Raw genomic sequence first — 288358 nt, 5'->3', positions numbered from 1 at the left:
AAGGCTGCCTCTCACTCACCTCACTCAGAACAATGAAGGAATCTACACAACTATATCAGCTAATCTGCCTGTGGCCTGTTGGGCCAGCTGACCAGCATGTAGACCTCAGTAGCCAGATAATCCATGAACTTTGACAGCTGGTGTTCCACATACCACCACAGCTGGAACCAATACATTTCCACAGTGAGAATGCAGCTCTCAGCATCCATCATAGACCTCAGAAATAGCTCAATTTTGCAGGACTAAAAGAAGGTACACAACCCCAATACTGTTTCATCAGGAGGGAGGGAGAGAAATAGAGCCTGGACTCATCATTCTAGCAACTTGGTATACTACCCTACAAAAAAGAGATAGATTCATCTTAGGACTTAGTATGGGTCTTCAGGTGAACAGACGGTATGAAAACCAAAGAAGTCTCTTTCAGGAGAAAGATAGAGAAATGAAGCTTTTTCCAATACCTAGATGTATTAGTCTGTTCTCATGCTGCAAATAATGACATACTCATGAATGAGTAATTTATAAAGGAAAGAGGTTTAATTGACTCACAGTTCCACATAATGGGGAGGCCTCACAATCATGGTGGAAGGTGAATGAGGTACAAAGTCACATCTTACATGATAGAGAGCTTGTCTATAAAACCATAAGATCTTATGAGACTTATTCACTATCATGATAACAGCACAGGAAAGACCCATCCCCATGATTCAATTACCTCCCATCAGATTCCTCCCACAACACATGGAGATTATTACAATTCAAGATGAGATTTTGGTAGGGAAACAGAACCAAACCATATCCCCAGGCATTGCAGGACACTGCCCTAGAGAAAAGGAGGAAGCACCCAGGACAGTTCTAGGATGAATAAAACTCACATAATCCTAAATCTTTTCCCTCAGAAGAGAATGAAAGAAGTAGAACAGATGCATCCAATAAAAGGTTTGAGAAGCCCCCCAGAATCCTCAGCTTGAATGATTAATGAAGGCCTTTTATGATAAAGCTAGTCTAAAAACTGAAAAGTATAATAAACAGCAACATAAAAGCATATTTAAGTATAGGTCTCACTGGTAATGGTAAGTATATAGACAAAGGCAGAATTAGATAGTACTGTAATGGTGATGCATAAATAACTTTTAACCCTAATATAAGTGATAAAACATAAAAATATTAAGACTAATTATAGTTGCTGAGTGTGGTGGCATGTGCCTATAATTCCAGCTACTAAAGAGGCTGAGGCAGGAGGATCATTTGAGCCCAAGAGTTTGAGACCAGCCTGGAAATATAGTGAGACCCTGATATAAAAGAAAAAAAGGAAGGAAGAAAGAAATGAAAAAATTCCAGTCAAAAATATTTGTTAATAAATACAGAATATAAAAAGAAGTAAATTTAGACATTAATAACATAAAAAGTATATCATATTTACATATAATTGAAGTTAAATTGTTGTCAGTTTTTAAAAGATTTATAACTACAAGATATTTTAAGGAAAACTTAAGGTAACATCAAAGGAAAAAAACCTGTAATAGAAACCAAAAGGATAAACAAAAAAACCCCAAATATATTATTACAAAAATTATTAAATCACAAATGAGTACAGTGAGAGACAAGAGAAGAACAAAAGAGCCACAAAAAGACACAAAACAATTTAAAAATAGCAATGGTATGTCTTTACCTATCAATAATTAATTAAATAGAGTGGTTAGAGTTACTAATCAAAAGATAAAGAGTGGCCAAGTGAACAAAAAAACAAGATGCAACTACATGTTTTCTATAACTCACTTTGTATTTAATGACACATATGTCTAAAATAAAAGGATGAAACAAGATATTCTATGCCAATGGCAAACAAAAGAGAGCAGGTAGCTATACATATATCAGAGAAAATAGACTAAGTGAGAAACTGTCAGAAGAGACAAAGTAGTGATAATATAAAGATATAGTCAAGGAAGAAGATATAAAAAGTATAAATGTATATGCATCCACCATTGCAATACATAAATATATAAAGCAAAATGGGTAGATGTGAAGAGAGATGTACAAAGCAACACAATAATAGTACACACTTTAATATGCACTTTTCACATGGCTAGATCATCCAGAGAAATAATAATCTAGGAAACAGCATACTTCACCCATACTATAGAGAAAATGTACTTAAGACATATGCATCCACCCAAACCCAGAAAAATACACATTCTTTTCAAGTACACATGGAATATTCCCCAAGATACATTACATAGATCACAAAACAGGTCTTAGAAAATTTAAGAAGATTGAAATCATACTACATGTCCTTTCAAACTACATACAATGAAACAAGAGATCAATAGCAGAAGAGTGGACTTGGTGGATCACGCCTGTAATCCCAGCACTTTGGGAGGCCAAGGCAAGTGAATTGCCTGAGGTCAGGAGTTTGAGGCCAGCCTGTCCTTTTACATGGTAAAACCCTGTCTCTACTACAAATACAAAAATTAGTTGGGGCATTGTGGCTTGTGCCTGTAGTCTCAGATACTCAGGAGGCTGAGGTGGGAGAATTGCTTGAACCCAGGAGGTGGAGGTTTAAGTGAGCCAAGATTGTGCCACTGCATTCTAACCTGACTGACAGAGTGAGACTCTGTCTCAAAAAAAAAAAAATCAATAACAGAAAAGTAGAAAATTCATTAATATGTAAAAATTAAATAACACATTCTTTAAACAACTGTTATATCAAAGAAGGAATTGAAAGAGAAATTAGAAAATATGTTAAGACAAACAAAAATGAAAATGCAACATACCAAAACTTATGGGATGCAGCAAAGCAGTTCTAAGAGGGAAGTTTATAAAAATAAACACCTACATTAGACAAAGAAGAAAGGTCTCAAATAAACTACATCTCAAGGAATTAGAAAAAAAAAACAAACTAAAACTAAAAATAGCAGAAGGAAGAAAATAAATATTGGAGAATAAATAAATAAAATAGACAATAGAGAAACAATAGACAAATATTGAGAAAACTAAGAGTAGGTGTTTTGAAATGATAACCAAATCAACAAACCTTTAGCTAGACTAATAAGAAAAAGAGAGAAAAAATCTCAAAAAAATAAACCGAGAAATGAAGGAGAAGACATTACAACTGGTATGATGGAAATTAACAAGATAATAAGAGACAATTATGAACAATAATACCCAACAAATTGGCCAACCTAGAAAGAAAATAGACAACTTCTGATATGAGTATTTCTGCCAAGATGATTGAAAAGCAACAACTCCGGTCTGCAGTTCCCAGCGAGAGCATGCCAGAAGATGAGTAATCTCCACATTCCAATTGAGGTACAAAGTTCATCTCACTGGGACTGGTTAGACAAGGGGAACAGTCCAAGGTGGGCAACCCAAAGCAGGGTGGAGCACTGCCTCACCCGGGAGGCTCAGGGGGCTGGAGAACTCCTGCTTCTAGCCTTAGGAAGTCATTAGGGACTTTTCCAGACAATCCTGCACTCAGGCTCAGATACTGTGCTTTTCCATGATCTACACAACCTGCAGGCCAGGAGATTCCCTCTGGCACCAAGAACATCAGCACCACGGGGTTTCTAACACAAAACTGGGCACCCATTTTAGTCAAGTGGCACCTGGAACACCGAGACAGAACCACCCATTCCCCAGAAAAGGGGGCCAAAACCAGGGAACCAAGCAAGCTGACTCGGTAGGTCCCACCCCTACGAAAACCAGCAAGCTAGGACCCTCTTGCTTGAAATTCTCACAGCCAGCACAGCCGTCTGAGCTCTACCTGGGACGTTGGAGCTTGTTGTGGGGAGGGTCGCACACCATTGCTGAGGATCCAGTAGGTGGCTTCAACATTGTCTGTGTAAATAAAGCTGCCAGGAAGTTCACACAGCAGTTGGGAAAAGCCCAGCATGGCTGCTTAGCAAGACCTCTGCAGGCAGACTGTCAAGTAGATTCCCTTCTTGATGGGCAAGGCATCTCAGAGAAAAAAGACAGCAGCCCCTCAGGGACTTACAAAGCCCCCACCTTCCTGGGACAGAACACCTGGGAAAAGGGGCAGTTGTGGGTTCTGTTTCAGCACACTTAAACGCCCCTGCCCAGCAGCCCTGAAGGGAGCAATGGATCCCCCAGAACAGTGCTTGAGGTCTACTAAGGGACGGGCTGCCTTCTCAAGTGGCTCTCTGACCCCTCATGTGTCCTTACTGGGAGACAGGTCATACAGAAGAGCTGTGGCTGACATCTGGCAGGTACCCTTTTGGGACAAAGCTACCAGAGGAAGGAACAGGCAGCAATCTTTGCTATTTGGCAGCCCCTGTGGGTGATCCTCAGGCAAGCACGGTCTAGAGTGGACCTCCAGAAGACCTGCAGCAGAGGGTCCTGACTATTAGAAGGAAAAAAACAGAAAGAAATAGCTTCAACATCAACAGAAAGGATGTCCAATCAGAAACCTCATAAAAAAATTACCAACTTCAAAGACCAAAGGTAGATAAATCCACAAAGATGGGAAGGAAACAGTGCAAAAAAAACTGAAATCACCAAAAGCCAGAATGCCTCTTCTTCTCCAAGGTATCACAACCCCTCACCAGCAAGGGAACAAAACTGGATGGAGACTGAGTGTGACAAATTGACAGAAGCAGGCTTCAGAAGGTGGGTAATAACAAACTTCTCTGAGCTAAAGGAGCATATTCTAATCCAATGCAAGGAAGCTAAAAACCTTGAAAAAAGGTCAGATGAAATGCTAATGAGAATAACCAGCATGGAGAAGAACATAAACGACATGATGGAGCTGAAAAACACAGCATGAGAATTTCTCAAAGCATACACAAGTTTCAATAGCCAAATAAATCAAGCAGAAGAAAGGATATCTGAGATTGAAGATCAACTCAGTGAAATAAAGTGAGAAGGCAAGTTAGAGAAAAAAGAGTGAAAAGAAATGAACAAAGCTTGCAAGAAATATGGGATTGTGTGAAAAGACCAAATCTACACTTGATCAACGTACCTGAAAGTGATGGGGAGAACAAAACTCAGTTGGAAAACACTCTTCAGGATATTATCCAGGAGAACTTCCCCAACCTTGCAAGGCAGGCCAACATTCAAATATAGGAAATACAGAGAACACCACAAAGATATTCCTTGAGAAGAGCAATCCCAAGGCACATAATCATCAGATTCACCAGGGTTGAAATGTAGGAAAAAATGCTAAGGTCAACCAGAGAGAAAGGTCAGGTCACCCATAAAGGGAAGCCCATCAGACCTGTACTGGATCTCTTGGCAGAAATCCTACAAGCCAGAAGAGAGTCGGGGACCAACATTCAACATCCTAAAAAAAAGAATTTTCAACCTTAAATTTCATATCTAGCCACACTAAGCTTCATAAGCTAAGGAGAAGTAAAATATTTTATGGACAAGCAACTGCTAATAGATTTTCTCACCAACAGGACTGCCCTACAAGAGCTCCTGAAGAAAGCATTAAGCATGGAAATGAACAGCCAATACCAGCCACTGCAAAAACATACTGAACTGTAAAAACCATTGACACTATTAAGAAACTACATCAACTAATGGGCAAAACAAACACTGGTATCAAAATGGCAGGATCGAATTCACAAATAACAATATTAACCTTACATGCAAATGGGCTAAATGCCCCAGTCAAAAGACACAGACTGGCAACTTGGATTAAAAGGCAAGATTCATCAGTGTGCTGTATTCAGGAAACCTATATCTTGTGCAAAGACACACATAGACTCAAAATAAAGGGATGGAGGAAGATTGGAGAGCAAAAGCAAATGAAGAGCAAAAAAAAAAAAAAAAAAAGCAAAGTTGCAATCCTAGTCTCTTATAAAACAGACTTTAAACCAGCAAAGGTCAAAAAGGACAAAGAAGGGCATTACATGATGGTAAAGGGATCAATGCAACAAGGAGAGCTAACTATCCTAAATATATATGCACCCAATACAGGAGCACCCAGATACATAAAGCAACTTCTTAATGACCTATAGACTTAGACTCCTAAACGATAATAGTGGGAGACTTTAACACCCCACAATCAATACTAGACAGATCAATGAGACAGAAAATTAACAAGGATATCCAGGACATGAACTCAGATCTGGACTGAGTGAACTAAATAGACATCTACAGAACTCTCCACCTCAAATCCACAGAATGTACCTTCTTCTCAGCACCACATCACACTTATTCTAAAATTGACCACATAACTGGAAGTAAAACACTCCTCAGAAAATGCAAAAGAATGGAAATCATAACAAACAGTATCTCAGATCACAGTGCAATCAAATTACAACTCAGGATTAAAAAACTCACTCAAAACTGCAAAACTACATGGAAACTAAACAATCTGCTCCTGAATGACTACTAGATAAATAATAAAATGAAGGCAGAAGTAAAGATGTTCTTAGAAACCAATGAGAATGAACACAACATACCAGAATCTCTGGGACACATTTAAAGCAGTGTCTAGAGGGAAATGTATGCAATAAATGCCCACATGAGAAGTGAGGAAAGATATAAAATTGACACCCTAATGTCACAATTAAAAGAACTACAGGAGCAAGATCAAACAAATTCAAAAGCTAGCAGAAGTCAAGAAATAACTAAGATCAAAGCAGAACTGAAGGAGATAGAGACAGAAAAAGCCTTCAAAAAATTAATAAATCCAGGAGGTGGTTTTTTGAAAAGATCAACAAAATAGACTGCTAGCCAGACTAATAAAAAAGGAAAGAGAGAAGATTCAAAGAGATGCAACAAAAGATGATAAAGGGGATATCCCCACCAATTCCACAGAAATACAAACTACCATCAGAGATTACTAAAAACATCTCTATGCAAATAAACCAGTAAATCTGGACGAAATGGATAAATTTCTGGACACTTACATCCTCCCAAGACTAAACCAGGAAGAAATTGAATTCCTGAGTAGTCCAATAATGAGGTCTGAAATTGAGGCAGTAATTAACAGCCTACCAACCAAAAAAAAGTCCAGTACCAGATGGGTTCACAGCCTAATTCTAACAGAAGTACAAAGAGGAGCTGGAACTCTTCCTTCTGAAACTATCCCAAACAATACCAAAAAAAAAAGAGAGAGAATCCTTCCTATCTCATTTTATGAGACTGTCATCATCCTGATACCAAAACCTGGCAGAGGCACAACTAAAAAAGAAAATTTGAGGTCAATATCCATGATGAATATTGATGCAAAAATCTTTAATAAAATACTGGCAAACTGGATGCAACATCACATCAAAAAGCTTATTTATCACAATCAAATAAGCTTCATCTCGGGTATGCAAGGCTGGTTTAACATCTGCAAATCTATAAACATAATCCATCACATAAACAGAACCAAAGAAAAAAAAACACATGATTATCTCAATAGATCCAGAGAAGGTCTTCAACAAAATTCAATAGCCCTTTATGCTAAAAACTCTCAATAAACTAGGTATTGATCTATCATATCTCAAAATAATAAGAGCTAGTTATGACAAACCCACAGCTAATATACTGAATGGGCAAAAACTGGAAGCATTCCCTTTGAAAACTGGCACAACACAAGGATGCCCTTTCTCACCACTCCTATTCAACATAGTATTGGAAGTTCTGACCAGGGCCATCAGGCAAAAAAAATAAAGAGTATTCAAATAGGAAGAGAAGATGTCAAATTATCCTGTTTGGAGATAACATGATTGTATATTTACAAAACCCCATCATCTCAGCCCAAAATCTCCTTAAGCTGATAAGCAACTTCAGCAAAGTCTCAGGGTACAAAATCAATGTGCAAAAATTGCAAGCATTCCTATACCCCAATAATAAGCAAATAGAGAGTCAAATCATGAGTGAACTCCTATTCACAGTTGCTACAAACAGATTAAAATATGTAGGAATACAACTAACAAGGGATGTGAAGGACCTTTTCTAAGACAACTACAAGCCACTGCTCAAAGAAGTAAGAGAGGACACAAACAGATGGAAAAACATTCCATGCTCATGGTTAGGAAGAATCAATATCTTGAAAATGGCCATACTGCCCAAAGTAATTTACAGATTCAATGCTATCCCCAACATGCTACCAGTGACTTTCTTCACAGAACTGGAAAAATCCACATTAAACTTCATATGGAACCAAAAAAAAAAAGCCTTCATAACCAAGACAATGCTACTTGACTTCAAACTATATTACAAGACTACTGTAATCAAAGCAGCATGATACTGATATCAAAACAGAGATATAGACCAATGAAACAGAACAGAGGCCTTAGAAAGAATGCCACACAACTACAATCTGACAAAAACAAGCAATGGGGAAAGGATTCCCTATTTAATAAATGGTGTTGGGAAAACTGGCTAGCCATATGCAGAAAGCTTAAACTGGATCCCTTCCTTACACCTTATACAAAAATTAACTCCAGATGGATTAAATATTTAAACATGAGGCCTAACACCATAATAATTCTAGAAGAAAACATAGGCAATACCATTAAGGACATAGGCCTGGGCAAGGACTTCAGGACTAAAACACTAAAAGCAATGGCAACAAAAGCCAAAATAGACAAATGGGATCTAATTAAACTTAAGAGGTTCTGCACAGCAAAATAAACTATCAATAAAGTGAACTGGTAACCAACTGAATGGGAAAAAAAAATTGCAATCGGTCTGTCTGAAAAACAACTAATATCCAGAATTTACAAAAAAACTAAAACAGATTTACAAGCAAAAACAAACAGCCCCATCAAAAAGTGGGCAAAGGATATGAACGACACTTTTCAAAACAAGACATTTATGCAGCCAACAAACATGAAAAAAAGCTCATCAACGCTGGTCATTAGAGAAACACAAATCAAAACCACAATGAGATACCATCTCATGCCAGTTAGAATGGCCATGATTAAAAAATCAGGAAACAACAGATGCCAGACAGGATGTGGAAAAATAGGAATACTTTTACACTGTTGGTTGGAGTGTAAATTAGTTCAACTATTGTGGAAGACAGTGTGGCGATTCCTCAAGGATCTAGAAATATAAATACCAGTTGATCCAGCAATCCCATTACTGGGTATATACCCACAGGATTATAAATCATTCTATTATAAAGACACATGCACATGTATGTTTATTGTGGCACTGTTCACAATAGCAAAGACTTGGAACCAACCCAAATGCCCATCAATGATAGACTGGATAAAGAAAATGTGGCATATATACACTATGAAATACTATGCAGCTATAAAAAAGGATGAGTTCATGTCCTTTGCAGGGACGTGATTGAAACTGGAAACCATTATTCTCAGCAAACTGACACAAGAACAGAAAACCAAACACCACATGTTCTCACTCATAAGTGGGTGTTGAACAATGAGAACACAGAGACACAGGGAGGGGAACATCACACACTGGGGCTTGTGGCAGGGCTGGGGGTATAGAGGAGAAATAGCAGAGGGTGGGGGGATTGGGGAGGGATAGCATTAGGAGAAATACCTAATGTAGATGATGTTGCAATGGATGCAGCAAACAACCACCATAGCACATGTAGACCTGCACGATCTGCACATGTACCCCAGAACTGAAAGTATAATTTAAAAAAGAAAAATTATATATAACTTCTTAGAAACATACAACCTTCTAAGACTGAATCAAAAAGTAGTTTAAAGCCTGAAAAGACCAATAACAAATCCTTATTTAAACTAGTAATCAAAAACTTTTTGACAAACAAAAGCCCAGGACCAAATGGCTCCATAAATGAATTCTACGAAGTATTTAAATGAGAATTAATACCAATTCTTTTTAACATCTTTCAAAACATAGAACAAAAAGGACTTCCAAAATAATTTTAGAAAGCCAGTATTTCCCTGATACTAAAACCAGACAAAGACAACACAAGAGGAGAACACTGCAGGCCCATATCCCAGATTAATATAGAAGCAAAAATTCTCAACAAAATGTTAGAAAATCAAATTAATCAATATGTTAAAAGGAAAATACATCATGATCAAGTGGAATTTCTAATAATCTTGGGATGGAAGGATGATTCAACATATGCAAATCAATCACTATGACACACATTAATAGAATGAAGGATAAAAATCATATGATCATCACAATAGATGCAGAAAAAGCATTTGACAAAATCTAACATGGTTTCATGATAAAAAATAAATCTTTCAAAAAAAGTAGGTATAGAAGGAGTCTACCTTAACAAAGTAGAGGCCATATATGACAAACCCATAACTAAAATCGTACTTACCAGTGAAAGTTGAAAGCTTCTTCTCTAAGATCAAGAATAAGATAAAGATGCCCCCTCTGAGTATTTCTGTTCAATATGCTACTGGTCAGGCTAATCAGGCAAGAGAAAGAAATAAAAGCCATCCAGATTGGAAAGAAAGAAATTAAATTTCCCTATTTGCAGACAACATGATCTTATACACAGAAAATTTTAAAGACTCCACCAGAAAATTATTAGAAATAATAAATAAAGTTAGTAATGCTGCAGGATACAAAATCAATACACAAAACTCAATTGTGTTCTATATATTAACAACAAACTATTTGAATGTAAAATTAAGAAAGCAAAACAATTTAGAATAGCATCAAAAAGAATAAAATATCTAAGAATAAACATAATCAAAGGAGTGAAAGCCACAAGACAGGAAACATTGAAAAAATTAAAGAAGGCAAATATAAATGAAAATATATCCTATGTTCATGAATTAGAAGGCTTAATATTGTTAAATGTTCATACTACACAAAATGATCCACAGAGTCAATGTAAATATGCCAAAATCTCAATGGCATATTTTATAAACATAGAAAAACCAATCATAACATTTATATAAAAACACAAAAAGTCCTCATGTAGCCAAAGCTATTTAGAGTAAGAAGAAAAAACTGGAGACTTAACACTTCCTGATTTTAAAATATAGTACAAAGCTATACTAATCAAAACACTATGGTATTGGCATAGAAACAGACATATATACCAATAAAACAGGATAAGGAGACCAGAAATAAACCCACACATGTATAGTCAACTGATCTTTGACATGGAAGCTGAGAATACACAATGGGGAAAGGAGAGTCTCTTCAATAAATTATATTGGGAAAACTGAATATCCACATGCAAAAAGGATTAAGTTGGACTCTTATCTTACATCATAGCCACCCCCCTCAAAAAAAAAAAAAAAACTTACAATGGATTAAAGCCTTAAACATAAAATCTGAAACTGTAAAACTCCTTGAAAAAAACATAGAGAAAAATCTTGACATTGGCCTTGGTATTGCCTTCTTGGATGTGACATCAAAAGCACAAAAGTAAAAATATACCAGTGGGATTACATCAAGCCAAAAATCTGTTGCACAGAAAAGGAAATAATAACCCTAAAATAAAAACAATCTATAGAATGGAAAGAATATTTTGACAACCATATATTTGATAAAGGGTTAATATCCAAAATACATGAAGAACTCTTACAACATATTAGCAGAAACCAACCAAGCAAATAACCTAATTAAAAATGGGCAAAGAAACTGAATAGACATTTCTCCAACGAAGATAAATAAATGGCTAATGGTGATGCTCACTATCAGAAATAATCAGGGAAATATAAATCAAAACCACAATGAGATATCACAATATCACTGCAAAAAGCTATTTTTTTAAGATGATAAATGATGGCAACAGATATAGAGAAAGGAGTCTCTTGTGTATTGTTGGTTGGAATATATATTACTAGAGCCATTATGAAAACAACATGTAGCTTCTTCCAAATATCAAAAATAGAACTACCCATTTCTTGGTAATTATTGAAAAGAATTATATAGTAATCCCATTTCTTGGTAATTATTGAAAAGAATTAATATATCCTGAAGGGTGTTTTCCAACCTGGTTCTATTCTCCCCATCACTTTCAGGTACACCAATCAAACATAGGTTTGGTCTTTACACATGGTCCTATATTTCTCGGAGGCTTTGTTCATTCCTTTTCATTCTTTTTTCCCTAATCATGTTTTCACACTTTATTTCATTAAGTTGATCTTCAATCTCTGATATCCTTTCTTCTACTTGATAAATTCAGCTATTGATACTTGTGTATCCTTCATGAAGTTCTCGTGCCGTGCTTTTCAGCTCCATCAGGTCATTTATGTTCTACTCTAAACTGGTTACTCTAGTTAGCAATTTCTCTAACATTTTTTTAAGGTTCTTAGCTTCCTTGCTTTGGGTTAGAACATGCTCCTTTAGTTCAGAGGAGTTTGTTATTACCCACCTTCTGAAGCATACTTCTGTCAATTCATCAAATGCATTCTCTGTCCAATTTTGTTTTCTTGCTGATAAGGAGTTGTGATCCTTTGGAGAAGAGGCATTCTGCTTTTTTGAAATTTTCAGATTTTTTGTGCCGGTTTTTTTCTCATCTTCGTAGATTTATCTACCTTTGATCTGTGATGTTGGTGACCTTCAGATGGGGTTTTTGAATGGTCATCCTTTTTGTTGATGTTGATGCTACTATTTCTTTCTGTTATTTAGTTTTTCTTCTAACAGTCAGTCCCTCTGCTGGAGTTTGCTGGAGGTCCACCCCAGAACCTCTTTGCCTGGGTATCACCAGTGGAGGCTTCAGAACAGCAAAGATTGCTGCCTGTTTCTTCCTCTGGAAGCTTCATCCCAGAGAGGCACCTGCCAAATTCCAGCCAGGGCTATCCTTTATGAGGTGTGTGTTGACCCCTGCTGAGAGTCTCCCAATCAGGAAGCATGAGGGTCAGGGACCCACTTGAGGAGGCAGTCTGTGCCTTAGCAGTGTATGAGTGCAGTGCTGGAAGATCCACAGCTCTCATCAGACATGGCAGGCAGGAATGTTTAAATCTGCTGAACATGGGCCCACAGCCACCCCTTCCCCAACGTGCTATGTCCCAGGGAGATGGGAATTTGATATATAAGCCCTTGACTGGGGCTGCTGCCTTCAACTCGAAGATATCCTACCCAGAGAGCAGGAATCTAGAGAGGCAGTCTGGCTACACCAGCTTTGCCAAGGTGTGGTGGGTTCTGACTAGTTCAGACTTCCCAGTGAAAGAACATCCCCAACCTAGCAACACAGGCTGACATTCAAATTCAGAAAATAAAGAGAACACCACAAAGGTATTCCTTGAGAAGAGCAACCCCAAGACACATAATCATCAGATTCACCAAGGTTGAAATGAAGGAAAAAATGTTAAGGGCAACCAGAGAGAAAGGTTGGGTCACCTACAAAGGGAAGCCCATCAGACTAACTGTGGATCTCTCTGCAGAAACCCTACAATCCAGAAGAGAGTGGGGGCCAATATTCAATAATCTTAGAAAAAACATCCAACCCAGAATTTTATATTCAACAAAACTAAGCTTCAAAAACAAAGGAGAAATAAAATACTTTACAGACAAACAAATGCTGAGATATTTTTTGTCATCACCAGACCTGCCTTATAAGACCTCCTAATGGAAACACTAAATATGGAAAAGAAAAGACAAATTTTAAAGTACACCAACACTTTGAAGAAACTGCATCAACTAATGGGCAAAATAACCAGCTAGCATCATAATGACAGGATGAAATTCACACATAACAATATTACCTTTAAATGTAAATTAGCCAAATGCCTGAATTAAAAGACACAGAGAGGAAAACTGACAAAGAGTACGAACTCATCAGTGTGCTGTATTCAGGAGACCCATCTCATGTTCAAAGATAAACATAGACTCAAAATAAAGGAATGTAGGAAGATATATCAAGCAAATGGAAAGCAAAAGAAAGCAGGGGTTGCAATCATAGGTTCTGATAAAACAGGCTTTAAGCCAACAATGATAAAAAAAAAATACAAAGTGCATTACATAATAGTAAAGCAATCAATGTAACAAGATGAGCTAACTATTCTAAATATATATCCATCCAATACAGAAGCACCCAGATTCATAAAGCAACTCCTTAGAAACCTACAAAAAGACTTAGACTCCCACACAATAAGAGTGGGAGATTTTAAAACCCCACTATCAATATTAGACAGATTAATGAGACAGAAAATTAACAAGAATATTCAGGACTTTAACTCAGCTCTGGACCAAATGGATGTAATAGACATCTACAGAAGTCTCTACCCAAAATCAACAGAATATACATTCTTCTCAGCACTACATCACACATATTCTAAAACTGATCACATAATTGGAAGTAAAACACCCTTCAGCAAGTGCAAAAGAAAGAAATCATAACAAACAGTCTCTCAGACCACAGTGTAATCAAATTAGAACTCAGAATAAAGAAACTCACTCAAAACCACACAACTACATGGAAACTGCACAACCTGCTTCTGAGTTACTACTGGGTAAATAAAGAAATTAAGGCAGAAATAAGATCTTTGAAACCAATGAAAACAAAGACACAATGTACCAGAATCGCTGGGACACAGCTATAACAGTGTTTAGAGGGAAATTTGTAGCACTAAATACCCACAGCAGAAAGAGAGAAAAACCTAAAGTAGACACCCTAACATCACAATTAAAAGAACTAGAGAAACAAGAGCAAGCAAATTCAAATGCTAGCAGAACACAAGAAATAACTAAGATCAGAGAAGAACTGAAGGAGATTGAGACAGGAAAAACACTTCAAAAATCAATAAATCCAGGAGATGCTTTTTTAAAAAGATTGACAAAATAGACTGCTAGTCAGATAGATAAGAAAAGAGGAAAGAATCAAATAGACACAATAAAAAATGATAAAGAGGAGATCACAACTGATCACACAGGAATACAAACTACCATCAGAGAATACTATAACACCTCTACCCAAATAAACTAGAACATCTAAAAGAAATGGATAAAATCCTGGACACATACACCCTCTCAAGACTAAACCAAGAAGAATCAAATCCCTACCAGTAAGTTTCAGAATTGAGGCAGTAATTAATAGCCTACCAACCAAAAAAAGCCCAGGACCAGACAGATTCACAGCTGAATTCTACCAGAGGTACAAGGAGGAAATGGTAGCATTCCTTCTGAAACTATTCCAAACAATAGAAAAAGAGGGACTTCTCCCTAACTCATTTTATGAGGCCAGCATCATCCTGATTTCAAAACCTTACAGAGACACACCAAAAAAAAATTTCAGACCAATAACCCTGATGAACATTGATACAAAAATCTTCAATAAAATACTGGCAAACAAAATCCAGCAGCACACCAAAAACTTATCCACCACAATCAAGTTGGCTTCATCACTGAGATGCAAGTCTGGCTCAATATATGCAAATTAATAAAAGTAATTCATCAAATGAACAAAACGAATGACAAAAACCACCTGATTATCTCAATAGGTGCAGAAAAGGCCTTGGACAAAATTAAACACCCCTTCATGCTAAAAACTCTCAAGAAACTAGGTAGTGATAGAACATATCTCAAAATAATAAGAGCTATTTATGACAAACCTATAGCCAATATCATCCTGAATGGGCAAAAACTGGAAGTGTTCCTTTTGAAAACTGGCACAAAACAAGGATGCCCTCTCTCACCACTCCTATTCAACATAACATTGGAAGTTCTGACCAGGGCGATCAGGCAAAAGGAAGAAATAAGTGGCATTCAAGTAGAAAGAAAGGAAGTCAAATGATTTCTGTTTGCAGATAACATGATTGTATATTTTGAAAACCCCATCATCTCAGCACAAAATCTCCTTAAGCTGATAAGCAACTTCAGCAAAGTCTCAGGATAAAAAAATCAATGTGCAAAAATTACAAACATTCCTGTATACCAATAACAGAGAGCCAAATCATAAATGAACTCCAACTCACAATTGCTAAAAAGCAACTCACAAAATTGCTAAAATAATAAAATACCTAGAAATATCACTTACAAGAGAGGTGAAGGACCTCTTTAAGGGGAACTACAAACCACTGATCATGGAAATAAAAGAGGACACAAACAAATGGGAAAACATTCCATGCTCATAGATAGAAAGAATCAATATAATAAAAATGGCCATACTGTCCAAAGTAATTTGTAGATTCAATGCTATCCCCATTAATCTACCATTGACTTTCTTCACAGAATTAGAAAAAAACTACTTTAAATTTCATATGGGATTTTAAAAGAGCCTACATAGCCAAAACAATACTAAGCAAAAAGAACAAAGCTGGAGGCATTACGCTAACTTACTTCAAACTATACTACAAGTCAACAGTAACCAAAGAAGCATGGTACTGGTACCAAAACAGAGCAGTGGAACAGAACAGAGGCCTCAGAAAGAATGTCACACATCTGATCTTTGACAAACCTGACAAAAACAAGCAATGGGAAAAAGATTCCCTATTTAATAAATGGTGTTGGGAAAACTGGCTAGCCAAATGCAGAAAACAGAAATTGGACCACTTCCTTATACCTTATACAAAAATTAACTCAAGATGGATTAAAGACTTAAATGTAAAGCCTAAAACTATAAAAACCCTAGGAGAAAACCTAGGCAATACCATTCAGGATATAGGCATTGGCAAAGAATTCATAAGTAAAACACCAAGAGCAATGGCAACAAAAGTCAAAATTGACAAATGGGATCTAACTAAACTAGAGAGCTTCTGCACAGCAAAATAAACTATCATTAGAGTGAACAGGCAACCTACAAAATGGGAGAAAATTGTTGCAATCTATCCATCTGACAAAGGCCCAATATCTAGAATCTACAAGAACTTAAACAAATTTACAAGAAAAAAACAACCCCACCAAAAAGTGGGCAAAGGATATGAACAGAAACTACTCAAAAGAAGACATTTATCCAGCCAAGAAACATACGAAAAAAACTCATCATTACTGATCATTAGAGAAATGCAAATCAAAACCACAATGAGATACAGTCTCACACCAGTTAGAATGGTGATCATTTAAAGTCAGGAAACAACAGATGCTGGAGAGGATGTAGAGAAATAGGAATGCCTTTACACTGTTGGTGAGAGTGTAAATTAGTTCAAACATTGTGGAAGGCAGTGTGGCGATTCCTCAAGGATCTAGAACCAGAAATACCATTTGACCCAGTAATTCCATTACTGGGTACATACACAAAAGATTATAAATTATTCTACTATGAAGACACATGCACATGTATGTTTATTGTGGCACTGTTCACAATAGCAAAGACTTGAAACCAACCCAAATCCCATCAATGATAGACTGGATAAAGAATGTGTGGCACAGGCACATCATGGAATACTATACAGCCTTAAAAAAGGATGAGTTCAGGTAGGGGGGTATCCCAAGATGGCTGAATTAAAGGAAGCGCCTGAAAGCAGCTCCCAGTGAGAGAGATGCAGAAGCTGAGTAGTCTCCACAATTCCAAATGAGATACCAGGTTCAGCTTGTGGATCTGGTTGGACAGTGGGTATAAACCAAATAGGACAAGTTGAGGCAAAGTGGGGCACTGCCCCACCCAGGAGATGCATGCAACAGACTGGAGGACCAGAGGATCTCCCCATCTGGGACTTCAGTTCAGATACAGTGCTCCACCCAAGCCCTCTACAACCCCCAGAACAGGAGATCTTTGCCGGGCTGAAAAGCCTCAGCGAGCTGCCTGAACAGGGCAGAACAGCAACTTCAGCTGGCATAGATCTAGGCAGAAGCACTGGCTGATGTGAAAGCCGGAAAGCCAGCTGGACGGAGCCACCCACTCCCCAGAAGGAAGAGGAACTGAAAACAGGGAAACAGTCCATATGGCAGGATGAGTCCCCCCACACAAAGCTGAGCAAGCTAAAAAACTATCACTCCAGAGTTTCCCACCCATAACATCAGTTAGAGAGTGACCAGGAATGATCAAGCTTGGCTGGGGGAAGGGAAGCTGCCACTGCAGAAGCCAGTCTAATTTTCCTGAGTAAATAAAAGATGCAGCAGCTCCACTGAATCCATGGCAGCCCAGCAGTGCCTCTGCAGGCAGACAAAGGAAAGGCCACCTCCCCAAGCAGCTACCTGACAAAGCTGGATGGAGAACAAATTTGATCAATTGACAGAAGCAGGCTTCAGAAGGTGGATAATAACAAACTTCTCTGAGTTAAAGGAACATGTTCTATCCCAATGCAAAGAAACTAAAAACCTTGAAAAAAGGGTAGAAAAAATGCTAACTAGAATAGCTAGCTTAGAGAAGAACATAAACGACTTGATGGAGCTGCAAAACACAGCACAAAACTTTGAGAAGCATACACAAGTTTCAATAGCTGAATTGAACAAGCAGAAGAAAGGATATCAGAGACTGAAGATCAGCTGAATGAAATAAAATGAGAAGGCAAGAAAAGAGAACAAAGAGTGAACAGAAATGAACAAAGACTTCAAGAAATATGGGATTATGTGAAAAGACCTAATCTACACTTGATCAGTGTCCCAGAGATGATGGGGAGAATGAATCCAAGCTGGAAAACACTCTTCTGGATATTATCCAGGAGAATTTCCCCAACCTAGCAAGGCAGGCCAACATTCAAATGCAGGAAATACAGAGAACATCACAATGATACTCCTCTAGAAGGGCAACCCCAAGGCACATAATTATCAGATTCACCAGGGTTGAAATGAAGAAAAAAATACTAAGGGCAGCCAGAGAGAAAGCTTGGGTCACCCACAAAGGGAAGCACATCAGACTCACAGCGGATCTCTCAACAGAAACCCTACAAGCCAGAAGAGAGTGGGGGCCAATATTCAACATCCTTTAAGAAAAGAACTTTCAACCCAGAATTTCGTATCCAGCCAAACTAAACTTCATAAGAGATGGAGAAATAAAATCCTTTATGGACAAGCAATTGCCGAGAGATTTTGTCACTATGAGACCTGCCCTACAAGAGCTCCTGAAGGAAGCACTAAACACAGAAAGGAAAACCCAGTATCAGCCACTGCAAAAAAGAACCAAATGGTAAAGACCAATGACACAATGAAGAAATTACACCAAACAAAGGGCAAAACAATCAACCAGTAATAAAATGGCAGGATCAAATTCACACATAACAATATTAACATTAAATGTAAATGGACTAAGTGCCCCAATCAAAAGACACAGACTGGCAAATTGGATTAAAAAGCCAAGAACCACTGATGTGCTGTATTCAGGAGACCCATCTCCCGTGGGTCAAAGACAGACATAGACTCAAAATGAAGAGATGGAAGAAGATTTACAAAGCAAATGGAGAGCAAAAAAAAAAAAGCAGGATTGGCAATCCTAGTCTCTGATAAAATGGAATTTAAACCAACAAAAATCAAAAGAGACAAAGAAGGGTATTACATAATGTTAAAAAGATCAGTTCAACAAGAAGAGCTAACTATTCTAAATATATATGCACCCAATATGGGAGCACCAAGATACACAAAGCAAGTCCTTAATGACCTACAAAGAGACTTAGACTCCCTCACAATAATAGTGGGAGACTTTAACACTCCACTGTTAATATTAGACAGAACAACGAGACAGAAAATCAATAAGGAAATCCAGGACTTGCATGCAGATCTGGACCAAGCAAACTTAATTGACATTTACAGAACTCTCAACCCCAAACTCACAGAATATACATTCTTCTTAGCACCACATCACACTTACTCTAAAATCTACCACATAATTGGAAGTAAATCACTACTCAGCAAATGCAAAAGAATGGAAATCATAACAAAGTCTCTCAGACCACAGTGCAATCAAATTAGAACTCAGGATTAAGAAACTAACTCAAAACTGCACAGCTTCATGGAAAATGAACAACTGGCTCCTGAATGTCAACTGGATAAACAATGAAATGAAGGCAGAAATAAAGATGTTCTTCAAAACCAACGAGAATGAAGACACAACATACCAGAATCTTTGGGACACATTTAAAGCAGTTTCTAGAGGGAAATTCATAGCAATAAATGCCCACCTGAAGAGCAAGAAAAGGTCTAAAATAGACACCCTATCATCAAAATTGTAAGAGTTAGAGGATCAAGAGCAAAAAATCTCAAAATCTAGCAGAAGACAAGAAATAACTAATCAGAGCAGAACTGAAGGAGATAGAGATGCAAAAAAATCCTTCAAAAAAATAAATAAATCCAGGAGCTTGTATTTGAAAAGATCAGCAAAATAGATAGACTGCTAGCCAGGCTAATAAAAAAGAAAAGAGAGAAGAATCAAATAAATGCAATAAAAAACAATAAAGGAGACATCACCACTGATTCCACAGAAATACAAACTACCATCAGAGATTACTACAAACAACTCTATGCACACAAACCAGTAAATCTGGAAGAAATGGACAAATTCCTGGACACTTGCACTCTCCCAAGACTAAACCAGGAAGAAATTGAAACCCTGAATAGACCAATAACAAAGGCTGAAGTTAAGACAGCAATTAACAGCCTACCAACTAAAAACAGCACAGGTCCAGATGAGTTTACAGCAAAATTCTACCAGAAGTACAAAGAGGAGCTGGTACCATTCCTTCTGAAATTATTCCAAACAATACAAAAGAGGGAATCCTTCCCAACTCATTCCATGAGACCAACATCATTCTAATACCAAAACTGGACAGAGATGCAACAAAAAAAGAAAACTTCAGGCCAATACCCATGAATAACATCAACGCAAAAATCATCAATAAAATACTGGCAAACAGACTGCAACAGCAAAACAAAAAGCTTATTCATCATGGTCAGATAGGCTTCATCCCAGGGACGCAAGGCTGGTTCAACATATGCAAGTCTATAAATGTAATCCAGCACATAAACAGAACCAAAGACAAAAACCACGTGATTATCTCAATAGATGCAGAGAAGGCCTTCAACAAAATTCAACAGCCCTCTATGCTAAAAACCCTCAATAAACTAGGTATCAATGGAATGTATCACAAAATAATAAAATCTATTTACGACATACCCACAGCCAATATCATATTGAACAGGCAAAAACTGGAAGCATTCCCTTTGAAATCTGGCACTAGACAAGGATGCCCTCTCTCACCACTCCTATTCAATATAGTATTGGAAGTTCTAGCCAGAGCAACAGGCAAGAAAAAGAAATAAAGGGTATCCAGTTAGGTAAGGTGGAAGTCAAATTGTCTCTATTTGCAGATGACATGATTGTGTATTTAGAAGACCCCATCATCTCAGCCCAAAATCTCCTGAAACTGATAAGCAACTTCAGCAAAGTTTCAGGATACAAAATCAATGTGCAGAAATCACAAGCATTTCTATACACCAATAACAGACAAACAGAGAGCCAAATCAAAAGTGAACTCCCATTCACAATTGCTACAAAGAGAATAAACAGATGGAAAAAAACATTCCATGCTCATGGTTGGAAAGAATCAACATCATAAAAATGGCCATACTGCCCAAAGTAATTTATAGATTCAATGCTACCCCCATCAAGCTACCAATGACCTTCTTCACAGAACTGGAAAAAACCACTTCAAACTTCATATGGAACCAAAAGAGAGTCTGCATGGCCCAAACAATCCTAAGCAAAAAGAACAAAGTTGGAGGTATGATGCTGCCTGACTTCAAACTATACTACAAGGCCACAGTAATCAAAACAGCATGGTACTGGTACCAAAACAGAGACATAGACCAATGGAACAGAACAGAGGCCTCAGAAGCAGCACCACACATCTGATATTTGACAAACCTGAGAAAAACAAGCAATGGGGAACCATTCAGGACATAGGCATAGGCAAGGACTTCATGGCTAAAACACCAAAAGCATGGCAACAAAAGCCAAAATAGACAAATGGGATCTAATTAAACTCCAGAACTTCTGCACAGCAAAAGAAACAATCATTAGAGTGAACCAGCAACCGAGTGGGAAAAAATTTTTGCAATCTACCCATCTGACAAAGGGCTAATCCAGAACCTACAAAGAACTTAAACAGATTTACAAGAAAAAAATAAACCCATTCAAAAGTGAGTGAAGAACATGAACAGACATTTTACAAAAGAAGACATATATGAGGCCAACAAACATATGAAAAAATGCTCATCATCACTGGTCATTAGAGAAATGCAAATCAAAACTACATTGAGATACCATCTCACGCCAGTTAGAATGGCAATTATTAAAAAATCTGGAGACAACAGATGCTGGAGAGGATGTTGAGAAATAGGAACACTTTTACACTGTTGGTGGGAGTGCAAATTAGTGCAACCATTGTGGAAGACAGTGTGGCAATTCCTCAAGGACCTAGAAATAGAAATCCCATTTGACCCAGCAATCCCATTACTGGGCATATACCCAAAATTATAAATTGTTCTACTATAAAGACACATGCACACATATGTTCATTGTGGCACTGTTTCCAATAGCAAAGACCTGGAACCAACACAAATGTACATCAATGATAGACTGGATAAAGAAAATGTGTCACATATACACCATGGAACACTACGCAATCATAAAAAAAGATGAGGTCCTGTCCTTTGTAGGGACATGGATGAATCTGGAAACCATCATTCTCAGGAAACTGACACAAGAACAGAAAACCAAACACCACATGTTACTACTCCTAGGTGAGTGTTAAACAATTAGAACATGAGGACACAGGGAGGGGAGCATCACATACTTTGGTCAGTTGGGGGAGGCTAGGGGAGGGACAGCGGGGGATGGGTTGCATGGGGAGGGATAACAAGGTGAGAAATACCAGATATAGGTGATGGGGAGATGAAGGCAGCAAACCACATTGCCATGTATGTACCTATGCAACAATCCTGCATAATCTGCACATGTACCCCAGAACCTAAAGTACAATTAAAAAAAAAAAAAGGATGAGTTTATGTCCTTTGCAGGTATATGGGTGAAGCTGGAAACCATCATTGTCAGTGAACTAACACAGGAACAGAAAACCAAACACTGCATGTTCTCACTCATAAGTGGAAGGTGAACAATGAGAACACATGGACACAGGGAGGGGAACATCACACACCCAGGTCTGTCCAGATGTGGGGGGCTAGTGGGGAGAGAACATTAGGAGAAATACCTAATATAGATGACAGGTTGATGGGTACAGCAAACCACCATGGCACATGTGTACCTGTGTAACAAACCTGCAAGTTCTGCACATGTATCCCACAACTTAAAATATAATTTAAAAAAAAGAATAAGAAAGGAATTGAAATCAGGATCTTGGAGAGACATCGGCACTTCCATGTTCATTGTAGCATTGTTCACAACAGCCAAGACACAGATACAAAATAAATGTCCATCAGTGGAATATTATTCAGTCTTTGAAAGGAAAATTCTGCCATTTGCAACAATACAGATGAGCCTTGAGGACATTATGCTAAGTGAAGTAAATCAGACACAAAAGGACACACACTACACAGTTTCATTGATACAGGGAATATAAAAGAGTCAAACTCATAGAAGCAGTGAGTTAAATAGTGTTTTTCAGGGGCTGGAGCAGAGGAAAATAGAGATGTTGCTCAAAGGATACAAAGTTTTAGTTTTGCAAGATGAGTAAATTATTTAGATCTATTGTATAGTAAAGGCCCTATAGTTAACAATACTGTATTACACACTTTGAAATTTGCTAAGAAAGTAGATTTTATGTTAAGCATTGTTATCACAAAATAGTAATAAATAAAGATGGTGAAAGGAAACTTTGGAGGTGATACATATGTTTATGGTATTGATTTTAGTGATAGTTTTATAGATGTATACTGGTTTCTAGACACATAAAGTTGTATGCATTACACACATATAGATATTTGTATGGCAATCACACTTTGTTAAAGTGTTATTTAAAAAAGAATCTAAGGTGACGTAAAGTCTAAGAAACAAAAACTGAGAAATTTGTCATTAGAACACTGATGTTCTATGTTAATTTCTTCAGGCAGAAGGAAAATGGCACCAAATCCAAAACATGAGCTTACACATAAGAATAGAGCACTAAACATATTAAACATATGATAAATGTAAAAGACTTTCTTATTTTGTTTTATTATTATACTTTAAGTTCTGGGGTACATGTGCAGAACGTGCAAGTTTGTTACATAGGTATACATGTGCCTTGGTGGTTTGCTGCATCCATCCCCCCGTCATCTACATTAGGTATTTCTCCTAATGCTATATCTCGCCAAACCCCCCACCCCCTGCTATCCCTCTCCTATTCCTCCCTACCCCACAACATGCCCCAGTGTGTGATGTTCCCCTCCCTGTCTCCATGTGTTCTCATTGTTCAACACCCACTTATGAGTGAGAAAATGTGGTGTTTGGTTTTCTGTTCTTGTGTCAGTTTGCTGAAAATGATGGTTTCCAGCTTCATCCATGTCCCTGCAAAGGACATAAATTCATCCTTTTTAAGGATGGTTGATTATTTGAAGTACATTATGGGGGTTTTGACATGTTTAAAAGTCTAAAATTTAACAAAAACAGCCCAAAAAGCAGGAGAGAAAAAGCGTATAATATACTGTTTTAAGATTCATATATTACAAATAAAGCAGTATAATATTATTTCAGAGTAGATTGTCATAAATGAAAGTTAGATGTTATGAACTCTAGTACAACAATAAAAAAACAAAATGAAGCCGTATAGCTAATAAGTCAATAACAGACACAAAATAAAATACTAAGAACTACCAAATGAATTGAAAAAGACAGAAAAATAGGGGAAATAAAGAACAAATGGGACCATCAACAAATAGTAGATTCAAACTCAAGCATACCAGTGTATACATATGGTATAAATGGTTTAAACACACTAACTAAAGGCAGGATTGTTATACTGAACCAAAAGTCAAGATCTAACTATATGCAATCTATAAGAAACCATTTTAAATACATGTATACTTTGAAAATATTGTGAATTTGGTTCTAGACCACCACGATGAAGTTAATATCACAATAAAGTGAGTCACATAATTATTTTGGTTGTGTACGTAAAAGTTATATTTGTACTCACACCTGTAATCATGGTGACTTGAGAAGCTGAGGCAGGAGGATTGCTTGAGGCCAAGAGTTTGAGACAAACCTGGGCAACACGGTGAGACTCTATCTCTAAAAAGCATTTTAAAAACAGTTAGGATTGGTTCATGCTACTGCACTTTAGCCTTGGTAATAGAGTGAGACTCTGACTCTTAAAAAAAAAAAAGTTATATTTACACTGTACTATAGTCTATTATAGTATATATAGCATGCAATTATATTAAATATATTTTATACAATTATATATTAAATCTACTATAGTATATATAGCATACAGTTGTATTATGTCTCAGACAATGTTCACGTCTTAGTTTAAAATACTTTATTGTTAAAAAAAAATGCTAATGACACTCTGAGCCTTCAGCAAGTTATAATCTTTTTGCTGGGAGAGAGTTGCCTAGATATTGATAGGTGGTTAAGGCAGCAGTTACTGAAGATTGGGTTGACTGTGGCAATTTCTTAAAGTAAAACAGCAATGGGAGTTTGCTGCATTTATTGACTCTTTCTTTTATGAAAGGTTTCTCTATAGCATGTGATGCTGTTTGATGGCATTTTACCACAACGGAACTTTTAAAATTTGAGTCAGTCCTCTCAAACCCTGCTGCTGCTTTATCAACTAAGTTTATACAATATTCTAAATCCTTTGTTGTCATTCAACAATGTTCACAGCATCTTTACCAGGAGTCAATGCCATCTCAAGAAACCAATTTCTTTGCTTATCTGTAAGAGGCAACTCCTCATCTGTTGAAGTTTTATCATGAAATTAGGGTAATTCAGTAACATCTTCAGGCTCCACTTTTAATTCTAGTTCTCCTACTAAATCATTAAGAACTGCAAGAGCTCAGACTGCAGACTCAAGGGCCTACGAAGGGATTGACAAGTATAGAAGAAGATAGATATGTTACCTTCCCTAGAATGTTACTTGAGTATCTTTCTACTTATCAGTGTTTATACTTGTGAAGTTCTTGCTTGGAAACTTCCACTGTCTTTATTAACTAGGTTATGTTCTAAAGGCAAATAGGAAGGTATAAGGTAGGTAAAGATTATTTGAATAATCACCAAAAGACATGAGAGAGAGACATAAGAGAATAGGAAAACAGAAAGATGAATTAGAAAGACATGCATATAAATGAAAAAAAAAGAAAGAAAGAAAGACATGCATGTGACTTTTTCATGGCACTAGTCTTTGCTATTGTACAGTCCTCTTCATAAGTACTTGGCTGCCTAGATATTGGGGAACAAAAGCTGACAACAAGATCCTAGGTAAGGGTTTTGCTAAACAGAGCAATGATGGAGCAGAGAAAACTGTGGTCAGAGAGCAGGGATGTTAGAATCTACAACTTTAGAGCTCCCTCTCTTCCAGATGTTGACAAGGTCCAAGGGAGAGTGTGGAGGAAAGCTGATGAGATGAAGTCAGAGGCAAAGACCCTTGGAGATGAGGAGGTTAAAGTTTGGAGTTTGCAAGTGGAATGCATCACTTACTGGGTGTAGTGTTTAGATGAGTGTAATTGCCAAAAACTTGAATTTACATAGATTATATAAGCTAAAAATTACAGCAAAACTATGAAGTAAGTACTTTTATTCCAAGTTTCCAGTGAAGATGGAAATTTATAAAGTTTGAGTAACTTGCATAAAGTTACACAAATGTTATCAGTAACAAAAACAAACATTTTGTAGCAATTTACTGTATGCTAGGTATTGTTCTAGGAGTTTTACATTGTAAGGGCTCATAAAATTATTATTATTATCACCATGTCAGAGAAAAGCACAGAGAGTTTCAGTAACTTGCCTAAGGTCACATGGCTAATTACTAACAAGAACAAGGACTTAAAGCAAGTATCAGAAATAGGCTACAAATAAAAGTTGGTATAAGTCAAAACCCATGTTTTAGCTACTCAGAAATAGCATCTATTTATTATATTATTTTGGGTACATTTTATTCAACAAACTATTAAAATTGCTTCCAAGAATACTAATAAAGATTTTAATCAGTACAAGATTAAACTTTAGGCATAATTAAATGGATAAAATGAAACTAAAATTCAATTTATAAAAAATAATGCAACAGAACATTTCAGACTAACAGAGGAAGAGAGAAGAAAAAGCAGAAATAGGAAGGAAAATGAGATATCAGATGTCATTGGAAAGATCTCTGTTATTTTTTCCTACCCATGAAGTATAAACAAATTTTCCTACTGAATTAAAGGTAAAATTTGGGTTCCTCATAAGTATGGTTGCATTTTTCTTTGACTCACAATTGACATGCAATAAGACTATGTGTAGTTATTTCCATTACTATACACTTGAACTTCCAGGAAAGAGGGGACATGCAATCAGCCATCATTTTTTCCCACAAGTCTGCATATACTCACCTATAAGAACTATCATCTGGATACCAGCCTCTTCTATCTTCCTTTCTCCTCAATGGTTACCACCTCCTCCTTCACAACTAAGTATAAAGATAAAAGTCAAAGTTAAATCTGGAAACTATACAAGAAGTGCTAAGCATAAGAAAGCTGGAGTGACAAAGGAGACTTCAGAACAAGAAATTCTACCAGTGATAAAAGGGAAATTTTATAATCTTCAAATAGTTTGTTAACCAGGAGGATATAGTAATCCTAAATGTGTACATACTTAATAACAGAACTTCAAAACATAGGAAACAAAAACTGAAATCTGAAAGAGAAATAGACAAGTGCACGTTTGTACTTAGTTATTTTACCATTTCTCTCTTAGTAACTGATGAAACAAGGAGACAGAATAATAGTCAGAATACAGATGAATACAGATGATTTAAATGGCACCATTAACCAACTTCACTTAACTAAAATAAATATAACTCTATACCCAACAAATATTTGGAAATTAACAACATAGTTCTGTATAACCCATAGATTCAAAAAGAAATGAGACAAATTATAAAATATTTGAACTAAATGAAAATATAAACATATATTAATGAATGTATACAGCTGAAGCAGTACACGAAGTTAAATCTATAGATTTGAATTCCTACACTTAAAAAAAAGAGAGAGAAAATTGGGTTGACTGTGGCAATTTCTTAAAGTAAAACAGCAATGGGAGTTTGCTGCATTTATTGACTCTTTCTTTTATGAAAGGTTTCTCTATAGCATGTGATGCTGTTTGATGGCATTTTACCACAACGGAACTTTTAAAATCTAAAATCAGTTATTCAAGTTTCAGTCTAAAGAAGCAAGAAAAGACACAGCAAATGAAAACCAAAATAACTAGAAAGAAAAAAACAATAAAGATAAGAATGCAAATAAGACAAAATAGAAAACAGCAAATAATACACAAAATCAGTGCAACCAAGAGCTGATTCTTTGAAAATCATCAATAAAATTACTAAATCTTTAGCTAGACTGATCAAGAAATAAAGAAAAGACAAAAATTTTCAGTATCAAGAGAGAAAGGGAGCATTATTAAAGATCATACAAACATTAAAATAATAGAATGTTATAAAGTCATATTGGTAAATTCAACAACCAAGATGAAATAGGTTTCTTAAAAGACACACTTTTCCAAAATTTACTCAAGAAGAAACAGATAACCCTAATAGTTTTTAAATATTTATATATATATTTTCTTTTTTTTTTAACCACTAGACAATATGGGATATATGGGATATATATATATGGTTTACACAGCAATTCTTTTTTTTTAGATTCGCTTCATCTATGGCCCTGAAAAGGACATAAACTCATACTTTCTTATATATACATGCACTGTGGAATCAGTGGTGATATCCCCTTTATCATTTTTTTATTGTGTCTATTTGATTCTTCTCTCTTTTCTTTTTTATTAGTCTGGCTAGAGATCTATATATTTTGTTAATCTTTTCAAAAAACCACCTCCTGGATTCATTGATTTTTTTGAAGGGTTTTTCATGTCTCTATTTCCTCCAGTTCTATTCTAATCTTAGCTATTTCTTGTCTTCTGCTAGCTTTTGCATTTATTTGCTCTTGCTTCAATTGTGATGCAAGTTCTTTTAATCGTGATGCTTGGGTGTTGATTTCAGATCTTTCCCACTTTCTGATGTGGGCATTTACTGCTATAAGTTTCCCTCTTAACACTGCTTTAGGTGTGTCCCAGAGATTCTGGTACGTTGTGTCTTTGTTCTCTTTGGTTTCAAATAACTTATTTATTTCTGCCTTCATTTGGTTATTTACCCAGTAATCATTCAGGAGTAGGTTGTTCAGTTTCCATGTAGTTGTGTAGTTTTTAGTGAGTTTCTTAATCTTGAACTGTGGATCATAACAAACAGTCTGAGAGACTATTTGTTATGATTTCCATTATTTTGCATTTGTTTGAGGAATGCTTTACTTGTAATTACGTGGTTGATTTTAGAATAAGTGCTATGTGGTGCTGAGAAGAATGTATATTCTGTTGATTTGGGGTGGAGAATTCTGTAGATGTCTGTGAGGTCTACTTGGTCCAGAGCTGAGTTCAAGTCCTGAATATCCTTGTTAATTTTCTGTCTCATTTATCTGTCTAATTTGGGGTGTTAAAGTCTCCCACCATTATTTTTTGGGAATCTAAGTCTCTTTGTAGGTCTCTAAGAATTTATTTTATGTATCTGGTTTTTCCTGTATTGGATGCATATATATTTAAGATATTTAGCTCTTCTTGTTGCATTGAGTTGATCCCTTTACCATTATGTAATGCTCTTCTTTGTCTTTTTTGATCTTTGTTGGTTTAAAGTCTGTTTTTCTTTTAAATTTAATTTTTTAAATTTATTTTATTTATTATTGCATTTTAGGTTTTGGGGTACATGTGAAGAACATGCCAGATTGTTGCATAGGTACACACATGGTAGTGTGATTTGCTGCCTTCCTCCTCATCACCTATATCTGGCATTTCTCCCCATGCTATCCCTCCCCAACTCCCCACGCCCCATTGGCCCTCCCCTATTTCCCCCTGACAGACCCCAGTGTGTGATGCTCCCCTCCCTGTATCCATGTGTTCTCATTATTCAACACCTACCTATGAGTGAGAACATGTGGTGTTTGATTTTCTGTTCTTGTGTCAGTTTGCTGAGAATAATAGTTTCCAGGTTCATCCATGTCCCAACAAAAGACACAAACTCATCATTTTTTATGGCTGCATAGTATTCCATCATGTATATGTGCCACATTTTCCCTGTCCAGTCTATCATAAATAGGCATTTGGGTTGGTTCCAAGTCTTTGCTATTGTAAACAGTGCTGCAATGAACATTTGTGTGCATGTGTCCTTATAATAGAACGATTTATAAACATTTGGATATATGCCCAGTAATGGGATTGCTGGGTCAAATGGGATTTCTATTTCTAGGTCCCTGAGGAATCGCCACACTGTCTTCCACAATGGTTGAACTAATTTACACTCCCACCAACAGTATAAAAGTGTTCCTATTTCTCCACATCCTCTCCAACATCTGTTGTCTCCAGATTTTTTAATGATTGCCATTCTAACTGATGTGAGATGGTTGCATTTCTCTAATGACCAGTGATGATAAGCATTTTTTCATATGTCTGTTGGCCTCATGTATGTCTTCTTTTGTAAAGTGTCTGTTCATATCCTTCACTCACTTTTGAATGGGCTTGTTTGTTTTCTTTCTTGTAAATCTGTTTTAGTTCTTTGTAGATTCTGGATATCAGCCCTTTGTCAGATGGGTAGATGGCAAAAATTTTTTCTCATTCTCTTGGTTGCCAATTCACTCTAATGACTTGTTTCTTTTGCTGTGCAGAAGCTGTGGAGTTTGATTTGGTCCCATTTGTCTATTTTGGCTTTTGTTGCCAATGCTTTTGGTGTTTTGGTCATGAAGTCCTTGCCTATGCCCGTGTCCTGAATGGTTTTGCCGAGATTTTCTTCTAGGGTTTTTCTAGTGTTAGGTCTTATGTTTAAGTCTTTAATCTATCTGGAGTTAATTTTAGTGTAAGGTGTCAGGAAGGGGGTCCAGTTTCTGCTTTCTGCACATGGCTAGCGAGTTTTCCCAACACCATTTATTAAACAGGGAATCCTTTCTCCATTGCTTGTTTTTGTCAGATTTGTCAAAGATCAGATGGTTGTAGATGTGTGGCGTTGCCTCCAAGGCCTCTGTTCTGTTCGATTGGTCTATATCTCTGTTTTGGTACCAGTACCATGCTGTTTTGATTACTGGAGCCTTTTAGTATAGTTTGAAGTCTGGTAGTGTGATGCCTCTAGCTTTGTTCATTTTGCTTAGAATTAACTTGGCTATGCGGGCTCTCTTTTGGTTCCATATGAAGTTTAAGGTGTTTTTTTCCAGTTCTGTGAAGAAGGTCATTGGTAGCTTGATGGGGATAACGTTGAATCTGTAAATGACTTTGGGCAGTTTGGCCATTTTCACAACATTGATTCTTCCTAACCATAAGCATGGAATGTTTCTCCATCTGTTTGTGTCCTCTCTTATTTCCTTGAGCGGTGGTTTGTAGTTCTCCTTGAAGAGGTCCTTTATGTTCCTTGTCAGTTGTATTCCTAGGTATTTTATACTCTTTGTAGCAATTGTGAATGGCAGTTTGGTCTTGATTTGGCTCTCTTTAAGTCTGTTATTGGTGTATAGGAATGCCTGTGATTTCTGCATGTTGATTTTGTATCCTGAGACTTTGCTGAAGTTGCTTATCAGTTTCAGGAGATTTTGGACTGAGACAATGGGGTCTTCTAAATATACAATCATGTCATCCGTAAGTAGAGACAGTTTGACTTCCTCTTTTCCTATTTGAATACGCTTTATTTCTTTTTCTTGCCTGACTGCTCTGGCTAGAACTTCCAAGTCTAGTGCCAGATTTCAAAGGGAATGCTTCCAGTTTTTGCCTGTTCAGTATGATATTGGCTGTTGGTTTGTCGTAAATAACTTTTATTATTTTGAGATACGGTCCATCAATACCTAGTTTATTGAGGGTTTTTAGCACAAAGGGCTGTTGAATTTTGTCAAAGGCCTTCTCTGCATCTATTGAGATAATCACGTGGTTTTTGTCTTTGGTTCTGTTTATGTGGTGAATTGCGTTTATAGACTTGCATATGTTGAATCAGCCTTGCATCCTCAGGATGAAGCCTACTTGATCATGGTGGATAAGCTTTTTGATGTGCTGTTGCAATTGGTTTGCCAGTATTTTATTGAAGATTTTTGCATCTGTGTTCATCGTGGATATTGGCCTGAAGTTTTCCTTTCTTGCTGAGTCTCTGCCAGGTTTTGGTATCAGGATGATGTTGCTCTCATAAATGATTTGGGAAGGATTCCCTCTTTTTGGATTATTTGGAATAGTTTCAGATGGAATGGTACCAGCTCCTCTTTGTATGTCTAATAGAATTTGGTTGTGAACCCATCTGGACCTGGGCTTTTTTTGGGTGGTGGGCTCTTAATTGCTGCCTCCACTTCTGCCCTTGTTATTGGTCTATTCAGGGTTTCGACTTCTTCCTGGTTTAGGTATGGGAGGAAGCAAGCGTTCAGGAATTTATCCATTTCTTCCAGGTTTACTAGTTTATGTGCATAGAGTTGTTTGTAATAATCTCTGGTGATGGTTTCTATTTCTGTGGAATCTGCAGTGATTTCCCATTTATCATTTTTTATTTCATCTATTTGATTCTTCTCTCTTTCTTTTTTATTAATCTGGCTAGTGGTGTGTCTATTTTGTTGACCTTTTCAAAAAACCAGCTCCTGGATTTATTGATTTTTGAAGGGTTTTTTGTGTGTGTGTGTCTCTATCTCCTTCAGTTCTCCTCTGATCTTAGTTATTTCTTGTCTTCTGCTAGCGTTTGAGTTTTTTTGATCTTGCTCCTCTAACTCTTTCAATTTTGACAACAGGTTGTCGATTTTAGATCTTTCCTTGTTTCTCATGTGGGCATTTATTGCTGTATATTTTCGTCTAGACACTGCTTTAAATATGTCCCAGAGATTCTGGTACATTGTGTCTTCATTTTCATTGGCTTCAAAGAACATCTTTATTTCTGCCTTCATTTCATTGTTTATCCAGTCAACATTCAAGAGCTAGTTGTTCAGTTTCCATGAAGCTGCGTGGTTCTGAGTTAGTTTCTCAATTCTGAGTTCTAACTTGATTGCACTGTGGTCTGAGAGACTGTTTGTTATGATTTCTGTTATTTTGCATTTGCTGAGGAGTGATTTACTTCCAATTATGTGATCAATTTAAAGTAGGTGTGATGTGGTGCTTAGAAGAATGTATATTCTGTGGATTTGGGGTGGAGAGTTCTGTAAATGTCTATTAGATTTGCTTGATCCAGGTCTGAGTTCAAGTCCTGGATATCCTTGCTAATTTTCTGTCTCATTGATCTGTCTAATATTGACAATGGGGTGTTAAAGTCTCCCACTATTATTGTGTGGGAGTCTAAGTCTCTTTGTAAATCATTAAGAAGTTGCTTTATATATCTGGGTGCTCCTGTATTGGGTGCATAAATATTTAGGATTGTTAGCTCTTCTTGTTGCATTGATCCTTTTGCCATTATGTAATGTCCTTCTTTGTCTCTTTTGATCTTTGTTGGTTTAAAGTCTATTTAATTAGAAATGAAAAATGCAACTCTTGCTTTTTTTTTTCCCCCTCTCCATTTGCTTGGTAAATCTTCCTCTATCCCTTTATTTTGAGCCTTTGTGTATCCTTGCATGTGAGATGGGTTTCCTGGATACAGCACACCAATGGGTTTTGGCTTTTTATCCAATTTGCCAGTCTGTGTCTTTTGATTGGGGCATGTACCTCATTTACATTTAAGGTTAATATTGTTATGTGTGAGTTTGATCCTGCCATTTTGATGCTAGCTGGCTGTTTTGCCCATTAGTTGATGCAGTTTCTTCATTGTGTCAATGCTCTTTGCCATTTGGTATGTTTTTAGAGTGGCTGGTACTGGTTGTTCCTTTCTATGTTTAGTGCTTCTTTCAGAAGTTCTTGTAAAGCAGGCCTGGTGGTGATGAAATCTCTGAGTAATTGCTTGTTCGTAAAGGATTTTATTTCTCCGTCACTTGTGAAGCTTAGTTTGGCTGGATATGAAATTCTGGGTTGAAAGTTCTTTTCTTTAAGGATGTTGAATATTGGCCCCCACTCTCTTCTGGCTTGTAGGGTTTCTGCCGAGAGATCTTCTGTGAATCTGATGGGCTTCCCTTTGTGGGTAACCTGACCTTTCTCTCTGGCTGCCCTTAGTATTTTCTCCTTCATTTCAACCCTGGTGAATCTGACGATTATGTGCCTTGGGGTTGCTCTTCTTGAGGAATATCTTTGTGGTGTTCTCTGTATTTCCTGGACTTGAATATTGGTCTGCCTTGCTAGGTTGAGGAAGTTTTCCTGGATAATATTCTGAAGAGTATTTTCCAGCTTGGATTCATTCTCTCTGTCACATGCAGGTACACCTATCAAACGTAGGTTAGGTCTTTTCACATAGTCCCATATTTCTTGGAGACTTTGTTCATTCCTTTTTACCCTTTTTTCTCTAATCTTGCCTTCTCATTTTATTTCATTGAGTTGATCTTTGACCTCTGATATCCTTTCTTCTCCTTGGTCAATTCGGCTGCTGAAACTTGTGTATGCTTCACGAAGTTCTTGTGTTGTGTTTTTCTTCTCCATCAATTCACTTATATTCCTCTCTAAGCTGTTTATTCTCATTAGCATTTCGTCAAACCTTTTTTCAAGGGTCTTAGTTTCTTTGCATTGGGTTAGAACATGTTCTTTTAGCTCAGAGAAGTTTCTTATTACCCACCTTCTGAAGCCTGTTTCTGTCAATTCATCACACTCATTCTCCATCCAGCCTTGTTCCCTTGCTGGTGAGGAGTTGTGATCCCTTGTTGGAGGAGAGGCGTTCTGATTTTGGGTGTTTTCATCATTTTGCACTGGTTTCTTCACATCTTTGTGGATTTATCCACCTGTAGTCTTTGTAGTTGTTGACTTTCAGATTGGGTCTCTGAGTGGATGTCCGGTTTGTTGATGATGAAGTTATTTCTTTCTGTTTCTTAGTTTTTCTTCTAACATTCAGGCCCCTCTACTGTAGGACTGCTGAGGTCCACTCCAGGCCCTGCTTGCCCGGGGATCACCTGTGGTGGCTGCAGAACAGTAAACATTGCTGCCAGTTTCTTCTTCTTCTATCTTTGTCCCAGAAGGATACCCGCCAGATGTCAATGTGAGCTCTCCTTTATGAGGTGACTCTTTGGATATACGGGGGTCAGGAAGCTGTTTGAGGAGACGATCTGTCCTTTATAGGAACTCAAGTACTGAGCTGTGAGCTCCATTGTTCATTCAGAGCTGCTGGGCAGGTATATTTAAGTCTGCTGCAGCAGAACTCATAAATGCCTTTTTTTTTTCTTTCTTTTTTTTTTCCCAGATGCTCTGTCCCAGGGAGTTAGGGTTTTATTTATAAGTTTCTGTCATGCTGCTGCTTTTTTCAGGGCTGCCCTGGCCAGTGGGGAGGCAGCCTAGTCACAGTCTGCTTGCAGAGGCTTTACTGTGCTGCTGTGGGCTCCACCCAGCTGCTGTGTGAACTTCCCTGCAGTCCTGTTTATACGGGTATAGTTAGAACTGCCTTGGCAATGGTGGCCCACCTCTGTAATGGTGGACTCTCTCTGTAATGGTGGGCTGCCTCAGCAATGGTGGGCTGCCTCAGCAATGGCGGACTACCTCCATAGTGGTGGACTGCCTCGGTAATGGTGGACGCCCCTCCTCCACAGAGCTGGACCATCCTGGGTTCAGCTGTGCTTGCTGTGAAACTCTCAAACCAGAGCATTTCAGATTGCTGTTTTTTTTTTGTGGGGGTGGGACCAGCCAAGCCTGATCACCTAGCTCCCTGCCTCAGACCCCCCCTTTTTTTATTTCAGTTGAATGTGCGACTCACTCTGTCTCAAGGTGTTCTAGTCACCTGTTGAAAAGGTGTCGGGATCTGTGTGATTTCCCGTGCAGCGACCCACTGTGCTGGCTGAACGAGCTGTGCTGAGATTCGTGGCACTTTTTTGCCCAGAAATCTCCTGGCCTGGCTCCCTGTTTCAGTCCCCTTTATTATCAGTTGAATGCATGACTCTGTATCCTGGGAGCTCCAATCACCAGCTAAAATGGTGCCTGGACCCGTGTATTTTGTGCGGAGACCTGCCGTGCCAGCCAAAACAGCTGCACTGGTGACCTGTGGGGCTCTTCCACCTGGGAATCTCCTGGTCTGTGGGCAATAAGAATCTGTCTGGAAATGCGGGATCCACTCACCCTCCATGCTTTGACTGGGAGCTGCAATCCTGAGCTGCTCCTAATTGGCCATCTTGGATCTGTCTCCTAAAGTCTGTTTAATTGAAAACTAGGATTACAATGCTTCATCTTTTTATGCTTTCTACTTGCTTGGTAAATATTCCTCTATCCCTTTATTTTGAGCCTATGTGTGTCTTTGCACATGCGATGGGTTTCCTGAATACAGCACACCAATGGGTCTTGACTCTTTATCCAATTTGCCAGTGTGTGTCTTTTAATTGGGGCATTTAGCCCATATACATTTAAGATTAATATTGTTATGTGCAAATTTTATCCTATCATCATGATGCTACCTGGTTATTTTGGACGTTAGTTGTTGCAGTTTCTTCATAGTGTCATTGGTCTTTATATTTTGGTGTGTTTTTGCAGTGGCTGGTACCAGCTTTTCCTTCCCATATTTAGTGCTTACTTCAGGAGCCCTTGTAAGACAGACCAGGTGGTAAAAAAATCCCTCAGCATTTGCTTGTCTAGAAAGGATTTTATTTCTCCTTTGCTTATGAAGCTTAGTTTGGCTGGATATAAAATTCTAGGTTGAAAATTTTTTTCTTTAAGAATGTTAAATATTGGCCCCCACTCTATTCTGGTTTGTAGGGTTTCTATAGAGAGATCCACTGTTAATCTGATGGGCTTCCCTTTGTAGGTAACCTGACCTTTCTCACTAGTTACCCATAACATTTTTTTCTTCTTTTCAACCTTGAATCATCTTATGATTATGTGTCTTGAGGTTGCTTTTCCAAGGAATATCTTAGTGGTGTTCTCTGCATTTCCTGAATTTGAATATTGGTCTGTCTGGCTAGATTGAGGAAGTTCTCCTGGATAATATACTGAAGCATGTTTTCTAACTTGGTTCCATTCTTTTTTTTATTGCATTTTAGATTTTGGGGTACATGTGAAGAACATGCAAGATTGTTGCATAGGTACACACATGGCAATGTGATTTGCTGCCTTCCTCCCCATTACCTATATCTGGCATTTCTCCCCATGCTATATCTCCCCAACTTCCCACCCCCCACTGTCCCTCCCCTATTTTCCCCTGACAGACCCCAGTGTGTGATGCTCCCCTCCTTGTTTCCATGTGTTCTCATTGTTGAACACCCACCTATGAGTATTATGCAGCCATTCTTTCCATTACTTTCAGGTACACCAATCAAATGTAGGTCTGCTCTTTTCACATAGTCCCATGTTTCTTGGAGGCTTTGCTCATTCCTTTTAATTCTTATTTCTCCGATATTGTCTTCACACCTATTTCAGTAAGTTGATCTTCAATCTCTGATATCATTTCTTCTGCTTGACTGATTCAGCTATTGATACTTGTGTATGCTTCACAAAGTTCTCATGCTGTGTTTTTCATCTCCATCAGATCATTTATATTCTTCTCTAAACTGGTTATTACAGTTAGCAGTTCCTGTAACCTTTTATCAAGGTTCTCAACTTCCTTGCATTGGGCTAGAACATGCTCCTTTAGCTCAGAGGAGTTTGTTATTACCCACCTTGTGAAGCCTACATCTCTCAATTCATCAAACTTATTCTGCATCCAGTTTTGTGCCCTTTCTGGAGAAGAGTAGCTGTCATTTGGAGGAGAAGCATTCTGGTTTTTGGAATTTCCAGCATTTTTGTGCTTTTTTTTTCTTACCTTCATGAATTTATCTACCTTTGATAATTGAGGCTGATGACATTTGGATGGGGTTTTTGTGTCTGGGTTCTTTTTGTTTATGTCGATTTTGTTGCTATCTATTTGTTAGCTTTTCTTCTAACAGTCAGGTCCCTCTTCTGCAGGTCTGCTGCAGTTTGCTGTAGGTCCACTCCAGACCCTATTTGCCTGGGTATGACCAGTGGAGGCTGCAGAACAGCAAACATTGCTTCCTGCTCCTTTCTCTGGAAACTTCATCCCAGTGGGGCACCAGCCTGATGCCAGTCAGAGCTCTCCTGTATGAGGTGTCTGTTGACCCTTGCTGGGAGGTTTCTCCCAGTCAGGAGGCATGGGGGTCAGGGACCCACTTGAGGAGGCAGTCTTTCCCTTAGCAGAGCTCAAGAATCCTCCTTGTCATGATCCACTGCCCTCTTCAGACCCAGTAGGCATGAACATTTAAGTCTGCTAAACCTGTGCCGACAGCTGCCCCTTCTCCCAGGTGCTCTGTTCCTGGAAGATGGGAGTTTATCTATAAGCCTCTGACTGGGGCTGCTGCCTGTCTTTCAGAGATGCTCTGCCCAGTCAGAAGGAATCTAGAGCTAGCCTCCTTAGCACTGTCAGAGGAAAACTGCCTACTCAAGCCTTAGTAATGGTGGACACCCCTCCCCATACCAAGCTCAAGCATCCCAGGTCAACTTCAGACTGCTGTGCTGTCAGTGAGAATTTAAAGCCCTTAGTTCTTAGCTTGCTGAGCTTCATGGAACCCACTGGGGATCCAGGCACCACTGGGCTACAAAAGAAAATTCCTGCAGCTAGTTCAGTGTCTGCCCAAACAGCCACCCAGTTTTGTGCTTGAAACCTAGGGCCCAGGTGGTGCAGGCACATGAGGAAATCTCCTGGTCTGCAGATTGCAAAAACCATGTGTAAAGTGTAGTATTTGGGCCAGATAGCACAGTCTCTCACAATTTCCCTTGGTTTTGGGAGGGTGCTTCCCAGCTCCTTGTACTTCTAAGGTGAGGTGACACCCCGCCCTGCTTCTGCTCACCCTCCGTGGGCTGCAGCCACTGCCTAACCAATCCCAAAGAGATGAAGTAGGTACCTCAATTGGAAATACAGAAATCAACCACCTTCTGCATTGGTCTCTCTAAGAGCTGCAGACCAGAGCTATTCCTATTTAGCCATCTTGCCCATCTTCTAATAGTTTTTTATTAAAGAATCTAAGTTCCTACTTTAAAACTTTCCACAAAAATAAAATAAGCTCCAAGCCTATATTGCTTAACTGGTGAATTCCATCAAACATTTGGGGAAAAATAATGCCAATCCTACACAAACTAAGAAAACAGAAAAGGAGGAAATACTTTCTAACCAATATGATAAGCCATCATTGAGTGAAACCCAAATCAGATACAGACATTCCAGGAAAAGATAATGACACACAAATATCTCCCATAAAAATAATTCCCCTAAAACCATGAATAAAATAATAACTAAAATAAGTTAGAAAATATATAAAAATAATTGCATATTATGACTAAATTGGTTTTATTTTAGGAACACGAGGTTGGTTAAAATTAGAAAGCCAATCAGTATAATTTATATTTAAATAATAAAATAGATCATACGATCATCTCAATAAATGCAGAAAAAGCATTTGACAAAATTCAACACCAATTCATGATTTTAAAAAATCTCTCAGAGAACTAGGATTTAAAAAAGAATCCTCAACCTGATAAGGAGCACCTACAAAGCACATATCAACAACTTTATCCTCAACAGTGAAAGACTGAAGGTTGTTCCCTTAATAGGAGCAAGACAAGAGTCCTCTTCCTTTTAATGTTGTATTGCAGGTCCTAACTAATACAAGAAAAAGAAATAAAAGACATATTTATTGTAAGTAAAAACTGCTTTTATTTGCAAAGGCTTTTTTTTTTTTTAGGTAGGAAGTTCTAAAGAGTTAACAAAATAAAATACCAGAATTAGTAAACACATTTAATAAGTTGCAGAATATATTAGGCCAATACACAAAATTCAATTATTTCTATGAGTTGCAATGAACAGTTAAAAATTAAAACGTGAAAAACAAAAATACCATTAATAATAGCATATAAAAACCTGAAATACTCGGGAATAAATTTAACAAAGTACATGCAAGAACTATACACCAAAATCTGTTGAGATAAATAAGTCACTTAATAATACATTTTTAAATTCATTTTTTGTTAATACTAAATGTTATTAATTCAACAATTCTATCCAAATTGATCTATAGTTAATTTTTCCAATATGATATTCATTAGCCATATGAGGCTATTAAACACTTGATATGTGGTTAGTCTGAATTAAGGTGTGCTATAAGTGTAAAAACACACCAGATTTTGATGACTTAGTACAAAAAAAATGTAAAATATCATATCAATGTTTTTATATTGATTACAGGTTGATAATGTTTTCATATATTGGGACAAATAAAATAATTAACAATTTCATAGTTTTTTTTAATCTTTTTAACGTGTCTACCAGAAATATTTAAATTACCTATGCTTACATATTTTGACTTGCATTACATTTCCATTAATCAACATTTATCTATAAGTTTAATGCAATTCCAATCAAAACTCCCACAGGCCTTTCACTAAATCTTGACAAACTATAAAATTTATGTGAAAATGAAAAGAACCAAAAATAGCCAAAAGAATTTTTTAAAAGAACAACGTTGAAGGACTTATACTCCTTTATTTTAAGATTCGTTATAATGCTACAGTAATCAAGACAGTGTGATATATGGCAAAGAGATCAATGGAACAGAATGGAGAATCCAGAAGTTGGCCCACAGACATAGCTTCAATTAACTTTTAACAAGATATGATAGTAATTCAATAAAGAAAAGATACACTTTTCAATAAATACTGTTATAACAACTAGATAGCCACATGGAAAACAAGTGAACCATTACCTTTGTCTCATGCCATACACAAAGGTTAATTTGAAAGAATTCAGAGATCTGTTAAAGTAGAAGAGAAGCCATTTATTTAGGGCTGAGGTCCTGCACTAGATCCCAAAAGAACAGACAAAACCAAAATGGTATCACTCCTATTAGGTGCCACATAATAAAACTGAACTTTAAAATGAGCCAGTATTCAAACAACCAGGAACTTCATGGCAACCAATCAGAATGGGCCTGGTTTACCTAAGCTGGCACAATAAGGAAACCTCTGTTTTAACCCTATAAGAAAAGCAATTTTGAAAAAAAAAATCTGCTTTTTGTTCCTTATTTCTGCATTCGGTTCCTTATTCTTTACTTTCTTCAGCCCTTTTCTGCCTAGGAAGCCTAATTAGTAAATCACTGATAGAGGTCCCTTTTCCTCCGTCCTGTTCTTAACTTTCCCATGAAAATATTTCTTCTCATTTTGAGATTTTGGTTCATCTCCCAATATAATAACAATGTTAAAATAGGTTTTAGAGATGCAAAAATTTAGGAAACAATTTGAACACAATGTCATAAACCTAAGAAGTTGAAGGCTCATGAATCATTGTAGAATAATTTTGTTATAAAGAAGAAAGGAAAAAATTCCCTTCAGAGTTCTAAGTTATTGATGGATATCTATAAAGGAATAAATAGTTGCTTCTTTTGTTTGTTTGTCTTGTTTTTGTTTGTTTGTTTGAGAGGTAGTCTCTCTCTATTGCCCAACCTGGAGTACACTGGTGCAATCTCGCCTCATTGCAACCTCTGCCTCCCAGGTTTAAGTGATTCTCCTGCCTCAGCCTTCCAAGTAGCTGGGATTACAGGCACTGACCACCATGTTGAGATGAGGTTTCACCATGTTGCCCAGGCTGGTCTTGGACTTTTGACCTCAGGTGATCTGCCTACCTTGGCCTCCCAAAGTGCTGGGATTATGGGCATGTGCCACCATGCCCAGCCTGAAAAGTTGCTTTTATCAGATAGTCTGATAAATAATTTCCTGGCTGCCAAGTGCTATAGCCTACATACCAGATGGAAGATCTTTGTGAAAAAATAAAAAATATATCTCTAAGAAAAATTATTATAGTGATTTTTTTCCACAAGGGAAAATAAAGTTATAGAACCGCAAGTCATACATACATGAATCACAGCTTGTGAGTTTTGTAACATTTTATCAACTATAAAAGAAGTCTAGTGAAGCTAAAAATGTGCATTTTTGGTTACTCTTTGATGCTCTCCTCAAACTATTATTTGTCAGTAGCCAAACAAAACTATTTATGCCAACTGAAGGTGAGAAACTTCAACTTATCAACAGAGAAATATTTTATTGCTTATGTTTTCCACTTTGAAACAAACTGATATGGCTTCAAAGAAGAAATTCATTCATGCTAAGAGTGTGATAGAAGGAATTATCCTTAGGAGTAACCTTCCTTCTTGGCATAGGCATAAAGAATAAAATTTTCAAAATGCATTCTTTTGCATTGCAAGCTAGCAGTTCACATTTTAATACATTTAACAAATAAAGAATAGTCCAAAATCTTAAAACTATCCTCATAGATAAATACAAAAACAAAAATATGCATGTCCTTGTCATTTTTATTTGCTTATAGGTCTGCAACTTTCACAAGTCCAATTTGAACTGTAACCATAGTTTTGCCTAAATCACAATGTGTCTTTTGGGGAGTTCCTTCATTTCTCTGTATCTTACATGTATGTGTATGTCTGATAAGATAAAGGAATTGAAGTAGACAATAGCTAAAGATCTTCTTAAAAACATATAGATAAGTATAAGTTCATGTCCTTTGCAGGGACATGGATGAAGCAGGAAACTATCATTCTCGTTAAACTAACACAGGAACAGAAAATGAAACACCACATATTCTCACTCATAACTGGGAGTTGAACAATGAGAACACATGGAAACAGGGAAGGGAACGTCACACACTGGGGCCTGTTGGGGTGGGGGACTAGGGGAGAAATTGCATTAGGAGAAATGCCTCATGTAGATAATGGGTTAATGGGTGCAGCAAACAACCATGGCACATGTATACCTATGTAACAAACCTGCACGTTATGCACATGTATCCTAGAATTTAAAGTATAATTTAAAAAATTTTAAAAATAAATAAAAATTTTAAAATAATATAAATATAAATAGAAAAGTGATTCAAATAAAAAAATATAGATAATAAAGTAAAGGTCAAATACTTTCTAATTCCATATTCAAGCTTGTGAATGTTCTGTACATTGTCAATTATTCCAATTTAGGATAAATCTCATTATGTTCACCCTAACGAAAGACACTTTTATTATTATTTTTTCTTTTCTTCTACCCTCTCCTTTTTGAGATAGCATTGATAGGTTCTTGTCTCTATAGTGGAAACCACTATTCTTTCTCCCTGATCTTTGATGAGAATTCCAATACCCTGTTTTACTCAAAAGAAAATAACATAAACCTTCCTGAGGGAGCTTTATTCCATTCACCAGGCTGTTCACCTACTTCTTTGTATTTGTAATGTTTTAGTTCTGATTCCTGTTCAAGATGACTGACTAGTAATATAAGATACCTGCCCTCTCTGGAATGAAAAACCAAAACTATGAACACATAATCAAACTTCAAATAGAACATCTAGGAGATAACACTGGAGTCCAACAGAGAAATCATGGGAAGCACCTGAAGCAGAGAAGAAGAAGGAAATAAGTAGCCAGCTTAACTGAAATTGGCTGGAAGCTGGTTGGCAGGTTTTTGGGGTGCAGGGTCAGCTCACTCTCCAGTGGGCTACAGGCTCTTGGTCTCTCGCTGTCCCAAGAATGGGAGAGGAAACCATGGCAGGTGTGGTACACTCGTAAGGCAAATACCACACCCCAAAAAGTGTTGACAGAAAGTGATTTATTTAGGCAGAGAAACAGAAAAATAAGACATAAAAAGATGAGAGAGAAAAAGTCTTCCATGAAGAGTGTGGAAGGGAACCAAGTAAGGAATCAAAAGGGGTGTGGAAGAAGGGGAGGAATTTTTACCTGGGAGGAATTCCCACCTTCTCCAAGTCCCCTGGTCAATGAAAGGAGCTCCTTTAAACTTCCGCTGAAGTGATTACTTTTGCTTTTTCCCCTGTGCCCCTGAAAATTAAAACAGAAACCATTAAATCTTCTGGATGGAGATGCATGGGAGGGGGGCATGACGCTGGGAAGTTCTTGCCCTTAAAACTATGCTCCCTTGTGGACCCAGGAAGAGAACACATTCCCTCATTCCCCCCTCTGAACAGGAAAGTTCAACTTCTGTTGGTATACGGGCATCAATTGCTCTTTAACTGCTTCCTGCTGAAATGGGGCATAGAAGGCACCCTGCCGTTGAGGTTTCCTCCACAGAGGAGTCTTTCAGGGGTGCACGTTGATCCTGAGGTTCACGATAGAGCTCAGGAGCCAAGGACATTCAAGTTTCAGTGGCAGGATTATTTGTGACCTTATGGTTCTAGAAGAAATGAATGTGACAAGGTGGTTAAAGATGAAAAGCCCAGAGGCCAACAAATATAGAATGGTTATAAACGAACCTAGGAGAAAATATAGTCAGGTCAATTAAACAAGCTTTACAATACGGTGTGGTTTTTTTGAAGGCCTTTAGCCATGTGTTTGATTGATTCCTGAGTCTTTATGTTTAAAACAAAACTGGTTTACAAAGTAGCAGCATTTTCCTAGAAAAAGACAGCTTGCCTTCCCACTATGAAAAGAATAATCGGAGTTTGAGAGTTATTTTGGTCAGGCCAACTTCTCCTCCTACTACCTGTAGGGGGCAGAGTTGGGGCATCCCAGCAGCATGAGATGCCCTGGACATTTTGGCCCTCCCTTGCTCCTGCTGGGGTACAGGAGCTGAGGAGCCCTGGTTGGCATTAGTGGAGGTAGTTGCCATAGGGACTCCCACATATGGAGGTAGTCCTGACAGAGAAAGAGAGAGAGAGAGAAAGTAGAATGAGAGCTTGGAGGAAAAAAACTGCGCTTTTATTTAAACCTGACTGGCTGCACCATTTCAACCCACTGGGCTGTGCCCCCACAGCTTGGTGCTGCCACTCTGGTGTTCTTAAAGAGACAGACAGAATGGGGCCAGTTTTACTTATGGTTTGAAGTCTTTTTCTCCTGGCTGTACCCCACTCCTGGCTGGCTGGCCAGTAATGTTGGTAGGTTTTTGGGGTGCAGGGGAGTACTGAACTCGCTCCCCGGTGGGCTACAGGCTCTTGGTCTCTCGCTTTCCCAAGAATGGGAGAGGGGACCATGGTGGGCATGGTACACTCATAAAGTAAATACCGGACCCCAAAAAGTGTTTGCAGAAAGTGATTTATTTAGGCAGAGAAACAGAAAAAGATGAGAGGGAAAAAGTCTTCCATGAAGAGTGTGGAAGGGAACCCAAGTATGGAATCCAAAGATGTGTGGAAGAAGGGGACTTTTAACTGGGAGGAATTCCCACCTTCTCCAAGTCCCCTGAGCAATGAAAGGAGTTCCTTTAAACTTCTGCTGGAGTGATTGACTTTTGATTTTTTCCCCATGCCTGTGAAAATTAAAACAGAAATCGTTAAATTTTCTGGATGGAGAGGCATGGGAAGGGGGCATGGCACTGGGAAGTTCTTGCCCTTAAAACTATGTTCCCTTGTGGACTCGGAAAGAGAACACATTCCTTCAAGCTGTAGGGCACTTGATATTGTGAGGAAAGGGTAAATAAGAGAACTTCAGAGATTCACATCCCCACCACAGACTGCTGCAATCCAAACCACAGGAGGGCTCCTCCACCCACACAAACTCTGACATAGCACAGATAGTGCTTTGGAGACCCCATGATGGCATTGCACCAGACAGGGAACTCATGCTGAGTTCCCTAGGTCTCACCCCTAAGACCTAAGTAGCTACAGCAGGGTGCCACTGTGAGAACACAGCCATGACAGGTCTACATCCTGCCTTGGGAACCACAGTCCCCATATATATCTCAGATCCTAGAAGACCCTGATCACATTCCAGCATTCACTCAGAGAATTACAGTGGCAAAACACTGACTGAGCCCAAAGGTGCTACAGGGTCCCCAGCACTCCAACCCATACTTTCCAGGGAAGGGATGATATAGCATACAAAAAGTCTGCCCCTGGGACAAAAGAAACTAAAGTGTGTGCTTTCCAGAGCCTGAGAGTTCCCTGTCTGGAGTGTGAGAACCAACCCTGACTATAACAGCAGCACAAACTCTATGCTCAGCCTCACATGCAGAGAGTGAGATCCCCTACTCTCTGGAGTGTAGGTGGAAGGGCCTCTGTGCTTAGGCTTGCACATAGAGAGCAGGACCCCTCCTCGCCTCTGCATACCACTCAGGTGAAGCTATTGTTGCTGCCACCAGAGGCTGCGGCAGGCAAGCCAGAAGGCTGGTTTATGAGTGACAACCGCACTTCCACTGGTGGCATAGTCTCCATGTTTGGGCTTTCATGAAAAGCTTGGGGTCCTGTGTCCCTCCCCGACTCTGCACAGTGCTGCATTGCTACTTGACAGCTGTGTGTCTGGGGCTATAGGTGGCAACTCCACATCTCAGCCACCCTCAACACCAGTACACATTGCTTATAACCCAAAGAATCATCCTGCTAATGCTACTGCCACCACCCATAACATGTTAATTGCCCAAGGATCCAAGAATGTGCTTACTTGCCTATCTCACCACTGCCACTACCAGCATAATAGCAAACCACACGAAGGTCTAATAATTGGTCCTGCTAACATCAATTCCAATGTATAACACCGTGGGGTTCATCAGTAGACATGCTAAGCCCACTACTGAACCACTAGTGCCTAAAGACTTCCCACCTGGCATCCTTGTTCCTAAGAAAACTTTACCATAGCCTCCACTGATAACCACACCCTAAACCATTGAGAAAATAACAAATACCACTGATACCAAAGAAATTATACAGAGACTACACTACCATATGCAGTCAAAATAAAACTAAAAAGTCCAACTCCACTGATGCATCTTCAGAAAAAAATTTCCCCTATGAAAGCAAATTTTAAAAATTGGAAGAAGCTACTATTATGCCATACATGCAGATATCAATGTAAGGACATGCAAAACATAAAAAAAGATAGTAAATATAACACCTCCAAAAATAATAATAATTTCCCAGCCACAGACTCCATGAGAAAAAAAAAATTTTCATGAGATCCCAGAAAAAGAATTTAAGAACATGACACTAAATAAGCTCAATGAGATACAAGAGAATTCTCAAAAACAATACAAATAAATCATAAAGATAAGGATACGAGTGACAATGTTACCAAAAAGATAGATGTCATAACACAGAACCAAACAGAAATTCTGGACCCGAAGAACTCCTTGAATGAAATACAAAATATACACAAAAGCTTCAATAATAGTGTAGATCAAGCAAAGAAAGGATCTCAGAACTTGAAGACATGTCTTTTGAAATAATTCAGTCAGATAAAAAATTTTTTAAAGAATAAAAAATAATGAAGAAAGCCTTAATGATATATGGGACACTATAAAGTAAATGTATTAATTATTCTTATCCCTAAAGACAAAAAGAGAAAAAAGTTTCAAAAACCAATTTAGTGAAATAGACTAGTCATGGTGGCTCACGCCTGTAATCTCAGCAGTTTGGAAGGTCAAGGTGGGTGGATTGCTTGAGATCAGGAGTTTGAGACCAGCCTGGCCAACATAGCAAAACCCTGTCTCTATAAAAAATACACACCCAAAAAAAATAGCCAGGAATGGTGGTGCATGCCTGCAATCTCAGGTATTCAGGAGGCTGAGGCATAAGAATTGCTTGAGCCTGCGAGGTGGAGGTTTCAGTGAGCCATGATTGAACCACTGCACTCCAGCCTGGGTGACAGAGCAGGACTCCCTCTCAAAAAACAGAAAAATAATATAATAGATGAAAGTTTCTCAAGCCTAGCAAGATTATTAAACATCCAGATATAAGAGACCCAACAATCCCCAAACGGATACAATGCAAAAAGGATTATTATAGTCAAACTATCTAAAGCACATGACAAAGAGAAAATTATTTTTAAAAAAGCAAGATTAAAGTTACAAGAACCTACAAAGAAATCCGCATCAAACAAAAAGAAGACTTCTCAACAGAATTATTACAGGCCAGGAAAGTATGGGATGATATATTCAGACTGCTGAAAGAAAAAAAAAAAAAAAAAAAAACCTCTCGTCCAAGAATGCTATTTACAAGAATTTTACTAAGTGAAACATGAATCTATTGCATCCTTGGAAATTCAAAGATAATACTTATTTTCTCAAGGTAAAACTTTACCGGAATCTATTTGATCTCCATACTAGAAGAATAATCCTTCATAAATAAAGAAGAAATAAAGTCTTTCCTGAACAAACAATAAGATAGTTCATTACCTGCAGACCAGCCTCACAAGAAATATTCAAAGGAATTCTAAACCTAGAAGCAAAAGGATGATGGTTGCCATCATGAAAACATACAAAAATACAAAACTCATTGGTAAAGCAAGTGCATAAATGAAGAAAAGAAAAGATTGAAATGTTACTGCTACAATAAACAGCAAACTATAAGGACAATCAATAAGAAAAACAAAATAAGAACAAAGAATCCACAAAACAAACAGAAAACAATTAATATGTCAGGAACAAAACTTATATATCTATAATAACCTTAAATGCAAATGAATTAAATTATCCATTTAAAAGATACAGACTGGCTGAATGAATTTTTTTTAAAAAAAGATCCAATTATATGCTGCACACAAGAAACTCACTCTACCTGTAAAGACTTATAAAGACTGAAAGTTAAAAAGGAGACATTATAACTTATATTACAGAAATATAAAAGATTATCAGAGACTATTATGAACAACTATACACTAACGAACTGGAAAACCTAGAGAAAATGGATAAATTTCTGGAAATTTACAACCTACCAAGCAAGATTAAAGCAGGAAAGTAGAAAACCTGAACAGACAACAATGAGTAACAAGATTGAATCAGTAATAAAAAGTCCCCCAATGAAGAAAACACTGGGACTGGATGGATTTACTACTACATTTTACTAAGTGTCTAAAGAACTCATACCAATTTTCCTGAAACTATTCGAAAAATATGAAGAAGAGAGAATTTCTCTAACTCATTCAACCAGACCAGTATTGTCCTCATATCAAATACAGATGAAAACACAACAAAAAAGAAAACTACAGGCCAAATTCCCTGAGAAGCGTTAAGTGAAAAATGCAAAACGGCAAATAGAATCCAACAGCATATCAAAAATCCAACACCATGATCAAGTGGGATTTATCCCAGGGGTGCAAGGATACTTCAACATACCCAAATCAATAAATGCGATATGTCATATCAACAGAATGAAGAGCAAAAATTATATAAACATATCAATAGAAAAAAATCATTTGACAAAATTCAACATAACTTCATGATAAAAACTCTCAACATAGAAGGACCATTGCTCAAAATAATAAAGGCCATATATGCTGAACCCACAGCTAACATCATACTGAATGGAGACACAATGAAAGAAGAGAATGCCCACTTTTGCTTTTTCTATTTAACATAATACTGGAATCCTAACAAGAGAATTCAGGTGAGAAAAAAGAAGGCACTCAAATTGGGGGGGAAAAAAGAAAGTCAAATTGTTCCTCTTTGCAGATGACATGATCTTATATTTAGAAAAATTTTTAAACTCCACCAACAAAACTCTTAGAATAGATAAACAAATTCAGTAATGTTGCAGCATACAAAATCAACATCCAAAAACCATTAGCATATATATACACCAATAATGAAATTGCCAAAAAATAAATCAAAAAGATAATCCCATTTAGAATGGCCACAAAAAATAAATAAATAAAATAACTAGGAATACATTTAAAGAAGCAAAAGATCTGTACAAGGAAAACTAAAACACTGGTGAAAGAAATTTAAGAAGACACCAAAATGGAAAGACTTCCCATGCTCATGGACTGGAAGACATGATATCCTTAAGATGACGATACTGCCCAAAACAATCTACAGATTAAATGCAATCCCTATCAAAATATCAATGTCATTTTTTACTGAAATAGAACAAATAAACAATCTTAAAATGTGTATGGAACCAAAAAAGAGTCTGAGTAGTCAAAATAACTGCAAAAGGAACAGGGCTAAAGGCATCACACTATCTGACTTCAAAACATATTACAAGGCGATGGTAACAAAAACAGCACAATATTGGTATAAAAACAGACACACAGACCAATAGAACAGAATACAGAAATAAATCCACATATTTACAGTCAACTGATCATTGACAAAGTTGCCAAGAGCATACACTGGGAAAAGGACACCCTATTCAATAAATGGTGTTGAAAGAAGTAAATAATCATGTGCAGAAGAATGAAATTGAATCCCTATCTCTCACTGTATACAAAAATTAACTCAAGATGGATTAAAAACTTACACATAAGACCCAAAACTATAAAATTACTAGGAGAAAACATGGGGAAAATTGTTCAAGACATTGGCCTAAGCAAAGATTTTATGGCTAAGGCCTCAAAAGCATGGGCAATAAAAACAAAAATAAACATATGGGACTATATTAAACTAAAAAGCTTCTGCACAACAAAAGAAATAATCAACAGAGTAAATGAGAGGAAGAAATATCATTAGGAGAAATCCCTAATGTAGAAGATGGGGTGATGAATGAAGCAAACCACCATGGCATGTATATACCTATGTAAACCAACATGCCATGGTGGTTTGCTTCATCCATTCACCCCGTCATCTACATTAGGGATTTCTCCTAATGCTATTTCTTCATCTTAAATGGAAGAAAATTTTTGCAAATTACTCATCTGACAGGGGACTAATATTTGGAATATATAAGGAACTCGAACAACTCAGAAGTAGAAAATGAACAAATGATTTCATGTAAATATGGGCAAAGGACATGAATAGACATTTTTTAGGAGAAGATATACAAATGACAAATAGGTGTATGAAAAAATTCTCAACATCATTAATCATCAGGGAAATGCAACCAAAACCACAATGAGATATTATCTGACCCCAGTTTGAATGGTTATTATAAAAAAGAAAAAAATTAACAGATCTAGCAAGGATGCAGAGAAAGGGGAGCTCTTATACACTGTTGTTAGGAACGTAAATTAGTACAACCACTATAAATAATTGCATGGAGATTTCTTAAAAATTAAAAATAGTACTACCATACAATCCCACTATTGGGTAGCAAAGAAAATGTGATGTATACACACAATTGAATGCTATTTAGCTATAAAAAAGACTGAAATCCGCGGTGGCTCAAGCCTGTAATCCCAGCACTTTGGGAGGCCGAGGCGGGTGGATCACGAGGTCAAGAGATCGAGACCATCCTGGTCAACATGGTGAAACCCCGTCTCTACTAATACAAAAAATTAGCTGGGCATGGTGGCGCGTGCCTGTAATCCCAGCTACTCAGGAGGCTGAGGCAGGAGAATTGCCTGAACCCAGGAGGCGGAGGTTGCGGTGAGCCGAGATCGCGCCATTGCACTCCAGCCTGGGTAACGAGTGAAACTCCGTCTCAAAAAAAAAAAAAAAAAAAAAAAAAAAGACTGAAATCCTGTCATGTACAGCAACATGGGTGGAAATTGAGGTCATTATATTTAGTGAAATATGCCAGGCACAGAAAGACAAATACCACATGTTCACATTTATATGTGGGAGCTAAACATATTGATCTCATTGGCATAGAGAATAAAGAGATAGATGCTAGACACTGTGAAGTGGGTGGGTGTAAGGGTGATAAAGAGGTTGATGATGGGTATAAACATACAGTTAGATAGAAAAAATAAGTTCTTATGTTTGAGAACAGACTAGGGTGACTATACTTAGCAACCATATTACATATATTTAAGTAACTAGAAGAAAGGACTTGAAATGACACCAACTCATAAAATATAAAGACTCTTCATCAAAGATCAGTTGACTATAAGTATTAGGGTTTATTTCTGGGTTCTCTGTTCTGTTCCATTGGTCTATGTGCCTATTTTTATACCAGTACTATTCTGTTTTGGTGACTATATGGTTTGAAATCAAGTAATATGCCTTCAGATTTGTTCTTTTTGCTCAGTCTTGCTTTGGCTATGCAGACTCATTGTGGTCCCATATGAATTTTGAATTGTTTTTTCTAGTTCTGTGAAGAATGTGGTGGTATTTCAATAAGAACCATTGAATTTGTGGATTGCTTTTGGCAGTAAGGTCATTTTCACAATATTGATTCTACCCATCCATGAGCATGAGGTGTATTTCCATTTGTTTCTGTCATCTATGATTTCTTTCAGAAGTGTTCTGTAGTTTTCCTTGTAGGGGTCTTTCACCTCTTTGGTTAAGGATATTCTTAAGATTTTTTTGTTTGTTTTCAGCTATTGTAAAGAAGTTGAGATCTTGATATGATTCTCAGCTTGGTTGCTGTTGATGTATAGGAGATATACTGATTTATGTACATTAATTTTGTATCCAGAAACTTTGCTGAATTCTTTTTATTATTATTTATTTATTATACTTTAAGTTCTGGGGTACCTGTGCAGAACGTGCAGGATTGTAACATAGGCATACACATGCCATGATGTTTTGCTTCTCCATCACCCCATCATCTACATTAGGGATTTCTCCTAATGCTATCCCTCACCTATCCCCAAAGCCCCTGCTATCCCTACCCTAGCCCATCAACCCCCGAGAGGCCTAGGTGTGGGATGTTCCCCTCCCTGTGTCCATGTCTTCTCATTGTTTAACACCCACTTATGACTGAGTACATGAGGTGTTTGGTTTTCTGTTCTTGTGTCAGTTTGCTGCGAATGATAGTTTCTAGATTCATCCATGTCCCTGCAAAGGATATGAACTCATTCCACGTTGTCTATGTGCCACATTTTCTTTATCCAGTCTATCATTGATGGGCATTTGGGTTGATTCCAAGTCTTTGCTATAGGGATCAGTACCACAATAAGCATACGTGTGCATGTGTTCTTATAATAGAATGATTTATAATCCTTTGGGTATATACCCAGTAATGGGATTGCTGGGTCAAATGATATTTCTATTTCTAGATCCTTGAGAAATTGCCACACTGTATTCCATAATAGTTGAACAAAGTTACACTTCCACCAACAGAGTAAAAGCGTTCCTATTTCTCCACATCCTCTCCAGCATCTGCTATCTCCTGATTGTTTAATAATTGCCATTCTAACTGGTGTAAGATGGTATCTCAATATGGTTTTGATTTGCATTTCTCTAATGACCAGGGTTGATGAGCTTTTTTTCATGTTTGTTGGCTGCATAAATGTCTTCTTTTGAGAAGTGTTTGTTCATATCCTTTGCCCACTTTTTGATGAAGTTGTTTGTATTTTGCTTGTAAATTAGTTTCAGTTCCTTGTAGATTCTGGATATTAGCCCTTTGTCAGATGGGAAGATTGCAAAAATGTTTTCCCTTTCTGTTGGTTGATGGTTCACGCTAATGATACTTTCCTTTGCTGTGCAAAAGCTCTTTAGTTTAGTTAGATCTCATTTGTCTATTTTGGCTTCGGTTGCCATTGCCTTTGGTGTTTTAGTCATGAAATCCTTGCCCATGCCTATGTCCTGAATGGTACTGCCTAGGTTTTTTTCTAGGATTTTTATGGTGTTAGGTCTTATGTTTACATCTTTAATCCATCTGGATTAATTTTTGTATAAGGTGTAAGGAAGAGATCCAGATTCAGCTTTCTGCATATGGCTAGCCAGTTTTTCCAACACCATTTATTAAACAGGGAATCCTTTCCCCATTGCTTGTTTTTGTCAGGTCTATCAAAGATCAGATAGTTATGGATGTGTGGTGTTATTTCTGAGGCCTCTGTTCTGTTCGATTGGTCTATATCTCTGTTTTAGTACCAGTACCAAGCTGTTTTGATTACTGTAGCCTTGTAGTATATTTTGAAGTCAGGTAGCATGATGCCTCCAACTTTGTTCTTTTTGCTTAGGATTGTCTTAACTATGTGGGCTCATTTTTGGTTCCATATTAAGTTTAAGGTGGTTTTCCCAACTCTGTGAAGAAAGTCAATGGTAGCTTGATAGGGATAGCATTAAATCTGTAAATTATTTTGGGCAATATGGCCATTTTCACAATATTGATTCTTTCTAACCATTAGCATGGAATGTTTTTCCATCTGTTTTTGTCCACTCTTATTTCCTTGAGTAGTGGTTTGTAGTTCTCCTTGAAGAGGTCCTTCACCTCCCTTGTTAGTTGTATTCCTAGGTATTTTATTCTCTTGGTAGCGATTGTAAATAGGAGTTCACTCTTGATTTGGTTCTCTGTCTGTTACTGGTGTTATAGGAATGCTTATAATTTTGCACATTTATTTTGTATCCTGAGACTTTGCCCAAGTTGCTTATCAGCTTAAGGAGATTTGGGGCTGAGATGATGGGATTCTAAATATACAATCATGGTGTCTGCAAATAGAGACAATTTGACTTTCTCTTTTCCTAATTGAATACTCTTTATTTCTTTTTCGTGCCTGATTGCCATGGCCAGAACTTCCAGTACTATGTTGAATAGCAGTGGTGAGAAAGGGCATCCTTGTGTTGTGCCAGTTTTCAAAAGGAATGCTTCCAGTTTTTACCCATTCAATATGATATTGGCTGTGGGCTTGTCATAAATAGCTCTTATTATTTTGAGATATGTTCCATCGATACCTAGTTTATTGAGAGTTTTTAGTATAAAGGGCTGTTGAATTTTGTCAAAGGCCATTTCTGCATCTATTGAGATAATCATGTGGTTTTTGTCTTTGGTTCTGTTTATACAATGGATTACATTTATATATTTGCGTATGTTGAACCAGCCTTGTACCCCAGGGATGAGGCCCACTTGATCGTGAGGGATAAGCCTTTTAATGTGTGCTGGATTGGTTTGCCAGTAATTTTAGTGAGGATTTTTGCATCAATGTTCATCATGAATATTGGCCTGAATTTTTTTTTTTTTTTTAGTTTTCTCTCTGCCAGGTTTTGGTATCTGGGTGATGTTGATCTCATAAAAGGAGTTAGGGAGGGTTCCGTCTTTTTGTATTGTTTGGAATAGTTTCAGAAGGAATGATAACAGCTCCTCTTTGTACCTATGGTAGAATTAGGCTGTGAACCTGTCTGGCCTTGGACTTTTTTTTATTAGTAGGCTATTAATTGCTGCCTCAATTTCAGACCATGGTATTGGGCTATTCAGAGATTCAACATCTTCCTGGTTTCATCTTGGGAGTGTATAAGTGTCCAGGAATTTATTCATTTCTTCTAGATTTACTGGATTATTTGCATAGAAGTGTTTGTAGTAATCTCTGATAGTAGTTGGTATTTCTGTGGAATCAGTGGTGATATCCCCTTTATAATTTTTTATTGCATCTACCTGATTCTTCTCTTTTCTTCTTTATTAGTCTGGCTAGTGGTCTATCTATTTTGTTGATTTTCTCAAAAAAACCAGCTTCTTTTGAAAAGTGTATGTTCATATCTTTCACCCACTTTTTGATGGGGTTGTTTGTTTTTTCTCTTGTATATGTTTTATAGTTCTCTGTAGATTCTGGATATTAGCCCTTTGTCAGATGGGTAGCTTATAAAAATTTTTTCCCATTCTGTTGGTTGCCAGTTCACTCTAATGATTGTTTCATTTGCTGTGCAGAAACTATTAAGTTTAATTAGATCCCATTTGTCTATTTTGGCTTTTGTTGCCATTGCTTTTGGCGTTTTAGTCATGAAATCCTTGCCTATGCCTATGTCCTAAATGGTATTGCCTAGGTTTTCTTCTAGGGTTTTTATGGTGTTAGGTCTTATATTTAAATATTTAAAATGCTCATCATCGCTGGTCATTAGAGAAATGAAAATCAAAACCATATTGAGAGACCATCTCACACCAGTTAGAATGGCAATCATTAAAAAATCAGGAGACAGCAGATCCTGGAGAGGATGTGGAGAAATAGGAACATTTTTACATTGTTGGTGGGAGTGTAAATTAGTTCAACCATTGTGGAAGACAGTGTGTCAATTCCTCAAGGATCTAAAAATAGAAATATCATTTGACCCAGCAATCCCATTACTGGGTATATATCCAAATGATTATAAATCATTCTATTATAAGGACATATGCACATGTATGCTTATTGTGGGACTGCTCCCAATAGCAAAGACTTGGAACCAACTCAAATGCCCATCAATGATAGATTGGATAAAGAAAATGTGGCACATAGACAACATGGAATGCTATGCAGCCATAAAAAAGGAAGAGTTCATGTCCTCTGCAGGGACATGGATGAAGCTGGAAACCATCATTCTCAGCAAACTGATACAAGAACAGAAAACCAAACACCACATGTTCTCACTCATAAGTGGGTGTTGAACAATGAGATGACATGCACACATGGAGCAAAACATCACACACTGGGGTCTATTGGAGGATGGGAGCTAGGGGAGGGATAGCAGGGGGTAGGGAGATTGGGGGGAGATAACACTAGGAGAAATACCTAATGTAGGTGACAGGGGGATGGAGGCAGCAAACCACCATAGCATGTGTATACTTATGTAACAATCCTGCACGTTCTGCACATGTACCACAGAAGTTAAAGTAAAATAAAAATAAATAAATAAATAAACCAGCTCCTGGGTTATTGAGTTTTTGAAGGGTTTTTTTTGTGTGTCTCTGTCTCCTTCAGTTTTGCTCTGATCTTAGCTATTTCTTGCCTTTTGCTAGCTTTTTAATTTGTTTCATCTTGCTCCTCTAGTTCTTTTAATCATGACATGTTTATTTTATATCTTTCCTAATTTCTCTTGTGGGCATTTAGTGCTATAAATTTCCCTCCAGACACTGCTTTAAATGTGTCCCAGAGATTCTGGTATGTTGTGTCTTTGTTCTCATTGGTTTTGAAGAACATCTTGTTTTCTGCCTTCTTTTCATTATTTATCCAGTAGTAATTCAAGAGCAGGTTGTTCAGTTTTCACGTAGTTGTGCAGTTTTCACGTAGTTGTGCAGTTTTGAGTAAGTTTCTTAATCCTCAGTTTCAATTTGATTGCACTGTGGTCTGAGAGGCTGTTTATTATTATTTCCATTCTTTTGCATTTGCTGAGGAGTATTTTATTTCCAATAATATGGTCAATTTTAGAATAAGTGCAATGTGGTGCTGAGAAGAATGTGTATTCTGTGGCTTTGGGTGGAGAGTTTTGTAGATGTCTATTAGGTCCGCTCGGTCCAGATCTGAGTTCAAGTTCTGCATACCCTTGTTAATTTTCTGTCTCATCGATCTGTCTAATATTGAAAGTGGGGTGTTAAAGTCTCCCACTATTATGGTTAGGAGTCTAAGTCTCTTTGTAGCTCATTAAGAACTTACTTTATGTATCTGGTGCTCCCGTATTGGATGCATACATATTTAGGATAGTTAGCTCTTATTTTTGCATTGATCCCTTTGCCATTATGTAATGCCCTTGTTTGTCTCATTTGATCTTTGTTGGTTTAAAGTCTGTTTTATCAGAGACTAGGATTGTAACCCCTGCTTTTTTTTTTTTTTTTTTTGCTCTCTACTTGCTTTGTAAATCTTCCTCCATCCCTTTATTTTGAGCCTATGTGAGTCTTTGCACATGAGATGGGTCTCCTGAATACAGCACACTGTTGGTTCTTGACTCTACCTAATTTTTCAGTCAGTATCTTTTGACTGGGGCATTTATCCCATTTATATTTAAGGTTAATATTGTTATGTGTGAATTTGATCCTGTCATTTTGATGCTAGTTGGTTGTTTTGCCTATTAGATGATGCAGTCTCTTCATAGCATCAATACTCTTTACAATTTGTATGTTTTTGCAGTGGCTGGTACTTGTTGTTCCTTTTGCATGTTCAGTGCTTCCTTCAGGAGCTCTTGTAAGGCAGGCCTGGTGGTGACAAAATCTCTCAGCAGTTGTTTGTCCATAAAAGATTTTATTTCTCCTTTGCTTATGAAGCTTAGTTTGGCTGGATATGAAATTCTGGGTTGCAAATTCTTTTCTTTACAGATATTAAATATTGGCCCCAACTGTCTTTTGGCTTGTAGGGTTTCTGCCAAGAGATCTGCTGTGAGTCTGATGGGCTTCTCTTTGTGAGTAACCCAATCTTTCTCTCTGGCTGCCCTTAGCATTTTTTCTTTCATTTCAACCTTGGTGAATCTGACAATTATGTGCCTTGGGGTTACTCTTCTTGAGGAATATCTTTGTGGTGTTCTCTGTATTTCCTGTATTTGAATGTTGGCCTGCCTTGTTAGGTTGGGGAAGTTCTCCTGGATAATATCCTGAAGAGTGTTTTCCAACTGAGTTTCATTCTCTCTGTCACTTTCCAGTACACTGATCAAATGTAGATTTGGTCTTTTCCCATAATCCCATATTTCTTGAAGGCTTTGCTTATTTCTTTTCACTCTTTTCTCTCTAACTTGCCTTCTCACTTGATTTCATTGACTTGATCTTCAATCTGTGATATTCTTTCTTCTGATTGATTGATTTGGCTATTGAAACTTGTGTATGCTTCATGAAGTTCTCGTGCTATGTTTTTCAGCTCCATCAAGTCATTTATGTTCTCCATACTGGTATTCTAGGTAGCATTTCCTGTAACCTTTTTACAAGGTTCTTAGCTTCCTTGAATTGGGTTAGAACATGCTTCTTTAGCTTAGAGAAATTTGTTATTACCTACCTTCTGAAGCCTGCTTCTATCAATTCATCTAACTCATTCTTCATCCAGTTTTGTTCCCTTGCTGGTGAGGAGTTTTGATGCCTTGGAGGAGAGGAGGCATCTTGGTTTTTGGAGATTTCAGCCTTTTTGTGCTAGTTTCTTCCAATCTTCGTGGATTTATCTACCTTTGGTCTTTAAAGTTTGTGACTTTTGGATGGGGTCTCTGAGTGGACATCCTTTCTGTTGATGTTGAAACTATTTCTTTGTTTGTTAGTTTTCCTTCTAACAGTCAGGCCCCTCGGCTGCAGGTCTGCTGGAGTTTGCTGGAGGTTCACTCCAGATCCTGCTTACCTAGGAATCACCCACAGGGACTGCAGAACAGCAAAGATAGCTGCTTGCTCCTTCTTCTGGTAGCTTTGTCCCATAAGGGTACCCTCCAGATGCCAGCCAGAGCTCTCCTATATGAGGTGTCTCCCAGTCAGGATGCACAGGGGTCGGGGAGCCACTTGAGGAGGCAGTCTGTCCTGTATCAGAGCTCAGGCACTAAGCTGGGAGATCCATTCCTCCCTTCAGAGTTGCCAGGCAGGGATTTTAAGTCTGCTGAAGCTGAATCCACAACTGCCCCTTTTCCCAAGTGCTCTGTCCCAGGAAGGTTGGGGCTTTATTTATAAGTCCCTGATGGGCTGCTGCCTTTTTAAGAGATTCCCTGCCCAGCAAGAAGGGATTCTAGTGACAGTCTGCCTGCAGAGGCCTTGCAGAGCTGCCGTGGGCTCTGCCCAGCTGCTATGTAAACATCCTGGTGACTTTGTTTATACTGGCGAGGTTAAAACCACCTACTCGAGCCTCACCAATGGCAGACATCCCTACCCCCACGGAACTCGAATGTCCCAGGTCAAGCTCAGACTGCTGTGCTGGCTCTGAGATTTTCAAGCAAGTGGATCTTAGTTTGCTGGATTTCATGGGGGTGGGGCCTGCTAAGCCAGATCACTTGGATCCCTGGCTTCAGCCCCCTTTTTCAGGGGAATGAGCAGTTCTGTCTTGCTGGCATTCCAGGCATCTCTGGGGTATGAGAAAAAAAAAAAAAACTGCAGTTAAAATGGCCACCCAGTTTTGTGCTGGAAACCCAGTGCTCTGGTCTTGTAGGCACCAGAGGGAATCTCTTAGTCTGCAGGTTGTGAAGACAGTGGAAAAAGCGCGGTATCTGAGTCAGAATGCCAGAGTATCGGGAAAAGTCCCTAATGGCTTCCCTTATCTAGGAGAGGGAGTTCTCCAGCCCCTTGTGCTTCTTGGGTGAGGTGATACCCCACCCTGCTTCAGCTTGACCTCCTTGGGCTGCACCCACTGTCTAACCAGTCCCAATGAGATGAACCTGGTACCTCAGTTGGAAAAGTGAAAATCACTCACCTTCTGCATTGCTCTCACTGGGAACTGCAAACCAGAGCATTCCTATTTGGCCATCTTGTTGGAAATCCCCTTGCTGAATTCTTTCATTAGTTCTAAACACTTTTCAGAGGAGTCTTTAGGGTTTTCTAGGTATGCAATCATATCATCATCAAACAGATACAGTTTGACTTTCTCTTTACCAATTTGGATGCCCTTTATTTCTTTCTCTTGTCTAATTGCTCTGCTAGGATTTCCAGTACTATGCTGAAGATAAGTGGTGAAGAAAAGTTGAAGATAATTGGTGAGAGTGGGCATCCTTGTCTTCTTCCAGTTCTCAGTTGAATGCTTTCAACTTATTGCCATTCAATATTATGTTGGCTATGGGTTTGTCATACATGGCTTTTATTACATTAAGGTATGTCCCGTTTATGCCAATTTCACTGAGCGATTTAATCATAAAGGGATGCTTGATTTTTTTCTGCATCTATTGTGATCATCATGTGATTTTTGCTTTTAATTCTGTCTATGTGGTGCATCACATTTATTGACTTGTGTATGTTAACCCATCCCTAAATCCCTAATATGAAACCCACTTGATCATGGTGGATTATCTCTTTGAAATGTTGTTGGATTTGGTTAGCTAATATTTTATTAAGGATTTTCACAGCTGTATTCATCAGAGATATTGGTCCGTAGTTTTCTTTTATGGTTATATTCTTTCCTGGTTTGGGTATTAGGGTGATATTGGCTTCAATAGAATGATTTGGGGAGAATTCTCTCTTTCTCTATCTTGTGGAATAGTGTCAAAACTTAAAGTAGGAAAAGGGCACCCTATTCAACAAGTGGTGCCTGGATAACTGGCAAGCTCCATGTAGGAGAATGAAACTGGATTCTCGTCTCTCACCTTCTGTAAAAATCAACTCAAAAGAGATTAAGGACTTAAATCTAAGACCTGAAACTATAAAAATTCTAGAAGGTAACGTCGGAAAAACCCTTCTAGATATTGGCTTAGGCAAGGATTTCATGACTGAGAACCAAAAGCAAATTTAATAAAAACAAAGATAGACTCCTGGGACTTAATTAAATTAAAGAACTTTTGCACAGCAAAAGGAACAGACAGCAGAGTAAACAGCCCACGGAGTGGGAGAAAATTTTCACAATCTATACATCTCATCTAGGACTAATATCCAGAATCTACAACAAACTTAAGCAAATTACCAAGAAAAAAACAAACAATCCCATCCAAAGTGGGCTAAGGGCATGAACAGAAAATTCTCTTAAAAAGATATACAGATAGCCAAGAAACATATATAAAAATGCTCAACATCACTAATGATCAGGAAAATGCAAATCAAAACCCCAATGTGATACCACCTTATTCCTACAACAATCGCCATTATCAAAAATTTAAAAAGCAAATAGATGTTGGCATGGATGCAGTGAACAGAGAACACTTCCTTACTGCTGGTGGGAATGTAAACTAGTACAACCACAATGGAAAATAGTGTGAAGATTCCTTAAGGAACTAAAAGTAGAACTATCATTTGATCCAGCAATTCCACTACTGGGTATTTACCTAGAGGAAAAGAAATCATTACACAAAAAATACACTTGCACATGCATGTTTATAGCAGCACAATTCTCAGTTGCAAAAATGTGGAACCAACCCAAATGCCCATCAATCAACAAGTGGAGAAATAAATGACACAATAGACTTAGGGAACTCAGGGAAAAGTGTGGAAAGGGGGTGAGGGATAAAAGACTACAAATTGGGCTCAGTATTTACTGCCTGGGTGATGGGTGCATGAAAATCTTACAAATCACCACTAAAGGACTTACTTGTGTAACTAAATGCCACCTGTTCTCTAAAAACCTATAGAAATAGAAAAGGTAAAAAAATGATAAAAATTCAAGGTGATGAATACACTAAATACCTGACTTGATCATTACACCTTCTCTGCATGTAAAAACACGCACATATACCCAATAAATATATAAATTATTATATCTCAGTTAAATAGAAAATACATTTTAATAAAATTTTAGTTCCAAATGGAATATTTAGCAACACATACAAAAGCATAGTGGTGACTTTATTCTAACATTGATAGGACAATTGATAATCAATGTGGAAGAAAAATGGAACTAAGTCCCTACCTCATACCATACCTAAAAGTCCATTACTGAAGAAATAAAAAATGTAAATGTAAAGATGTAAGGAATAAACCATAAAGTTTTTAGATTATATATATATATATATTATATATTAAGCTAGGGAAAGTTTTTTTAAACAATCTATGAAAAATAATTATGAAAGAAAAGACTGCTAAGTTCAACTATATTACAACTAAGAATTTCTATACATTAAAAAACAGAGAAAGTAAAAGGGTACTACAAACTGTGAGAAGATATTTGCAAGAAATATAGGCAAAAAATGAATTTTATCTCAATACAGAAAAAGCTCTCACAAAAAAAAGGAACAAAAAAGCAGTAGAAAAGTAAGCTAAAAAATAGAAAGAAAAGCATTTTGTAGATGAGAAATATGAATGGCTCATAAACATAAGAAAAGAAACTTATTAGCAATTATTAGTTGTCAGGAAAATGTAAATTAGAAACACAATTTGATACCATTTGGCACCTACTGCATTGGCATAAATTTACAAGCCTGTATTGTAATTTACAATACCATGTATTGGCCACAATACAAATTATTGAAGAATCTGAGATGCTATTGTTGGCAACATAAACTGGCATCACCACTTTGGAAAGCAATGTGTGAATAATGAATCTGTAAATAATCACATTCCCTACAATCCAGCAATTCCAGACCTGGGTATAGTGCATCTCTGATACATATGTGAAAGAGATATGTGGAAGAAGAGCAGCATAGTTAATAACAACAACAAAGAAAGTCCTGGAAACAAGCTAAATTCCATCAACAGTAAGTGAATAGTCATGTATACATATACTCACCTAGTGGAATACTATACAATAGTGAAATGAATGAATTATACCTAGCTGCTTCAGTATGAATGACTCTTAAACACATAATGTTGAGAGAAAAAGCAAGTGCATAAAACTATACAAAAAGAAATGCTATTTTATAAAGCTCAAAAAGGTAATGCATTGCTTAAGTATATATTCATCTGTGATTAATTATTAAAAAGTAACTGATAAATGAAATTTAGAATAGTTTTTACTTTCTTGGAGTGAAGGAAGAGAACAGAAGAGAAAAGGTGAACACAATTGGTTGCAAAGGCATTTATTTATAAGGCTCTATTTCGACACTGAATGGTGTTTTCATTGTTAATATTTGTTTATATGTATCAAACACTTTGTAACTAAACATTTAAAGTTGTATGTATTTTTTGGGCTGAATTACATGTCCTCCCCAAATTTATATGTTGAAGTTTTATGAATATATTTTGGAGAAAGTGCTGTTTAAGAGATAATTAAGTCAAATGAGCTTACTAGGGTAGGACCTATCCAAGATGACTGACGTCTTTGTAAGGAGAGGAAACTAAAACACAGATATACACAGAAGAAAGACCATGGAAAAACACGGGAAAAAATGCCATCTACAAACCAAGAAGGGCCTCAGAAAAAAATAACCCTGCCAACACTCTGATCTCAGACTTCTGGCCTCCAGAACTGTGAGAAAGTAAATTTCTCTTTAAGCCACCAAGTCTGAGATATTTTGTTATGGCAGCCCTAAAAAATTCATACAATGTGATTCCATAAAACAGGATAAATTGTATGTTTTACTCTATTTTTTAAGTTATTCACAAACAATTCATTTTTGTTAACTAGGACGGTAACTACAAATGACATCATTTATATCATTTATGATGTTATTTCCATTAGGAAATACAAGACTAGGTTTTAAAAATTGACTTATAAATTAATATTTTGATTATAGTTCATTCACATACACAAGGCACAGACATTCTCATCTCAACTTTCTATTGAGGAGCCTGATATAAACTCTTCAGTCACTCTGTTACTCAACCTTGATTTCTAATAAATCACAATCCTTTTTAAGAATGGTGAAATGCAGTTCCTTCACAAAGCAGAGATAAGGACTTGGGTTCAATTGCTTTATTGAGAGGTGATTCCCAGAAGCAGGAGTGAGGGAGGGAAGAGTGAAACAGGGAAAATGAGAAAGCCAATAAAAGATGTGTAATGGAGCTACTTTGTGTTTCAGACAACCAGGGCTCCACAGAGCTGGGAGTCTGTATCCATCAACTTCTGTCCTCCACTAGTTAAGAATGTCTCCCAGAAGCATTAACTGCCCCCACAATTCCATATTACCTTGCTTCTGACTGAATGATCCTTTGCTTGCAAAAAAAAATTATATATATATATATAAAAGCAGAACTCCTGATAGGCACTTGAACTGGGGCTGCAGTACTATGCATAAAAACTGTGCACCACAGCTTGTAGCTCGAGTCAGAGGCAGGCTGAGGGGAAGTAAAATGGGGCAGAAAAGGTATCTGTAACCAAGATGTATTTCACCAATCTGAAAATAGAGTCCGTTTTCTTCATAGTGGCAAGAAGTGCCTTAGCCTATTGCCTATTAGCATATTGCAGGGAAAATGACTTTATTGGGAAAGCGAAAAAAGAAAAAAAAAAAAGAATCCCAAATATTCTAGGGCCAATGATATCATCAAGGAAGACAAATTAAAAAGAAATCAACCCCTATCTGGTTGCTGGCCAGGCTTGATGCAATAAAAGTGTCAAAAGGTTACATGTTATGAATTACATATAGTCAAGTCATGGACTAATGAGAATAAAACCAATTGAATACTTATCAAATTGGGGGGAAGGGATGGAGGAAGTTTAAGGTAACTTTATAAGTAATATAGAAATCACAAATCGAAGTATCTATATATCTGAAACAGATGTAATAAAACATTAGATATAAAATATAAAGTCAAAATCTGTTTTTTAATTAATAACAAATTGTGATCATATTATTTTAACTTCTCTTTTCCATATGATTTAAATAAATTTTCTTTTTCTGGCCAAAACAATGACACTAATGTCAATATATACAAAAATAATAAATGAATTAATGAATCTGACTCCCTGTCATAGTGCAAAACTTGAGAAACAGGTACATGCTTGTAATTTGCAGATAGAATTTATTTTACTGGGGGCTATGATCAAAAGAGACTCCTTAAACACAGTTTGAACTGCTGCTGGGAAACTACATAGAATCACCTTAATCAATGTTGTAAAACTTTTATCTATTCAGAATATAATCAGTGAAAAAAAAATGCAAAGTCATATGTCACTACTTCCCATTCAATTATTTCCTATAAGACCAGGCACTGTGGCTCATGCCTGTAATCCCAGCACAGGCATGGGAGGCTGAAGCTGGCAGATCACTTGAGTTCAGGAATTTGAGACCAGCCTGGGCAACATGATGAAACTCTGTCTCTATAAAGTACAATAATTAGCCAGGCATGGTTCAGTAGTCCTAGTCTCAGGCGGGAGGATCGATTGAGCCCGGGAGGTTGAGGCTACAGTGAGTCGTGATTTCACCACTGCACTCCAGCCTGGGATGACAGAATGAAACTGTCTCAAAAAAAAAAAAAAGAAAATTTCTGTAATCCCTCAAGTGCCTTGCTTTTGTTAGTTACGTTTTCAACCTAAATGCCTTCCCTTATTTTTTTTTTTCCAGCTAAATAATTCCCATTCATCAAGAAAGAGCCCAAATCTATTTTCTCAGGGAAGCTGTTTTGTCTCCTTTGCTGATTCCACCACCCCCAATCCTGGGAAACAAATCTCCCTTGCCTCAGGTCTCTCAAAATTCTGGAGCTTCCATTTTAGCTATTTATGATCTTCTTCACCCCCACTAAATTATAAAATCTTAAATGCAGAATTCACATCCAATTCATCTTTGAATTCATACTGCATCTAAGGAGTAATTTGCATGAAGTGGGAGTTCTAAAAATATTTATTGGCTCAATAAATTAAATAAATCATAAATTATTTGTTGCTGTTTTCTTCTATATCTTACAAGCCACTTGAATCTCTATACATATAGAAATCTAGCTCTTCCATTAGTCTGGTCCATTTTATAACAGATATTTTTTACATTAATTCACAAATTACTTATTGTTAATCATTGGCAACTTGAACTTGTTCAAGTGTATCTAATAAGAATAGATTCTCGGAAACTTCTAGTTGGACCAATGATGGGATTAATAAATGATAAGGGACAGAATTTTCAAATGAAACACTTGTCTCAGTTTTTTTTGAAAATAGAAAGCTTATAAATGAGTTTGTGAGCACACATAATACTTCCTTATTTATTCTGGATATCTTTGTAATTATGGTATCTTCATCCATGGAGATTATTGAAAATTTAGTTATGATTCTTGCTAGTCAATCTTTCTGAAAATGATTTCTAAATAGTACAGGAAATTGGGAGAGAAAGAAATTTGCTTGACTCAGCCAGCTGGCAAAAATAAACCACTCATAGTCTTCTTTCTCTATTTCTTCTCTGTAATGGCATTCAGAGAAGGCAAGTATCACTCTGTAATCAAGGAGACTGGAATGAAACCTCTTTTTGAAAAATATATGCTTTTCTCAGTTTAGTCACTCTGAATCCACACAGCATATGTTTACACTCCAAAAATAGTGGTTATAAAGAAACGCTGCAAAGAGCTGGTTTCTGTAAGATGTTCCTTATTCTATTATGCTAATACAACCTGGAATACTAAATCTGCAAAGAAGTTTTTCCAAGAACATTTTATGATATGAACAGAATAAGCTAAGTTTGCCACTGGTTTCTATTCTCTATAATCATATTATCATCAATTTAATTATGGTAAATAAGAAATTTTGGAAAGGTTTTTATGAACATTTAAGCATTTTTTGTCAGGAGGATTTAATGTTGAATCTAGAAAACATTGCCAAGCTATAAACTTTTCCAGACATTTCAAAAGATAGATTTTGTCTATGAAAACCAGTATTTCTAAAGGGTCAGTATCTTGACCTATGGAACTGACTCTCAAATGTCTTGGTGATATTTTATGTTCTAGACCAATATGGTAGCCACAAGCCATACATGGCTATTGAGCACTTGAAATATGGCTAACCCAAACTGAGATATGCTTAAATATAAAATACAGTCAGATGTTAAAAGACTGAGTGTGAAAAAAGTAAAACATCCCTATACTAATTTCCATATTCATTTAAATAATAGAAATGAAAATAATATTTTATATATATTTGTTTTCCTTTTTCCTTTTATAAAAGATATTCAAAAATTTGAAATTACATATGTGACTTATATTTGTGACTCACATATTTCTATTGGACAGCATTCCTCTATACCTTTACCTAGTTTTGCTCAAATTAGAAATTTTTTTCAGAAATATACAACTATTTATTTTTAGTGCTCTGGATTTTACTAACTGTGAGTAAGTCAGGAAATTTAGAAAAACAATGAACAATGACTGATTTTTTTTTTTTATCAAAGATGGGTCAGTGTTTCAGAGGTACTAGTTTGACAACTGATCTTTTATCATAGTTGCTTTCAGATATTAGAGAATATTTTTACTTAATCTGCATTCAGTACTCAGATACCAAAATTATGCCTGGTCGTATAATATAAAAAACACATAAATGTTATGAAATGCTGATCAGCAACTATGGAGAGCCACATTTAGCACACCATTTCTCATTTAACAAATAATGACTAATAATCACATCAAAGCATTAATACTGTAATGTCAAGATAACACTAAAATAAGTGAAGAATTCGGAACAGAATAATTTAAAGTCTTCAAAATAAGATCACTATAAAAAAACTAGAATGAAGTTATTAAATTAGGGTGATATTTTTACCTTCTTATCATATAATGAAATCTACAAGTTGTTTTTTAGTGACTGGTGTGGAAGAGATAATTTTTAAATGTTAAAAATATAATGGGAATTTTTAAATAAGTTTTTAAAACCTGGCATTTGCAAGTCATTTTCCTGCTTTGTCTTTGTGAGAACTAACTATTTCCCAGTGTCATCTAATGAAAAGTACAAAAGCAATGGCACACCATTAGGAAGCAGATCGTTTTGGAGGTGCCTATCGACATACAAAAGTATACTGCATCTTCATCAAATTTCCAAATTCTTTTTAGACAGTGCTTGTTTGCTGTAATTTCATCTACTAGAAATGATTCAGAATCAGATACTTAGCATTCAGATCCTCTATCTGTGTTATTTAAACCAGAGGAAAAGGGCTACAAACAGTGATAAGTAGTGTGACCCCCTTGCATGGCCATTGTTGCTAGGGAAACCACTTCCTTCTAATCCTTGTGTTCAGCTTGTCCATCCCACTATCTGGCATCATTGCCCCTCAAGAAGGGCAACATCACAGCATGGCATAAGAACAGGAAACAAAAAAGACAAAAACCAGTACATTATCCTGCTGCACACAACATTTCTCAGAAAATCTGCATGGCAATGACTTCTGGGAAATAAAAAGCAGAGCCAGTCCCTAAAACTGCTATATGTACATGTGCTAGTGGCTACAAGGTACTGCATTCACACATACAAGTATGCAAAAACACCAATTTCCAAGTCGCACTTATGATTGCAGAAAAGAATATAATGTGTCAAGCCTGGACAGGACAGGGCTTGGGAGATCAGCATCCTGGAACATGCTGGGTCAGTAATGGAGCCCTGTGATCTTTCTGAGAGGAAAAGTTAACTGGCTGGCAGCATGATCAGTGAAGCAACTTGGTAGCTTCTGAGAACCAGTCCAAGGAGAACTGAGACTTTGTAGGTCCTGGAAACAGTATGGGGTGTAAAACAGTCCAACTAGCCAAATACAAGCATAATTATGACTGAATAAAAAGAAGGCTGGCCAGTTCTGGTTAAAAAAAAAGAAAGCAGCCCACAGACAAAGGCAACTGTTCTCATAAATCCAATATTGGCTTCCTCCTGGATATCTTAACAACCTACTCACAGACCCAAACTGGCTCTACAAAACAAACAAATGAAACTTTGGAAAATGATAATACACAGTAACTAATTTGAATTAATTAAAATCACAGTTCTACCGGCATCTGTGTATAAGACATCAAATAGTTCTTCTACTGTTTTTTGTCTTACTCTGCTTTTCTAGCATTTATTATGTGTGTACTGTAAATGTTTGTTAAATTGAATTGAATATACAAGATCTAGTATGCCAAAGGGTAAACAATGTCTACCAAATTCTGAAGTCAGTTGGTGATATAAAAAAGCTGCAGTCATAGCAGATAATTATGCAAATAGCTATAAGACTGTAAAAAATAAAATATTACACTGATCTAAAGAACCATAACTCAAAAAGTGCTTACTATGAATCAGATGTACTAATGGGTACGACTTGGTATAAGACCATATTCAAAGACTATTCAGGGACAGTCAGTTTCCTTTATTCTTTAATAAACCAGACCACATGAGACTTAACTCCTTTATAATGTATATATATTTGTGTCTTCTTCTTGAATATAATAGAGAGTGTTCTCTGAATTTTTTGCCACTATAAAAAGTGCCTCCTCAGATAACAATCCAAATTTTAAAAGTTGTTTTTCTCAGACTCTCAAGAGTGTCATTCTGTGCGATCATATAACACAATCACCATAATGCTGCCCCCAAATTAAATGGCAACTTATCTACATGAAAACAGAAGCAAGTTGTCTCCAGTTCTATATCACTCAGAACCAAATTCACCCATGAGTTTCTTGACTGCTTTTACAGGCAGTGTCACAAAACAGGAATATGCCTGCTCTCCTCTTGCAATCATATCCAAATTGTCACCTGAAACTCTCTTTTTACATATTTACATCATCAGTTTTGGGACTCTTGGATATACCCAAGATCTGTAAAAGAGAAATCCAAATTCATTCTTAGGATTATGTAGAAAAAAATGGTAAATTGTTTTGCTCATATTAATTTTAATTCCCTTTTTTCTAGATAGACACTATCTTCCAAGTGATCCAAGACTAAATATGGGATTTCCTTCCCTAAAATTTGAGAAGCTGGTTGCAAATGCAATGAATATCTAATCCCCATGCAGTGTAGGAGCTACTTAGTAGGTTATGCCAATAGAGGGAAAGAATATGAGGCAGGTAATATTCAAAACTGGTGACTTGTGGCTGCACTCCCAAAATGCAGTTTTAGCACTTCAGCACCAAAGACAGAGTCAACAAGACAAGTTGCTTTTTTCCAAAGTTGTCTGCTTTAATTTTACTCCGCAATTTAATGTAATGGCACAGCCCTTTGTGGTGTTGTCTCCCTTATACTCATAATATTCCTAACATGAGTATGAAGTCTCATTTTATTATTAGGCATGAAATATAGATACAATTTAATAACTTAGTTCTGATAACCATCATGAAATATCAACTCTGTTTGACCAATCAAGGCATTTATGTGTTCCAAGGGATTGAATTAACTTGCAGTTTGTTTGATTGGTTCAGATGTGAGTCACTGATACACAGACAATAGTACTATTTGAGAAGACTGCATATATAGTGGAGTAATATTTGATATGTTTACATATCAAATGGGATTAGAATATCCACCGTGTGGAATTTATACCCTTTCCTGCACCATCTTCGTGCCCCATCCCCATCCCCCTATGTGACTGAATTTGGGAATGTCCCATTTAACATCTCTTGTTCCCTGCTCTCTAAGAGAGAGACAGCGGACAGCACGGGTGTCTAAACTCATTCAAGCAAGTCTTGAGAGAACCACTAAAAGCCAAAGATAAACTCCCATTCACTGGAGGCTGAGCTTGGTGAGGAGGTGGTGAAGTATCTGACAAGCTCCATGCAGGAAAGTGCAGTATGGTGGAGAGTGGATTCCAAAAGCACAAAAGACTAGAGAAGAGGAAGCATATGTGAGAAAAGACTGGATCAACATTTGGGGTGTTCTTCTTGAAATGCCATACAAATACAAAACTACATCCTCTGGATATTCATTTTATAAGAATTATAAGAATAGTAAATATCAGGTAAATATGAAATATATGATGTTCAGGCCATAAATTTCTTTAGATAAAATTCTTTACACTGTTTTCTCTAAAATAAAAAGGCTAGAGAAAATTACAAAACAATTTTATAACTTGGAAGAATCTGTAGCAATATTATGTTTATGTGCCACAGTCAAGTGTACCTTATCCCTTGATAGGGAGGCACCCATTCAGTGTGCATAAGAGCATCTTTGCACACTCAAGCCACACTTGGATAGCAGCCAAGGTTAGCTAACATGAGAGCTTCCTCCAGGCTTCCCTTGCCTTTTACACTTTTTTTTCTCTTCAAGTAGCCCAAAGCCACATTTTAAAAAGTGACCTTCAACAAGCTGAGTCATTTCTTCAGTACATGGGTACATTCAAAAGCTTTGGAGGATTTACCTGTAATAAGTAGTCCTAGCAAATATATGGACTTATGAAGCCTTTGAAGTCTCTAAAATCTTCCTTTAAATAGCCTCAATTGAAGGTTCGGGCTAGATGATTTACAGATACTCTTGCAAGGCAAAAACTCCTATGATTTGGGATCCAGCAGAACTAGCTGGTTATTACAGCTTAGTGCTGTTAATATGGCTTTCCCATCTTTAAGGATATTTTTGGATCCAAAACAGGCTGCTTGAATTGTTCAGCTATTAACTACTAATTAATGTCCAGTATTCACTGGGCTAACAACATTAAATACTATTAGAAAACATTGCACAGTATTGCAAAGTGGAAGGTATTTTCTTATGACTCTAGATTGTCAGCTAGCACACTCAGGGCTTGTATTTTTCCTTCAAAAAATTCCTGCACTTGACATAAAACTCATACCCTCCACATCTATTTATTTTATAAGCAAGTTTGAAAATAATATAAAAACATGTTCTTAATATTTAATTTTTCAGTTAGAGATGTAAAATGTCACAGAAATTTTATCTGGTTGGTGGATAGATCCAATTTCTAATCACGTTTTCACTAAGTACCTTTTTTTGATGTTTTTCAAGGATTTTTTATACTTTCAAAATAATAATTGCATACTTAATCATGTATGGCACCTGGGGCATGATTTTTGAAGGAATTAAATTTTAAGTCACCATCACAAATAATAAATATATAAATAGAGAATAATGATCAACCAAAGTGAAGAAATTTATAGAAAATCAATATACTAAAATCAATTAGTTTGACACCAATTCCTGAATGGTAAAATTGACTGTTTGACAAACTTTACCAAAAAAAATTATAAAGGATATTCTAAAATATATTCTTAAAACATTCTTTTAGAATACATATATTTTACCTTTCAACTTTCAGATACTAGGGGTATAGGTGCAGGTTTGTTACATGGGAATATTGCATGATGCGGAGGTTTCAGATATGGTTTCTGTCACCCAGGTAGTGAGCATAGTATCCAATAGTTTGTTTTTTGACCCATGCCCCTTCCTTCTCTCCCCTCTCTAGTAGTCTGCAGTGTCTATTTTTTCCCGTATTTATGTCCATGTGTGCTCAATGTTTACCTCCCACTTATAAGTGAGAACATGCAATATTTGGTTTTCTGTACCTTCATTAATTTACTTAGGATTATGGCCTCCAACTGCATTCAGGTTGCTGAAAAGGACATGATTTCATTCTTTTTTTGGGGGTGCATAGCATTCCATGGCATATACATATCACATTTTCTTCATCCAATAAATCTTTGATGGGTACCTGAGTTGATTCATGTCTTTGCTATTGTGAATAGTGCAGTGATGAACATACGAGTGCATCTGTCTTTTTGGTAGAATTATTTATTTTCCTTTGTGTATATACCCAGTAGGAGTAGGATTGCTGGATCAAATGGTAGCTCTGTTTTAAGTTCTTTGAGAAATCTCCAGACTGCTTTCCATAGTGGCTAAACTAATTTACATTCACACCAACAGTGTGTAAGCATTCCTTTTTCTCTTTTTTTGCTAAGTCTCTAAAAGCAATTGCAACAACAACAACAAAAATATAGACAAGTGGGACCTAATTAAGTTGAAGAGCTTCTGCACAGCAAAAGAAACTATCAACAAAGTAAACAGGCAACCTACAAAATGGAAGAAGATATTTACAAACTATGCATCCAACAAAGACTCCCCAGAATCTGTAGGGAACTTAAATAAATCAACAAGCAAAAGACAAGTAACCACATTTTTAAAAATGGGCAAAGGACATGAACAGACACTTCTCACAGGGAGACATACAAGTGGCCAAAAAACACACGAAAAAATTCCTAACATCACTAATCATCACAGAAATGCAAATCAAAACCATAATGAGATGCCATCTCATACCAGTCAGAATGGCTATTATTAAAAAGTCAAAAGAAATAGAATATATTTAATAAAAATAAGTCTTTTAAATATATCTACTGAATATAATATGTTATTTTCCAACATGTATTGAGGACTTAAAATATGTTAAGCACTATTATATGTGTTTTATATTAGTTATTTACTCTTCACACAATCCTATGAGGTATATTTTATTATTACCCCCATTTACATAGAAGGAAACTGAAGCACAGTCATGCTGAATAACTTGTCCAAGTTTACACAACCAGTAAGCTGCAGAATTTGGACCACTGTATCATGCTGCTTCATCAAATGACACATTGAAATTATATTAATATATTTAAGAATATAATAAATATATCAAAATAAAGAGATTAAACCATGTTATTACTCAGCTTTCAAATGTTTGCCTATTTTTTAAAATACTAAGAAGGATATATACATTAGATAAATAGATAAAATTTAGGGAAATCATATTCACATTTACTAAATGTATTTAAGAATATTCACTAAAATATACCATCACTTAGGATTTATTGTATTCATTAGAAAGAAGTCACCAAATCCAAGAAGGAGCAGAATTAACCTTCACCTATTGAAGGGAGAAGCAAATAATTTTTTGATATTTTTTTTTTTAATTTGAGATGGAGTCTCGCTCTGTTGCCCAGGCTGGAGTGCAGTGGCATAATCTTGGCTCACTGCAACATCTGCCTCCCAGGTTCAAGTGATTCTTCTACCTCAGCCTCCCATGTAGCTGGGACTACAGGTGCATGCTGCCACACTTGGCTAAGTTTTGTATTTTCAGTAGAGACAGGGTTTGACCATATTGGCCAAACTGGTCTCAAACTCCTGACCTTGTGATCCACCCACCTCAGCCTCTCAAAGTGCTGGGATTACAGAAGTGAGCCACAGAGCCTAGCCTTGTTTAAAATATATTTATTTATTTTATGTATTTAAATTATGTGATTTAAATTAAAATATTTAATTTATTTAAATTATGTATTTAAAATACATAATTTAAAATCACCATATGAGAAAATTTTAATCAAGAGAAAATCTCAAATATAGAAGATTTTCTGTGAGGATTTCATAAGGTAAAATTTAGTAATATAATAGGTTAGATGTCTTATGAACACTTTATTGAGATTAAGGGTTTTGTTTTTAAATTTTTTTAAAAAAGAGATAAATATCTGATTCACTATCTGCTTTAAATTTTTCTAATGCTGACATTTCTGAAGCCCCAGTCAAAGACCTGCACTATTTAAGGCAAAGAGCTCCTATTTCTACAATATATACAAAGATACAAAATCTACTCCTTAATTACATTGTATATGTGATTCACTGATAGCCTCTCAGGCCAATTCGATGAGGAAGTAGTGGTGCTTACACTCTGAGTCATGTCTCTGTATCAGGGTCCTCAGGTTTTATGAGATTATTTAAATCCTAATTTTATTTTGAAGTGTCTATAGAACATTCAGTTTACCTGTCCCCTCTAAATTCTCTTAAATCTATTATTAAATTAGTCATTAGGGCCCCACATAGAATTGCATTAATCAATGTGGAGGAAAATTTAAGAATCATAATTACATATCTCTTTCCAGTATTGTAAAGATGATTGTGCTGCCCATTACATTATGTGGTATGTTCTTCATTAAGACCTGTATATCTTTCTTAATCTCAGTATCAGAAAAACTAGTTTCTCTTAAACAATTTATTTATTTTTGTCTTATGGACACTGCAAACCATATTTTCCTTATTGCATTGGCAATTAGAAGTTTAGAGCCATGTTTGCACCTACTTCTAAGTCAGTATATAAAATTTTGTGACATGATTTTGGAAGCAACTTACTCCTGCTATATCATTTTCCCCCTACATTCATTTTTTGTCCAGGTTTCTTCATCAGCTTTTAAATGTTTGTTATTATTATACAGGACACAGTTGTAGAGGCCGATTCAATTACACCCTAGAACAATTTGGAAAATAAACATATAGATGTACCAGTCAAACCTCTTGTCATTAGAACACATAAAACATAGTTTTCATCTAACTTTACCACTTTTCATCTAAATACAACCATTCTTTAATAAATCCTACTTTAAATATCTCACACTGAATTTTCTGCTAGAGTATCTCATCCACATGCATATCTTCAGTTTGCATCTGTACTAGATGTGACAACCAGGAAGCAGGAAGGCATGCCATTCACATCTCCCTTCAAGAAAGGACTTGTCATTCAGCAGTAAAGAGGACTGTTAGGTGACATCACCACTGCAGTTCTTTCTGGATTCACCACAATGTTTCAGCAAAGACTATGCTTTCTTGGCAAACACCCAGCCAATGACTAAGTACAGTGGCTGTACCAGGGCCTCCCTACTCTGTCCAATGAGAGATTTCTTTAATGGCCAGTCTTTGGTCTGAGGATCACAATTGAGTTGGCCAGGACTCTGTCATATTTATATTGCAGTTTAAGGCTCTTGCTGCCCATTTCTGCTCCTTTCCTGTTAGATGTCAGTTTAGCACCATGGTCTAAAAGCATCCCATGCACAATCATGTTTTCTTCTTTATCTTTCTCATAGGTATTATTAACCGACTGCACACCTAACCAATAAACTTCTTGCACCTGTAACGTTAAATCAGCATCTTATTCTGTGATCTCAAAATGACACAACAGATAATACATAAATGTATATTTCCTTGTTCTAGACCTATAAATATATAAATATATTTAAAGTCATCTCCTGAGTGTCTCAGAGATACCTTAGCTGGGACCTAGCCAAACAGAACCCATGTTCTTCTCATTTTTTTTCTGTTCTGCTGTTCCCTGTCAGTTGATAGTTCCAGCATCCATTTGATTACACAAGTCAGAAACCCAAGAGTTATCGTTGCTATTTCTTCTTGCTCACTTCACATATCCAATTTATCACCAATTCATCTAAATATATTCCTCTTTCTATTATCTCTCCAGGTCCACCAGAATAGTTTTTGTCTAGAATATGATCATCCTTTGATTTTATTCTATGCTAGCCTCCAAAGATCCATATCCACTGTAACCGCCATCCAATACATTTTCTCCATATTACCTCCAGAATTATTTTCAAAAGACAAATCTAATCATGTCTCCACCTGGTTTAAAATACCTCCGTTGTTTCCCATTGCTCTTAACAATAAAGATAAAACTCTTTAACACAGCCTACAAGTCCCTGTAGTCAAATTCCAGACTCATTTCCTATTCCCCTGACCCTGCCATATTGTAATTCCACTGTGGCAAGAACTGTGCTGATTTCATTGACCTTTTTTGTCTCCACTGACTGCTTGAGCACCTGCTATGTGCCAGGTGCTCAATAGATAGTCTTTTAATACACAATTAAATGACTGAGTGAGTAAATGAATTGATCGAGTGAATCTATTCACGATCCACTGAACACACACAATTTTCTATTGTAACTGTTTATTTCAATGTTGCCTATCTAAATCTCTATCCTATAATTCTCAGCTCAAATGTCACTTCCACCAAGAGTGCTTCCTTGACTTACCTAGCTGATAATGGTTATAGTACCCTACTATAAACTGCTATATTCTTACTACATACTATGCTTAGTATTTAATCATCTGATTAAAAGCTCTAAGATTTAATATAACTAACATATGCAATTAAACTCTACATTCCTTGAAGGAAAATGTTGAGTTTATTGTTTTATGTATTCTCCACCTGACCTAACACACACTTATGTGTATAAGTTTGTGTGCTTTAGTTGATTGGATGATTTGATTGATGGATCTGGCGACATCTGGATGATTTTGCCTGCCACTACAGCAACACTGTTGTGACATTAGAAAGAGTAGATGAAGCTAATAAAAATGTGATGGCCCAGTAAAAATGTTGGTAAGGCAATTTATTTCTTGAACCTAACTTTACGTATCAACAATACGAGACCCATTTGGCCTATAAATTTTTGTTAGTTTTCTAAACTCAGATATTATAAAATCTGCTTTGTAGCTACAAAATGTGTAGTAGCTGTCAGCATTTAAGAATTGACAAAGCTTTATATTACAGAATTTTTTTTAATATTAATATGTGTACTATTGGGATAGAAAAGTTTGTTTAAGACAGTTAAATTTTAGAGACAATCTGTCTTATAATTTTTGTTATGAATATTTTAATGTATATTAAAAAATAAAGTATACTACCACATTGTGGTATTACTCACAATATTTCAAACATTTTATTATTATAGCATCTGTTATGGTGACCAGTGATCAGTGACCTGTGATGTCACTATTGTAATTGTTTTTTTTTCAACTGCATTAATTATTATTTTTATTTATTTCTGAGTATTTTACTACCCCAAAACTTAGTGACATAAGACAACAACCATTCACTTGCTCAGGACACCAGTGATTGGCAACATAGGAAGGGCTCAGAGGGCATGGCTCATCTCTGCTCCTTGTGGGATGTCAGCTGGACTCATTCATGCTATTGTGGGTCAGTTGCCAGGTCATCTGGTTGGTCCTGGATGACCTTCACTGATGGCAAGGCACTGTCAGCCAGGGTATGTCAATACCATTCACATTCTATCTCCAGCAGGCTACCATGGACTCTCTAATTTATTTTTTCTTCATTTTTTAAATTCTACCTTAAGTTCTGGGGTACATGTGCAGAATGTGCAGGTTTGTTACATAGGTATACACATGCCATGGTGGTTTGCTGCATCCATCACCCTGTAATCTATATTAGGTATTTCTCCTAAAGCTATCCCTCCCCAATCTCCCCACCCCCTGCTATCCTTCCCCTAGGCCCCATCCCCCAACAGGCCCCAGTGTGTGACATTCCCCTCCCTGTGTCCATGTGTTCTCATTGCTCAAGACCTGCTTATGAGTGAGAACATGCGGTGTTTGGTTTCCCTTTCTTGCATCAGTTGCTGAGAATGATGGTTTGTGGCTTTATCCATGTCCCTGCAAAGGACATGAACTCATCCTTTTTATGGCTGCATAGTATTCCATGGTGTATATGTGCCACATTTTCTTTATCTAGTCTATCACTGATGGGCATTTGGGTTAGTTCCAAGTCTTCGCTATTGTGAACAGTGCTGCAATAAACATACATGTGCATGTGTCCTTCTAATAGAATGATTTATAATCCTTTGGGTATATACCCAGTAATGGGATTGTTGGGCCCATCAGACTCACAGTGGACCTCTTTGCAGAAACCCTACAAGCCAGAATAGAGTGGGGGCCAATATTCAACATCCTTAAAGAAAAGAATTTTCAACCCACAATTTCATATCCAGCCAAACTAAGCTTCATAAGCCAGAAGAAACAAAATCCTTTATGGACAAACAAATGCTGAGAGATTTTGTCACCACCATGAGTGCCTTACAAGAGCTCCTGAAGGAAGCACTAAACATGGAAAGGAACAACCAGTAACAGCCACTGCCTGCAAAAACATACCAACTTTTAAAGACCATTGACTCTATGAAGAAACTGCATCAACTAATGGGCAAAACAACCAGCTAGCATCAAAATGCCAGGATCAAATTCACAAATAACAATATAACCTTATATGTAAATGGGATAAATGCCCCAATTAAAAGATACAGACTGGCAAATTGGATAAAGAGTCAAGATCTATTGGTGTGCTATATTCAGGAAACCCACCTCAAATGCAAAGACACGATAGGCTCAAAATAAAGGGATGAAGGAAGGTTTACCAAGCAAATGAGAAGCAAAAAGAAAAGCAGGGGTTGCAATCCTAGTCTCTTATAAAACAGACTTTAAACCAACAAAGATCAAAAGAGACAAAGAAGCGCATTACATAATGATCAAGGGATCAATGCAACAAGAAGAGATAACTATCCTAAATACATATGCACCCAATACAGGACCACCCAGATACATAAAGCAAGTTCTAAATGACCTACAAAGAGACTAACACACAATAATAGTGGAAGACTTTAACACCTCACTGTCAATATTAGATCAACAAAACAAAAAATCAACAAGGATATCCAGGACTTGAACTCAGATCTGGACCAAGCGGACCTGATAGACATCTACAGAACTCTCCACCTCGAATACACAGAATATACATTCTTTTCAGCACTACATCACACATATTCTAAAGTTGACCACATAATTGGAAGTAAAACACTCCTCAGCAAATGCAAAAGAACAGAAATCATAAAAACAGTCTCTCAGACCACAGTGCTATCAAATTAAAACTCAGGATTATGAAACTCACTCAAATCCACACAACTACATGGAGACTGAATAACCTGCTCTAGAATGACTACTGGATAAATAATGAAATGAAGGCAGAAATCAAGATGTTCTTTGAAACCAATGAGAATGAAGACACAATGTACCAGAATCTCTGGGACACATTTAAACCAGTGTCTAGAGGGAAATTTATAGCACTAAATGCCCACAAGGGAAATGAGGAAATATATAAAATCGACACATCATGATTAAAAGAGCTAGACGAGCAAGATCAAACAAATTCAAAAGTCAGCAGAAGACAAAAAATAACTAAGATCAGAGCAGAACTGAAGAAGATAGAGACAGTAAAAGCCCTTCAAAAAAATCTATGAATCCAGAAACTGTTTTTTTGAAAAGATGGTCAAATTAGATAGACCACTAGCGACACTAATAAAGAAGAAAAGAGAGAAGAATCAAATAGATGCAATAAAAAATGATAAAGGGGATATCACCACTAATCCCACAGAAATACAAACTACCATCAAATAATGCTATAAATACCTCTATGCAAATAAACCAGTAAATCTAGAAGAAATGGATAAATTCCTGGACACTTAAGCCCTCCTAAGACTAAATCAGGAAGAAGTCGAATATCTAAATAGACCAATATCAAGGTCTGAAATTAAGGCAGGAATTAATAGCCTACCAACCAAAAAAGTCCAGGACTAGACAGGTCCACAGACTAATTCTACCAGTGGTACAAAGGGAGGCTGGTACCATTCCTTCTGAAATTATTCCAAACAATAGAAAAAGAGGGAATCCTCCCTAACTCATTTTATGAAACCAACATCACCCTGATACCAAAACCTGGCAGAGACACAACTAAAAAAGAAAATATCAGGCCAATATCCATGACGAACATTGATGCGAAAATCCTCAGTAAAATACTGGCAGACCAAATCCAACAGCACATCAAAAAGCTTATCCATCACAATCAAGTAGGCTTCATCCCTGGGATGCAAGGCTGGTTCAACATATGCAAATCTATAAATGTAATCCATTACATAAACAGAACCAAAAACAAAAACCACATGATTATCTCAATAGATGCAGAGAAGGCCTTCAACAAAATTCAACAGCCCTTTGTGCTAAAAACCATCAATAAACTAGGTCTCGATGGAATATACATCAAAATAATAAGAGCTATTTATGACAAACCCACAGCCAATATCATACTGAATGGGCCAAAACTGGAAGCATTCCCATTGAAAACTAGCACAAGATAAGGATGCCCTCTCTCACGACTCCTATTCAACATAGTATTGGAAGTTCTGGCCAGGGCAATCAGGCAAGAAAAAGAAATAAAGCGTATTCAACTAGGAAAAGAGGAAGTCAAATTGTCTCTATTTGCAGATGGCATGTTTGTATATTTAGAAGACCTCATTGTCTCAGCTCAATATCTCCTTAAGCTGATAAGCAACTTCAGCAAAGTCTCAGGATACAAAAATCAATGTGCTAAAATCACAAGCATTCCTATACACCAATAACAGATAAACAGAGAGCCAAATCATGAGTGAACTCTTATTCACAATTGCTACAAACAGAATAAAATACTTAGGAATACAACTAAAAAGGGATGTGAAGGACCTCTTCAAGGAGAACTACAAAGCACTTCTCAGGGAAATAAGAGAGGACACAAACAGATGGAAGAACATTCCATGCTCATGGTTAGGAAGAATCAATATCATGAAAATGGCCATACTGCCCAAAGTAATTTATAGATTCAGTGCTAGCCCCATAAAGCTACCATTTACTTTCTTAACAAAATTGGGGAAAAAAATCTTAAATTTCACGTGGAACCAAAAAAGAGCTCACATAGCTAAGACAATCCTAAGCAAAAATTTTTGCAATCTACTCATCTGCCACAGGGTTAATATCCAGAATCTACAAAGAACTTAAACAAATTTACAAGAAGAAAATAAACGACCCCATCAAAAAGTGGACAAAGGATATGAATAGACACTTCTCAAAATGAGACATTTATGCAGCCAACAAACATGAAAAAAAAAACCATCATCACTGGTCATTAGAGAAATGCAAATCAAAACCACATTGAGTTACCATCTCACACCAAGAAAATCAGGAGACAACAGATGCTGGAAAGGATATGGAGAAATAGGAAGGCTTTTACACTGTTGGTGGGAGTGTAAATTAGTTCAACCACTGTGGAAAACAGTGTGGAGATTCCTCAAGGATCTAGAACTAAAAATACCATTTGACCCAGATATCACTATTGTAATTGTTTTGGAGCACCACAAACCACACCCAGAGAAGACAGCAAACTTAATCGGTATGTTTGTGTTCTGACTGCTCTACTAACAGCTATTCCCCATCTCTCTCCCTCTTCTCAGGCCTCCCTATTCCCTCAGACACAGCAATATTGAAGTTAGGCCAGCTAATAACCATAAAATAGCATCTAAGTGGTCAAGTAAAATGAAGAGTCACAGGTCTCTCACTTTACATCAAAAACTAGAAATAATTAAGTTTAGTGAGGAAGGTACGGTAAAAGCTGAAATGGGTAGAGAACTTGGCCTCTTGTGCTAAACAGTTATTCAAGTTGTGACTGCAAAGGGAGAGATCTTGAAGAAAACTAAAAGTGCTACTCTAGTGAATACACAAATGATTTTTTTTAAAAAGTGAAACTTATTGCAAATATGGAGAAAGTTTGGGTGGTCTGAATAAGTAAAACCACCCATAACAGCCCCTATGCGAAAGCCTAATCCGGAGCAAGGCCCTAACTCTCTTCAATTCAATGAAGACTTAGAGAGGTGAGGAAGCTGCAGAAGAAAAGTTGGAAACTAGCAGAGGTCGGTTCATAAGATTTAAGGAAAGACGCTGTCTTCATAACATAAAAGTGCAAGATAAAGCAGCAGGTGCTGATGCCACCTGCAGCAAGTTAGTCAGATGATCTAGCTAAGATTATTCATGAAGGTGGCTACACTAAACAACAGAGTTTTACTATAGATGAAACAGCTTTCTATTGAAAGAAGATACCATCTAGGACTTGCCTAGTTAGAGAGGTGAAGTAAATGCTTGACTTCAAAGGTCAGACAGACTCTCTTGTTAGGGGTAAATGCAACTGGTGACTTTAAGTTGAAGTCAGTGCTCACTTGACATTCTGAAAATCGTAGGGCCCTTAAGAATGATGCTAAATCTATTCTGCCTGTGCCCTATAAATGGAACAAGAAAGCCTGGATGACAGCACATCTGTTTACACCGTGGTTTACTGAACACTTTAAGCTTCCTGTTGAGATGCACTGTTCAGAAAAAATATATATTTCTTTCAAAATATTACTGCTCTTTGACAATGTGCTCAATAGCTCTGATGGAGACATACCAGAAGATGAATGCTGTCTTCATGTCTGCTAACACAACATCAATTTTGCAGCCAATGGATCAAGTAGTAATTTCAAATTTTAAGTCTTGTTGTTTAGGAAATACACTTTGACAGACTATATCTGTCATAGACAGTGATTTTTTTGATGGATCTGGGCAGAGTGAGTTGAAAACTTTCTGGAAAATATTCACCATTCTAGATGCCATCAAGAACATTCATGGTTCGTGGGTGGAGGCCAAAATATCTACATTAACAGGAATTTGGAAGAAGTTGATTCCAACTCTCATGAATGACTTTGAAAGATTCAAGACTTGAGTGAAGGATGTAACTGCAGATCGGCGAAAATAACAAAAGAACTAGAATTAGAAATGGAGCCTGAAGATACAGAATTGCTACAATTTCATGATAAATTTGAACAAACGAGAAGTTGGTTCTTATGCATGCACAAAGAAAGTGGTTTCGTGTGATAGAATCTATTCTTGGTGAAGAGCCCGGGAACATTGCTGTAATGACAACAAAGAATTTAGAATATTGCATAAACTTAGTTGATAAAGCAGCAGCAGAGTTTTAAATGATTGACTCCAATTTTTCAAAAAACACCCTATTGTGAGTAAAATGATATTAAACATCTTATACTACAGAGAAAACTTTTGTGAAAAAAAAAGAGTCATTCAATACGGTAAAATTTATTGTTGCTTTATTCTCAGAAATTGCCACAGCCACCCCAACTTTCAGCAACCACCTCTGTGATCAGTCAGCAGCTGTCAACATTGAGGCAAGATCTTCTGCTAACAATAAGATTTTGACTCATGATGTTCATTAGCACTTTTTAGAAAAAAGGTATTTTAATTGTTATTTACTTTTTAGATATAATGCTACTGCACACTTAATAAACTACAATATAGTTATAAACAAAACTTGTATTTGCTGGGAAACCAAAAAAAATCATGTGATTTGCTTCATTGTGGTGATCTGGAACCAAACTCACAATATCTCCGAGGTATCCCTGTAATATGTGATATCAGATATGGCCAAACCTATGACTGAAGTTTAAGAAGCATTGTTTTTAAGGACTGAAATATTATTCTAGCTCTTAATTGTAAACTAGGTTCTTACCACTATTTAATAATTGTGTCTGCTAGCTTTCATTCAGTTGTCAGATATCAATAGAATACTGCCTATGTGTAAAGCACTAGGTTTAGAGCTAGAAAAATAAAATTTCTTCCCTCAAGGAGCTCACAACACCAAGGGGAAGGCAATATGGAATAAATAAATAAACCTGGTAGAAATTCCCCAATAGAGGCAAATCTATTGAAAGGTTACTTATGAAGGAAAAAAAAATTAGGAATGATCAGCTCTGTTTGCTGAAGGTGATGTGAACAAAAGGGGTCAATACAAGGGCTGTATTTGGGAGGCTGAGTAGAAGTTTATCAGTAAAAAAGTGTGGTCACATAATTTCAGGTGAAGAAAACAGTCTTTGTCAATGCAGAGAGGCTAATATGACAGGAAGTAATTCCAAATGTCTGGAGCATAGAATGCTGCATAGTGGAGACTGGAAACTGAGGCAAAGGAAGTAGAGGCCTTGTATGCCATGTCAAGGTGATAAAGGACCAATATATAAGAGAAGCACATTTCTATTTTAAAATAAATACTGTGTCAGGAATTTTGTTCCTTATGAATTTCAAGGCAAGAAGTCTCAAAAGTACTTTTTCTAACAAAGGTAATTTTAGGAATAAATGTTTTCAAAAATTTCCAAAAGTGAGATTTGGAGAAGACACACAAACTGAGGTGAGGTGAACAGAGACTTAACAAACCATGAAAGCATTTTCTCTAAGATCAAGAATAAAACACAGATGCCCACTTTTGCCACTTCTATTCAACATAGTACTGGAAATCCTTGACAGAGCAATGAGGTAAGAGAAAGAAATGAAAGGCACCCAAAGTGGAAGGAGGACATTAAATTGTCCCTATTTTCAGACAACCTAATCTTAACCATAGAAAATTCTAAAGATGCTACCAGAATACTGTTAAAACAAATTTTCAAAATTCAGTAAAGTTGCAGGATTCAAAATCAACATGTAAAAATCAGTAGTATTTCTAGCGATAGTTCATCACTAATGATGAACTATCAGAAAAAGAAATCAAGGAAACAATCCTAATCACAATAGCAAAAAGAAATAATAATAATTAGAAATGAAATTAAGCAAGGAGATGAAAGTCCTATACAATAAAAACATAAAACATTGATGAAAGAAATTGAAGACACAAATAAATGAAAAGTTATCCCATATTCATGGAAGAAAACAATTAATATTGTTTAAATGTCCATATTGAGCAAAGCAATCTACAGATTCAATGCAAGTTCTATCAAACTTTTGATGACATTTTTCACAGAAATAGAAAAATCCTAAACATTTTTCTGTTTCTACAGGGAACCACAAAAGACCCTGTATAGCCAAAGCAATTTTGAGCAAAGGTAACAAAGCTGGAGGCATCATACCATGTGACTTCAAAATATACTACAAAGCTACTGTAGTCAGAACAGCATGACATTGGCATTAAAAATAGACACCTGGACCAATGGAACAGAATGGAGCCCAGAAATGTATCAACACATTTGCAAACAACTGATTTTCAACAAAGGTGCCAAAAATGCACAATGAGGAAAGAACAGTCTTTTCAGTATATAGTGCTGAGAATACTGTATATCCACATGAAAAACTAAAATTAGACCCCAAACTCACATACAAGGATTCACTCATTATGGACTAAAGGCTTAAGCATAAGACCTGAAACTGTAAAACTACTGGGAGAAAATTCTTCAGGACATTGTTTTGGGCAATAATTTTTTTGGAGATAGCCCCAAAGCACAGCAACAAATGCAAAAAAGACAAATGGGACTACATCACAGTAAAAAGCATCTGCACAGCAAATGAAGCAATCAACAGAGGGAAGAAACAAATCTACAGACTGGGGGCAAATATTTGCAAACCATACATCGGATAAGGGATTAATATCCAAACTATATGATGAACTACTACAACTCAATAGCAAAATAAATAAATAACCTGATTTTTTAATGGGCAAAGGTCCTGAATAAATATTTCTTGAAAGAAGATATATAAGTATCCAAGAGATACATGAAAAAAATGCTCAACATTACCAATCACCCAGAGAAATAGATATTCAAATCCAATGAGATATCACGTCACACCTGTTAGAATGTCTATTATCAAAAAGATGAAAAATAATAAAGATGGTGAGGACATGAAGTGGGAACCCTTCTACAGACTTGATGGAAATGCAAATTAGTACAGTTGTTATGGAAAGCAGTATGGAGTTTCCTCCAAAAATTAAAAATAGAACTACCATATGATCCAGCAATGCCACTACTGGGTATATATCCAAAGGATATGGAATCAATATTTTGAAGAGGTATCTGTAGTCACATGTTTATTGCAGCATTATTTACAGTAGCCAAGATATAAAAGCCACCCAAGTGTCCATGAACAGATGAGTAGATAAAGAAAATATAGTATATATAGCACAGTAGAATACTACTCAGACTTAAAAAAAGAAGAAAATCCTGCCATTTGGGACAACATTGATGGACTTGGAGGACATTATGTTATGTGAAATAAGATAGGCACAGAAAGACAAATACCACATGATCTCACTTATAGATAGGATCTAAAAATGTCAAATTCATAGAAATAAAGAAGAAAATGGTATTTATCAGGGGCTGAGGATGAGGGAGAAGGATGGTGTTGGGGAAATGTTGGTCAAAAGACAAAATTTCGGTAGGTAGAAGGAATATGTTCAAGAGATTTATTGTAAAACATAGTGACTATAGTTAATAACTATTACATTCTTGAAAATTGTTAAGAGAATAGATTTTAAATGTTCTCATTATAAAAAGTTATAAGCATGTGAGGTAATGCTTATGTTAATTAGCTCTACTGAGCTATTCCGCAATATATACACATTTCAGAATATCATGTTGTATGTAATAAACATGTACAATTTTTGCCCATTAAAAATAGAGAGTGAATTAAATCAGTAAACATAAAAGTACTTTCTAAATGATATTTCCAATTTGATATTAATAACATGATATTAATTATGGCATTCCATTTAAATCAAATTAAAGATGATAAATTTTTATTTAAAAAAAAAGAAAAGAAAAAAGACAAGGCACACAAATACGTGTGAATCTTTGACTGGATCCTGATTTTAAAAAAGCAGCTATGCAGGATGTAATTGGAGTAAGTGGAGAATTTTGATAAAAGATATGTATTATCTGTGCATTATATAATTATGTTATTGTTAAATTAAATTTCCTTAGTTGGATTTTTTTATTATTATTATTTTTGAGACAGTCTGGCGCTATCTCCTAAGCTAGAGTGACGTGGCATAATCCCTGCTCACTGTGACTCACTGAAACTCACTGCAATCTACACTTTCCCGGTTCAAGTGATTCTGGTGTCTCCCACCTCCTGCATGGCTGGGACTCCAGACGTGAGCTACCACGCCTGGCTAATTTTTGTATTTTTAAAGTAGTGATGGAGTTTCATCATGTTTGCAGGCCAGTCTTAGACTCCTGACCACAATTGATCCGCTCGCCTTGGCCTTTCAAAGTGAACCACTGCCCCCAGCTTGTTTCATATTCATATGGAAAAAATGTCTTTGCTCTTAGGAGTTACATGCAGAAATATTTGAGTATAAAATTTTATAATTTGAGAGTAAGTTATTCTCAAATGTTTCAGAATAAAAAATATATTAGTACTTATGTAAACAGAGAGGTAGAGCAAGTTATGTGAGAGTTGATTTACTATTTCTATAGATATTCTGTAGGCTTGATATTGTTGCAAAAAAACAAGTTGGAAAGTAACTGATCCCTGAATTCCACCCCTAAAATTTCTGATTTAATTAGTTGGAGGAGTAGCCTAAGCATGGGATTTTTTTTTTTTTTTTTTTTTTTTTTTTCTGAAGCTCCCTAGACTTTGCTTAGGTTGAAATCTCCAATAGTTCAAAATCATGTTTCACAACTATTTGGGGTGTAGAGGAATCACAGCTCCTTCAGCACAGCAATTCTTGAGCTTTGACTATAGGAAAACATCTACACAGGTGCTTAACATGTATTAACTGGCTACATTTTAATAGCATAGGGTATAGGCTTGGATACTTGATTTTAGACTTTTATTTCTTTTTACAAGATATATCTGTGAGTGATTTACTTTGTACCAGCAACCCAGACTATTTCAACCCATAAATGAGGCCAGACCATTTAAAATAACATCTGCCTGGAATATGTAAACTACTAGAGCAGAGAGTTAAAATTTGAGAACTTTATGTGAAAAACAGTCAAAATTATATGCAGTCATGATATATATCACTGAAGGGCAAGAGTTTTCCACACACAAATAAATATATTAATGCAAGAAAAGAGATGATAAAATATGTATGCAGTTATCCCAAACACTGAGAGAATGACAAGAAATATAAATTTCTAAAATCAATAGCTTAGTAAAAAATAAAAATTCAACTTTACATCTGACCTTCATCCAGAATAAAAGACTAAAGGTGAAAATCTCAAATTTAGTTATATTTTATGTAATATTTTTTAAGTTTAACAGATGATATAATATCAAAGGAACTTTGTATCTCTATGGCCAAGTATAAAATTTAGATTTCATTTGGTCCTGATTTCAGGGATTTGTGCTAGTTGCTATAGGATAATTAGACATCATCTGAAGCTATAATTATATCTAACTTTTGCCCTAACATTTGCTAGCCAGTCAATGTCCTTGCTCTTTCCATGTTTTTGCATGTCAAAAATTAAATAAATTAAGCAGTAATATTTCTTAAACTGCTTACAGGGAAAAAAGTAATTTTTCCCTGTAAAAGGGAAAGTTACAAGAAGAATGAAAAATAAATACTCTTCAATATAACAGATTCATATATAATCTCTAGGCTTTGATAGTCTTAACCCACCCATTACTTCTTTATCAATAATTAAATCAATCATTAAACAAAAGTTTATCCTTTAAGAAAGTGCATATAATTGGTCTAACTCTTTGCTACATTTGTGTTAGGTGAGGTCTAGTTGCACAGCCAAAATTCTATGTCAAGTTTAGTAGTTACTTTATACTCTTAGGCACACAGAGTCTTTATTTTCTAATCCTAAAAAAAAAAAAAACAAATTTTATTTGACCATTACTTCAAACAGTAGCTCCATATGTACATTAAGCAAAGAAATTCAGTTCTGTAATTGTTTACTAGAAAAATAAAATCTATCCCCTCCCCCTTACCTCTTCATTACCATCAGCCAAGATCAGAAAAGAGAATGGTGCATTATTTAAGAGTAATAATGTACACACTTTGATTTGGTCACATACAGCTACGAAAGCAGGCATATGAAACACCTGAACTGGTTATTTACTTTATACCCAGTAGCTTTATGAGATGCAATTTGGAAATGAGGAAGTAAATGAAAAAATTAACACCACCAGAACAAACTTTGGATAATAGTGGCCTGGAAAATTATAGGGAAGAAAATTGTTTCCCTTCTTCCTTATAGATTTAGTCTTTTCTGTCCCTGAACATTATTTGCCCAGAAGAGGGATGCGTGTGTGTTTGTGTGTGGGGGTGTGTGTGTGTGAGATAGAGAGAGAGTGTGTGTGTGGGGGGGGTGAGATAGAGAGAGAGAGGTGTGTGTGTGTGTGTGTGTGTGTGTGTGTGTGTGTGTGTGTAATCCAACAGCTACCCACTGAACACTAAGATTAAGGATGCCTATCTGCAACTCACGCCACTGGAGAGACTTTTAGAGATGAGGCTTGTCAAGGCCACACCCATTCTAGACCTTTCTATCACCCTTGGAGTGTGAATGCCAAATCTGCACTGTCCTTCTTGAGCCCCCATGAAATTATTCCAACTCATACTTGGGAGAATATGCTTCTGTAAGGAAGGGAAATAGATTCTAGAATAAGACTCATTTGTGGATAAGAAATAAAGTTTCTAACAGTAGATAAAGAAACTGATAAGGAGAAACTTATAAATCTGAGGATAGAATAAGGTTAGAAACTGGGACACCTTCCTAAGAGGCCTTGCAGGAAAGGTAAAAATTTGGGAACACTTTCCCTTTGGATCATGGGAAAGCCATATCACTGTCATTTACAATTCTTTCTCCATTGATTTTTGTTTTCTTCAATCTTTTAATAAATTCAGATATAACTTAGTAACTGTGGTAGTTGTGATGTAGAAGTAAGGAAGGAGCAGGGCCATAAAGACAAATTGGACCTGTAGCACTTTTACCACACACTGCTCTGCAGAGGACTTTGGCAAGCAGCACCATTTCTCTGAGAGGCCTTGAAGCTCATGATGTGATTTATTTTTTTAAAAAAAGTTTTTTATAAAAGGGTTTTACATCTACTTTTTTGTACCATAGGCTATTATTGCCTGCCACATCTCTTTTTCCTATGTATTACATTAGATATTGTAAAAAAGTATTTTTGAAATCTCACTTATATCATCAAAAAAGAAAGGAAAAAATGAACCAGAAAGGACTGGTGTAAAATGTTGGTTTCTGTTCCCAGAACTCATTGAACTTACTTCTCCCTCAACCTTCTATAGATGAACATGGGCTGTCATAAAATCATGGTTAGAACCTTAGAGATTTTGATGATAAAAGTCTACTTGAAACAGGTTTCAAGTAATTTCAAGAAGAATATTAAGTGATTTTCATTTGGGAAATGTTGGTTAAAAAAAAAAAAAAAACATGTTGATGTGGGTACAAATGAACTCAGTGTGGGTACAAGAGTTGACCACATCACACAAGTAGTAAACAGCAAAGTAAGAGTCTGTCTAGTTTCGTCTAACTCCAGAACTCTTGCTGTTCCCCACTGCACTGCACCAACCCCTAACTTTATAATGTCGGCCTGCACGCCTAAGCAATCATTATGAACATCTCAGTTCCCTGGGATCTTGTAAAATGACAGGAAGCCCTGCTGGAACCCAAGCGGCAGGTTATGACAGCATCGCTTCTTTTGAAAATATGGAAAACTGTTCTGCTTATCAGTTACCAACCATATAAGGATACTAATCTGTTTTGTTCTTTATGCAGAATTAAGAAAGGGACATGGCGGTATAAAATCTGGCATGCAGCAAGATTCTTCTGCCTGCAGCCCTGAGAAGCCGTGAAATATAGGTAGTTAAAAGGTGACTGGCAGGAGGATCCAATCCATTGTGTTCTCTGCATTGACACATATATCATAATGTTGGGTAACAGTACAACTCTGAATGCAGAATATAGATTTCTTGTCATATATCATGTAAGAGATGTACTTAATATTCACTATTGAATATTAAAACTACATTCCCTTGAAGCAATAGGGGCATCAAGAAAGAAAGAAAAATGACATGTTATCTTTTTTGACATGATGAACATCAAAAAAATCTCAGAATAAATACGATCTTAATCAAGATAGATGTGCCTGGGGAAAGAACATGGTAGTTGTTGAAAACACAAGACCATCAGATGAGTCCGGCAAGCCCGGTTCTGTTAATGGCTGTGACATCAAATATATAACCTTTGACAACCTTAGGTCCCTCAACTTAGTTTCCTCATCTGTTAAAGCCAACTATTTATATGGCCTGTATTCACCTATTAGCTTATTTTGAGGAGCAAATAAAATAATGGGCATGATCACAACAAACTAAATACAAGTTTGTGGATTAGTTTGATAGGATAATACATCTATTATGGGCAAATTTTACTTATCAACCACAGAATTATTTTAATTAGCAACTACAGATTAGTTGAGTCATCCACATAAAATTAGAAAATACATGTATACATATTTCAACAGGAGTGTGAGAAACACTGGAGCATTATTTGTTGAGTGCAGTTTCTGGTGCTGATTCAATTGTCACCTCAATGACATAGAATGTCTTTTGTTTTCCCAGGTTAAATATAGTATTTTGGGGAATTATTGACATTTTTAAAAAAACATTTTCAATTAATATTAAATTCTGAGTAGTGCAATGTTTTGAAAGAGAAAAGAGAGCAAAGAATAAACAAATGAAATTGATTTTCAAGTTTAAAAGTTTAAAAACATAAAAAGTTGGAATTGAAATATTAAAGTGGTGGTGTCGGATGTTGGATAGGCACAATGTCTTAGTCTGTTTGAACTGCTATAACAGAATACCATACACTGGGTATTTTACAAACAACAGAAACTTATTACTTACAGTTCTGGAAGGCAAACAGTTAAAAATCAAGACATCAGCAGATTCAGCGTCTGGTGAGGGACCATTCCCTCATAGATGGCATCCTCTAGCTGTGTCTTCACATGGTGGATGAGGGAAGGAACAAGCCTCATAGGGTCTCTTTTATGAGGACAGTAGCCTTTTATCTGGATGCTGAGGAGCCCTCATGACCTAATTGCCTCCCGAAAGGCCCTACCTCCTGATACTGTCACATTGGAGATTAAGTTTCAGTCTTTGAATTTTCAGAGGACAAACGCATTCAGACTGTGAGCATATTTCCAGTTCTAGAAGGATCTCACACTTTGGAGTGGTTTTCTCTACATTTTCTATAGCTTCCTCTATGCTTGGTAGTGGCTATACCAGCAGTACCATCCAAGCAGGGTTCTCCAAGCTCAGATCATAAAACAAGGTATTTATTCTCCATTTCCCCACTAAGATATTTTTCCAACCCTCTTTCCAGGACATGGATTCTACCAAATGCCCATGGGGCCCTAGGGCTTATGCTGATGGGGTTGTCCTGAGAACGCTGCCTGGCCTCTAATCCAGGAGAGCAGACCAAAGAGTGGTAACTCCCAATAGTCAGCACAGCATTTCTTTCTGTGGGGCCACACAAGACTGAGTTTTCAGAATGGAACCAACAAGCAGCAGATGTTGGCTGACTCTCTTAACAATGTAAGACAAGTTTAGGACTCAGGGCTACAAAGAATCTACTCTGAAACTTAAGCTTGATCTGTGTGTGTGGTCTAGAATGTGGGCTCATACTCATCTCTGTTCTGACCACAGTACCACCTTTGATCTAGCACTGAAGAGTATTTTTTACTCTATGTACCTTTGGCCATCCCTGTGGCAGATACCTACCCCTTCTTCAGAGTCCATGCCCCATGTCTGGCAGTTCTCTGGGGTTTAGTCATATTACCTACTCTAAGGTCTTTGGATCTGTATCTACTGTGGCTGTTGATCACTGTGGTAATGTCATGCTTTTGTAAGATGGACTTCTTCACGCAAATCGGACCAATCGTTTCCTATCTCACTCCGCTTTTCCCCAAACTCATCTATTCTCTCCTCTGGTAGAGAGAGTCAACTTTAAGAAGATCATATTTTACGTATGCAGTGATTATAGCCTAAACAGTTCAAGAGAAAACATGGTTGGAAGTCATGTTGTTCTACATTTATGCATTAAAATTCAAAACAGTAAATTTAACATGAGTGGAGAATGAATTGTTTTTACATGTTTCTGCATAGCCTGGGTAAAGTTTACATTTCTGTTCATCATTGACAAAGCATAGTAACAACATTTAAGAGCCTTTGTGGGCCAGTAATCATGGAAGGCACTATGGATGATGCAAAGTCATGAGCAATCATGTATCCAGAATTAAATACATGGTATTAGGGAACAGCAGAGGCAAGATCTGTATTTTTCAATATGAGTAGGTTCCAGCAAGCCATGACCTTATGAGTAATATCAATGTTGATGCCTCTTTCTTTGAGTAAGAGATACAAAATTAGCCAGGAATGGTACATTTTACAATAAAGAAGAGAGGGTTCCTGTACTTGAGCAAGAAAAAATGATCCCTGGATACTATTAGAAAATGTCATTTGAGAAATAGGAACACTTTTACACCATTGATGGGACTGTAAATTCGTTCAACCATTGTGGAAGACAGTGTGGCAATTCCTCAAAGATCTAGAAATAGAAATTCCATTTGATCCAGCAATCCCATTACTGGGTAGATACCCAAAGGATTATAAATCATTCTATTATGAAGACACATGCACACATATGTTCACTGCGGCACTGTTTACAATAGCAAAGACCTGGAACCAACCCAAATGCCCATCAACGATAGACTGGACAAAGAAAATGTGGCACATATACACCCTGGAATATTATGCAGCCATAAAAAAGGATGAGTTCATGTCCTTTGGAGGGGCATGGATGAATCTGGAAACCATCATTCTCAGCAAACTGACACAAGTACAGAAAACCAAACACTGCATGTTCTCACTCATAGGCAGGTGTTGAACAATGAGAACACATGGGCATAGGGAGGGGAACATCACACACTGGGGTCTGTTGGGGGCTGGGGGTCTAGGGGAGGGACAGCATGGGGTGGGGAGGTTGGGGAGGGATAACATTGGGAGAAATGCCTGATGTAGGTGGTGGGGGCATGGAGGCAGCAAACCACCGTGGCATGTGTGTACCTATGCAATAATCCTGCAAGATCTGTACATGTACCCCAGAACTTAAAGTACAATTAAAAAAAGAAAATGTCATTTGCAATGGGCCTGATTAGGCTTCCACATTTTTGTTCTGTGGAACAGATTACAAGCACTATCCATTCCCTGTTACTGATCAGGGCACATAGGCACTAAATAGGTCAAAGTGATCACATTAAGACTCCAGGTTTGTTGTAGGGAGGGGTCTGAATGATTTGCTACCTGCTACAACATTTTGTAGCTTGCTCAGAAAGTCCTGGACCGTTGGGACCTCTACTTTAATGCAACTCACTGCATGTACAGGTGTCATCTTAGCCAATTTCACCAAGCCCTGATACTTGGCAAGGAGAACCAATGCAAATATGCTGATGCTCATGGTTTTTGCTGAACTGTGAGCAATTAAGTCCTTTGTCTCTGACCCAGGAGTCTCCTTTTTTTGCCAGTATCCTTGACAGAGTAACAAACTAACTTGTTAGATTGCATTAGGGTAAACTCTCAGAACCTTCACAGTTGTTGGCAGATACTACAAAGAATCTTTTCTCAACTCATTACTCTAAATCACCATGAATGTATCACTATAACCCACATGGGCCTGTCAAATTCATACTTATAATCAAATTAACCACATAGACAAAAGCCTGACAAAAAAAAATTTTCCGTAGACTCTGCAAACCTTATGGATGGCCCTAGATAGGTTCCCATTATTTGAATGGCTACTTACATTGTAAAGTAGAAAATGTACCCAAGTTGGCTTTTTGTTTTGTGAAACTGAGAGACCAGAAATAATCTATTAATCAAAGCATGTTTGTACACATAATTAAGAAAGATAATAATTTTAAAATAGCTAACTTTTTATTAAATTAACATATGGCAGTCAGTGATCAAATATATGAGGACTCCAATCTCTCTCCCCAACTGCAAGACCCATTGCAGTGGTTCCTATACCTATGACTGTGAGTTCCCCTTGAATAAAGTCTGGTTTTCCATCTTTAAGAAAAATTTTAAAAAGTTGAGCACAGCAGTGTGGACCTATATTCCTGGCTACTTGGGAGAGGAGCTCTTGAGCCCACGAATTTGAGTGTCCAACCTGGTGTGATGTCTCAAAAAAACAAAAAAAACCACTTCTCGATCCTTTGGCTGAGATCAAGTATGAATGATTGATATATATTATCTCATTTAATCCTAAAATTCTATTATCCCCTATTTTTCCAACCAATTAACAACATGCTTGAAGTTTAATCCTTAGTTAATATAGTAAAGCATTCTACTTAAAGGTATGGATGAATGTAAGCTTAAGATAAGGAGTGTGTTAAAAAAAGAAGGTGAGTGTATTTGCAGGTATTTTTAAAGGACACTGGATCAGCTCATAGATAGAAAATGAATGACCAAGACCAGGAATAACAAAAACCAGGGTTCTTGAGGACCTCGGGAATTAGAACTAGAGACGTTAATATGCTGTTTCCTGTCTTCTTTTCTTTGGTTCCCTTTTGTCTTTTATTCCTCTGTCTGCTTAGAACTCCCATTCCAAGACTGAACTACTACCACTGGTGAATGCTGGATTAGTATCTTCACATCTTTACCATCTGAGATAGAAGGGCTCATTCCTCTACCTTAAGCTTAAATTCATAAGAAAGAGACTGACTGGCCTGACATAAGTCTGGTACCCACTCCTTGGACTAATCACTGTGGGTACAATGTACTATGATTAGCAATCTTTACTAAATGTAGGCTGTTAATCCCAGAAGAAGGGAAAGATGCTGGGTAAACCAAGCAAAGGATGGTTTACCAAAATAATAGTTTAAACAATTATGAGTTCATCTTTATTTTAAAATTATGAACAAACCACTTCAATATCATTCATTTATTTTTTGATATAAGGAGAGTTCTTATTCAAGTCCACAACTTGAATGCCATCTAGGGAGCCAGAACCCACACAGCTAAGTGATTCCTACTATTTATGAACATGACACTGAAGTTTTTTTGAAAAAAAAGATGTTCTATGTAGCCAAGAAATGTACTATAAACACATTGTAGTTATCAAGGATCATCAACCTTAAAATATTCCTAGCACCAAAAACGGATTCCCTGATATGGTCAATACAGGCAATAGGGCTTATTATTTATGTTTAATGAAGAATTATATTAACCCTATTCAATGTCATAGAAATACTAGTTAATTAATTCAGTAACATGTTTGAAATTATATTAGAAAATCCAAACCACTGTTTAGCGTTGTACATAAATTTCATCCATTTTCTAATCATGAATTTTGACGTCAAAAGTGTTGTTAATGTGAGCTCTTTGCAATGACTAACACTTTCAAAAACATTTATTTTTATACTTGAAAACTTTAGCAACCTATTTAATTAGAGGACATTTGATAAGATGGATTCTAAGACAATCTGAGTATAAATGATAGAATAGTATGATTTTTATGACTATACCCATTTCTAGTACTGGCACCTTTCCATTAAGGCAACATCAATACATGACTGTTCAGTATATAGACCACTGGAACAGAGCAGAGGCAACACATCTACAACCATCTGATCTTTGACAAACCTGACAAAAACAAGCAATGAGGAAATGATTCCCTATTTAATAAATGGTGTTGGGAAAACTGGATAGCCATATGCAGAAAACAGAAACTGGACCCTTTTCTTACACCTTATACAAAAATTAACTTAAGATGGATTACAGACTTAAATGTAAGATCTAAAACCATAAAAACCCTAGAAGAAAACCTAGGTAATACCATTTAGGACATAGGCATTGGCAAAGACTTCATGACTAAAACACCAAAAGCAATGACAGCAAAAGCCAAAATTGACAAATGGGTTCTAATTAAACTAAAGAGCTTCTGAACAGCAAAAGAAACCATCATCAGAGTGAACAGGCAACCTACAGAATGAGAAAATTTTTGCAATCTATCCATCTAACAAAGAGCTAATATCCAGAATCTACAAGGAACTTAAACAAATTTACAAGAAAAGAAATAAACAACCCCATCAAAAAGTGGGTGAAGAATATGAACAGACATTTCTCAAAAGAAGACATTTATGCGGCCAAGAAACATATGAAGAAAAGCTCATCATCACTGGTCATTACAGAAATGCAAATCAAAACCACAATGAGATACTATCTCACACCAGTTAGAATAGAAATAATTAAAATGTCAGGAAACAACAGATGCTAGGGGGATGGGAGAAATAGGAACACTTTTACACTATTAGTGTGAGTGTAAATTAGTTCAACCATTGTGGAAGACAGTATGGCAATTCCTCAAGGATCTAGAATCAGAAATACTATTTGACCCAGCAATCTCATTACTGGATATATACCCAAAGGACTGTGAATTGTTCTACTATAAGGACACATGAACTCGTATGTTTATTGCAGTACTATTCACAATAGCAAAGACTTGTGGCCATCAATGATAGACTGGATAAAGAAAATTGACACATAGACACTATGGAATACTATGCAAACATAAACAAGGATGAGTTCATGTTTTTTGCAGGGACATGAATGAAGCTGGAAACCATCATTCTCAGCAAACTAACACAGGAACAGAGAACCAAACACCACATGTTCTCACTCGTAAGTGGAAGTTGAACAATGAGAACACATGGACACAGGGAGGGGAACATTACACACTGGGGCCTGTTGTGGGGGTGGGGCTTAGGGGAGGGATAGCATTAGGAGAAATACCTAATGTAGATGACAAGTTGATGGGTGCAGCAAACCACCATGGCACCTGTATATCTATGTAACAAACCTGCATGTTCTGCACATGTATCCCAGACCTTAAAGTATAACAATAAAAAAAGGATTTCAAATTTGTTTTTAAAAGATGTGTCTGTTCAAAAGGAGTAGCTTTGACATGCTAAGTGACTCACTTGGATATAAGAAAGGTACATGCCACAGTGAAAAATCAGGTTGAAGGTATGATTACAGGAACATTCTAAAGTTGTTTGATATATGAGTACTGGCAACTAACTCTACTTCTCCTGGGGAGGGGGTGGGAAACCGTATTGAGATAGATACTGATGGTCTGAAAATAAAGACCAAGATATCTTACTACCTGCTGTCAGCATTACGTCATCCAGCAGGCACATCTGAGGAGACATTTTAGGTCTGAAGGGCTCCTCCCTACTTTTTCTGAAATGAGGGCCACATGACATTCCTGAACCCTCACCACCTTTGCCTTCATGGCCAAAATATAATACAATTACATATCATATTTTATCACTGTGTTGGCATAAAGATGATTATATTACTATTTTATATTAAAACATTTTCTTTTACGTGAAAGTTTTTTTTTCCTTCTAACTTAAAGGACATTATTAAAACATGATCGTGGACCCCTAAAAGCATGGTGGTCCCTAGGCACTGCACCTACTGTGCCTAATGGAGGAGGCCCTGACTAAAATCACACCACTTACTGTTCCATAATATCCGGTCTTGAAAATGCAGTTCAATTAGGGTTTTGGCAGTTGAGAACTATTATAAAGCCAAAGATTCTAAATGACTAGCCAGTGGATACTAGGATCCACTAGTTTAAAAAGAATATCTGCACCATCACCCACGTGCAAGCAGTCCATTTTCCGTTAACTTAAACAGAAATGTTAGAGTTGAGAATTTTAGATTGAAAAGAAGTACAATGTAAGGCCAGGTACAGTGGCTCAGCCTGTAATCCCAGCACTTTGGGAGGCTGAGGAGGGCGAATCACGAGGTCAGGAGATCGAGACAAACCTGGCCAGCATGATGAAACCCCGGCTCTACTAAAATACAAAAAATTAACCGGGTGTGGTGGCGCACGCCTGTAGTCCCAGCTACTCGGGAGACTGAGGCAGAGGAATCGTTTGAATCTGGGAGGCGGAGGTTGCAGTGAGCTAAGATCACGCCACTGCACTTCAGCCGGGCCCCAGAGCGAGACTCCGTCTCAAAAAAAAAAAAAAAAAAAAAAGAGGGGAGGGGAGGGGATGTAAAAGCAACTGTTTCTAAGGAAGTTTCTGATAATGTTACCTTTGAATTCAATAAGTTTCAGAAAAGTGTCTTCTTTAGAATATATTTAACATTTGTTAGTTGAACTGGTGTCACATTCTGTACTCTAAGCCACCTAAAGATAAACACTTGAGGGTTGTTTGACAAAAATAAACATCCCTGTCCTAAATAAGAGGAAGATGTTTTACAGTATTCATCTAGTCATTCAATTAATATTAATTAGTGCCTAGTGTATTAGTTGCTAGAGATGTGAGACCATTCTGGAAGTGTGAAAAAGCCTGGTAAGTTTAGAAGCCTGAAAGCAACTCTGTAGGCCGTAACTCTGCACCTGTTGTGGGGTGGAAGATGGTGGTGATGCCAGAAAAGCAATCCTCAGATGTTGACGGGGACTGTTTGCCTTGTTAATGAGGTTGGTTTTATCCTAAAGTTAATGAGGAGCCAATGAACAATTTTAACTGGAAGAGTGGTGTGATTGATTAGATTTATAACTGAAACGATGTCTGCAGTGGTAGTGTGCACTGGTTTTCAACCTTGTTTTCAGATAGAATCACACACGGAAACTTTAAACATGTGCCATTGTCCAGACCCACCCTGCAGATTGCTGCTCAATTAGCCTGAGGTAGGGCCCTCTGCATGAGGGTTTGTGAAAATTGCCCAGGAGTTACCAATGTGCAGCTAAGATTAGCAAATCACTGCTATAAAAGACAGACTGGAAAAGAATAAGACTGCACTCTGCTACAGTGAGTGATGATAAGGAACTAAACTGAGAGAACCAGAGAAAACTACATGCAGGAAGAAGAAATGTGGTTGGTTGGATTCATCATGAGTTATTACAAAACGATGAGGATAATAAAATTGGTGTCTCCAGGATCTAGCCACATGGCTCCACCATGTGGATAAACTGTGATGTACCAAGTTGGCTCATTGCTTTTTTCCTTCCGATCTTTGTTTTTGTTAACATGACAATATTAGTTTAGAAATAAATTTAAAAACAACAAAATTAATCTGCTGATGAGCAGAAAAATATATATTCACACCTGAAAATATTTAGAATTCCAATATCTTATTCAAACCTAATATAATACTTAAATGTGAAATTCCCTTATAACATTTCCTCGCATACAGCATTTATTTTAAAAAGATATTTATTTTCATTTATTAAGCACAAAAGGTATTAAGTAGTAAAATTATTATATTTATTTTGGGGTAAAGGATATAAAGAGTATTGCTTTAAGAACTCCAAAGTTGGCTGGGTGCAGTGGCTCATGCCTGTAATCCTAACACTTTGGGAGGCCGAGGTGGGTGGATTACCTGAGGTCAGGAGTTTAAGATTAGCCTGACCAACATGGTGAAACTCCCTCTCTACTAAAAAAAAAAAAAAAACACACACACACACACAAATTAGCCAGGCGTGGTGGTGGCGGGTGCCTGTAATCCCAGCTACTCAGGAGGCTGAGGCAGGAGAATTGCTTGTACCCGGGAGACACAAGTTGCAGTGAACTGAGATCATGCCATTGCACTTCGGCCTGGGTGACAAGAGTGAAACTCCATCTCAAAAAAAAAAGAACTCAAAAGTTCATAAAATGCCAAACATTTGTAACTGCCTTTTATATTTATATATGAGATTCCTTGAAAGCAGCTTTATATTCATACTACTTTTATTCTTGGAATATACTGAAATAGTTCAAGTAGAAATTTTAAATTGATTAGAAGAAGAGCAAAGTAAATTGGCTAATTGTTATGACAGCAGAAGTTTCTCATCTTATTTAAATTACTCACATAATTCTCTTCAAAAGCTGGACTGTGTAATTTTTAATGGCAAAATAAAACATTTTCATAGTCTGTAAACTTTCTTACATGATTGGCTATTACAATTTATCAATATCTCTTCAAGCAAACTCTGAAAATGAAATTATTAAACTAGTGAAATTAACATTGCATTTCTAATTCTCCAACCTCCAGACAATTTGCACAATAAGCAGTTTTTCAGTTCGTAATTAAGGTGTACTTTTCATCTCAAGGCTCGAGACAAGTTTAAATTTCAGTTCTATAGCCTGATTTGATATATTAATCCAAAGACTTGTATTTTACTTCAATACTGTCTTTTGTTCAGAAAGAAACACAATTCTTACCACTGAAATTTATCAAAATTATTAAAGAGAAAAAATGAATTCTAAAAATGTATCGGTGGCTAAGAGTATCACTTCACGTGCTGTGATGATGTACTGTTGATTTAACTCTATCCTTTCTAGATGTGGAACAGCAATTAATTTAGCAAATATCTTGAGAATACCTTCTATACGTAAGAAACTATGCAAGCATAATAGGTAATAGACGTCTAAAAACAGAATATCCAAAGTTTAAATCTTTTGAAGGAGTTAAAATAGGCACATATTAAAAAGTCAAACAACTAGGCAACGCAGAATACATTGAAAGCCTAAAAGTGTGAAACAAAGTAAGTGGAATAAGGAAGAAGAGTTTACAATAAGATGACATAGTTTGGAGAATAAATAGAAGTAACAGGATTTAAGTTCAATGGACCTAAAGAGAAGCTGCATAGGCAGGAGTTTAAGGCATTATAGTTAGGGACTATGACAAGAGCAAAAATTGAGAAATAGAATGTACAATTTTCAGTCTAGCAGCACTGGCCTCACCCAGGAGCATGACAGTAATGGAAAATTTTGGCTATGACGTACTGAATCTGAATCAACAATTTAACAAGATCCCCAGTTGATTTGTACATCTATTAAAAGGTTAAAAGCACTCTTTTAGAGCATTAGTGAGCAAAGTTTTTATGTGAGGAGTCAGATAGCAAATATTTTGGGTTTTGCAAGCCAAATGGTCTCTGTTTTAACTCCTCAGCTCTGCTGTTGTAACCTGAAAACAGTCAAAGATGACAGTATGGAAAAGAACAAGTATGGCTTTGTTTAAATAAAACTCCCTAAAGTGATGGTTTTCATGTTCACTTGACTGGAATGCATGGTGCAAGGTGTTTGGTTGGACGTTGTTCTGGGTGTGTCAGTAAGGACCTTTATAAATGAGATTAACATTTGAATCAGTAGACTAAGTGAAGCAGGCTGCCCTCCACAATGAGTGGGCCTCAGTCAATCCATTGGAGGCCTGAATAGCACAAAAGGTGGAGTAAGGGAGAAGTCACTGTCTGTCAGACTGCTTTCTTCTCCTGCACTTCAGCTGAAATGTTCACCATTGGTTCTCATGGTCTTTAGCCTCACACTGGAACTGTTACCACTAACTCTCTTCGGTCTCCACCTTGTAGAATGCCATGGACTATCAATGCTCCTGTGTTTATATTTACTATAAGGAATTGGCTCACATAATTATGAAGGCTGAGAAGTCTCATGATTTAGATCTGCATTCTACAAGGTAAAGACCCAGGAGAGTTAGTGGTATAGTTCCAGTATGAGGCTAAGGACCAGGAGAACTATTGATGTGGGTTTCAGCTAAAGTGCAGGAGAAGAAAGCAGTCTGACAGACAGTGAATTCTCCCTTACTCCACCTTTTGTGCTATTCAGGTCTCCAGTGGATTGACTGAGGCCCACTCACATTGTGGAGGGCAGCCTGCTTCACTTAGTCTACTGATTCAAATGTTAATCTCATCTATAAAGGTCCTTACTGACACACCCAAAACAATGTCCAACCAAATACCTTGCACCATGTGAACTAGTAGCAGAGATACACAAAATATCTGCACTGAACACTCTTAATCAACCACTTACAAGTAGCAACAAGCTGGGTGACTGTATATATAGTACTTTCAAGCTTTTTTGGAAAACTAATCAATACAATAAGATTGGCTGGTTGTTCCAATGTTGTTGGACAAAGTGGTGAAGGAAAAGAATGGCTCAGGGACTCAAATTCACAGCTTGAGTACTACATAAATGACCTGAAAATTTCTATATGTGTCCTAGAGGAGACCCTTATCTCCTAAAGCCAAAGGGCTAAGTTGAAAATCAAACGCAGAATACCATCTCCAGACTAAATTACCATTCAAGTTATTATAAATTCCCAGCCTTGCCAAATGTCTACTGTTAAGGTGTGTGCATTGATTGGGAAAGAGTAAGGTCCTGTTAGTTGGGATGAGGATGGTGGGAAGACCTTGACAACGTTGGAGACATTGTGTCCCTAAATTCTGATCCTCTTTACTAGTGGAAGAGACCTCCCCACCCCTACAAAGTGTGGTCTCCCCACCCCCAGTGAAACAGCCTCTCCATTCCCCAGTGTTAGCAGCCTCCCCACTATCAGTGGCATCAGCCTGTTTAATCCAGTCTGAGGAGATTAACCCTGCATTACCTGAGGAAAGTTTAATGGCCTTCCACAAGACAGTTGCCATGCAAGATAATGCTGACTGTCCTTAAGACACACTCTCTTTGTTGCTAGACCTATAACGAGAATCAAGTCCCAGCAGGCTCCTAAAAATGAGGTAAAAAGTGTGACTCATGAGAGGGTGCACTTCACTTCAATGGAACTGCTTGAGTTCTCTAATTATACAGACAGAAGTCCAGGAAACAATGTGTGGGAATGAACACTAAGAATGTGGAATAAAGGAGCATAAAGTTAGATCAGGCTGAATTTATTGATATGGACTCGGTAAGCATAGCCTGCATTTAATGTCACAGCTCAGAGAGCTAGAAAGGGCACTATGAATTTGTTCAGTTAGTTGGCTGAAATAGGTTCTAAAAGGTGGCCCACAGTAAGTGAATTGAAAATGTCAGACTTGCTTTGGAATAATGTAGAGGAAGACATACAAACCCTTAGGGAGATTGAAATGTTAGAGTGGATTTGTCATGTAAGACCTATCCACCCACATTGGAAGGATCCAAAAAACAAACTTTCACCAGTATTGTGAAATCAATATGTGAGGGGGAACCTGGCATCACTGAAGAGCTCTTTGATGGCTCTTCTCTATAAGCAAGACCTTAGAGTAGGAACTGCAGAAACTTATCTTGAGTATGGATTTGCATGCAATGCTTCTGCCAAAACTGTAATCCTGGACTTACAAAATGCCTTATCCACTGGTGTAGTATTCCACACAGCACTGCTTCTGATTAAGGAACTTACTTCACAGCAAAGGAAGTATGGTAAGGGATCCTTGCTCACGGAATGTATAGGCCTTATTGTGTTCCCCACTATCCTGAAACAATTGGCTTGATAGAACAGTGGAATGGCCGTTGGAGAACTTAGTTACAGCAACCAGCTAGGTGGTAATATTTTGCAGTGCTGAGGCTACACATTCTCTGAATCAATATCTAATATGTAGATAGAGCTGTTTCTTCCATAGAAAGACTCATGGTTCCATGAATAAGGGGCAGAAATGGGAAAGAATTTACTCACCATTACTCCTAGTGATCCACTAATAAAATTTTTGCTTCCTGTTCCCATGACCTTTATGCTCTATTGGCCTAAAAGTCTTAGTTCCTGAGGGAGAAACGCTTCCACTAGGAGACACAACAATGAAAACTGTGCTCACTTCAGAAGCACATATACTGAAATTGGAACATTACAGAGAAGATTAGCATGGCCCCTGCGCTAGGATGACATGAAAACTCATGAAGTGTTCCCTTGAAAAATAAATTAATAAAACTGCTGCCCAGCCACTTTGAACTCCTTGTGCCTCTGAATCAACAAGCAAAGATGAGAATTGCTGTGCTGTCTGCCGTGATTGATCAGAACTAGCAAGGGGAAATGGGACTGCTACTGAGCAATGGACGTAAGGTTGAGTATGTCTGAAATGCAGTAAAACCTGTAGGATGCCCCTCTGTACTACATGTCCAGTAAATTAAGGTCAATGTAAAATTACGACCCAATCCAGGCAAAACTCATAATGCCCTAGACCTGTTAGGAATGAAGGCTTGGGTTACTTGACCAGGTAAAGAACCAGCTGAGGAGGGGCTTGCTAAAGGCAAACAAAGGAAGAAACAAAAAACAGGATAGTGAAAGAAGGTGTTTGTAAATATCAGCTACAACCATGTAACTAGTGACATAAATGAAGACTGTTATGAGTATTCCCCTTTATTTTGTTGTGAAATGTTCATGTGTGTATAGTAAATATCTTTTTCTCCCTCTCTTATTCCCTTATTAACATATTATGTATTGATTTATTAGCAAAATATTTAAGTATTGTTCATAGTATTTTTTTTTACATCATAGTATTTTTTAAGTTACAGGATGTCAAGGAGAAAAGTAAACATGAAGAACTTTACCTCCTTTTCTAGGGAATGGGTAATGCATATTCAGTTGTATGTGAGATAGTTGTACTATGTGAAGTGAACTTATGAGCTTATTGTGTTTATTTGGAGATTAAATATGATTTAAGGAGATGTGTATGAATGCCAAGCTGAGAAGGGATAGATTTTGTTTACCAAGTTGACTGGGACAGTGGGGTGCCCAGATATTTGGTTGAACACTGTTCTGGGTGTGTCGGTGAAGAGTTTATAAATGAAATTAACATTTGAACCAGTAAGGAAGGTGAAGCAGTTTAACCTCCCCAATGTTTTTGGGCCATAATCAATGTATTGGAAGTCTACATGAAACAAAAGATAAGGAAGAATTTTCTCTTGGTGCCTGTTTTTGTGATGGTGCATTGATCTTCTCTTGCACTTCAACCAGAACTTAAACAATCAGCTCTCTTGGGTCTCCAGCTTGCAGTCAGCAGATCATGGGACTTCTCAGCCTCCATAATTGTGTGAACCAACTCCAATATCCAAAATATTATGTATTATACATACATATATATATGTATACACACAGGTACACACATACCTCCTATTGGCCTATTGGTTCTGTTTCTCTGGAGAATTCTAATTCAATCATAGACACTAAAATTTGAATTTTGTATAATTTTCATGAGTCATGAAATACTACTATTCTTTTGATTTTTTTCAACCACTTAGAAATGTAAAGACCACTCTTGGCTTGCAGACCATATAAAAATAGACTGAGTAAATTCAGTCTGTGAGCAAAATTCCCATTTTGCTGCCCCGTCAATAGAGCAACGACAACAACCACAATGTATCCTTGCAATTGTCTTTATCATCTAAAGTCCAGATGTTAAAACATCAGAAGAATAACAAAGCAGTTGATAATTTTTATTACTCTACAACAAAAGGGTATTTCAATTCAACTATGAGATAATAAATTTTTCCTTCACCTTTTATTTATCCAGTGAGAATGTTATTAGTCGTTTTTTTCAAATGGATATTACATTTCACCATGGTCATGTTGTCTGTATAAGGCCAACAAATGATTAAACATCCTCACTTTTTTCTCTTAAAAGGTAACAAGGAATAAAAGTATGGTTTTCTTCAACCTAATAGAAAAGGTGAAGATTCTTGACGATAAGGACACCATCATTCTCCCCATTACCCAGGCTATAAAAATCAGCTGGAGTAGCAGTTCTCAAACTGTGGTGGTTCATGTTCCCAGTATTATGTGGAAACTAGTTAGAAATGCAAATGCTTGGGCCTGCCCAGGACTGGCTGAATTAGAAATTCAGCAATCTGTGTTTTAACAAGCTTTCCATGAATATGATGAACACTAAAGCCTGAAAATCACTAAACTCAAGATAACACTTATGGATCAGATTCAGCTGGGTGCAGTGGTTCACACCTGTAATTCAAGCATTTTGGGAGGCTGAGGCAGGCGGATCACAAGGTCAGGAGTTTGAGACCAGCCTGAACAACATAGTGAAACCCTGTCTCTACTAAAAATACAAAAATTAGCCGGGCATGATGGCTTATGCCTGTAATCCCAACTACTCAGGAGGCTGAGGCAGGAGAATCACTTGAACTTGGGAGGCAGAGGTTGCAGTGAGCCGAGATCACATGACACTGCACTCCAGCCTGGGCAACTGACCGAGACTTCATATGAAAAAAAAGGATCCAGATTCTTGAGGCTCCATTCCAGACTCACTGAATTGGAATCACTGGTTTGTTTTTTAACATGCTCCAGGTGATTGATATGTTGATCCATATTTGAAAGTCACTACTTTAGAGTTGCTGTTCCTCTTTCTTCCCATCACCTTATCCGTCCTGTAGGACTTTGCCAAGGACTGTTAATTTTACATTTGCAAAACTTTCAAACAAGATTTTTATAAACCAAAATTCCTAGGCCCTGCTTCATAATTTCACACAAAAATATATGGTATGGATCAGTTACATCTCATAGAGCATATGTTGTATGATATACACGATATACCACATATTTCTCTATTTGGAGATACAGAGAGGAATTCCCCTTTATAATCCTGAATCTCGTGTAGCTAGTTCAAGAATAGGCATTTGGGTATCACTTACAGAATTAATCACCTATTCTATTTCAATTTATTTTAATGAGGGCTTTATAAAGTCTTCACTATCAAAATAGTCACAAATAATTTCCAGACTAAAGTAATGCAACTCTGATCATTTTATTCCCCCATTAAAAAATTTTGGCATTCAAAGCCCTCTTATTCTCCAATCAATCAAGCTTTTCTACTTCCCATTCTTTTGACATACCCTGTACATTGTGCCTCTTTGCTTTTACTCAAGCAGATCCTATCCACCCACAGCGCCCTCTCCCTCAACATCAGTAAAAATTCACAAAAATGTTATATTTTCCAATTAGCCTATGCCATGTGTCAATGAAGTAATAACTAACAATTTAGAACATTTTATAGAAGCCAACCAGTCTGCTATATCTTCATATGTATTAACTAATCAAATCCTCACAACCACCTTATGAGGTAGCTACAACTATTTACTTCACTGTGTAAGAGATGAAACTTAGGGTAGATAGGTTGAAGTGAGTTTCTCAAGAATGCTTTATTAATGACACTTGTGAAGAATGGTGAGATAGACCTTTTCAAAGCCAGCTATGGAGATAGGTTTTGGGACTACGGCAATAAGGTCTGGCAATGGGGGAGTGAGATTGGACTCAACTCTAACTCCTATAAGGACAAGTGAGAATTTATAACCAAGAAGCAGGGTGGGGAGCAATGGATGAAAAATTACTAAGAGGAAACATCAAGGATAAAGGATTTCTAGCTAAACTGACCTGATAGGATTGTTGCTGAAGGCAGGCCATGGTGATAAGATACTGAGGGTGGTCTGATGCCAAGGGTGGGAGATATTCATTAAAGTGATGTGGCAGGATTCTTGCTCCAACTGGATTCTATAGGTGGTTCCCAACTTACAATGATTTGATTTTATGATGATGTGAAAGCCATACGTATTCAATGGAAACGTACTTCCTATTTTGAATTTTGCTCTTTTCTCAAGCTAGTGATTTTATAATACAAGACCCTCTCCTGGTGCTGGGCAGTGACAGTGAGCTGATGCTCTCAGTCAACCATGCAACCACAAGGAGCATGCTTAAGGTAGGCTGGGCTAAGCTATGATGTTCAATAGGTTAGGTATATTAAGTGCACTTTCCACTTGGAATATTTTCAACTTATGATTGTTTTTTTGCATCGTAACTTCATCCTAGGTAGAGGAGCATCTGTACTAGAGGAAACCCCAAGATCAGGCCTTGTCAAACAGAGGACTCAGAGAAAAGCCTGACTAAAGTTTTGGTCAAAGAAGAGAGTGCATGTCAGCCCTATTCAAGGTTACTGTCATTGAGAGGGGATTGTATACATACATGTCATAATTCTACTATAGTCTCAGGACCCTGGGATAGGAACTGTGAGATAATCATTCTTGTGTCCCCATCACCATGTCACTACCACCTAACAATTAGTACTATGCCTTGTGTATAGTGGTGATTTAGTAAGTATCTGATGATTTGAGGATAGCTTTATAGGATTTTCTCCTTAGTATGTTGTCATGTCTTCTTTATGCCTTAATTTGTAATAGTCTTAAAGAAAAAGAAAAAGCATTTCAGTTTTGAGGGGGTCACATATATCAACGATATTTTAAAAATGCTATTTCTTCTTTTTATTTCTTTCCCTTTAGTAGTACTCTGTTTTCTAGAAACTAGGTATTTACTTCAGGTGACTCCTTTTCTTCTCCTAGTTGTAACTTGACAACTGAGAATAAAACTAAGAAAGGATTTTGAAGCCAGTGCAATAACTACGAATTTGTTAATTGTGTATTAACCAAATACAACTGCAAAAGGTTATTAAATACTCATTGCAACGCTGTATTTTAAATGTCAGAAATCCATGTCAGTAGCTGAAGGCATACAGTTTTATATCAGATTTTAAAGTAAGAAAGATATCGTGTGTTTTTGTGAGCATAGATGTGGTTTAGTCTCTACTATCCCTTTTTTTCTTTGTGGCCCTGCAATCAGAAATGTGAATATGAGTATGCTGATATGTTTGGGAAATGAGAACTATAAACGAATCTGACCATTTTCTAAGATGTTTTGTATTAGACTGCAAAATTATTCCAATTGCAAACATATTTACTGGTCACTCCCACAACCTTTTAATTTCCCTTTTCTTCCTTTTCTCCTAAGATCAGACAGTGTGACCTGTTTATTTTTGTTTTTCCCTAAACATTAAGATCACTATGTAGAGCCCAAAGAGAAAGGAACTCCTAATACCCTCATGAGAAATTTTGGAATAACATGTGGATAAATACAGGGCATTTCTGTGGTAGTCAAACAGATGACACCTGTTTGGCATCACCTGATCTCTGATTGGCAACCCTTAGTTTACAGTAATGCCTGCAAGTCAAAATATTTAGAATTTATCTACAAGTACTCATCATAGCACAGTTTAACAACTGCAGCACAATAAAAGAGATTATATTTACTTTCAAAAGTCATTGAAATGTTTTTTGTTAACATTTCACTTCTCAGTAGTGTCTAATGAGTATCTTTGTAGTGAGTAGTATCTGAGTAGTGTCTAATGACAATATCTTTGTCAACAAGCTGTGAATTTCCCTATTACTATTCTAGGAAGAATAGGTTCTGTCTGGTTAGTTGATTTGTTTTTGTCTGAAACATCTTCATTTAGTAGTAGGGAAATTGTGATTTAAAACTAATGGAGTTGGGAGGCCGAGGCAGGTGGATCACTTGAGGCCAGGAGTTCTAGACAAGCCTGGCCAACATGGTGAGACCCCCCTCTCTACTAATAATACAAAAATTAGCTGGGCATGGTGGCATGCATCTGTAGTCCCAGCTACTCAGGAGGCTGAGGCTGGAGAATGGCTTGAACGTGGGAGGCAGAGGTTGCAGTGAGCGGAGATTGTGCCAGTGCACTCCAGCCTGGGCAACAGAGCATGACGCTGTCTCAGAAAAGAAAAAAAGAAATGAATGGAGGTGTGGGTGGCCATGTATTGATAATTTCTGAAATATGTTTCACTGTATTCTTCATATTTGAAATTTTCCATAACTAAAATAAGTAAAAATCATAGAAGTGAAAAGAAACACTTGCTACTTTTTAGTTGAAACTATAAATGGAAATAGGTAAAGGCACAGGTTCTGCATTCCAGTATGCCTCCTGTGTTAGCAACAGCCAAGAAACACTGCTGTGCAACAGGCTGAGTAGCAGACAGTCACTCAGGCTGACTAATACAGCACCCAGCTGCTTACTTTAATAAGAAAAATCAGACGTGAGCCTTAATGTTAGGGCATCAGCAACAATTGCATTCTGTAGACAGTTAATTTAGACATAACCCAATTCCTACTACATCTGAAAAATAAGATCAATGTCAATTTTCATAGATTAAAATTTGTTCGAGGTTTAAAAAAAGTTACACCAGCAATGCCAGGTTTTTCGTATATTTTTCCAAAATGATATTCAGAATTTTTACGCATATCCCTGTGGAAATCATAGTCTGCCAACTCTCTTAAATGCCTATTTTTATTTTCCTTTACATAATACTAAGGAGTTGTCAAATATCTTTCAGAAAAACAAAATGAAAAGGATTTATATGATATATATAACTGTCATGAGTCTAAGACTTTGTATAGACATTTACTTATTTAGATCACTTATTTTCCTATGTTTTGTACCATTATTTTTTTTCTTTTAAATTATTCTTTCCCCAATATGCAACATTTTAGGTTGTTCACAATTCATTGTAATCAATTTGCCATGCCCTTCAATCTTCTCTTTCTCTCATTTCTTAGCCAATTTACGAGTCCAGATTAGCCACATATGTTGAGTGTGTGGATCTCCAAAAGTATAAACTACAAATGGCATAAGTTTGAGGAATTCAAATAACTGTCCAAACTCTACCCTCAACTGCACTCAACAAAAATGTAAAAGAAAAGACTCCTTTTCTTTAGGCTCTAAAAACATTTTCATAGAAAGCAGACTTAAAGTCGTCCTGCCACTTCTTTTTACCTGTGTGGGCTTTTCAAGACCTAAATTCTCCAGGTCTCATCATCTTTCATTTTTTTTTTTTTAAGAAAAACTATTTGCCCTAGGGAAATCCATTTTTTGGACTGGATATATAATAAATACATCGGAGAATAAGGCATTCCTAAATGTGACAAACCAGAATCAATGTGTATTTTGAATCTCACCTGCAAATTTGAAAGTCCTATTAATTTAAAAAATTGTAACTATCTTAATATTCATGATAGCTTATTGTAAGTCTCCCTAGAGGTAATGAAAATGGGAATCTCAAGAAAACTGAAACTACCATACATCTTGGCTTCAGAGACGAAAATGGGGGAGAGGATTAGCTAATTGAGAAGGTTAAGGAAAAAAAAGTACAGAGAAAGAGTAGACAAGGTCACAAAAGTGGCAGAACCGTAAGGGCCAATACACATCCACTGCTTCAAGTTTTTCAGCCATGCTCCATTCTCCGAGATTTTTGGTAGTGCTTCAAGAGCACTGCTCTCCAAAGTCTTCCTGACAAGCTCTAGGAATGCTTCTGCCTGAAGATCTTACCTATTTTTCTGGGCCCCATGATCTCCCTACGTGATTGATCAACCTACTATTTCAACTCTTTCAAGCCTTTGCACAAATGTCAACTTCAGTGAGGCCTCTATTTAAAAACTGACACCCTACCAAGTCCTTTCCTCATTTCTGATTACCCCCTGTGAATTTACAACAGCCTACTTCACAACCCTAGCTTGTGTCCCTTTTGAACACTCTTCGCCAGGCACTTCTCCTTTAAATCTTGAGTGGAAGGGGCGGAGCTATGTCCCAGGCTCACTAAGAGGAGCATTCCGTAGGCTCCGCCCACTACATCTCAGTGGGCGTCCCAAAGAACCCTAGATATGGTCTCTTCCTAGTTCGTTTCGGAAATACGACTGCGTACGAGCTCGCCACGTAATCGTGACGTTAGCGCGCCCGCGCCGGCTGGCCGGACGCCCAAGGCTTCCGCGAGGTTTTCGTTGGGTGTACGGTTGCTTTACGCCACGGCGTAGCTGCGTTTGGGTTCTCTTCTGCAGGCTTTCTGCACCTGGTCACGATTCACAATGTACCACAATAGTAGCCAGAAGCGGCACTGGACTTTCTCCGGTGAAGAGCAGCTGGCAAGATTGCGGGCCGACGCCAACCGCAAATTCAGATGCAAAGCAGTGGCCAACGGGAAGGTGAGGTTCCCAACGGTTGCGCGTTTGCCCTGGTCTCTAAATTCTGAGCAGCTGCGGGAGCTCTTCTGGCTCCCAGGACAATCTCATTCCCTCATTTCTCTGCCTCCACGGCGCAGAATGCGCTTATCTATTAAAATAGGCGAGCACCTTGCCAGTTCCGTCGGTACAAAGACGAACAACGCCGTCCCCGTAGTCGAATGGCAGACGAGTGTTTGTAACGTGGCGAAGGAGAGACTAAGTAGTGTGCTAAGGTAGTGCCTGGCAAGAGCCGTTCACTTGTCAAACGGTGATGTCGGGGAACAGCTAATGCGGAGAAAATGGGGAAAGGACATTCCAGGCAGTCAGAGCTACCGTGCAGAGTGGGAGGGAGGTCAGAAATTACAGGACTGGTGCGTGGACGTGTTTGTGGTCGTACATGGCCGAGGTTGAGTGCCTGTGCAGGAATTGCTCGGGAGGGTAGGAAGAAAACTTGTAAGTGGAAGTGAGGCGTTTAAAATTTCTACTGAAAGGATAAGGAAGCTTTGAAATACTTAAAATGGGAAACTAACCTTACCAGATTTCCGTTCTAGAAACATCGCTCTAGCAACCTCGTGGTGAATGGGTTGGATGAGGGAGGGAGACAGGAGACCGAGTACAAACCAATTGACTAAAGATGGTTTGGACTATGGCCCGCTAGCCAAGTCCCTTCTGTTACAGCTCTCGGACTGGTATAATCTTTCCTACGAGCTCCACTCCAGCAAGTGTTCAGTGCCTCCAAATTATTGATACGGAGTAATTTCGCTTTCTCCTTTTAATTCACATCTGTTTCGAATCACTGATTTTATCACCAGAGTTAGTTTCGTAAGGGCTGCCTTAAAAAAATAATCACCACAAACTGGGTAGCTTAAAATAACAGAAATTTATTGAAACATTTGCCTTTTTTTTTTTTTTTTTTTTTTACCCTCGACTTGTGTGACATAATGACTTACCGAGAAACGGATGTTGGAAACTTTCCAATCATTTTTTATTTAAGTGTATCTACTTTTTAATTTATAAATAATGACATCACAACTGTGAGCATATGCACATAGTCTATCGTGATTGTTTATACCTTAATGAAGCAGAGGTCTAGCTGACATTCCGAAAAGTTGCTAAATGATGGTACAGTTTTAGTTTATTAAATATTTTCCTAAAGCTATTTTGTGTAATGATAGGGGAATCTATAAAGAGAAAATGAGGCGTGATATATTTCCCTTCGTTGGAGATACAAACTAAATTTAATCTGGATAGAGAAAAATTGTTTTAGTTGTTTAATTCACTGAACTTGTGTTGTAATTGTTGACCTAAAGGTTCTTCCAAATGATCCAGTCTTTCTTGAGCCTCATGAGGAAATGACACTCTGCAAATACTATGAGAAAAGGTTACTGGAATTCTGTTCAGTGTTTAAGCCAGCAATGCCAAGGTCTGTTGTGGTAAGTTACGGTAGTGATGAAATATAATGTCCTTTAGTTGGCTTGTGAAATCTGACCTCTTCTAAATTTGTAGCTAAGTTCCCGGTCCATTCTAGTTTTAAAAATCACCTTTGTTACATTTAATTAGTTTTTGACACATTATATATTTTTCAGTACAGGCCTTAAATCATGAATTGCTGTATCATCTCTTCCAAAGTATTTCAAGTCTCATTTTGTAGTTAAAAAAAAAAAATTGAGGTCAGGTAATGTTATAAATAAAGAAAATTAATTTACTTTCCTCTAAGTTTTCAACTAGTGAGCCTTAGAACCAGAACTAGAACATAGACTACTGCTTTTCCAACTCTGTGACACCCGGTAGATGTTTGAAATAATGCATTCATTCATCATTTGTAATCATATGCTCCAGCTGAAACTGATACCATAAGATTTTTTTAAGGTTTGATTAGTAGAAGCTAGAGTTTTATCTTTGGTTAAAAAGATTGTCTTATTGTTTCAGATGTATGATTCTGAGGACCTGTGGGGTTTTTTTGTTTGTTTCTTTTTTGCTGAGGTGCACAGCAGTGAGGAGAAACAGATAGCTGAGATTAAAAAGCTGAAAGATAAAAAACTGGAATGGGAGGGTGTTTAAAATGTTTTTATGTTATTTTATCAGGTTTGTTGTGAAGACTAAATGGTAAAAGTCTATCTTAAGTAAAAGTCTGTTAAGTTTTAAAGTTACACAATGTGATTAGCTTATGACCCAGTAGAGAATAACCTTCTAGGAAATTATCTCCATTTTTATTGTTGAAAAAAAATTGAAGTATGTTGAAAATATTAAGTCATAGAATTTATTTTTTTTTCATATGAGATATCAAAGATTCAGAGTTTTAGGTATACTCAATTAGTTTCTATCTTCAGATTTGGCTTATTCTTACAAAAGAATTGTAAAATGAGGCAGTAAATTTAAGTGATTTTATCAAATGAAGAAACCTTTAATGAACTTCTTTATGGAATTTATCTTTAAATAACATTTATGATTGGTGGATAATTTTTTGTTTTAAATAATGACAAAACTAAACTTTTAAGATGTTTAAAAGGAAATATTTTTTTCTATCATAAAATAGGTAAGTGGTTATTTTATTGGTTCCAGCCAAGTGATATAATGATTAAAAGTATAGGCAGGTCTTAACTTGCTATGACCTAATAAGGTCATTCCTGTTCCTTATTAGCTGTGTGACCTAGATAAGTCAGTTAACCTTATTGATACTCAGTTTCCTTCTCTGTAGAGATAGTAATACTTCGCTAAGCTGTTGTAGGGATTAAAATATGATGATAGTTGAGAGTCTGGCACATGGGATGCATTTAGTAAATAGTAGTGCTGCTTCTGCTGTTCAGTTAGCAGCAGTGATCACAAATCATGGAGTGGACATATGGTTATGTAAAAAATATGGAGTGACTTTACAGAGAAGGCTTATTATATCGAATGACTTTAGAGAGAAGGCTTATTACCTTACCCATATATTTTTGTTAATATTTTTATAAGATTGGTTAATCTATGAACATTTGTATTTTTCTCCTTGAATTTATCTAATTCAGGGCATTTTTGATACTCCGAATTCTGAAACACACACACCTATTTTTAAATCCAGTGACCATAGGAAGGATTAGCTAGAGTAGTCTGGGGATGGACAACCAAAGGATAGGAAAGGGTCTTTTGGCTATGGCATTTCTGTAGTAATTCATCGCAATTTATTTTGATTAAAGAAGAATTAATGAGTATTAGCATTTTTATGGGTAATCTCTACAAAGAAACCTTTCCATAAGTAAATTCTGTTTCACAAAATTTAACATGTAACATTTGTGAATACTGATTTTTTTTTTTAACCCTTAGGGTACAGCTTGTATGTATTTCAAGCGTTTTTATCTTAATAATTCAGTAATGGAATATCACCCCAGGATAATAATGTGAGTATGTCTGTCTAATTTATTGTTTTCATTTAAGAAGACCTTTATACTCTTTGAGTGTTTGTGGAAGGAGGGAGTTGTGCGAGAGAACTGACTTCCTAATCTAGATCATTTAGACTTGAATTTTTTTTTTTTTTTAATTCAGAACTTAAGATCTCTGTTTACCTATACTTCGGTAATACTGATGGCATCTGAACTTCAAATTGTCCAGGTTCAAATTTTGTTTTTCTCAATTAGGTACTTCTCTAATATCTCTCCCTGTTAGATGCCTAAGTTCTTCCAGTTGTTCAGACTGAGAATCATTTGTAGTGGCCCCTCTCCTTCCACATGCAGTCAGTGTTTGGATCCTATAGCTTCATATTCATTTCAGTTGAACAAAGATCTCTTGTTTCTGCTCTCTGCTGAGCACTGTGTCTATCATTAAAGATGAAATTAGTATGAGACTCATCAAAGAGCTTGTTCTCAATGACAATGTACCTGTTTTCTCTTTTCGATTCCCATTTCCTCCAGTCAAGATTAGGCCCTTGATCTCACTTCCAACCTTGATTTTTGCAGTAGCTTTCTTAACTAGTTTCTTATACCGAACAGCATGAAGTGGCCAGGTAAATTTCACACATTTGTCCCTGAAATGATAATTTCTTATTCAGATGCCCTCAGAGACTTCCACAGATGGGCTTCCACAAAGTTCCTTAAACCTACTTTTCTTCCCATGCTCATATGGTATATATGTGGGTACTGCTTTATTTTTAACTCTTCATCTACATGATACAAAGTACTCTTATTCCTCAGTTAATTTGTTTTTCCAGATATTTAAGTTGTCCTGCATGACACTGTCATTGAGTGAATGATAGTTGAATGCCATGGCGATATTAGTTGGTTTGACCTGATTTTATAGTTTGCCTTGTGTCTCCTAATGGATGAAAGTGTGAACAAGAGCTATCTTTAAAAAAAAGTATTCTTGCAGTGTCTGCCAGTCACTTTTGAATATCAGACAATTATAGAATATACTTTTAGAAATAAATTAGATATTTCTCAAAGTATATGCATGTTCTTCCACCCCCCACCCCCACACCTCCTTATTTTTCCTCTAGGCTCACTTGTGCATTTTTGGCCTGCAAAGTAGATGAATTCAACGTATCTAGTCCTCAGTTTGTTGGAAACCTTCGGGAGAGTCCTCTTGGACAGGAGAAGGCACTTGAACAGATACTGGAATATGAACTACTACTTATACAGCAACTTAATTTCCACCTTATTGTCCACAATCCTTACAGACCATTTGAAGGCTTCCTCATTGACTTAAAGGTAAACTTGATGTAAAATAAACTAACATTACATCTCCTTTCCTCTTCTTTAACCAAGAGAATCCAAAATTTTAAAACCCTTAATTGTTATAGCATGGATACAACCTGTGGATCTGACCTGGTCATCGAGGGCAGTTGTTTGCAAACTTCTGTGGGCATGAACAGTCATCTGGAGAAATTGTTAACTCAGATTGTTGGGTGGGACTTACAGAGTTTTTATTTAAGTGATCTGCAGTTCTGCTCCAGGGACTTAATGAAGACCATGGAGAATTTAGAACAGTGCCTATAAAGGTTTGAGATAACTCTTCTGACTTTGAATTATATTGTCATTCATATCGGCATGATTTAAAGAACCATAAAAAATTCTTAACCTTAAAGTAGAAGATTGCTAAGTGACTTCTATTTTTAGAGGTTTGTGAACTTGAGTCACTAGGCATCAATGATATAGGTAAACAAACATTGTGCAACTTTTAGATTGTTTTGTTTGGCTCTGAAAGAGAAATTGGATAAGTTGAATCAAACAGAAATCAGAAACTGGTTTATTCATATTAGTTCAGTGGCTCAATTTGGGTACTATGTGCCAGACGTTGTGCTTGAGGATGTAACCAGAAACGAGAGGAACAGTCTTAACTTTTGGGAACCTTACAATCTAAAGGTTTTAGATAATCATATCCAGTGTGCTAAGTGATACAGAAGGGAAGATATATTTTAGAAGGAGATAACAGATTAAGGGGTAAGGAAAATATTCTGAGAATGTATCATTTAAAATAAAATTCAGAGTAGGAATAGGTGAGAGGAGAACATCTCAATCAGAGACTTCCCTGGTCAAAAGCTCAAATTCAAGAAACCATTCTGTGCTAAAGAACCTGGACAGAGCCTAATAATGCAGGGGGAAGGGTATCACAGACAGCAACTACCAGAGTGGAAGGCAGAGTCTAGAATGTGGAGACAATGATACAGATTTCCAGTACAGCAAAGAGAAGCCAGTGAAAGGTTTAAATTTAGAGTGGCATAATTAGATTTTCAGCTTTAAAAGATCATGTTGGGAACCTTATGCATCAGGCTGCATCAGGTATTTATTGCACATCTGTTGTGTCAGGCATACGTGGAAAAAGGATTTGAATAAATTAAGGGAATAATGGGGTACTGTTAAAGGAGTCCAGGCAAAAGATGGTGGTGAGCTTCACTCATACGAAGTTTGTGAACTCTGGGCTTGAGATACAGGATGAATATCCCTTATCTGTAAAACTCGGGACCAAAAGTATTTGGGATTTCTCTCTCTCTCTCTCACACACACACACACACACACATTTGTTTATTTTATTACACTTTAGGTTCTGGGGTGCATGTGCAGAACATGCAGGATTGTTGCATAGGTACATACATGGCAATGTGGTTTGCTGTCTCCATCCTCCCAGTCACCTGTATCTGGCATTTCTCCCCATGTTATCCCTCCCCATCCTCCCTACCCCGCTCTGTCCCTTTCTTATTCCCCCTACAACAGACCCTATTGTGTGATACTCCCCTCCCTGTGTCCATGTGTTCTCATTGTTCAACACCCGCCTATGAGTTAGAACATGCGGTGTTTGATTTTCTGTTCTTGTGTCAGTTTGCTGAGAATGATGGTTTCCAGATTCATCCATGTCCCTACAAAGGACATGAACTCATCATTTTTTATGGCTGCATAGTATTCCATGATATATATGTGCCACATTTTCCTTGTCCAGTCTATCATCAGTGGGCATTTGGGTTGGTTCCAGGTCTTTGCTATTGTAAACAGTGCTGCAGTGAACATATGTGTGCATGTGTGTTTATAATAGAACAATTTATAATCCTTTGGATATATACCCAGTAATGGCATTGCTGGGTCAAATGGATTTTCCATTTCTAGGTCCTTGAGGAATCACCACACTGTCTTCCACAGTAGTTGAACTAATTTACACTCCCACCAACAATGTAAAAGTGTTCCTATTTCTCCACATCCTCTCCAGCATATGTTGTCCCCAGATATTTTGATGATCACCATTCTAACTGACATGACTTGGTATCTCAGTGTGGTTTTGATTTGCATTTCTCTAGTCACCAGTGATGATGAGCATTTTTTCATATGTTTGTTGGCATATGTCTTTTGAAAAGTGTCTGTTCATGTCCTTCACCCACTTGTGAATGGGTTTTGTTTTTTTTTTTCCTATAAATCTGTTTTAATTCTTTGTAGATTCTGGATATTAGCCCTTTGTCAGATGGGTAGATTGCAAAAAATTTTTCCAATTCTGTTGGTTGCCGGTTCACTCTAATGGTTCTTTGGCTGTACAGAAGCTCTGGACTTGAATTAGATCCCATTTGTCTATTTTGGCTTTTGTTGCCAATGCTTTTGGTGTTTTAGTCATGAAGTCCTTGCCTGTGCCTATGTCCTGAATGGTATTGCATAGGCTTTCTTCTAAGGTTTTTATGGTGTTAGGTCTTATGTTTAAGTCTTTAATCCATCTGGAGTTAATTTTAGTGTAAAGTGTCAGGAAGGGGTCCAGTTTCTGCTTTCTGCACATGGCTAGCCAGTTTTCCCAACACCATTTATTAAACAGGGAATCCTTTCCCCATTGCTTGTTTTTGTCATGTTTGTCAAAGATCAGGTGGTTGTAGCTGTGTGGCGCTGCCTTTGCTGTTCTGTTCCATTGGTCTATATCTCTGTTTGTGGTACCAATACCATGCTGTTTTGATTACTGTAGCCTTGTGGTATATTTTGAAGTCAGGTAGCATGATGTCTCCAGCTTTGTTTTTTTTGCTTACGTTGGTATTTCGGCTCTCTTTTGGTTCCATAAGAAGTTTAAGGTGGTTTTTTTTCCAGTTCTGTGAAGAGGGTTACAGGTAGCTTGATGGGGATTGTGTTGAATCTGTAAATTACTTTGGGCAGTAAGGCCATTTTCACGATAATGATTCTTCCTAACCATGAGCATGGAATGTTTTTCCATCTGTTTCACTGTTTTAATGAAATCTCTTATTTCATTGACCAGTGGTTTGTAGTTCTCCTTGGAAAGGTCCTTTACATCCTTTGTTAGCTGTATTCCTAGGTATTTTATTCTCTTTGTAGCAACTGTGAATGGGAGTTTGCTCATGATTTGGCTCTCTGTTAAATCTGTTATTGGTGTATAGGAATGCTTATGGTTTCTGCACATTTGGTATCCTGAGACTTTGCTGAAGTTGCTTATCAGTTTAAGGAGATTTTGGGCTGAGATGATTGGGTCTTCTAAATATGCAATCATGTTATCTGCAAATAGAGACAATTTGACTTCCTCCTTTCCCAATTGAATGCTGTTTATTTCTTTTTCATGCCTGATTGCTCTGGCTAGAACTTCCAATACTATATTGAATAGGAGTGGTGAGAGAGGGCATCCTTGTCTAGTGCCAGATTTCAAAGGGAATGCTTCTGGTTTTTGCCCATTCAGTATGATATTAGCTGTGGGTTTATTATAAATAGCTTTTATTATTTTGAGATATGTTCTGTTGCTACGTATTTTATTGAGAGTTTTTAGCATGAAGGGCTGTTGAATTTTGTTGAAGGCCTTCTCTGCATATATTGAGATGATCATGTGGTTTTTGTCTTTGGTTCTGTTTATGCGGTGGATTACGTTTATAGACTTGCGTATGTTGAACCAGCCTTGCATCCCTGGGATAAAGCCTACTTGATCGTGATGGATAAGCTTTTTGATGTGCTGTTGCAGTCGATTTGCCAGTATTTTATTGAAGATTTTTGCATCCGTGTTCATCATGGATATTGGCCTGAAGTTGTCTTTTCTTGTTGAGTCTCTGCCAGGTTTTGGTATCGGGATGACGTTGGTCTCATAAAATGATTTGGGAAGGATTCCCTCCTTTTGGATTGTTTGGAATAGTTTCAGAAGGAGTGGTACCAGCTCCTCTTTGTATGTCTGGTAGAATTCGGCTGTGAACCCATCTGGACCTGGGCTTTTTTTAGGTGGTAGGCTATTCATTGCTTCCTCAACTTTAGCCCTTGTTATTGGTCTATTCAGGGTTTCAACTTCTCCCTGATTTAGGCTTGGGAGGATACAAGTGTCCAGGAATTTATCCATTTCTTCCAGGTTTACTGGTTTATGTGTATAGAGTTGTTTGTAATAATCTCTGATGGTAGTTTGTATTTCTGTGGAATCTGTGGTGATATCCCCTTTATCGTTTCTTATTGCATCTATTTGATTCATCTCTCTTTTTATTAATCTGGCTAGCGGTCTATTTTGTTGATCTTTCCAAAAAACCAGCTCTTGGATTTATTGATTTTTTTTGAAGGGTTTTTTTGTGTCTCTATTGCCTTCAGTTCTGCTCTGATCTTAGTTATTTCTTGTCTTCTGCTAGCTTTTGAGTTTTTTTGATCTTGCTCCCCTAGCCCTTTCAATTTTGATGATAGGGTGTCGATTTCAGATCTTTCCTTGCTTCTTATGTGGACATTTATTGCTATAAATTTCCCTCTAGACACTGCTTTAAATGTGTCCCAGAGATTCTGGTTTGTTGTGTCTTCGTTCTCATTGGTTTCAAAGAACATATTTATTTCTGCCTTCATTTCTTTGTTTATCCAGTCAACATTCAAGAGCCAGTTGTTCAGTTTCCATGAAGTTATGCGGTTCTGAGTTAGTTTCTTAATCCTCAGTTCTAACTTGATTGCACTGTGGTCTGAGAGACTGTTATGATTTCTATTCTTTTACATTTGCTGAGGAGTGATTTACTTACAATTATGTCATCAACTTTAGAGTAGGTGCGATGGGGTGCTGAGAAGAATGTATATTCTGTGGATTTGGGGTAGAGATTTCTGTAGATGTCTTATTAGGTTTGCTTGGTCCGGATCTGAGTTCAAGTCCTGGATATCTTTGTTAATTTTCTGTCATGTTGATCTGTCTAATATTGACAGTGGAGTGTTAAAGTCTCCCATTATTATTGTATGAGAGTCTAAGTCTCTTTGTAGGTCATTAAAAACTTTCTTTATGTATCTGAGTGCTCCTGTATTGGGTGCATATGTATTTAGGATAGTTAGCGCTTCTTGTTGTATTGATCCTTTTACCGTTGTGTAATGCCCTTCTTTGTCTCTTTTGATCTTTGTTGTGTTAAAGTCTATTTTATCAGAGACTAGGATTACAACTCCTGCTTTTTTTTGCTCTTCATTTGCTGGTAAATCTTCCTACATCCCTTTATTTTGAGCCTGTGTGTATCCTTGCACTTGAGATGGGTTTCCTGGATAGAACACATCAATGGGTTTTGACTTTTTATCCAGTTTGCCAGTCTGTGTCTTTTTATTGGGGCATTTAGCCGGTTTACATTTAAGGTTAATATTGTTATGTGTGAATTTGATCCTGCCATTTTGATGCTAGCTGGATGTTTTGTCTGTTAATTGATGCAGTTTCTTCATTGTGTCAATGGTCTTTACCATTTGGTATGTTTTTGGAGTGGCTAGTACTGGTTGTTCCTTTCTATGTTTAGTGCTTCTTTCAGGAGCTCTTGTAAGGAAGGCCTGGTGGTGACAAAATCTCGTAGCAATTGCTTGTTTGTAAAAGATTTTATTTCTCTTTCGCTTATGAAGCTTAGTTTGGCTGGATATGAAATTCTAGGTTGAAAGTTCTTTTCTTCAAGGAATTTGAATATTGGCCCCCACTCTCTTCTGCCTTGTAAGGTTTCTGCGGAGAAATCCTCTGTGAGTCTGATGGGCTTCCCTTTGTGGGTAACCTGACCTTCCTCTCTGGCTGCCCTTAGCATTTTTTCCTTCATTTCAACCCTGGTGAATTTGATGATTATATGCCTTGGGTTTGCTCTTCTTGAGGAATATCTTTGTGGTATTCTCTGTATTTCTTGTACCTGAATGGTGGCCTGCCTTGCTAGGTTGGGGAAGTTCTCCTGGATAATATCCTGAAGAGTGTTTTCCTTGGATTCGTTGTCTCTGTCACATTCAGATACACCTATCAAAGGTAGATTAGGTCTTTTCACATAATCTCATATTTCTTGGAGGCTTTGTTCATTTGTTTTCACTCTTTTTTCTCTAATCTTGCCTTCTCATTTTATTTCATTGAGTTGATCTTCAATCTCTGATATCCTTTCTTCTGCTTGGTCAATTCAGCTATTGAAATTTGTGTATGCTTTGTGAAGTTCTCCTGTTGTGTTTTTTAGCTCCGTTAAATGATTTATATTCTTCTCTAAGCTGTTTATTCTCATTAGCATTTTGTCAAACCTTTTTTCAAGGTTCTTAATTTCTTTTTATTGGGTTAGAACATGTTCTTTAGCTCAGAGAAGTTTGTTATCACCCACCTTCTGAAGCCTGTTTCTGTCAATTCATCAGACTTATTCTCCATCCAGCTTTCTTCCCTTCCTTGTGAGGATTGTGATCCCTTGGGGGAGGATAAGTATTCTGATTTTGGGTGTTTCATCCTTTTTGCGCTGGTTTCTTCCCGTCTTCGTGGATTTACCTACCTATGGTCTTTGTAGTTGGTGACTTTGGGATGGCATCTCTGAGTGGACGTCCTTTTTTTGATGTTGAAGTTATTTCTTTCTGTTCTTTTAGTTTTCCTTCTAACAGACCCCTCTGCTGTAGGACTGCTAGAGGTCCACTCCAGACCCTGCTTGCCTGGGGATCACTTGCAGCAGCTGCAGAACAGTAAGGGTTGCTGCCAGTTTCTTCTTCTGTTATCTTTGTCACCGAAGGATACCCGCCAAATGTCAGCCTGAGCTATCCTTTATGAGGTGTCTCTTTGGATATACAGGGATCGGGGAGCTGCTTGAGGAGACAGTCTGTCCCTTATAGGAACTCAAGTGCTGAGCTGTGAGCTTTGTTGGTTCATTCAGAGCTGCTGAGCAGGTACGTTCAAGTCTGCTGCAGCAGAACTCATAAACGCCTTTTTTCCCAGGTGCTCTGTCCTGGGAAGGTGGGGCTTTATTGATAAGTTCTTGAGGTGCTGCTGCCTTTTTACAGAGATGCCTTGCCTAGCAAGGAGGTAGCCAATCACAGTCTGCCAGCAGAGGCGTTGCTGAGCTTTAATGGGCTCTGCCCAGCTGCTGTGTGAACTTCCTTACGGTTTTGTTTACAGAGGTATAGTTAGAACTGCCTTGGTAATGGCGGTCTGCCTCAGTAATGGCGGACTGCCTGGTAGTGGTGGACTGCCTGGGTAATGGTGGATGCCCTTCTCCCTCCAGGGAGCTGGACCATCCTGGGTCCAACTGCCCTTGCCGTGACCTCTCAATCCAAAGTGTTTCAGATTGCTGGTCTTTGTCGGGGTGGGACCCTGCTGAGCCAGATCACCTGGCTCCCTGTTTCAGCCCCCTTTTTTTCAGTTGAATGGACGGCTCTGTCTCCCAGGCATTCCAGGTGCCAGTTGAAACGGCCACCCAGATTTGTGTGAGTTTTTGTGCAGAGATCTGCTGTGCCAACTGAAACAGCCGTGCTGGAAACTCATGGCGTTTTTCAGCCTGGGAATCTCCTGGTCTGTGGGCAGTAATAACTCATTTGGAAATGCGGTGATCACTCACCCTCTGTGTCATTCTCGCTGGGAACTGCACTCTAGAGCTGTTCCTGTTCGGCTGTCTTAGATCCTCCCCAACATGAGTTCCGCCTGGCTAATTTTTTTGTAGAGATGGGCTTCTGCCATGTTGCCCAGGCTGGTCTCACTTTTTTTTTGTTGTTTTTTTGGCAATATTTGCGTTGTGCTTACTGGTTGAGCATTACAAATCCAAAATCTGAAATGCTCCAGTGAGAATTTCCTGAGTGCCAGTACTCAGAAACTTTCAGATTTTGGATCATTTCAGATTTTGAATCTTTTGGATTTGTGATGCTCAGCCTGTAGTTAGGTAAAATCAATAAAGCTTGAGGATTGAGTGTTTATAGAGATGAGGACAGAGGAAGAACCCCCAGGTTTCTGGCTGGGTGAGAGTTTTTTGGTTGTACTTTGTTTTATGGAAAAGACTGATGCAAATTTAAATACTGATGCAAAGAGCTAGTAGTGAAAGAAAGATGAAATATAAAATAGTCTCTTTGGAGTAAGGTGGAAGGGGGGTTGGCATGGGATTTAGAAGCAAGGTAGAAGAACTGGGCTTAGAGGGAATAATGGCTCTTTCTTTTAATAGTGGAAAAGGGGAAATTAAGGGTTAGGATACTGTTATGCCTCAGGATTTGGTGTTGGCAGGAAATAGCACCTTTCTTTGGTAAGAGATAGTTTTCTGAGAGTGATAGAGTTTCTGAGAATTATCAAGGAGATAATTTAAGACAGATGGAAAATATTTATGTAGTCACTGAAAAATGGGAGAGTAAATTTACTGTGGAAATACTGTGGTTGCTCGGCAGTGTTTAAGAGCCTTGCTGAGGTCAATGAACATGAGTTTATAATAACATTACCAGACCTCTGGTTGTATGGTTTTTTCTGGCAGTACTCAGAAATCTTTATGTAGTTGCAAAGTGAAGGTTTGTTGGATTCAACCACTGTTAAATTTCTGGTTTTGCCTGAAATGTGTTGGCAGCATATTGGGGCAGGGAATTCGGGAGAGAAATGAGGACCGGAGGACACTGCTAAGTGGGAGCTAGTAGAGGGATAAGTAACCAAAGGTTCTGAGGAGGGAGAACAGCTGTGAAGTAAATGAATCAATATATTTTAAAAGGAGGCATTGTGGTCAGAGTAGTGTGTCTGAATTTGTCATATCACAGGTGAGGCATTTTTGCACAGTTGCCTCGAGTATTTTGTTTCAGAGTGTAGAAAAGCTTTCTTAGTGCTTTAAGTGTTGAATATTGATATCTGAGGGCTTAGGATTTATGGTTTATTTCATAGGGTATAAAGAACTGTCAGGAAATATGAGGTCTTCCATAGCTGTTGGGCATATTCTAAAACTTTTTCTGTGAGAATTTGAAGTCTAATGTGTTCTAATCAAATCGAGATTCATTTTTATTTACTTCTTCCGGAAAGTAAATTTTAAGTAGAAGGAATTTATATAAAAATAAGGTTTGTTCCCAAATGTTGCCTTACATTTGAATCACATGGGTTGTTTGAGAGACATATTTACCTGGGAATATGTATTTCTTGGCTCTACTTTAGACTCAATGGAATCTTTAAGAGTTTCCCTTTCCTCCCCTTTCTATTCAAGTGGAAAATGACCAAGAGAAGAGATTAATATAAATTGAGGACAATGTCAATAACTTCGGATATGTTATTTTAAAGCACATATTTCTTAATATGAGTCGTGTAATTTTAAACTCTTGTTACTCCATTTAAACCCTCAGAAATGGTAACATTTGCAAACTTTTTTTCTAGACCCGATATCCCATGTTGGAGAATCCAGAGATTTTGAGGAAAACAGCTGATGACTTTCTTAATAGAATTGCATTGACGGATGCTTACCTTTTATACACACCTTCCCAAATTGCCCTGACTGCCATTTTATCTAGTGCCTCCAGGGCTGGAATTACTATGGAAAGGTATTAATTAGTGTTTTGACTTAGATCAAATTCAGTCACTGGGTTTATTTATTCATGGAGTCATTTGTGACTAGTCTGTAATATCCATTGTGGCTGGGATGGTTGGTGAAAAGAAGAAATGAAATTGCCTTATGGTAATCTTTAAATATTACGAAAAATATTGTTGAACTCAGAGGATACATTTAGGATTAAAGTAGAAGTAAACCAGGTGATCTTTGACAGACTGATAAAGATATCAGTATATGACAAATTTAGAAGTTCCTCTGAACTGGTGAGCAACTTGAGTGCAACAAATGTGTCTGCCTTATCTTCTATAAAGCATGTATGACACATGGAATTAAATACTGTTCACTAACTGTAACACAAACTAGCAGTCAGACTTTTTTAGTTTCTATATTGTTTCTCAATTTAAGACCTTTGAAGTTCTGCTTGATTTTATTCCTAGAAATAGCTGAGGAAGAAAGATGATAAAATTTCCTAAAGTTAATTAAAACTATTTTACGTAACTACAATCCCTTATCCATAATTTCAGAATCCATTGATAAGGTGGCAGCAAATATGAACTGACTGTATTTAGTTTTTATTTCACTTAATAGGAATATTTATGTTTCGTTGCAGAAATCTTAATATTCCTGATTATAGGATGCTATCCCAGACATCACTTGGGTGTTTCACATTTCATAATACATACACCAGATAACTTTTCTAAGACATGAATAATTATTAATGAGAATTTCACGACACATCTGCATCTACGATAAGGGATGTAGGTTTATATTTTATGATACGCCTCTTCTCTGCAAACACAACTCACCAACTATCTATAAATGTATACATTTAATCCCAAAGTGATTTCTGTTTACTAAGCAAATATTCACTGAATGCCTCAATGTACTACTATGCACTGTACTACACTTTAGGAATATGAAAATGAGTAAGATAAATCTCTAAGTTAGGAAAGATAGTCATGTAAATTATTGATGTATATGGAGTTAAGATGTGGACTTCCATTCATTTTGGGGGGAGTTGGTTATTTTTTTGAGACAGTGTCTCATTCTGTCACCAGGCTGGAGTGCAATGGCACAGTCATAGCTCACTGCAGCCTTAACCTTCCAGGCTTAAGCGATCCTCCTGCCTCAGCTTTCTAAGCAGCTGGGACGACAGGAACACACCACTACACTACACCCCGCCTAAACTTTTTGTTTGTAGAGTTGGGGTTTCCCTATGTTGCCCAGGCTCATCCCAGTCACTCTAGACTCAAGTATTCCTTCTGCCTAGGCCTCCCAAAGTGCTGGAATTACAGGTGCACACCACCAACCTGGCCTGCAGACTTCATTCCGTAAGGGAACAAAGGCCTTCTTTTCCACAGTTCAGATAACCAAAAGTTTGATTAATCTTGAAGCATTGTATATAGTGCATAAATAAATTCTTCAGTGATGAGATTTTAATTATGTAGAGTGGGATGAAGCATCCTTAAGTCCAGATGAGTTTATTGTATCTTAGAAGTTTAGTTCATTATAATTCCAGATAGGTAAAATTGAAATTGTGATACCTTTGGCTCCCTGCAAAATTAATAGGCTTTTGTAACATTCCGATGACTAGACATCCGCGTTTTTTTTGTTGTTTTTTTTTCCCGCCCTTTAGGGAAATGCTTTCCAATCATTTTAAACTTACTGATACGGGCAAACTTTTGGCATATGTGGAAATTGAGTTTACATTTATTGCTGATTTCAAAAGGGAGAGCCCTCATGCTGTTGTCATAGTCTGGATAATGCCTCAGATTATTAATCATAGGATTATTACTGTTATTTCTGGGTTTTCTTCTCTTTCTTGTAGATTTAGAGCTTTATTTCTCATCTGCTACTTTGACCCTTTAGGTATTCTTACTTGCCTGTGGATTTTACTAAAACATCACAATATTAAAATTCAGATTTGAAATTGAGATTAAGAGTTGCTAGGCCGGGCACGGTGGCTCATGCCTGTAATCCCAGCACTTTGGAAGGCTGAGGTGGGCGGATCAGCTGAGGTGGGGAGTTCGAGACCAGCCTGACCAACACGGGGAAACCACGTCTCTACTAAAAAAACAAAGTTAGCCCGGCATGATGACGTATGCCTGTAATCCCAGCTACTCTGGAGACTGAGGCAGGAGAATTGCTTGAGCCTGGGAGGCGGAGGTTGCAGTGAGCTGGGATCGTGCCATTGCATTCCAGCTTGGGTAACAAAAGCGAAACTCCATCTCAAAAAAAAAAAGTTGCTAGCTTCACAGAGATAAAGAGTCAGCTCTTAGCACCAAACCTATGACCTTTATGCATAAGAAATCAAAAGAAAATGAAGATTAAAAATTAAGGAAGATGACAAAAATGGGAGGAATTTTAAGTAGAAAGGTAAAGGAAAAAACTAATTTAGTTATTTTGAATTACTAGTAACTGGAAATGGATTAGTTGTCAGGGGATTTCCTGATTTTCAGATCCAAAATTTATTTCCACAATAGATGATGATGATGTAATAACAAAGTTATCAGCCGGGCGCGGTGGCTCACGCCTGTAATCCCAGCACTTTGGGAGGCCGAGGCGGTTGGATCACGAGGTCAAGAGATCGAGACCATCCTGGCCAACATGGTGAAACCCCGTTTCTACTAAAAATACAAACAATTAGCTCAGCATGGTGGCGCGTGCCTGTAATCCCAGCTACTCGGGAGACTGAGGCAGGAGAATTGCCTGAACCCAGGAGGCGTAAGTTGCAGTGAGCCAAGATCACGCCATTGCACTCCAGCCTGGGTGACGAGAGTGAAACTCCATCTCCAAAAAATAAAAATAAAAATAAATAACAAAGTTATCAAAACTTGATAACAAAATGAAAATAATCTGGATAAAGACAGCAACAAGAGTTCTTAAAGTATTGCTTTCTATTTTTGTAACTATTACATCCAAGAGAAAAATAATTTTTTTGCATTCCTGTTTGAAAAACTACTTAACACTTTGAGAATCTGTTCATTTGGGCTTTTATCAATTATTGGTCAAGTTCAGGTATGTAAAACCTCAGAGTAATTGAAAATTTAAATATAGAAATTATGTTTTTATACTGTCAGTGGCCCTGAGAAAAACAAGTAATTGAGTTTTATATCACATTGATAGAGAAGTTTAACACCTTTGATTTGGACTTGATGCAAATAAGACGTAATAGATTTATAAAGCATTAGGTGATAGTCTTGTTGGTTTGAATGTCTGTTACTCCCAAGAAGTACAACTATAGGTAAAATGGCTTTCGTATTAAGGGGACAGAAAATCCTTACCAGTGCCAAATTCCAGTTTTGCTGCTTCCTAGCTTTATTACTTTGGGCAGGTTACAAGATCATGACTTGCTCATCCCTGTAACTGAGATTCCTCTTCTGTAAAATAAGGTTAGACTCATAGGATTTTTATATTAAAAGATACAAATTTTATAAGTATTGACTATTACTGCTGCTTTCATACTATTTTCCTTCTGAAAGTTTATACCTGAATATCACTAAACTTAAATGAATAGTAAACATCTTTTAATGTAATTGGTAATAAATCCTTAAAACATAAGAGTTACAGATTATATGTTCAGAAATTTAAACATTTTAAAATTGCCATTGATAAGATGGAGGAAAATAATTTATGATGTCATGCTTTTGCAATGTGCTGTATGTTTTCAATAGGTTAAATTTTCTTTCTTTTCTTTACCAGTTATTTATCAGAGAGTCTGATGCTGAGAGAGAACAGAACTTGCCTGTCACAGTTACTAGATATAATGAAAAGTAAGTAAAACAGAACACTCTACAAAATGTTCTTCCATTACAAAGTTCCTTTCTAAATAAATATCTTGGTGTTTAACTAGAAATATAACTTAGATTTTTGTTTAGATTTATTTTCATTGAGTTACTATATTATGGAAGCATGAAAGATACACTGGTCTAGAACAAATAGAAGGTACATGGAAGGAAGTAGTGTTCATGTATATAGAACTTATGCAAAGACTGAAAATATCGGATTTAGAAAGGGTTTAGAGATTGACAACAGGATCCTTTTAAAGAATAAAGAAACATACTAGTCACTAAAAAAGATGTAATGGGAACTAACTTAAGGATAATGTTTAAATTTGGATCTTCTATTTTGTAGCTAAATCATTTTTTTAAAATGAAAGTTAGAGGGAGATTTGACACACTCAGAAAAGGCACTGCTAAGACAACAGAGAAAGATTTAAAGATGTTCACCTTGAAAATTAGAGTGATGTGGCTGCAAGCCAAATGAAGCTGGCAGCCACCGGAAGCTGGAACAGGCAAGGAATGGATTCATCCCTGGAGCCACCAGAGAGTATGGCCCTTCCAGCACCTTAATTTTGACCCATTGAAACAGATTTCAGACTTCTGGGCTCTAGAACTATGAGACAATACATTTCTGTTGTTTTAAGCCAACAAGTTTGTGATAATTTTAATAGCAACTTCGGGAAACTAATATAGCCCTGTATAACCAAGAATTATCCAACCCAAAAAGTCATTAGTGCTAATGTTGAGAAATTCTGTCCTAAGGGTTGAGTAGAATCTCATCTTATTGACTGAATTAGCCAGCATTCTCTATTCTTCATTCTTGCCCACGGCACACTTGTTCATGGCTGCTAAGCTACTCTTTGGGGTTAGAGCTCAATCATGTTTGTTCCCAAACCTTGTTGTCTAAATTGTTTTTAATTAGATTTGTAATTTAATTAAATATTAAATAAACCAGTATAAGATTGAAGATCTTGATCTTGGATGACAGTAAATGGGTATACATTTTATATATTTTGTGTTTTAAAAGTTAAGATGCTTAAGGGCATCTGTATCATTTCTTGATTCTCTGCTTGAAGTGATCTTGAGAGCTTTCTTTGAGAATGATGGGTTTGTGATTTATGAATTATAAACTGTAGCTCTTTAGTTATACCACTAGGGGGTTCACTTTCAAAGCTCATTGTGATTTGACTATAGATAATAGGAGCATAGAATTTAGTAGGTAAAGGGAGTCTTATTCCACTTTACTTATTTCATAGCTTAGTTTTATTACTGATTTCTTCTCAATACCTTTATTTTGCTCCACTTATTTTAAATGAAATAAAAATAACTCTTCATAAAATACTTATAGGTTTAACGCTACTAAGATATTTGTAATGTTTGGAACAGATAGTGTCTTACGGGTGTTGAGTCACAAGTATTCAGTTGAAAATACTGCTTTGTTTGCATTATGAAATAGGTCAGTATAGTCATTGAATCACATGGCTGGCAAATAATAATAATAAGCCCATTGGCTCTCTCCTCATTCCCCTAATACATTTTGAAATTTGTGTTCTTTGGTTTATTATAGTTGAATAAAAAGATCAGCTAGAGGATGCTTTTGCAATTATGAAGTTACTGATATAGTAGTTTGCTTTTAACCTAAAGTGGACATTTTTGTATAGGGTCTGTTTTTTGTTAAAGCAAAGGATTATTAACAAATTTTTACTAAGCATCCTCCCTTTATTGCATGTTGTATAATAACAGTTTCCTTTGTAAATAGGAAGTATACTCTTAGTCCACTATCTGTGGAAGAGAATATTATGAAAATGGTTGGTGATAGAGAACAAAGCATGTTCACTAAATCATTTAGGGATTTTTTTTTTTTTTTAAGTCTTAAACTGAACAAGAAGTGACCCCAGTAGGATTTGCAAAAAATTAACACTAGATTATACAGTGCGCTTTATGCTGTACATGGTATGGGCTAAACAACAGAGAGCCATAATTACTTGAATTAAACATATGGTACTTATAGGATTTTAAAGTAGAATGATGCAAATCTTGAGAATAACCACCATGTCATTTGAAGAGTGTTTTGTTGAAAAGTAACAAGCTCCCTTACTATGAAAAGGTTTGCTTATTCAGTTTAAATTCTTTTTTGTATCCACATAGGCATGAGAAACTTAGTAAAAAAGTATGAACCACCCAGATCTGAAGAAGTTGCTGTTCTGAAACAGAAGTTGGAGCGATGTCATTCTGCTGAGCTTGCACTTAATGTAATCTCGTAAGTTGATGTGACAGTGTTGATCAGTAGACATAACTTTTATCCAGTCCAGCAGGTTTGTAAATCATTTTATTGGTGTTTGCTCATTTGAGGAAAGCTGACTGATCCATTAAATCAGATTTTCTTTGTTGAATGGACATTTCTAATGAGATTAAACTTAAGACCTTAATAGTTCAGCATTCACTGTGCAGTTCTGATCCTGCTGTGACTTGTGTTCTTTGGCTTGCAGGCCCTGTCCTGTTCTGTTACTTCTCATGGGATCTCAGGGGTCAGGGTCTTAAGGAATCCTTTAACCTTTTCCTGTCATTTTAATCTTTGGTCTCTGCAGTTGTGATATCTGGTCTGAGGAACAAATGTCCTTTCCAGACTTCTGTTAGCTAGAGTAGGGAAACTTGGCATACATACTTTATTTCAGTGACAAACTTTATATTGAAGATAAAGCCAATAGGAAAATAGGCTGTTTAATCTCTTCTTGTAGCCATAAGAACACTTTTAATGTCTCTTAATTGATTTGTAAGCTGAATATGGAAATCACCATACAATTGGCAATTTATGCTTTGCAAATTGAAAGATCCACTGAAATTTTTAGGTGTTTAAGAAGTTGGGAATTTGGGCAGGTACTAGGAATAATGAAACTGACATTTTCTATTTCCTGTGGGATGCATTCTGCTGTTTATAAAGTTATACCCTGTATGTTAAAATTTAATGGGAGTTATCTGTGGCATCTTATAGTTAGGATGTATTTTGGATCTTATTTCTATAATTGGTGAATATGTGCTGCTGGATACATATGAAAAGCCAGAACAGCATTCTTAGGTCCTTATGTCAAGTACACATGACTTAAATTCCTATACAGTTGTAGTGGGGTAATACCTAGAGACTTAGGAAGTATGCAGAATAGCATGATTTAGCATAGAACTTGAAATTGGTGGGTTTCATTCACTTCCAGGTTTCAGTGGTAACAGGAATTTTTCAGATTGGTTATAGAGAAGAAATGTTGGCTTTAATTAATGAAAGTATTGCAGCACTGCTTATGTTCTTTTTGCATTGATTTTGAAATGGGATTAGACCAGGGGTTGGCAAACTATGACCTACCAGGCCTATCCAGCCCACTGGCTGTTTTTAGAATACAGTTTTGTTGGAATATAGCATACCGATTCATTTATTTATCACCTATGGCCGTTTTCTTGATATAGTAGAAAAGTTGGTTGTGACAGAAACTGATAATAGGACCTGCAAGGCCTAAAATATTTACTGTCTCTTTAAATAAAAAGTTTATCCATCCCTGGATTAGACCACTGAACTATGAATCCTACCCTTTCTAGCCAAGTAACTGAATGGACCATAATCCAAAATTCCTAATTGCCATAGCTTATTCCAGATTGCCATCTGCTTTGTACTGTGCCAAGCAAATTCTGAATATCTATGAGTATTTGAGGAGTGCTTCTCAAACTGTGAAGGACTTTAAAAAAAAACTTCACTAGATGTATACTTTTGAAAATTCAATAAAAAATGTATTACTGGAAAAGTGAAGACACAAAAACATAAGTTTTTTTGTGTCAAGTTTTATTAGATTCAGGTCATAAAATGATTATATCAAATTGCTATTAAAAATTTCTAAACACACGATTCCTATACTTAACTTACTACAAACTGGAAATAGTCATGGACCAGCCCTGGTCCATGGACCAGTTGTGCTACTTTAGGACTATTTGTTTTCCTTGATTTTCAAAATTATTTTATCTCTGTTTTTCATGACTCAAAAACTGTATTGTCATTGTCAGTCAATACAGGTGAAACCCAAGTTCCCTTTGATCAAAATCCATATCTGTCTTGACCTCAGAAGTAACTTAGTAGTTGTTTACCTTTGCCAGCCCTTTCTCTGCATTTATATCCATATGTGTGTATGAAATAAGTCGGATTTTTTCTCCTTTGCATTAATTTTCATATTATACAAAGTGTAATTATCAATGTTTTACTTTTGCCAGTCTGGCTAAAAAAGTCTCACATTGTCATTTTAATTTGCATTTTCTTGATTACTATGGGGCACTGAAGTTTCCATGTTTAACAGTCACTTATTTCTTCTGTATTGCTTATTTATAGCCCTTGCCCAATTGTCTGGCATTACTTTTGTGATTTGTAGTGCTTTATAGATTCTGTATACAGTTATCCTTCAGTATCCATGGGGGATTGGTTTCAGGACCTTCTGCTGATAACCAAAATTCATAGATGCCCTAATACAAAATGGCCTATTTGCATATAACCTATACACATCCTCCCATAAACTTTAAATCATCTCTAAATTATTTCTAATACCTAAATACAATGTAAATGCTATGTAAATAGTTGTTATACTGTATTCTTTAGGGAATAATGACAAAAAGTCTGTACATGTTCAGTACAGATAGAATTTTTTTTTGTATTTTCAATCCGCAGTTGGTTGAGTCCACTGATGTGGAACCCACAGGATACAAAAGGCTGATTGTACTTATTTACATATGATATATTCTATTGTTTTTCACAACCTTTTTTCCAAATATTAGTTTTTGCCTCAGCTCCCATCCTCTACTTTTTTGAGACAAAGTCTGTCTCTGTCATCCAGGTTGAGTGCAGTGGCTTGATCTTGACTCACTGCAACCTCTACCTCCTGGGCCCAAGTGATCTTCCCACCTCAGTCTCCCAAGCAGCTGGGACAGGTGCTCAACCACATTCGGTTAATTTTTTTATTTTTTGTAGAGAGGAGGTTTCGCCACATTGCTCAGGCTGGTCTCAAACTCCTGGGCTCAGTGATCTGCTGGCCTTGGCCTAAAGAGCTGGGATTACAGTGGTGAGCCACTGTGCCCAGCAGGTCCCAGTTCATTTTTTATTTCATGTTTTTCCTAGTTACCTGAAATACTTTTTATCACACATTAAATTCCTACTTCTGCATAGTCATTATTTTGCTTATCTAGTCTGATCATTGATCTGTTAATATCTCACTTTAATAATTACCATAGCTTTTATAATGTGCTTTGAAGATAGCACCTGGTTCTTCTTTACATTCTCTGCTATTTTTTCACACACTCTTTCCTAGGTCAGTGTTAGACTTGACAGATTCCATGAAAAGTTTTATTGGGGCTTTAATTAGAATTGCATTAAATGGCTGGGCACGGTGGCTTATGCCTGTAATCCCCGCACTTTAGGAGGCTGAGGAGGGTGGATCGCCTTAGGTCAGGAGTTTGAGATGATCAGCCTGGCCAACATGGTGAAACCTCGTCTCTATTAAAAATAAAAAAATTAGCTGGGCATGGTGGCAGGCACCTGTAATCCCAGCTACTCATGAGGCTGAGGCAGCTGGGAGGCAGAGGTTGCAGTGATCCAAGATCGTGCCATTGCATTCCAGCCTGGGTGACAGTGAGACTTTGTCTTAGAAAACAAAAAAAGAAATGCATTAAACATTGATTTTAAAAGTATCATTTCCCGTATCCATAATTCTTCATCTTTTTCCATTTATCCAGGCCTTGTTTTTCAGTAGATACGTGACATTGCATATAGCCTTGCTAGTTTATTTTATATTTTTTAGTTTCTGTGGCTGGTATTGGATTGCTTATTGATAGTTGCTTAATTATAGGAAGAAGAGGAAAGGCTATGAAGATGATGATTATGTCTCAAAGAAATCCAAACATGAGGAGGTATGTTTTACCCCAAAGATGAACTCTAAGTCATTTTTGTTATGCATTCTGGTGTGTCTATACTGTTCAGATTTATTATCCAAGAGTAAAAACACTATAGAAGTGAAAGAATTACAGAGTTGTGAGTTTTTCCATTTTATGCATACTTCCTTATGTATACAGTGCTATTGTCCATTATTAAAGGGATTTTTCTCTCTTCTGTCTTTACTTGAAGAATCCTTCCTGTGTTCATAGAAAGCAAAAGGGATACTACACATACATACTACAGTTTTGCTTTATTTCTTATTCTCCAAGGATTTTACCCTTACCCCCTTTTTAAAAAAAATTTGCACCTGTCATGTCAGATAAGTGAATAATCAGAGGCAGAAGGTCACAGCTGTAACCTTTATTCCTCATTGGAGGAGTCTGGTGAGACCATGCCAACACTACTAACAGTGAAGTATTACAAAATTTCCTGGTTTATCTTTCGTAATCCACATACGTAAAAGGAAGAGAATATTTTCCTAATGGGAGGTAAAAGGTAAACAATACTGGTTATGCTTCAGTGTTATCCTTACCACATTTTTTTTCCTTCTTAGGAAGAATGGACTGATGACGACCTGGTAGAATCTCTCTAACCATTTGAAGTTCAGTTGTCAATGCTAACTAATCAAGAGAAGTAGGAAGCATATCAAACGTTTAACTTTATTTAAAAAGTATAATGTGAAAACATAAAATATATTAACCTATTTGTTTTTTCCCCCCTTTCACAGTAACTTCTTTATGTAAAATAAAACATCTTCAAAAGAGCTAGAATAGCACCTGTTTTGGATATTCTTATTCCATCATGACTCATATCAAATTAAAGCTGCAACTTATTTGCCTAATCATTTTTTTAAGCAAAATATGATAGATAAACCTATGCTTTTTATAAAAAAGGCACCACAAAAACAAAATTCAGTAGCCAACTTTAAAAGTGTTGTAAGGAATGTGGTTTGCCCTCTAGAAACATTTACAAACGGTTTTTTGAATGCCATCCTGATATATTTAGCTGTTTTTGCCTTACTATTAAACTGCCGAAGGTATTTTCAACTGTTACATGGTACTGAAAGCTAGTCATCATCTGGGTAATGAATATTATTTATTTTCCTTCGTTACCCGAAAACATTTCCAAATGGGTTTTTTTTAAATCAAATATATGATTTTGAATAGCTGTCAGCATAAAACTCTTAGGCTGGTATAGATAAAAGTAGGTAGCAGCAAATTGTATATTCAGTTGTGGTTTTTAAATAATTTTGTTTTGAGGTAGGGCCTTGCTGTGTTATCCAGGCTGTCTCAAACTCCTAGGCTCTGGCAATCCTCTGCCTCAGTTTCCTGAGTAACTGAGCCAACAGGCACACACTACCATGGCCTTATAAGTAACCTATTACATCACCTATAAGTGAGTCTGTGTAAGTAGATTATAACAACAGTTACTAGGAATTTTGCAGATTAAATATGTTCAAGAAATTTAATTCAAATTGAAATGAGCTGATATAAAAATATAAAAGCACAGACTATGACAGCAAATAATTACTTAGATGATATGAATCATGGCTGCCTCTATTTCAATATGTGACCTTGGTAAGTTATTAAACCTCTGTGTGCCAGTTTCCCACACCTAAATATAGGGAAGACAATAATGCCTACTCCTTATAGGATTAATTAGAATAGTACTTGCATACACTAAGTATTCAGTAAGTCTTAGCTATTATAGTTGGAACCAAACAAACAGCGGACGTCGGTATATCAAGCCAGATTTTTTTCCAAGAAAACTGGCTTGAAGAAATTCTGAGAAATTTGTGTCCTGAATCTAATTAAATTGCACGAATATACACACCTCCTCAGTCTCAGTACATCCCAGGCTGTACTTTACTTTCCAGAAGGGTAGGTACCATTATAATTACATCTTTATATTTTAAGGCAGTACTTACTATATGCATATTCATCTCTCTCTCTAACAATCCTTTATATTGTAGGTTTGAGTTTTGTGAGGTTTTTTTCCCTTCTCATTCTGGAGTGAAATGAATAAAATTCATGACGGTGAGATTTTGCAAAAGCAGAGTGGAAGAAGCCAAAAGTTATAAATCCTCCATTGTAGTCCTAGTTAAGTACATTGCTGCTAGGCTGTAGACAGAATTGCAAGATGTTCACAATTTGTCTCATTTTCCCTTTCAGATCGCCAAACTTTGGCATCAGAGCAAGGTTCACACTTACTACTGAAAATTTTCCCACCCAACCCCATTAAAAAAGTTAAAGTTTGAGAGATTTTATTTCAACACTGACAAGCTAGTTACTACCTACAAAGGTAAGTAACAAGTTTCCATTTCAACTTGAGAGACAAATTACATTAAAATATAAGAAGCGCAGGGTAAGTAAGGTTTGTGATTTTAAATAAAAGGGAGAAGAATTTCAGGCTGAAGAATGACAGCTTAGTATGGCTAAAGATTGAGGGGCGATTAGTGGAAACCAAAATGCACAGCAAAAATATCTTGACTAGTTCATATCCTCCCTGTCAGCTATCATGTAACCAAGGAGACCACCTGGGATACTATGTTGGTCCAAGTTCAGCTGAAATACAGAAGGGATGGAAAAGAGTAAAGGAGAATAATTTGATAAAGAGCCAAGAAGGGAGAGAATGGAATGAATTGAGTTGATGTCAAGGAAAAGGAGCACAGGACTTGAGATTTTTGGTATCAGTGTTGAACTGTGATTGAAGTCACATAAGGTTAGCAGCTCCCATAGAAATAATTGACTTTTGTAGCTTGAAACTATTAAGCAGACACCTTTTAAACTCTGAAAATTTTTTCCCTGTATCTTATACATTGGAGGAATAGCATAAAATGTTGCTCTTGGAATCTAGGCCTTTCCTTACTGTGGGAACACCACCTTGGGTTCCTGTCTCACCCACGATTACCAATGTCATACTGCCACATATGTTAGATATGTCTTATCTCCCCTGCACAATTATGAGAGGGAAGGAATTGTTGAATAATATAGAATACTTTTCAAAAGATGCCATTAGCGAAAGTACTGCTCTGAAGCTTCAGCTTCTCCCTGGGCCTTGCTCTGGTGCTAAGGTTTAAACTGCCCCTGAAGGAGGAAGAAAATAAACATATTAAATGCTTAGCTCTATTTAGACAAAAGTAATCAATTATGCAAGATATCCCTTGGTTTTATTTTAACTTAGCCTTTGTGAATACTTCATGAAAATGCACATACAGAAGTAAATAAAACTATACAGTTGAACTAAATATCCAGCAGATACAACAAGTAGTCAAAAGTTCAAAGATGGATAAGTTAAGCAGCTGATGAGGTTGTCTGCATAATCAAAGGGGTAGCACAAATAATGAACAAATACGTTTAACAAAAGCATTCTAGTTAACATAAAAGAAACTGGTAGTTTATAAAATGGTTGAATGGGTGACATGCATTGATCAATACAATAAACCAATAATATTTACTGAATTTAAACTATTTACTGTTGTAAACATTTAACAAAGCATTATGAGATCTAAATACAGTCTTTGACAATTTCAAAATAAGTAGTATGTTTAAAAAATAAAGCTGATGAGCAATAGATCATTCTATATATTTTCTTTCAACAGTTCCAGCAAGAGAAATAGCACAATATTTTTTAAACATATACAGCAAAGATTGTTCCTGTTATAATGACAAACTCTGGAAACTGTAAATACAGATAATCATTGAACAGTCAAATGGTCGTATTTCCTAATCAGGAAGTAGTTACAGTGAGAACAGTCTGCAATCCAGTTATACACATAAGAGAATGCTTTTTTTGTCAGTTGATTTCATAGTTCTTCCTCCAAGAGACAGGAAAACTTTGGCAACTGGGTGTACTGAAAATATATTTTCCAAGTTCAAGATACAGTCATAGCATTTCATTTTGTGAAAGGTGATCTGTACACCAAGGCTCAGAGGTTGTTAAAGATTGATTCCATGTGGAAAAAGTGCAAATAGCCTGCACAGATAGCATACAAGGTTGCTGGCACAGTTACTCAACAGCAGAATCTTAGATTTTGTTTGCATAGCTCACACATCACTGGAATGTGGAAAAGTGTGCTATTTTTTGGCAAGAGCAAAGGAGACATTATACTGATGTGAATTACCATACTGGGCATGCCGAATCCATGCAGAACACTGGGGCGAAGGCTGCTACCTGACATCATTGGTTTTTGTATACTGGTGTTGTTTTTGTTGAAGCAGTTCTGTTATAGCCAGAAGCTTTTTCAAGACGTGCTAGACAGAAGGAAAAATGGTATGAAAATAAATGAAAGCTCAGTCAGCAATTGCAGGATGGGAACCTAGATTTGAAAAAAGCCATATCAAAGCAAAGGGATTCATAAGATATTATCACAATTCCACTCAAAAAGTTTCTATTATTCAGTGATTGGCTGAGCATTTCTTGTCATAACTAAGAATTTTTATACCCTAAAGTGAACAGAAATTCATTTGTGCTTGGCATACTGCTATTTTTTAGGCCAGAACTATCTTATTTTGCCAGAAGCAGTTTACCTCTTTTTAAAAGTCTTCTATTTTTTATTTAATATCTAAGGCAAGTCATTTAATTATTTTCTAAAGCTAGAGGGGAGGAACAGGACTTGAGCATTCTAGTATCTCAGGTTGAACAGAACTCAGTCACCAAACTCAATGCTTTAATCGCTTTAGCCAGTGCAGTGACAGCATTCACTATCTCCTGAAACTACATTAGAAACTAGTCAAAACTCCCTGTGCTCACTTTTTCAGTGGCCCTTATGTCAACTGAAGACATTCAAAATGTAATTCATTTTGTTCTAATATCTTAATTGACCTGGTTTTAAATCCCTTGAAATTCTAGTCCCTGTTTGAATACATCCTAATCTGTATCTGGTTGGTGCAGATGGCAGATAGAAGTCTATGTAGTCTACTGCATCTGAATCCCTATAAATTCCTGTAAGAGTTAGTTAGAAGTGCAGCTTTCAAGGCCACACTTCAGAATCTCTGGATGTGAAATCTGACAAACATCCCAAATAACAGTAATTTGTTTCACAATTTGAGAATCACTTTGGTCATGCACTCTATCTGTATGTGACAGAAGACAGAAACTGGAAAAAAAAAAAAAAATCAATACTGACTTACTGGCAATTTTCACATATGCCACCAAAGTATATTAACACTGTTTTCCCATACAATCAACATTCAGACTCAAGAGCAAAATCTGATGTTTTTCAGTTTTAAATGTACATCATTTTAGTTTGGGCCTGTTATTTCTGTCTGCCGAGATCTTTTGTTATATAATTCAGAGTCTCAAAAATTTAATATAACAAGATAAAAATGTTAACCAGAATTCAGCTGTTTATTACCTCTCAGAGTGTTAACCCTTGAAATACCACTGATAATGAAGGCTGGTAAACACTTACCTGCTGTGCACCACGCTCATTACTGAGTGTTCGAAGTTCATCTGAATGAGCCACACAAATCTCATGCAGTGCTGCTAAATCACGGGACAGGTCAGTTCTAGGATGCTCTGTAGTGTCTGGAAGTTCAGGTACATTCTTCAAGGGAATCATAAAATTGCATTTAGAATGTAACTACAATTTTTTTTTTTTTTTTTTTTTTTTTTTGAGATGGTGGAGTTTCGCTCTTGTTGCCCAGGCTGGAGTGCAATGGCATCATCTTGGTTCACTGCAACCTCCGCCTGCCAGGTTCAAGCAATTCTCCTGCCTCAGCCTTCCGAGTAGCTGGGATTACAAGAACCTATCACCATGCCAGGCTAATTTTTTGTTAGGAATACAAATCTTTATAGTTTCATGTGAAAATATTCTAATTGGGTATTTTAGATAATTTTTTTAAATTCTCAAATTTCTCAAAATTCTAAAGATTCTTACTGAAATATTCAGCATTGATTATGGTAAAATATAAACTCTGTAACCTTTGTATTCACATGAAAGCCAGATTTTATTTTCTTCCATAGCATGGCAGGATATGGTACAATATTATTGCTATTCAAAAAATAATGGTGGAGGATGTGGCTTCATAACAATTTATATCTGAAATCTAGAACATATGCCAAACAGTATAGGTTAACTGCTAATCTGTATTAAATTCAACCTCTTAAAATTCCTAGACTAAATTTCGTTATTAAGCTCCTGTAGTTTGTCCAAATTGATCTGTATATAAGTAGGAGCTGCACTATGAAAATGCAATGAGAATATGTAAGGTTTGCAATTATCTGTGGACTGTGCTCAGAATGCTTGCTAATATGTGGGAATAATCAGTGTTAATTATGATACTTTTAGATAAGGTTCATAAAGTAACTGAGTCACTAGAATTAAAGTTTATAGTATAGGTTGAATGTCACTTAACCCAAAATGCTTGGGACTAGAAGTGTTTAGGATTTTGGAATATTTATTTGCAGTATACTTGCCAGCTGAGCATCCCCAATCCAAAAATCCAAAATTGGAAATTTTCCAAGTAGCCTTTCCTGTTGGCGCTCAAAAAGTTTTGGCTTTTTCAGCATTTCAGATTTCGAATTAGGGATACTCAACCTGTAGTTTATTATCAACACTAAATGCCAATGTTATTTAAGCCTTGGAGTAACATTTAGCAAGGGCTTGGGTTACCAGTAAAATGGGGACAATATTTGCCTTACATTATTAAAAACTGCAAAACAATATTTTCTATAGGATAAACACAATTATGCAGAATACATTCATATAGTGACTCAAGTAAAGGATTATAGAGATGACAGACACCAAGTTTGCCTTCACATAGCTGACTCTAGTAGAAAGGCCTTTAGAAAAGTAACCATAGCAACACAGAGTTATGTATCACAGGTATGCAGGGGATACTTAGGTAAAACAAAAGTTATTTTATTCATGTTTGGGGTTCAGCAAAAGCTTCCTAAAGGAGATAATAATTGAGGTGGGTCATCAAAAGTGAATTTGGTTTATACGGGTGGTGAAGAAATAACAGTAGTATTATATTTGGATTCTAAGCAGTATGAAATCCTAGATTGTGTGGCATAATTTCTCACACAGCTCCTTTTAAACACTACAGAAAAATGTTTTCCAATGATTGACCACCCAATATCCCAGTTCACATACAGAAGAATGAACTTTTAAAAATTTTTATCAATGTCACAATAAATACAGAGCTATGCCATAATTTTTCATATACTCGTTTTTATACCTGAGGTTGCAAACTAGTGACCCACATGCATTCTTGATTTGTTTGCCACAGTGGTATGGTTGTGGTGGTCTTTTTAACTGAATCTGAATGCATTAAGATGGAACATGGACACCTCAGTCTCCAATCCTGGCACTCCCTAATGCCATGCCATATACCTGGCTCTATTCATGTGTACATGTACCTTCCTGGTTTCTCTTTATATGAACTGAATTACTAATAAGTTTAGTTTAGTTTAAAATTGACTCAGTACCTGAAAATCTGTACAATCATGAAAATTTAACTTAAGAAATGCAGGGTTCTAGAAATTACAAAATATCCTCATTCATAATTTTGTAATCACAGTTTATTAACAAGGCCCAAATGAGGCATTGGTATTCACACTGAATGAAGCATAACACCAAATCCATGTCTTTAATTCTAGAAAAGAACACTCTTCAGTCTATTTATTTAACCTGGTCAGAACTGTGTCATTGTCTTGCTTCAAGCCCCACACAGTAGCAGCAAAGTAGGAGTCAATAGAATGTCATGGCAATCAGATATGATAGCTTTAAAAGGATATGAAAGGCAAGACAGACCCTAAAAAATGATGGAACTAGTCCACAAGCCAACAGTAATGTATGCTTTGGTGTAAACTATTTAGTGTAAGAATGAAAGGTTTTAATTACAAACAAAAATGCACTTTTTTGTTTAGGAAGGCAGACAAAAATTTGCAGGCTTTTTGTCTTTTTAGTTCTGGATAGAAAAATCTTTCTGAAGGTTGCTGCTTAAGTGGGTTAACTCAGCTATACTAACTATAAATCTTAAAGTACCTAAAAATTATATACATACCCCAAGTTCATCTAAAAACATGATCATACGATGTTTGTTGCTTTTGATGAATGGATTGACACCTTCCATGTAGGGCTCCTGAAAAATAAAATGCCTCTATTATATGCACCAGAAACAAACATCACTGTTTCATCTATTAGGTTGGTGCAAAAGTAATTGCAGTTAATAGCAATTCACAAGGATTAAATCATATAATGACAGTATTTTCCTTCTAATATATAAGCAAATGGCTATACTGAGGAGCATGGGGTATTTTTAATGAAAGAACAAGGAATTCTGGACCCAAACACAAATCATAACATATAGCCTGGCAGGCACCAATTGCTTATATATAAATTCATTCAAACATGGCCCCAAATCAGAGGTTAGAATCCAGCAGAGATTACAGGGAATTAAAATAAAATTAAAGACTGCAATAGAAAAATATCTTATTTGTAACCTGCTTCAAGATTCAGATAAATTCAAAAGCTAGGCCATATATGTTAACTGCTCATCATACTAAAATCCTACTTAAAAGTATGCTATAAATGCGGAAAAGGTTAAGATTAACACACTCTTTAAGTCAGTAGGAAATTCAATGAGATAAGAACCTCAATAGGCAATTCCAAAGATAGAGACATGAAAGTCTAAAAGAATGAAACACAAAATAATATGTCTATCAAATTGGCAAAAAAGAAAAAAGCATACAACCCACTGAGTTTTGGCAAGGCTGCAAGGAGCAACAAAAGTATCTTAAATTGCTGACAGGAAATCTTGCAATACATAGCAAAAGCCTAAACCATGTATTTAACTTTAGTAATTTTACTCCAAAGTTCAGCTAATGATTGAACAAGTATGAAAAGAAATGTATGCAAGGATATGTTACAGCATAACAGGGACAAACTGGAAGCCATCTAAATATCCAATATTAAGAACAATGAAAATTATGTATTTCCACCTATGGCAAGATGTCTGTCACCTATTAGGTGACAAAAGCAGAAAGCATATGATCCCAACTGAGTATCAGTCATTATCCTTAGATAGTACAATTATGTGTGGGTGTTTAAAAAGAAAACAAACTCATCTGAGTTTTACTATTTACAGTGAATGTTTATTGGGAAATAAAATTATGCTCACTGATAATTTTTATGTTTAAAAGTGAGAATTTGAGTACAGTGCACCTTGAAAAAATTTGTTTTCTGTAATGGCTGACATGGTGTTTTTTAAAAGTCCCACTATTAAAATATAAAATTTAAACAAGATGCTTTAAAAACAAACACCAACAAAAATTATCTCATTGCTAAATATTTCACTGTTAAAGATTTACTTAAGCTGTATTTTGTGGTTTTATGTCAAACTTGCATTCATAAACTACATTTTAAAATATCAAAATGTTTTTACCTTAGCTCCAAATTCCACAAGATTTGCTAAATTCTGCACAGATTTAGCCACCAATGTCAGTGTTCTTGCAGCAATAGGAGATGGGGAATCTATAAGAGAATTGGGCACAGCTAATGACACCAACTCCAACGGCACTTCCAGCTAAACCATTATCAATTTAGCACTTTAACATTACTTTACTGTTAAAATACTACCTATTCTTCAAGTCAGAACTCAGAAAAATGTATGGTCTATATAATCAAAAGAACTTGAGTTAAAAGAGAAAAAGTGAATATGCTTATCAGTACCTCTAGGCTTGTGAAAAGGGTACTACAAACTCAGCAATTCCCAATGGTTGATACTATTTCAGAGGACCTCAAAGCTTTACCTTTATCACTGGAAAAGACTGTCACTCCTCACATCCTTTGTGACAGTTCACAAAGCTAATTTCAGCCTACTCAGGTTAGGAATTTGCAATCTGAGCAATTCCCTCCTCCCAACATTATTTGCAGTCCAAATAATTCACTTAAAGCTCAAGAACCAAGATAAAGTCTAGGACCTCTGCTTTGAGGAGAAAAACATGATCAAGTCAGGAAGCATTTCCCTGTAGAATACAGATAGTGGGATGTAAATGAAAAATATTGGTGTCCATTACATATAAGCTCTGAAACTTAAGGTAATTATTTAACAGTGAAATCTCATAGGTAATCTACATGACTGCCTAGTTTTAGATAGTGTTCTCTGAGGCCAACATCAGAAAAATCTCTCCAAAAGAATTTCAAACCCTTAATCTTAATAGATTTATAGATTTATCCACTTTAGTAACAATAAAAGATAATTACAGAGATGTGATGGCTATAAAAGTAAAACTTAAGACATTCCAAAACACTTTTAGTACAATTTCAAGCTTCAGATTATTAAGGTAAAAGTGATTCAGGGTCCTACTGTTCATAATGGTTCATTACTATATTCAAAGTCACAAATATCCCTGTTATCCTTTCTTTGAAAGAAGCTTGTAACACCTGAAAGTTATCTCAATATGGATATAAGGATAATAAGCAAAGCTGGATCAGGTTTACCAGAGTTTAAAATGGCCAATTAACACTATATAACTGGTGATCTAAAAAATCTCTAATGAGAGGAACCAGGACTGCTTTCTTCATAAGTACTCAAAGAATACTATTCCAACTGTAGATACAATTTATTTTGATTTTGAAGATCCAGCTGGCAGCAGTCTAGCAATGGGCTAAGCAAAGCTCTTCCCAACTTGAAAAAGCCAACTTGCAAACTATAAGAAGTCATCTATTATAAAGGTTTGAGACACAGTATGGGCAGAAAAAAGGTGGAATGTGTAATCATGCCGTCTCAGACCAGATATTAGATGAAAGAAAAGATAAGAAACGAGAAAAGCTGAAGAAGCACAAGGAAGGAAGGGTGCTTTGGAACACTTTATATATGCCAAGATTTAGAATTGGATAATCCAAAAAAAAAAAAAAACCACATTTAATTTCTTTTAAGAGTATTCTTACTAACATACTAATTTTTTTACTTTCAAAATTTATCAAAAGCTGATTACCTGAGATGATATTGAACATCCGTGGATTCAGGATGGCAGGACAGATAAGTCGAAGAAAAACAAAACCACTAAATGGGAGGGAAATTTTTTTGTTTTTTTAGAAAACACCTATATAATGTGTTACTTTAAAACAATATATATAAACAGAATTTTTAGCATTCATAGAACTATAAACTTCACTCTAAACCAATATAAGAAAGCCCAGGCACAGTAAGTTTTAGGAAATAGTAAGCTAAAGCATCATATTTTAAGAATATACCTATTACATATCTGATTCTTGAATGTATTATTCACTTTCTCAATGTAGAATTTTAGATTAAGCAGAACAGCCTAAGTTGGTTGCACTGATTTTGTTGATGAGTCATATAAAAATAAGAATCCACTGCTCTAGAGAAAAGGTAACTTATTGATAAGTGAAAATGTATACAATAGGAGGCTTGAAAAGGTTTTTTTTTTTTTGCTTTTTACTTTCTTTTCTTTGAGACAGGGTCTTGTTCTGTCACCCAGGCTGGAATGCAGTGGCCCACAATCAAAGCTCACTGCAAACTTGAACCCCTGGGCTCAAATAATTCTCTTGCTTCAGTCTTCAGAGTAATTAGGACTATAGGTAGGGTACACATCACTATACCTGGATTTTTTTTTTTTTTTTTTAATTATTTTTGTAGAGACCAGAGTCTCACTACGGTACCCAGGACAATTTCAAATTCCTAGCCTGCAACAATCCTCCTGTCTTGGTCTCCCAAAGTGTTGAGATTACAGGCTTGAGCCACCATGTCTAGCCTGAAAAGCTTTTTAAGGCAAGACATAAGGAATAATAAAGTTTAAAAAGTTGTCTAATTACAAAATAATAGCAACAGCAAAAATTATACTCATAGCTGTCATATGTGATTTTATCTGCTCATCTTACTTTGGGACAATGTCAGTGTAAAAATGAAGCTTTTGTACATAACTCATTTTCTGCCTCCTTCAGTCACAGGTAAGGAGGATATGTTGTCATGTAGATAAATTCTAATTTCCTTTTAAGAGGAATACACACTAATAACCTCTTACTTGCCCCATGTAAAGACAAGCATTATTCCTAACATAATGAATTATGCAATTCCTTTTACAGATTGACAGACACAATCTACATAAAGACAAGCATTATTCCCAAAATGAGTTACGCAACTCCTTCTAGAGATTAGTAAGACACAATCTCTGTTCTCTTAGAGTGGATTACCTAATATCTCAGCATTTACCTTTGAACATGTGCCTGTTTGCTAATTTTTGGACTCTTAGAAGTAAATATGTTACCTCTCAACAGCATTTATAGAAATGGCAATACATTGGCCGGCACGGTAGTTCACGCCTATAATCCCAACACTTTGGGAGGCCAAGGTGGGCCTATCACTTGAAGCTAGGAATTCAAGACCAGCCTGGCCAACATGCTCTAACCCCATCTCTATTAAAAAATACAAAAATAGCCAGGTGTGGTGCTGCATGCCTGTAATCCCAGCTATTTGGGTGGCTGAAGCACAATAATCACTTGAACCTGGGAGGCAGAGGTTGCAGTTAGCCAAAATCACACCACTGCACTCCAGCCTGGGCAACAGTAAGACCCTGTCTCAAAAAAAAAAAAGAAACTAATATATAACAGTAACAATTAAGTCTTTAAATTTGGACTTCTCGAATTACAAAGACTCTTATGTAAACTTTACTTGAAAATACTGTGATACTTATACATAGTAGGTCTATGAGCCTGAAACCAACCTTGCCAAAAATGCCCCTAAAACGCCCTATTGCATCACACAGTTCACAATTTCTTGCTGTGTTTGCTTAACAATTATGCTTGTTTGAAGCTTACAGATTTATAGAACAGTTTTAATTGACACATCACCCCTAACTGCTGGAATATTATACTCGTAATTCTTTTCTTTTCCTCCCAATCACCACTAATGCCAAGAAAAGCAGAATCTGTAGTTCTTAAATATTATGTCACATCATAACCAAGAGAAATTTTATCTGCCCCCCTCCCCCACCAAAAAAAAAAAAAAAGAGAGAGAGAAATAGAAGCCCCTTGACAAAATTTAGGTTGGAGGCAGGATTAACACACATTTTCAAAATGAATTGTGTAATAATGGTGGTAATGGTTGCCTAATTTTTTAAAAATATAACATGACATGGCAGTGTATATTCTAAATAACAAATTATAAGAAGAATGCTATATTCCATGACACTTTTGCATTAAACTTCCATTTGCCTGGAACTGGTTGGAGTATGCTTAACAAAAGGAAAAGCCTACAATAAGAGTTAAGGATATCAGATTGGGTCTTAGTTACCTTTAGTTCTGCTTACCCACTAACTTTCTATATAACCTTAGTCCAGCAACTTAACCTCTCCAGACAGATCTGCTGCTTCATTGGAAAAATATGTTAGAATAATGATAATGAAGTAACCTTACAAACTCCCAAATTCCAGGATTTGCCAAAGCAATTCTTCCTATAGAATGATGATAATGAAGTCCTTTTATATAAGCTCCCAAATTCAATGATTTGCAGAAACAGTTCTTCCTAATTATGGTACAATGAACAGACTGAAACACAGCTTCAAAACTGCATGTTCTGGTTACAGATTAGCTCAGAGTCACAGATTGAAACAAACCAATTAATATCTAAATGGGTCAATTACTGCTCTTCTCTCTTAGTGCCAATCTGTGTGAATGTGTATATATGAAGAATACTATATGAAGTTAGCTATAGATTTTGTTATATAGCTTTTAACCTCATCCTGTAAGGGTTTAAAAATCCCCAATACTTCAATACTTACTTGACTGTAAATCAATGTTCATGTTTTTAGAAAATGCAGATGGTAGCTAAATCTCATAGTAACTTGAAGTTTACTTTAATTTTTTACAATTATCCACCTATCAGTATGTGATGTAACGAATGAATTGATGAGCCTTACCTAACAACTCTTGTTCTCATGGTGGTATTTGTAGGCCACTTATGCTGAACAGATTTTTGTAAACACCCATAAATATATCTCAGTGTCCTGCCAAAATAACACAACCATCTCAGCACAGAAAGCAAGTGAAAATACTGATCTCATAGCAGCCAAAAGCTTAATTTACCCAAATATACCACAGTTTAATACAACTGACCATTTCCCCCAAAAAAGTATTTTGCCAGTAGTAATGAGACATTTAGCAAGAGGTAAGGAAAACTTTATCCAGTAAGTTTATCATCATCAGTTTATTCAATCAACTTCTTGACATTTGCTTTCAGATACAGAGAAGTAACCAGCTGCAAATTCTGAGGAGAAATATTTAGACTTAAGTTAATTTCTACCTGAACAAGTGAGTTCACTAATACGAGAGGCTTAAAAGCATATTAACAGAGTGATTAGCCTATCAAATATAGACAAATGGATAGACAAGATACCTTACAATCTCAAATGTGAAACTATAAACCTCTATTCACTCCCCAAGCTAATATACAAACCAGACATATTGGCTTGTACAAAAACAGTGGTTTAATTTTAATGTAAATATTTCACTCTGGGATCTTTAAGGCAGTTCTTTTCTTTAAATGCAATTTATCTTATAAAGATTAGCCATGACTTTTTCAGAATATAATAACAGGACAACAGAAAAGCTTTCACATGCATTAGAAATATAAATTTTTCAAGACATACACAATTTCTTGTCAAATGAAAATTTCACCACTTACGGTGGAAGTATTTCTGAAGCCATGAATATTTTCTCCACAAGCTCTGAAAGTATGTTCAATAGGTGTGCTAAATTAGCGTTCACATCTTCATTTTTTTCTAACTTTGATGGACTTAACTAAGAGAAGGAATAAATCAATATAAATGCATCTTGGCAATGACAAATGCAAATGAATTGAGGTAAACAAGTATTTGTAGTTTTCAAGGTTGTCTTTTTCAGTATCTCACTGTGTATTCATCTTTTTTCTTTGTATAAATGGGAGTTTTTAAGTAGTTTGCTCTATGGAACTCCTTCTGGTAGGTTTGTTACCATTTATTCCCAGTTACCCAACTGAAAAGCAAACAGTAATTAGTCAATTATGTTTATTTGGGGGGGAAAAAGCCAATTAAAAGCCTTTTCTGAATGAGACTTATTTAATGGCTAATAAAAATATCAAATGTCTTAGGCAGAATCACAAACCTTTCTCAGAACTTTTCCTGTAACACTTCTGATCTAGTGTCAGCAGAGTAGATTTATCTATGGAAGTCCAAATTCTGTAGCCTATCTCTAAAGTCTGGAGACTCCTTACCTATTTGCTGCATTTCTATGTCATCCTTATGTTAGGCTAACTATGGCATTACTCCAGATTTCCAACACTAAATCACTAATTTCTTCCCTTCAAGTTATTAGTACGAATTGACATCTTTGTGCAGGATTAACATTTGCTAGGTCCCAGTGTCCACTGTGAGAAACAATTCCTTATTTTATTGATTTTTATGTCAAATCTAAAATATGTATTCCTTTATAGTCGCTTTACCATTAAAATGAAAGAATATACATGTGAGATTCTGCTTACTATCTTAATAGTTTATTATGAATTTGTACTTAAGCTTTAATAATCCTAAAAGGTGTTTTTTACTTGCTTTTGTTGAGGTTATCTCAATTCTCCTCTCGCAAAAAATCCTTCAAGGACAAAACCAGATGTTATGAAGTGCTACACAGGTTATATGATAAGTCATTAGCAAAGCCTTCAGTTTATGTATGCACACTTTCTGTAAGTAGTATATAGTTTGTCATTAGTACAGTAGAAGAAATGACCAAGTATTTTCAAAGTTCATTTTGCAGAACATTTTTATAAATGTATTACAAAAGGGTATAACTGCTATGAGGAATAATTTTAGAAATTTAACATTTTCCTTAAAATGTAATGAACTACAAATTATTACCTATTAAATTATTACCTATTTGTAAAAATACTTAAAACATTAAACTCTTACCTCACAAGACTGCTTGCTTTCCATTATCTTTAAAATAGAGTCTTTCAAAGCATGATGAACAAACTGTGTAGCAGTGGCTTTCATATACTGCTCCATCAAGGTGCTTGCGAGTGTTGTGGCTCGAAATAGGGTAGTGGCTTCATCTACACAAATATTAGAAGATTATTTGTTGAGGACTCAATATGACCGAATTGGAAATTAAGTGAATTCATTTTACCTCAACAGGAATAGCCTTTTAAATATACTTTATGCATGCAACATTGAAGTACTAATTACAATGACATCCTATACTTCTACAACTTAACTCCGTAAGACTTTCAGATGTATTACCTCATATCATAAACAGGAGAAGGGATTAACACTGCATGTTTATATGGAAAAATGAAGACTCAGAATGGTTATATGACTTGTCTAAGATAAATTAGACAGCTAGTGACAAAATTAGGACCATAAATCAGCTGTGCTGTCCAATGACCCCATGCTTTGAAATTTGGGGATTTATTTAGAATTACGAATATAACACAAAATCCCAATATAGATTAATTTATTAGCCTAAAACATATCTGATGAGTTTCAGTAAAATTTTAATAAAATACAAATGCTATCAGAAAAGATAAACTCAATGTAAAATAAGGACCACCATTTTATCTATTCCTTGACAAATTATACACCTTTATAATTTTTATAATGAGGAGGAAATAGTTCTAAACTTTACTATTTATTTGGGGAATCTAGAAGCAAGAACTGTTACTGAATCAAAGTGCTTGGTCAGAGGGGCAGGGAGAGGGTAATTATTTTGACGTATTTGTAAGTCATTAAAAACACTGTGTGTCCATCAGCTTGGGAACTACCTATCTATAAAAGCTAGAAATAAAATGCAGGTGACACCCAACTTCTGTGCAATGAAGTAAAAAGTAAGAGAATATAGTTAAGTATGCCAGACTTTTCTTGATAGTCAAGCACTATGAGCCATTGATGTGGACACAGATACCACTTTCTTGGGGCTTCTAGTACTTATCTGCCAAAACCTCCATTAGAAATATTAGCTCCCCAAAGTAACCGACATAATCAGAACATCCAACTGCAATTTTTAATAAGTGAAAACAGATTAACTTGATTTGCAATGTAATTTAACAATTTAGTATATTCAGATAGAGTCCATATATGCGTGATATAAAATCTAAACCCAATTTCTTAAAGTATCACACTAACATAGCCATACTATACCTTCCATGCTTATTTCTCTGTCATTTAGTGTGCATAACAACAACGATTCAAGCTTTTCATGAAGAAAAATCCTCAGTAGGATGCTGGCCAGTAGTGTTCGGTCTTGTCCACATACATGTGATAAAGCATAGACTACATGAAGTTCCTTTTGCAGTATAAGCTAAAATGACATTTTAAAAGATGGTTTAAAGTACACAGCGTTAAGCATTCTTTCTTTCATAAGTTCTTATAATTAAAATGGTGCCCCATTGAATACATTTACTTAAAATAGAATGAATTCATAGTCTACCTATTTCTAGCCTAATCAAAATCACACTATAATACAAGGTTTTTAATCTTCTCTGGCGTCACTGTGCCACTAAGCTATGAATTACTATGTCTAGCTTAATGGATCTTTTAATAAATGTTTATGTTAATTCTAACAAAAATAATTAGACAAATAATACCTCTTTAAATTCACTGTACTCTTCTTCTGGCATGATTTTTTCCATAGAGTATCGTGCTCGAACACGCAGGGACCCTGGTTCAATACCTTTTAATGGTATATGGGAGCTGAGCAGAAACCATTCATCTGTGGCATGCCCTTTCTGTAATCGGCTCAACTGGCAACGCATAAATACTTGGGAAGAAAAACAAGCAATTATTGTCTAAAAAGATAACACGATAATTAGTCATGCAAATAAATTTTCCTAGTGTTCAGTCTTTTCAATGGTGTTAAATGCTTTTCATTAAAGGAGTTTTCGGTAACATCACAAATTCAGTATTTAACTGCTTCATTCATTTACTGAATGTCTACCATGCACTAAACTCTGATAGGTGGGGGAAGTATAGAGAGGATTCAGATGTGGTCTTTGAGTTGCACAGAGGTCAGTTTATTCAAGATAGCAAGAAATCAGTCATGTTTCAGCATTGATAAGTGCTGTTAACTTATCAATGCTGGTGAATGCTATTGGAGTACAGAGAAATCATATCTAATGCAGCCTGTGGAGGTGAAAACTCCATTTTAAACAGGTAACCCTTAGGCTGCCAAGATCTGGAGGTGTATCTAAGAAGAAAAGTAGTGAAAAAAGAGCACTTTAAATATAAGGCATGGCCTTCCTTCTGTGTCATTACTATGGGGTTTGGATTTTATTGTAAAAGGGAAAACTAAAATTAGTACACAAAAAATTACAGAATAAACATTTTAGAGAGAAATATTCAGGCTTTGATCTGTCTGTTAATACATATCACTTCCTTCACTAAGCCTGAGTTTTAAGAAGGCATTAACCTAATTCACCCTGATGTGATTGGTAAATCCCACTGCCAACTGTTTTAGTAGCAGGATGGAAAGAGTTGTGCTGCTAAGAACAGGTACTGAGAGCCTTTGACTACCAGAAGTGAATAAATGACATATTCAAGGTTAAGGGTAATTTTTAAATAGAATTCTTTTTTACTTATATGCTAATGTAATCCCAGCACTTTGGGAGGCCAAGGTGGGTGGATCACCTGATGTCAGGAGTTCGAGACTGGCCTGCCCAACATGGTGAAACCCCATCTCTACTAAAAGTACAAAAATTAGCTGGGCATGGTAGCAGGTGCCTGTGATCCCAGCTACTCAGGAGACTGAGGCAGGAGAATCACTTGAACGTGGGAGGCAAGAGGTTGCAGTGAGCCAAGTTCCTGCCACTGCACTCCAACCTGGGTGACAAGAGTGAGACTCCATCTCAAAAGAAAAAAGAAAACAGGAAAAATCTAAAAACTAGAAAGAAAGGATGAGGATAAGCCCTTCAAAAAGACCACTGTAATCATTTTCTTATTCTTCCTATTCATTAGAGAAAGGAGGGTGGCTAGATATATTAAAGTACTTAACTGTACAGTTGAATCAGGTTGGTGTTTTTCTTTATTAGGTATATTCTTTCTCAATAATCAATACTTTAAGAAGTACAGAAAGAAACTATCTCAAGTTAAACTACTTGCATATGTTTTATTTTTTAATTTTTAAGACTATTTCATTGTGAATTTTAAAAGTATATAAAACATGCTTTTTCTACTTTAGAAGGAGTTTCTGTATCAACTTACAGATATCAGGATCTTTGCTTTTCTTTGTTTTATTACTAAGAGTTATTTCAAATCTATTGATGTCAGGAGGAAGATCACTAAAGGAACAAGGAGAAAAAGAATTAAGAAAATGTTTTAACATCAAACTACTTTATTCCTTTAGTTCTAGTATCAAATAAGCCCCCTATTTCAGCTTAAAAAAAGAAGTGAGTGCTACTTTTACTTCACAACATATTTTTTTCACAACGTATTTTATTATTTGGTATACAGGAGACAAGCAAATTATATACTTTACCTACCATCTTTAACCTCCTAAATAATTCATTCAAATAAGTACTGGAAACCCTAGTAAACATTTTCATTTTTTGACTTGCTAATTCATGTTAATAACTAGGTGGAAAAACCAAGGGCACAGCACTTCACAAATAAAGGTGAACATATAAAACAAAAAAATAGATATATACACATATATGTGTGTGTGTGTGTATGCTGTTAAAACACCTGGATGTGGTACCTTGTTCTGATGGTTTAGATACAGAGACCAAAAAAAATGGAAAGAAATGAAATATGGTAAAAGAAAACGATTAATGATAAAATAAGACTTACTCAAAGACAAACTCTTCTGACCATACTGGGTTTTGCCCTTCCCTTGCATGAGTTTTTGCTACTTGGACACTATTCAGGTAGATGTTACAATATGGATTAGTGAAATGTTTTACTGGGAGTTTATGGGCTTCTTCAATATGTAAAACAAGGCTGCTGACCTAAAAAAAAAAAAAAAAAAAAAATTATTACCCCAGATTTCTAGAATTGCACTAAGTTTCAAAAGCAATTACTCATAAGATAAAAAGCCAAATATAGTGACTTATTTTTTTTTCCAGAAAATATGAGCTTTGGTTTTATTTTTCCTTTTTATATGACATACTTAAAACATTAAAACATTTAAAATAATTCTTCCCACCTAAGAAGATAAAAACGATGCAATTTTATTTTACAAGTTATTTCTACCAGTATCTTCTTGGAGAAATACACCTTTTCTACCATAAAACAATGATACAGAGAAAATGAAGTCGAGAGGAAAATTCTTTATTCATGTAAATAAACAACTGTCACTACTCAAATCAAAATCCCATGTTATATAATGCTTATCTAGAAGATTTTATTTCTATAAAATAGAGTTCCACAGCTAAAACTTTTTAAAACACTGACTCTGCCTTCTTATTTTACAGGAAAGGATACAAATGTAAAAAAAACTAAGTCATTTGTCGGTTTGGATGCCAGAATTTAGATCTCCCTTCTACTGTCAGGTCCTCTTTCTCTGCTGCAGTCAAATGCTCTACCACTGAGCTATACCCCCACTAGGTTCTCTCTCTTGCCATTTACTGCTTCTGTGGCCTTTGACAAATCAGTCCCTATAAGCCTCATTTTTCTAATATGTAAGTAGAAAGTCTACACTACAGATTTTCATAAGGATTACAAACTAGTCGTCCCTCAATATCTGCGAGACTGATCCCAAGACCCTCCCCTTCTCTGTCCTGGCAGATAACAAAGCTCAAGGATGCTCAAGTCCCTTATAGAAAATAATATAGTACCTACATAAAATCTATGCACACCCTCCTATATGCTTTAAATCATCTCTAGATTACTTGTAATACCTAATACAATGTGAATGCTATGTACATCGTTGTGATACTGTATTTTTGTTGTATTTTTTTCCTGAATATTTTTGACCCACAGTTGGTAGATTCCACTGATGCAGAACCCATGAATAGGGAGGACCAACTGTATATGTAAATCACTGAATCTCACTGCCCACTGATACATAAAATGTGCTTGAGAGATGTTAGCTATGATTATATTATACCTGCAAATGTCAATTTAATGGCTCAAGTTTCATACAAAATACAACTTGCTCTTATTTGCGAAAATCCAATCTGATTTTTTATAGCTTACAAATGTTACAGTGTTATGAACACATGGTGATTGTGTGTATACTTAAATTTCCTTGGGGAACAGCCAGACTTTGGGTTACAGGGACTATTTAGTCACCTAAATATCAATCATTATCCACTCCCAGTAGAACAGTATATTAATCACTCAGCTTATCAGATAGTCACATGAAGAAAACAGAAGACACTTTGGTCAGTAAATAAGTATTGTACCAAACTTTCTTTAAAAACCTCAAGAATGTCAAAATTTGCCTAACTTCTTCCAATTATATAAGGATTACTATAAAGAAAAAAGCCAAGAAATGGAGGTTATAAAGTCACCCTTATAGAGGCAAAAAAGAGAAAGCCTACTCTTCACAAATGAAAATAATAGGCATGTTATGGTTTCAAATAAGATTAAATATTTCCTAAGAGTTAAGCAGTACGTTTCAAAAGCTGTTCTTCAGAATGAAAATTCCAAGAAAGTTTATTGGGATTAGTACTATAAATCTGATGATCTTTTCAATGTTCTACTTTTGTGAAAGAAGCCAAAATAATTTTTTGAAGGAAAATTAAATGCCCAACAGAACAGTTTCTGTTGTGGTGGTATAGTATTGTTATTTTAAGTGGAAGAATAAATAATCTTTCTTATGTTTTTAACAGTTGGCACTACTGACTAAGAACATTCTCTTTCATAAAGGTAATGTTTTTCCTGCTACTGAAGCAAGTGGCAGCTTAACATAAGATATGATGCCCAAAACAGTTCACATAAAAATAAAACATAAAGGGCAAAGTGTTAAAGCAAAATGTGACAATTACAAATCAAAGAAAATTAAGCTTCACCTGACGAAGGCGTTTATTGGATGTCCCTGGACTACTTTTCCGTAAACTGCAAAATGCCTGCAGAGCTTTCATCCAATCCTACAAAGAAGAACACCATTTCAAAGAAATATACACTAGTTTATTTGGTTTCCAAATAATCAATTAGGTTTTTTTTTTTAAAATTCAACAATTATTTCCTTCTCTAGACTGCCATTTCTATTCTCAGACTATATTGCACTTTATTTATGCCCCAATAAAACAATAACCAAAACAATTATAATTCTGTATAAATCTTTGTTTGAATGTATGTATTAAATGCACCATGAGTGGTCCATTAATTAGCCAAAAAATCAAATTTACATTAAAGAAATTGTTTCTCTCAAATAGATACTACCTTGGGGAAATTAACTGTCTATGTTTAATGAAGCTGTTAACACTTGAGGCAAGCTTAGGTGGAATTTAACTTGATACATTTTGTGAGAAGGGGAGAGGGCTGATTTGCAAAACCAACTGATACTGTGATGACTGATTCGATGACAAGCATGCTAATCTATACTTTAGACCATGATACAGGTAGAAATGTATAAGAGGACTTGAGTTATTTTTAAGCTTCTCAAATATAACATTAGATTTAAAAAATCATTTCAGCCTAATAATCAAATCAAATTGCAGCCATGTTTTTTAAATGTTTATCTAGTGCTTTGGGAGAAAGTAAAGAACTGCTTAGGTTTATTAAAAATAAATCTAAATATTTACTTTGGTTTTTACATGTTTCTGGAAAGCTGTATACTATTGCTTTATTCAATTATGTTTTTAGTTGGTTGGCTATTTCAATGAAGCTGAACTTTGTCAATGTTTAGAAAATGTCTTTATATTAGAGCAAATTAAAACCAAATCAGTTACCATAGCTTTTTGAAATAGAAGAGAATAACCAGAGACCCCCACAGCTCACCTCACCAAATTAAAAACTGGAAATACCATTTATGGAAATATAGAAAGATTATGTACAAATACATTTTTTTAAATGTTATAAGGCTTGTAAAACATGCTAAAATGTCATTATGGTATGTGACATATTTTTATTCAGAAAGAGGGACCATGATAAAATAACTAGAAAATAGGATACTGAAGTTTAAATTTCTATTCCTAACTCAATTTCTAACATTTAAAAAAAACCATCTAAGTTACCAAAATGTTTTGAGCCCTACCTTTCTCATTTAAAGATTAGAGATACATAGCCATAAAAATTTTATGTGCATTATATGTGAAATGAGTATTTAAATAGTTTATAAATATGTAAATATGTGAAATGAGTATTTATATAGTTTATAAAGATGTGAAATATGACATTTAATATGAGCCACAAAACACAGTGGCTCATTCAAGTTTATGAGTCTCATGCTAGGATCCAGTTTTAAGAGCATGTTCCTCATATCTAGGGTTGGCAAATTATATTTCCAACAAAGCCACTTTCACTTCTTAACCACCTTTAAGTTCCTTCGAGTATCAGCAGAAATTTAGCCATATTTGTATAAAATACAACCATATACTCCAGTAATATTAGGATTCAAAGAAAGCAAAAAAAAAAAAAAAAAAAATTAAGAGACAGTGTCTCAGTCTGTTGCTTAGGCTGGATTCCAGTGTCTTGATCTTACTCACTGTAATTCAAACTCCTGTGCTCATGTCATCTTCCTGCCTATAAGCCAAAACACGCAGCTTATTTTTAACTTTTGTTGTAGAGCTGGGGTCTCCCTTTGTTGGAAAATATTTTTTATTAAAGAGTTTATTAAATATTATTTCTTCACAGAATTACTTAAAACAATAGAAGCTATAAGAAGGACATTGCACATGGATTAATAGCTAGTGCTAAAGTAGACTTTATATCTAGACTTGGCTTGAAGAACATATAGAAAGGAAGATTCCTAAAAAGATCTTTCCTTGTGTTGACTGAACTTTTATTTTCAGACATAGAGTACAACCAGTGAAGAATAATTAATGCTTGTTAGCAAAACTAACTGGCTTATCTTCACATTGTACTGAGATTATCTATAACCTTTATGTAGAGTATTTTAAATGAGCATTCTCAGTTGGCCTCAGTATCATGGAGTATTTAAAGGTCAATTTAAAATGGAGTTTTCTTTCCTAATAACCTTTCACTGTGTTTGTTTCTGCATTTCTGTAAAAAATTTTTTACATATGAAACTTCTCATTCCTTAAGAGATGATTAGATTTCAGGCATTCTTTCTATCACTTTATCTTGAATGCAGTCGTTTTCTATTCCAGTTAATAAGAAAACATGGGCTAACATAAAAGTTTACAGTAGTTTAAGAAACAGTAATCTTACCTCTGCTTGTTCTGGAGTTTCTCCTGCAAAGTAAAAGATGTAATGTTCTTCACTAAAGTGCTGAACTACTATCTGAAAACAGTTTGGCCTTTAAAATAAAAACAAAAATTATTAGGAAACTTAATAGAAAATAGCAAAATATTTATACCAACTTTAAAAAACTCACAATTCACATAAAATTTTAATTCTTAATTTAAAGAAATAATTCTCCACTGTACCAGATTACCAAAAAAGGGTCAGCTGTATATATTTTAGAAAATTTTATGTCAGCACTATTAAAGTGTTATCAGTCTTTCAAAGTGTAAAGAACTTTCAAGTAATTGTAAAAGACATTAGAAATATAGTTACCCAAAAATTGAAGCTGAATTGATAGAACTGCACACAGCTAATCTGAAAAGCTTTATATGCACTGGAAAAAGACTAGAAATGTTCTTAGACCAAAAATATTCTAAGTAATTATCTCTAAGGAGATTGTAGGTGATTCTATGTTTTCAAATTTTTCTAAACTGATGATTTTTCTTCACCTGTTAAAATGGAAACATCTCCTGATACATAATGCTTGTTCTAGAGTTTAAATGAACAGTTGTGTATAACAAATGTTCTTGTCTTCCTTTAGTATTATAAATCATTTGATATGTAAGTGCAATATTAGATAACAATTTATATCTCTTTTGGAAATGTCTTTCTAACTAGACTTGAAAATGTTAATAAAATGTTTATTAGGGGCCTGCATGTTTTTAGAACTCAATAAATTGCTTTAAACAAAGATTTTATCTCACACTGTTAGAAGGCCATAGCAAAATACACAGAGCACAGGCTTAATACTATCTTCTCATGCTTTGAGAATGTCCTAAAAGTAATCATGGAAAATAGGAATTGGAAACTTCCAATTCTAAAAAGTTGCCTGTATCGGACTAACCGTCCTGGCTGGATAAAATTTAAAACATTATACAAAACAAAACAAAAAAAACTATTGGAAAACACTGGAGAACAACCAGAGTAGCTATCTGAGGAGTCAAGATCATGCTATAATGAACCTGACATTCTCCACAGCTTTTCTGTTCAAGGCATTTGCCAGTTCCTAAGCTGGAAAAAACTAACCACAAATCAAGTAGTTTGACAGTGCTGGGAGAAAACAAAATGGTTTTCAGGCTTTCTATTAGGACCCCTAAAGGGTTATGCCTTCATGATAAGGGTAAACCAGAAATAGGATAGTCTTCACCAGATGTACTATCACTACATCATCCGTCAGAACGATCCTTTCTGGACACAGTAACATTATCCGTAGCTTCCACAGGTTTTCATGTACAATGTCTACCATTTAATCAAAATAAGTAGACACTACAGGCATCAGGATTAAATGGCTAAAAGCTAAGACAAAAATAACAGAAATACATACAAATTATACAGATATTGAAGACAGATAAGACTTTCAAGTAATTATAATTAAAATGTTTAAGAAAATAGGTAACAAGAAGTTTGCCAGAAACTGGGTCTTTTAAAAAATGGAAATTCTAAATTGAAAAATGTAAGAAAATGAAGTCCTGAAAAAGTGGATTTCACTGCGGAATGGTAGATTAGTGAACTAAAAGATCAGAAGAAAATACAGTTTGGTACAGAGGAAAAAGTGATGAAAAACATAGAAAACAGAATGGGGAAAACTGCAACTTTTTTAACAGGAATCCAAGAAGAAAAAAGACTGTGGCAGAACAACTGTTTAAATTAGATATTAACAGTTTAAATAGATACTAACCAAGGGTTTTCTAAAACTGACAAAGAACATCAGGTCTCAGGTTGAAGAAGCACTACAAACATAAGGATAATTTTCTTTTTTTTTTCTTTTTAAATTTACAGTAGGTAAATTTTGGTTTTACTGCTGAAAATGTAAGGAAAAATCGCAAAACATCCAAAGAAAGTTGAGTGAGATACACTGCCTCTAAGAGAAAAGACAAAGGTATATTACCTCTAAAACAGAAACAATTTGAAAGACAACGAAAATGTTGGAAGGCAGAAAACTATCTTTAAAATGGCAAAAGAAAATGACTGCCAATCTTAAATTTAATATCCAGCAAAACAGTTTCATAAAAAAATTAAAGCTATCAATACCACAATAAGATCCAGCTATGAAAAATGGTGTAAAAATTAATTACCACATGGATATTCACTAGAATAACTTTGTATCACTAAGACATCTTTCTACTTGTGCTTCTGAAATGGTTAATATTTAAAGTAATGCAGTATTAAAAGTTAGAAGTTTAATACAAGGAAGTAGAGGACTTGGAGATCTCTTAATATTGAAAATAATCTGGAAAAATTACACAGCTGTGTAACTAGAGCCATGCAAGAAAAAAGCAGTGCCATTCAACATTCATTCAGCATCAGGCTGAGCAAGTACACTAATCACCTACTACAGAAGGCTGATATTAATTTTCATATTAGACTTCATCTAAATGCCAAAAGTCAACATATCAGGTTCTAGGTATACACAAAGCAGGAAATGTTCCATGCTGGCATTAATATAATAACATAAAGTATTAACATTCATCTACAATTTCCCCTACTGTCCTCTGGTATTTGTATCCTATTATGATTCATTCTTTATCAACCTATTTTTTACTTGTCCTATTATATGGTAGAGATGTCTTCTCATTTTCTTGAAATATACTTTGTTAATGCTGTTTGCCTTGGCATTCAATCTTTCTCACCGTTTCTCTTACTATTTCACAGAAAGGCACATATTAAAAAAAATAGCTAATTGTAAACTAGCATACTTTGAAAAAAATATTTTTGTTTTGTTTTGTTTTGTTAGAGACAGGGTCTCACTCTGCTGTGGGTGTAGTGGTACACAGTCAGCCCTCTGCAAACATTTACCTCCTGGGATCAGACAATCCTCATACTTCACCCTCCTGAGTAGCTGGGACCACAGGTGCGCACTACCACACCTGGCTAATTTTTTAAAGAGATGAGTTTCACCATGTAGGCCCAGACTGGTCTCCAACTCCTGGAGATCGCTCAAGCGATCAGCTTACCTTGGGCTCCCAAAGTGCTAGGATTACAGGTGTGAGCCACCGTGCCCAGCCTTAAAAAAAAAATCTGTTTTCTAAATGAGAGACTTTAGTTTTTATGAACATAACTTTTTCATACTAAGTTTCAGACTTAGTATCATTAAATATAACTCATAACGAAGGCTTTTTTTTTTTTTTAAATATCTTCAAGTTCTTTTAAGTCACCTTCAACAAGAAACTGCACAAGCAGCAAGCTACAACCTTATATCAAGTGGTAAATGTATATTTATTGCTTTTCCCCCTACCATATAGAAACTCCTTTCTTGTTAGTAACCAGAATAGGAATCATTCAGAATCTTTAACTTGTGCTTCAAGGATCTGATCCTTCATTAACTCTAACAGTTCTTTCTCTTTTACTGTCAAGTATAATGTGGATCTTTCTTTTGATTGTGCCAACAGATTTCCAATGTAACTGCATCTGTTCATATAAAGTTTATTCAAATAATGCTAAACCTTTTTGTCCGATCTTACAGATATTGCTATATTAATCTTAATACTTTAAGATTTGTATCATTCCAGTTGTAAGTATCACTAGTGAATCATTTTTAACCTTGCTTTTCCAAGGCTCAATTTCTGCCTGAAATCCATATGTTTTGACATATATACATATAATTTGAGGAAGTTCACTCATTCTTCAGTAAATCTGCAAAATGAGAATCATTCACCAAAAAAGTTTTCTCCTGTAATCATAAACTTTTATCAAAATACTTCTTTTGGACAGCTAACATGTTCCATCCTCCAACAGTAGGTATTTTGATTCCATTTCTCACATAAGACTGAAAACAGATGCAGCTGAAGCAGCTCAGATTTTATTAGAGCCTCCATTTCATAATATTTAATATGGAATTCAGGTCTACAAACATAAGACCATCTTCATATAAATCTTTAAATGTTCCTATCATGATGCCTCATCATCAATCATAAACTTTACTAGCATTTCCATAGGACCTTCTTTGTTTCAAATGTGTTTCTTTTCTGGCCTAGTGAGTTAAATCTTTATCTTATGAGTCTAATTACTTTCCAGTGTTAGTCACCAAATTGCCCTTTATGGTGGGAAAATAAGTATCTGTAAATTGAAGCTAATTTATAAAGTAGTAACAATGAAAAATACATCAAATTCATTATGTTATTTTCAAGAACCTCCTTATATATTTTACAATGATAATTAAAACAATTTTAACTTCTGTTAATAGAAAAAAATGTAAGAAACAAAATGAGACAGTTTCTGCTTGAACACAAAAAGTAGCTTCAAAATGATTAACAAGAAACTGTGAGTAAAGTAATATTCAGAGTACCTGGATGACTGAACAAGAAGGAAGTACTGAAGTATAGCCACTATAAAAAACTCTCTCCAAATGTTATGCACCATTCTTTTGCCCCAATAAAATACTGAATTAGAACAGTTTTTATAGGATAATAGGATTTCAAGTGTTATAATTTTTGAAATATAAAACATTTGTTAAATATTTGTACTACAATAGGATTTTACAACCACTAGTATCTCAAGGGACACCTATACTGATTAATGGAACACTGATTGGGAAGCTCTCCTCAACTATCCAAATAAATTTAAACTCATCCTCCAAGAATCAAGAACCACCTATTTCATATTACTGATCTCAACAGAGTTGTTCCAAAAATACCATCCTCCTTTTACTGTTTTAACTGTTTTCATGATAATAAACTACATTTAGTAGGGAATAATGTTGTCTCCTCAACATCCATTTCACACACACATATGAAAAGTATAGCAGCCTCACTATTTGGGTGCCATCATTTCCAGCCACAGATCTGGGCACAAAAGGGCCTCCTCATTCTATCAGGATAATCCCATTCCTTTTACCTCAGGTAACCCAGAACTAAAATTTGGTTCAGAGGTGGCTCAACAGCATATTTTCAAGATTTTTAATAATTAAGGGAGTGAATGCTTACAGCCCTTTCTCTGGTGCTGTTTGCCACCTTGCTACCACGTAGGGAACTGGCTTGAGGAAGAATTCAACCCACAAAAAGGGTGCAGAGTAGAAGTAAAGAGAAAAGGAGCCAGAGGCCTGATCCAACCACATTTGAAGGCTAAGATTCTCGGGTTGTTGAAGGAGGGGGAAAAAATCTCAAGAAATCCTATCTCACCCAACCTTTGTGTTTTTTTGGAACAATTCTTTATGAGGTATTAGAGAGTATTCAGGGGGAAAAAAAGGAGGGTATCTTTGTAAAATGAATGTATGAAGTAATTCATACTATTTTAGAGATCCACAATATAAACACTAAGGCTACAAAAAGCCGTGCTGTAAGTAAAACTATTTGTTCAATCGGCATTTCCCAAACCTGTTTGATCATTTTTAAAAACTGTCAAAATCACATATAACACAATGTGATCTCCTAAACACACTCTGAAAAAAGAAATGACAAGGCTATATATTTTAGATATTTCTCTTGAAGAGAAATATTTCAACAGGATAAAACATACCGAAATGCCATCCTACAGCTGAAAAACAAGCTGTTGAAACATTTGTTTAACTGCCTTTTGTCTTATTAATCATAACAGTGAGTAATAAAAGTGGTAAATACATCTAAGAAGACTGGGATGGATTACTGATAATACTAATGGTGAAAGGTAAAGAAAGGGCCCTGTTCTTGAGCAAAAATCCAGATGTAATCAACAGCTGGATTTGTCTTGTGATGTTTAGGATTCAGCTTATACATTTATATTCATTTGTTAAAAACCAAGAAAATCAATGTAAGAAGAATTTTTTTTATTTCAAATACATTTTTCCTATCAAAACAATTTTAATATTATTTTTTCATGTTAACTTTCTTAAGAACTTGCTTACAGAGTTAATAGCGGAATTGAGTGCACCTAGTACTACTGGGTGCACTGAGGTAAAAGTATGTGAAAACAACAGAGGAAAGGTGACAAAGACTCTAAATCACTCAAAAGATTGCTGGTGGGGGCAGAAAGAAAACATATACTACAGGAAATGTCATTCCAAAGATTTCTATGCAGTACAATGGAGTAGACTTTATGCATACGTTCGTCTAAAATTAAGCAAAGAAGGCAAAAATTACCTAGAAAGTAAATCTGCTTTTAGAAGATGATTTTAGGGCTCTCAAAATTGGTTTGCTTAGTTTATACCCACTGTTTTATTGTTAAGACAATTCCAAAAGAAAACCATCTTACCTGTCAAAGAGACTATCATGAACAACATAGACAGAACAGACACTGAGATCTATTAATCCTTTTGGTTTTGTAGCTCGTTTTTCACTTTCAAAATAAATAAGTTGGGCATCACTACCCTCTAAGATAAAATACAAATTTTTCCAACGTTTTCCTTTGCCTGTTTTTTTAAAAAAAACAAACAAAACATTGTTTTAGCCAAACAATTGTGAAATCCTATATATTAGTGTTACTGAAAATAATTAAATATGAATCAATTTTTATTCCAAAGCTTATGTAATATGCCAATTCTTACATAATGAGAAAACGCCTGTAACGAACATGTACAAAAATACCTTTTGTTATATTACTTGTTTTAATTAATCACAGAGTAAATGGTGAGAATACCTTAACTATATCTTCAGAGATTTCAACATGATGAAATCATCAGAATTCTTGTTTTGGAGTAATTATTTTCCAGTTTTAAGAAAAAATTCTTCCACTAAAAGACACCCCTACCCACAATTCCCCAACATGCCTTTATGTCAAATTGAGGAAAATCTGTAAAATATCAATACTATGATGGGCCATGTGCCATAAGAAATTCCTCAAAGATAAAGGAAAAAAAAAAAAAAAAAAACCATGGGCGGAAGAAACAAAGATTCTGGTTGAAACTGTAGACCTTTACTATACCTACACTCTAATTTTGAAGGATGCTTATATGTAGACTGTAAACAAGTGTCACATTACTAATAACTCATGTCAAAACAACTTATTGACTATGTATTACAATAATTTGAAGCTCCATATTTACAATGTCTCTATCAAATGGGTTAATGATAAAATTCTGAAATTACTTACCCTTTTTCAGAAGATAACCTTTCTTAACAATATTTTTATAAAAGGCATCCTTTGTTTTACGACGGATGGTATTATAGATTTCCTTGCCATCCACTGTGTCATTGAGTACTTGTTCTTGATCCTGAATTTTAAAAAACATTAAAATTATTTTATACATTCTTGATGGAAATGAGGTAAAAATCTATTAAATTACCAATTAAAAGCCAAAGTGCTTAAAATACTAAAATCTAGATGTACATAACACATAAACAGTCTTTTGCTTTCCAAAGAAATTATCAGAAAGGTTTACTTATTTTTTCCCAAGAGCACAGACAACTTGCACAGAAAGGTTTCCTTGTCATTCCCAAGAACAAGTTGTCTTTTTCTATGTACAACTAATAAACTATTTTCAAATAGTCAGTTATATTTTACAGCAAACAGTGTCTTAAAAACATAAATTTGTCCCAGCACAACTAAATTAGGACCCAATATAATCGTAAAGCAAAATCACGTTTGCTTATGCGCAATTATGTCTGTAGAAATGCTAGGTGAATACAGACAACAGTACCCAGGTGAACTAAGAAATAAGAATGTACAAAACATACACACCTCAAATACCTAACAGTTCCCTCAATTTACTAAGTGTGTCACATGCTACACCCATCCATCCATAGCTGGTGTTATAACCCTGATTTCAGATAATCCTCCTCTGCCATTCTGCAACATTCCCATGCTTCAACTCTACCAATGGCCATTTCCACATGTAAACTTCAGGCCTTTTTTCAAGGTAAAGTGCCATATTTATTGTAGTATGTACATATTTGTTAATCATTTTGCATGTATAAAACTAAGCAACATATTAGGTTCTTACTTTCTTAATGTATCACTGATGAAATTTGTGTTGCACCCCTAACCTCACTTTTCCCAACAGCCCTGTGATTTTTATTGCCTGATTTTGCATAATGCCATTTTTAGGATTGCATGTTACATTTTGGCAGAACTGACATAAATTGCTAAATCCCCTGAAAAAAGAATTATATCAGGAAGCCTTTATTAATGATCCTTCCAGAATAAACGAATCTTCAATTTTACTATCAAGGTGAATTGGACTCAGTTTTAGTTTTTCTATTTCTTTTTGGCGTAGTTCTTACTATTTTGCAAGCATTAATATTTTATGACTTAGTCCATCTTACAAACTTCATGGTTCCATTCAATCCTCTTATAAATCTAAGATATACTGTGGGATTTTCATAATTCTCTCTCTCCTATATTTGAAACATTATGCTGTTTCATCATCCTAGAAACTATTCATCATTACTTAGAATTATTCCCAAGTAAGCTAAAAAAAAAAATCCTAAAATAATAGAAAACAGAAGAATGAATTGCCTACAACAGGGCTGACATACCATGGCATCCATGCTAAATCCAATCCACCACCTGTTTCTTAAAGTTTTACTGGAACACAGCCATGCTCATTCCCTAACATCCTGTCTGTGGTTGCTTCCAAATAGGCAGACTTTAGTAGACAAACTAAATGAACTACAAAACCCTAAATATTTACCATCTGACCCTTTACAGAAAACTTCTGCCGACGTCTGGCCTAGAGGATGATGTGACAATGAAATAAATTATCTCTATTGCATCACTCTGGGCTTTTTTGTCCTTTTTTATTTATTTTAACTGTATTGTAATGTATTGCAGCATCTTTTGAAAAAGTATAAAAGGCCATCTTTGCTGTCTTTTTAGCTTTGATTAAACATATTTAAAATATTCAGAACTCTTTATTTTCTGCTCATAAATGGTAAAGAGAAAAAACTGACACAGGAAGATGTTTGACAATTAGAAAAATATTAAGATGAATGCAAAGAAACAGCAGCACTCTATCATGATGGCAGAATTGATTTTGATAAACAAATCTCAGACTGTGATTTTTCAGTGATGATATACTTGAATTTCCTCAAACTCAAGAAACACTGAGTGAACCATATTATTTCTAAGGGAAAAAAGGAAATATGATGTTCTCATCTGATCAGTTATTAAACAGGAAGAATGTCACCATGCAATATTTTGTGATAATTATCCTGTTTTGCTAAAAAGAAATGAGAGACTATTGTTTAAATTTCTATGTACATCAAAATTTACTTAACATGATTTGTGAATAGACAAACATTAAAGGCCATTTGTATAAAACATTACTGAAAGTAAACATGTAACAGAAATTTTTAAATTCACTGGATTGATCACTCTCCAACATCAGTGTTAACTGGTGTTTTAAAATCTAAACAAAAATATTTTACAAGTATGGAGCAAAGGACACTGTACTCTCCAACAAAATTAAGAGCCATCAAAGTTTTCAAAAGTACTGCATTTTGCTCGCACCTGTAATTCCAGCACTTTGGGAGGCTAAGGCGGGCCAATCACCTGAGGTTAGGAGTTCAAGACCAGCCTGGCCAAAGGCTGAAACCCCTTCTCTACTAAAAATACAAAATTAGTCAGGCGTGGTGGACACGCCTGTAATCCCAGCTACATGGGAGGCTGAGGTAGGAGAATCACTTGAACTTGGGAGATGTAGGTTGCAGTGAGCGGAGATCACGCCATTGCACTCCAGCCTGGGCAAAAAAAAGTGAAACTGCATCTCAAAAAAAAAAAAAAAACCAAAAACTGCATTTTGATAATACAAAAACAAGAAAGAGACATAAGCTAGACTTCAGTAGTGATGTATTTAAAATCTGGAATTGATACTTCATTTGATAGATACAATGCAAGAAGAACCAAAGTAATTACAAGTACAACATATCAAACATGTATCTGATTCTAAATCTGGAATCAGAATTTACAAGATAGCTGTGTTCCAGGTCTGTGCACGAAGGGTAAAGAACTGTTAGTTGCCTTGAAAAGATTGTGCATTTCAGGTATGTAAGCCTTTCTAACCATGAAAACATGAAACAAAAATTTGGGTATGCTACATTTGAATTCTTAATACATTTTCCAATGTTTTCATTTCAACAGTGATCACAGGATCTTCACAGGAGTAGATTCCATCTCAAGAGACCACTTTCTTTTCTCATCCATAACAAGCAACTCCTCTTTTGCTCCAGTTTCATCACAAAAGTCTCAGTCACATCTTCACGCTCTATTTCCAAATCTAGTTCTCTTGCTGTTTCTACCATATCTGCAGTTACTTCCTCCTCAAAGTCATCTTGTAGTCTTGAGCCCCTCAAAGTTACCATAAGGGTTGGAATCAGGTTCTTCCAAACTTCTGTTGTTATTGTAGCCTATGCCCATGAATCACAAATGTTCTTAATGGCATCTGGAACAATGAATCCTTTCCAAGGGGTTTTCAATTTACCTTGCCCAGATCCGTAAGAGGAATCACTAATTTTGGCAACTATAACAATATGAAATTATTTCTTAACTAAGGATTTGAAAGTCAAAATTATTCCTTGATCCATGGGCTATAGAATAAAAGTTGTTAGCTGGCATGAAAACAACAATCTCCTTGTACATCTCTATCAGAGCTCTTGAGTAAAGAGCTGCATTGTCAGTGATCAGTAATATTTTGAAAGAAATATTTTGTTCTGAGCAGGTTTCAACAGTGGCCTTAAAATATTCAGTAAACCATGCTGTAAACAGATGGGCTATCATGCAGGCTTTATAGTTCCATTGACAGAGCACAGGCACAGTAGATTTGGCATAATTCTGGTGCTCCTAGATTTTTCAGAATTGTCAATTGGCTTCAACCTAAAGTCACCAGCTGCATTAGCCCCTCCCAAGAGAGTCAGCCAGAGCTTTGAGGCTTCAAAGCTAAGCATTAACTCTAGCCATGAAAGAAGGATGGTTTCTTTACACTGAAAGTCTATTGTTTAGCCACCTTCATCAGTTACCTTCTGGATAGCTTGCTAGTTACCTTCTGAAAAACTAGCTAGATGTTTTGGGTAACTTGCTACGGTTTCTACATCAGCACTTTTTGCTTCACTTTACACTTTTATGTTATGGAGATAGCATCTTTCCTTAAATCTTATGAACCAACCTCTGCTAGCTTCCAATTTTTCTTCTGCAGCTTCCTCACCTCTATCACCCTTCAAAGAACAGATGAGAGTTAGGGCCTTGCTTTGGATAGGCTTTGGCTTAACGGAATGTTATCTCTGGTTTAGTCTTCAATCCAGACCACTCAAATTTTCTCCGTATCAGCCATACGTCTGTTTCACTTTATTATCATTAATGTGTTCAATGGAGTAGCACTTTTAATTTCCTTCAAAAACTCTTCCTTTCATTCACAACTTGGCTGTTTGGTGCAAGAGAGACCTAGCTTTCAGCCTATCTTGGCTTTCACCATGCCTCTCTCACTAAGCTTAATCATTTCTAGCTTCTGACTTAATGTGACAGACACGTGACTTTTTCTTTCACTTGACCATTTACAGGCCATTGTAGGGTATTAATTGGCCCAATTTCAATAGTGTTGTGTCTCAAGGAATAGGAAGGCCCAAGGAGAGGAAGAGAAACAGAACCAGCCAGTCAATGGAGTAGTCAGAACATACACCACACTTAAATCCATTAAGCTTGCAGTCTTCTTCAGATGCAGTTCATGGCACCCCAAAACAATTGCAATAGTAACATTAAAGATCACTGATCACAGATCAACATATAATAGTGAAAAAGTCTGAAACACTGTAAGAATTACCAAAATGTGACACTAAGACACAAATGAGCACATGCTTTGGAAAAACAGTAGCAATAGATGTCCTTGTTGCCACAAACCTTCAATTTGTAAAAGACTCACTATCTTTGAAGCATAATAAGACAATGCACAATAAAACAAGGTGTGCCTGTATATTAAAATGTGACAAGATTATGATGATTCTTGAATTTGTATTTGGCTTCAGAGTAATGATTCCTTACCAGCAGCCCCTCCCATAACTGCAATAAGTAGAAGGTATAGCCATCTGAAATGAACTTGTTAAGAGGAGGAAACATCAAGAAACGAGGCACACTACAAATCACTGTACAACTGCAGCTGGGTACCCAAAACCCTTAGCAATCTTTTATGTCGCTAGAATATCAGTGCCTCCATTTTCCACTTAGGAAAATTATTAATCCCTCTTTTGAAGCACCTTTTTCTAACCCCTGTTACACCATTTCCCTACCATACACTTCAGAAAGTGCAATGAGGAAGAAACAGGCTAATCACCATAAGCAACTAATATTTAATAGGCTCTCTTGCTCATGGCCAATCTTTCCTTTTATATCTACATTCTATTCATTTTTGTCTTCTCTAGGACCTTGTCCACAAGATACTGCCACCACCCATCTCCCTATACATCATCATTCTCCTCTTTATTACTATATAGTTTTTACTCAGAGTATACAGACATTCTCAAATTCTCTCACCATAAAACTACAGGCAAATAAAGAAAAAGTGTAAACCAGTTTTTGCCCTAATCCTCTTCTATCATTTTTTATTTCCTTTTAGTACTCCCCAGTCTTTAATAAGCATGGCTGTGGTTTATCCCTGCTGTCTCTACTTTTGCCTCCAACAAACTCACTCCTGGACCTAGTGCAACTTGCCTTTCCCCACAACTGGTTCTATTCTCAAAAAGACACTAGGATGTTCCTGATTACCTAAATCAACATAGATAAAAACTGAAAGATTCTCTTACAGTTCACTTTATAAAAAATCTAAATAATCTGCAGTTTTAAATTGTATCCAAACTTAATTGTACAAATGTGTGCAAAAGCATACCACCAAAATGCATTTTAAAATAAAATGTTAATTACTGCAATAAGAAATGCAACACTGACCTGCATTGGTACAGGTTCCTTAAGATAATACCCTTCAACAATCTGTTCTTTTCGATAGTGATCTATGATGTCCCCAATGCTGTTAAAATAAAAATTTCTAATATTAATCTGTCTCATAAAAATGCAAAATCCTTAAAAATATGTGTAAACTTTCTACCAAAGATTATCTAATAAACAAATTTTTTTCAAAGCACATAACACAAATACATTAATAGAATAAATGTGTAATATTCATATTATTTTAGAAAAACTAGAATGTTCTCAATATAGGTTTACAGGCCAGAATACACAGAACAAATTCTGATTTTCCATACACATCAAGAGGGCAGCCAAGTCAACAATGCCATACTCAAAGAGTCACCATAAATGAGGAAGTAACTGAAAGTCTACCTTTTTTTTTCACTCCCAAGAGTACTTCTGAGATACTAAGAATGAAGAATTCACAGAAACATGGCATTTATTTTAGGGCAAGTTCAGGTAAATTAAGAATTTTTATTATCACGACATTTACATATTCTGATTTCAGATCAGAAACAGGTCATAAAACACACAAAAAGGCAAAAATAGAATTAAAAAACGAGTTAATCTTACATGTGGGATTATCACTATAGAGAGAAAAGCTTATTGATTATTTTGATTAAAAGTGCTACAAATTGTTCTAAATACTAGGAAAATATTTTTAAAGCAAAATTGAAAATAAAATGACAATGTATTTTAATATAAATTTTAGTGAACCACATAATTTTTTAAATATAAACTTATTCCTCTATAGTCAGTAAGATCATTCTATTGTCCTGAATATGGAAATCTTGGAATTTTAAACTTTCCTTTAATACACTGGACAAATGGGAACTTTTGAGCCACCTAGGAAACACTTCTCCAGACAGATTTTAATTTTCGTAATGCACTTAGCACATAAAACCATGTGCACTCTTCTTGAAGCATCGATAAATGTTAATAATACTCAAGGTCTGGCCAAAATCCATCCTCTTCCTTCTCACCACCTACTGAATTCTCATCTACTGATTCCCATGCACATTTATATATCCCCTGAATTTATCACTGTCTGCATATTATACTATCTCTTCTAATAAACCTGAGCACTAATAATGAAGAAATCGTATCTTTTTCTTTAATGTATTTACACAGGATTTGTACAGTGTATTTCACAAAGTAGGTAAGTCTATAAATGTCTGCTGAATTAAATGTGCTATTAAATGCCTTTTTGGCTTTTTTAAAACTCTCAATATAGGAACATTAAAGTTATGTCTTAACAGTTTCTAAATCAAAGATGTAACTACTGCCTCTCTTTCTCAAAGGTCTCATATGTATAGCTGATGGAGAGATGGGACAGCAGAGTATGGCTGTATTTTTTCCTAGGAATTATTTCTGACATTGTTACTAATGTTAATGCTGAAATGAAATATATATTTCCAAAACAATTACAAAATCCTTCATTTTCATGGCACCTGATTAACATAATTTGAGGTTTTCTTTAAAAAGTTTACTGTTAAAACTAGAAACAGTAAGATGAATTTGTAAACAAATTCAGAGGGAATAAAAATTCTAAAAATCAAAGTTCTTGGGGAATGGTCAAGGCCACTAAATTAATATACATTTAACTTTTTTAAAAAATCCTCATTTTAAAAACAGACTAATAATATTGCAATAATTTGGACAGAAATCACTTAAAATACTTCTTTTTTCATGTTCCATAATGGTATTTAGCAACAAAAAGCAACTACCTTTTCGTGTTTTACCTAGTGCCTCCACTATGCATCAAGAATTTCCAATTTTGTGTGATGTATCTTAAGGAAGCTTTAGTCAGTGATAAAAAAAACTTCGAAAAAATTCTATGTAAATTATTTTATCTTTAAAAACGATCTCAATATGGACATTTATTCAGTTAAGAAGAAAATATGTTTTCAATGTATTATTTTGTATGTTCTAAGTCTCTAGAAAACTGGAAATAGGAAAAATTACATTCTTAAAGAGTTCAAATTGCAGCTAGCTGTATTTTCAGTGAGGACATCTAGAACTCAGATTGTCATGCAGAAAGTAGTCAAGCAACTTGTATATGAGGTAGGCAAAAGGGTCCAGCTGCCTAGACTCCCATCTTACATTTGATGTCTTGTAACAGTCAACTGAGCTTCCAGCAAGCAACCAGAAGAACTTGTTTTATTTTTTTGTTTTTTCAGATAAAACAGCTACAGACTCTCTCTTCATTCAAATGTCTAGTTTGATAAATTCTAATTCGGATAGAGAGATTGCTACTGTGGTATTGAGGGCTTAAACTAGGCAAATGGGTTTTAGAACAAGATTATGCCAGCCTCTGAAAAAGGAAAACAATGTTACTCTAGAGTTATTAATTATAGGAAAACCTTTACATTCACAAATGAACCTTATTTTCTATTTGACAGAAAAATGTCTGACATTCTATCATATGGTTTCCTCTATTAACTTATTTTCCTAATCAAGTAATAATTCATTCTGAGTTTTGGGACAATTAGTTTACTTTGAAAGTGAGAAGTAAAAACCAACAATCACATACAAGAAATGTCAACTTGAGAACAACTCAATTACATAATAATCTGTATAGTAAGTCTCAGGTAACTTGAGAAACTTTTTTTTTGTACTAACATATCTCACTAATAAAATAATAATATAAGAAATGTCAACTTGAGAACAACTCAATTATATGATAATCTGTATAATAAGTCTCAGGTAACTTTAGAAACTTTTTTTTTCATACTAAAGTATCCCACTAATAAAATAATAATATTTTCTTTTTCTTAGATATTTTGCTCCTCCTACAAGATTATATATGGATTTAGCAAATTTTTTGCAAACAGCTTATGTCTAATTTTTAACATCGCAAAAATTACTTTAGAAGGAAACAAAGTATAAGTTACTAATTTGTATTCATATTTGACACTGTCTAAAGAATTACTGGGCATGACTACTATGCAATTATATTGAAGGTCTTATAATTTTTAGAAGTTAGAAACTTTTATATAATTTTGAATCTTTTATTATCAAGATTTCAACTATTTTTGCCAAAAGTAAAAGGTAACTAAAAAATTATGATTTACCTGTTATAATACCGGCCTCCCATCATAAACTGATTGTTTGGTGTTGGACATATTTTAAATCGCTGAATATTTTCACTGGTCCGAAAATAAAGTGAATAATCACCAGGAGTATTATCTGAGGGCCTCACAAGAAAACTGCAGACTTGACCAACTGTAAAAATTAATCTGTTAGTTTTGTTACCTAATTATCAAATAAAAAAGAAGTTAAGTAGTATTATTACAAAGTCCATTCAAAGTCATAAACATATGTAAATTTTCACCAGAACATGTTTTTTTAACAAATTTTCTGGTTTATGATTCACAACTATCTATTTTGTCTATCTGCTCTCTCTGATGTGTCTTACCAGCTTTAATACATAAAAGTCGCAGAAATTTTGCAGCATAACTTCTGGTCAGTAATGTCTACACCTGTCATAATTTGGAAAGGTAACCTAAGCAAAATTAGGGAATATGAGCTAAAACTGCTAAATTCTGTTTGTAAATCCTCTTGATAAGATTCTAAAAAGTAAAGACTAATTTTGCTTAAGAATACTCTGTGCTTAACTAATGTTTTCAATTAATCATTAAACAATAATGACTGTGCCAGGCACAGTGGTACATGCATATAATCCCAGCTACTCAGAAAAATAACTTGAGCCCAGGAGGTCAATACCAGCCAGGGCAACACAGCAAGATTCTATCCTATATTTAGTAAGAATAAACAATGACAGGATGGTTAAACCAACAATACAAGTCAATTTTAACTTTGTATTTATAAGCACAAGAGTTTTGGAAAATGTTAAAATTAATACATATTAAATAGGCTCAATCATATAATTCCACAAGTGTACAAAGATAAATATAAGAATCTCTTTTAAAAAATTAAAAAATGACTGTAATAAAATAGTACCAAAAGCTTTCTATAAAGGTAGATTCAAAACAACTGAAATATGTATATGAATTATCAAAATCAAGACACATACACCATATTTTATTCAACAGGTATGCTCCTGCAAGGAATTATAGAAGCAAATTATCATATATTAAATATGTCATATTAATTTTAGAGAACTGTTGATATCTTTGATTGGCAGTGACTCCTAATACTAAGACACTCTATCTTTTCTCTTTATTTAAATATCTAATTCATTTATAAATTAGATATATAAAGTCCTTTTTCTGTTATCACATGATCAAAACTAAACAATCAATACGGTAAGTTTAATTCAAATTGATACAATGAAATAAATGCAATTAATCAAATCTCATTTTTAATACATTTTTATTACGTTGTATATACATACTATATTTAATTTCAACAAAATGTAGTAAAACTAGGAACTATCAAATATAAACTACAATTTTCATTACCAGTACAAAAATGGCAACAATTTTTAATCCTGCTTAATAACAAACTGTTATAGGTCTTTTTTTTCTTTTTTCCATATAAGTCCGAATGATATTGAAAAGATCAGGACTTGATTGTTTTTAGGAAAGCACAATAAATGCATAAAATATAATTTTTTGGGTAAATTACTAATAGTTCCAATCATCCAATCAAGGCACTTATTATCAACTAACTTCCTGTTCAGTAAAATGAAAAAATAAATCTCCTAAAACTGAATCATTAAGACTTAACACATAAGTAAACATAAAAGTTACAAAAACTGACTGCATAATATAGGCTAAAATGAAAGTGTTTCGAAGTTGATAAAACAAATCTTAGTGACAAGAATCCAAGATACTCTCTAAATGTCTTCTAGAATATGATAGGAATTTCATGCAAAATTGTGCATTTAAGTGCTTCTTTGTACTCCTCAGGAGAGAAAATCACACCAGATTCTCAAAATAGCACATAACATAACACAAAGAAAATGCAAACTAATGTAAGGAAATTAAGCTTAGCTCCTTTTCAACCTTGTATGCATAAAACAAGAGTAAGTACCTCAAGTACTTGGTGGTACAAGTTCCAGAAAAGAAACTTATATTCAAAATTCAATAAATTCACTAAACTACATATTTTCGGTTCCACACTGAAATAGCTGTTAGAATGTCATTTTAGTTTAAAATTTCTTCTCTATTATTATCATATAGTATCATCATCTTTTTTTTTTAACTTTTTTGAACCTAATTAACCTACATCTTCACAATAAAATTGAGTACTTCAAAAACTATCTCAAATCTTTCAAAAGAGTAAAGTATTAATTTAAAATGCAATGCTTTTAGGCTGGGAGTTGTGGCTCACGCCTGTAATCCCAGCACTTTAGGAGGCCGAGGCAGGTGGATCAAAAGGTCAAGAGATCAAGACCATCCTGGTCAACATGGTGAAACTCTGTCTCTACTGAAAATACAAACATTAGCTGGGGTGTGGTGGCACGCACCTGTACTCCCAGCTGCTCTGGAGGCTGAGGCAGGAGAACTGCATGAACCCGTGAAGGGGAGGTTGCAATCAGTAAGATCACACCACTACACTCCAGCCTAGTGACAGAGTGAGACTCTATCTCAAAAAATAAATAATTAAAATAAAATAAAATGCTCTATGGATTAAAACAATTCAGATTACATCTTTAATAATTAGTGTTATCACCATAAGAATTTATTTCACCAAATACAGAAACTACTGAATAGTCAACATTTTTCAAGAAATAAAACTTTTAAATTACATACTAAAGCTTAAATGCGTCTGAAATCTTTATAAGATGTGGTCTGCTGAAGAAATGCTTGGTATTTAAATTAATTCAGCCTTAAATATTTAGTAAAAATAAACAATGACAGGATGGTTAAACCCACAATACAAGTAAATTTTTACTTTGTATTTATAAGCACAAGAGTTTTGGGAAATGTTAAAATTAATACATATTAAATAAGGCTCAATCATATAATTCCACAAGTATACAAAGATAAATATAAGAATGTCTGCTGTAGCTGAACAGCAAAAGAATAAAATACAATATCCTTCTATTAAAGACTAGTTAATTATGGTATTTATATATTGAAAAGTTTAAGGCCATAAAAAAAGAGTAATGAAAATTTTTATCTGCAGATACAGAATCATCTCCCTATATATATCTAACATGAAGAAATTGTGCTGCATACTCCCGTGTGTGTATATGTAGGAGTGAGAGAGATTCACAGAGACACAGAAAACTTCTAGAAACATATGGGAAAAAACTGTCATCTAGTGTTACTTCTGAGGAAGTGGACAGGAGCCTGAGGTAAAAGAAAAACACTTTACTAAATTTTATACTACATGTACGTTTAAAATATAAACAAAAACACCAGCTTCTTAGCACTGGACACAAAATTATAACATACATAAACACTAACTGAATGCTAAATGCAAAACACATAATAAATGTTTTGTTCACCTTTTTATTCTCTTTAAATAGACATTAGAAAAGCAAGTAAATACAAAGGTACCTGTCATTAGTAAATTGTAAGCTTCTTGTTTGGAAATCTTCCCATGGAACCATCTTAAAAAGAGAATAAATTAGATACATAAAGTCCTTTTTTTGTTATATGATCAAAACTAAACAATCAATACAATAAGTTTAATTCAAATTGATATAATGAAATAAATGCAATTAAATAATGTCATTTTTAATAAATTTTTATTACATTGTATATACATACTATATTTAATTTCAATAAAATGTAGTAAAATTAGGAACTATCAAATATAAACTAAAATTTTCATACCTATACAAAAATGGCAACAATTTTTAATCCTGATTAATAACAAACTGTTATAGGTCTTTTTTTTCTTTTTGTGGGGAGAGGGGAAGGAGTAGTACAGATAGCGCCTACTCCAGAATTTCCTGAAAAACTTAATGAATTTTTTTCTATTTCTGAATTTTCCTATAACATATGATAAATTCTCTCTTCAAATAAATTCAAGATGTTGACTCTTACTTTGCTAAAAACCAGAATATAAGACTGGGTGGTAAGAACAAGTGGATACCAACACCAAGAACTGAAAGAAAAGAAGGACTTAGTGTTCCTAACTCTATTTGAGCTAACAGCCTATCAAACTAGGTTGCTAAGTATTTTATAGTCTGTGTTCTTAAATTAAGCCTTTCCAAATTTTATAAATGGCATCATAGTCAAAATATAGAGCATATAATAACATAAGTATTTAAATTTAACCTTCAAATAAAATGATGTATCTGATTTAAAAAGTAATTACTAGTTATCAAAGTACATAAAATCACCTCTTATTTACCTAAAGACCTATTATCTATCTTGCTGATTAACACATCTTAATGCCAGGCTGACAATTCCCGATCACCTTTCTACTACTTTACTATATCTTATTAGGGTCTACAATTACTCTAAATAATAGATTAAAGAGCAAGCTGGAAAGTAAAAATAGGATTGAAATATATAAGTGCTCTAAAGTCCGGTGTTACAGGTTCAGATGTTGTTCATGTTGTTTTAAATGATCCATACTATTATTACTGGCGAAGAATGAAAATATAATTGAATTTTTTAATTTTCATATGAATAAAAAGGTAAACTTTTCTTTAATAACATTCCAAGCATAAACTCACTAATTCAGATCTCCTGATGCTCCCTGTGCAAATTTTGAGGAATATAAAGCAAGTGTACAACAACTAAAATAGTCCAGACTGCATGTAGTGAGGATCTACACTGCATTCGAGCATAGGCTAAATGACCCCTTACTAAAAATGTTAGAGCAGGATTTTTATATTCTGGAGGAGAGTCAACTAGATGACCTCACCTCCAAGGGTAATCCTCTACTTCCACAGTTTGAAAAAAAATTCAAAAAGAGAATGGTAAAAAAATGATAAGGTTTACAGATGAAAAAGATTATTGAGCAGAAGCACACAGTCGGAAGTTAAAGTGGCAATATCACTTTCTAAAAATAGTTTCATTCTTCAGACATTTATTCCAGTATAAAATTTATATATTTCAACCACATGGTTTGCAACAATGATAAAAAGATGAGTCCCTGATCTTATGAAGTTCCCACTCCTAGGCCAGGCATGGTGGCTCACACCTGTAATCCCAGTACTTTTGGAGGCCAAGTCAGGAAGAGCTGTTGAGCCCAAGAGTCCGAGACCAGCCTGGACAACATAGTGAGACCCTGTCTAACTACAGAAACAATGTAGAAAACATAAGCACAGTGATAGGTATTGCCAAAGGTATTATGGGAATAACAGAGAAGGGTACCAATTCTGTTGAGTGTGTAGGGAAGAAAATAAAGGACGATTTCCTAGGAGGAAGTGATAAATGAGCTAAGTATGAATGGAAGAATTCTGGTCTAGGAAGCAGTTTGAGCAAAGGTATAAAGAAGAAAAATCGCCAGGAACAATGGCTCACACCTGTAATCCTAACACTTTGGAAGGCTGAGGTTGGAGGATCACTTGAAGCCAGAGTTTGAGACCAACCTGGGCAGTATAGTAAGACCCCCTCTCTACAAAAAAAAATTTACATTTGCCAAGTGTGGTGGTGCACATTTGTAGTCTCAGCTACTTGGGAGGCTCAGGCAAGAAGATCACTTGAGCCCAGGAATTTGAGGCTGCAGTGAACCATGATAGCACCACTGCACTCTAGCTTGAGCAGTGGCAAGAACCTATCTCTAAAACAATAAAGAAAAAAGTAGTATGTATTTGAAGACCTACAAGATGGAGATTAGAAAACTAGAGATGATAAGTGATAGTAGTAGTAAAGGATGAAACAGCCATATAACAGATCATTTTTTAGGCTCTACTAAGGTAAAAGTGGAGAATCAGCGTAAGATTCAATTTTTTAATTTTTATTTTTTCTGTTTTAATGGTTAATGTATACAACTATTATATTGTATATTTTTATGGGGTACCAGTGATGTTTTGATACAAGCATATAATGTGTGATGATCAATTTAGGGTAACTGGGGTATCCAACACCTCAAGCACATATAATAATTTGTGTTAGGCACATTCCAATTCCTATCTTTTATTTTTAAATATTCAGTAAATTATTTGGTAGCACCTTATTGTGCTACCAAATACTAGATCATATTCATTCTATCTAGGTATAGTTTTGTGCTCATTAATCAGCCCTACTGTATCCCCCCTTCCCACCCTTTGGTAACCACCATTCTACTATCTACATGAGTTCAATTTTCTAATATTTTGCTCCCATATGAGTGAGAACACATGGTATTTGTCTTTCTGTACCTGGCTTATTTCACTTAACATGGTATTCTCCAGTTCCATTCATGTTGTTGTGAATGACAGGATTTCATTCTTGTTTATGGCTGAATAGTATTCCATTGTGTGTATGTAACTATATTTTCTTTATCCATTCATCCGCTGATGAACACTTAGGTTGATTAAACATCTCGGCTATTCTGAATGGTGCTGAAATGTAGGAGTGCAGCTTTCTCTTTGATATACTGATTTCTTTTCAATTTTTTGAGGAACTTCCATGCTGTACTCTATAGTAACTACACTCATTTACACTCTCACCAACAGGGTACAAGGGTTCCCTTTTCTCCACATCCTCGCCAGCATTCATTATAATATCTTTTGGATAAAAGCCATTATAACTGGGGTGAGATGAAATGTCATTGTAGTTTTGATTTGCATTTATCTGAAGATCAATAATGAATGGTGAGCATTTTTTCATGTATCTGCTGCCAATTAAGGATTTTAGGTGAAAATGTGATACCATCTAGGTAAATTATTCTAGCTACTGGAAAAAAGGATTTGATAAGGCTAAAGAGTCAAGGGAGATCCACTTGGAGGTTACTGCTATATCGAATCCTGGCAAGAGATTTAAAAAGGCCTGAACTAGAATATAGTTATTTAAGATTTGAGAAGGCGGTAAACATTCAAGAAATATTTTAGGAGACAAAACCATCCAGACTCGGTGCCTATATCATGGAAACAAAGACCTGGAAAGAAACCCAAAGTTATACCATCTATTTAATCTCAAAGGGTACTTATAGATGTTACTGAGGACACTTTAAAGAATTTAAAGTACTGCCTCATTGCCATAGTCATGTATTAAGAAATTAAAGGAAACAAACACACACATAAAATAAACCAACAATGCAAATTTTAGTTATGCTAAATACCAAATAAGAAATTACATAAAGTTAAGAAAAATGGAAGAATGACAATGCTATCAGATAAAAAAACTTCCAAGTGAAAGTGGGATTTATGTTTTATGAGAAATGTACGCAGCTTTAAGTGTTTACTGGCATTTAACCTACATTTTTAAATTAAAAATTCCATTTCTATAATCTAAAATAAAAATAAAAATCTAGATTTATGGTCTTTTGAAAATCAGGAGGCTCTCACAACACTAGACTCACATCCCTACACATATCAACTAGAGTGATTACCTTACAATCACTTTTTTTTTTAACACAGTAATTTTTAACACAAAAATTACCTTTTTTTTTTAACACAATAATTTATTTATTGAGAGCTTCCTCTCCGCCCTTGCAGTCTCTAGGTCACTTTTTCCGCTTGTAGATTTTGTGCACAAGCCCCAGAAAGATAGCTGGGGGCAGGGGGGGCTGCGTACTGTTCAATGAGACCCATAATGTGGTTGTAACTGTCTTCCTTATACTCTTTCTAGTTTTCTACCTCCCAGTTTTCTCTAATACCATTAATGAATGTCAGTTGTCATTTGTTACCACACTTTCAGTGCTGTTTTTTGATAGTAGGAACATAGTTCCATGTACCTTGATCTCTATCAAAGAGGGAAAATAAGAAAGATCAAGATTATTGTGTCTAAAGAAAACTGGGAATATATATACCTGACCTACTTCACTTGCTTACATTGTCTATCTGATCCTCAAAGCTATAATCAAAATTTGCAACTCCTAGCCAGGCACAGTGGCTCACACCTGTAATTCCAGCACTTTGGGAAGCCTAGGCTGGTAGATTACTTGAGGTCAGGAATTCAAGACAAGTCTGGCCAACATGGCAAAAACCCATCTCTACTAAAAGTACAAGCATCAGCCTGGCGTGATGGCGTGTGCCTATAGTCCCAGCTACTCAGAAGGCTGAAGCGGAGAATCGTTTGAACCCGGGAGGCAGGGGTTGCAATGAGCAGAGATCATGCCACTGCATTCCAGCCTGGGTGACAGAGCAAGGCTCCATGTCAAAAAATAATAATAATAAAAATAACAAAAAAGAAGAGGGGAAGACTTGAAACTAATACAAACAGCAAGGTACAGTCTCACTAATGGAGTCTATTTTGTAGCTACGAGAAATAATAAAAATGAACTCAGAAAATAGCTTACATATTTCACTTACAGAAGGGTGAAGCATTAAATAAGGTGACTGCAAATGGAGTAGTCAGTTTAATGTTTTTATATTCTAATGGTTAGAAAACAGAAAAACCAAACACTTGAGGCAAGCCTCAAGTTCCATACATAAATGCTGAACGGTAAGAAAAAAATGTTGTACTACTGAAAAGATATTGCAAGATGAATAATCTATTAAAATGTGAGTAAGACAGAATTGGGATTAATGATTCATATCTTTATAAGAAAACTTACATATACATAAAATCAGTCTGAAGATTATGAAAAAAAGACCTTGCAGAATCCTACTAAAATTGTGAAGAACTGTTATGGGGGGCGGCGGGGAGGGATAAAAGATGTGGCTATAAAACAAGAAATACTATTAATAACCAGTAAATACTATGAATAATTTTAAATTGTGCTAAACTGTGACATTCACAATGTTATAAATGTAATGTTTATTGAAAGTCTTTAAGTGTGGTGATAAAGAGAGTTCTATTTAGTTGTATCACTAGATCCTTAATATTTAGAAATCAGTTCCATAAGCCAAATTAAAAAGACGTTTAAGTCAGTCTAAAAACTTAAAAAAAAAATTTTTGCCAAAGTTTTCCAATTAGTAAATTTACAATATAGATATATTTATTTTTTTCGTTGTAGTAATTAACACAAACTCACATTTTTCCTTCATGTGGATCTTCTTCCCGGCCCTAAAGGGAAGACATTAAGACAGTATTTTATATAATTAACTATTAATCTACTTCTATTAAAAATCATATCTTCAACCCATACTGCCCTTCATATTTGTGTGTATACAAGAAAAGATGTTTCTGTTCAAGAAATATCTTTTCATACCTCTCTTAATCTTTTCTTGTTGCCATTACCCTAACTCAGGCCCTCTTACCCATTTTTCTTAAATTAGTACAACAGCCCAACTAATATAATTACCTCTATGTCCTACTCCACCACTCTAACTTGGATACATCAGTTTCAACAGCAGCTTTGCCCTATGTTAAGAAAAACCAAACAAAAAACAAACACCTCTCTACTGCCTATAAATTTCTCATTCTTCAACTGAAGTCCTTTACCACAGGACTCAAGTCCACATTTTCTGTCTCATACTACCAATTCTTTTTAGGTATCTATGCCATGGTCACACATAACTTCCTATTTGCCAATCTCCTACCACTGTAGCTTTTTCTTTTTTTCTCAGAATGTACTTTTCACTTTTTGCTTTCTACCTGTTAGATAAAAACCTACCCCATCTAGGAAGGAACCATCTCAAATGCTACCTCTTCAGCGAGACATTTTGAGCCCCTAAAAAGTGAATACCAACTTTGAATATAAAAGATATCCCTCTTTTATCATGTTTTGAACTTTATTTTATTCTATATTCCTCTGATTTAAGATACTACAGTGTTACTCGTTCCACTATTATGGAGAAAAATGGTCTAACTACATGTGGATTTATTTTTCACAATTTGGTCCTCACTCATTAAATACCTAATCAAACTAAAATCAAACACTCACTGAATGCTACTATATCCAAGGCAGTAGGGAAAAAAAAAAAACTATAAAAATGAATAACATTACCATTGTATCACTAAAAGGGTTACTCTCTTATAGAAGAAGTGTACATAATAAATTAATTTTAGACAGTGTAACAGAAGGAAACAATTTTGCCTAAGAGATTTGAAAAAGGCATAAATCCTCTGTGAAACAAGGCATGAACTGAACTGATAAAGATGAATCAAATTTTACAAGGCATTCTAACAGGGCAGGAATGTCAAGGAAGAGGGAAAACTGTAAGCATAGAGACATTCATTTACTTAACAAACATCTACTGAATGCCTACTAATGCCAGCCACTATTCTAGGCAATGGGAATACATCAGTCAATCAGAGACAAAAGGCCCTCCCCTCACAGAGCATACATTCTAGAGTTAATATATAAAAGCATAAATGTGTTTGGGGAATACTAATTAGAATTTTAGAAGGAGAAATTCTTTAAATCTAACCACTAACTGAATGCCTGAAACATCTTCACAATCTAAAAATGTCCAAATGGTTTTTCAATCTACAAGGAATTCACTATCCTCTAATAAAGCCCGTTGTGAAAGTTATTCTACATATTGGAGTAAAAATTATTATTATTATTATATATATATATTTTTTTTTGAGACGGAGTTTCGCTCTTGTTACCCAGGCTGGAGTGCAATGGGGTGATCTTGGCTCACCACAACCTCTGCCTCCTGGGTTCAGGCAATTCTCCTGCCTCAGCCTCCTGAGTAGCTGGGATTACAGGCGTGCGCCACCACGCCCAGCTAATTTTTGTATTTTTAGTAGAGACAGGGTTTCACTATGTTGACCAGGATGGTCTCGATCTCTTGACCTCGTGATCCACCCGCCTCGGCCTCCCAAAGTGCTGGGATTACAGGCATGAGCCACCGCGCCCGGCCCTGGAGTAAAAATTATTTATAACTGACTTGTAATTATTCCACTATTTATTTATAATATTACTATATTCATTTTTAGCAACCACATCACATTATTCACTCATACGAGGTTGCTAACTTTTTTCTTCATCCCTGTATTGACTGATGTTAGGTCATGTCTCCTTATTCTGGTTTGGGTTGTTACTATTTTTCTGTATACACTGAATAATTTTCACTTACTCTTATTAAAGTTTATCTTGTTAAATTTGATCCAGAATTCCAAGAGCTCAAGAAAAGTTCAACTACAGTGCAATTTATTTAAGTAATCAGGAAGGGGAAGATGGTGGTATGGGAGGGAGAGGGAAACCCAAACTACAAGTTTTACTAACAAATTTTACAGGAAAACTAACATAGTAAGATGCTTCAGTATGAATACTGTTTGCCTATATGGAATAAATATCTCTTTTATTGTAGAATACAGAATAATAATCTAGAAATTAGGAGTCTTAATCCTAGCTCTTTCACTAAACAACTATATGACTATGAGTATAGAATGTATCACACCATTTCCTCAACTTTTTCCACCTCTACACAGTATGCTTTACTTCTATATATCAAGATCCAGTTGCCAGAAGAGACAGGTAAGAGTATAGGAAAAGAAATATATTCTCCACTGCAGTCTTCCGGGAGCAATAATCAGCGCAGACATTTCAGCATATTATCAGGTCTGATGGCATAATTTAAAAACAGTAGCTTTGAGGGCTGTAAGAGACAACAGAAAGCCACTCCATCCCACTAGACAAATCAGAAAGGAAAGGGAGAATTCCAAAGTTATAATGTTTGATATATTTAATACTGAGTATTGTCTCTGAAGTATAAAAGCTATTCAAATGCTGACCTGTTATTAAAAATGCACATGGTAATAGATACCATAAGATAACGTATTATATGATGGCAACAAAAATAAGAATGGTATCCAAACTGTAGAACCATGGAATAACATATGCATAATATAAATGAATTCTTCCAAGTTTATTGGAAAATTATACATATATTTGAAAGATAAAGAATCTGAAACCAAATTTGTGCAACCAGTTGAGATTCCACGATCAGACCGATATAACTTCACTTATGAGGAAGAACAAGAGGGCAAAAAAAGGGACAAAAATAAGCACAAATGAGCCAGGTACAGTGGCTCACACCTGTTATCCCAGCACTTTGGGAGATCAAGGCGGGTGGATCACTTGAGGTCAGACGTCTGAGACCAGCCTGGCCAACATGGTAAAACCCTATCTCTATTTTAAAAAATTAAAAAATTAGCTGAGCGTGGTGGCGCATGTCTCTAATCCCAGCTACTTGGGTGGCTGAGGCACGAAAATCGCCTGAACCTGGGAGGTGGAGGTTGCAGTGAGTCGAGATTATGCCACTGCACTCCAGCCTGAGCAACAGACCAAGACTCTGTCTCAAAAAAAGCACAAATGTTAATATATTTTTAATTCATAGAAACTCATAAAAGCTTTCTGAATATTGGCAGATATGTAGTATAACAAGCTAGCTTATGTGCCACACTAACAAACAGCACTTATAATAAATAGATTTTAATGAAAAACTCCTTGTACTTAGCAATTAAGTTCTTTTATAAAAGAAATGTATTCATAGCTACTTTCTCTGATTATGGGAAAGATCCAAATTTTATCAAATAATTAGAATTTAGAATTGAGAAGAAAAGAACAAAACTTACCACCTCTTCTACTAGATCTTCAACAATAAGGCCTTGTTCATCTGTTCTTAGATTTGTAACCCACATCCATCCATCTTCTAATTCATTATGAACAATGAACATATCTCCTTTTAGGAAACTGAAAATAGCAATTTTTAAATTATTAAAAATTTTAAATACATAAATTCGAACAGTCATACACCACAAAACAGGATAGTAATATATCAAAAAATACAAGGAATTAGCGTCAAATACCCTAAATTTGTATCCTATTTCTGGCATTATCTACACGTAAATCTCTGAAGATAATAAATAATCTGAATCTTAATTTCCTCATGAGTAAAATGGGTTTGATAATAGTATCTGTACTATCTCTAACACTGAATTATTGTTAGACTCAAATTACAACTTCTGTTAACAGAAACTAATTATACATATATTAAAGGTTTTGGGGTGTAAGAAAACTGAATTGAAAAATTTATGTTTCAATGTTATTACTCTTTCAGATGTAGGTTATATATAAAATCAAAAACAAGGATGATATTCAAACTGTATAAATGAATTCTTCCAAGTTTACTGGAAATTTATGTATGTATTTGAAAAAATAAAGAATCTGAAACCAAACATGTACAGCCAGTTGAGATTCCATGATCAGACTGATATGACTTCATTTATGACAAAGAACAAGAAGGCAAAAAATACATGCTTTGAAAGAATGCTTCTGAACACAAAGTTTCAAGATTTGTTGGATGCTACCATTAATCCTGTATCTGTAACTGTATCTATCATATTTTTCAACAATTTTCCTTTCAGTCTTTCACAAACCAAAGTCTATTAAGTAAATTTAAGTTAATCTATTCTCCTATCCTTGAAAGCTTTAACTGTTTTCTCTATGCTATCTCAAGCTTCACTGTTTCTTGGACAATGTTTCGAAAAACAGAACTTATATACAACATTTAACTCAGTATTTGAATAATCATAGAATATTATATTCTATCTTGATTCTACAGTCCTTCTTAATGATGGGCAATATTTCACTAGCTGAATGGCAGCAGACATTATCACTTAACCAATTAAATTATTCCTTTCTAGAACCACTTAAATAAGCACAGTAAGGAAAATCATTGAATGTGTAAACGGAGCGTGAACATGAACTGGTAAATTTCATTTCTTAGTTGAAAGTAGTCATAAAGTTTCAATGTTGTTGCTATACCAACTTTTCATGGTGCAAAACTAAAAAAAAAATTTAAATAAGTTTGTTAGTAGTAATACAACATAACCATAACTCATTCCGTATTATTTTGTGTTTTCCCCCTCAAAACAAACTAAAGTGATTTATTAAATCATGAATTCTTAAGTTATTTTATTTTGAAATTCACAGGTATGCACAAATTTTTTAAAAGACTCATAAACCCAAATTTCTATCATCTAATTATTGTTTAAATTCCCATCTTCTTGTTTTTTGGTCTCTCAGGACCTCTTACACTCTTAAAAATTGATATCATAAGTGCCTTTTATTTATATGGATATCTACAGATATTTACCATATTCAAATTTAAAACAAATTTTAAAAATATTAACTAATTCCTTTAAAAAAAAAACTCATTAAAAATATGAAAAATATTTATAACTTGTACAAATTTAGTGAGAATATCACTGTTCTATAATTTTGCAAATCTCTTAATGCCTGGCTCAACTGAAAACTGCTGAAGTCCCATATCTACTTCTGTATTAAATTTGCTGCTATATGACTTTTTGCTCAAAGCATATTAAGAAAATCTGGCTTCACCTAAGAATATAGTGTAAAAGGGATATTTTAATAACCTTTTCAGATAATTATAGATATTCTATGAAATCAAACCAAAAACTCAGCGAGTGGTACTTTCTTGAAGGTTAGTTGTAATATGGAATCCAAAACTATTCATCAGTGAACTTTCTGTATGCATTCCAATAACATCTACTAGTCTATCTTGCACTTTGAATTAATCTTTTACTCATGCATAACATCATACATTGATCATTTAGAAAATATTAGTTCACTGAACTATGTCTATCTTCTAGTTATTAACACATTATATACACTATCAAAACCTCTTATTCTTGGCCAGGCACAGTGGCTCACGCCTGCAATCCCAGCACTTTGGAGAGGCAAGTCACCCAAGGTCAGGAGTTCAAGACCACCCTGGCCAACATGGTGAAACCCCACCTCTACTAAAAATACCAACATTAGTCAGGTGTGGTAGCAGGCACCCACAGTTCCAGCTACTCAGGAGGCTGAGGCAGGAGAATCGTTTGAATCTGGGTGGCAGTGGTTGCAATGAGTCAAGATCATGCCATTGCACTCCAGCCTGGGTGACAAGAGTGAAATTCTATCTTAAAAAAAAAAAAAAAAGGAAAAGAAAAAAATTCATTCTTTATTATCACCACCTATCTCATCAGAAAAGTCATTATCTCAGAAATTGTAAAATTCTTGATGGCCAATACAGAAAAGTCTAAAATTCTCATTTTTACTCAAAAGTCAAATTTTGTTATTGACAACAAATACTAACAGTTATTTTCCTTGAAATAATAGTCTCACTTTGTTCTTTTTCAAAAAATGTCAAACATTTTAAGTGAAATGGTGTGCACAAAAGTAACAGCTAAGCCAAGCGCAATGGCTCAACCCTGTAATCCCAGTACTTTGGGAAGCCAAGGCAGGCAGATCGCTCAAGGTCAGGAGATCGAAGACTGGCCTGGCCAACATGGCAAAACCCCGTCTCTACTAAGATACAAAAATTAGCTGGACCTGGTGCCACATGCCTATAATTCCAGCTGCTCAAAAGACTGAGGCTTGAGAATCCCTTGAACCCAGGAGGTGGAGGTTGCAGTGAACCAAGATTGTGCCACTGCACTCCAGCCTAGGTGACAGAGCAAGACTCTGTCTCTAGTTCAGTTATCTCACATTGCTTTTCCTCATGACACTGATCTTTGGTACACAGCAGAAGTGTTTTATACATACTTCCCATTTCATCATACAGATTAAAGTTGTATGGTCACAGGTTGAAATTTAATAAATATTTTTTACTCCCTCATCAATAACACTCTTACATGAAGCTATCTTTAACTCCAAGTGTGTAACAGTGAAGAATACTGTAAACTTTTGTGCCACAGTCTTGATTTCTACTAAGACACCGCAGTTTTACCACCCATTGCTTTTGTACCATCACTGTAAAATTCACAATGAAAAAGGCAAATGATGTCTTAGTATGGTTATGAAAATAATCTGATCTCATGGGTTGTGATGGTTAATTTTATGTGTCAAGTTGGCTAGGCTGCAGAGTTCCCAGATTAAATATTATATTTCTGGGTTTGTCTGTGAGGGTGTTTCTTAATGAGATCAGCATTTGAATCAGAGGACAGTATCCTGCCATCCCCAATGTGAGTAGGCATCATCCAGTTGACTAAGGGTCTAAAGAGAACAAAAAGTAGAGGATGGAGAAATTCATCCCTTGTTTTCTTCCTCACTAGTTGAGCTAGGACATTTCATCTCATCTTCTCGTGCACTCAAACTAGGATTTACACCATAGGCTCCCCGGTTCTCAGGTCTTTAGATGTAGATTGAATTATACCACTGGCCTTCTTGGGTTTCCAGATTGCAGACAGCCAACTGTGGGTCTTTTCTGCCTCTATCTATCACTGGGTTAACCAATTCCCAATAATAAATCTCCTCTAGAGAACGCTGACTAATACATGAACCTTTGAAATGGGTCTCAAAGATCCCATGGAACATACTTTGAGTTACATGGAACATACTTTGAGAACTGCTGTCCTAAATGATTCCACAAAAAAATTAAAAATTACCTAAATTTCTAAATTTATATTTCATCACTGTTCTTCTTTAATATACGCATTTTCTCCTTTGTCTTTTATAGGGCTTTCCAGTTTAGATTACAAATAAAAGTGTGTCAATAAAAATTAAATGAGAGAATAGTAAGAAACAGTTTCCACTAGAAAGTTAAATAGCTTATAGAAAGACACAGATAATTTGATTACCAAATTACATAATAAATTATATAGAAATTTTAAAAAACTAACATGTTGTATAATTCTATAACATTCCAAAGGTTTAAAATTATTCACCCACTACATAAAACAGAAGCTTATTTATAGCTGGGGCATGAATGTCTCATGGTAACAAAAACTTAAATAGGATATAGATTAAAAAAGAACTCTCCTTTGTGAGACAATGTAATAAAACCTAATTATTTCTCCTATTATATTCACTCCTATCAGGGTGGATCAGATCCATCCTGATCCAAAGCCACAGTCTGAAAAAATAAGCCAACCCAAAGGTCCAGGAGCAATAGACCCAGTATTAAAAGCTCTTTCACCTTGGTATATGCCATTTCTTCAAATTGCAAAACCTTCCTAGTCCAAGAGTAAAAAATCTTCCAAGTCTAGCTCTTTAAAATGCCTATACATGAGAATAGATTATAAAATACCTTATTTCATCAGTGTCTGGTACTTTTGTGTAAGGCAGAATAGCTCGTACACGTCTTCTATCTTCTACTGGCTAGAAACCATTAAAAAAAAAAAAAGGGTTTTAAAAAGACAGTCTTTTTATCTGAAAGTCAAAAGAAGCATATCCACACAGTTAAAGTCAAAAAAAATTCACATCAGAAATTCCATGAGATCAAATAAATTTTTACTTGGACTATAAACACCCAGTGCCTAGCAAGACTTTTTTGTTGTTTTTGTTTTTATGAAAATTATATTTTAAATATAAGCAATATGCTTTTATCAGGTAATATGAATGATCATTTCATTTTAAATATACTATATGAAACATGTAAGTTAACCTTTCTCTGATGATACAGAAGGCATTTCAGAATCCTGCAGCAAAGTCAGGTTGAGTACTATGAAATCAGTAATTTGTCTTTATACATTCAGAAATATTTGTTAAGCTATCACCATACAGTATTTTTTTTAATCTGATTTCTTAAATACAAAATTACTGAAAAGTATTTTCTTTTTCAAAGAAGTTGTCCATTTTGTTCTGAAATTATAACCCGAATTAAAATTTAATACAACAAATACTTCTTGAATTATAATAAACATCATAAGAAACTGAAAAACAGCTAAAATCATTATTAGAGTGAAAACTTGAATTATAATAAACATCATAAGAAACTGAACAACAGCTAAAATCATTATTATAGTGAAAACTTGAATTTATTAAACATCATAAGAAACTGAACAACAGCTAAAATCATTATTATAGTGAAAAAATAAACTTTTGAAAACTTGCCTCTGGTGGTGCAACTGGATAAAGCAATTTTTCTCCTTTAAGCAAACAAGAAACATGACTGTAATAACCTATTAGATCCGACAGTGAAGAAAAACGTCTTCCACCAATGTAGTAATCACCGCACATAGCAATAATCCTATTGGAACAGGAAAAAATAACAGGATAAAAAAATCTTTACAGCCAATTTTAAAGACCAAGTTTCATAAAGAAATTATAAATCCATAATTGCCATACTCTTTTTCCTTGTAACTACATCCTTATACTAAAATACCATTAATATCTTTATCACTGCAAATTACTTGGGGCTATTTCTCTTGCATATATATACATGCATTTGATATGAAATACATATCAGGCTTATAAACCTCAATTACAGAATTCCATCAAATATTTGAAAATTCACCCTCAGATACCTCTTCTCACTTTCCATATTTAGGGCCAAATTAACAATTTTACTAAGTTTTCTCTGGCTAAAAGTAGCTCACAGATCTGTTGAAATATTTACACAAAGTACAATAATAATTTTACATACTACATGTGGTATCATGGTACTACTAAAGCTTACTTTAAAAAAACCAAGGGTACACAAACATTTTATCATTTAACACTATATGCATTAGATGATTTTTTTCAATTTCTTCTATAAAAGTGAAACAAAATAATATACATATATTTATATATACAGAATATTTGCACTTGAAAATTTACATGACTGTTTCACTGAAGTACATGTCTACAAAGAGTTTCAGAATAATGAAGCTAAAATAAAGGACACAAGCTGAGTTTTAAACAGGGTCTCCCATACTTTTTGTTATTCTATAGTCTAAAAGTATGTAATTCCTTTCCTTTAGCCTTACCAAAGTTTATTTGTAATTCTTTATGCTTTAAAAGCTATAAATATATTTGAGAATCAGCACCATAATGCCCAAAAATATTGTTTTTAAACAAAAAATGTGACCATTCAAAAGAATCTCTCTAAATCACTGATTAAATCTTTGACTGAAAACAAGCATCCTTTTCTATTATTTGTTACTGAGTCATTCACCTTTATTACACAGGTATATTTATAAATATTATATAAAAATAACTACACCATGTGGCTTCATAATAGGAATAAAGACTTACCTAAAATGGTTGACAACATTCATCTGGCTAAGAAATGAAAGTACAAAGGACCCTGGCCTCCGATCACTCTCTCTTATAAGATAACTGCCAGATTTTCCTGCCTGCCTGAGGCGTTCTTCTGCTATCGTTCTATCAAGTTTTCCATGATACCACCTAGGGGAAAAGAGAGAAGATATTACAATATAAATTGCAACTGTAAAGTTTCTATTGGTACTTGAAAAACATATCACTAGGGGTTTTAAATGCCTACATGTAACTTAAACATTTATATTTTACTCTGAACCAATTATTCTAATTTTAACTCAATTCTATTTAACCTCAGTCTCTCAAAAAATACTCATTTACTTGGTCTTTAATTTGTTCTATAAGTTCAGTCCTAGTCATCTCTTACATAATTTTTTCCATTTCTACCCATCTTCCTACCTCCAGGATTGCCTGCTATTCAAAATATAAAACTACGGCAACCAAATCCTTACTTAGAAAAATAAAAGATGGACAAATGGAAATGATTAATTTACCACTTCTATCTTATACTAAGGAACCAAGACTTCACCAGGCACATGGAACCTATAAGAATATAAAATGTTTTATTCTATTTTAGTGTTTGTGCCCTGAGACAGGAAAACAGAATTACACTGTCTAAAGGTTGCTATTCTAATTTCCTATTTGAACATGAAGCTGATTAATCCCTTTGGCTCTAAGATAATCTACTCCATGACTATACATGTGCATTCAACTTTCCAAACTTATTTAACAAACATGTGGAAGAATAAATAGCACCTTTGTCCCTTCACCCTTCTTGCTCTCAATTTAACTGTACTCTACCTACATACTATCAAATGATCTGCTTAAGAAACTGGCTATAACTCTAGCATCATCCATGATACCAAGTATGCCTATAAAAGCCTCATGGACTGATATAAACAGAAATATACTTAGAAATATACTAGAAGTATCAAACAGGCATGCTAACAAATCTCCAAAGTAATTGTTATAAAATATTTTTATATTTTTGATAGTTTAGCCAAACTCATCCTTAGATACTTACAGCCTAATTTGAAACATTCAGAGGAAAACAAACATTCATATTACATTGATATATTCAATTATGTAACATAATACAGTATTTCAGCTTTACCAAAGTTTATTTGTAATCTTATATTTAAAATAATGTAGTACGTATAATATTATATAATATATGAGCCAATGATAAACGCATTATGGTACTATGACTATTTTTGTAAGACCGTTGTAATAAAAGCTCGTTATTCTTGACTCCATAATTTTTAAAAATAAAATAAAATAAAAATAAAATAAAATAAAATACAGTGACTCATGCCTGTAATCCCAGCACTTTGGGAGGCTGAGGCGGGTGGATCACAAGGTCAAGAGATTGAGACCATTCTGGCCAACATGGTGAAACCCCATCTCTACTAAAAATACAAAAATTAGCTGGGAGTGGTGGCACATGCCTACAGTGCCAGGTACTCAGGAGGCTGAGGCAGGAGAATCGCTTCAACCTGGGAGGCAGAGGTTGCAGTGAGCTGAGATCGTGCCACTGTACACCAGCCTGGTGACAGAGTGAGACTCTTTCTAGAAATAAAAATAAAACAAAAACACAGAAACTTAAAACTTCTTTAAAGAATTACTTTTAGTTTCCTTCTAAAACCAACCTATGTATTTAGAGCCCTATGCATAAGACTAAAAATAATGAAAAAACTTATTTATAAAACATAATTGTAAACTCTCAGTATTAGAACAATCAATATTGCATTCCTCTAAAATCCTAATCTTAGTGTAGCCATTATCTTTGAGACAAATGACAATTAAATTTAATTTTCAAGAACTCAGGGATTTTTTTAATCTGAAATGAAAAGTTTACACTGGAGATCATAAAGGTCCTCTGAAGAACTATAATTTAACTACATAAGAAAATAAAATTTTGAAATTTCAGGCTATAAGGTTTAGTATAAAAATATATGGGATATCCTTAGGATATTTTTAGAATATGAAACTAGTACATTCCCCATTACTTAAAGCAGCGGAACTATCCCAGAGAACAGATTTATATATCCAACAAAGATAAAATTAAGGACAATTTTAAGCAAATCTCTGTTTTTGTGTACTTGTTATTTGTAAAATTTCTGTTGTGTCTTAGGCACTATCAAGATGAAAAGGTTTTATTTAATCTCCTTCATCTTTTGAATTCACCAGGAAATGATACACAGAGATCCATGAGGCATTACAAAATTACTACTTTATATTAGATATCTGACTTAGGATTTTAACTGATATACGTTTATTTGTGGTTTTTAGTTGTTTTTGTTTTGTATTTTTAAGATGGGGGTCTCACTCTGTTGTCCAGGCTGGAATGCACTGATATGATCTCAGCTGACTGCAACCTCCACCTTCCAGACACAAGCCATCCTCCCACCACAGCCTCTCAAGTAGCTGAGACTGCAGACACATGCTACCATGCTCAGCTAATTTTTTTTTTTTTTTTTTTTTTGTAGAGAACAGGGTTTTGCCATGTTGCCCAGGCTGGTCTCAAACCCCTTGACTCAAGTGATATGCCCACCTCAGCCTTCCAAAGTGCTGGGATTACAGGTGTAATCTACCACACTGAGTCAGTTTTTCACATCTATGTACTTTCCCTAATATCTGAGCATTAAAATGGGTAGGTCAGTTCTGGAGAAAGACATTAATCTAAATAAGTAACTGTTGCCTACACGATAGTAATTTTCTTTCATGTCAAAAGGTCATAGGCTTCAAAAACATAAAGCAAAACGCATCAATTCTTGATTAGGACTATAAACTATAATTAAATTATCCAGCCATCAGCTTGTAAACATTTATGTAGTTGATTTGATCCTTAAAAAATGTTAAACCATTTCAACTGTAACAAACTTCTGGCCCAGCCAGAAATTCTGATATGTGAAAACAGTGTAGGCTGATAGAACTCAAAGAAGGATGGTTATGCTGACACTCCCTGAGCTTGTTCAAAAGAGACAAAGCATACTAACAGAAGACCAAGACTTACCAGAAACCTCCAATCTATGGCGATGCCACCCTAAACATACCCAGTCTCATCAGAAACATCTCCAGTTATGGCCAAGTGTTTACATTTTGTATGTTGTTACCATCACTTGTAAATTAGGGAAATTAATTTCGATCTTAACCTCAGAATAAAATTAAATACTTGTCCTAAATTCCTATAAAGAAAAACACAAAAATGAAAAATACTACATAGGCTTTATAGTAGAATGGTTAAGAGAAAAGTCTCTAGAGTCACTGTTTTTGAATCCCAGCTCTACCAACCTAGCTGTGCAAATGTAGGCAGATTACTTTATCTCTGAGCTTCAGTTTCCTCATCTATAAAAGGAATACAATAGTGTCTACCTCACAGAATGTTGGCTTAATATTATTAAATGAGCTAACATGTATAAAGTTGCTTAGAAGAGTACCTAATGGATAGCAAGAACTCAGTAAATATTTGCTTGATTATTATCAAACCATCACAGAGGAGTAGAGGATACTCAAAGGCTATGGGACTTCTTCAAGAAAACTATTCAATTTTATGACTGTTGCATAATGGGTGATCAATCTGTGAATGATCTTAGTCTCAATTACCTATTTTCCAGTCTTGTTTACTTTCCATTCAATTTGGGGACGAGAAAAGGAGAACCCAATCATTCTTTTTCTACTAAGGCATTAATTTTAGGAAGAAATTTTCTCAAAACTCTTTTTGAACATTATAGATTATTCAGATTAATCAGGGCTGCAGATGCCATAGTATTAATAAACTAGAAATTCTTACATTTCACCTGGCAACTCTAGAAGGAAACTCTCAAAGAGCCCCCATTCTTTTCCCAATGTGCATATATTTTGGAGGTTGTGGTACAGTATAAAGGACAGTATGTACTTGAGATACTGTGACTTAAAACTGCTTAATATAACACATTAATAATAAAGCATTTAATGTTCTCCTATTTAAAAAGTAAATTTCCCTGTCTCTTCTTCTTTGCCTCTCTAAGGAAGATGGGAAAAGGAACAGCAGCAGGAAATTCAAGAAATACATATATGTCTTCATAGCTAGCTTTGTAAATTTTTGTTGAGAAATCTTACAGATATGGAACCCCTTGATTTCATTTTTTTTTAGAACTACAAATCAATTTATATACAATATCATACATCTAAGATAAAATCACATGTTAAATAAGTGAACAAAAAAAAGTTACAGAAATCACTCTATTTTAAATTTGGAATTACATGAATATTTTTTATAAATATGTGCTGTGGCTAGGCACGGTGGCTCACGCCTTTATATCCCAGCACTTTGGGAGGCTAAGGCAGGGACTGCTTGAACCCACGAGTTCATGACCAGCCTGGGCAACATGGCAAAATCCTGCCTCCACAAAAAACACCAAAATTAGCCAGGCATGGTGGCACATGCCTATGGTCCCAGCTACTGAAGATGCTAAGATGGGAGGATGGCTTGAGCCCAGGAAGTCAAGGCTGCAGTGAGCTGAGATCATGCCACTGCACTCCAGACTGCGCAACAGAGCAAGACCCTGTCTCAAGGGGAAAAAAAAATAAGCTGCATATTGCTGAACACCTTTGAGGAGCCTTAGAGGAGTCTTTGTGTTTTTTAGTCTGTTTCACTTCATCAGAGAAAAAAAAATACGGAAATCTGTGCTATGAAAAAATATCCTACTGTGAACACAGACAAGCATTTCACTGAAACTGTACAATTATTTACAACTAACTTGATAATCCCAAATGAAAACTGTCTACTACACAAAAGAAAACCATTAAAACAGTGCTAACATAAATAGACTTCCTTTTAGAAAAAGAAAACTAAATTGAATTTACCAGCAGATCACTTTTAGTTTCCACTGTGTTCTTCCTTTTGGTTATATCACTGACAGGCACCAAAGTTGTCAGAGAGAAACATACGTGCAGAAACCCAATTGCCAAAAAATAATTTTGTCATCTCAATCACTTGAGACTCTGTGTGCCTGATCATATTACAAACTTCTGAAGTTATTCTATAAGAAGTCTCAAAATGCTAATGAGACTTTCCTACACATGCTTGTGTCTTCTAAAACTAAATTGGTGATTTCAGGTTGGTATCAATTTGCTAAAACATAAAAATCGTCTAAAGTTCCCATATTTATTTGTAATAAATACAATTCTTACTGTCTGTGATGGTTTGGCTGTGTCTCCACCCAAATCTCAACTTGAATTGTAGTTCCCATAATCCCCACATGTTGTGGGAGGGGATCTGGTGGGAGGTAACTGAATTATAGAGGCAGTTACCCCCATGCTACTGTTCTTGTGAAAGTGAGTGAGTTCTTATGAGATCTGAGGGTTTTATAAGGGGCTTTTCCCCCTTTTCCTCAGTACTTCTCCTTGATGACACCATGTGAAGAAGGGCATGTTTGCTTCCCCTTCTGCCATGATTTTAGGTTTACTGAGGCCTTCCCAGTCCTGCAGAACTGTGAATCAATTAAACCTTTCTCCTTGATAAATGACCCCATCTCAGATTTGTCTTTTTAGCATCATGAGAATGGACTAATACAGTCTGAGTCAAAGGTTAAAAAATAAAAGCAACTGATTTCTTAAAGTTAAGAGGAAACAAAGAAAACAAAGAAAATTCACCGAATACTAAGTGACTTTACTTGGCCTTTTTTTCAAATCACTATGATAAGAGACTAACATTGGGTCACTGGTAAATTCATTTGAACAACCACTAGGCTAAGCAAAACAGGTGTAGTACTCCTTAGACCAACTATGCACCACTTCAACCTGGGAAAGAGGGGAAGAGAGCAAGTTTATATTAGCTATTCTTGGGTATATTTGTATACACCCAGATATCTAGCGTGTCTATGTATGTGTGTGTGCACATGCATGCGTGTATGTATTTATCTCAAATCAAGTTAGTTCAAAGTAAGGGCAGAAATGTTTCCTTTTTCAACACGTAACGTATTTACGGACCGCAAAAGAGTGTTTTAGTTTTGAGAGTATTTCTAAAGAAACAGCACTGTCATACATTCTGTCCATCCAAAATTAACTAAAAGACTAACATACCAAAGGTAAGAATACAAAAGTTTACACTGAAATGCAATCAACCATGACTGTGTAGTTTTTACTACCTTTAACTCCCATCAGCCTAGGGAACAGAAAACAAAGAGAAGAAAAGCCACACACCTCTCCAAGAAATGTTATGCGTTAATCAAATGTTGAAAGAGAGAAGGAAAAGGGAGGGAAGGCTAGCACAATACCTACTAGCAGGCGGCTAATATCAGTTCCTACAGCACATTTCCAATCTCCTGTATCTGTGTACTTTAAATCCTCAAAACAATCTCAATTCTTATAGTTGGATTTTTCTTACATCTTCAACAATTACAATAGCATACCATTCTGAACATGAAGACAAGAAATCACTATATCCTAAGGTTAAAAGTAAACTTTAGTCTAACATTGTTTCTTATTTAGTTCATCTCCAACAAACCATGTGCCAAGCATTGTGCTACATGGTAGAAATATAAAAGTAAATACCACAGAACACTATGACATTAAAATTTAGGATCTAGTGGAGAAGACAGACAAATCAAGCAACTGTAATCTGGTATAGTAAATACTAAGATACACAGGGACACAAAAAAAATACCTGTTTTAGTCTTAGAATTTTAGTATACATTTCCTGAAAGAACTAACTGATGGCTAAACTGAAACCTAAAAGATGAATGGCAACTGATTTGGAAAAAGTGAGGGACTGAGAAAGAAGGTGAGAAAAATGTTACAGGCAAATGGAAAAAGCACAGGCAAAAAAAAAAAAAAAAAAAGTTGACTTATCAAAAGATATGTAACCATAAGAATACCTTAAACATTCTTTACAATATGCTTTACAAATCTAATTCCCACCAAATAAAATGTAAAGAATATAAGCTTAAATTTAGACATGTTAACTTACTTGCTGAATATAGACATATTACCTTATGAAATTTCTTTCAGTTCCCCAAACCAAAATATGCCTCAGAGAACATTTTAAAAGTTCAAAATATTCTCAGATCTGTCCTTTCATCCAGTCTCAGCAATAACTCTATGAGCACAAGGCAGGGGAACGGGCATTATCCACTCTGTCCCTCAAAAGTTCTCCACAATATGCTCATTATTCTCCTGCATGTACGCTTACATCCTAAATAAGTTACAATTTTTCATTCAACAAAGATTTTTGTTAAGCTCCTATTATGTGTTAGGTAATATTTTAGGCATTAGGTTTCTCCCTTTGTGCTTTCTCAAGGTGTTTCTCCTATGTAACTTTTTAAAAAAAAATAAGGGTGAAATATTACACAATTTACTCAAAGGTCATCCTAAAACGAAGGCATTTTCTACACGCTTTTCCTCAGGATTTTACGTTTCTATATTTATTCGTATTCATGGAAGTATCTATCAGTTATTAATCGGCTCAAATTATAACCTCTATTGAGACTGATCCCCAAATTTCCCTCTCTAAATCTAACTTCCATCCTAAACTCTAGGCTTAAATTAAAAAAGCCCTTCCAAGAATCTTCACCTTAGGTGAAGATATCAAAATCTTAAAAAATTAGCAAATACCTCTACACACACACACACACACACACACACACACACACTCTCACACTCACTCCTCTTTATTGTTAACGACACCAACATCCTTCGTAGTGTCCAGACCTGAAACTTCAAAAGCAACTTTGATTCCTTCTTGCAGTGTTACTTTATGTGTTTGTGTTTATTATCTGTATTTTAAAAAATAGGCTTTCATCCACAGTTCCTGGCTTATAACTCCCATTGTCTTAGTCTGTCTTCACATTGCTATAAAGGAATACATGAAACTGGATAATTTATAAAGAAAAGTGGTTTATTTTGGCTCATAATTCTACAGGACTATAGAGAAAGCATGGTGCTGGAATCTGCATTTAGTGAGGCCTCAGGAAGCTTTTACTCATGGCAGAAGGCAAAGGGAGAGCTAGCACATCACGTGACCAGAGAGAGTAAGAGAAGAGAGGAGGAGCCAGTCTCCTTTAAACCAGTGGTCCCCAACCTCTGGCACCAGGGACTGATTTAGTGGAAGACAATTTTTCCACAGAGAGGGATCAGCGGAGATGATTTCAGGATGAAACTGTTTCACCTCAGATTATCAGGCATTCGATTCTCATAAGGAGTGCACAACCTACTCTTACGTGAGGAGTTCAAAATAGGGTTTGCACTCTTGTGAGAATCTAATACTGCTCCTAACAGAAGGTGGAGCTCAGGCAGTAATGCTCACTTGCCTGCGGCTCACCTCCTGCTGTGTAGTCCAGTTCCTAACAGGCCATAGACAAGTATCAATCCATGGAGTAGGGGTTGGGCACCGCATATTTAAACAGCCAGCTCTCACCTGAACTCATTACCACAGGAAGGGCAGTAAACCATTCATGAGGGATCCACCTCCATGATCCAAATACCTCCCACCAGGCCCCACTCCCAACTCTAGAGTTCTCATTAAACATGAGATTTGGAGGGAACACACATTCAAACCACATCACCCTTGTTACAGTCTTTTATTGTAACGTTCAGTGTGTTAGGCCTCAGGAAATAACAACCTTCTCCTGCCCTTCTTTCACCTGCACCAAGGCAGGACTCTAATTTTCCTCCACTTTTCCAATAGTGGGTTTAAGGCTCTCATTTCAGAGAATGTCCTGTAGGGATCTTCCTATTAGGGAAAGTGCTGATGTCATAAAAATTCCATAAAAAAACTAAAGGACTGGCTTCACAGCTGAACATGTGAAGGTGAACAGGAAGGTGAACAAGAATTCACTCATTTGCTGGGAGGGTGGCACACCTAGCTCCACGGAGACAAAAGCATTTGGGACCCTCCTGTATTTGGGACCCTTCCAGACCTTGCCCTACGGCATCCAGACCTTGCCATCTGGCTGTTTACTTGTATCCTTTAACAGATCTTTCATAATAAACCAGTAAATGTGTTTCCCTGAGTTATGTGAGTAGCTCTAGTAAATTAATCGAACCCAAAGAGGAGGTTGTAGGAACCCCAACTTGAAGCCACTTGGTAGAAGTTCTAGAGATCCAGACTTACAATCAGTGGGAAGGAGGGCCCAGTCCCCAAGACTGGGCCACCAAGACTGGGCCCTCAGCCGTTGGGATCGGACACTATCTCTGGATAGTGCTAGAAATGAATTGGAGGCCAATCAGCTGATGTTCACTGTAAAACTGACTGCTTATTTGCCAGGGAGAAATACCGTGTATTTAGACACAGACGACTTCTGTGTTGATTATGGTGTGTAAATGCAGAGGAAAAACAATTTGAGAGTTTTTCCTAAACACTTCTTATCTTCCCAGCCATAAAGCTACTGCCAACTTGCACACCACACCTCCAGTATCATTGAAATTATTCTCCCGTTTTCCATTCCTGTATTCATTACCACCCTCTCCATATCATACTGCTCCAACTCTTCCTACAACTAGGGAAAGATTCATCTCCCTAACAGGTTCTTTCTTCCTAAACCACAGGCTTAATCATTTCACCCTAATAGCTCATAAGTCTGCAAATGACAATTCAATAACAAATAAAGCACAGATTATTCACCATGGCATTCAAAGGCCACAATGAAAGGCTCCAGCCTCCCTTCGAGCCAAATCAGACTATGTGTAACTCTATAAATACTACCTTCTTTCCCATGTCTTCTCACAATACATTCATCATTCAATTTCTCCTTTCAAAACACTATTGAATCACAGAGGCAAATTTCCCCTTGCTATTCTCCTGATAGTAAATTCCCACAAGATCTGATGCTTTAAAAGTGTGTGGCACTTCCCCCTTGGCACTCTCTCTCCTGTTACCATGTGAAGATGTTATTGCTTCCCCTTTGCCTTCTGACATGATTGTAAGTTTTCTGAGGCCTCTCCAGTCATGCCTCCTGTATAGCCTACAGAACTGTGAGTCAATTAAACCTCTTTTCTTCGTAAATTACCCAATCTCAAGTAGTTCTTTGTAGCAGTGTGAGAATAGGGTAATACAGAAAATCAGTACCAGAGAAGTGTGGCACTGGTATAAAGATACCTCAAAATGTGGAAGCAACTTTGGAACTGGGTAATAGGCAGAAGCTGAAACAGTTTGGAGGCATCAGAAGATAAGAACATGTGGGAAAGTTTTGAACTTCCTAGAGACTTGCTGAATGGTTGTAACCAAAATGCTGATAGTGATATTGGTAGTGAAATCCAGGCTGATGTGGTCTCAGATGGAGACGAGGAACTTATTGGGAACCGCAGTAAAGGTCACTCTTGCTATGCTTTAAAAGAGACTGGCAGCTTTGTGCCTCTGCCCTAGAGATGTGTGTAACTTTGAACTTGAGAGAGATGATTTAGGGTATCTGGCAGAAACAATTTCTAAGCAGCAAAGCATTCAAGATGTGACCTGGATTTTTTCTAAAAGTGTATGCTCATATGCATGAAGAAAGAGTGTGAAATTGGAACTTATGTTTATAAGGGAAGCAGAACATAAAAGTTTGGAAATTTTGCATCTTGACCATGTGATAGAAAAGACAAACCCATTTTCTGGGGAGAAATTCAAACCAGCTGCAGAAATTTACATAAGTGACAAGAAGCCAATGCAAATAGCCAAGACAGTGGGGAGAATGTCTCCCAGGGCATGTCAGAGATCTTCACAGCAGCCCCTCCAGTACAGGCCTGGAGGTCTAAGAGGGAAAAATGGTTTCATGGACCAGTCCCAAGGCCCCACTACTAAGTGCAGCCTTGGGACTTGGTGCCCTGTGTCCCAGCCACTCCAGCTCCAGCTGTGGCTGTGGCTAAAAGGGGCCAATATACAACTCGGGACAGGGCTTCCGAGGGTGCTAGCTACAAGCCTTGGTGGATTCCATGTGGTGTTGGGTCTATAAGTACACAGAAGGCAAGAGTTGAGGTTTGGGAGCCTCCACCTTGATTTCAGAGATGTATGGAAATGCCTGGATATCTAGGCAGAAGTCTGCTGTCGGGGCAGAGCATTCATGTAGAACCTCTACTAGGGAAGTGCAGAGGGGGAAAAATGTGGGATTGGAGCCCCCATAGAGGGTCCCCATAAGGGCACTCCTAATGGAGCTGTGAGAAGAGGGCTATCATCCTCTAGACCCCAGAAGGGTAGATCCACTGACAGCTTGCACTGTGTGCCTGTGAAAGTCACAGGCACTCAATGCCAGCCCATGAAAGCAGCTGTGGGGGCTGTATCCTGCAGATCCATGGGGCAGAGTTGCCATAGGCCTTAGGAGGCAACCCCTTGCATCAGCATGCCCTGGATGTGAGACATGGAATCAAAGGAGTTTATGTTGGAGTTTTAAGATTTCCTTACTTTCCGGCTGGGTTTTGGACTTGCATGGGGCCTACAGTCCCTTTGTTTTGGCTATTTCTCTCATCTGGAACAGCAGCATTTACCCAATGTCTGCACTCTCATTGTATCTTGGAAGAAACTAACTTGCTTTTAATTTTACATGCTCATAAGTAGAAGGGACTTGCCTTGTCTCAGATGAGACTCTGGACTTTTGAGTTAATGCTGGAATGAGTTAAGACTTTGGGGGACTGTTGGGAAGGAATGATTGTGACTTGACATGTGAGAAGAATATGAGATTTGGGAGAGGCTGGGGCGAATGATATGGTGTGGCTCTGTGCCCCCACCCAAATCTCAGGTTGAATTGTATAATTCCCTGTGTTGGGGAGGGGACCTTGTAGGAGGTGATTGGCTCATGGGAGCAAATTTCCCCTTGCTGCTCTCATGATAGTGAGTGAGTTCTCACGAGATCTGATGGTTTAAAAATGTGTGGCACATTCCCCTTCATATGCTGTCTCTCCTGTTACCATGTGAAGATGTGCTTACTTCCCCTCTGCCTTCTGCCATAACTGTAAGATTCCTGAGGCCTCCCCAGACAAGCTTCCTGTACAGCCTGCAGAAGTGAGTCAACTAAACATCATTTCTTTATAAACTACCCAGTCTCAGGTAGTTATTTAGAGCAGGGTAAACACAAACTAATACAGCCTCCTTTGAACTCCTCTGCATTAGACATCAATCTTCCTCTTTCTCATTGTACTTTTTTCCATGTTCCCTATTCTAGGCCATAAACTCCTCCTCTAACAGGCCAAAGTTTGCTGATTTTTATATCCCCTATAGCATTCTTAGTACAGTGCTTTGCATACAGTAGGAGTCCACAAATGTCTGTGGGGTTATAATAAAAGCTCAGGTAGAACTGTTCTCTGGATTTCTATATATGAAAGCACCCTTCAAAATGCCAAGAAAACATATTAGCCCAGGAATGAATCTCAACCTTATATCCTTACTCTTAATCTAATGGTAATAACATTACTCTAAACATCCTTTTGAAAACTGTTTCATTACAACTATCTATTATAAAGGGGGGATATCTGACAAACAATGCTCTAAAATAAATGAGAAAAAATGAGTTTAAGAGTATGAGAAAAACAGCTGGGCACAGTGGCTCAAGACTATAATCCTAGAACTTTGAAAGGCTGAGGCAGGCAGACTGAGCTCAGGACTTCAAGACCACCCTGGACAACATGGCAAAACCCTGTCTCTACAAAATATACAAAAATTAGCTGGGTGTGATGGTGTGCACCTATAATCCCAGTTACTCAGGAGGCTGAGGCATGAGAATTACTTGAACCCAGGTGGCAGAGGTTGCAGTGAGCTGAGATCATGCCACTTTAATCCAGCCTAGGCGACAAAGCAAGACTGTCTGAAAAAGAAAAAAAAAAGAGCATGAGAAAAACAGTCTTACTAGGGAAGAAGGTCATCTTTTCCTTAAAAAACAGAAGAGACAGAAGAAGATAGGTGAAAACACAATATCTACAATTGTGGAATGGTAAAAGAACAAATACACAGTTGCCTCACAGTAAAAAGTAGAGAAAATTATTTTAAGATTAAACATCTGGGATGGAAAAGGCTTTCAGATATATAGTCTAATTCCTTAAGGTCATAAATAAAGTGATGAGTGAACTTGAAAATATGTAATTTTTATTCTCTCTATAAGGTAGTAATCAAGGCCATCTAATGAGGAAGAAGATAGGCCTTAAGCAGTGTGGTAAAAATGCCAAAGGCGGCAGCTAAGGGGAAACATTAAAAGTCTGGAATGCATGAACAAAAGGACTGCAGTAAGACCACCGTGTAATAAAAAGCACAGATGAAGTTAGCACAAATCTGTGGTATCTGCCAGGCACAGTGGCTCACACCTGCAATCCCCACACTTTGGGAGGTCAAGGCAGGCTGATCACATAAGACCAGAGTTCGAGATCAGCCTGGCCAACATGGTGAAACTCTGACTACTAAAAATACAAAAATTATCCAGATGTAGTGGCACACACCTGTAATCCCAGCTACTTGGGAGTCTGAGGCATGAGAACTGCTTGAACCTGGGAGGTGGAGGTTGCAGTAAGCTGAGATTGTGCCACTGCACTCTGGACTGGGCAACAGAACCAGAATCTGTCTCAAAAAAAAAAAATTTTTTTAAAGTGGTATCCAAGTAGCACACTCAGGTGACTTTTCCCATAAACTCAGATTCTTTAATTTCAAAGCTCCTTTTCTCACATAGAGAAGAAATCAGTGACACTACAGGTTACCAGAAAACAGCTTTGTATCTATAACTGTGACAGGCTTTGACAGTTTACATGCAGGAAGTTCCCCAAAACAGGGGTGCTGAGGCACAAGGTATTAAAAACAGATACAGGAAGGACCATGCAACTTCCTTACTCCCACTCTCCATGTTCTCAATTCTTAGTCTCTGTGGGACAGGTCTAGAAATCTCAAAGAAAGATATTTAGATAGTGGCAATCCTGACACATAAAACAAAATGCCATGAAATTTGAGGGAGAGAGGTAGAACATTTAGGGATGTGAAAAATGAAGAACGAGCCTTTGAAGTATTTTTGTGATTATCAATTTAACTGTTTATCCACTGATTATCTGAGAATCGGAATAAAATATCTATTACTGTCTTCTAAAAAGCTAATTTTTTTTCCGTAGCTATTTTTCACATTTGTCTTTTTTTTTTTTTTTGAGATGAAGTCTCGCTCTGTTGCTGGCTAGAGTGCAATGGCACCATCTAGGCTCACTGCAACCTCCACCTCACAGGGTCAAGCGATTCTCCTGCCTTAGCCTCCTGAGTAGCTGGGACTACAGGTGCATGCCACCATGCCAGCTAATTTTTGTACTTTTAGTAGAGATGGGGTTTCACCATGTTGGCCAGGCTGGTCTCGATATCTTGACCTCATGATCCGCACACCTTGGCCTCCCAAAGTGCTGGGATTACAGGCGTGAGCCACCGCACCCAGCCTTTTCACATTTCTTAAAGTACATTCTGAAACCAACTGGCCCTTAATAAGATAACTATAGTAACCATGCAAAGAAGGAATTATCTTCCAGGTACCATAGCCAGAACATCTTAGCGGGCACATCTGTTACAGCTAACAGAAGCCAAGGCACAAATTAATCATTCATCATATTTGCTTTAAATTTATACTAGCAATTTGTCTTTTCAAACAAACAGATCTGGTCTCAGGGCATTCTAGCAAAAAAAAGTTAAACATTAATAGTTCTGAAAATTATTCAAAAATATCAGTTTATAATGTATTACTTGGTATACAGATTTTAACATAGTGTTAAAATATCAATACATTATAAACTGATTTTTTTTAAATTTTGATAAAATTTTATAATTTTTTAAATTTTTGATGAAATTACAAATAAACTTTTTAAAATTTTGATGAAATTACAAATAAACTTAATTAAAAGTTACTGAAGAAACCATAGAAAAAATTTTATTGCAATTCCAAACGACTTTCAATAATTTAAAAAAAGGATCAGCCTATATATCCATTTTTTAAAATTAGACGTTTTTTACCTGCAGTGTACTTTATATCAACATTGCTTTTGAGGTAAGACAACCATAATTCCTAAGAAGTGTTTAATTTGGTTGATCACTAATATGCAAAAATAATGGAAGCACACTATTAATCTCAAGGTGCTGCTTATCTAACAGTACATAAAATAATCTTGATAGCAGTTGTTCAACTCTCTCCCATATTAAACATTCTAACATGAAATTATTAAATAGTATTCTGTATTTACTCTAGGTTGAGAGGTTCTCTAAAAAACCCAAAAGATAGCACACTTCTTTAAAAACACAAAATTTTTTAAAAAGGAAGTTGCTATGATTTGAATGTGGCCCCAAATTTCCTGTGTTAGAAACTTAATCCCCAAATTCATACAATGATGGTATTTGGTGGCAGGGTCTTTGTGAGGTAATCAGAATTAAATAAGGTCATGGGTTGGGGGTGGGCCATGATGGGATTGGTGGTTTTTGTAAGTAGGGAAGGAGAAACCTGAGGTGGCATCCTCCTGCCCTCTCACCATGTGACTCCCTCCACTATATTATGATGTAGCTAGCTAGAAGGCCCTCACTAGATGCCGAACCCCCAGTCTTAGACTTCCCAGCATCCAAAACTGTAAGAAATAGTTTTTAAAAATACATTACCAGTTTCAGATATTCTGCTGCAGTAACCAATAATGGACTAAGATACAAGTTTTTGCCTGCTAGCCAATAATAAAAGCTGTGATGTAATTCTGTACTTCTTTATGAACACAGTGAATATGACAATCAGAATAATATATCCACTTTAATATAAAGCTCTTTATACTTTATATAATTTGGAAACCACATTCTGTCTCGCTCCCAAATATAATGCCCTCAAAAGGGTGTAATATTCAAAAAGGTTTTATTTAGGATCTCTGAAACAAACTTAAAGATGGGAGTGTCACTTATATAATCTAGCTCCCATATCTGTCATACTCATCCAGTGTCACAATAAAGAGTATTTAACAATGTAAATAATTCCTAACTCTCCCATTACCCTTAAAGACAGAATTGCATTTCCACCATCTACTGGATCTTTCAATCTGGATATCACAACTAAAACTCAACACTTCTTTTTAAAAACAACCATCATCATTCCTCCCACAGCCTCTCTCTTTTACCTCTTCTCCCTCTCCTCTTTCTCATCTTTACTTGTCATTAACGTCAATCCAGAGACTCAAGCTATGAGCTGAACCATCTATTGCTGGTTTTTTTAAAGACCAAAAAATTAAATACAATCCAACCTAATAAAAACTTCTCATGAGTATCTCTGACCTATTTCTCTACCCTGTTTCCCTCATATCCAATCAGTCAAAAAGCTCAACAATTACACCTTCTTACTGCTCTCTTCTTCCATCCTGTCATTTCCTTTCCTACTCATCATGTTCTCTATTCCTGCAACAGATCTTTCAATTTTACTGGTCTTCTTACTGTATATCTATAATATTACATATTATAGATGTACTATTATATATAATATTATCTCCAGAAACACCTATGCCCGAAACACAAATCAAAACTGAAAAGGTCTCATTAATTATAGAATTAAATCTAAACTACTGGCACAGCATTCAGTAATCTTTATGACTTGGCCAGTCTCCACTGGACTACCTGCCATTTCTTAAACAAATCAAACATGGACTTTCAGACCCTTACGCCTTTGATCGTACTATTCCTTTAATTTGAAATGTTCTTACTGCCATCCCTTTGCCTACAGAAATCTGTCTCATTCTTCAGTGTCTAGCTTAAGTGCCATCTCCTTGATCCCTTGGTCATAATTAATCTTCTATCATGCTGTCAGCTGATTTGTTACACTTTTTTTTTTTTTGGCATTTTATCTTATCTGTAATACAATCAGTCATTTTCATATCTGTTTTCTCCACTAAATTTAAAAGTGCTTGTGGATACTAGGGACATTTAAGTCATCATCACAATTCTCTAGTCTAGCACATGGCATAATGCCTTGAACACAGTAGGCAATGGCAGGTGGGAGATGAGGAAAACAAATCTGTCAAAAGCCCTGCCTACGCGCAAATTCTAAAGTCATAATCCCTTACTGGAGTCTACTTATCTAGCCAAACCGGAGAATGACTTTCACTCTCCCATTCAAGCTATTTCTCAGCTGCACCGTCCTCCCCCACTGTGGCAGTTATCTATCACTCTTCTCTTCAAGAAATACCTATGCCTCCAGGGAGAACCAAAATTCAACCACCTGAAAGTTATCAGCTAAAGACCACCTGCGCCCAAAGTGATGTTTTAAACCTAAAATCACCCAGTATAAAATGTCATTTGATCACATCTAAAACTGAGATAGAAATGTCAGTTCCCTCACTTAAACACCCTAACTTTCTCTAATCTGAACTCCCATAATATCTGCAGTCTATACAACTTGTTGACACTCAAAGATGATTTGTAAAATGCCTGTTCAGCATCCACCCATTCACGGAAAACACTTAGAGCCTCTCTGTGGGAACTCCTTCTCCCTCAGTTCCAACAAGGAAACTATCATTTTCCTTCAAAATAATCTGGCCTACTCATAGTTGATCATTCCATGATAAGCACTCTGAACCAAGTTTTTCAAATATTTTTTTCACTCTCACACTAACAAATCTTTTTTCTCTGATAACAAAAGATTTATGATGCAAGGTCAAAGAAAGAGTTCTTGTTTATTTGTTTGCTAGATTTTCCAATGTTCTGAAGAGCCTGTGTTTAATAAGAAAGAATGAAGCTGAGAGGGCCAAACAGATGAAGAGATGGAAATGAAGATTCATGGTAGCATTCAAATCCCTGGTTCCAGATACCCCTGAGATTCCAGTTGCAAACTATATTTCCCTTAGTTTAGTTATTCATCTCATCCTTTGATAACCTCTAGACCAGACACAGGAGACCCAGTGAAAAGGTCTCTAGGCCCCTTCACAGGTTTAAAAAATTACTGGCCCCTAAAGAACGTCTGTTTTTATAGGTTATAGCTGTCAGTATTTACTGTATTAGAAATTATAACCGAGAAAATTTTAAATGTTTACAAATTAATTTTAGAAATAACACATAATGGAGTAACTGTTAATGCAGAAAACATATTCTTCATGTAAAATATATTCTCCAAAAAAATGTATCAGAAGAGTAGCACCAACTTACATTTTTGTACAAATTTTTAGTATCTAACTTAATAGAAGTCAGTTAGATTTCCTTATCTGTTTCTGCATTCAATATGTTGCTCTATATTGCTTTGGTTCATAATATATGAAGAATATTACTTAATACAGTCACTTGTAAGTTAGATGAAATGTATAATCTCACCACATCTATAAACATCTGTACTCTATTCCATTAAAATCCACTAGTCTATCATTTGCTTATCATGAGTTGCAACATGCAGTGGTCATCTGAAAAATATTACTTCACTGAGCTATGCAGATCTTCCAGATATTAACACATTTCATTACAATATCAAAACATTACATTCCTTATATATCACCAATATGCAGTAAAGGATTAATAACTCAGTAGGTCTAGGTTGTCCACACCTTCGATATTCCAAAGAAAAGGGATGGCCCTTGCCCACCTTCTGGGAGTTAACCTCCAAGCCATTGAAATACCCTGCTTAATAAACATATCCTTTGTTTACTGAAAACCTTGAGCCACACCATTCAGATTATACTAACAATGTAATTTATGGTAGGGGCCTTGGTCCATGTAATAGCAGTCTGAACTCTGGAGTCAAAACAGTTGGAGTTACTAAAGTCAGCAATGTGGGCACTTTAGGCTTTAAAAATCCCTGGACATCAAGACTCTGGTGAGTTCTCCTGGTTGGTAATATTTGACATGTGTTATCACATACTGTTACTGGGAAGATCAAGCACTGTCCCTATGACTCCCCTGGGAGAGAGCAACTGGAAGCTTGCATCTAGTCTATGCTGGACTCTGCCCTATGCAACTCTTTTGATTGCTGATTTTAAACTGTAACCTTTTGCTATAATAAAACTATTACTGTCAGTATAACAGTTTTGCCATGTTCTGTTAGTCCTTCTAGCAAGTCACTGAACCTGAGACTGGTCTCAGAGACTTCTGACAACCATCAGTCTCATCCGAAAATTCATTAAGTATTTGGGAAGCCCTCAAAGTCACAGTTGCAAACACAAGGCCTCCAAAATTCTAATTTTTGCTTGAAAATTTAAATATTGCCTGAAAGCACCAAATACTGCCAGTTTTTGTTTCCTTGAAGTGACAGGCTCACTTAGTTCTTTTTCAAGAAAATGTCTGCCATGTACTGAAGTCTAAATAACCATAGTTTGTCAGTTATTCTTCAAAGTAAAACTAATGTGCCATAAAAGAAGTGGCTAGTTCAGCTATCAACTCAATAATTGCATAACTACTTTTTCTAAAGACACTGCACTTCAGGATATGGTATGATGTGTTCTATCAACTCACAAAATGCTAAAAGGACATATATTCAATGATTGTAGCTTAATAAAATTAATAATTTTTACTGTTCTATTAAAGACATTCTTAACTGGAACTGGTTTTTTTCCTGCAGCTATGTGGCAGCAAAGAATACAGTAATTACTAGTATAGTTTGATGCATAAATTACTTGATAATGAATTATTTGGTACATTAATGCAATTACTACATTAATTTATACTAAGGCATCAGAAGTTTTTGCTTTATACCATAGTACAAATGTCAAAAAACTGAAAATGGTAAATAATGCATTAATATTATGAAAATTATTTGACTTTACAGACCTCTTGAAAGGGCGTCAGGAAACCCCATGGTCTGGAACTCTACTGAAGGCTAGAACAAACTATCAATAGCAGGAAAGCCATTCCAACAACTTTCTTGAACAATCTTAACTAAGTCTGTCAGTGCCTACATGAAAGACAAGATCATCACCAATACTGTAACCAAAATTTTAACTCCTTCCTACTTCTTTATTCAAAGCCTACTTAGCCTCCATTAGTTGTAAATTTTTGGTGGCCATTGTTTTTAAATAAGATCAACTCTGTCATAAAAAAATAACTCTGGAAATAAGTTATTTCTAAATAATGTATTAATACAACTCTATATTCTATTGATATATTTCAAATTTAACTTTCTAGCTTTGCATCTTTCCTTTGGTTACAAACATTTTGATGATAAATTCCAGTCTCTCTTGATTAGTAATTTTTCTTTAGATGAATCATGAATTTAAGGAATTCTTTTTTAATATTCCTTATTTTCTTCTTGATAGTTTGCCATGATCCTCATCTTTAACACAATTTCAGAAATTATTTAGGCATATCTTACATATAACTTAAAGTTATTCACAAAGAAATTAACCTCAAAGGCCAGGCGCAGTGGCTCATGCCTGTAATCCCAGCACTTGGGAGGCCAAGGAGGGCAGATCACCTGAGGTCGCGAGTTCAAGACCAGCCTGACCAACATGGTGCAACCCCCATCTCTACTGAAAATACAAAATTAGCCGGGCATGGTGGCACATGCCTGTAATCCCAGCTACTCAGGAGGCTGAGGCAGGAGAACTGCTTGAACCCAGGAGGTGGAGGTTGCAGTGAGGACAAGAGGGAAACTCCATATTTCAAAAAAAAAAGAAAAAAGAAAAGAAAAGAAAAAAAGAAATGAACCTCAAAGCAGTCAATTATTACCTAAATTACCTTCAAAAGCAACAAGCTGCTTGACAGAAGTCTTTCCTGTAGTCAAAACATTACCTCTCCTTCCTCTTTTTCCTGGTAAAGCCCTAACTTCAAGTCACCCAACAAGTAGAAGCTTTCAACTAGCACATACACATAAATCCTAGAAAAGCATCTTATCACATATAAAAATTTAATGTATAATAGAAGGCATATCACAAAAAATATTCAACAAATATTGCTGCAACATTCAGTTCAATGCTTGGAAAGTAATCAACTTAGAATCCCAAACCATGCCAAATCAAATGTCAAACAAGTTAAAGTATTATTTTTTTTAAATACTATAAAAACTATAGGTGTATGTATAACATACTGATATATATGATAATGTTTGCTTAAAAGCCAAAACAAAAACCAAAGTCAAAGAAATATACAAAGACTGAGATTTGACAGTACAAACCATGGGTGAAAGCAGGCAAAATACAAGATGTGCATGTGTTCACATAACACAAGAAAGAATCGTCACTGTGGCTGTTTTCAATATCATAAGATTAGGTAAAACTTATTTAATCACTAGAAATAAGAGTAAATAAAGTATGTACATCCAAGAGAAAACTATGTGGCTACTTAAAAGAGTAAAGCAGTTTAAATATTCACGAGTACACAAACACACTGTGCATATTACCACATACTTATCTTCAAATCTTTGCATAAAAATCTCACTCAATGAGTCCTAATCTTGACCACCCTATTTAAAATGGCAACTTGTTCTCTGGTATTGCCAGTGCCCTATTATCCTACCTGATTACTTTTTCCTTTTTGCAGTAGCATTTACTGTCTTCTATACTATTTATGTACGTACTTATATTTATTACATGTCTCCTCCCAGCAAAATATAACCTACAGAGCAACAGTTATCTTAATCTGTTTATTCATTTATCCTAAGCATCTAAAATAAAATAGTGCCTGGGATAAGACAGGTTCTGGAAATTTCATCTATTAAATAGATCAATATACACAGAAGTAGTAAACAGTTGACCCTAAAAAGTCTAACTGGAAAACAGAGCCAGTGGCAGAAAGAGATCTTTTTAATTAAAGAGTACCTTTATTTATATGTTGTATTTTTTCCCTGTATGAAAATATACATTGCCTATTAGAAAACTTAACAATCTATGCATTGCTTAAAGACAGGGATACATTCTAAGAATGTGTCTTTAGGCAATTTCATCATTGTACAGACATCATAAAGTACATGTACACAAATCTGGAGCATGCAAAAGTTTTGTGATTAAGGTGATCTAACTGCATTCTATCTGCTTAACAGAAGAGATGCTAAGCCATCCTCCATAGCAAATGATCATTCAGATAACCTATAATATAAAATTGTCAAATGCAATGTCTGACGTTTAACTAAAATGTAATACATGCCAAGAGATAGTATGCAAGAAAACAAAGTAAGACAGATTCTGGAAATTTCATCCATTAAATAAATCAATATACACAGAAGTAAAAGTAAATAAAGGAAACAAAGATATATAAAACTTTGGAAAAAAGATTAAAAGTTGGTTCTTGGAGAGAAAAAGTTAACATTTTGTTAAGACTGATCAAAGAAGAAAAAGTCACAAATTATCCATTTTGGAGCCACAGGGGAATACAATTTAAAATTACAAAGAAGGCTAAAACAGTTATTCAAGAAAACATAGGAAAAGACAAAAATAAAGATGGAATTTAACCATGAAATTTGAATATTTAAAAAGTAATCAAATTTATAAAATTAAGAGCTAAATATAATATTAACAGCAGATTGGGCATATTTTTAAGAAGATAATAATTTGAAAAGTTTCATAGAAAATACCTCACTACAGCATAAAAAGAAAACAAGGACAGAAAATACAGAAAAGTGTTATCTGTCAAACAGTAATGCAGAAAAAAAGAAAGTACAGAAAAGAATATAGAATATAAATGGACCCAGCAATCCCATTACTGGGTATATACTCAAAGGATTACAAATCATTCTATTATAAGACACATGCACACGTGTGTTCATTGAGGCATTGTTTACAATAGCAAAGACTTGGAACTAACACAAATGCCCATCAATGATAGACTGGATGAAGAAAATGTGGCACATATACACTATGGAATACTATGCAGCCATAAAAAGGATGAGTTCATGTCCTTTGCGGGGACATGGATGGAAGTGGAAACCATCATTCTCAGTAAACTGATACAAGAACAGAGAACCAAATACCACATGTTCTCACTCATAAGTGGGTGTTGAACAATGAGAGAACATGGACATAGGTTGGGGAACATCACACACTGGGCCTGTTGGGGGTTGGGGTGGTTAGAGGAGGGATAGCGGGGGGCGGGGGGGGCCTAGGGGAGGGAGAGCAGCTGGTCGGAGGATTGGGGAGGGATTAACATTAGAAGAAATACCTAATGTAGATAACGGGGGATGGAAGCAGCAAACCTCCATGGTATGTGTATACCTATGTTAACAGTCCTGCACGATCTGTACATGTACCCCAGAACTTACAGTATAATATAAAAAATAAAATTTAAAAAAAGAAAACGTTTTCATTAATATGCATAACGTATTACCCCCCAAAAACAAACAGGAATGGGACATCGTTTTTTAAAAGTGGCTAACTGGCTGAGCAAGGTGGCTCACACCTGTCATCTGAACACTTCAGGAGGCTGCCAAGGGAGGATACTTGAAACCGGAGTTCAAGACCAGCCTGGGCAACAAAGCAAGACTGCCATCTCTACAAAAAAGGTTTTCTAAAACAAATAAGCTGTGCACAGTGGTGCACACCTACAGTCCCCAGTTACTCAGGAGACTGAGGCAAGAAGACTGCTTGAGCCTAGGAGTTCAAGGATGCAGTAAGTTATGATCATACCTATTGCAATCCAGCCTGGTTGACAGAGTGAGACCCTGTCTCAAAAAAAGGGGAGGTGGTGGGAGGGTAAATATACATGTACAGTACCAAAAAGGAGGCAATGGAGAATAGAACAAAAGCAAAATATGAAGAAAAATGGTCAAGAATTTTCCAAACTCAATGAAAAATATTAAGGGCAAAGATTCAAGGATTTCTATATACCCCAGCAAGAATTTTTTTTTAAAGGCCACATATAGGCATATTGTAGTAAAGATGCTAAAAATCAAAGGCAAAACTGAATTATTTTTTCAACTTTTATTCTAAGTTTAGGGGTACATGTGCAGGATTGTTACATAGGTAAATGTGTGTCATAGGAGTCTGTCATACAGATTATTTCAACATCCAGATATTAAGCCTAGTACCCATTAGTTATTTTTTCTGATCCTCTCCTTCCTCCCACCCTTCACCCTCAGTTAGGCCCTAGTGTTATTCCCCTCTATGTGTCCATGTGTTCTCATCATTTGGCTCCCACTTATAAGTGAGAACACGCAGTATTTGATTTTCTGTTCCTGTAGTTTGCTGAGGATAATGGCTTCCAGCTCCATCAATGACCCTGCAAAAGGGCATAATCTTGTTCTTTGTAATGGCTGCATAGTATTCCATGGTATATGTACTACATTTTCTTTAACCAGTCTCCTACTGATGGGCATTTAGGCTGATTCCACGTCTTTGCTATCATAAATAGTGCTGCAATGAACATACATGTCTTTATAATAGAGTGATTTATATTCTTTTGGTTATATACCCAGTAATGGGATTGCTGGGTTGAATGGTATTTCTGTCTTTAAGGCCTTTGAGGAATTGCCACACAGTTTTCCACAACCATTGAGCTAATTTACACTCCCACCAACAGTGTATAAGCATTCGTTTTTCTCCACAACCTCACCAGCATCTGTGATTTTCTGAACTTTTAATAACAGCCATGCTGACTGGTGTGAGATGGTATCTGATTGTGGCTTTGGTTTTCATTTCTCTAATGATCAGTGGTATTGAGCTTTGTTTCATCTGATTGTTGTCCACATGTATGTCTTCTTTTGAAACATGTCTCTTTATGTCCTTTGCCCACATTTTAATGGATTCTTTTCCTTGTAAATTTGAGTTAATTTTTGTTTATGGTGTAAGGAAGGGATCTAGTTTCAATCTTCTGCATATGGGTAGCCAGTTATCCCAACACCATTTATTGAATGGTCCTTTCCCCGTTGCTTGTTTCTGTCAAGTTTGTCAAAAATCAGATAGTTGTAGGTGTGTGATCTTATTTCTAGGTTCTCTAACCTGTTTCATTGGTCTGTGTGTCTGTTCTTGTACCAGTACCATGCTATTTTGATTACAGGTACCCTGTGATATACTTTGAAGTTGGGTAACATGATGCCCACAGTTTTGTTCTTTGGCAAGACTAAATCTTAAAAGCAGTCAAATCAGAAAGACATTATCTTTAAAAAAACAGCAATAACATTTTTTGCTAACTTTGCAACAAAAATACTGGAAAGCAGAGAGAATGGAATATCTTCAAATTTCTGAAAGAAAACAACTGTGAATCTAGAATCTAATGCACAGAGATGATATTCTTCAAAAACAAAAACAAGTACGTTTTCAGATAAAGTATATTTGACAACTGACGTTTACCAAAAAGAAGTACCAAAAGAAGTTCCATAGGCCAAAAAAAGAGATTAAAAAGTTCCTATCCTACAGAAAACAATGGAAATGCAGCATAAAGAGCATCATAAAGAGTAAATATATGGGGAAACAAACACTGTCAAGCAATAATATCTGAGTATTAAAAACATATACAATAGGCTGGCCACAGCTCCTGCCTGTAATCCCAGCATTTTGGGAGGCCACTTGAGGTCAGGAGTTTTAAGACCAGCCTCCTCGACATGGTGAAACCCCACCTCTACTAAAAATACAAAAATTAGCTGGGTGTGGTGGCACAATCTCAGCCACCTGGAAGGCTGAGGCAGGAGAATTGCATGAACCCAGGAGGCAGAGTTTGCAGTGAGCTGAGATCGTGCCACTGCACTCCAGCCTGGGCAACAGAGCAAAACTTCATGTCAAATAAAAAAAAAGAAAAAGTGTATAATAAACATGCAAAGCAATAATGTAAAAACCAGAAAGATAAGTGAAGTTCAGATGCTCTAAGTTCCTAGCATTGTTAGGGAAGTAGTAAAAGTAAATATTTTCAGTAGACTGTAATAAGCCAATGATACATATTGTGATCTTAAGGACAACCATTAAAAGACTAAGATGTCAGGCTATATAAAACAATAAAACCCACTTATATCTTTAAGAACAAAGAAAGGTTGAAAGTAAAAGAAGACAAAAAGTTTTACCATAATAGCACTAATCAAAAGAAAACGGATGTCAGATAAACTAGATTTTAAGACAAATATCAGCCAGGCATGGTGGCTCAAGCCTCTAATCCCAGCAGTTTGGGAGGCCGAACCGGATGGACCACCTGAGGTAAGGAGTTCGACATCAGCCATGGTCAACATGGTGAAACCCTGACTCTACTAAAAATACAAAAGTTAGCCGGGTGTGGTGGTGGGCACCTGTAATCCTGGCTACTCAGGAGGCAGAGACAAGAGAATCACTCGAACCTAGAAGATGAAGTTTGCAGTGAGCCAGGATTGTGCCACTGCAGTGTAGCCTGGGTGACAACAGCAAAACTTCATCTCAAAAAGAAAAAAAAAAAAAAAGACAAAAAGTATCAAAGATAAGAGACATTTCATAATACAAGAACCAATTCATTAGAAAAATATAAAGCAAAAATAAAACTATACACAGTTCTATACAGATAAATCCCCTAAAATAGATAAATCCACAATAGAAGGATGGGAAACTACATTATTTCTCTCAATAGTTTATTTTAAAAGGAGATAAAAGAAAAAATCAGTGAACATATAAAAGATATAACCAAGATTCATAAATATAACTGACCTATGAAGAAAACTGCATCTAATAAAAGTGTATCTGTATGCACGTATTCCTTTCAAGTGAACATAGAAGATTCATCCAAAACCATATGCTGAATCAAAAAGCAAGCCTCATTTCAAAGGACAGACATCATTCAGAGTATGTTCTCTCAAGAGAACTAATTACGTGGCCAGACGCAGTGGCTCACGCCTGTAATCCCAGCACTTTGGGAGGCCGAGGAAGGCGGAACATAAGGTCAGGGGTTCGAGACTAGGCTGGCCAACATGGTGAAACTCCTGTCACTACTAAAAATAAAAAATTAGCTGGGCATCATGGTGGGCACCTGTAGTCCCAGCTACTTGGGAGGCTGAGGCAAGAGAATTGCTTGAACCCGAGAGGCAGAAGTTGCAGTGAGCCAAGATCACACCACTGCACTCCAGCCTGGCAAGAGAGTAAGACTCCATCTCAAAAAAAAAAAAAAAGAAATTACTAACCCCTAAAAAACTGTAAAATTGTCATCTATTTGGAAATATGTCTTCACAATATGCTTGTGAAGAAATCAAATACAGATAGGTCATATAATAAATTGTGACATGTAGCTGAAGTTATGCTTAGAGGGAAATCTGTAACCTTAAATGATTATATTAAAAAGAAGACTGAGAAGAATTATTTAAGTATCTACTCAAGAAATTAGAAAAGACAAAAAGGTAAACCTGAAAAGACAGAAAGAAAATAGGACAGAATTAGTGAAATCAAAAGCAAAGGTACAACATGAGACTTCAACAAATGAAAAATTGGTTCTTGGTAAGATTAACAAAATTGGTAGACTAGAGGAAGACTGAACAAATGAAAAAGGTCACAAAGTATCAATTTCTGTAGTGAAAAAGAGACAGGTCTTACTGAAGGACAATCAGTCATGCTATGATATATTAAGAATTAATGCAAGGATAGACAAATAGACCAATGGGACAGAGTGAGATGTAACAAACTCACACATCTATTGCCATTGATTCATGACCATGGTAAGCCTTTTTAAAAAGTATGAGCTTTTCACTTGATGGAAATGGGTCAACTAGATACCCACATTTTTTTAAAATGAATCTTGACCTCTTCCTTGCTCCATTCACAAAAATCAATTCATATGTATATTACATCTAAAAGAAAAAGATAAAATAATAAAGCTTCTAGAAAAAAATGCAGGCAAATATATTCATCTCCTTGGAGCAGGCAAAGATTTCTCAAACATGACTCAAAAAACCTCAACCTGTATATGATTCAATTTTATTATATAAAACTGAAAACATCAGCAATAATCTGGGATGTAAGAAGTAGAATTCTGTTTATTCAGTAAGAGGTAGTTGCGTATTAAGCAGAAAGCAGGCACAAAAAGACATCTAGGATGTTGGTAACATTCTACAGTTCTTTATGTATGGATTACATAGGTACATCCACTTGTTAAAATTCATTGTGCTGAACACTTAGAACACTATGCTTTATGTGTGTTACACTTCAACCACGAAGAGAAAAACTGATAAAATTAATTTCTGGTCAAAAAAAGAAAGTACAAAATTGAAGATTTCTCTAAGATATATACTCATCAAAGGACTCACAGCCAAGACAGAGAATAACCAGAAATACAAAAAAAAAAGACAAACCAATAGAAAACTGGACAAAAGACTTGAACAGCCACTTGAACAGAGGTTATAGAAATGACCAATAAACATGTGAAAAGATAACACACTTCCATTAGTTATCACATCAAGAAAATAAAAACTAAAACCACAAGAGCCATTACACCACCAACCCACCGAAATCACTACAATGAAAAAAAGGGTAAACAATACTAAGTGTTCACAAGAATGTAGAGCAACTAGAATTCTCACACACAGCTACTCAGAATTTAAATGGGTACAAACGCTTTGCGAAACTACTCAGCAATACCTAAGTTTATTATATGAACATCCTATGACCCTGCAATTCTAATTATAGGTGTATAACATAAATATCTATATATGTTCATCAAAAGTCATAATCAGAAAATTCATAGTAATGCTATTTGTAATAGTCAAACTAGACACAACCTAAATGTCATATCCATCACTAATAGAAAACAATAATATACTGCTGGTATAGTCACAATGTAACACCAGCAATGGAGATGACTGAAACAGTGCTACATGCAGCAAAATGAATAAATCTCATAAATATAACAAAGTTAATAAAGTATCACACAAAAGAATAGATATTGGCTGGGTGCAGTGGCTCATGCCTGCAATCAGGAGGCTGAGGCAGCCAGATCACCTGAGTCCAGGAGTTCAAGGCCAGCCAGACCAACATGGTGAAACCCTGTCTCTACTGAAAATACAGAATTAGCTGAGCGTAGTGGTGCATGCCTGTAATCCCAGCTATTCAAGAGGCTGAGGCAGAACAATCACTTGAACCCAGGAGGTGGAGGTTGCGGTGAGCTGAGATTGCGCCATTGCACTCCAGTCTGGGCAACAAGAGCGAAACTCTGTCTCAAAAAAAATAATAATAATAGATAATAAAGTTGAGTATCCCTCATCTGAAAATTTGAAATCCAAAATGCTCCAAAATCTGAAATTGTTAGGACCACCATGACACCCAAAGGAAATGCTCACTGGAGTATTTGGATTTCAGATTAGGGATGCTCAACTGGTATAATGGAAATAAAGTCCAAAAAAATACAAAATCTGAAACATTTCTGCTCCTAAGCATTAGGGGAAACACAACTTGTATATGATTCAATTATATCATATAAAATTCAAAAAGTCATTAATAATCTAGGATATAAGAAGTTAAAATTTTGTTTTTTTGGGAAGAAGTGGTGTGTGTATTAGGCAGAAAGCAGGCACAAAAAAGACATATAAGATGCTGACTATATTCTGGGATTCTTTTTACACAGGTACATCCACTTGTTAAAATTCAGTGAGCTGAGCACTCAAGATACTAAGCTTTATTGTGTTATACTTCAATAAAAAGTATACTCAAGAAAATAAAGTAATTCTAAATACAGAAAAACTCTATACTAAAACTTTCATTTCAACACTAAAGGGAGCACGCTTTAAAATATTCGTATGTGCATATTATATATAATTGTACATATATATAAAACATTAGTAAAAACTGTATCTACATTAAACACCAGAAAACAATGCACTGTCCAGCTGTTATCCTCTCCATCATCTGTTATATTATCTTAGACTTAATCTCTCTTAACCCCCAATACTGCCAAATACTTGTAGAGGCTACAACTGTGATAACTTGAAAACTCACATATGTCCTGTTCAGCAGCCTAAGACTCAGTGGTCGCTACTAACAGCTGAGTCAATGGGTGACTCAGAGCCAGGACTTACCCCTGCCTCATCTTTTCTGCCTTTCCATGACTAATGTCTCATGCCCACTGAGGTCAGAGACAGGACAGAAATTTATACATCTGCCTCTTTGGCATATGCAGTTTTATACCTCTCAGGATTTTGTCACCATTTTTTCATTTTCTCTGTTCATCATGTAAATTTTAATCATATACTCATCTTTTAAACTTTTTCAATACAAAACAAATCTGAATATTTTCATATAAAAAGCTCTTGCATCCTCAACTATTATTGGCATTATTCTAAAACTCATTTTAACATCATTACAACACAATGATTAGAATTGTAGATAAGATCTTAAAAATAACTGCATAAGGCTGTGTGTGGTGGCTCACACCTATAATCCCAGAACTTTGGGAGGCCAAGGTGAGCGGATCACCAGAGCAAGAGATAGAGACCATCCTGGCCAAGGTGAAACCCCTTCTCTACTAAAAATAGAAAAATTAGTTGGGCATGGTAGTGTGCACATAGGGTCCCAGCTACTTGTGAGGCTGAGGCAGGAGGATCACTTGAACCTGGGAGGCAGAGGTTGCAGCTGCACTGCACTCCAGCCTGGCGACAGAATGAGACTCTGTCTCTAAATAAATAAATAAATAATTAAGATTTCATCCAAAACTTTATCATGTTTCAACTATATTTCTGTCATTAGTAAGTAGGATAAGCTTCCCAGCTAAGGAAGTTTTCTTGTAATCCATCTAAACTCTTTTTAATATTTTTTTGAGACAGGGTCTTGCTACATTGCCCAGGCTGGTCTCAAACTCCTGGCCTCAGGCAGTCCTCCCACCTCAGCCTCCCAAGTAGCGAGGATTATAGGCAGGAGCCACGATGCCCAGCTTATAAGACAGATCTCGCTTTGTCACCCAAGTGAGAATGCAGTGGCAAGATCACAACTCACTGTAACCTCAACCACTTGGCTAAAGTGATCTCCCACCCCAGCCTCCCAAGTAGCTGGGACCACAGGTGTGCCACCACCATGCCCTATTAAACTTTTTATTTTTATGTTTTTAGAGACAGGGTCTCCCTATGTTGCTCAGGCTGGTATTAAACTCCTGGGCTCATGCAGTCCTCTCTCCTTTGGCCTCCCAAAGGGCTAGGATTGCAGGCATGAGCTGCACTCAGCCCCCAGCTTAACTCTTAATAAGCAACACTAAATATCTATTTATTTTGGTTTTATTGGTCATCTCTTGGCCACATATTATAGTGTCCAAAGGAAAAAATTTACAAGAAAACAGTATACTCCTTAGCATTGTTGCCTCTATTAACACACCATTCACTTTTGCATACTGATTTATTCTTTCAACATCTATATAGGTTTCTGACTCCTGGAACAATTCACATCAATATCACACCTACCACCAGAAAGCAGGTGTCAAACGTTTTCATTCTTTTTAAGAACCAGATACAGTGCTCACTTCTGCAGCACTGTATATACTAACAACTGGAATGATGATAGAGAAAAGATCAACATGACCCCTGCTCAAGGATGACATGCCAATTTGTGAAGCACTCCATATTTTTTAGGCACTTTTACCCCCCACCCCACACACACAAAAGGTTAACTATGGGAGATGAAGGATATGTTAATTTACTTGGCTATGGTAATTACTTCACTACATATATGCATATCAAAACATTATGTTGTATACCTTACATATAGAAATAAAAAAAGAAAAAAGAATTATAAACAAACCTTATATGTAAGTACTTTATTATAGCCTTTTTGGTAACTATAAAACATCAGCATCACTGTGAATTAGAAATGGAGAAATGTTACTATATTTTATAAAAGGAAACAAACATGAGGAACTTAAATTAGCTTTTCCAACACAGTGATTCACTAAAAGCAATAAAAACTACAAACTCAGGTTTTCCAAAGGCTAAACTTGGGTTCTTCCTCTATACTACTCCCACTGTAAGCACCAGGTAGATAGAAACTTAACTACTTGCTATTGCTATGTTTCTCAAAACACACCCTGCAAAGAATGACCACTAGGGATATAAGTTTAGAAAAAGCAGAGTTAAACAAGAAAGTTTGTTTAGTATATTAATGACTCATAGGACTCCTGTATTTATGCCTAAGTTGCAATTTTTTGAGTGTAAAAAATCAGACCTTGGCGATGACCTTGAGCAGGATATAAAGAACTCCCACCTGCTTAGCATTCCATTAACGAACGTAGGCATAAATGGGTTGATGTACATTGTGGATTTCTAAGAGCACAGGCCCAAAATGCAGAAGTTCTCAAATTATTTAACTGTCAAAAGGTCACAGAACACCAATTCCTTAAACTGAACAATGCAGTGCACAATTTAGGAAACACTATGACATGCTTATGAAACAGTTGACACTTGTTAATTGGTTAGTAATTCCCTCTCTTTGTTCAAACCTGTTTTCTTCTGATACAATGTCTACCACAATTCTCTAGGTTTTGATTAAATATATCAGCAAATATTGAATATAAAGCATCATTTACTTTCAAATACACTAAGGTAAAAACCAAAAATCCAACCTTAATGATTGATTTAAAAGATAGCTTAATATTTACTATTCGGACTAAAAATTATTATCTATCAAATATTATCTTTTGCTATTTTGAAAAAACACTCCCCTTATTTTGCTATCCCTTCTAACTACTCATTCTCTGAAAGCATTTAGCCTCCAAATTCTCACAAATCAATCTCTTTTTAACCCCTTTATAACTTGTAACCTAAAACCTGTAAGCCGCTGTCAGTTTCCCATTCCGTCTTTACATATGAGAACATTAAAAGTCACCACTCCATCCTAACAAGTAAAAATCTGAACAAACTGAAAAATCAACAGTTCTTGTTACAGCCTTCATAGTAGTGAGGTCACAGGGCAAACCACTTTCCCCCAAAATTGAGAGACAGTCAGCCAGACAGACAGAGAAAAATCACAAGTCGTCACAGCAGAAACCCATAAGCAGAAACTTCCCTGGGAACTAGTGCCAGAGTAAGAAGGCTTAAACTATAATGACAAATTGCTGGAGAGTCAGTGCAGAAAAATGACAATTAAAAACTTCAGGAAGACCCAGTCATGTGAAGCCCTCACACTTTTGTGAATTTTATCTCCAGGAGCTCTACCAGGCCCTTACAGTAAATATCAGAGAAAAATCTGATATTTGTTCTTCTGGTAGGGGGAAGGAAAAACGAACACTTTTGAAATATGCCAGAGCAATCAGTTCTTAACAAGGCCTGCCTTGAACAGACACTAATTTACCAGAGCCTAACCTACCTGTGTGTAAAGAAATACTGTGAACAACTCCAGTTCACTTTAGACTTTCACAAGAGGGAAGGGAAATACCAAATTCAAGCCCCTTCTAGTCATTCTGTCCCACCTAAAGGTGACAGGAATAAGACTGGGGGACTGAAAAACAATGGTTACTTTCACAGTCCAGGAGCACAGGTTAACTAAAAAACTGAGACCTAATAATAGGACTATACAATCCTTCCCTTCTAACTACATCACTAAAGGCCTATTTACAGCAGTTCCTTTTACCCAGTACATCATGTATACTTTTCAATAAAGAGTTACAAGACATAATAAAAGGCAAAAAACAATTTGAAGAGACAGACAAACCATCAAAAGCAGACATGACAGGAATTCCAGAGTTACCAGACAGGGAATGTTTTAAAACTATGATTGATATGCTAGGTGCTTATGAAAAAGGTAGACAATATGCAAATACATAAACAATGTAAGCTGAGAAATGGAAATTCTAAGAAAGGATAAAAAGATATGTTAGAAATCAAAAGCAATGTAACAGAAATGAAGAATGCCTTTAATGGCTTCATTAGCAGACTGGACACAGCTAAGGAAAGCACCTCTGAGCCTAAGGGCCTAACAACAGAAACTACTTCCAAAACTGAAAAACAAAGAAAAAAAGAGAGGAAAAAGAGAGCATCAAACATTCAAGAACTGTAGGACAACTAAAAAAAGGTGTAACTTACATATACTGGTAACACAAGGAAACAATAATGACTAAGAATTTCCCAGTTCATATCAGACACCAAACCACAGATCCATAAAACTCAGATAACATTAAGACTGGGGCCCCCAAAAACCTAAAAAATAATAATAATAATAATAATAATACTAAATATATCATGTTCAAGCTTCAGAAAATCAAAGATATAGAAAAAAATCTTGAAAGAAGCCAGAGGCAAAAAACACTTTGCCTACAGCAGACCAGCTTCTCCTCAGAAACAATACAAACAGAGGAGAGTAGAATGAAATATTAAAGTGTTAAGAGAAGAAAACCATGAACCTAAAAATTTATACCATGTGAAACTATCTTTCTAAAGTGAGAGAAACATAAAGATATTCTCAGACAAAAATTGAAGAGAGATGTTGCCAGTAGACCTGCCTTGCAAGACATATTAAAATAATTTCATGATAGAGAAGGATAATGATATAGGTCAGAAACTCAGAAAGGAAGAACTTGAGAGTGTAAGTGAAGGTAAAATAAAAACTTTTATTTTTCTTACTTTTAATTCAGCTAAAAGGTAGCAGTTTGTTCAGAATAATAGCAATGACGTATATGTATAAATGAAATGAATGATAAGACAGAAAAGGACAAAAGAAAAAGCAATGAAACAGGAATATTTTGTTATCATAAAGTACTTACATAACACATGAAGCAATACAGTATTATATGACAGTGTGCTTCGATAAACTGTAAATGTATATTGCAAGCTCCAGGGCAAACACTTAAGTTCAAAAAAATTTTTTAAAAAGGCTAGGTGCAGTGGCTCATGCCTGTAATCCCAGCACTTTGGGAGGCCAAGACAGGTAGATCACCTGAGGTCAGGAGTTCAAGACCAGCCTGGTAAATGGAAAAATCCCATCTCTACTAAAAATACAAAAATTAGCCAGGCACACACCTGTAATCACAGCTTGAGTCCGGGAGGCAGAGGTTGCTGTGAGCCGAGATAATGACACTGCATTCCAGCCTGTATGACAGAGTGAAACTCCATCTCAAGAAAAAAAAAAAGTGAGGGACAGGCATGGTGGCTCATTCCTGTAATCCCAGCACTTTGAGAGGCCAAGGTGAGTGGATTGCTTTAGCCCAAGAGACCAGCTTGGGCAACACAGTGAGACTCCATCGCCCCCCCCAAAAAAAAAAAAAAGTTGGGGACAGACGTCGTGGCTCATGCCTGTAATCCCAGCACTTTGGGAGGCCAAGGTGAGTGGACTGCTGTTAGCCCAGGAGTTTGAGACCAGCCTGGGCAACATGGCAAAACCCTGTCTCTATAGAGGAAAAAAAAAAAAGGCACAAAAATTTGCACCTGTGGTCCCAGTTACTCATGAGGCCAAGGTGGGAAGATCACTTGAGCCAAGGAGGTGGAGCTGCAGTGAGACAACCTCACGCCACTGTACTCTAGCCTGGGTGACACAGTGAGACAGAGTTAAAAACATAAATACATACACACACATACATAAACACAAACTGATGTGCTCAAAAATGAGAGAAAAATGAAATCAAATAAAATAATTAAATCACAAAAGGCAGAAAAAGAGCATAATAAAAAGTTACGAAGAAACGGCAAAAAAACAGAAAATAGTAAGATATATGATATTAATTTATATCAATTACCACTTTAAACATCAAGTCTAACATACCAATTAAAAGACACTGTCACAGTACACCAAAAAATATTCTACTATATGAACAAGAAACCCATTTTAAATGTAAAATCACATACAGATTAAAAGCAAAGGGACGGTAAAAGATACAGCATGCTAACACTAATCAAAAGAAAGTGAGAGAAGCTATATTAATTTCAGACACAGCCAACTCCAGAGCATGAAAAGTTACCAGGAATAAAGAGAGGCATTAAGTAATGATAAAGGGATCAATATCTCAAGAAAACCACTGGAGAGTAAAAATAAATGAAAAAACAAAAAAACAAAAAATCAGAATTTAAGAGGAATTACATAAATGTATCATTAGAGTTGAGATTTCAGCATGTCTCTATCAGAAATGGGCAGATCCAGCCAGCAAAAAAATCAGTAAAGATATAGTTTAACTCAGCAGTGCTTTCAATCAACTGGATATAAATCTATAGACTACTTCATCCAACAACAGCAGAATGCAAATTCTTTCCAGGTTTGAATGAGACATTTGCCAACACAGACCACATTCTGGGTAATAACACGCCTTAACAAATTCATAAGTACAGAAATCATACAATGTCTATTCTCAGACCACAGAATTAAACTAGAAATAAATAACAAAAACATAGCAAGAAAATTCCAAAGCACTTCTAAATAAACACATTAATCAAAGAGGAAATGAGAAAGCAATTTTAAAATACTTTAAAACAAAAATATAAAACACTTGCGGGATGAAACAAAAGCAATGCTTAGAGTAAACCTTATAGTTTGAATTCACATGTTAGAAAGATAAAAAATCAGTAATCAGTTTCAGCTGGGAACATTGGCACACACTTGTACTACCAGTTACCTGAAAGGTGGAGCCAGAAAAACTGACAGAATCCAGAAGTTTTGGACTGTTAATACACTATGCCCAGTGAACCTCCATGATTAGTTTGGCATCAATATGGTGACCCCCCTGAAAGCAGGATACCACCAGGTTGCCTGAGGAGGGGTGAACCAGCCCAGGTTGGAAACACAGCAGGCCAAAACACAGATCAGTAGTGGGATCGCACCTGGGAACAGCCACTGCACTCCAGCTTAAGCCACTGTAGCCAGACCCTGTCTCTTAAGTAAAAATTTTAAATAATAATCATCTAAACATCTTAGGAAGCAAGAAAAAAAAAACAAATTATATCCAAGGTAAGCAGATAAAGAGAAATACATAAATTACAGCAAAAATTAATGAAATTGAAAACAAGAAATCAATAAAGTAAATTAACAAAGCCAAAAGTAACTTTTTTGAAAAGATCAATAAAACTGATAAGCCTCTAGCCAGACTTAGAAAAAAGAGAGAAGACAAATTACTAGTATAAGGAATGAAAGAGAAGATCTTTACTAATCTCTACCGAACCCAAAGCCATTAAAAAGATAATAAACTAATATTGTAAATAAATCTATACCCACAAATTTGCAAATCTAGATGAAATGGAGCAATTCCTTAAAAAACACAATCCGCCAAAACTCAAACAAGAAGAAAAAAATCCCAAATAGACCTATATCTATTAAAGAAATTGAATCAATAACTAACAACTTTCAAAAACAGAGGGAACTACATCCAGATGGGTTCACTGGTGAATTCTAATAATCACATAAAGAAGAAATAATACCAATTATTTACAATCTCTGTCAGAGACATAGCAGTTACTTCCTAAGTCATTCAGTGAGGACAATATTAACCTAATACCAAAACCAGACAAAGACACTACAGGAAAAGAAAACTACAGACCAATCTCTCCTATGCATATAAATGCAAACATCTTCAACAAAATATTAGCAAATTACTTCCAACAATGTACAAAGAGAATTACATACCATAATCAAGCAAGATTTATCAAGACTGGCTCAACGTTTTAAAAAATCATTGTAATCAATTACAACAGGCTAAAGAAGAAAAATCACATGATCATATTAATAGATGTAGAAAATCCATTTGACAGTATCCAACACCCCATCATGATTAACATACTGAGCAAATTAGGAATAGAAGAGAACTTCCTCAACTTGATTAAAAAAAAAAAAAAATCCACCAAAAAAACCTACAGCTAACACCATATTTAATGGTGAGAACATCAAAGCTTTCCCACCAAGATGGGGGAAAATGCAAGGATGCCTCCTCTTCCCAGTGCTTCTCAAAATCATACTCAAAGTCCTAGCTAATGCAGTAAAACAGGAGAGGGAAAAAGGTATATTGACTGGAAAAGAAGAAATAATACTGTCTTTGTTCTCAGATGACATGACTATCTAGGTAGAAAACCCAAAGACCTTTCCAAAAAAACCTCATGGAACTAACAAGCAAGGTTACAGAATACAAGGAAAGCCAGTGGCTTTCCTGAATGTACAAAATGAACAAGTGGAATTTGAAATTTAAAACACATTACCATTCACATCAGCAACCAAAATACGAAATACTTAGGTATAATTCTAACAAAATATGTACAAGATCTATATGAGAAAAACTATAAAACTATGATGGAAGATAACAAAGAACTAAATAAATGGAGAGATACTCCAAGTTCGTGAATAAGACTCTTTATCAATATGTCTGTTCTTCCCAACTTGATGTACAGATTCATCACAATCCCAATCAAAATCCCAGCACATTATTTTGTGGATATCAACAAACTGACTCAAAAGTTTTTATGGAGAGGTAAAAGACTTAGAATAGCCAATATAACATTGAAAGAAAAACAAAGTCAGAGGGATGACACTACTAGACTTCAAGACTTATTATAATGTTATAGTAACCAAGATAGCGTGTATTTTGGAAAAAAAAACAAGTCAGTCAATGGAACAGACAGGAAGCCCAGAAACACACCCAAATAAATATAACCAACTGATCTTTGAAAAAAAGAGCAAAGGTAAGATAATGGAGCAAAAACAGACTTTTTAACAAACAGTGCTAGCACAACTGGACATCCACATGCAAAAAAAAAAAAAAAAAGAATGTAAACATTCACCTTACACCCTTCACAAAATTTAACTCGAAATGGATCACAGACCTAAATTAAAATACAAACCTATAAAACTCCTAGACAATAATAAAAAAAAAGAAAATCTAATGACCTTGGATATGAGATGACTTCTTAGACACAAAAGTTACAATCCATGAAAGAAACAACAGATAAGTTGGATTTCATTAAAATTAAAGACTTCTGCTCTGCAAAAGGTACTGTCAAGAGACACTGAGTTACTGAGGTTTAACTGGCTCATGGTTCTGCAGGCTATATAGGAAGCATGGTGTCAACTTCTGCTCAGCTTCTGGGTAGGCCTCAGGAACCTTTTACTCATGGTGGAAGGCAAAGCAGGAGCAAACATATTGCATGATGGTGAAAGCAGGAGGAAGAAAGTAGTAAGCAAGGTGCCACACTTTACAACAACCAGACCTTGTAAAAACAAATTCACTATTAGGAGGACAGCAGAAGCCATGAGGGATCCTCTCCCATGACCCAAATCCCTCTCACCAGGTCCCACCTCCAACATTAGAAATCACATTTCAACATGAAATTTATTTTTTTTTCTTTTCTTTTTTTTTTTTTTTTTTTTTTTGAGACAGGGTCTCTCCCTGTTGCCTAGGTTGGAGTGCCATGGCACAGTCACAGCTCACTGCAGCCTTGACCTCCGAGGTTTAAGCAATCCTCCCACCTCAGCCTCCTGAGTAGCTGGGACCACAAGTGTGCACCACCACCTGGCTAATTTTTTCTTTTTTGTAGAGACAGAGTCTCATCCTGTTGGCCAGGCTGGGTCTCAAACTCCTGGCCTCAAGCAATCCTCCCATCTCAGCCTCCCAAAGTGCCGGGATTATAGGCATGAGTCATCACCCTGGCCATAACATGAGATCTAGAGGAGTCATATGTCCAAACCATTATATATCATTATACATGACTAGAAAATGGCATATTCAAACAAGATATGACTATACACCTTTTACAATGGCCAAAATCCAAAAACCTGGTAACGTCTAATGCTGACAAGAATGTAGAGCAACAGGAACTGTCATTCACTGGGGATGGGAATGCAAAATGGTGCAGCCACTATGGAAGACAGTTTGGCAGTTTCTTTCAAAACATACTTTTACTATACTATTCAGCAATCAGGCTTCTTGGTATTTATCCCAATACATTGAAAACTTATGGCCACAAAAATACCTGCACACAATGTTTATAAGCACCTTTATTCATAATTGCCCAAATCCCAGGCTTCTTGGTATTTATCCCAATACATTGAAAACTTATGGCCACAAAAATACCTGCACACAATGTTTATAAGCACCTTTATTCATAATTGCCCAAATCCATAAACTCCACTAGCTGATCAGATAAATTATGGTACATTCAGACAGAAAAAGAAATCAGCTATCAAACCATGAAAGAAATGAAAGAATCCTAAATGCATATTAAGTGAAAGAAACCAATCTGCAAAGGCTACATATTGTACAATTCCATCTATACAACACCCGGAAAAGGTAAAACTATGGAGACAGTAAAAAGATTAGTGACTGACAGGGGCTAAGGGGGAAGGAAGAATGAACGGGCAAAATACACAGGATTTTTAGGCAATGAAACTATTTTGTATGACACTACACTGTGGGATACATGTCATTAAACATTTGTCAAAACCCACAGAATGTACAATGCCAAGAATAAACCGTAATATAAACTATGAACACTGAGTGACAATAATATGTCAATGTAAGTTCATCATTTGAAACAAATGTGTCAGTGTGCTGGATGTCAATAGCGGGAGAGAGAGAGGAGGTAGAATATGGGAACTCTAATTTCCCCTCAATTTTGCTATAAAGTTAAAACAGTTCTAAAAAAATAAAGTTTATTAATTTTTAAAAAGTGAACTAGGGGAAAAAAATTTGTGTGCCTATCTAGAAGTACTCATCATCTTACTCAAACTGCATTCCTGTCCCTTATACACCACATTTAACCATTAAATCCAATGTCTTTTTTGATTTTGCATCCTCCTTGTCCTCATTCTCTTGAAAAAAAAAAAAAGAAAAGAAATTGCTGTAAAAATACAATACAAATAGGTAAAGATGCAAGGGAGAAGGGTTTCACCCAGAACAAGCCACATAATTTGCTAACTGTCAAGAAACATCATTAAGTACCAAAAGCCAAGATGACTTCTCCAGGATATACAACTTAAACTCAAGTGAGTCAAAGATTAAGATTTGATGGGATATAAGGTTGTTGATCCATTCTAGTAAAGCTCCCAAGTGACTAATGTAGAAACCACAAGGACAATTTATCGATTAACAACAACAAAACTAAGCCAGGCACAGTGGCTCATGCCTGTAATCCCAGCACTTTGGGAAGCCAAGGAGGGAGTATCACTCAAGTCCAAGAGTTCAAGACAAGTCTAGGAAATTGGTGAGACCCCATCTATACAAAAAATAAAGCATTCACTGGGCGTGGTAGCATGCACCTGTAGTCCTACTTAATAGAAAGGCTGAGGTGGGAAGACCACTTGAGCCTGGGAGGTTGAGGCTGCAGTGAACCATGACTGCACCACTGCACTCCAACCTGACCAATAAAACAAGACCTTGTCTCAAAAAATAATAATTAAAAAAATAAAATACATGCCTATATATATCTCTCCCCAGCCTAATCTTGCCTACAAACCTACTAAGTGGCAAGCCAAACTGTAATCATAAAATTCTTGAATGGAGAATGCCAATTAATAAATATCAAACAAATTACAAATTGGGGGAAAAAAATCACCATTTTACTGTATCATTACAAGAAAATAAATGATTGAGGCAAAAATAATCAATGGATACTAAAACCAATGGGTACTTGTTATTTATTAATGATAAAGGGAAAGGTACCTTTCATAATAGCAAAATCTGGCAGAACTCACCTTAACCAAGTTCAAACTTATGTACATCATCAAGAGGATAATTGATACCATGTGCCCCTGTGTACTGAGAACTCATGACCTATGGCATATCTCTGCCAGTGATGGTTAATTTAATTATGAGAAAAAAATCAAATACAAATTGAGAAACATTCTGCAGAACTATCCTAAGCTCTTCAAAAATGTTAATGTTACAAAAGAAATAAAAAGCAAAAGGGACTGTTCTAGATTAAAGGAGACAAAAAAGACATAATGATTGAATGCAATTCATTAAAATAGACATATAAATGACATTATAGGAACAACTGATGATATATGATTAATATACTAATGTTAAATTCATTATCTTTGACTTTGTAGGCTGTTGTCCTTATTCCCGGGAAATATATACTAATGTTAAATTCATTATCTTTGACTTTGTAGGCTGTTGTCCTTATTCCCGGGAAATAAAAAGTATTTCAGTGGAAAAGGACAAGATCTCTGCAACTAACTTTTAAACAGTTCAGCAAAAATAATATATACATGTGTGCATAAAGAGAAAGGGATAAACCAAAACATGACAAAATGTAAAGTTACTCAGTATTCCTGCAACTTTTCTGCAAATTTCAAATTTTCCAACATAAATACTTGAGGGAAGTTTGCTTATTGAGCATGCAATCTGGCCAAAAAAAAAAAAAATCATATCTCTAATAAAAACATTTACATAATAACAAAAAATAACTCCACCAGAAACAGGTTCTGTCCTTGGGCTAAGAAAAGCCCACTCACTTGAACTTAGATGATATCTGACAAGCTAATCCTTAATAAGGCTCCATTTTACATGAGTCCATTATGACCACATCATTTGCTACAATCCTTATAATTTAAATAAGCTAGTATCACCAAGCAGGTTACTGTCAGGTCTTTCTAACCCGAAAACTTGTATAATTCAATGTATATTGATTTAATTGAGATAGGGTGATTTAATTCTCTGTGAAAACAATTCTTTCCAAGTTGGTTTGATGACATCATTGTTGTCACTAAGAAGAAATCTTTATTTTTTGTCATATTACATCAACTTCAAGAATGTCCCAGCTATATTCAGAAGAATAAATGAAAGTCTGTCATGTAATCAAGGTAGGGAGAAGGTGTACCAACAGAAGAAATGTAAATGAAGAGGCATAAAATTGCTTCTGATGGGTGTCTCTGTGTGTGTGTGTGTGTGTGTGTGTGTGTGTGTGTGTGTACACACATTTATGCATATATGTTTGCTGGGTCACAGATATAAAATCTATTTCTTTTGGTGATTCATGGTCAAAATTACATCTGAAAGCCACTACTCTGTAAACAATAGAGACTCACAAAAAGGTTTCAAGAAAGTATAAAATTTGTCTTTACAAGATCACACTGAAAGTAAAATAAAGCAATTTTTCAAACTGCTGGGAGTTTCAAACTCTACTTAGTTGCTTTCTACCAGTAATTTTTAAGTACAGTAGAATAGAACTAAAATAAAATAGAATTGCATCACAAGTAGTAATTTAAAAGAGTATTTTTCATTAAACCTTTGTGGGGTTTTTTTTTTTTTAAAACATACACATAAGCTCTGTGTCAAAATGTACCAGGAATTTCTTAATTTTTACTTGGGTTGAAGTTAAACATTTTTGAAAGCCAATAATAAAGAGTTATGAATTGCCCGAGGAAGAGATCAGTAAAAGGGAGAAAAGTAACCAACCTCTCTAATAGGAAGAAAGAGAAAATGAGGGTGTGAATCAAAGTAAAGGATATTTTAAAAAATGTTAAGATCCTTTTGGGAGGCCAAGGCAAGTGGATCACCTGAGGTCAGGCATTTGAGACTAGCCTTGCCAACATGGTGAAACCCTGTCTCTACTAAAAAAAAATACAAAAATTAGCCAGGTGTGGTGGCATGCACCTGTAATCCCAGCTACTCAGGAGGCTGAGGCATGAGAATGCTTGAAGCAGAGAGGAGGAGGTTTCAATGAGCCAAGATCGTGCCACTGCACTCCAGCCTGGGCAACAGAGCAAAACTCTGTCTCAAAAATAATAATGAAAAAAGAAAGAAATGTTAGATCAGTTTTGGAGGTAGAATATAACAATGTGGATAACTGGTTGGAGAGGAAAAGGAGAAAAAGAGACAGACTAGTCAGGCATGGTGACTCAGGCCTGTAATCCCAGCACTCTGGGAGGCTGAGGCAGGCAGATCACTTGAGGTCAGGAGTTTGAGACCAGGCTGGCCAACATGGCAAAATCCCATCTCTACTAAAAATACAAAAATTAGCTGAGCATGGTGGTGTGTGCCTGTGATTCCAGCTACTCAGGAGGCTGACACAGGAGAATCGCTTGAATTCAGGAGGCAGAGGTTACAGTGAGCCAAGATCATACCACTGCACTCCAGCCTAAGTGACAGAGCAAGACTCTGTCTCAAAAAAAAATAAAAGAAACTGACTAACTGAAATCTTAGAAACAAAAAATTGTTTTTAAAAGTTGAGAAGAGGATTGCATTACAATTCCACATATCTACACTATAATGCTATGCACAAGCCCTTACCATAGCATTCAAAGCATAAGACAATTTGTCTCCTATTTTATTTCAACTTTTATTCCACTGTAGTCTCTCAAGGGTCCTGTGCTAGGAAGATAATACCGTTTCCACAAAAATTAAAACTAATTTATTAAAAGGTACCATTATCTCCACAACACTCAAATTTTATAAGATTTCTAACACTAACTATAATGTTAAATGCTATTTTATCACATACATAAGGTTCTTAAAAAACATCAAAACAAAAATATCAGGTATTTCCTATTCACTTTTAAAAACGGCTTCATGATAAAAGAATTCTGATCCCAATGATCATACAAGAGGGAGATATTCAGGAATTCTAATATTAACTAGAGGATATGATCTCCTGTTAGTGTGAGGTTTGTGTTCTTTTTTTCCAAATTCCATGAGAAATTCATCAGGTTTATGGCTAACTAAACACAAACAAATACAAACAAACCATAGTTATCTTCTTTTTAATTACCAAAGATGACAAATATGGAGAATTATTACATGATTCCGAAGAACTACTAAAACCTAACTGAAATTTTATTTCTTCTACTCAAAACTGGAAATTACCCAAATATTCCCCAATGGCTGAACGGTTAAACAAACTGGCACATCTATACCACGGACTACCACTTAGCAATGAAAAAAATATATATATGGATACTTCAACTTACATGAACTTGACAAATTATGCTGAGTGACAAATGCCAATCCCAAAAGGTTACATACTATTTTATTCCATTTATATAACCTCTTTTTTTTTTGAGGCAGCGTCTCACTCTGTCACTGAGGCTGGATGACAACTTAACTCACTGCAGTCTTAACCTCATAGGCTCATGTGATCCTCCCACCTCAGCCTCCCGAGTAGCTGGGACTACAGGTGTACAACAACACAAACAGCTAATTTTTGTATTTTTTGTAGCGACAAGGTTTTGCCATGTTGCCCAGGCTGGTCTTGAACTCCTGGGCTCAAGAGATCCACCCATCTCAGCTTCACAAAGTGCTAGGATTACAGGCATGAACCATCACACCCAGCCTGCATAATCTTCTTAAAATGACTTAAAAAAAAAAAAAAAAGAGCAAATTAGCAGTTACCAGTGGATAAGGAAAGAGGAAGAAGTAGACTCTGGTTAAAGAAACGAAGAATAAGAGATCCTAGTGGTAAAGAAACTGTTCTGTATCTCTAGTATGGTAATAATTATACAAATTTATATGTTATAATACTGCATAGAACTAAATACTAAGTACATCACACACTCACGCATGCACACACACAAATAAGTGTATGTAAAACTGGTGAATTGTGAATAAAATAGATGGATTACAGCAACGTCAATTTCCTGGTTGTGATACTGCACTATAGTTATGCAAGATGTTACCACTGAGGTAAAATGGGTGAAGGCGTATATCTCTGTCTTATTTCTTAAAACTGCATATGAATGTACAATTATCTCAAAATAAAAACATTTAAAAATTAGAGAAATGAATCAATATTTAGATAGACAAGAATATACATAGGATATGGTTCTATCATTACACAACTGTCTTAAATATGAACCCAGTTTAGTGAGTTATCCCTAGAAAAAAATACTTACAAGAGGTGAGGGAGATCTCTAAATCTCTCCCTTAGCTTGAGACAGATGTATTAGAGAAAGGAAATTTTTAAAGTAAAATGTTACAACAATGAACACACAATGAATATAGAAAATTTGCTGGAGTAACAGCTTATCCATAGGATGTTCCATGGCTAACATGGTCATGTGCAGGTTTCCACACTATAATAATAAGACATGCATTTAAATATGCTTTCCATCTTTCAACAGAGGTACAGCCAAAAAAGATAAAGGTCACTGACTAACAAAGAAAGATGTAAAGTAAGGCAAGATTTTCTCTCCCACAGTGAAAGGAATTAAAAGAATGAGGACCTTATTTCTCAAAGAGCAGATACGTATTTAAGCTGCTTCAAAATAATCCAATTCCGTTTTTAAAGATGTGAAATTACCCATGTATTAGTCAGTTTGGGCTGCTATAACTAAATACCACAGTCTGGGTGGCTTAAACAACAAAAATTATTTTTTCACAGTTCTGCATTCTAGAAATAGAAGTATCAAACTGCTGGCAAGCTTGGTTTCTGGTATGGCCTCTCTCCTTAGCTGACAGATAAAGGCCTTCTCATCATGTCCTCACATGACCTTTTCTCTATGCACTCATACTCCTGGTACCTCTTCTTATAAACATACCCATCCTATAGGATTCACCAACCTCCCTTATGACCTCATTTAACCTTAATTACCTCTTTAAAGGCCATATATCCAAATACAGCTACATTTGTGGTTAAGTCTTCAACCTATGACTCTGAGGAGTGGGGGACTATTAAGTCCATAACCCCAGTTACTGCCAGCCCTGAAATATGTTAAGTTTTATGTGGGTGCATATATGTGTATACATTCTACATAATGGAAGGTGGCAAGACAAAATAGAAAGCATAGTATTCACATTAAAATTCCAGCTCTATCACTCAGTTTTCTCAACAATGAGGATGATACCCATTCTCACTATATCACTGTAAGAATTAAATAAGATAATCCATATAAAGTACCTGACATATAGCAAATGATTAGTAAATACTGAGTCTATGCTGTTAGCACCCTCTAAAATTAAAAAAAAAAAACTGAATTATAAAAATTACCCAAATCTAAATATATGTGAAAAATTATGAGAATTGAATTCTGTCCCAGTTCTACCACTACCTAGTTATATGAACTGAGCTAGAGTGTAAGGGTAGAGTGAAGCAAGCCACTCTACCTGAGGCTACTTTCATATCTAAGCAGAGAAAGCTTCCCTTTATCACTAAAATTCTATGTATCTCCGTATAACAACTTGACTACAATTTGAAACACAAATGCTACAAAAGTTAATCACACTTTCTCGCTGCAATAATCCTAAATGAAAGAATGATATTGAAATTTCCTCCAAGAGGATTATGGTATGAAATTTCAGTATTATTCTTTCATTTACTTTTATCCTTTCACTCTTTGACAACTATCCTCTGAATCTGAAACATTTACCTGTACAATATATCTGTAGACTACTTTTATCATCTTATTACTCTATCAGTAATGCCTCATTTTCCAACTAGACTGTAGAATTTTATATTTCTTTTTGTCCCCTATACTGTTCATTGTTTTACTCACTAAATCACATAACCACTAAAACGCCTAAAATCATCATACCCTAAAACATCTTAAAGCATATATAGTTATCAGTAAGTTGTATCTAATAACAACAATTTTTATCATAGCACAAACTGAAATGTATTGCAAGTGATTTCAAGACAACACACTTTACATATAAATATCTGCATTTTCAAACAACCACCAACATCCATATTCAGTATTTTTGGTTTAAAATCAAAATAATGGTAGCCAAAAAGCAACATCTATTGTGGAGACATTTAACTCATTTAATGAAAGACAATTTAGCTTGCTGACCCAAAGGAAGAAATTCTTAAGTATTTGCAGTATCTCTCACCCCATCCCTCACTACTAGTATTCTATTATCTGGTATTACATGTAAATAAGTAATACACATGGTATAATGTTACCCTGGTGCCCTGAAGAATGGTCAACTTGCTGTATTCATGCCTTTTTATAGTCCCCTCCCATACTTAATACACACTGGATTATGTGATCAGCACTGGCCACTAGAACATTAGCAAGCATAAGGAACACAGAGGCTTGATAAATACTAACACACTGGGGCTTCGAGAGGTCTTTCATGGAACTGCCATAGCTGCCATGCTATGAAGAAGACCAAGCTGGCCGGGCACGGTGGCTCACGCCTGTAATCTCAGCACTTTGGGAGGTCAAGGCGGGTGGACCACGAGGTCAGGAGTTCGAGACCAGTCTGGCCAACATGGTGAAATCCAGTCTCTACTAAAAATACAAAAAATTAGCTGGGTGTGGTGGTGCACACCTGTAATGTCAGCTGCTCGGAAGGCTGAGACAGGAGAATTGCTTGTACCCAGAAGGCAAAGGCTGCAGTGAGCCAAGATGGCACCACTATACTCCAGCCTGTGTGACAGGGTAAGACTCTGTCTCAGAAAAAAAAAAAAAAAAAAAAAAAAAAGCCCAACCTTCTTCAAGCAGACAGGCCACATGGGGATCGAGAGAGGGGAAAATGCCCAGCTATCTACCAGCTGCTCCAGCCATCCCAGCTGAGGCACTAGATTTGAGTTAAGAAGCCACCGTGACCATTATAGCCAACAGATGACAATGTGGAGAAGTCTCCATAAAGCCATACACAAATTTTAGAATCAAGAGTACATACACAATTGTTTTTTTAGCCACTATGTTTTGGAGTGTTTTATTATGCAGCAACAGATGACCAAAACAATACAAGTAAACCCATTAGAACTGTTCCCGTTTGGTAGTAAGCAATAACAACAAAAAATGTCAGTGGTGACCATTGTTATAGTTAATAATTATTATAAAAAATCTTCCCTCCAAAGTATTTTTTTGGGGTATTTAAGTGTTCTTAAAGGCACTCTGTTCATTTCTCTAATGGCCAGTAAAGACAGAGGAATAAAGCAAAAAACCTACTCTTCATTTTTCCTTTTCTCTTCCTAATTTATGGCTGTCCTTTTTACTTTTGTCAATAATGTTTGCCTGTTTTCCCCAGAGTGGCTAATCAATGATCCATACCAATTCTAGCATTCAGCTGTGCTCTGTACCTCAGTAACTACAGACATCCCCTTCAACTTCCCTCTAGACCACAGGTAAATAACAGTTCTGTAGACCAGATTCTTCAATAAGGGTGAAAAGTTCATACTCATCTAATTCATAATTATGTTTTCCTGACAGAATCATTAGGCAAAGAGCATCAGAACCAATAACTTCTTGCTCAGAAAATAAATTAAGTAGCAGGAAAAATGTATCTGCTATTTTTTCCTCAAAGAATTTACTGATCCTAATTATGTAAATTTCTTATTCTTTTAACCCTCGTGACCTTTGTTCACACTTCACTTATGATATTTATCTTAATCTAGCCTGCATCACAGAAATTGGTTTACTTAATTTCCTACTAGATCTAATACCCCCTTTTCAATCTCATTGAGAAAAGGGGCATTTCACCCACTATAACCCTTGAAGCACCTACTATATATCTCTACTACTCAAATACAGTAAAAAATATGAGTTACGGTCATCAATCACTTTCCATAACTAATCTTAGCAAGTCTCACCCCCATTTTTATTAAGAAACAATGACTCACCCATATGTATAAGGCAATCGGTGACAAAGTTAATGAATGCTGTATGTTCTAACATTAACCTTCAGTAGTTACTTGACTTAATTAAGAATTTTATTTTTGTAGAGACAGTAAAATGATTTTTTTAAAAAAAGAAATGTACTATTTACACTCCTTATTTTCTTTTCCTTAAAGTTTCAGGCTTGAGAAGTATGAGTATTAGGTTCTGGGTAAGACCCAGGCCAGTTGCCAAACAAATACTGCAATAGCAAAGGCAAAGCAGACCTGGTGGAGACTGCAAATGGAGACCTCAATATCCACCTAAGAGTCAACCGATACTCAGCTCTGGCAATCTAGTCTCAAGCAGGAATGGTCACCAGGTATAGCCAAGTCTTATGGGTTTTTTAGAGATGCTAGAACTTGAGATTTCTTTAATATGAAATCTTCCTATTGGCCGCACTGTGGCTCACACCTGTAATCCCAGCATTTTGGGAGGCCAAGGCAGGTGAATCACCTGAGGTTAGGAGTTCGAGACCAGCCTGGCCAACAGAGTGAAACCCCATCTCTACTAAAAATACAAAAATTAGTAGGGTGTGGTGGTGTGTGCCTGCAGTCCCAGTTACTCAGGAGGCTGAGGCAGGAAAACAGCTTGAACCCAGGAGGCAGAGGTTGCCGTGAGCCAAGATCACACCACTGCACTCCAGCCCGGGCAACAGCGCAAGACTCTGTCTCAAAAAGAAAAAAAAAAAAAACAGAAGGCCAGGTGCGGTGGCCTGTAATCCCAGCACTTTGGGAGGCTGAGACAGGCAGATCACAAGGTCAGGAGTTCAAGACCAGCCTGGCCAACATGGTGAAATCTCATCTCTACTAGAAATACAAAAATTAGCTGGGTGTCCTGGTGCGCACCTGTAATCCCAGCTACTCCAGAGGCTGCGGCAGGAGAATCGTTTGAACCCGGGAGGCAAAGGTTGCAGTGAACAGAGATTGTGCCACTCCACTCTAGCCTGGCGACAGTGTGAGACTATGTCTCAAAAAAAAAAAAAAAAAAGAAAAAGAAATCTCTATTCTTAAATGGTGACAATTACTAAATATTCCAAATACCCATAGAGCAAGCAATATACATTTGTGGGTTGGATTCTCACCAATGGCCACCTACCACTGCAGACTCATAGTTAAAAATTTCTTGATGGTGTACTACACAAACAACACTCCTTTACCATCACCGCCCCTCACCCCACAGAAGAAAAAATAATGAGAACCATGAAAAGCAACTCCAGAAACTTACAGAGTACTAGTGACAAACTGCCTTAATTTAACCTTTTCTCTCTCTTGAAAAAGAAATTCGTTAACAGTTTTAGGTATAGAAACTTTTATGGTAGAAAAAATGTAGACAGAGGGAGAATTTTTTTCTTTTAAAAATTTTTTCCTCCAAACTTTCAAAAAAAAATTCAAATAAATATAATAGTACAAATTACACAAACATTTCTAGCCTCAACCAAACTAATGAAAATGCTCAGTAATAAACATAAGACTAATGATTCACCGTGTACACAGAAAAACAAGGTACAAAATACTAATAGTATTAATTTATTTGCACTGGTCTATCTACATATTGTCATTTGACTCTTTTGCGATAAATAGCACAAAACTAGCTAGAAAGAAGGTTGAACTAACTCCCTGATCAGGGAACACTCAAGTAACAAACTACTTGTGGACCCAATCCTGTGACCTAAACCTCCTTAATACCATGCTATCCATAACTAAGGTGACCAATTACTCATAGCCAGTATTAATTTAGTCCACAACATTTCTTCAATATTTTTACAAAACATAAATATTATTTGACAATGCCTTTAAGACTTTTCCTTCGGTTTAAAAATATGAATGTCTGGGTCAGGCGCGGTGGCTCACACCTGTAATCCCAGCACTTTGGGAGGCCAAGGTGGGCAGATCACAAGGTCAAGAGATGGAGACCATCTGGCCAACACGGTGAAACCCCCGTCTCTACTAAAAATATAAAAATTAGCTGGTCATGGTGGCATGCGCCTATAGTCTCAGCTACTTGGGAGGCTGAGGCATGAGAATTGCCTGAACCCAGGAGGTGGAGGTTGCAGTGGGCCGAGATCACACCACTGCACCCCAACCTGATGAAAGAGCAAGACTCTGTCTCAAAAAAAAAGGAAAAAATACATGAATGTCTACATTCAGGAATATGAATTTATAGAGAACACCTGAATTTCATCCTTAAAATTGCTTAACCTACTGCTGGAAGCCCTTATGAAGTTAAAATAAAATTCTTAATATAATTAATCATGGTAGGCTTGATTTGGAATTCAAAACTTTCTCTAAAACAGTTATTAATAAGGGAGACTCTCTAACCAAAAGAATTAGCAGACAATTTAGTGATAGTAAAATATTATGGCTACAGGCACGGGGGACCATGTATTTATCAAACACCTACTTTGCCCCAAGTACTGTGCTGAATACAGCAGGGTATTCATTAAATCTTTAAAAAACAACCACATGAGGAAGGTACCATTCTTATCCCCATTTTACAGATGGGGAAACTGACCTTTCCAAGATCACACAGGTAGTAAGTGGCAGAGTCAGGATTCCAACCCAAATTTTTTCTAACTTCAGAATCTGCACATTTAACCACTACACTGTATTGCCTCCAGTGACTCTGGGTTGATATCTAAGATAAAATAAGAAGGAAATTTGTACTTCTCAGTGGCAAATTTTAAAAACATATTAGAAATGGAGGGTATTTCGGCCAGGCGCGGTGACACATGCCTGCAATCTCAGTACTTTGGCAGGCCGGGGTGGGCGGTTCACAAGATCAGGAGTTCAAGACTAGCCTGATCAACACAGTGAAACCCTGTCTCTACTAAAAATACAAAAATCATCCTGGTGTATTGTTGGATGCCTGTAATCCCAGCTACTCAGGAGGCTGAGGCAGGAGAATCGCTTGAGCCCGGGAGGCGGAGGTTGCAGTGATCCGAGATGGCGCCACCGCACTCCAGCCTGGGCAACACTCTGTCTCAAAAAATAAATAAACAAAAAGAAATGGAGGTTATTTTTTAGAACATAAGCAAGTCTCATATACACAGTCATACGAAGATAATTTTTTCTTTCCAAATACATGTAATCGTGATGAAAATCCCAGACAATCAATTTCTCACAATTTTTCACAAGTACTCAATTATGTTTTTTGTGGTTTTTTTTTTGACAGAGTTTCGCTCTTCTTGCCCAGGCTGGAGTACAATGGTGTGATCTCGGCTCACTACAACCTCCGCCTTCCTGATTTTAGCGAGTCTCCTGCCTTAGCCTTTCGAGTAGCTAGGATTACTGGTACCCACCACCACACCCAGCTAACTTTTGGGGGTTCTTTGGTGTTTTAGTAGAGACGGGGTTTCACCATGTTGGCCAGGCTGTTCTCAAACTCTGACCTCAGGTGACTCAGGTGATCCACCCGGCTTGGCCTCCCAAAGCGCTGGAAATACAGTCATGAGCCACCAGCCCAGCCCAATCGTGTTTACTATTCAAAATTTAATGGGAACACCTCATATCTTCCCCTCAATTTTGCTGTGAACCTAAAACGACTCTAAAAAAAACTGTGTATTGGACTGTGCGCAGTGGCTCACGCCTGTAAATCCCAGCAGTTTGGGAGGCCGAAACAGGTGGATCATCTGAAGTCAGAGTTCGAGACCAGCCTGGCCAATATGGTAAAACCCCGATTCTACTAAAAATACAAAAATTAGCCAGGCGTCGTGGAGGGAACCTGCAATCCTAGCTACTCAGGAGGCTGAGGCAGGAGAATCACTTGAACCTGCGGGGCAGAGGTTGCAGTGAGCCAAGATCACCGACACTTCACTCCAGCCTGGGCAACAGAGCAAGACTCTGTCTCGGGAGAGAAAAGAAAAAGAAACAAAACCTCTGAATTGTCCAGCGTGACTGTCAACATATGAACCAAATCTTTTTTCCTGATATGCACCAAGGTTGTTAATATCCTAAGGGTCAATTAAGAGTTACGTGTGAAATCTATAAAACAAGTTTTGCCTGATACCACTTCCCATCTCAACATTCTCATCAAGGTCCACCTTTACAAATAAACACCTAAGTTCAATTAAGAGAACAAGTGAGGAGGAGGTATTAGCTTACATGAAAAACAGTCATTGTCCTGTATATTCTGCAGACTGTAAAACTTAATTTTCAAATAGAATACTATACTGGCCACCAACAAAAATGCTTAAGGGAAGATCTATTAATTTTGTTTTGCCTCACTGTTGTACTTCCAATGTCTCAACTATAAAAGCAGTGCATTAATAAGTGGGAAGCTATGGAAGAAGATACAGACATTGTTGGAGTATAGGCTCTTAATCACACCTATAATTCACAGTACTGCTTTCCTTTCTCTCTGACCCAAGTTCTCATTAAGTGACTCCAAGACTTTTCTGCATCACTGTTTTCTCTAATCTGAAGCTGAGATGTGCACTGAAATAAAAACATTCTAACCAATATATTTCTCAAATTATTAATATAGTACTCGTTTAAATATTTGTATTCAAAGCTTTCCACTCATCATCTAGCTTTATCAAGGAACACACACAGGTTATACATTATGACTGCCTTGGTAGCTGCAGCTTGACTGAATCCTGGGACACCACCTCAACTTGGAAGGGACAGAACCATATCTGGTTCTCATTGGATACACATTTTCTCATGCTTTCCAGCTTAAAGACTTTACATCTTCCCACAGGAACAATAAATGTAGGAAGACACCACGTAGTATGCCTGTAAGGAAGATGAGTGATCAAATTAAATTCCTACTTCAAGAAATCTGAAACTTCAAAAACTTTTCCTAACAAATCACAGCTGAAAAGATTTAAAAAAAGGATGGTTTACCCCTTCATTCTCTCTTTTCTGGAGACAGCTTCACACATTCTGAAGAGCAGTCTTAACTTACTGAAGAGCAGTCTCAACTTACTGAAGAGCAGTCTCAACTTACTGGTTAGTTGGAGGAGCGGTCAACGGTATGGCCACCTCTTCCTCCTCGTATTCTGGTCCATCCAGAGAGTCACCTTCGTCCACTGTCCCCAGACCCGCCCCCAAAGGGGGCAGGTGAGGGGGAGGAGGCAGAGGGGGAAATACACCTCCTGGCCCGAGAGTCTCAGCAGGCAACGAAGTGAGCAGCTTGGTGAGAGACATGTCTCCACTAGGTCCAGCAGCAGCAGCAGCAGCACCGGCCACGCCAGCAGCAGCACCAGCCACGCCAGCAGCAGTACCTCCCCCTGTCAGTCCGGCTCCCCCCAATGCCCCTGCCACAGACCCGGTTCCTAGGAACCCTGACCCCAAAGCGGCTCCGCCACCCAGAGTCCCAGCCACTCCGGTCTCCACCAGCCCAGGATAGGGGGCGGCTGCCACAGGTAGGGCCGCGGGTATCCTCACCCGACACACTGCGGGATAGGCACTGGAGCCCGCAGCCGCGCCGCCTCCCCCTGCTCCAGCAGTTACCGGGCCGCCCTCCTCACTGCCGGCCTCGGCCGCCATCATGTTGAAGCCCGCTCTACTCTGCCCTACCCTGCCCGCCCGGGAGCCCCGGGGGCCACCAGGCCCGGGCTCCGAGCCGCCCCACCCAGGCGCGTCTCCCCTTCAGCTCCCCAGGCGGAGGAAACAATAACAAAAGGAGAGAGCCGGCCGCCGCGCCCCCTCCTAGGGCCACAGCCCAGGCTCCGGAGCTGCCTGGCTTACGGGAAGCGAAGTGGGCAAAAAACCCAACGACTGCACAAACGCCACCCAAACCTCACTGCACACACCCACACTCACGCACACACACACGTACAGAAGCGAAAACTTCCTGGCTGCACTAAAGAGGATAGGAAGCACAGGGAAAGAGGCTGAGGCGGCTATCGCTCCTTTAGACACCCCACCGCTTCTTCACCACCCCAGTTCCGGCCACCCACACCGCAGCCACCGCCGGTGCCGCTGCATAGGCTGGGGCCACTGCAGCCCCTTCATCCTCCACCAGGCAGATGGTGGGGAGGGACGAGAGAAAGACGGGCTGGGTAATGAGGAAATCTACTGAACTGCTCACTACCTGGAGCTCTCAGTGAGTGAAACCGGAGAGAGAGAAAGGAAGGCGGGGCAGGGGAGGAGGGACGGAGGGAAGGAAGGGCGGAGAAGGGAGAAGGGCAGCTTGTGCGCAGGCGCGTTCCCGGAGGGGCGGCGGGGGGCCGGACCTGGAGGAAAAGGAAGAGTCCAGAGGGAAGGAAGCGGCGGGGACGCGCGGTGCGTGGTCGCGCATGCTGTCCAGCTCCGGTTCGAAGCGTGTGTCGGCTGCATCTCCTGTCGGCGTGGCTGGCGGCGCGCGCCTGTCTCCCGGGGCTTTGTTTAATGGGCGGGAGAAGAGGGAAGGGTACCTGTGCTCGCGGGCGCTCGGCGCTGTTACAGCCGGAGAGACGAGAAGGGGACCAGGAGGTGGTGGAGAGGAAGGAGGGGGAAAGGGAAAGGAAAATGCCCAGATACTACCGGCGGAAGAAACAGCCTTATCCAGCAGCGCAGAAACCAAGCAAGGGTCAGGTAGCTTTGAAGATCGGGGCAGTACTATTTATGTTTTCTTTTTTGTTTCATGCTGTAAATCACCATGACTATCACACACGCACAAATAAAATAGATTCTGAAACTCAAAACGAAATAAAAGGCACCATATGAGAAGGGTGGAGAATTTTGGTAGAAATGGTGGTTATGAAGTCAGATTTCTACCAGTATAGGCGTACGTTTTTCTTTACCAACTGTCTCATACACTTACCTCTGCCATTACAAGTCTGTTGGATACTAACGAACCGGGGTCGAGGGGTGTCACAGAAAAGGCTAATCAATGCACCTTTGTCCTCGTGATCCACAGTGCAAGCACCTTCAACAAGTCAAATGTCAAAAATGTCCCAGTTATGATTATATATCGTTTCAAAAAGCATCAATAAACTGAAAACTCATATTTAATACAATTACTGAGGAGGGTTTTGTCTTTTATACTAAAATGTATATAAACTATTATATGCTTCATATAGAGGGAGCTTCCCATGGTTTGAAATTAACCGCATTGTTATTTTAAATTCTCCCAAGAGTGATCCCACATTAACTACCATTGAATATTGATCTTCGAGATCAATGTTTTCTCTGCTAAGGATGATTAAACCAACACTGGGGATGGCAAGTGGCTGTGATAGAAACCAAGGAAAAAGAGAAAAGACCACTAAAACACTAAAAGAGGTGACAAGATGCAGGCAATGGATCTTCTTTGTAAGTTTGCCTATTTACCTAGTCAATGACAACAATCTAAGTTGATTAAGGAATAGTCCTGGGGGGGCCACCATTGTGCTTATCTCTTAGGCAGTGTGCCACCTGGGAGAAGGAAGATGGACCAGTCATAGGAAATAGAGTTCTCAGAGTGAATTGAGGCCAGCAACATCCTAGGAATTCAGAAATGCCACCTCAGACCCGCTAAATCAGAAACTGCAGCAATCCATTTTAACAAGCCCTCCAAGTCATCTTTTGCACACTTAAGTTTGAGAACCACTATATTAATGTATAGTATACTAATCAAGAAGGAGTTATACAATACCTAAAAAAGAGAAATAATAGATGTCATTCATTAGGTAGGTGGGTAAGATATGTGGGTTTTGAGTTGCTAAGCCCTGTGCTGTTCTAGAAATGAGAATGAAATAGTCCCATAATACTTAATAATGAAGTACTACTTATGGTGGCTTCCCTGAGAACAGTTTTCTTTTCTTTTAAATTTAAACCCTCAGACAAGACTATCAAAATTCCTACTCTACTTACTGCCTGCTATGTAAACCCCAAGTGCAACATTCCCAACAAATCTTCATATAGCCTGTGCTTGAAAACCTGCAGTGTGTTAACATCCCAATCTTCCAGCATTCCTGCCCCAATCATCGCTGTCAGCCCTTGAATGCAAGACATCGGACTGGCAGGTTATCACCAGCTCTTGGTTATCACTGATCTCTAAATGTTCACACAGGATCTGTATGTTGCCTGGGAGTCCAGGTGAGGCTCACTACTCTTACTGCAGAATTACCTCCTCCTTTTTTGACAATTCTTTAGCACTTTTAAAGGTCAATATATAATGCAGTCTAAAATCTATCAAACACTCAGTTAAATTGTTTTCTAGACTTTTAGGTGTATGTACCTACAAAACTGTACTGCAGATACAAACTGTAGTCTATTTGACTGCCTAGCCCAGTCCTAGGCAACCTCAGTATGCTATTTTGAACAGATCTTCATCCTTTTAACAAATACCAAATTTGATCAGCTCCCTTCCATGGAAATCAATTTATTAACCAGTAGGAAAGACTTACTATGTCTATTTGTAAATCAACCTTTATGTTTAGCTTTAGAGTTAGCGCTGTTCTTTTCATCCAAAGAAACTGCCACATATTTTTATGAGGTATTTTCAAATATTTAATATCTTTCTATTATTGGATAGACCTAGGCTCTAATCTTTACTATTGCTTGTGTACTTTCTGAATCTCAAATAAGTTGTTTATCTTTAATTTCTTTTCTTTTTTCAAAAGGATTTAATGTTTCTACTTCCTTTATTTTTGTTCATTGCCTTTCTTTCCCACCCATTTTAACTTCTGCCCATCTCTCATTTATTCTCATATTTTCTTTTTTTCCTGTTAATTCCTCCCTAAGTTTCTAGGAAGGAATTTTGTGTATTCTTTTTATTTTCTTCTAAACCTCTGAATTTTCTGACATAAATATAGTTCTTGAAGTTTCATGAGTCAAAAACTAAAGAACAAGTTAAAAAAAAAACTATGAAATATCTATTTGAAAGAAAGCATTACAGGAATTCTGCAGGAATTGGTATTAGGTATGGTCTTATGGAACATCAGTTAACAAAGGGAAGTAAACAATCTTAATTAAATTCACAGATAATATTAAACAGGGAGGTACTGAAAAGCAGAATAGCACATAAAAGAAAGAAAATTCTGGTGAGCCGAGATCGCGCCATTGCACTCCAGCCTGGGTAACAATAGCAAAACTCTGTCTCAAAAAAAAAAAAAAGAAAGAAAGAAAATTCAAAATACATTTTACCTTTAGTAAAATAAGCTATTATATCTGTGATTTTAGAAAAGTTACTGTAGATTTTGAAATACAGTTTTTCAAAATGAAGACTAAAAAATAAAAAGTGCTGGACAAAAACTTGTGTATGAAAAGAAATTGAAAATTTAAGAAAATGAAGCTGGCTTATTCTGGTTTCATTGGCAACTCAAATATGAATGTACTACATCCCAAAATATTTTATAGTTTTGATATCTCGATTTGTGGAAAGGTAATTCTAACTCAGTAACATAACTATAATTTTAAAGAACCTTAGAGCATATATATGAATAGTTTCTGCTGTGGGGACTAACCAAGAAGTAATAAAGAGCTCACAGCTGTGTTTGAAGAATCCACAATTGTGTTCCATGTCCTAGTACATATTCAGCTATACAAATAGCCTTCCAAATTTACCTAAATAGTATCAAAAGGTTTCGTTGACCGAACAATTTTGAAAGAAAGCCTTTACTTCTAACCCTAATATCCTCACTGCATTTATTGACCTTATCTTAAAATCCTCCAGAGCACAAATTTTTTTATTAGAAAGATCTTTTGAGAAAAGAACATTGAGGAGATGCAGATTAAAGAAAATACTTTCATGAAAAAGTAAATAACTCTGCAGAGATTACAGTATGTGGTATAATAACTAAATAAGATTTATGAAAATTATAAACACCATAGAGAAATTGAAGAACTATGTGACAATCTCTGAGGCTGTAAAATAAATTCCAAGGTAAATGATCCAGAGCTCTCTCAAAACATTTAAACCAATGTATGGGTAAACAAGATTAGAACAGTTAGATCTAAATATCTCTTCTCTTGAAATATAAAATAATAGAAAAATATATTTATTTTTTGTTATTTAGTTTATTCCTATTTTGTCTTTTGCAGATACTTCATTATTTTTGGTCAGACACTTTCCTCCTTCATGATTTCTAGGCTCTTTTTCTTTACCTATTATTTTACTCTGACCGGGCACATGTATATATTTTCCTTTCTTTGCCTGGCTCCTATATATGATAGTACCCCATGGTAGAAGTAAAGGAGGAAAGGGAATGGAATGGTTTCAAGGCAAAGAATATGGGAGAGTCAGGTGGATAGGACTCTGCCATATTTTCCTCATTATTACACTCCCATTTTTGAATATGTCAGCAACAATTTAAATAGCACCTGAAGCACAGTCATGAAATCCAACCAAGTTTTGGTCTTTTCACCTCAAGAATCCTGCAAAGCTTCTAATTCAAGTTACATTTTTTGGTCTACCTGAGAGTCTCCTAGAAACTCTTTCACTTCCAAATACAGTTAGTATGACAATACACACTGCTCTTTAAAATAACTCTACACTGAAAGGGCTAAGTGAAGCCTTGAGTCAGATAATTATCATAAATAAGGTGAGAGTTTTAAGGACTGCAAATACATTGTAAGTAGTGTGACTTTACTCAACTAGCTTTCTAACTACAATTATTTCTCAGTCCACATGCTCTTTTGAAGACTTCAACTTCACTTGTTATCTTAATAGAACTCTTATTTTTCAACTTTCTATTCATTGTGTATCTAATTGTTTTTAGAAAGCAGTGAAATATAACATGTAGTGTAATGGTATGTATTAGTGATTTTCAGACTTCTGAGTTTTATGGACTACTAAAGATTCCACAAAAATTGAGAGACTACCTAATTGCCAATTATGAGTTTGCCAGTTTTGTGAAGAGAGAAGTATTTTGTTGTTACAACAAAACTGCCATTTCCTGCTGCTTTATTTCATAAAAGGAAAGGGCATTTCAAGGCAGGGAGAAAGAAGGAAGGAGGAAAGAGAAAGGATGGAAATAATTTTAGAAAAAAAGGACGGTCCTTAGAATTACATAAATTTAGCTTCATGATATCTTCATTATATATTATTTTATCTTTTTCCATAGATGCATTAAAAATTGGCATTGGAGGCCAGGCACGGCGGCTCAAGCCTTTAATCCCAGCACTTTGGAAGGCCAAGGCAGGAGGATCACTGAAACCAGGAGCTCCAGACCAGCCGGGCAACGTAGTAAGACCCTGTCTCTATGAAAAATAGAAAAAATTGGCTAGGTGTCACGGTACATACCTGTAGTCCCAGCTAATTGGGAGGCTTATGTGGAGCTTGAGCTCCAGAGGTTGAGGGTGCAGTGAGCTGTGATTGCACCACTGCACTCCAGCCTGGGTGACAGCAAGACCCTATCTCAAAAAAAAAAAATTAGGATTGGTTTGACAAAGTATCTTAGTTTGGATTTTCCCAGAAGCAGACTTTGAGACTAGTACTTGAGTGTTAAGTTGTTTCTTTAGGAAGTGATTCCAGAATACTTCAGTTCAAGAGCAAGAAAGGGGAGGGGGCCGATACAGGGAATGCTAAAATAAGCAGGTTGCTGCTATGAGTAATTAGGGCACTCCATTGATGTAAAACTCTGGGACACAGCACAGAATCCACCTGAGAGTTGTTACACCTAAGAGACAAAGAAACTGTGTTTTATTCATCAGTTCTCATTTGTCATTGGTTGGGAGCTGCTCCTGGAATTATCTCTGCAACACCTCCATACTGCCTTGTGTGCAATTTGAACATCTTCATGGCTAGAAAAAGCCCTTGGGTTTCTGCAGCCACTGGTGCATGCAGTAAGAAGCCATTGGCATGCACAGAACACGTGACTCCAAGGAGGTGTGGAGTTGACACTAAAAGTAGCTACTGTACCAGGATTTCAGAACCCCTGGATTGAAGAACTTATTTCTGTTAAGTATAGATGCTCTTTGACTTAGATTGAGTTACATCCTGACAAAACCCCATTGTAAATCAATGAGCATACTGAACACCCATCACTTTCATACCATCGTAATGTACAAAAATCATTAAGTGGAACCATTGTAAGTTGCGGACCATCTGTCTAAGTACTTTGGAATGTCATTGTATTTCAGCCATTTTATATTTATCTTACTCGATAAAGCCTTAGTATGCTAAGGCTATTTAGCACACATGGTTAAGAAGCTTATTCAGCTTGGGCATGGTGGCTCATGCCTATAATCCCAGCACTTTGGGAAGCTAAGGCAGGAGAATTCCCCTCAGCTCAGGAGTTCGAGACAAACCTAGGCAACATAGAGAGACTTTGTCTCTACAATTTTTTTTTTTTTCAGATAGAGTCTTGCTCTGTCACCCAGGCTGGAGTACAATGGTACAATCGAGGCTCACTGCAGCCTTCACCTCCAAGGTTCAAGTGATTCTCCTGCTTCAGCCTCCCAAGTAGCTGGGATTACAGGCACCTGCCATCATGCCCAGCTAATTTTTTTATTTTTCTAGAGATGGGTTTTTACCATGTTGGTCAGGCTGGTCTTGAACTCCTGATTTCAGGTGTTCCTCCAGCCTCAGCCTTCCAAAATACTTGGATTACAGGCATGAGCCACCACACGTGGCCTACAAATATATTTTGTAATTAGACAAGTTACGTTGGTTTATGCCTGTAGTCCCAGCTACTCAGGAAGCTGAGGCGAGAGAATAGCTTGAAGGCAGGAAGGTCAAGGTTGCAATGGGCCACGATCATGCCACTGTACTCTAGCCTACATCACAGAGCAAGACCATATCTAAAAAAAAACAAAACAAAAACAAAAAATTTACTCAGTGTTAATGGTGTGACTGAGACAGGAGCTAACTTCTCAGTGATGCATTTCGTCTCTAGATCAGTGCTTACCAGAAGTCCTTTTCTAAGACTATTTAGTTATTGCTTGCTTCGAAACATATTCCATGTCTATACTTTTTATTTAACATGTTTTTTGAGCTAGAAAATAGAAGCATGGTCCAAAGGTCATGACTTAGCAGAAAATTTTAAAGTTTTCAAAGTGCTTCCTTGTACATTGTCTCTTTCACAACTCCAGAAAGTATGACAGTATTAATGTCTTCAACTGACAGATCTGAAAGGCTTTTAAGTTCCAAAGGTGTGGTCAGTTCACCTCAAGTGATGAAGGTTTATTATAAAGATTCCTGGGGGAGTAAGGCAGGACAAGAAAACTGTTCCACGACAAAATGTCTAATGTCATAGGGAACCATAATAGTATTTATTGTTCAGGATTCAGAAGCTGCTGCAGAGAATGAACAGGCGTGCCTGTGTCATGTCTGAAAAATAAGGACTATGTTATTATCTCCTTCCGGTGCTGTACCATTCCCATGACTCAAGTGCTCTGACACTGCTTCAGTCACTGCTCCCCCGACACAATCACTGCTTTACTGATTCTGAATCTGTCCCCAATGCCAGCCGTCCCTCTCTCCACACTTCTCTAGCTCATGATTTTTGCTTACTCATGGCTCCCACTACTTCTCTGCTTTCACTTACAAAGATTTTCGAAGTGCCAGGGAAACAATGGTACGTCAAAATAGGTATGGTCTTTGCTGTCATGGAGCACACAGTTTAGAGAGAGAGAGGGGCAGACATTTAATCAAGTAACCATATAAATAAATGCAGCATTTAACACTAAGATTATGTTAGGGAAAGAAAAACTAAACTAACTTAAATCTGTGTAGATTTTGTAGTCACTTGACAATCTTTGTTAAGTGTTCACAGAGTGTTGCAACGTAATAATATAGACATGGTAAATTAGCCCCAAACCTAGAATCCTGCCACAGATAGACTATGATTCGCACCTCTGCCACTACTGGCGCCATAACTCTGGCCAAGTTAATTAATCTCTCTGAGTCTCAGTTTTCATATTTGTTAAATGCATGGAAAGCAACACCTATTGGCTTAGGCTGGGTTCCCCCAGAAGGAACTTGAGACTAGAATTGGATTGTAAATTATTTATTTGAGAGGTGATTCCAAGAAGCTCCATTGCAGAGAGGGAAAGTGAGATAGGAAAGTAAAGGGAGCCAATAAAGTGTGTGTCATCAAACAAGTAACCACTTGGGGCAATAAGTTAGGGGAGTGAGGGGTGAGTCCCATGGAGGAATTATGGGAGACCATGTAAACATGCCTCAGAGTTAGCCCACCGGAGTGAGGTAGCTGGAGGTACTTAACCTCCAACATCCTTCTGTCTTTGGTGAAGGTTGCTTTGTCATTCATTAACCCTCTGTACTCCCAAGATGTCTCATGCTCACAGTGGAGAGAGAGATGGATAGTCACCAGATAGACAGATTCTGTAGCCATGCACTAGAATGGTGAGTGACAAGGGAATATGAGTAGGGCACTGACAGTTGCTACACCTACTGTATTAGGGTTCTCTTGGAGGGACAGAACTAATGGGATATACGCATATAAATATATATATATATATTTATATATATTCACATTTCTATTATATATATATATATATATATATATATAAAGGGCAGTTTATGAAGTATTAATTTACATGATCACAAGGTCACACAATCGATTATCTGCAAGCTGAGGAGCAAGGAGAGCCAGTCCGAGTCCCAAAACTGAAAATCTTGGAGACTGATGTTAGAGGTCAGGGAGTATCCACCACAAGAGAAAGAAGAGAAAGATGTAGGCTGGGAGGGTAGGCCAGTCTTGTCTTTTCACATTTTTCTTCCTGCTTTATATTTACTGGCAGCTGATTAGATTGTGCCTACCAGAATAACAGTGAACCTGCTTTCCCCAGCTCAGTGATTCAAATGTTAATCTCTTTTGGCAACACCCTCACAGACACATGTAGGATCAGTACTTTGTGTCCTTCAATACAATGAAGTTGACACTCAGTATTAACTATCACACTTACCTTTAGGAGATTTTTATGAGGATTTGACATTAGGAAATAGTGGAACAAAGTAAGAGCTAAATGAATTGTGTCTATTATCATATCTATATATATCTATCAATATTGCCATTGATAAAAGTCTCATTGAAATGATGAACTATGCACTCATGAAATAGTAACATAATATAATGTAAAATTCAATATATACTTATTAACATGAGCAGTATAGATTACTGCAAGTAGCAGTTTAGGAAGTCAGATAGTTTGTGTCCTGGAGTAAAAGGGCAAACATTTTCCTTTAGCTTCTATTAACTTTCACTACTAATTCCCTCAATAGCGAAAGAGGGACTGATCTCCCAAGCAAAGATGCAAGGAAAGGTGAGGAGACAAGATGAACATACTTCTGTGGTAGAGAGTGAAGAAGCCAGCCTTACCAGAGCAGAGAACTTTAATCAGAAAAAATCAAAGAAGTGTAAGTTAGGACAAGGTTACGGAAGTTTATTAAAGCTAATCAGAGGTATCAGGATTTTATCTTGAGGCAAATATGCAGTTGCTGAAGATTGTTGAATAAGGAAGACTATCATGAAAATGAAAATCTAAAGATTAGCATTAAGTCTTAGATCTTGAAAAGGACACCTAGCATAAGTCCTACCAATACAAAATACTTTTCTAGAAAGTCTGCAACTTGGTGACAATTTGAACATTTTCAGCGATTCAGTGTTCATAAGAAATGTCAGAATGTTAGAAACTGGTTTCCTTTATAGATTAGAAACGTGCTTTTGGTGACTTCCTCACATTGGTCCCAGTGCATAGTTCTAAATCTACAGTAAATATAGAGCCCCTAAAATACTTGAAGTTAACTAGGAAGTCCTCCAAAAAATTCCTTACATGAAAAATTCTGGTTCCTTTTCTCATATTTCAAGTGACCAGCTATAGGCCCCTCACCATCTTGCTCCTGATTCTCTTGACATGCTCGTATTGTCACTGTCATTTGGTCACGATACCTTACACAATAGTAAAGATATATTTTGACCAATCTAGTACAGAACATAAATTTTATGTCCCTCATTCTAAGCTTTTATTAATAAAGCCTAAGATTGCATATATCCTTATCATAACCTTCAGCAGCATCTAAAAGTTGATCCTTTCTCCCTTTTAGATAGAAACTTTTTTTTAACTTGGCTTCCAAAAATATCACATTCTCTTAAGTCGCTGGCCTCAGATTCCTGTGCCAGATGCTTTCCCTCTTCTAAATGTTGAGAATTCTAATGTTGAGCGTATCCTGGATTTTCTTTGCTATCAACTGTTCTTCCTAAATGATTTAACCTAGATTCATGAATTTAAACTTCATATATATGCAGATGACTCACAAATTAATATCTCCAACCCCAGTCATTTCTCTCAGCTCAAACTGTTCCTTGTAGTCTCCACTCAAATATTTCATGTCGAAAATAAAACTTGAATTTACCACAATAAAACCTTCATCCTCAGTATTACCCATTTAGTAAATGATGGTACCACTCACTTAGTAGCCAAAAATCTAGAGTACATCCTTTGACTCTCTTTCTTACATCCCACAGTTAATTTATCAACATATTTGGTCAACTCTGAAAATATATACTGTCTGTTTGTCTGTCTCCCTTTCTCTTTTACTATATTGCCCAGGCTAGATTTGAACTGTTGGGCTCAAGTGATCTTTCCACCTAAGCCTCCTAAGTCTTCACATTGTTTAAGGGATGAGCTAACTCTCTGGGCTCTCTTTTTTAAGGACACTAATCTTATTAGGTCTTCATTCTCATGATCGAATCACCTCTCAACGGCCCCAACTCCTAATACTATCACCTTGGGGGTTACCATTTAAACAAGAATTTGGGCATGTGGGGACAAACATTCAAACCATAACACTGTATTTGATCACATTTCATTCTTGATTGCTACCACTCCAGTCTAAGCCACCACCCTCTCTTACCTGAACTTCTATAATAAAATCATCTAGCAGTCTTCCTGCTCCCACTTTTACTCCCACTGTCTGTTTCACACACATTAGGCTTAGTGATCTTTTAAAAGTGTAAATCAGGCCGGGCATGGTGGCTCACTTCTGTAATCCCAGCACTTTGGGAGGCTGAGGTGGGCAGATCACCTGAGGTCAGGAGTTCAAGACCAGCCTGGCCAACATGGTGAAATCCCATCCCTACTAAAAATACAAAAAATTAGCTGGGTGTTGTGGCAGGTGCCTGCAATCCCAGCTACTTGGGAGGCTGAGGCAGGAGAATGGCTTGAACCTGGAGAGTACAGTAAGCCAAGATTGTGCCATTGCACTCCAGTCTGGGCAACAAGAGCAAAATTACGTCTAAAAATAAAAAAATATAATAAATGTAAATCAAATCACCTCACATCCCTTTTAAGAATTCCTCCATGACATATAATAAAATGCAAACTTCTTCCGATGGTCAAGAAGGCCTTGCATGACATGGCTTCTGTCTTTCTCTTATACCTCAGCTTCTACCACACATCTCCACTTTTCAATTCCTTTGGATACCTCCTGAGTGTGACACCTCCTGTCACACTGAATATCTACTTATTTATTGAATATTCCAAGAATCCTACTACCTCATAGCCTTTAGGCTTGCTATACTCTCTAAGTGACATAATCTTCAACAGAACTTTGCCTGGCTAACTTCCTCTCAAATGTCATATTCTCATTAAGTTCTTCACTGACCACTCAAACCACAAAAAGACCTCCATCTACACTGTTTGGTTTTTCTTCTTAGTGCTTTTTAGTGCCTGAAGTTATGCCATGTATTTGTTTACATATTTATTTCTGTCTTAATTTGATTAGATTGCAATAACAAAAATATAATAAGGTGGCTTTTAACAACAAACATTTATTTCTCACAGTTAGGGAGGCTGGGAAGTCTAAGATCAAGATGCTCGCAGATTTGGTGTCTGGTGAATACTCGCTTCTGGTTTATAGATGATTGTCTTCTTCTGTATCCTCACATGGTGGAAGGGGTAAAGGCACTAATCCCATTCATGAGGGCTCCATCCTTATGACTTAATCACCTCCCAAAGGCCTTACTTCCAAATATCATCACATTGGGGATTAGGTTACAATATATAAATTTTGGGGGAACATACACTTTCAGTCTACAGCAGTTGTCTACCTCAACAAATAGTGTGTAAGTTTCATGAGTACAGGGATTTATGCCTGCATTATTAACTACTATATTCCTTTCACCTAGGGCAATGCTCACCACTGAGTAAGTGCTCTATAAATCTCTACGGAAGAAAGGAAGATGGAAAAGGGAAGGAGGAAGAGGAGGAAGAAAGGAAGGAATTAGAATTTTGGCAATTCATATCCTACTGTTGAAAAATATTGAGTTTACAGCAATTACTATTAAAATATTTTCCCTGAGAATGTGCATCAAGTCACATTTTTCCAGTGCTGTATTTGTATAATACGAAATATTTAATTTGGTGCATTCTTTTGGCTTGTATTTAACATTTCAAGCTTCTAAGATTTAAATACTATCTAGGTGTTGCTGCGAAAGTATTTTGACGATGTAGTTAGTATCTATAATCAGTCAACTTTAAGTAAAGATTACCCTTGACAAAGTGGGTGGGCCTCATCCAATCAGTTTGCCTTAAGAGCAAAAACTGAGGATTCTTGGAGAAAGAAATTGTGCCTTATGACAGCAGTGTCAACTCCTGCCCATTTAAGCCTGCCATTCTGCCTTGCATATTTTGAATTTGCCAGCCACACAATTGTTTAAGCGAATTCCTAAAAATAAAAAAACTCTTACAATATATATCCAAATATATATATATATTTATATATATTTGCTATATATAATCATAAAGTGATCATCACATCTGTAAGTTCTTTCAGGAGCCTAAGGTGTCTCTGACTGATACAGTGCTCAATTATGTGAAAAGCAAATCATCAGTATTATCACTTAAATCCAAGACTTCACGCAGAGCATAGTGACTCACTCCTGTAAACCAAGCACTTCGGGAGGCGAGGCAGGAGGATCGCTTGAGCCCACGAGTTCAAGACCAACATGGGTAACATAAGGAGACACCTGTCTCTACAAAAAAATTAAAAAGCTAGGATTGGTGGCACATGCCTGTGATCCCAGCTACTCAGGAGGCTGAGGTGGGAGGTTCACTTGAGCCCAAGAAGTCAAGGCTATAGAGAGCCGTGATTGTGCCACTGCACTTCAGTCTGGGTGACAGAGTGAAACTCTATCATAAAAAAAAAATCCAAGTCTTCAGTAATACAGTGAATAGAAGAAATACAAAGTTAGCAACCTCTCGATATGGATGTGCATCCATTATCTAGTATCCAATATTACTTAGGTTTATTTGATTAATAGGCAATAATTATCTTAACCTACTTTTCTTTATTACCATGTATATTATAAGTGAGTTTGAAAAGCACCTTGCTAATTCCAAAAACAATGTTTATAGCATTTTTCTATCAATTTATTAACCTTATCAAAAAATAAAACAAAGTCAAGCAGTGCTTAGTATGTCTTGTTATGAATTTCTAATCATTTTTGTCCATTCTACCCTCGAAATTAATTGGTTAACAATCTTTTCCAAGGTTTTGTTAGACATTGGTATATGTTATGCATCTTGGAAAACATTTATAACAGAGGAAAGATATAATTTTTAAAAATTCTACTCTTGCCATATGTCATCTCATCTCATTTAATCCCATCAATGACCTTAAGGAATAGATAAAAATGTTCTCATTCAGTAAATGGGAAAGCATGCTCCCAAGTTTAAACTAAATATTTGCCACAGTCATGCTATACCACAGTATTCTTCTAGCTACAACATGTGTCCAATATCTATCTTTTGATTTATCATGTGATCATTACCACTTATCAAATCTACTAGCGTCCGTTGTCACATCTGTAAATCTTTCAGTTTCAATTAAACCTAAGTTATAATTTTTACGAATCTAGTTTTTGTAGCCCACTTAACACAGCCATCTTCCCTTGTAGGATTCTCTCACTTATTTTGGGTCACAGATCTTTTTTAGGTTGATCTCCAACCAAGCAATACTTAAAGTAGAGTGGGGGATAAATTGAAGGAAATTGTGACTGACGACTAGATGTGAGAAGCAAAGAAAGAGGCCTAAGCCTACAACCAACAGGTCCTGTATTCACAATCAGCTTGTTACCTGCTTACCTGTAAGAAGATTATATATTCCCACCCATTGCCATGTAACTTGCAGTGCCACCCCATCAGCGGAGTATACTTTTCTACCACATTGTTCAATAATATGTATACAGAAAGTAATATGTCATAGCATCTTTCTTTTTTTTTTTTAGGGGGGAAAATTATTATTATTTTAAAATTTGCTTACACCAATTTTGTTGGCATTAAAATTAGAGGCATTAAGCTGGAATGTACATATACCAAAAACCAGAAATTGAGTCTGGCAAAAATGGGAATAGGAGTTTTCCAGTAATTTCAAATTAGAAATCAATTTAAAGAAACAAACCTCATGTTTTTTTTGTCTTTGTTTTTCCTTCTTTTCCTCTCTGCCTCTGTCTCTCTCTCTCTCTGTCTCCCTCTCCTCTCCCTTTCTTCTTTCTCTCCTCTCTTTTTCTCCTTCTCTGTTTGCCCAGGCTGAAGTACAGTGGCAGGATTATAGCTCACTGCAACCTCAAACTCCTGAGCTCAAACAATCCTCCCATCTCAGCCTCCTGAGAAGCTGAGATTACAGTCACATGCCACTACACCTCTCATGGACATTTCTGCCAACAATCTTGCTTTTATCCATTGCCATAAGAATAGCATGTTCCAGACAGAGACTGTTCCTTCAGTCTGGGTCTCAGAATTAGAAGATACAGGGAGCAAGCCACGGGCAAACTTGGCAGCCAACATGTAACACAAGCAAGGAATAAGCTGTTGTTAAGTAACAGAATTCCAGGATCATTTGTTACTGAAGCAGAGTTGATGAATAAAGGCAATGGGTCCATAACAAATAGAATCAAATATACTGAAAAATAACGGTAATTTAGAATTATGCTAATAGATCGGATAATATAGCCTAAAATCTGAATTATCAAAAAGCTTTTGCTTCCATTTAGAAATAAACAAAAATATCTTCCGTAAGATTATGAAGATTATTGAAGAAAGAAAAGGCTTTTGTTATGGGTTGAGTATACATGTCCCTCCAAAATTCCCATATTGAAGCATTACCCCACAATGTGACGGTACTAGGAGGTAGGGTCTTTGGGAGATAATTGGGATTAAATGAACTCAGGAGGATGGATGCCTCATGGATGTGCTTAGTAGCCTTATAAGAGCTTGCTTCCCTTCTTTGTTTTCTACTATATGAGGATATGATAAGAAGTAGGTAGCCTACTACCTGGAAAAAGGGCCCCACCAGAACTTCACCATCCTGTCACCTTGATGGATGTCCAACCTCCAGGAAAGTGAGCAATATATTTCTGTTGCTTATAAGTCACCCAGTCTATAGTAATTTGTTACAGCAGCCTGAACTAAGATGGCTTTAGAATCTTCATAAGCTAGATAACAGTTTACATAGCCATAGCTAAGTAAAAAATATTTGATTTATCTACAGATTTTGAGCTACACTGACAGCATAGATAATGAGGTTTTGTTTGGGGATGAGGATTCTTTATTCTTTTGGACTGAGATATTAGAATTGATTTTATGTTTTCATTTTTGCCATTTCTCCATTTGCTTTGTTTAATAATAAACCCTAAGGGTAATGAGAGTTTCTGAATTTAAATTTCTTTTCTTTTTTTTTTTTTTGAGATAGAGTCTTGCTCTGTCATCAGGCTGGAGTGCAGTAGCACGAACTCGGCTCATTGCAACCTCTGCCTCCTGGGTCTCCTGCCTCAGCCTCCTGAGTAGCTAGGACCACCGGTGCATGCCACCATGCGCAACTAATTTTTGTATTATTAGTAGAGATGGGGTTTTCACCATGTTGGCCAGGATGGTCTCGATCTCTCGACCTCATGATCCACCCACCTCGGCCTCCCAAAGTGCTGGGATTTTTTTTTTACATTTATTATTTTTATTTATTTTTTTTATTGTATTTTAGGTTTTGGGGTACATGTGAAGAACATGCAAAATTGTTGCATAGGTACACACGTGGCAGTGTGATTTGCTGCCTTCCTCCCCTTCACCTATATCTGGCATTTCTCCTCAAGTGCTGGGATTTATAAGCCTGAGCAGTGAGGCCTGGCCAGTATAAATATTTTTTATGTCTTAGTAAAAAGGATATCCATTAAGTTTCTATGCTTTTTTGAGATGCTTGAATCAACTAGAAGAGCATGTTAAGAATTTTTGATTTGAAAATCAAAACAAATATAGTAGGATAAAAAAATACAGTGACATATTATTTTTCTAGTCGACTAAAAATGTGCGACTTATGCACATAGCCTGAATGGTTTAAAATTGTACTTTCCTCAAGTAAAATAATCGTCTTTTAAGACTAGGCATTATTCAAAGCATGAGACGACTTGGGCCTGAAGTTTCTTAAATGGCTTATGTATTGATGTTTTTATTTCCTGAGTCTTCCAACAGACGACATGTACCATATGCTGCTTATACCTGCTTATATAATCTTGGTTCTTAGACAATATGCATGTTTAACTCTTTTGTTCCACAAAACCAATGATGATAGCATCACAGGAATAAATTCATCTAATTAAATAATTATTGAAAGATTAAGTGATTATACCTATTATTTCTTTATATTTTGCAGCTTTATGTCATTGGTTCTTTAAAAAGTCTTTATATTTTACCATTGATTCTTTGATATAAATAAAGATATAAGTAAAAGTTTTATTAAAGGAATAAAACTCTGTTTTTCATTTTCATCTAAAACAATTTTCTATCCCTTATGGAAAATATTTTTATTTTTAAATTGAATTTTTCATTTTTAATAATATATATTAACATTTTCTTTCATTATATATTAACTACACAAATATGTTTTCTATAACTCTTTAATATAAATTATTGTTAATTTATTTTAAATTAACAATAATTTAACATATATTTAAATATATGTTATTGTTAATTTAAAATAAATTATTGTTAATTTATATGTTGTTATGGAATTCATTGTTCCATAACAACAGTATATATGTCATATATTTATAAAAATTTTATGCCATATTCTATAGCAGCAAATATTTTATGTCTTATATTTTCTGATTGTTTTAATATATTAGCATTCATTTTTAATTAAGTAATTAAAACATTGAAAGATAAAATCAGGCAATGTTCATATAAGAGTAGTCCCAGCTACTGAGGAGGCTGAGGCAGGAGAATCGCTTGAATCCAGGAAGTGGAGGTTGCAGTGAGCTGAGATTGCGCCACTGCACTCCAGCCTGATGACAGAGTGAGACTTTGTCTCAGAAAACAACAACAAAAAAAAAGAATTCTGCAAGGAAAGGACAGAGTGATTATAGAACATTCTGTTAGAATCCTCTTCCTATCTTCTTTGTTACTAAATGAACTTTTCCAAGCCATCCTTGCAATTAAACATGGCCATGTGATCCAGTTGGGTTCTTTTATGGCTTCTAGACTTGTGTCATACTTAAAACGCCTCCATTACAAGACTATTTTTAGAAACCCTCTCAAGTTATCATCTGGTGTTTTTCAGTTTCAATTTTCATGTTGCTTAAATATTTGATTCATCTGGAATTTATTTTGGTGTAAGGGGTGAGGTAGTTATCTACCTTTCTCCCCCTTTATATAACTTTTGCCTTTCATGCACTTTGTTACTGTCTTTGCATTTTCTCCCATTACCCAGTTATTCAACTATAAAGAAATTTTTTACTTTCAGCAGTGAGATAGTACTAAAGGAGGAAATAACATTAGGACTTTCATATTTTAATTATCTCTAGCATTCAGGAAAAGCTTTTATTATATTTAAAAGTTTGGGTAATGAGAGATCAAGAATAACCAGCTTGAAATTACTCTCTCTTTCTCCACCCCATACAAACATCCATTTTGGAGTAAAAATACCAAGGCAGAGAAGAGAAAACGCCACACATATATGAGAAATATAATGAACTAGCCAACATTTGTTTAAAATCTTTTTTCCTTTTTTTTGTTGTCAAAGAAATTTCTAGCTCCACAACTATTAAAAAGTTAAATACAGGCCTTCTGTAGTCAAAAAAGAAAAATATATATATGTAACATATATATAATACATATAAATTATATATATACTATATACATATTTATATATGTGTATATATACATATATACTATACATATTTTTATATATTATGTATAATTTATATTATTATGTATTATATACATAATATATATAATATATAATGTATACATATATATACATATATATGTGTATATATATACATATATATGTATAATATATAATATACAATATACATATAATATTATATATGTTTAAAAAATTGTTTTTTGAGATGGAATCTTGCTCTGTCACCCAGACTGGAGTATAGTAGTGCAATCTCAGCTAACTGCAATCTCCACCTCCCAGGTTCAAGAAATTCTCTTGCCTCAGCCTCCCAAGTAGCTGGGATTATAGGCACCCACCACCATGCCCAGCTAATTTTTGTATTTTTAGTAGAGATGGGCTTTCACCACATTGGCCAGGCTGGTCTTGAACTCCCGACCTCAGGTGATCTGCCCGCCTCGGCCTCCCAAAGTGCTGGGATTACAGGTGCGAGCCGCCATACCCGCCCTAAACATTATTTTTTTTTAAAGAAGGAAGGAATCACTTCTCTGGAGGAGATATGCTTCATGCATGTCCTTTTCCTCTTTTCACGTATCTACTTTTCCTCTGAGTAAATAACGATTCTCTTTATCCGTAGACATAGAATACAACTACTTAAAGGTATGATCCAAGTTAGAAACATGGGGTTACAGGAATATCTGCCTTAAAATAATATGTATCCTTATCAAATACATTTGAGAAGGGATAATTAATTATAAAACTCACAAAATATTGATACTTGTTGAAGCTGGGTGATGTACACAAGGTATTCATTCTACTTTTTTCGTATGTTTGGAAAAATTCCATTATAAAGAGAGAAACACGTTAAAATTCTGTTGGTCATTTATGCCTGACTTTATAAGATCCTTAGACAAACAAGAGAAAAGTTTCCAGCAGGAGGTGAGGAGGAGTCTTTCTCGCCTCAGAAAGACTCATTCAAATCAACCAACAACTGGTAATAAAATGTTACCAGTTCTCAAGTATTTGGAAATAACTCATGTCCAACTGGAAAGAAGGAAAAGCATGAAAGGAGGATAGTACAAAATGGATCTGAAGACATCTACAAAGTATTTCGGAAAACACAATGCCTTTGTATTAGAAGTCAAATCACCAACACTCTATTAGTGTGGATGACTAGTTGTTATGAGTCAATATTATACCCTAAATTTTGGGACATTAGGTCATAGTTTCATAGCTATTTATTATTCCTTCTGTTAACAAATAGTCTTTCTTTGCACTATAGTTTTGAGCTGTTAAAGCAAATTTAGATTGCAAAAACAGTATGGCATTTATATTAGTAGGGACCAAAATAAATAAACAAACCTCTGAGTGCCATTTCAATTCTAAGATTCAAATATTCTTTGATTTGAAGTGAGCTAAGACTGAAAAAGCTTAATGTTCATTAAAGCCATATTTGTATTCAATTCTCACTCAAATTTTTCCAATCATATAACTTTATTTTTATTAGAATTCACTTCTACAAAAATATAATTAAATAAACAAGAGGAAAGGTTTCAGTGAATGTAATGTGCTTTGTTTCCAACCAGATCTCTCGTTGATAATTCAAGCCAAAAGTTAAATCATGTTTATTCTTATCCAATTCTCCTAACAAAATTAAAAAAAAAATCAAAAATTGTTTTCAAGTACTTTGCAAAGATGTAAATTAAAGGAACTGAAATAAGACTGGCTTGCTTTATATAATAAAGAGATGGCAACCAAGGAAGAAATAGAAGAAAAAACAGGCTGAAGGTGGAGAGCAGAGTTGTATCTTTTTATTGTTGTTTTATTTTGGTAGGCAGAGAGAGAAAGAAATTCTGGAAAAAGGAAGATTATAAAGATGATTTTTTCAAAGTTCTGAAGGGTCATTTGGATATATATGATTAGGTTTTACAGTCATATTTATATTTATTTTGGAATGTTTCTAAATTGACACTGATCTAAGGTTAAAATAAAGTCAGCACAGTTTTATTCAAGCTTTAGTTCTATAAAATAAGCTTTACATAAATTAACCTAAAGTATATGTGTTAATGCTGTTCCTTAAGGTCACCACTATAGAGATGCTTTTAATTTTTTATTACTGACTCAAATGTTAAGGTTGAATTGAATAATTGGCAGGAGACATTATATAGTAAATGCCTTCATTGCTCACTATTTTTTTTCACTAAATTCAAGACAAAGTATAACAAAAAGATCATAGGCATTGTTTTTACCTAGAACATCTTGTATTTCAGATCTAGCATGCACAGTTGCGTGATTTTAGGCAAATAAAACTTAATGAACTGTTATTTCTACATATGTAATTTCAATAACTTTTTTATTTTAGTTCTAGAAATTCTATTTGGTATTTTTCCAAAATTGCCTGGCATCATTTGAAAATATCATGCTCTTTTTTTCCATTTTGTATTTCATATCTTGAATCATCTGAAACATACTTCGTAGTCAGTATCTAATAATTCTATTTTCTAAAGTTTTTCGGTGGGTCCTAATATGTTGTTTGTTGTATTTACTGACTTTACCTCACAATGGACTATTTCATGTGTTTTGTTAATTTTGGATTGTGAGTACATTTTAACCCCAGTGTTACCTGTTTGAATCCTGCATGGTGTGTCCTTCTAGAATAGTTTATACTTCCACTTCTAGGTAAGATGGAATAACAGGGACTGTATTTACCCTCCTGCCTGAAACAACAAAAAATCTGGACAGAATACATGTTTTTGTTTTTGTTTTTGTTTTTGTTTTTGTTTTAGACAGTTTCACTCCCATTGCCCAGGCTGGAGTGCAATGGTTTGATCTTGGCTCACTGCAACCTCCGCCTCCCGGGTTCAAGCAATTCTCCTGCCTCAGCCTCCCCGAGTAGTTGGGATTACAGGCATGTAGCACCATGCCCAGCTAATTTTGTATTTTTAGTAGAGATGGGGTTTCTCCATGTTGGTCAGGGTGGTCTTTAACTCCTAACCTCTCAGGTGATCTGCTCACCTCAGCCTCCCAAAATGCTGGGATTACAGGCATGAGCCACCACACCTGGCCTTGGACAGAATATATGAAACAATTGTTTTTAAAGACACTCAACATTGAGCAAAAAAGACAATGATTCCTGAGATAGGAACATGAAGAGAGCTCCAAGGAGAGATGGGAAACAAATGAGGATTTCCAAGGAAAGGGTCCACAGAAAGAGACTGCAAGGTTTTCTGAGATAAGGAGATGGAACTGGAAACATGGAAAGGCTGAGACTAGAGTTTGTGGATCAGAGTATTAAGAAGGAGAAAGCTATATAAAAAGGGAATTCAAGAGATCCGTACAAGGTTTCCTTGAAGTCAACATCCTAATAACAACAAACACATTAACAGATCGGACAAAAAATCAAAATCCAACTATAGTCTATCTACAAAAAACCTACTCTAAATAAGGCATAGCTAAAAAAAGAAAAGGATAGGAAAAGATATACCCTGCCAATACCAATCAAAATAAGGATGAAAAATGAATTTCAAAGCCAAAAATATTACCAGGGCAAAAGAGGGTCACTTCTTAGTGATTTGGTATTTGCTTCTGCAAGGATCCCTGTGAGTATTAGCTTTCATATTCATGGCCACAGGGAGAGGAGAGTAAGCCTAAGAATAAGAGGCAGCAACTTGGCACTGAGACTGGGATTTTTTGGCTTAAAGGTCTTCAGGCCCTAGAGAGAGTGTAAATTCAAATCTGAGGTAAATTCTAAGAGGAGAGACCCAGAATGTAGTGAGATGACAAACTTTCCTGTCCCCTGGTGTCACCTGTTTTTTTTTTTTTCCTTACTTCACACTTTCACTGGATTCCAGTGAGCCCATCTTTTTGTAAAGGGCCTCAGTTCTAAGCCTCTACCTTGCCTCATCCAAGCTTCACCTCCCTGTGTATCTATGCCTACAGTGAATGAAAACACCTCCTCTGCCCTACCCTAAGACAACTCCAGCATCAATTCAGATTTTAAAGTCTAGTTTTTAGTTTTGTTTTCATGTTTGACCTCTGGGGATTTCCTTAATCTCTTGCAAGCTCAGCTATGAATTTAAAAGAAAGTTTGTTATATTTTATCCAGCATTATTTTTGTTGTTTCATTGGAAGTTTTTCAGATATAGATTGCACATTGCTGTAATGGAAGTCTGTGTTTCTCTAAGTGAAGTAGGAGTAAAAGTGGCTACTATAGGATGAGGGTAAGGTTGAGATAATGTTCACAAAATAGTGAGCACAGTGCTTGGGCCCAAAGTTAATGTTCAGTATGGATACTTATTATGCGTGACTACATTGTCAAAGGTATAGTGCCTTGGAGATACAAAACAGGAAGAGGATGCACTCTGGAAAAAACAAAAATACACCGGATGGAGGTCTTGCTATTTTTGTAGACTTTCTGTAGAACTTTTATCAATACATCTTTTTTGAGAACTTGCTATTTGGGGTATTAAGTAATCGCTAATGTATTTTTTTTTTACATGAGTTACTTTTCACTCTTCAAAAGAAAATTTGTATATAAAATGGTTAAAGAAAAGAAAATTTGTATATAAAATGACTTGTCTATAGGGATTCGTTATTAGACAGGAAAATGATTCTGAAAGAAGTAAAGTTCATTCATGTATGTTAAAGTCAGGGTTGTAGATACTGAGACATAAAAGAAACCGTTTTTGCTCCTAAAAGAGCTGGGGATCTGGTCAAGATATTATTCAACACATACATACTTGCAAAAAATCAGCTGCCTATATTATCAGATAATATGTGCTTTTTTAAAAAAATAAAAATAAAGGTTACCAATAATAAGTATTGTGAGGGGGTCAGAAGTGGGAAAGCATCTTGGGGTGAAATAGGAAAGACTTCACAGCCGACGTGAGATGATATTGAGCCTCATTAGCTGATTAGTAATTAGGTGATGGTGAAAAAGGTAGCCAGAAGAGGCATAAAAAAGACAGGCACAGGGCTAGGCATGGTGGTTCACACACATAATCCCGGCACTTTGGGAAGCTAGGTGGGCGGATCACGAGGTCAGGAGTTGGAGATCAGCCTGGCCAACATGGTGAAACCCTGTCTCTACTAAAAATACAAAAAAAATTAGCCGGGCGTTGTGGCGCGTGCCTGTAGTCCCAGCTACTGGGGAGGCTGAGGCAGGAGAATCGTTTGAACCCAGGAGGCGGAGGTTGTAGTGAAGGGAGATCGAGCCATTGCATTCCAGCCTGGGCGACACAGCAAGACTCCAGCTCCAAAAAAAAAAAAAGAGGCCAGGCACGGTGGGTCTCTACTAAAAATACAAAAAATTAGCACGTACCTGTAGTCCCAGCTACTCCTGAGGCTGAGGCAGGAGAATCGCTTGAACCCGGGGGGCAGAGGTTGCAGTGAGTCGAGATCGCGCCACTGCACTCCAGCCTGGTTGACAGAGCGAGACTCCGTCTCAAAAAAAAAAAAAAAAAAAAAAAAAGGCACAGGCATGGAAATGATGGCTGCTACTGGCTGTCAGATGTGGCTGCTGCCATCACGCTGGGCACCACAAAAGGAGAAGTGGACAGCCCACGCCTCCCACCCTGCAGCCCGCCACCTTGGAGGGCCACTGTGATAAGGCCGAGCCTGGTTACACAGAGCCTTAGTACTCACCGGTGGCGCTCCAGTGCGTCCCTGAGCGCTGGGCCACAGGAGGAGCTCGCAGCAACCTCGCCCCTGCACCAGATGCCGGCGTAGGCCAAGGGAGGACCTGGAGCCCTCGCCCCAGGCAGCGAGGTGGTACGGCTGGGTGCCCACTGCGCCAGTGGGATCTGGGGACAACCGGGAGCCCTGCTCCTTCCAAGTTGGCCAGGCGAGAGCTCCCCAGGTACAACTTTCCCCAGGTACAAGCCACGCCGGCTGCAACAAAGGCCCCGGTGCTCTTGGGAGCCGGCAGTAGGCAGGAGCTCCGCCTTCTTGGGCGGGGTTGATGACCTAGGTATCCCTGCACTCTTCGGCGGTCTGGGAAGGCCCCTCTTGCCCTTGCAGGCTCAGAGGTGCCTGCTCCAGCTGCCTGGCCTCTCCTGGCTCCCAGTGCCAATCAGATCTCCCAGCAGGGTTGGGGCTGAGCTAGGGTCCTATCACAGTCCCTCCGGGTGTGCGAACGGGGCAGCGCTGACACTTCAGCCCCCTGCTGCCTCCGCCCTCTCCAGACTTTGGGCGTGAGAAGCCCTGGAGCGGAAGCTAAGAGGGTGCTAAGGGAGGCCGGGCACTGCAGGTGCTCCTTGGTATCAGCCATGGATGTCAGGGGGAGGCCGCTCCTGGGCGGAAGTGTGTGGGTCACCAGTGAAACCCCACCTTCACTCCAGGGGAGGCCTGAAGCCTGGGGGCAGGTTGGCCAGTCCTGCAGATGGGAGGGGGATTCATAGTGCTTTCCCCTGGGCCTGCCCATGGACCAATCAGCATGCACTTCCCTCTTCTGAGGCCTATAAAAGCCCTGGGCTCAACCCAAGCAGAGCTTAGGACCAGATGACCCTTGTCAGGAGTTGGAGACTAGCCTGGCCAACATGGCAGAACCTTACCTCTACTAAAAATACAAAAATTAGCCAGGGGTCATGGCAGGCAGCTGTAATTTGAGCTACTCAGGAGGCTGGGGCATGAGAATCACTTGAACCCGAGAAGCGGAGGTTGCAGTGAGCTGAGATTAGGCTACTGCAGTATATAGAGTGAGACTCAGTCTCAAAAAAAAAAAAAAAAAAAAAGGAGAGAGAGGACCTACCTTCTTTGCTGTTAGAAGGACAAGACCACCCACTGCAGAGGAGCTACCTTCTCCAGGGACTCCTCTGAGCTATTCTTACACTCAGTAAAGCTCTTCTTGGTCTTGCTCACCCTGCACTGTCTGTGAACCCCATTCTTCCTGGAGGCAGGACAAGAACTCAGGCAAAGGTCCCACCAACCACAGAGGTTTCCGACAAGAAAAGTGACACCCCAAAGCTCCCATAACAGAAGCAGTAAAAGTAAGTATTGAAAAGGGGAAGAATACACACTGGGGCCTGTGGGGGAGGGGGGCAGCAGCTTGGGGATGGGGGTAGGGGTGAGCAGGAGAGCATTAAGATAAATAACTAATGCATATGGGGCTTAATACATACGTGATGGGTTGATAGGTGCAGCCAACTACCATGGCACACATTTACCTATGTAACAAACCAGCATGTCCTGCACATATATCCTTGAACTTTAAATTTAAAAAAAGAAAGAAAAGCATATAATATAATAATAATAAAAGAAAAGCTGAACTAAAGAGGATAATTTGTAAAAAGAAGTAGTAGAAAGGAGGGAAAAGCAAATTGAGGAAGGCCCTCAATTTGTTAAGTTTGTGACTATTTGTTATGCAACAAAAGAAAATTAGCACAGTACCTATAACGTTATTATAATCTGCAATATTTATCTTATATATTAAATGTTTGTATCATATCCTAGTTTTGAAGTTTTAGACACTGATGCCCTCAATTTATATATTTCTTTGTCCTTAGTTATCTAAGTCTTAGGTTTAATGGCTTCTGGTATGGATTAGTTGATAAATTGCATTTGGGTTATCATTTTAATGTTTTAGAATCCCTTATTAGAAGATTAATTATCACTGACAGACCATAACCTTTTCCTCAATCTTTGTTAAACATATAATTCAGTTGAGAATGCTTTTGGTTATATGTTGAAAATGCAAATTGAAGTTAAAATATTAATTATGATTAATCATCTTTTGTACTACACATAAAGGCATGAAACCATGGGCTTGTGTGTGCATGTGTGCATGTGTGAGACAGAGGGATCTATAAGTTATAATTTGCATGCTTTTTCATTTCAAATGGGTATTTACTACTCTTATTTTTTCCTGAAGTTTTAGCAGTAGGTTTAACAACCTTTTAAATGTTAATTTTTAGTTAATCAACATTTTAGATAATGACAAATTAGTTAAGTGTTTTTTTTTTGGTGGTGGGATGGTTAGTACTTTAGTTTTACTTTTGAATACAATTTTGTTGATATAATATATCCACAGAAGTACACAAGTCATAATATACTGCTTGACTGATTTTCACAAAAGAAGTACTACCAAGAAATCAGCACTAGGTCAATAAATAAAACAACAACAGAATCTCAGAAACTTCTTTCCAGTTCCTACCTTACCCCAATGGTAATCACTAACCTGACTTCCAACACCAGAGATTAGCTTTGCTTATTTTTGAACTTATACCAAATATTCTCTTTTGTGTCTGTATTCTTTATCTCAGTAGGATGTTTGTGAAATTCATTTCTGTTATTTTAGTTCATTCATTTTTATTGCTATATTGTAGTTTATTGTATAAATAAACAATAACCTGTTCTGCTGTAGATAGATATTTGGCTTGCTTCCAGTTTCTGGCTATTACAAATAGTGTGGCTATAAACATTCTTACCCATGTCCTTTGTTGAACATATATATATATATATATATATACATTTTGTTGGTTATATAGTTAGGGTTAAAATTTATTGGTCTGGGTGCAGTGGCTCACATTTGTAATCCCAGCACTTTGAGAAGTCAAGGCAGGAGAATTGCTTGAACCCAAGAGAGTTTGAGACCAGCTTGGGCAACATGGCAAGACCCTATCTCTAAAAAAAAAAACAAAAAAATTGAGCCAAGTGTGGAAGCAGGCACCTGTAGTCTCAGCTATTCAGGAGGCTGAGGTGGGAGAATTGCTTGATCCCAGTAGGTCAAGGCTGCAGTGAGCCATGTTTGTGTACTGTACTCCAGTCAGGGTGACAGAATGAGACCCTGTCTCAACTTTTTTTAATGAAGAAATTGCTTCAATTTATGATATACATATTCAGCTGTACCATATACTGCGAAATAGTTTTCTAAAGTGTTGTTTCAATTTACACTCTCAGCAACAAACATGAGTTCCAGTTTTTCCACATCTTCTCCAGCACTTGATAGTGTCTCTTTTATTTATTTTTTTATTAATTTTTTTTTTTAGAGTAGGGAGTTTTGCTATGTTGCCTAGACTGGTCTCAAACTTCTGGGCTTAAGCAATCCTCCTGTCTCAGCCTCCTGAGTAGTTGAAACTGTAGGCATGAGCCACTGTGCCTGGCTTTATAGTCAATATTTTTAATAACCAATAATGCACAAACAGCAACCAATCAGAACAGATGTTAATTAGGGGATAGTCATAGATATAAACTGCATAATAGCTCTCTTGACACCCAAAACACTCTTTCTTACTATTTCACGAAATAATATAACTATTTTTCCACATGGCTTCATAAATCCTTAACAAAACCTTTTTCATTTATAAAAATAATAGTTAAAGAACTTGGTCAAGTATTGTTTCAGTAAAGTAATTCAGTTAAAAATCTGGTGCTCACAGTAGGCAAGACTAGGTAAACCATACCTCTATCACAGTGTTGTTTAACAACTCCTCTTTCTGCCTTGGTGTTTATTAAACATTTTAATTGTACCATTTCATTGCTTTTATAACATTTTCTTCTCTGACTTCTTCTCCTAATAGCTACATATAAAGTTGACCCAAATATAATCATATATCCTGTGGGTGACATACCAACCTTTTTTTTTTTTTTTTTTTTTGAAGAAACAAATAGTCATGAGAGTTACCAGATCAAAGAGAACTTGTAAGACCACTGATAATTTTTGTTAAATATTCTTTAAAAAGTAATCTTCTTACTGACAGCATATGTAGCCCAAGTCCAATTTAATGCTCAATTAAATAACAAATATATTAGACATTGAAATTCACATTTTGGCTTCTTCATCATTTCATTTTTTCATTTGTGTTTATTCAGCTTTGTGAATGATTTACACGTTAAGTCACCTCAAGTCCTTTTTGAAAAGCAATGATGTATAAATAACTACTGTTAAGACCATCAGGCGTCTTCTATACACTACAGAAGCCAAAGTATTTAAAAAGCATGACACAGTATTTTTTTTACTGTTCCTCCTGGATCCTATAACCTTACTTTCTATGTAACATCATGACATCCATGCTGATTTTTTTTCCTAACCATTTAGTCAAACTTTAATTGGTGAATTTCTGAAACCTTATGTACTGATTTCAGAGAACACTGATTGTATATTTATTTGAATCTTTTCCAATTTTATACACCATATTTAAAAGGAAGGTAGGGTAAAGTTCCAAAGTATCAATTGCAAGTCCAACCATAAATTTAATAGTATAGCTATTCTAAGTGAAATAAATTATGTTTCATGAACTAAAAATATAAGTATAAATGATATCCTTCCTACATTCAAAATTAATTTGAGGTGGGTTTGTGGACTAATTTACCCTAAGCCTCTTTCATTTAAATGTAAAATATTAATGGAAATAGATATATTACACGTGCCTTTGTCATGTATTGTTTAATATTTTCATTTTAGTATTTTTAATTTAAAGATGACATATTAATGTCACATGAATGTTATAAATAATGCAAAACGTGTGGTTATTAAAACTATCCAGAACTTAGTTTTAAAATCACAAGTATAGTTTCATATTTTGCCCTTCTTATAATTATCTTACCTTTACTATGTAACACATCAAAATTTCATTCATTCATCATTCATTCCACATATATTTATTAAATGCCTACTATAGGACAAGGTATTAGTTTTCTATTTCTGCATCACAAATTATCACAAACTTAGCAACTTAAAACAACATAAATTTACAAACTCACTGTTCTCTAGGTCAGAATTCCAGATGCAACATGAATGGATTCTCTCCTTAGGGTCTCATCAGGCTGAAATCAAGGTGTTGGCTGGGGATGCACTTCTCACCCTGTGCTCAGGTTTCTGTCCTAGCTCCTCCTGGTTGTTGGCAGAATTCAATTTCTGGGATAGTAGGACTGAGGTCTCTGATGTCTTGCTGGCTGTCAGCTGGGGGGCTGCTCTTAGCTTCTAGAGGCTGCTCACCATTCCCTGCCATGTGACCTTGTCCACAATATGGCTGTTCCTTTCTTCTGAACGTGTCATATGCATCTCTCTGACTTCTGAAATCGGCAGAGAAAAACTGAGTTTTTCAAGGCTCATGGGATTAGAACAGGCCTGCCAGGATGATCTCCCTATCTTAAGGTCAATGATTTGGAACATTAATTACATCTGTAAAATCTCTTCACAGCAATTCTTGATTAGTGTTTGAATAAGTTGGAGAACACATCAGAGACTGGGAATCTTGGAGGGCCATCTTAGAATTCTGCCTAAAACAGCCAAATATTTACTATGTGTCCTGTTACTTAGGATCCATTAGTAAAAAAACAGAGAAAAATTCTAGTCCATTTGGAGCATATATGCTAAGAGAGCTTAAGGAGAAAAGTGTTTATGCTGTTTATTTGTATTGTCTTATCACTTCAGGAGTTTTAGGAGATAGCCAGATATAAACAGTCATCAGAATAAGCTAATATACCTGTTTTACATTTTTTAATCCCCAGCTAGTATTCAGTTAACTATTTTTAACAGATGGAATTTTTTCTCTGTATGTGCTTATAAATGTGTATATAATGAAAATGTCTGAGTTGTGATGAGCACTTCTTTTTTTTATTTTTATTTTAGACTCATGGAATTTCCAAATGGGAGAAGGAGACTTAAGATCATGCTATTTTTTCTTAGCATTTAAGAGTAAAAGCAGTCAAAAAGAGACTTTTCCTGTTTATATTTAATAAAATACCAAGGTGCTATTAAATGTTTTTGGAATATGTATACTTCTTTTCAAATGATCACAGATGTAACCATACCTAATGAGTGCATTTCTTGAAATAGAGCAGAAACTTAAATAACAAGAATGGGCAGGATACCAAGGAAACAGACTAATCAGGCAGATGGTGACTATTTCATAGGGAAAGTCTGAGTAAACCAATAGCTCTACAGCAGGGATCTGAAAATAAAGGAACATTAGTGAGCGTGAAAGAAATGTTTTCATTACCTTACAAAAATCGTTAGATTTACATACACATTTTCACCTATTACCACAGATTATATGATGAAACTTAGTTTTTCTTTCATTATAGTGTTTTCTCTTCAGATTAGCAAATTTTGTCTGAAAAAACCTTTTTCATCATTAAGACGCAGTAATAGATTTCCTTTTTTTTTTTTTGCAATACTTTTTGAAACCTATTGTTCTTTTAAAATTACTTAATCATTTTGAAATGAATTGATTTTTAAATTTAATAAAAGATTTATATTTTGTATAAAATAGAAACACCACAATAAACTGAAATACATTTGCCAAAGAATAAAATTTTGTGTAAAAAACAGAAGTAAAAAAACATCCTAGTAGGAAACCAGGAATGGAATAAAAACACAAAAAGGTATCTTGGGCACAATGCCCTGAAGGTCAACAGCCGTGGCCAAGAGCATGAGGTAATGTCAGGAATAAGAAAACACCCTGGGTTGGATCCTTGACGCACTGATCCTAAGGCCATTAGTGGTGTGCAAAAATGTAATGTGTAAAATGACTTATAAAGTTATCAAGTGAATGTTGCTTCTCATTCCTACTTCACAAACCCTGGTGAGGCAGAGGTTCTTATTCTCAGATGAAGAATTATACAGAAAAATTAGTTTGTCAAAATTCACAGTTGCCAAAGTGGCAGAGGAGGAACTAAAAGTGAGTCTTTTAATTCTGAATCCAGTACAACCTGGGACTGAAGAATGGAATGAATGATCAGGAGACAGACAGGCTGTCAGTTGAAGAAATGAACCTTTTTCCACTTAGCATCTTAATATATCCATAGCCTGTATTTGACTATATTCTTGCTACAGCATACTGCATTTAGTGTATAAAGATAATGCTTTGGGGTTAGCATTATAAAAAAACTTCCTGTCCTTAGTTTCTTTCTAAAATTTGTGAAGGGTTTGGACATTTCACAGCACAAATTTGTTTCTCTTCATAAGAATTGTAAGTAATCAGAAAGAGTGACTGGATGCAGTGCCTCAAACCTGTAATCCCAGAATTTTGGAAGGCTGAGGTGGGCATATCACTTGAGGTCAGGAGTTTGAGACCAGCCTGGCCAACATGGTGAAATGCCATCTCTACTAAAAATACAAAAAAATTAGTTGGGTTTGGTGGCATATGCCTGCAATCCTAGGTACTTGGGAGGCTGAGGTGAGAGGATTGCTTAAATCCAGGAGGCAGGCATTGCAGTGAGCTGAGATTGTGACACTGCACTCCAGCCTAGGTGACAGAATGAGACTGTCTCAAAAAAAAAAAAAAAAAAAGAAAAGTAAAGAAAAATCACAAAGAACAACCCCCTCCCCCAACACACAGAAATCTGATGGGCCTGACAGGGGTAACTCTCTCACACTGATTTCATGATGCTAAAGATACTTTCCACAAACATCCAAGTTAATTGCAGTAGGGTAGGAAAGGTGAATTTGAAAAAGGCAGTGAAGAAGAACTAGGTTTTTAGGGACCTGCAATCTGATGAAAGCACAAACATCTGCTCTTCCCTTAAAAGAAAACCACTCTTTTACAAGGCACAGTTGTTCCATATGAGTCTGCTCTCTTCCCCTATCTATCACAAAGTAAAGATAATACCTTAAGAAGAGTAGGAGTAAGTAGAATACTTCCAATCTCCCAACATCTATAATACATAGTAACCTGTAGTCTTCTAGAGAGCAAAGACTGTTGTATATACTCTTAAATTTTTCCTCAAGTATAGGTAGAAACACTAAAAATATTATTGTTTACAATCATGTATATATGGAAATTTTTGGCACAGGCTAACCACTATTAACTAGACCCTTTTCCTTTTATTCTTGGATGAACCACTAAACAATACCTTGAATTCCTTGCAGTTAGGTATACACGTAAGACGAAATCCAGCCAATGGAATATTAAAGTACTGTGTGCCATTTTTAGATTAGGTCCATGCCATCCTACATACTCCTTCCTTTTTTTCACTTGCTGGCTGTTGATGCCCAGTGTGTTCTTGGAAGATGTGTATGGAAGTTAGCATTCTCCTTTAGTCCTGGTCCCTGAATGACTGTGGTGGAGCAACAAAAAAACCAACCAACCAATGCTACATGAAAACCTTTAGCTGCCTTGGTCTGGTTATGTATAAGAGAAATAAATTTTCATTATATTTGAATCATTATTTTGGGTCAACTTCTTATAACTGTTAGGCAGTTAGCTTACCTTAACTAATTCAGTGCCCTAGACAAAGTGCCCCATGAAACAATATACTTTTTATTTCCTTCTTTCTTTGTGACTGAGAACAGTTGCCAACTTCCTCCCTGTGGCCTAGTCTTTCTACCTGAGAGTCTTCACTATTGCCTAACCTCTGAGCTTCTTGTATCATTTCTGGAGAAAACAATGTGATGTGTTGCCATAGCATTTTGTGCTCAAAAGTGCTAGCCCACTCTAGCCCTAATCTCAACTGTTTCAAGTCCGTTAAGTCAAAGTACCCTAGCCAGTTCAGCTGAAATTTTTGTTTACTTAATATAATCCTGGATGAGAAATGGTCCCAATTTTGTCATTCTTAAGTGGCACAGTTGGTCCACCTTTGAACCTGAGACTAGAGAGGCCAGGGTATCAGCTATCTTCTATGCTTTGGCTATGACTCACCAGCACTGTGAATGTCACTCTGCTGTAGTTAAAGCTTGGAGCTGGACTGAAATTCTCTGTCTTTCCCAACATTAATGGATCTAAGGGGAATATTAGAAGCATAACTGGGATTGTTAGGAAAGAAGTTAGATTTGTAATCTGTATGCCTAACATAGCAGAAAGTGGATTAAGCATTTATACTCTGAAGCATATTAGCTACCTTCCAAAAAGGGTAAGGGTCATCCTAGTTATAAAAAAATTCATTCAGATATGGCTAATATGATACTTTAGCTACAGAATGAAGAACAGGAAGGGTAGTGGCACCTACTGAGTGGACTTCGCAATCTTTTTTTTTTCTGGTAATAGCTTTCATATACATGGGAACATGATGGGACTTTATTTGCTTATTTGTTTCTTTAAAAAACTTTTCATTTTGAAAACAATTCAAGATTTGAAAACAGTTATTAAATAAGACACAGAATTCCTATATTAATTTCATCAAACTAGTGTTAGCATCTTACCACACAGCAAGTATCAAGCAGGAAATTAATAGTGAGAAAATATTAACTAATTTATAGATTTTATTCAAATTTCATTAGTTATCTTCCTAACGTTTTTATCTGACCCAGGATCACACATTGCATTTAGGTGTCACGTCTCCTTAGTGAGTTCCAATCTATGAGAGTTCCTCAGTCTTTCCTTGACTTTCAGTTCCGTCTTTCATAACCTTGATACTTTTAAAGATAGCTGGTCAGGTTTGTTTTTGTTTTTCCCTGTACTCAGTGATGGCAGATGGTCACGTATTTTGAAGAATGTCCCTGAGTATGTGTTTGATGTTTCCTCATAATTACATTCAGGTTAGGTATTTTTTGCAAGACTAGGACATCACTGGTATGTTTTTCTCAGTGTGTCATAGCAGAAGACGCATGATTGAAACATCTCATTACTGATGTTACCCTTGAGACACGTTGATATCATGTGTCTCTTGATACTATTCACTGAGAAAGGCACAACATTTTCAGAAATGCATTTTTTTTTCTTTTTTGAGACAGAGTCTTGCTTTGTTGCCCAGGCTGGAGTGCAATGGTGCAATTTTGGCTCACTGCAACCTCTGTCTCCCAACTTCAACTGATTCTCCTGCCTTAGCCTCCTGAGTATCTGGGATTACAGGTGTGCACCACCACGCCCAGCTAATTTTTATATTTTTAGTAGAGACGGGGTTTCACCAGGTTGGCCAGGCTAGTCTCGAACTCCTGACCACAGGTGATCCACCTGCCTCGGCCTCCCAAAGTGCTGGGATTACAGGCGTGAGCCACTGCACCCAGCCTCTCTTCTTCTTTTTATTGGCTGAATGTTTTTGTTTAGAGTGACCCTGGAAGTTATTTGTGGCAGATGAGAAAACCTCTTTCAGATTGGGTCCCTGAATGATTGTGTAGAGCAGAATCACCTCCAGCTCCACCCACTGATTTCCAGTGGTGTTGGTCTGTTTATGTGTGAGAAAAACAAACTTTTATTGTGTTTGAGACATTGTACATTTTGGTTCTTTTCACTAGAGTCATTTGTCTACTTCATTATATTACCTAGGATTAGTTAGATTCAGTTCCCTGCTAGGGAAAGCACTTCATCCAAAAACATTCCAGTGATTTTCTTCTCCTTGACTGATAGTTGCTGACTCCATTCCCGTAGCATACATCTCCCATCAATATTTCTGTCCAGTTTGTTTCAAACTCAAGTACTTTGAAATATTTTAAGTTTAATATCCCACTATCTTTAATTGTACCATATTTTAAGTTGTCATTTTTAAGAACCTCCAAATTTATCTTTTTTTACAGTATTTAATCAGATTTATCAACATATTTACCAAGTATTATTTTTACAGACATTGCTTTTTGCATCTCACATACTTTAGCAGTTATTTTAAGGAGGGTCTGCAAGTAGTAAATTCTGTCTTATTCTGAAAAAATGTTTATTTCACAATACATCTTGAATGATAATTTTGTTCTTTGAAAATATCTGTTTTCTAGTATCAAACTTATAAAACTGAAAATGGATTAAATTCACCTGAAAAATATAGAGATTCTCAGATTAGATAATAAAAACTAGTTTAGACTATATGCTTTTAAAAAAAGAATCACACCCAAAATATAATAATCTCAAAAGAGGCTGGGTGCAGTGGCTCATGCCTGCAATCCCAGCATATTGGGAGGCTGAAGTGGGCAGATAGCTTGAGCTCTATAGTTCAAGACCAGCCGGCTAACATGGTGAAACCTTGTCTCTACTAAAAACACAAAAATTAGCCAGGCATGGTGGCACACACCTGTAATCCCAGCTACTCTGGAGGCTGAGACATGAGAATCACTTGAATCTGGAGTTGAAAGTTGCAGTGAGCCAAGGTTGCACCACTGCACTCTACCCAGGGCTACAAAGTGAGATTCTATCTCATCATCATCATCATCATCATCATCTCAAAAGACTTAAATTCTATCAGGTGCTCAGATAATGTTACTTTGTTATAATGTTGATGGGAAAAATATTAATTCCTGGCTGAAGGTATTGTCTTTGTGAAATTTGCACCTTCGCCCCATGTGGATTTTCTTCAGGTACTCCAGTTTCCTCTCACATCCCGAAGATGTATATGTGAGGTGAGTGGATATGTCTCAGCAGTCCCAGTCAGACTGAGTGTGGGGGTATGTATGAGTGTGCCCTGTGATGGGATGGTGTCCTAGTCAGGGTTGCGTCCCACCTTGTATCCTGAGCTACTGAATGGGCTCTGGCCACCTATATCCTGAACTGGAATAAGCGGGTTGGAAAATGAATCAATAAATGAATATAAATTATTATGATAAAAATTTGTAATGTATATGATGATCATACAAATGCAAAACAATAAACAACATTGTATGAAAGTGCTTAGAGAGATTGCCTTATGGTTATTGTTTGTTTTTGAACTGTGTGTTGGTAGGAGGTGCTCCTGACGATTTTCACTTTGCAAACATTTCTTCCTTGATTTAATTTACCCTCAGGATGACTGCTATCACTCACTGATTCAACAAAAATTGGGCAAATATCTTACTTTTGTTGATATTTCTTAAGTGTATGTATAGTTTGAATTTATTTCAATATTTAACATTAGAAGTGTTTCAAGTCTTCACTTAGAAATTTGGTAACATTTTTGTGATAAAAATATGCCATAGGGCTGGGTGCAGTGGCTCATACCTGTAATCCCAGCACTTTGGGAGGCCGAGGCAGACAGATCACAAGGTCAGGAGTTCCAGATGAGCCTCGCCAACATGGTGAAACCCCATCTCTACTAAAGATACAAAAACTTAGCCAGGTGTGGTGGTACGCCCCTATAATCCCAGCTACTCAGGAGGCTGAGGCAGGAGAATCACTTGAACCCGGGAGGTGGAGGCTGCAGTGAGCTGAGATCATGCTATTGGACTCCAGCCTGGGCAGCAGGGCGAGACTCCATCTCAAAATAAATAAATAAATAACTTAATTAATTAAAATAAAATAAAAATATGCCATAGGAACTAATTCTTGTTTATATTAATTAGCCTATGCTTAAACTCGTTTTGTTATATGGCATTTCACTTAAAGTTGAAGTTTCCAAGAACCTATCAACAACACTGAGAACTTACTGTCATAGGTTGAAAAAATGTACACCAGGAAACTCACCAACAGAAATCTGATAGTAATATTGATACTAGAAAACAACTTTAACCATAATAATGATTTTTCTCTAAAGAGGTTCCTTACTTCATGATAAAAGGATCACGTCACCATGATGGATGGCACAGACTGTTAGAGCACATCAATGTTCATTTTGTCCTCTTCTTTTTTGGTACACAACCCAAGACTTCATGGCTTTTTATAATAGTATTGGGCTTATCTAATTGATTTTTAGCCAGTGGAATATGTCCAAGTGACGTCTGCCTCTTCTAGGTCTGGCACATTAACACTTGCTGTGTGATGTTTCAGACCCTCTTATCATTCTGCAGTATCTTTGGTGATCTGTTGTTTAAGATGGATATGCACTGGATACTTCCATTCCTACCTTTCCTAATCAGATTCCTATTGCTTCCATTCCTTAACTTCCATTCCTACCCTTACTAATCAGATTCCTATTATAGCTATTTCTGTTCTTGATTCATTTTGTATATTAGATGTGTGTGTGTGTTCACGTGCATGCACATACCCACACACGTAGGTGTATATGGAAGTGATGGTAAAGACAGATAGGATGTTTCTTTAGTTCATGGGATTTTATTTAGGAGAATTCAAACATTCACATATTGGAGAAGACTACATATTTCTTGAATGTCTTTGGCTTTGACCTGAATGCCCTAACTAGAAGGAACTTTGGATTGTACTCCTTGCGGGGAGGTAAGTATATTCTTCATATACAGGTAAGAGTGAAATGATAGAAGAATGTTCCTCCTTTCCTTTTCTTCCTGGACAACAGATCAAATATTTCTCAGATATTTTACAGTTGAATTGCAGTCACATGAACAGGTATGATCTTAAAATATAAAAAATTATTTTAAAATTACATGCTAAAATTTTATAAAAATAAATTCTAAAACTAACTCAAATGAAAGGATTTGACTAAAAAATTATCCAACAATTTTAATTTTATATGAAACAGGATAGAAGATGAAAAAGCTGAAGAAATAAAATATAAAGAAATTATGCCTGGGCTCGGTGGCTCACACCTGTAATCCCAGCACTTTGGGAGGCTGAGGTGGGAGGACTGATTGAGTTTAGGAGTTCGAGACCTGTTATTTGAGGCACATGGGAAGGAAAGTTTTCTTTGAGATGTTTCATATTTTATAATATTCTTCAAGAGATTTACAGAGTCCTTCAGTGAGTTGTTGGTTTGTTCTTAATACTGAATTTCCTGTTCAAATTTATTTAGAAGTTCATTTCTTACAGTGATCCCATCTCCTATTTAATATATTCTTCAAGGTAGGTTCTTGGCCAGTTTCTTGATGACAGAGT

At 36.4% G+C, this 288358-nt stretch overlaps 2 protein-coding genes, 1 long non-coding RNA gene, 1 other non-coding gene and 1 pseudogene across 11 annotated transcripts; 4 read left to right on the top strand and 1 right to left on the bottom strand.

Annotated features, from left to right (window-relative positions):
- The first annotated feature begins 104685 nt into the window (after nt 1-104685).
- LOC135274948 (U6 spliceosomal RNA) lies at nt 104686-104792 on the top strand. The gene has a single exon (XR_010342691.1). It is a non-coding gene; the product is annotated as a U6 spliceosomal RNA (small nuclear RNA).
- Nucleotides 104793-112446: 7654 nt separating this feature from the next.
- CCNH (cyclin H) lies at nt 112447-161579 on the top strand. 8 transcript variants are annotated; one of them, XM_064376109.1, is made up of 10 exons: nt 112447-112699; nt 114028-114150; nt 116021-116094; nt 117186-117396; nt 126674-126837; nt 130548-130618; nt 132776-132887; nt 136498-136558; nt 138755-138884; nt 154213-161579. In XM_064376109.1, exons 1-9 carry the CDS (start codon nt 112583-112585, stop codon nt 138797-138799), a joined length of 978 nt encoding a protein of 325 aa, XP_064232179.1. In that variant the 5' UTR covers nt 112447-112582; the 3' UTR covers nt 138800-138884; nt 154213-161579. The 8 variants fall into 8 exon arrangements, with proteins under 8 accessions (XP_064232179.1, XP_064232180.1, XP_064232178.1 ...); XM_064376110.1 differs by having other exon boundaries at nt 137137-138884; nt 154213-154428; XM_064376108.1 differs by having other exon boundaries at nt 136498-138619; nt 154213-154428.
- RASA1 (RAS p21 protein activator 1) lies at nt 137224-250309 on the bottom strand. Its single transcript, XM_012477549.3, has 25 exons — nt 249765-250309; nt 195606-195758; nt 194481-194616; nt 193675-193745; nt 189215-189332; nt 185718-185749; nt 180197-180249; nt 176798-176948; nt 173706-173784; nt 167928-168048; nt 167091-167247; nt 160851-160938; nt 158528-158605; nt 156363-156520; nt 155778-155854; nt 154166-154338; nt 153720-153879; nt 152493-152635; nt 151238-151353; nt 150474-150560; nt 147531-147598; nt 145976-146064; nt 144596-144673; nt 141997-142131; nt 137224-140836 (listed from the first exon to the last, which is right to left on the bottom strand). Exons 1-25 carry the CDS (start codon nt 250307-250309, stop codon nt 140753-140755), a joined length of 3150 nt encoding a protein of 1049 aa, XP_012332972.1. The 3' UTR covers nt 137224-140752.
- Nucleotides 226829-226942, top strand: LOC135274992 (U6 spliceosomal RNA; annotated as a pseudogene).
- Nucleotides 250310-250651: 342 nt separating the features above from the next.
- On the top strand, nt 250652-263086 carry LOC135274879 (uncharacterized). Its single transcript, XR_010342606.1, has 3 exons — nt 250652-250865; nt 255790-255911; nt 262816-263086. It is a non-coding gene; the product is annotated as an uncharacterized LOC135274879 (long non-coding RNA).
- Nucleotides 263087-288358: the final 25272 nt, after the last annotated feature.

This window comes from Aotus nancymaae, unplaced genomic scaffold (genome assembly GCF_030222135.1).
Source record: "Aotus nancymaae isolate 86718 unplaced genomic scaffold, 86718_ANA_hifiasm-v0.15.2.pri h1tg000014l, whole genome shotgun sequence".
In the NCBI taxonomy this organism is placed as follows: Eukaryota; Metazoa; Chordata; class Mammalia; order Primates; family Aotidae; genus Aotus; species Aotus nancymaae.
This window is presented reverse-complemented; position numbering and strand designations above follow the sequence as displayed.

What these genes read in the sequence shown, in the direction of transcription:
- CCNH (XM_064376108.1), top strand. Translation starts at nt 112,583, where the DNA reads ATGTACCACAATAGTAGCCAGAAGCGGCACTGGACTTTCTCCGGTGAA. An exon ending in CAATGCCAAGGTCTGTTGTG is followed by an intron (nt 114,151 to 116,020) that starts GTAAGTTACGGT and finishes TTTAACCCTTAG; the next exon opens with GGTACAGCTTGTATGTATTT. An exon ending in GCTTCCTCATTGACTTAAAG is followed by an intron (nt 117,397 to 126,673) that starts GTAAACTTGATG and finishes CTTTTTTTCTAG; the next exon opens with ACCCGATATCCCATGTTGGA.
- RASA1 (XM_012477549.3), bottom strand. Translation starts at nt 250,309, where the DNA reads ATGATGGCGGCCGAGGCCGGCAGTGAGGAGGGCGGCCCGGTAACTGCT. An exon ending in AATGTTGTCAACCATTTTAG is followed by an intron (nt 194,617 to 195,605) that starts GTAAGTCTTTAT and finishes CTGTTCCAATAG; the next exon opens with GATTATTGCTATGTGCGGTG. An exon ending in GATCCACATGAAGGAAAAAT is followed by an intron (nt 180,250 to 185,717) that starts GTGAGTTTGTGT and finishes TCTCTTTTTAAG; the next exon opens with ATGGTTCCATGGGAAGATTT.